General features: G+C 38.0%; 5 protein-coding genes and 2 long non-coding RNA genes across 14 annotated transcripts in view; all 7 read left to right on the plus strand.

Moving 5' to 3' along the window:
• The window catches only part of LOC117331605 (dipeptidyl peptidase 1-like), a 16,636-nt gene extending 9,950 nt beyond the window's left edge, over positions 1–6,686 (plus strand). The window contains exons 4-8 of one of the 2 annotated variants that reach the window (XM_033890412.1): positions 385–543; positions 2,064–2,182; positions 3,374–3,505; positions 4,472–4,646; positions 5,550–6,686. In XM_033890412.1, the coding sequence (XP_033746303.1) occupies positions 385–543; positions 2,064–2,182; positions 3,374–3,505; positions 4,472–4,646; positions 5,550–5,874 (910 nt within the window). In that variant the 3' untranslated portion in view covers positions 5,875–6,686. Of the gene's footprint in view, positions 1–384; positions 544–2,063; positions 2,183–3,373; positions 3,506–4,471; positions 4,647–4,950; positions 5,229–5,549 lie in introns of those variants that run through there. The other variant, XM_033890414.1, reaches the window with a different exon arrangement.
• Positions 6,687–13,977: 7,291 nt separating this feature from the next.
• Positions 13,978–19,701, plus strand: LOC117330389. Of its 2 annotated transcripts, XR_004533330.1 has the most exons (5): positions 13,978–14,143; positions 14,365–14,455; positions 14,680–14,763; positions 16,830–16,976; positions 18,507–19,701. It is a non-coding gene; the product is annotated as an uncharacterized LOC117330389 (long non-coding RNA). The 2 variants fall into 2 exon arrangements; XR_004533329.1 differs by having other exon boundaries at positions 13,978–14,455.
• A 19,841-nt stretch (positions 19,702–39,542) lies between these two features.
• LOC117331607 (A-agglutinin anchorage subunit-like) lies at positions 39,543–78,712 on the plus strand. 4 transcript variants are annotated; one of them, XM_033890415.1, is made up of 15 exons: positions 39,543–40,064; positions 44,677–45,991; positions 46,514–46,621; positions 54,714–54,889; positions 55,257–55,319; positions 57,223–57,436; positions 59,175–59,251; positions 60,394–60,597; positions 64,414–64,930; positions 65,147–65,254; positions 67,297–67,406; positions 67,719–67,784; positions 72,945–73,034; positions 76,559–76,608; positions 78,038–78,712. In XM_033890415.1, the coding sequence occupies exons 2-15, from the start codon at positions 44,866–44,868 to the stop codon at positions 78,168–78,170; spliced, it is 3,042 nt and encodes a 1,013-aa protein (XP_033746306.1). In that variant the 5' UTR covers positions 39,543–40,064; positions 44,677–44,865; the 3' UTR covers positions 78,171–78,712. The 4 variants fall into 4 exon arrangements, with proteins under 4 accessions (XP_033746306.1, XP_033746307.1, XP_033746308.1 ...); XM_033890416.1 differs by having other exon boundaries at positions 44,673–45,991; positions 78,038–78,469; XM_033890417.1 differs by lacking the exon at positions 55,257–55,319 and having other exon boundaries at positions 78,038–78,469.
• An 8,038-nt stretch (positions 78,713–86,750) lies between these two features.
• Positions 86,751–89,489, plus strand: LOC117331608 (glutathione S-transferase DHAR1, mitochondrial-like). Its single transcript, XM_033890419.1, has 2 exons — positions 86,751–86,840; positions 88,236–89,489. Exon 2 carries the CDS (start codon positions 88,256–88,258, stop codon positions 88,955–88,957), a length of 702 nt encoding a protein of 233 aa, XP_033746310.1. The 5' UTR covers positions 86,751–86,840; positions 88,236–88,255; the 3' UTR covers positions 88,958–89,489.
• A 4,435-nt stretch (positions 89,490–93,924) lies between these two features.
• LOC117330723 (plexin-B2-like) lies at positions 93,925–98,750 on the plus strand. The gene is made up of 2 exons (XM_033889175.1): positions 93,925–94,026; positions 97,330–98,750. The coding sequence occupies exon 2, from the start codon at positions 97,622–97,624 to the stop codon at positions 98,732–98,734; it is 1,113 nt and encodes a 370-aa protein (XP_033745066.1). The 5' UTR covers positions 93,925–94,026; positions 97,330–97,621; the 3' UTR covers positions 98,735–98,750.
• A 14,595-nt stretch (positions 98,751–113,345) lies between these two features.
• Positions 113,346–241,361, plus strand: LOC117331609 (plexin-A2-like). Its single transcript, XM_033890420.1, has 34 exons — positions 113,346–113,536; positions 122,100–122,222; positions 126,875–126,978; positions 133,066–133,187; positions 137,956–138,109; positions 143,610–143,724; positions 145,288–145,393; positions 150,738–150,842; positions 157,651–157,731; positions 166,109–166,190; positions 168,172–168,329; positions 170,477–170,622; positions 170,955–171,060; positions 173,760–173,908; positions 174,234–174,428; positions 176,617–176,683; positions 178,739–178,975; positions 182,580–182,732; positions 184,065–184,284; positions 191,782–191,933; positions 205,365–205,498; positions 213,493–213,552; positions 213,758–213,829; positions 216,754–216,820; positions 217,410–217,556; positions 218,277–218,436; positions 220,227–220,394; positions 221,967–222,061; positions 224,177–224,257; positions 231,827–231,981; positions 236,290–236,437; positions 236,783–236,926; positions 238,682–238,762; positions 240,467–241,361. Exons 4-34 carry the CDS (start codon positions 133,161–133,163, stop codon positions 240,563–240,565), a joined length of 3,864 nt encoding a protein of 1,287 aa, XP_033746311.1. The 5' UTR covers positions 113,346–113,536; positions 122,100–122,222; positions 126,875–126,978; positions 133,066–133,160; the 3' UTR covers positions 240,566–241,361.
• On the plus strand, positions 191,953–193,792 carry LOC117331610. 3 transcript variants are annotated; one of them, XR_004533588.1, is made up of 3 exons: positions 191,953–192,237; positions 192,312–192,591; positions 192,694–193,792. It is a non-coding gene; the product is annotated as an uncharacterized LOC117331610 (long non-coding RNA). The 3 variants fall into 3 exon arrangements; XR_004533587.1 differs by having other exon boundaries at positions 191,953–192,218; positions 192,270–192,591; XR_004533589.1 differs by lacking the exon at positions 191,953–192,237 and adding an exon at positions 192,248–192,265.
• Positions 241,362–243,793: the final 2,432 nt, after the last annotated feature.

Genomic DNA, 243,793 nt, shown 5'->3' on the forward strand with positions numbered 1-243,793 from the left:
CTACCTCCAACATAATGTAAGTCAAACACTCTAACCTTTATGTCAATCCTATAACACAAGTTTGTACTATTGCCTCATGATCTGTTGGTATGAAAAAGCCCAATGAAACATAGGACAATAGATACAATAGTTCTTCAATGCTACTGCAGTTTATTACAATTATGCCAATAATAAAACAGTCATGATGGATTGTTAAATTTTCTGGATAATAACTTGTTTGGATTATCACTTGTTTGGATTATAACTTGTTTGGATTATAACTTGTTTGGATTATAACTTGTATATATGTGAGAATTGTGTTTTACAAACCTAATCTAATAAATGCATGTGATGATGCTTACAGCCTTTCTCATGGTTATTATTAGTAAGTTGTTTATTTTTCAGAGTTCAAGACGATAAATATTATACCACTGACTATAACATGTTGTATAACATCAACTCGAAACAAAGTTCATGGAAAGCTGGAGTATACCCACATTTAGAAAAAATGACCATGGATGAAATCATTAAGATTGCTGGTGGGAGGAAATCTAGAATAAATGGGTAAGTGAATCAGTCTTTATATGCTGTGTAAAGCACAGCCATCTTCTGGTTACTGTATCCTTGTCGAGTTTGGCAAGATTAAATTTATCCAGAGCTCTTAGGGGAATCAACTGTCACTTATTTCTACAATTCCAACTAGTTCAGGATGGGACCGAAATTACTTTACAAAAATACCTATCCATACTATCTCCTTCCACGAAGTATTTCTGTCTAATATAGTAATATGATTCATGCTTTTATATGTTTAAAGGTACCTGTTTCAGATAAATAAATTATAGAAAAAATGTTAAAATCATATAAAATAACCTACTTTATCATTGAGAATTCTGAACTATTTTCTGCCCAAAACATCATTATGCTTGCTGCCTTGTTTGTGCAAGGGGAGGGAACAAATACACACTCTAGTTGATGCGACATTAGAAAGTCACCTCTTTGGTTGATAAAAATGGCCCCAACACATTGTTTACTGCTTTTAGTCTTGGATTTTCCAATTAGTGATCAATAAGCGAAATCTCTGATTGTTCCTATAATTTGATACTTAAAATGATAGTAGAATACTTGGTTTTGGCGTCATTTCCAAGGAATAGGCCTACAAAAATAGCATTGCTGGTTGAGGTGGTTGAAGTGATTTTGAGGTGAAAACCTAGCTCATTTCTGCCACAGAGATTCTATTAGCAAAAACGAAGTTGCATGGTTTAAACCAGTCAATCAACAAATTGCCAGAACAGATAAAGTAGGTCTACGGTAACAAACGAGATTTCTGAGATTAGTTTCTTCTAACTAAAGTTATTAAAGATTGAATATCTTACCATGATGCAGATCAATTCATCTATGGGGGGGAAAGGCAGTAAATTGAATGAACAACTTTAAAAACATAGAAACCAAAATATACTGAGACGGTAATTCATGCCAATCTTTTACATAGGGAATCACAATGAGGTTTATCAAAAAACATGACAGACATTTTAAATGCTAAGATTAAGTGATCTAAGAATTTTAACTTAATCATAGTTTGCCAATTCAGTTGAGCTTTAAAAAGTAATCATGCTTCTTTCAGCAGAACATTAATACAATCACAGCCTTTTTAAGGTAAATAAAATAAATTACTGAAATTGACACAGGTCATCAACAATAAAACATCCAGGAATTAATGCACAAAAGACAAGAACTGCCTTCTTATTTCCTGACACTTTATATTTGTTTTTCTTCTTATTTCAGTCCCTTTTACAATTTTAGGGTTTACAAGTTTTACATAACTTTAAACTATCATTCTTTATTGCAAATACGTAAATTTTTCTATCTATACGTTGTAAGAAGAAGTTTGGCATCACTTATTCAACTACATCAAAGAGGTCTGAGCTCATGCACAGCCAGCAGTAATTCTTGTAATACACAGTGTTTATAAGACTAGAATTTGTTATTATATACGCGTGTTTCATGGTTTGATGTTAAACATTGCCGGACATATAATTATAAAATAACAAGGTCATGACCCAGGTTGAATTGTGTTTGCTTTTAAGGCAACCAAGAGCTGTACGACCTACAGAGAAGGATATACAGAACTCTCGTAGTTATCCTGAAGCATTTGATTGGAGGGATCACATGGGTCAAGACTTTGTTTCTCCAATTAGGAACCAAGGTATTTAAATCAAAGGCTAGAGTCTATTGGTACAATGTTTAATATTAGAGAATTAATCAGATAATATGGGTTATTAAGGTAAAAAAATATCCAACAAGAGAATCCAGTAAAAAAGAAATTCTCTGCATGGCGGATGCTTGAGAAAATACAGTGTTTTATGCAGTACAGCTTAAATTAAATACCTTGTTTGAGTGGTCCCAGTTTACTGTATTCAATGAGTGGTCCCTGTTTATACAATGAGTGGTCCCTGTTTATACAATGAGTGGTCCCTGTTTATACAATTAGACGTCCTTGTTTAACTTCAATGAGAGGTGCCTGTTTATTCAATTAAAGGTCCTTGTTTAACTTCAATGAGTGGTCCCTGTTTATACAATGAGTGGTCCCTGTTTATACAATGAGTGGTCCCTGTTTATTCAATGAGTGGTCCCTGTTTATACAATGAGAGGTCCTTGTTTAACTTCAATGAGTGGTCCCTGTTTAACTTCTATAAGTGGTCCCTGTTTATACAATGGGTGGTCCCTGTTTATTCAATGAGTGGTCCCTGTTTATACAATGAAAGGTTCCTGTTTATTCAATGAGTGGTCCCTGTTTATACAATGAGTGGTCCCTGTTTATACAATGAAAGGTCCTTGTTTATTCAATGAGTGGTCCCTGTTTATACAATGAGTGGTCCCTGTTTATTCAATGAGTGGTCCCTGTTTATACAATGAGTGGTCCCTGTTTATACAATGAGTGGTCCCTGTTTATACAATGGGTGGTCCCTGTTTATTCAATGAGTGGTCCCTGTTTATACAATGAAAGGTCCCTGTTTATACAATGAAAGGTCCCTGTTTATACAATGAGTGGTCCCTGTTTATTCAATGAGTGGTCCCTGTTTATACAATGAAAGGTCCCTGTTTATACAATGAGTGGTCCCTGTTTATTCAATGAGTGGTCCCTGTTTATACAATGAGTGGTCCCTGTTTTACTTCTATGGGTGGTCCCTGTTTGACAAATCTGGAGTTGTCCTGTTGGGTAGATACCTGGGTACTTTACTTTAATGATGAAATGGTTCTGTCAAGCTGACGATATGTACTGTATTAATAATGGGAGATAACTCTACAATGGTTATGAATTGCAAGAACATAGTAGGACTATACCGTCATGGAAGAAACAAATAAAACAAGAATATTTCTGTGATTTGGGTTACAGAGTCATGCGGTAGCTGTTATGCCTTTTCCTCTATGGGGATGCATGAGGCACGTGTACGTGTCATTACCAACAACACCCAACAGCCTGTCTTCTCTCCACAAGATATTGTCGACTGCAGTGAATACTCACAAGGTAAGTTCACCCAAACTTTGCCTTATAGGAATTTATGAACTGATTAACTGTGTTTATTGTTTCATTTTTTTGTCCCGAAAGGATGTCTGTTGTGTTGACTTATTCCAAAGGTGATGAACAATAGTCCATCACCAAAATTCAGTGTAGTCTACAATTGGTTAAGCCACTCTGTGGACATGTTACTAGGGGTGAAATGATTTACAGCGGTGTAACTGAACCGCAATATTTTTCTTTCAGTTCGGTACACGGTATAGCAACAGCAAATTACGGTACATGCACTGTGAGCGGTAAATTTTTATATGGGTGTTTATTCCACTATGCGCCGGCAGAAGGTAGACCGACGGTATATATAAAAGCTGGTTTCTGATTAGTCAAGCGAATTTGACGAGTCCCAATCGGTAAAGGCCTTACATTAAAGCGATGTTTTGACGGGAAAATGGCGCTAGATTTTTCTAGTGCTAATATAGGAGAAATCCTGGCTTCCTATCCATCTTCTGTATAGAAACATTTTGGTTTCCGATAAAGGATGCGACAGCAGCTACATGTTATATACTGTTCTAGTGTGATCATAGACTACATTTGCTATGATTGGTATATCTTACATTGAACATTTTTATTGGTAATCCTGTATACTATCTTTCGACACAATATTTATCACTGTAACTTACTGTGAAGACATTGGTACCATCAAATCAAGTGTTCCTAAATAAGAATCTAGTTTCTACATAGAATAAATTAAAATCTACAATTTTTCAATGTCAGATGTAGCTTTTCAGAAATAGATCTAGATCTAGATGTTTAACATTTGGATCCTTACTCACAAACTCAGTCAATCTTTTCTAACATGTGTACCTGCTGTAGATGTGTATCTATTGTGTCTATTTTCAAAGATTTTAGTATTCAAAGACTAAATTTTAAACTCTTTACTTGGGATTTCTTAACCTGTTTGTTTTCTTTTTTGTTAAGGATGTGAAGGTGGATTTCCTTACCTGATCGCGGGGAAGTATGCAGAAGATTTTGGCATCGTCCTCGAGTCATGCAATCCTTACAATGGCAAGGACTCTACTGTATGCCATACAAAGACCTCATGTAGTCGAATGTATGCAACAGATTACAAATATGTTGGAGGATATTACGGAGGGTGAGTTGAAATTTAAAAAAGCCCAGTATTTCTCTTTGTATCAAATAAATGTTTTACTATTGTTACTACATTATTAGGTATAATGAAGGCAAAACTGCTGCAAAGCTGCTGCAGATGTTTTTATATTTTAAAGTATTTGAAAGCAAGTCAAAAAATTACTTTTAATCTAGTTTTACTTACAAAAAACAGATACATGATACAGCTTTGCTTAATATTTATTTTGATAACAGAGCGTTGAACAATTACAGATATTGACCTATCTATTACAGGTGTAGTTAGTATGAATGACCTATATACATTACAGGTGTAACGAGTATGAATGGCCTATATATATTACAGGTGTAACGATTATGAATGACCTATATACATTACAGGTGTAACAAGTATAAATGACCTATATACATTACAGGTGTAATGAGTATGAATGACCTATATACCTTACAGGTGTAACGAGTATGAATGACCTATATACATTACAGGTGTAACGAGTATGAATGACCTATATACATATTACAGGTGTAACGAGTATGAATGACCTATATACATTACAGGTGTAATGAGTATGAATGACCTTTATATACATTACAGGTGTAACTAGTATAAATGACCTATATACATTACAGGTGTAACGTATGAATGACCTATATACATATTACAGGTGTAACAAGTATGAATGACCTATATACATTACAGGTGTAACAAGTATGAATGACATATATACATTACAGGTGTAACGAGTATGAATGACTTCAATACATTACATGTGTAACGAGTATGAATGGCCTATATACATTACAGGTGTAATGAGTATGAATGGCCTATATACATTACAGGTGTAACAAGTATGAATGGCCTATATACATTACAGGTGTAACGAGTATGAATGACCTATATACATTACAGGTGTAACGAGTATGCCATGATAACAGCCCTGGTGAAGAACGGCCCAATGTCCGTGTCGTTTATGGTGTACAACGACTTCCTACATTACAAGAGTGGAGTGTACCATTACACACAGCTGGAGAACAGCTTTAATCCATTCGAGATCACCAACCATGCAGTGCTGCTCGTAGGGTATGGAAAGGTTGAGGAGACGGGTGAGAAGTACTGGATTGTAAAGAATAGCTGGGGTACAACCTGGGGAGAGGACGGATACTTCAGAATCAGGAGGGGCAGTGATGAATGTGCCATTGAAAGTATAGCTGTAGAGTCAACTCCTATTGTATAAGCCTGTTGGTCAGCACTGCGAGAGGAATAAAGAGTTGTCTCCCTGGATACACTGTCCCAATGGTATTAACATCATCAATAATCAAGGCTGTCGTTATAGATGTATTTTTGTAAACTTTAGAAAAACATTGTAAGAAACACTTGTGTGATTCAGAGTGATTGTTTTCTTTATATAGCTCTTTTTTATGTTTTTTATAGCTGATATGAAATGAAAGATTGATTTATTTTACAATGGTATGAGCAGAAACTAATACCTCTAGAAAACCCATGCATGTGGCAGGGCTTTTCATATCAAATTGAGGAATCCGTGGTTATCTTGTGAGTCGAGTGGAGTGAGTTATCATTGCACCACTCGACCACCCTAAATAGTGAGATTAGCTGTATTAATCTGTTAAATACCGTGTAGACTCTATTATTCTACACATTGTGTATAGGTGAATATGGGATTGAGCTCCTGAACCAAGGCTGCCATATCAAATTCTACAAATTGTGTCTAGATGTGCAATATGTATATATGACAAGTCAAGAAATTTAATAGTCACATATTAGGATAACAAAATAACATTAGCATTTTAGTGCTATTCTTGCGGCAAAAGCAGCTTCATTGAACTGCGGTTCGCTGTGATTCACAGTTCTGAAATATTGTTTAGGGTCAAACAAATGCTACTATGTCCTCTCATTTTGTTTTCAATGAGTTTTGTTTTATATCACCTTTATGTACATAAAAGCAATCTCTTTTTTACGATACTAGGAATTGCTGATATTTTTATAGAGGGTTTAGACAATTCATTTCAAGATATGCCAAAAAAAAAATACATTTTCATAAAAGCAATCTCTTTTTTACGATACTAGGAATTGCTGATATTTTTATAGAGGGTTTAGACAATTCATTTCAAGATATGCCAAAAAAAAAATACATTTTCATAAAACACGCTTGAATTTTTCGTGAACGGGTGATTACAGCTCCTATCTCATGTCAAATCCCATCTATTGGGGTTATACCACGCATAATAGTATCATGCAATCCTGATAACACCCACATATGACCTCCGATGTTGTATGGATGTTAAACTCCATCAACCACCCAAGCGGCATGATGCTTTTCATATGGTAGCTGGGAAATGTTCACCCTTTCAATCGAGTGGGCGCAGGGAACATATTCAATGTTGTGGAATTCTTAATCAAATTGTTGGAGTACAAATCCAACCTTAGATTCTGTGAAATTGTTCTAGTCCAGCCTGTATTTAATGAGAATCTATTGGCCCTTAATGCTGGGCTAGTGGAAGTACCATGCCTTAAAAACTGCTGAGTTAAACAAACTGTTGAGCATAATAAAATGTTGTTGTATTGATGAGCTGTATAAATGTAGCATTCCATTTTTTTGGTTTTTTTTACAGAAGACCTAATAATAAAAATGTTGCATAGATGAGCTGTATAAAAGTAACATTCCTTGTAATTATTATTTTACAGAAGACCTAATAATAAAATGTTGCATTGATGAGATGTATAAAAGTAACATTCCATGTAATTATTTTACAAAAGATCTAGTCTAGACCTAATAATAAAATGTTGTATTGATGAGCTGTATAAAAGTAACATTCCTTGTAATTATTATTTTACAGAAGACCTAATAATAAAAATGTTGCATTGATGAGCTGTATAAAAGTAACATTCCTTGTAATTACATGTATTATTTTACAGAAGACCTAATAATAAAATGTTGTATTGATGAGCTGTATAAAAGTAACATTCCTTGTAATTACATGTATTATTTTACAGACGACCTAATAAGAAAAATGTTGTATTGATGAGCTGTATAAAAGTAACATTCCTTGTAATTACATGTATTATTTTACAGAAGACCTAATAATAAAATGTTGTATTGATGAGATGTATAAAATTAACATTCCATATTATTGTTATTTTTGTTATAATACGTATTGGTACATTGGTTAGTTGATGGATCAGAAAACCTGGCTCTGAAATCATGTATTCAATTTTAGACTTACAAGCTTTTGATTGGTCAATCATCAGGTATGATGTCACATTTTATGATGTTATTTGTGATTGGCCGAGTCAAAGTTTAAGACAATGCTAGTCATGAGACTGTTTCATGATCCTGTGCCAATGCTGTGTGTATTCAACATTGACTATTGTTAAGTCTACTAGTATCTAATTCTTTGTGTTGTGTGTTATATAAAAAAGTGCCATGATCAATTCTTGTTAAATGTACAACGGTAATGATTTTTTCTACTAATTGAATAATATATTCTGTTAATAAAACTAATATTCTGATCACGTTCAGTATTTTTTTTCCTTATTTTCTCCAAGACATGGTTAGTACAGTGATAACAATTACATGTAACAAGTCTGCAAAAGCACCGAACAAAACAAGGTAATTAAGTTTTGCATCAAATGTCTGGAATGCAGAATTATAGTTTTATCTTAAAACTCGGTATATACAGTCAACCAGGATTTGATATTAACCCATTACCTTTCTACAAGGATACTGTTGAACCTTATGGTCCTCTGATCTACCAGTAACAAATAGTACTAAACCATGCACGTGAGGCGTCGCCCAGGACATTATGTGATCTGTTTACCAAGATGTGACAGTAAACGGTTAAAATCATGTGACTTGAATTGTCTCCCGCGATATGGCAATAAACCACGTGACGTGTCCCCAAGAGGTGTAGTTAACGATTAAAACCACATGACATGTCTCCGCGATATGGCAGTTACCCACCTGATTTGTCCCCCAGGACGTGGTGGCAGTAAACGGTTAAATGGCAATAAACCACATGACTTGTCCCCAAGGATGGGATAGTATAATAAACTATTTAACATGTTTACCAGTTTTTGACTTTTGACAACACATCATGTGACTTGCCTACCAGTCCTGTTTTGCTGAAGAATGTCCCTCCTTAGCATGAGCACCCTTCCGGATCCGTGGTAATGTGGAAAACACTGCAGGCGACACTACAGGTGAAGGGTTATGGGTAAAATACTGTTTCCCTTAATATGACTCTTATTGTCTGAAGAAAGTAATCTAATTGATCGATAAAAGCCAGCTAGCGGGTATACATGAATAAAGATAGAGTAAAGTAATATCAATAGTAAAAACAATTAACTAGTACGGGCAATTTCTACGCCAAAGGACCATCATAGTTAGGTTGTAACAAGGAGAGAGCATGGGTATTTTGTTTAAATTAGTATGGAAATTATACTGCATCGTTATTAGTAGTATGTGTCGAGTCATAAAACGATATACAAAGTAGCTACAATTAGGAAGGGTATTCTAGAAGCAAAGAGTTCTGTATAACATTTAAAACGAAAAGGCCTCGGTTCATTCTGAGTAGACCATTGTGATGGCATCTTCGCTAGCCAAGGCTTCTGATTACGTTACACTCCACGAACGGCTAGCGAAGATGTTGTGATGGTATACGTTCGAACGCTATACTAGTACTGCGACGCTGTTGTGGCATCCATGGCAGTTTTAGACTTTTCATAGAGGTGCGAGACTGGATCGGCTTGGATATATCCAGAACATCTTGAAAACACATTTTAAACTTCTTCTCCAGTTCCATTGGTGCCATTGAGCTGGAAATGGGTGAGGATGTCAAGGAAGGCGAGCCAATATAGTGTTGTTATTTTTTCGGCCTCGTAAAAACTTTGAAATGGCAGCAATGGGGGCCATTTTGTAACATGATTGCGCAATCATGGTTTTCCTGAACAACACCTATTTCAAAATTCTTCTACCAGAAATTATCCTGAGATGGCCCTTACCAAGTGTTGTTATTTATCGGGTCGGCCAGAAATCCAAGATGGCCACCATGGCAACCATCTTGAAAAAACATTTTAAACTTCTTCTCCAGTTCCACTGGTGCCATTGAGTTGGAAATTGGTGAGGATTTTAAGGAAGGAGTGCCAACAAAGTGTTAATATTTTTCCGCCTTGTAAAATCTTGAAAAAACATTTTAAACTTCTTCTCCAGTTCCACTGGTGCCATTGAGTTGGAAATTGGTGAGGATTTTAAGGAAGGAGTGCCAACAAAGTGTTAATATTTTTCCGCCTTGTAAAATCATTGACTTGGCAGCCATGGTGGCCATTTGTAACATGATTGTGCAATCATGGTTTTCCTGAACAATGCCTATTTTAAACTTCTTCTCAAATTCCCCCAATGGAATTCAGCTGTAACTGCAACCAGAAATGATCCTGAGATGGTCCTTACCAAGTGTTGTTATTTATTGGGTCGGTCAGAAATCCAAGATGGCCACCATGGCAAACGGCGCCACTATATACTTGCTACAGAGAATACATACTACAATTATATAAGGTTTTTAATTTAGAGTCAGATGACCGTTAAGGCCCCTGGGCCTCTTGTTTTTGTTATATTACGTATTGGTACATTGGTTAGTTGATGGATCAGAAAACCTGGCTCTGAAATCATGTATTCAATTTTAGACTTACAAGCTTTTGATTGGTCAATCATCAGGTATGATGTCACATTTTATGATGTTATTTGTGATTGGCCGAGTCAAAGTTTAAGACAATGCTAGTCATGAGACTGTTTCATGATCCTGTGCCAATGCTGTGTGTATTCAACATTGACTATTATTAAGTCTACTAGTATCTAATTCTTTGTATTGTGTGTTATATAAAAAAGTGTCATGATCAATTCTTGTTAAATGTACAACGGTAATGATTTTTTTCTACTAATTGAATAATTTATTCTGTTAATAAAACTAATATTCTGATCACGTTCAGTATTTTTTTTCCTTATTTTCTCCAAGACATGGTTAGTACAGTGATAACAATTACATGTAACAAGTCTGCACCAAACAATAACAAGGTAATTAAGTTTTGCATCAGATGTCTGGAATGAAGAATTATAGTTTTATCTTAAAACTCGGTATATGCAGTCAACCAGGATTTCATATTAACCCATTACCTTTCTACAATGATGCTGTTGAACCTTATGGTCCTCTGATCTACCAGTAACAAATAGTACTAAACCATGCACGTGAGGCGTCGCCCAGGACAGTATGTGATCTGTTTACCAAGATGTGACAGTAAACGGTTAAAATCATGTGACTTGAATTGTCTCCCGAGATATGGCAATAAACCACGTGACGTGTCCCCAAGAGGTGTAGTTAACGATTAAAACCACATGACATGTCTCCGCGATATGGCAGTTACCCACCTGATTTGTCCCCCAGGACGTGGTGGCAGTAAACGGTTAAATGGCAATAAACCACATGACTTGTCCCCAAGGATGGGATAGTATAATAAACTATTTAACATGTTTACCAGTTTTTGACTTTTGACAACACATCATGTGACTTGCCTACCAGTCCTGTTTTGCTGAAGAATGTCCCTCCTTAGCATGAGCACCCTTCCGGATCCGTGGTAATGTGGAAAACACTGCAGGCGACACTACAGGTGAAGGGTTATGGGTAAAATACTGTTTCCCTTAATATGACTCTTATTGTCTGAAGAAAGTAATCTAATTGATCGATAAAAGCCAGCTAGCGGGTATACATGAATAAAGATAGAGTAAAGTAATATCAATAGTAAAAACAATTAACTAGTACGGGCAATTTCTACGCCAAAGGACCATCATAGTTAGGTTGTAACAAGGAGAGAGCATGGGTATTTTGTTTAAATTAGTATGGAAATTATACTGCATCGTTATTAGTAGTATGTGTCGAGTCATAAAACGATATACAAAGTAGCTACAATTAGGAAGGGTATTCTAGAAGCAAAGAGTTCTGTATAACATTTAAAACGAAAAGGCCTCGGTTCATTCTGAGTAGACCATTGTGATGGCATCTTCGCTAGCCAAGGCTTCTGATTACGTTACACTCCACGAACGGCTAGCGAAGATGTTGTGATGGTATACGTTCGAACGCTATACTAGTACTGCGACGCTGTTGTGGCATCCATGGCAGTTTTAGACTTTTCATAGAGGTGCGAGACTGGATCGGCTTGGATATATCCAGAACATGCTGGACAGATACTAGTCTCTCTATAAAGGATAATAGAGTTAATCTCGTCAACAGAGAGAAGCCCTTTGTGGATCAGAGACGGGTATAGGCTCGACTTGCGACAGGAGGATAGATTCCCAGCGCTTGTCCATAAAATGACAGTAGGGTCCTCAAGCATATACATAACAGCCTCTGAATACCTAAAAACAATCTGTACCAGCAGCTGCCTATACGCAAGGTCATTCTCAAGGTCATTCTCAGTGGATCCTTCTAGGCGAGTGATCATTCCGAATAGCGCCTCCTATGGATGATGCTTGGTATGGGTGTTGCATATGTAAGTAAATGGTCTTTGTCTGATGCATGGTAATACGATCTCCAACCCATAGGTTAGGATTGGAACAACATAGACTGGATAAGGTGGATATAAGTAGACGGGTTCAGTCCATTGTTACCATGAGACCATATACAATGTATAGAGTTATTCCTTTCTTGGGCTGTAGCTTTATAACGGTGGTATGTGCTTCAATGAGAAGTGTCTGGAGTTCTTCGTTTAAAGAGGCAGAAAGGGATACATCATCGGCATATGTTGGCGCGACATAGGAGATATATATTGACCCCGACTCCCGAGTTATGTCCTTGTTGTAGGAGGCCATTAATGAATATTGCGATCATGACTGTGCTGAGGATTCTCCCTCGGCTTACACCTTGTCGTATAGGGACTACCATTGAGTATTCTCCTTCCCATTGGATGTGGGTGTTAGATCTTTTATTTAAACTATGGATAGTTTAACAGGTTTTTCTTCCAGCCCCAGAATAAAGATCTTCCTGTCTAGCTGGTTATGGTTGATTGCATCAAATGCAGCTTTTTTATCCAACAGTGCCAGAGAGAATGGATCGAGGGACATATCGCTCCCCAGCATACTTCCCTTAGTATAAGACCTGCTAACAGTGGTGCTACATTCTTCGAAAATCTGCGCTGCATGGGATTCTGTTTCGTTTAGAATTTTTTCTCCATCAATTTCGCAGTGCTGTCGTTATGCTTTTCAGTATTACTGGAAACACTGTGATCCCTACCATAATGAAAATGCTCAGCTGTGGTATGAAATAATCTAGCGAATTGTTGCGGTTAAGTGACTGGCTAGTCTCACTTATCTGTGTGTGTGTATGACTGACTAGTTCATCAGAGCGGACACTCTTAGTTCCAAGGTGTCTACGTCAAACTGTATGTGATCGTGATAGAGGTCATCCTTGGTGTTCTCGGGAGATAGAGGTCATCCTTGGTGTTCTCGGGAGATAGAGGTCATCCTTGGTGTTCTCGGGAGAGGCTAGATGGGCGAAGTGCTCTTTCCATCCCTCAATTATTTGATGTTGGTCATCATAGATATTGTCGCCCACTTTCATTTCTGTAAGAGGAGGGGCCTGCGATTTGCATGCCCTGTTAATAAGACAGTAGAAAGTGTTACTGTCACCGTGAGGGACTTCCATGGACTCCCATTATCCTTGCTGCCCCTCTACCTCGACGTCTAGCAATCTCTATTCATCTAGCCTTTTTATTTATAGGTAGTCTGGCCTCTAGTTCAGGGCCTGATAAGAGTTTACCCGCGTCTTCCCAAATCTTCAGAGCTGCTTTATTTGCCATGTATGATGTTTACCCCTCCGAGTCTTGCTTGATTGTCCGTGTAGGCACTTGGAAGTATAGGAGATTTCCTCCGTGTGCTGTGTTACTACAAGGTCCTCAGGATATGGTGGCTGATTTCTGCCATTTCGTTGTTTCGTTCTGGCGCCCCGACAGAACGATATTCTTCGTCTTTTCGCCCCCGATAATTAGCGTTATGGCGCCGCGCCATAACGAAAAGACGCCACAACTCAACGCGAAATAACGAAAACGTGAAGCCGCTAATCAGCGGGGCGAGTTAATTCGCCCCGCTAATCAGCGGCTTTTCGCCCCGCCATAACGCTGTTTATCGTTATGGCGCCCCGCTAATCATCGTCTTTTCGCCCCACCATAACGCTGTTTATCGTTATGGCGCCCCGCTAATCATCGTCTTTTCGCCCCGCCATAACGCTGTTTATCGTTATGGCGCCCCGCTAAACATCGTCTTTTCGCCCCGCCATAACGCTGTTTATCGTTATGGCGCCCCGCTAAACATCGTCTTTTCGCCCCGCCATAACGCTGTTTATCGTTATGGCGCCTTCCGGCTAGTCATGCGCTGAGCAATCTTTCATAGAAGATGGCGGAGCAAAGCAGTTACACCCGCTTTTTGAACGGAGACAATACCACTAGTATCCTTTTTATTTAGCTTTAATAACCCTTTAGGTGAGTTTTAAAATGGTTTGGTACACATTGTACCGCTTATGTTCACTTGTGCTGTTACATAAATGTTCGGATGTACGGTTAAGTTGCTTTTTCAATTTTACATTTTGAAATCATAATTTATATTCAGTAAAAATATGTAACATGTTGTTCAATACAATTTCTGATAATTTTCCTTAAACATTGTCAGAACAGGATCTAATTAGAGAATATCATTTTGCTGGCTACACGTACTCCGAGATTATTCTTACTCTTTTCTACCGACATCATGTGTCTATAAGGTTTGTATGTTTGTTTTTCAGACTATTTGGACAACGCTTTAAATATTTGGTTTTTTTTTACCACATCATTGATTCCCTCTTTATGAGGATGTTATATCTTTAATGTATTTTGAATGAAAGTTGAGAAGACATGTTTGCGAGAAAAAGCATTGCATGTTATATATAGTGAGTTTACAAAGCCACGTTTATATTGATGTAATATTAATTATAAGCTGTTATTTCAGCTGTAGACAACTACATCGGTACTCAGATCACTAGGTCTTCGTCGTCAGCATGCGGTAACGGATGAAGTAGTTCAAGCTATACAGGTAAGTGTATCCTCCTTATTTGGTAAAATACATACATGGTGAAAAGTGTCATTTTATTCAGCTCATATACTCACTTCGGATAAGTTATTCCAGTATGATTTATAATGAAGCCATGATAGGAATATATAAAACGCAGATGCATTTATAATTGTTATCGCATTTGTCGCATATTCGTTAATAAAAAAAACAATAATTGCGGCCATTTGTGATGAGCAACCAATTTTCCGCCATTCGCATATGTCTTGTTGATCGAGTTTCTATTTAAAAAAAATAAGCAAACAAAGCTTCACAGTATGGATATTTGCATCACTTAAAACTATGTACACACACATATATCCATGAAAAGGGTCAGCAATGGTATACATATTATTACATATTATATGAAAAGAGACGAAAAAAATAGGTTAAATGACATAATAAGGTAAAATAACCTATGTTTAATAGTACGAAACTAACAAAAAATAAGAATGTATTGAATAAACTGGTACTAGTATCTTAACTGTAATTATGATTTTCGTCATCTTTGTACATTGCACAATACAGCAAGACATACAATGCAGTGGATCATCGCTTGGTTATAGAAGCATGACGCGTCTTTTGACAAAGCATGGAATAGTAGTTGCAAGCTAAGATTATGTTCGTCAGAAAAAAAACCCCAAACAAACAAAAAAATAAAAACAAACCACATTATTCGTTAACACAATGACATGAAAAGTAAAACAAGTATCAATATTTGCATTTAAAAACAGAATGAAATAAATCAAACTTTGAGATCATTTACGGCATTTCCATTTCTGAACATAAACAAAGATATGCCCTCGAAATGATGTTCGCTTTTGTTCATTTACCTTCGTTTTTCCTGCACTTACTCACATTTTAAGTTTATCCGGTATGGTATACGTGCATATGACACATTTATCCACTATACAATGTACATTTGGGTGACACGTGTACCCGGTTTACCTAAAAGTGACACGTCTAGTATACATGTGTGTGATATGTACACCAGGTATACATGTAGGTGACATGTGTACCCGGTATACATGTATGTATGTGACATGTGTACCCGGTATACATATATGTAGGTGACATGTGTACCCGGTATACGTGTAGGTGACATGTGTACCCGGTATACGTGTAGGTGACATGTGTACCCGGTATACATATATGTATGTGACATGTGTACCCGGTATACGTGTATGTAGGTGACATGTGTACCCGGTATACGTGTAGGAGACATGTGTATCCGGTATACGTGTAGGTGACATGTGTATCCGGTATACGTGTAGGTGACATGTGTACCCGGTATACGTGGATGTATGTGACATGTGTACCCGGTATACGTGTATGTAGGTGACATGTGTATCCGGTATACGTGTATGTAGGTGACATGTGTATCCGGTATACGTGTATGTAGGTGACATGTGTACCCGGTATACGTGTACTCGTCATTTAAAAATTTATAGTTAATACTCATACGCGATATCCCTGTTTCATTTCGATTGACGTCGTCTATAAATTGTAATAAAGTGAATAAAACTTTATTTACCAGTATCGACCCCAATATGAAGTGTTTGTGCCTTTTGGTTATAGGGAAAGTTATATAAATGCTTCAGCATATTCGAAGCATGTGCACTTGAATTAAGACCAAGGTCAATGCACAGATATACATTTGGTAGTTATTATACAATACCGCAATTGATGTTAAATATCAAGTATGTTTGTGAAATATTAAAGGAGCTGAAACATCCCTAACTTTGGCGTGAAAATTTACATTTTTAACACTATACAGTGACCTTGAAATATATGAAAAACATAAAGGCACTGAAACGGATCAAATGGATCAAAATGCCATTATCCAAGTGATATATCGTCGCCATCTTGACCTTGAAAATCTGCATTATACCTTAGTTGAATCATACTGAGAGAGAGATTGTAAATGAAATAACATGTTAAATATATCAGACATTTCATGTACAATAGAGATGTTTAATTCGATGAAATACGTGATTAACATTGAACACTACTTGACTAAATGTTGAGTTGGCTTGCTTTTTTCACTTCAGGAGTAATGTGTTGACTCTTCAGCGCGACCTGACCCGGACGGTGTTCGTAGCAGACAGATGCACCGAAGGGCCGAATTACCTTATACATGTCGATGGCTATGACAAACTGAAACGATTTGGTTTTGCCATTCACCGTGCAATATGCGGGTATTTTTTTCACATCAAAGCTTATTTTTCATTTCTATCTGAAGTACAGTATGTAAATAGGTATGGAATATGTGCGATATTATTTTGAGGTCGAGGTCAATATACATTGTACGTAGCGGTAGATTAAGTTTCTTGATTAAAACAATATTGGGAAAATGTCTAGTTTTCTTTCATATCAACTTCACATATATAAGTATTAATGAAATTATAGGTACAAACTTCCAATTTCGTTTCTTTTTTCGAAATAGTCGTGTCTGTTTACAACGACATTCAAGCGACATCACACGTGTTTTGACGGTATGCACAAAGTGTTTTTAATGTCACCATGTAATTTAACAATCAAATGATTGGTAGATTGTATTTATAGTCAAGGTGAATGCAATCCGGGTGACAAGGAAATATAATGTTACATTAACACACGTAAAGTTTTCCTTTTTCTAAATCCGTAGTTAATGCTCAGCCATTCCCCTAGTCTATGTTCATTAAAAAACGGCAAACATAAAATCCATTAACCTCCTGTGATTGATTTGCATTCAAACTGACACAGCCATATTTCAAAGAATCGCCGTGGTGATGGTAGACAAAGCGCCAAAATGAAAATTACGCGATGGTTCTAATGACAAATCCTTGCTACGTTTGATTTACCCCCAACGCATCGCAAAGAATTCTGTGACGTAAATAATACCTTGTACATATTTGCTTTATGATATTAATTATAATATAATGACATGACAGAGCAGGTCATTTATGAGATAAAATAATGTTTTGTGAGATTCATGAAGGACACCAAAGACCAAAAGAATCTTCATGGTTGAGAATGGAGAATTGAATACAGTCAAGCCGTATGGAAAAATAAACTGCAACACACAACTTGTTTCTTATTGCAAACATATAGGAGGCGCCAGACGAAACCAATTTTTACAAATCAAATAATTTGATGAATTCTTTTTAAAGATTTAAATAGTGCCTAGTATATGATATTTCACTTATATAATACCTAAAATACCATATGATTTAATGTAAGCATGATTATTTCATTACAAATTTTCTGTTAATTACACCTAAGAGTTTCACAAAAAAGGTCAAAATCTGTATACCCTTTATGAAACTCAACATTCGGCATGTATATGGCAGCCATCTTGAATTTGGTGGCCATCTTGGATTTGGTGGCTATCTTGTTAACATGATTGTTTGATAAAGAAATAAGTTTGTTAATTTCTGTTCATTTAGTAGTCAGAAAAGTAAAAGGTATGCATAGATTGGACAAAATCTTAAATTTACCAGATATATATGGCAGACATATTGAATTTGGCAGCCATCTTGATTTTGGCGGCCATCTTGGAAAAAATAGCTTGGCCCCATATCTGAATTTATTCAAGTCATGATGCCCTACCTATATGCAAAGTTTCATGTTTTTACTACAAAACCCACAATTCTACTGATATATGCACCATTCTGCCGGACTATAAGTCATGAACATGTATAACTTAATGAACTGTACATATTTATTTGTCGCTTTGATTGTTGTAGGCACAGTTGATTACAAGATACTGGTGGGTAATGAAGACATCGAAGGAGTGAAAGAACTCTGTACTTCTGAAAATGTTCAAGTTAATTCTGAAGTAGTCACTGTATTATAACAGGATATGGGTGAGAAGAGGCTTAGAAAGCCATCCACATATAGGGAAGCTCTGGAACTGCGGAGAACTAGTTCACTACTGGTACTAAGACAATCTACAGATAGCCTACACAATGGCATAGTAGAGCAAAATTTGAGTGTGCTTTTTTCTGTCTCACTATCAGCCCTACGTACAGACAGCGTATAAAGGATAATATTTACAATAATCAAAATATTTGAAGAGAAATACTAATATGTTTTGAAGGCAGAAGTGAATTTCAGTTCGAAACTCTTATAGTTAGCCTGAACTCATATGTATACCAACATTTCTTGTATTTTACATGCAACTACACTTCTTTAAGAAAAATATCGTAATGTATACATTTGTCTATCCAATGTAACTTTGGTAATTAAAGCAACATGCATTACCTTGCTGGGAAAAATCTAGTTCCACTTGATGTATTTTGTTTACGAAATATATTCCCGCATTAACAGATGTATTGATAAATATTGATTTTGATTTTTGGAAATATTTATAAAACACTGATATCCCATCCGTATTTCACATGCAAAAAAAAGTTATAAAAATGTTGCAAAGTAATTATAACCTACCTGGCATCATGCAAATGATTGAAAAAATGTCATTATTACCACAAACATAAATGCTCAGAAACCATAAAATATCAATTTTGAAAATATTTGGGTGATACAATTCTTCGGGCAATTTTAAGGAAAGTCCGAGTTATTATTGCGATAAAAACCAGTTAAGCCTGGTGTCATCATATCTAACAACTAGTAGGATTGTTAAAGCATTATTCGTTTGTGGTATGTCCATTTATATATTGAACATTTCGTTCGCACTATTTGTGCGAAAGGTGAGTTTATTCTGTAATGAGGTACCATATTCAAAGTAAAATGGAGTGAGCTGTTAGAATTTGATTAATTAAATTCGGTTCTTCGCAGTTTTACATTGATGCGAAAAACACGAACCATGGATGTGTACGACAAACATTCAGCTTCAACAGCCGTTCTTATTTCTTCACAATTGGTTTAGTCAATAAAAGGACATGTTGCTCATAGTAGCCATCACTCATAGTTTGCCCTTAATTAATTGTTATTGTTATTTCTCGTCACGTACTTTAGGGTATGGAGTACGGCGTTTACATTTTTAAAAGTGTACAAAGAAAAAATAGTTTCAGTCTGTTACGAAATGATAGCTGAATTTATACTATTTTGATTGATCGAAAGCTATTATAGTTTGCACATATGTTGGAAAATAGGTAGCTCGAAAGGAAGATTCCTTATAATATTATCAGATAACCTATTTTGTACAATTGTACAGTTTCAATTATTCACTTTAGCTGTTAAGTTTCAAAAAAATGTAATCGAGTACAGTACTACATGAATAACATTATCGTCAAAAAAGGGTGTTAACGACTGAACGTAATGTAAATTGTCAAATTTAAAGTATGTTTTTCCGATAATCGTAACCATTGACAATCTCAAAAGAATTTGTTAATAATTTCTGAACCATTTTTATTATCTTTTTTTTCTGTGATTGTTCTATCTTGTAACAAATGTTCTTATATATATGAATTATATTGGTGATTATTGCACATGAAATACGTACCATTTTCCAGTGACATTTAAGAAATGAATACTCACTCGTTGGGTTGTTACTATCATCAATCATTACTTATCATTAATGCAATGAAAACAAGTACTGCAACATTTAAAGCAATGAACATTTGGAGTTTAAAGCTATAGATTGGTCAAAGACTGTATAGGGGAGGGACCATACAATGAAATTTGACTAATATATGATAATATGAAATTTGATAACAAAGGGAAAATATGATAATTTTAAAAGAATTTAAAAGGATATTACAATTTAGGATTGAAATAGCTTGCAAACAAATTCACTTTTCAAACATGTCTCATATGTATTGCAAAATTGTCAAATGGCTGACAATTCATTTGCAATTTAAGATAACGCATGCTACATCTGTGTTATTATCTATAGGCATAAGGAACACTATAAATGGGACGGACAGGCGAATGGAGAAGTCCTAGTCTTCCCTCATATTTCATAATTTGGTAAATCATAAAACTATAAAGTATAAGCGATTTTTAAGCCGTAAAATCAAACAGGTACTGGCATATCATTTTAAATGACAATCATGTATTTGCTCTTTCTTATAATGCCGATGGAACACAAACATTTTAAACACAAGAACATAATCATGCAAATCATAATCCGTGCGGAGGTTGCAAGGTTGACAATTATTGATAACAAGAATTGTTTACGGAAGGACGGACGAGCCACGGGTCACGGACGAATGGCGAGTTGAATAGCCAACCAAACCGAACCATCACATTTCAAAATCAAAATTACTATTTGTTTTGTAAGCTTAATAATATCATGATTTTTTCAGAAAAGTCACTGCATAAACATCATCTTTTGATCTCAAAGTCTACGCAAGATGGAAACCGCAACACCACTGAATAGCTTTCACCATGTCATTGCAAAAGACATCTGGATTCGAGTACCCCCACCAAATGCACAACACTAGACCACATGTGTATGCGGTGGGGAACTGTTGAGTACTTCCGAAGCTTATTTCTAGCTTGTTAGGGAATCATAAGGCGGTACAGTGGAGGCCCCAGTCCAAAAGGCCAGTACGTCCTCCAACCTAACGCCAGTGGTCCCTCCTATATAATAAACACAATGAATACATTCAACTGCTGGTGACTATGCATACGAAATAATGCAAGTTAACACTTCTTTGAAAGCTCACTATTGACAAAATATTTTATAATGCAGTATGATATTGTATTAATCCCGACAGTAATTTTTCAGATATGATATAGTTATGAAGACACGCATTTTTCAATAGTACATAATGCCAAGTAAGCAACCCGACAACTAGACAATATGAGGATTTTACCCCGACAATATAATACTCTATGCCCGCTATTAAGCGTGTTCATAATGTCGTGTTGTCTAGTTGTCAGGTTTCTATAAGTTTGTAAAGTTATTGATGGAGTATATTATTTATGGATTTCTAAACCCTGTAGCACGTTCTTAAATATAATACCTTCACAGTCAGCCAGAAATGCTTCAAGACAGTACATTGCCTGGTTATCAAGGCTCCGTTTGTTTGAGCCCTCAAAACTAAACCGAACCTTGTACATTTTGCTTGAGGTTTCTAAATGATAGTGGTTTGTTCCCAAGTTTACAGAAATCATCCGGTGCGAGCATGACTGCATCAAGCAACCTCCCGACTCTGATGAGTCCCTTTCGGAATTGGTCAATCTCTGTATACGTACATTATTATTTATTTATAACTGAAACAAGAATTTGAATCGGCTTAAAATCTATGCTGTCATGCCATATACATGGTATAAAAATGACGACGACGTTTGTGCGTTGATTTTGATTGACTAATACAGAAAACAAAAAGTGTTTTCGTTATGATGGGTATATCTTATTTTTATGATACATTTTTGATAAATGTTACCTTTGACGAAAGTTTCCAAGAGTGATATTTGCAGTGGCTTAAAGTACATGAAATTTGAAAAGAAATCTTCTAATATGTGGACTTTCAGTCAAATGAGTGGGTGAAACATATTATTACATAATATCAGATGACTCAACTAACTTGCTTAGTTAAAAATGTAATCCTGTATAACAAAAAATGTACGTTGTGTAAAAAAATGTTCGTTGTAGTCGTGGTTGCTGTGGAACAATGGATATAAGAATAAATACATTTGGTGTAAGCAATATTAATAGTTTCAATGTTAACCATGCATTTCTGTACTAATTTCAAAATAAGCTCCAAACCATGGAAGAAAGTACCAAAGAAGAGTTCATGTTATACAATACTAATTTTTGGTATCTACAATAATGATTATATCTTAATATTGTTTCATTCTTCAATAAAGCTTGTATAAGCCTTTCCCTGTCCGCTATATTTCTGTATGGCAAGGTGGAAAGCCCACGGTCACAGCACCAGTCCGATATATCACTAAGAGCTTGTCGGTAGTGTTCTTCTGTCTCTGCTTGTTCTATCTAGGACGGGGAAATAGGCAAATGACACAATCTTATTTGCATTTTATTTATTTTGCATTAAATTACGGGTCATCATTTATGGAAAATATTTTCTCCTATCCGAGCATTGCTTCAAATCCATTCGATACTTTATGACTAGCAACGATTTAAAGGAATGGTATTTCATGACTAGTAGCAATAAATAATAATAAAAAAAAAAACAATCTGTAAAGTTAAATGATCCTGCTCATGGACAGGACACGCGACATGCACATACAGTGTATTTTTTGTAGACTAGCTTGGGTGAAACAACCCAATGGTTTCACTTGGTTTGGTTTTATTTTGCTTTACGTCCTGTTAACAGCCAGGATTATTTAATTATGTTTCCTGATTTTGAAGTGTAGGAAAGTCGGAGTACCCGCAAAAAATCTCCAGCCTGCGACATGTACCTTATAACAGTCCCACATGGTTCTCGAATTAATGACCAAGAGTTAGAGGGATAGTTGGTCGAGACACCTTAACTACTTGGCCACCATGGCTCCTAAATAAATGGTTCTATTCTCCTGATATTGTTTTCATGGGTCTCCTTGCAAATCTATATTTAAATTGTTAATATAGTGTCCTTGTTTCATCGATTTTAAGTTTGGATTATGTTTTCCTTGTGCTGTCGGTATTACTTATTTGAAATTGAATGGGGGCGTTTCTGATAAACATTGGGTTATGCGTTCCTCTTTGATATGCATATATATCAATTTGAATAAAGAATAGAAGACAAATTAATTACTGAGTACATGTGTTTTCTTGTTGAGATTTGATGTGACTCACTTCTATTTATCACCCATTTGTATTTTATCTACACCATTTATAAACTAATAAGTCTACACAAAACATACACAATGAAATGTATGCCATAACAACAAACAATTTAATGCATGATGTATGCTATAAAAACACAAAACTCTGATACGTACCTTTCCCTTCATATCTCGTAACATGTTTAATACACCACAGCAAGCATGGGCATATCATGCATACCGGAAGGCGAAAAGACGATGTTTAGCGGGGCGCCATAACGATAAACAGCGTTATGGCGGGGCGAAAAGACGATGTTTAGCGGGGCGCCATAACGATAAACAGCGTTATGGCGGGGCGAAAAGACGATGTTTAGCGGGGCGCCATAACGATAAACAGCGTTATGGCGGGGCGAAAAGACGATGTTTAGCGGGGCGCCATAACGATAAACAGCGTTATGGCGGGGCGAAAAGACAATGTTTAGCGGGGCGCCATAACGATAAACAGCGTTATGGCGGGGCGAAAAGACGATGTTTAGCGGGGCGCCATAACGATAAACAGCGGGGCGAAAAGACGATAATTATCGTCTTGTCGGGGCGAAAAGACGCTGTTTATCGGGGCGCCATAACGATAAACAGCGTTATGGCGGGGCGAAAAGACGCTGATTAGCGGGGCGAATTAACTCGCCCCGCTGATTAGCGGCTTCACGTTTTCGTTATTTCGCGTTGAGTTGTGGCGTCTTTTCGTTATGGCGCGACGCCATAACGCTAATTATCGGGGGCGAAAAGACGAAGATTATCGTTCAGCGGTTCTGTCCATCGACTGTCTTTAATATTTCGTCTAAGCTTTAACTGAAAAAGTGAAGGGCAACACTCATTCCACTCTGGAATGAGCATGCCTACCGACTGAGCGGCCGGGTACTTTGGCCTCCCCACCTGGCAGGCGATGGGACATGTAAAGTACTGGTCCTGGACACACCAGTATGTGGCGATGGGACATGTCAAGTAATGGTCCTGGATACATCGGTATGTGGCGATGGGACATGTAAAGTACTGGTCCTGATACACCAGTATGTGGCGATGGGACATGTAAAGTACTGGTCCTGATACACCAGTATGTGGCGATGGGACATGTAAAGTACTGGTCCTGATACACCAGTATGTGGCGATGGGACATGTAAAGTACTGGTCCTGGACACACCAGTATGTGGCGATGGGACATGTTAAGTACTGGTCCTGATACACCAGTATGTGGCGATGGGACATGTAAAGTACTGGTCCTGATACACCAGTATGTGGCGATGGGACATGTAAAGTACTGGTCCTGATACACCAGTATGTGGCGATGGGACATGTAAAGTACTGGTCCTGATACACCAGTATGTGGCGATGGGACATGTAAAGTACTGGTCCTGGACACACCAGTATGTGGCGATGGGACATGTAAAGTACTGGTCCTGGACACACCAGTATGTGGCGATGGGACATGTAAAGTACTGGTCCTGATACACCAGTATGTGGCGATGGGATATGTAAAGTACTGGTCCTGATACACCAGTATGTGGCGATGGGACATGTAAAGTACTGGTCCTGATACACCAGTATGTGGCGATGGGACATGTAAAGTACTGGTCCTGATACACCAGTATGTGGCGATGGGACATGTAAAGTACTGGTCCTGGACACATCGGTATGTGGCGATGGGACATGTCAAGTACTGGTCCTGGACACACCAGTATGTGGCGATGGGACATGTAAAGTACTGGTCCTGGACACACCAGTATGTGGCGATGGGACATGTAAAGTACTGGTCCTGGACACAACAGTATGTGGCGATGGGACATGTCAAGTACTGGTCCTGGACACACTAGTATGTGGCGATGGGACATGTAAAGTACTGGTCCTGATACACCAGTATGTGGCGATGGGACATGTAAAGTACTGGTCCTGGACACACCAGTATGTGGCGATGGGACATGTAAAGTACTGGTCCTGATACACCAGTATGTGGCGATGGGACATGTAAAGTACTTGTCCTGGACACACCAGTATGTGGCGATGGGACATGTTAAGTACTGGTCCTGATACACCAGTATGTGGCGATGGGACATGTCAAGTACTGGTCCTGATACACCAGTATGTGGCGATGGGACATGTAAAGTACTGGTCCTGGACACACCAGTATGTGGCGATGGGACATGTCAAGTACTGGTCCTGGACACACCAGTATGTGGCGATGGGACATGTAAAGTACTGGTCCTGGACACACCAGTATGTGGCGATGGGACATGTAAAGTACTGGTCCTGATACACCAGTATGTGGCGATGGGACATGTAAAGTACAGCACTGGTCCTGGATACACCAGTATGTGGCGATGGGACATGTAAAGTACTGGTCCTGGACACACTAGTATGTGGCGATGGGACATGTAAAGTACTGGTCCTGATACACCAGTATGTGGCGATGGGACATGTAAAGTACTGGTCCTGATACACCAGTATGTGGCGATGGGACATGTAAAGTACTGGTCCTGGACACACTAGTATGTGGCGATGGGACATGTAAAGTACTGGTCCTGATACACCAGTATGTGGCGATGGGACATGTAAAGTACTGGTCCTGATACACCAGTATGTGGCGATGGGACATGTAAAGTACTGGTCCTGGACACATCAGTATGTGGCGATGGGACATGTAAAGTACTGGTCCTGGACACACCAGTATGTGGCGATGGGACATGTAAAGTACTGGTCCTGATACACCAGTATGTGGCGATGGCACATGTAAAGTACTGGTCCTGGACACACCAGTATGTGGCGATGGGATATGTAAAGTACTGGTCCTGGACACACCAGTATGTGGCGATGGGATATGTAAAGTACTGGTCCTGATACACCAGTATGTGGCGATGGGACATGTAAAGTACTGGTCCTGATACACCAGTATGTGGCGATGGGACATGTAAAGTACTGGTCCTGGACACACTAGTATGTGGCGATGGGACATGTAAAGTACTGGTCCTGATACACCAGTATGTGGCGATGGGACATGTAAAGTACTGGTCCTGATACACCAGTATGTGGCGATGGGACATGTAAAGTACTGGTCCTGGACACATCAGTATGTGGCGATGGGACATGTAAAGTACTGGTCCTGGACACACCAGTATGTGGCGATGGGACATGTAAAGTACTGGTCCTGATACACCAGTATGTGGCGATGGGACATGTAAAGTACTGGTCCTGGACACACCAGTATGTGGCGATGGGATATGTAAAGTACTGGTCCTGGACACACCAGTATGTGGCGATGGGATATGTAAAGTACTGGTCCTGATACACCAGTATGTGGCGATGGCACATGTAAAGTACTGGTCCTGGATACACCAGTATGTGGCGATGGGACATGTCAAGTACTGGTCCTGGACACACTAGTATGTGGCGATGGGACAGGTAAAGTACTGGTCCTGATACACCAGTATGTGGCGATGGGACATGTAAAGTACTGGTCCTGATACACCAGTATATGGCGATGGGACATGTAAAGTACTGGTCCTGGACACACCAGTATGTGGCGATGGGACATGTAAAGTACTGGTCCTGGATACATCGGTATGTGGCGATGGGACATGTAAAGTACTGGTCCTGATACACCAGTATGTGGCGATGGGACATGTAAAGTACTGGTCCTGATACACCAGTATGTGGCGATGGGACATGTAAAGTACTGGTCCTGGACACACCAGTATGTGGCGATGGGACATGTAAAGTACTGGTCCTGGACACACCAGTATGTGGCGATGGGACATGTAAAGTACTGGTCCTGATACACCAGTATGTGGCGATGGGACATGTAAAGTACTGGTCCTGGACACACCAGTATGTGGCGATGGGATATGTAAAGTACTGGTCCTGGACACACCAGTATGTGGCGATGGGATATGTAAAGTACTGGTCCTGATACACCAGTATGTGGCGATGGGACATGTAAAGTACTGGTCCTGGACACACTAGTATGTGGCGATGGGACATGTAAAGTACTGGTCCTGATACACTAGTATGTGGCGATGGGACATGTAAAGTACTGGTCCTGATACACTAGTATGTGGCGATGGGACATGTAAAGTACTGGTCCTGGACACACTAGTATGTGGCGATGGGACATGTAAAGTACTGGTCCTGATACACCAGTATGTGGCGATGGGACATGTAAAGTACTGGTCCTGGACACACCAGTATGTGGCGATGGGACATGTAAAGTACTGGTCCTGGATACACCAGTATGTGGCGATGGGACATGTAAAGTACTGGTCCTGATACACTAGTATGTGGCGATGGGACATGTAAAGTACTGGTCCTGGACACACTAGTATGTGGCGATGGGACATGTAAAGTACTGGTCCTGATACACCAGTATGTGGCGATGGGACATGTAAAGTACTGGTCCTGGACACACCAGTATGTGGCGATGGGACATGTAAAGTACTGGTCCTGATACACCAGTATGTGGCGATGGGACATGTAAAGTACTGGTCCTGATACACCAGTATGTGGCGATGGGACATGTAAAGTACTGGTCCTGATACACCAGTATGTGGCGATGGGACATGTAAAGTACTGGTCCTGATACACCAGTATGTGGCGATGGGACATGTAAAGTACTGGTCCTGATACACCAGTATGTGGCGATGGGACATGTAAAGTACTGGTCCTGGACACACCAGTATGTGGCGATGGGACATGTAAAGTACTGGTCCTGGACACATCAGTATGTGGCGATGGGACATGTAAAGTACTGGTCCTGATACACCAGTATGTGGCGATGGGACATGTAAAGTACTGGTCCTGGACACACCAGTATGTGGCGATGGGACATGTAAAGTACTGGTCCTGATACACCAGTATGTGGCGATGGGATATGTAAAGTACTGGTCCTGATACACCAGTATGTGGCGATGGGACATGTAAAGTACTGGTCCTGATACACCAGTATGTGGCGATGGGACATGTAAAGTACTGGTCCTGTTACACCAGTATGTGGCGATGGGACATGTAAAGTACTGGTCCTGGACACATCGGTATGTGGCGATGGGACATGTCAAGTACTGGTCCTGGACACACCAGTATGTGGCGATGGGACATGTAAAGTACTGGTCCTGGACACACCAGTATGTGGCGATGGGACATGTAAAGTACTGGTCCTGGACACAACAGTATGTGGCGATGGGACATGTCAAGTACTGGTCCTGGACACACTAGTATGTGGCGATGGGACATGTAAAGTACTGGTCCTGATACACCAGTATGTGGCGATGGGACATGTAAAGTACTGGTCCTGGACACACCAGTATGTGGCGATGGGACATGTAAAGTACTGGTCCTGATACACCAGTATGTGGCGATGGGACATGTAAAGTACTTGTCCTGGACACACCAGTATGTGGCGATGGGACATGTTAAGTACTGGTCCTGATACACCAGTATGTGGCGATGGGACATGTCAAGTACTGGTCCTGATACACCAGTATGTGGCGATGGGACATGTAAAGTACTGGTCCTGGACACACCAGTATGTGGCGATGGGACATGTCAAGTACTGGTCCTGGACACACCAGTATGTGGCCATGGGACATGTAAAGTACTGGTCCTGGACACACCAGTATGTGGCCATGGGACATGTAAAGTACTGGTCCTGATACACCAGTATGTGGCGATGGGACATGTAAAGTACTGGTCCTGATACACCAGTATGTGGCGATGGGACATGTAAAGTACTGGTCCTGGACACACCAGTATGTGGCGATGGGACATGTAAAGTACTGGTCCTGATACACCAGTATGTGGCGATGGGACATGTAAAGTACTGGTCCTGATACACCAGTATGTGGCGATGGGACATGTAAAGTACTGGTCCTGGACACACTAGTATGTGGCGATGGGACATGTAAAGTACTGGTCCTGATACACCAGTATGTGGACGATGGGACATGTAAAGTACTGGTCCTGATACACCAGTATGTGGCGATGGGACATGTAAAGTACTGGTCCTGATACACCAGTATGTGGCGATGGGACATGTAAAGTACTGGTCCTGGACACATCAGTATGTGGCGATGGGACATGTAAAGTACTGGTCCTGGACACACCAGTATGTGGCGATGGGACATGTAAAGTACTGGTCCTGGATACACCAGTTTGTGGCGATGGGACATGTAAAGTACTGGTCCTGATACACCAGTATGTGGCGATGGGACATGTAAAGTACTGGTCCTGATACACCAGTATGTGGCGATGGGACATGTAAAGTACTGGTCCTGGACACACTAGTATGTGGCGATGGGACATGTAAAGTACTGGTCCTGATACACCAGTATGTGGCGATGGGACATGTAAAGTACTGGTCCTGGACACACTAGTATGTGGCGATGGGACATGTAAAGTACTGGTCCTGATACACCAGTATGTGGCGATGGGACATGTAAAGTACTGGTCCTGATACACCAGTATGTGGCGATGGGACATGTAAAGTACTGGTCCTGGACACATCAGTATGTGGCGATGGGACATGTAAAGTACTGGTCCTGGACACACTAGTATGTGGCGATGGGACATGTAAAGTACTGGTCCTGATACACCAGTATGTGGCGATGGGACATGTAAAGTACTGGTCCTGGACACACCAGTATGTGGCGATGGGACATGTAAAGTACTGGTCCTGATACACCAGTATGTGGCGATGGGACATGTAAAGTACTGGTCCTGATACACCAGTATGTGGCGATGGGACATGTAAAGTACTGGTCCTGATACACCAGTATGTGGCGATGGGACATGTAAAGTACTGGTCCTGATACACCAGTATGTGGCGATGGGACATGTAAAGTACTGGTCCTGATACACCAGTATGTGGCGATGGGACATGTAAAGTACTGGTCCTGATACACCAGTATGTGGCGATGGGACATGTAAAGTACTGGTCCTGATACACCAGTATGTGGCGATGGGACATGTAAAGTACTGGTCCTGGACACATCGGTATGTGGCGATGGGACATGTCAAGTACTGGTCCTGGACACACCAGTATGTGGCGATGGGACATGTAAAGTACTGGTCCTGGACACACCAGTATGTGGCGATGGGACATGTAAAGTACTGGTCCTGGACACAACAGTATGTGGCGATGGGACATGTCAAGTACTGGTCCTGGACACACTAGTATGTGGCGATGGGACATGTAAAGTACTGGTCCTGATACACCAGTATGTGGCGATGGGACATGTAAAGTACTGGTCCTGGACACACCAGTATGTGGCGATGGGACATGTAAAGTACTGGTCCTGATACACCAGTATGTGGCGATGGGACATGTAAAGTACTTGTCCTGGACACACCAGTATGTGGCGATGGGACATGTTAAGTACTGGTCCTGATACACCAGTATGTGGCGATGGGACATGTCAAGTACTGGTCCTGATACACCAGTATGTGGCGATGGGACATGTAAAGTACTGGTCCTGGACACACCAGTATGTGGCGATGGGACATGTCAAGTACTGGTCCTGGACACACCAGTATGTGGCGATGGGACATGTAAAGTACTGGTCCTGGACACACCAGTATGTGGCGATGGGACATGTAAAGTACTGGTCCTGATACACCAGTATGTGGCGATGGGACATGTAAAGTACTGGTCCTGATACACCAGTATGTGGCGATGGGACATGTAAAGTACAGCACTGGTCCTGGATACACCAGTATGTGGCGATGGGACATGTAAAGTACTGGTCCTGGACACACTAGTATGTGGCGATGGGACATGTAAAGTACTGGTCCTGATACACCAGTATGTGGCGATGGGACATGTAAAGTACTGGTCCTGATACACCAGTATGTGGCGATGGGACATGTAAAGTACTGGTCCTGATACACCAGTATGTGGCGATGGGACATGTAAAGTACTGGTCCTGATACACCAGTATGTGGCGATGGGACATGTAAAGTACTGGTCCTGGACACATCAGTATGTGGCGATGGGACATGTAAAGTACTGGTCCTGGACACACCAGTATGTGGCGATGGGACATGTAAAGTACTGGTCCTGGATACACCAGTTTGTGGCGATGGGACATGTAAAGTACTGGTCCTGATACACCAGTATGTGGCGATGGGACATGTAAAGTACTGGTCCTGATACACCAGTATGTGGCGATGGGACATGTAAAGTACTGGTCCTGGACACACTAGTATGTGGCGATGGGACATGTAAAGTACTGGTCCTGATACACCAGTATGTGGCGATGGGACATGTAAAGTACTGGTCCTGGACACACTAGTATGTGGCGATGGGACATGTAAAGTACTGGTCCTGATACACCAGTATGTGGCGATGGGACATGTAAAGTACTGGTCCTGATACACCAGTATGTGGCGATGGGACATGTAAAGTACTGGTCCTGGACACATCAGTATGTGGCGATGGGACATGTAAAGTACTGGTCCTGGACACACCAGTATGTGGCGATGGGACATGTAAAGTACTGGTCCTGATACACCAGTATGTGGCGATGGGACATGTAAAGTACTGGTCCTGGACACACCAGTATGTGGCGATGGGATATGTAAAGTACTGGTCCTGGACACACCAGTATGTGGCGATGGGATATGTAAAGTACTGGTCCTGATACACCAGTATGTGGCGATGGGACATGTAAAGTACTGGTCCTGGACACACCAGTATGTGGCGATGGGACATGTAAAGTACTGGTCCTGATACACCAGTATGTGGCGATGGGACATGTAAAGTACTGGTCCTGATACACCAGTATGTGGCGATGGGACATGTAAAGTACTGGTCCTGGACACACCAGTATGTGGCGATGGGACATGTAAAGTACTGGTCCTGGATACATCGGTATGTGGCGATGGGACATGTAAAGTACTGGTCCTGATACACCAGTATGTGGCGATGGGACATGTAAAGTACTGGTCCTGATACACCAGTATGTGGCGATGGGACATGTAAAGTACTGGTCCTGGACACACCAGTATGTGGCGATGGGACATGTAAAGTACTGGTCCTGGACACACCAGTATGTGGCGATGGGACATGTAAAGTACTGGTCCTGATACACCAGTATGTGGCGATGGGACATGTAAAGTACTGGTCCTGGACACACCAGTATGTGGCGATGGGATATGTAAAGTACTGGTCCTGGACACACCAGTATGTGGCGATGGGATATGTAAAGTACTGGTCCTGATACACCAGTATGTGGCGATGGGACATGTAAAGTACTGGTCCTGGACACACTAGTATGTGGCGATGGGACATGTAAAGTACTGGTCCTGATACACTAGTATGTGGCGATGGGACATGTAAAGTACTGGTCCTGATACACTAGTATGTGGCGATGGGACATGTAAAGTACTGGTCCTGGACACACTAGTATGTGGCGATGGGACATGTAAAGTACTGGTCCTGATACACCAGTATGTGGCGATGGGACATGTAAAGTACTGGTCCTGGACACACCAGTATGTGGCGATGGGACATGTAAAGCACTGGTCCTGGACACACCAGTATGTGGCGATGGGATATGTAAAGTACTGGTCCTGATACACCAGTATGTGGCGATGGGACATGTAAAGTACTGGTCCTGGACACACCAGTATGTGGCGATGGGACATGTAAAGTACTGGTCCTGATACACCAGTATGTGGCGATGGGACATGTAAAGTACTGGTCCTGATACACCAGTATGTGGCGATGGGACATGTAAAGTACTGGTCCTGGACACACCAGTATGTGGCGATGGGACATGTAAAGTACTGGTCCTGGATACATCGGTATGTGGCGATGGGACATGTAAAGTACTGGTCCTGATACACCAGTATGTGGCGATGGGACATGTAAAGTACTGGTCCTGATACACCAGTATGTGGCGATGGGACATGTAAAGTACTGGTCCTGATACACCAGTATGTGGCGATGGGACATGTAAAGTACTGGTCCTGGACACACCAGTATGTGGCGATGGGACATGTAAAGTACTGGTCCTGATACACCAGTATGTGGCGATGGGACATGTAAAGTACTGGTCCTGGACACACCAGTATGTGGCGATGGGACATGTAAAGTACTGGTCCTGGACACACCAGTATGTGGCGATGGGATATGTAAAGTACTGGTCCTGGACACACCAGTATGTGGCGATGGGATATGTAAAGTACTGGTCCTGATACACCAGTATGTGGCGATGGGACATGTAAAGTACTGGTCCTGGACACACTAGTATGTGGCGATGGGACATGTAAAGTACTGGTCCTGATACACTAGTATGTGGCGATGGGACATGTAAAGTACTGGTCCTGATACACTAGTATGTGGCGATGGGACATGTAAAGTACTGGTCCTGGACACACTAGTATGTGGCGATGGGACATGTAAAGTACTGGTCCTGATACACCAGTATGTGGCGATGGGACATGTAAAGTACTGGTCCTGGACACACCAGTATGTGGCGATGGGACATGTAAAGCACTGGTCCTGGACACACCAGTATGTGGCGATGGGACATGTAAAGTACTGGTCCTGATACACCAGTATGTGGCGATGGGACATGTAAAGTACTGGTCCTGATACACCAGTATGTGGCGATGGGACATGTAAAGTACTGGTCCTGGACACACTAGTATGTGGCGATGGGACATGTAAAGTACTGGTCCTGATACACCAGTATGTGGCGATGGGACATGTAAAGTACTGGTCCTGGACACACTAGTATGTGGCGATGGGACATGTAAAGTACTGGTCCTGATACACCAGTATGTGGCGATGGGACATGTAAAGTACTGGTCCTGATACACCAGTATGTGGCGATGGGACATGTCAAGTACTGGTCCTGGACACACTAGTATGTGGCGATGGGACATGTAAAGTACTGGTCCTGATACACCAGTATGTGGCGATGGGACATGTAAAGTACTGGTCCTGATACACCAGTATGTGGCGATGGGACATGTAAAGTACTGGTCCTGGACACACCAGTATGTGGCGATGGGACATGTAAAGTACTGGTCCTGGATACATCGGTATGTGGCGATGGGACATGTAAAGTACTGGTCCTGATACACCAGTATGTGGCGATGGGACATGTAAAGTACTGGTCCTGATACACCAGTATGTGGCGATGGGACATGTAAAGTACTGGTCCTGGACACACCAGTATGTGGCGATGGGACATGTAAAGTACTGGTCCTGGACACACCAGTATGTGGCGATGGGACATGTAAAGTACTGGTCCTGATACACCAGTATGTGGCGATGGGACATGTAAAGTACTGGTCCTGGACACACCAGTATGTGGCGATGGGATATGTAAAGTACTGGTCCTGGACACACCAGTATGTGGCGATGGGATATGTAAAGTACTGGTCCTGATACACCAGTATGTGGCGATGGGACATGTAAAGTACTGGTCCTGGACACACTAGTATGTGGCGATGGGACATGTAAAGTACTGGTCCTGATACACTAGTATGTGGCGATGGGACATGTAAAGTACTGGTCCTGATACACTAGTATGTGGCGATGGGACATGTAAAGTACTGGTCCTGGACACACTAGTATGTGGCGATGGGACATGTAAAGTACTGGTCCTGATACACCAGTATGTGGCGATGGGACATGTAAAGTACTGGTCCTGGACACACCAGTATGTGGCGATGGGACATGTAAAGCACTGGTCCTGGACACACCAGTATGTGGCGATGGGACATGTAAAGTACTGGTCCTGATACACCAGTATGTGGCGATGGGACATGTAAAGTACTGGTCCTGATACACCAGTATGTGGCGATGGGACATGTAAAGTACTGGTCCTGGACACACTAGTATGTGGCGATGGGACATGTAAAGTACTGGTCCTGATACACCAGTATGTGGCGATGGGACATGTAAAGTACTGGTCCTGGATACACCAGTATGTGGCGATGGGACATGTAAAGTACTGGTCCTGGATACACCAGTATGTGGCGATGGGACATGTAAAGTACTGGTCCTGATACACCAGTATGTGGCGATGGGACATGTAAAGTACTGGTCCTGATACACCAGTATGTGGCGATGGGACATGTAAAGTACTGGTCCTGACACATCAGTATGTGGCGATGGGACATGTAAAGTACTGGTCCTGGACACATCAGTATGTGGCGATGGGACATGTAAAGTACTGGTCCTGGACACATCAGTATGTGGCGATGGGACATGTAAAGTACTGGTCCTGATACACCAGTATGTGGCGATGGGACATGTTTAATACTGGTCCTGGACACACCAGTATGTGGCGATGGGACATGTAAAGTACTGGTCCTGATACACCAGTATGTGGCGATGGGACATGTAAAGTACTGGTCCTGGACACATCAGTATGTGGCGATGGGACATGTAAAGTACTGGTCCTGGACACATCAGTATGTGGCGATGGGACATGTTTAATACTGGTCCTGGACACACTAGTATGTGGCGATGGGAAATGAAAGTACAGCACTGGTCCTGGATACGTCGGTATGTGGCGATGGGACATGTTAAATACTGTTTTCTTTAGATACATCCGCTTGTAGCGGTGGGGCGTGTGAGGTACTGTTGTTCATGGATACATCCGTATGTAAGGGTGGGACGTGTGAGGACAGTACTACTGTTCACAACATGTCTACCAGTTTGTGGCAACAAACCATGTGACTTGTATACCATGATAATGCAGTAACTCATGTGGCTTGTCCACAAGGCATCAAATCACGTGATTTTAAGTTGTATTAAGTACGCCAAGGGAAACGTTCGTTCAACACTTCAATCTAGTCAATCCTTGCTCGTACAGCATAATGATAAGAAAACTTAAAGCTGAATATTTTGTACAAAATGATGTTTATATTTAATATTTGCAAAATCGAAATAAATTTTCATACTTTTATTGAGTGACAACCAGTTAGACGTCCAACATACGTAGGCACACGTACAGCTACTGGGGCTTGGCACGATTTTCCAAATGATGGTCCATATATATATGTATTATAGTGTCTCTAATACATATATGTATGGACCATCATTTGGAAAATCGTGCCAAGCCCCTATGCGTACAGCAAGTATAAGTGTAACCCTTCATGTTTGTCTTTAATAAAACAAAACAAAGTTCTTAACACAAGGTATAGTTTGTTTATTTTCCTGCTCTATGAGATCACAACTTCAACAGTAGAGAAATTGGAGCGCATAATCAACAGACACTTCCGGAAGTGGTTGGGAGTTCTCCCAAGCTTCACTACAGTAGGCCTATACAGCAGGATAGCAAAACTCCAACTTCCTCTCTCGTCACTAGTTGAAGAGACAGAAGAAGACCGGCAAGGAAAGGCTCAACATGAGGCTTAGGAACATCTACAAGCACCTTCTGAAAAAAAGCTGATGCAGAAAAAAGGTGTAGGATGGTCAAGAAGGAAATAAGAAGTAGTGAGGAACAAAGAAGGCAGACCAAAGCAGTTGAACTTGATTCAGGGAGCATGGACTAGGTGGGACACAGAACCGCGTGCACTGTCCTGGTCGGAAATCTGGAGGTACCCTCAATTCCAACTGCAGTTTCTCCTTCGGTCTGTGTATGGCGTGCTATCAACACCAGCAAAGCTCCATAATTGGGACCTTGTAGAAACACCAGACTGTCCCCCGTGTGGACAGAGAGGAACCCTACAGCACATACTTACCTCTTGTCGTGTAGCCTTAGCACAGCGGACATACACATTGCGCCACAACCAAGTCTTAAGGGAGCTACATTGTAGCAGACATTATGGGAAAAAAACGAAAGAGCATGGCCAGCCAACCAAGGCCCAAACATACACAGATCACGTTCGCGAAGGAAGGTGCAGCATCAACACCAAGCTCAGAGAAATCTTCCGGAATCCTCAATCAGGCAGGAGACTGGAAGCTGACTGTAGACCTGGACCAGAGATTAACTTTTCCGGACATCGTACCAACCAACCTCAGACAGGATATGGTTCTTTGGTCACCAACGACAAAGAAGATCATTGTCATAGAGCTAACAGTGCCATGGAAGGAAAGGTGCAGCGAAGCCCACGAAAGGAAGAGAGTGAAGTACGAAGGATTGCTGGTGGAGTGCAGGGAGAGAGGGTGGCTGACGTGGAGCTATCCATATTATATGTAATTTATATCATAATCTTTATATCACTACTATCTGTATTTATATCATATGTTAATAATACTTGTTTTTTATATCATGTGTCAATATTATCTGTATCTTTATTATATAATGCCAATATTATCTGTATAATTTATATTATTACATAATGTCAATATAATCGGTATCTATATCATATAATGTTAATATAATCTGTATTTATATTACATAATGTTAATATAATCTGTATTTATATCATATGATGTCAATATAATCTGTATTTATATCATATGATGTCAATATAATCTGTATTTATATCATATGATGTCAATATATTCGGTATTTATATTATATAATGTCAATATAATCTGTATTTATATCATATGTAATATCAATATTAACTGTACCCATATTATGTACATGTAATGTCAACATTATCTGTATTTGTATTGATATTATACAATTTTATAATAAAACCATGTATTAACCGAAATCAAAAGGCAGTAATAGTTTGATTATAAAATGACGGTCTTGACTTTTCATAATTGGCAATAGTATAAGTACGACTAATGATAGAGACGGATTTTTGAAGTATTTGTAAATATTTAATTATATCTTTTAAATACTGAGCAATCAAGTGTAGGCTATATACAATGATTGTACATAAAAAATTCACTCAATGCTTTAATTCGTATGATAATTAATATTCTAACAATCAAAATTATTGATTGTTGTGTTTCAAAAGTTCAAAAACGTACACGATATTTTACACTGTTGGACAAGTAAAGTAATTAATGATTAATCTATATTTCGAAACGCCCAGTTAATCAGTATTTTTAAAGTTTTTCTTTGCCGGCCAGTTAATATGACTTTTTATCGGGAATCACGTGACACTATTTTAGCCAATCAGCGAGTGTGAAAGATATGATTTTATAATGTCAGTATACACACAGAACTTGTTGTGAGAATATCCGATTTTAATATTGATATTAATCGTCTTTAAAGCGTAGAAAGGAATCTAAACTTAATTTACAAAGTTCTAATCGACCACCGTAAATTTAAAGTACACCTTACTATATATACACATAAAGGTGGATTTGTAGTAAATAGTTGGACAAACTGGCCAGTAATCCCAGCGTTTGTCCCACTAACACACAACTGTTCCAGTCAACTTGTACAAGTGATTATTTTTAATAATACATAATCGTATTATATTTTATTATTGTTCACAGTTGGTCACGTTAGGCGAGAGTAGACTAATTATGTAAATATAGTACGTGTAAGTACATACAGTAACGTATATCAATTTAGCTTTTGTGACCAAGAAAGTAAGTGTATTTCCGTAACTAAATAAAGGATGAAGGAAATGTGAGTCCAAGGTGTTTTTATATAAGTATACCCATATTACTAACACTTTATTTTAGCAAACTGCAATGTTTTGACATTGGATTCCTTGGAGTATAAATGGTGTATATGTAATTTGTATCATTATGAGCCAAGAGAAAAGCCACTTTCGACTTGGGTGTAGCATGTTATACTACAAATGTATATTTCAGTTGAATATCTGGACCAGTAAACATGCTGCGTGAAACCAACTTAAAGCTATTTGTTATACTTTGTCACTTTCACTGTCATACATAGTAAGTGTGGAGTAACCAGCACTTACCACACTAATTACAGGAAGTACGCTTTAATATTAGCTTTACAAATCACTGCTATTCTGTTCATGTCCTAAACGCTATCTGAAAATTGTACTAAATGTCATCCTTCACGGTGTGTTAGACGATTAAACATACCAATATTCCATGGCCAATACATTGTTATTTCAAAAGTGGACACATAAGAACCAACGAATTAGTATTGCGTAGCCTTAAACTTAATGCGTATAAGTCGGGTAAATAGACTCACCAGTATCGAGTATAGTACCGGTACTGTATTGTCGTATAACATGGACACTCCGTGAAGATGTGGCCGGGTCGCCATCAAAATCCGCGGGCCTTACCAAGTATATCCGGATACCATTTCCAGGGATATATTGGCGACATCAGAAGTCTAGCCAGGAGAACCCTTCCAAGAAACCCGCCCAGTAATCTATTGAGCTTTTTTGATGGTTCCGTGACATCTGTAGCATGTTCGGAGTTGACACTTTCTCCTGCTAACCTGCTCCAGGACTCCAAGTATCCTCGAACAATTCCAGGAGGGTTTACACGGGATGATGATCGACTCGACGCTCTCTGTAATGGGTCGGAACAATCGGCGTTCCAATATTTCCCATTGTCGGCACGAGTTGCTTTGCATAATGTCGCACCAGCCCCTAAACCGGAGGAACCAAAGCGAAGGTGCACGAAGACTAAGATGGTTTTTGGAATGTCTTTATACTTAGCTGTTATTGTCCTTGTTCTCATAATCACTGTTGCTATTCTCGCCTCGTCGTTGTCAGCCACGACCGGGGTAAGTTTATAGTCTTACATTATTGGTGCCTGGAATTAACTACCAAATTATCATAAGAGGTACCCTGTTATGTGTTTATGGTCCCCTATCCTATGTTTAGAGGTACCCTGTTCTGTGTTTATGGTCCCCTATCCTATGTTTAGAGGTACCCTGTTCTATGTTTATGGTCCCCTATCCTATGTTTAGAGGTACCCTGTTCTGTGTTTATGGTCCCCTATCCTATGTTTAGAGGTACCCTGTTCTATGTTTATGGTCCCCTATCCTATGTTTAGAGGTACCCTGTTCTGTGTTTATGGTCCCCTAATCCTATGTTTAGAGGTACCCTGTTCTGTGTTTATGATCCCCTATCCTATGTTGAGAGGTACCCTGTTCTGTGTTTATGGTCCCCTATCCTATGTTTAGAGGTACCCTGTTCTATGTTTATGGTCCCCTATCCTATGTTTAGAGGTACCCTGTTCTATGTTTATGGTCCCCTATCCTATGTTTAGAGGTACCCTGTTCTGTGTTTATGGTCCACTATCCAATGTTTAGAGGTACCCTGTTCTATGTTGATGGTCCTCAATCCTATGTTTAGAGGTACCCTGTTCTATGTTTATGGTCCCCTATCCTATGTTTAGAGGTACCCTGTTCTATGTTTATGGTCCCCTATCCTATGTTTAGAGGTACCCTGTTATGTGTTTATGGTCCCCTATCCTATGTTTAGAGTTACCCTGTTCTATGTTTATGATCCCCTATCCTATGTTTAGAGGTACCCTGTTCTGTGTTTATGGTCCCCTATCCTATGTTTAGAGGTACCCTGTTCTATGTTTATGGTCCCCTATCCTATGTTTAGAGGTACCCTGTTATGTGTTTATGGTCCCCTATCCTATGTTTAGAGGTACCCTGTTCTATGTTGATGGTCCTCAATCCTATGTTTAGAGGTACCCTGTTCTATGTTTATGGTCCCCTATCCAATGTTTAGAGGTACCCTGTTCTATGTTTATGGTCCCCTATCCAATGTTTAGAGGTACCCTGTTCTATGTTTATGGTCCCCTATCCTATGTTTAGAGGTACCCTGTTCTGTGTTTATGGTCCCCTATCCAATGTTTAGAGGTACCCTGTTCTGTGTTTATGGTCCCCTATCCAATGTTTAGAGGTACCCCTGTTCTGTGTTTATGGTCCCCTATCCTATGTTTAGAGGTACCCTGTTCTATGTTTATGGTCCCCTATCCAATGTTTAGAGGTACCCTGTTCTATGTTTATGGTCCCCTATCCTATGTTTAGAGGTACCCTGTTCTGTGTTTATGGTCCCCTATCCAATGTTTAGAGGTACCCTGTTCTGTGTTTATGGTCCCCTATCCTATGTTTAGAGGTACCCTGTTCTATGTTTATGGTCCCCTATCCAATGTTTAGAGGTACCCTGTTCTATGTTTATGGTCCCCTATCCTATGTTTAGAGGTACCCTGTTCTGTGTTTATGGTCCCCTATCCTATGTTTAGAGGTACCCTGTTCTGTGTTTATGGTCCCCTATCCTATGTTTAGAGGTATCCCTGTTCTATGTTTTTATGGTCCCCTATCCTATGTTTAGAGGTACCCTGTTCTGTGTTTATGGTCCCCTATCTGATGTTTAGAGGTACCCTGTTCTATGTTTATGGTCCCCTATCCTATGTTTAGAGGTACCCTGTTCTGTGTTTATGGTCCCCTATCCTATGTTTAGAGGTACCCTGTTCTATGTTTATGGTCCCCTATCCTATGTTTAGAGGTACCCTGTTCTGTGTTTATGGTCCCCTATCCTATGTTTAGAGGTACCCTGTTCTATGTTTATGGTCCCCTATCCTATGTTTAGAGGTACCCTGTTCTTTGTTTATGGTCCCCTATCCTATGTTTAGAGGTACCCTGTTCTGTGTTTATGGTCCCCTATCCTATGTTTAGAGGTACCCTGTTCTATGTTTATGGTCCCCTATCCAATGTTTAGAGGTACCCTGTTCTATGTTTATGGTCCCCTATCCTATGTTTAGAGGTACCCTGTTCTATGTTTATGGTCCCCTATCCTATGTTTAGAGGTACCCTGTTCTATGTTTATGGTCCCCTATCCTATGTTTAGAGGTACCCTGTTCTATGTTTATGGTCCCCTATCCTATGTTTAGAGGTATCCTGTTCTGTGTTTATGGTCCCCTATCCTATGTTTAGAGGTACCCTGTTCTATGTTTATGGTCCCCTATCCTATGTTTAGAGGTACCCTGTTCTGTGTTTATGATCCCCTATCCTATGTTTAGAGGTACCCTGTTCTATGTTTATGGTCCCCTATCCTATGTTTAGAGGTACCCTGTTCTATGTTTATGGTCCCCTATCCTATGTTTAGAGGTACCCTGTTCTAGTGTTTATGGTCCCCTATCCTATGTTTAGAGGTACCCTGTTCTATGTTTATGGTCCCCTATCCAATGTTTAGAGGTACCCTGTTCTATGTTTATGGTCCCCTATCCTATGTTTAGAGGTACCCTGTTCTATGTTTATGGTCCCCTATCCTATGTTTAGAGGTACCCTGTTCTGTGTTTATGGTCCCCTATCCTATGTTTAGAGGTACCCTGTTCTATGTTTATGGTCCCCTATCCAATGTTTAGAGGTACCATGTTCTATGTTTATGGTCCCCTATCCTATGTTTAGAGGTACCCTGTTCTGTGTTTATGGTCCCCTATCCTATGTTTAGAGGTACCCTGTTCTATGTTTATGGTCCCCTATCCAATGTTTAGAGGTACCCTGTTCTGTGTTTATGGTCCCCTATCCTATGTTTAGAGGTACCCTGTTCTGTGTTTATGGTCCCCTATCCTATGTTTAGAGGTACCCTGTTCTATGTTTATGGTCCCCTATCCAATGTTTAGAGGTACCCTGTTCTGTGTTTATGGTCCCCTATCCAATGTTTAGAGGTACCCTGTTCTATGTTTATGGTCCCCTATCCTATGTTTAGAGGTACCCTGTTCTATGTTTATGGTCCCCTATCCTATGTTTAGAGGTACCCTGTTCTATGTTTATGGTCCCCTATCCTATGTTTAGAGGTACCCTGTTCTATGTTTATGGTCCCCTATCCAATGTTTAGAGGTACCCTGTTCTATGTTTATGGTCCCTATCCTATGTTTAGAGGTACCCTGTTCTATGTTTATGGTCCCCTATCCAATGTTTAGAGGTACCCTGTTCTGTGTTTATGGTCCCCTATCCTATGTTTAGAGGTACCCTGTTCTATGTTTATGGTCCCCTATCCTATGTTTAGAGGTACCCTGTTCTATGTTTATGGTCCCCTTATCCTATGTTTAGAGGTACCCTGTTCTGTGTTTATGGTCCCCTATCCAATGTTTAGAGGTACCCTGTTCTATGTTTATGGTCCCCAATCCTATGTTTAGAGGTACCCTGTTCTATGTTTATGGTCCCCTATCTAATGTTTAGAGGTACCCTGTTCTATGTTTATGGTCCCCTATCTAATGTTTAGAGGTACCCTGTTCTATGTTTATGGTCCCCTATCTAATGTTTAGAGGTACCCTGTTCTATGTTTATGGTCCCCTATCCTAATGTTTAGAGGTACCCTGTTCTATGTTTATGGTCCCCTATCTAATGTTTAGAGGTACCCTGTTCTGTGTTTATGGTCCCCTATCCTATGTTTAGAGGTACCCTGTTCTATGTTTATGGTCCCCTATCCTATGTTTAGAGGTACCCTGTTCTGTGTTGATGGCCCCTATCCAATGTTTAGAGGTACCCTGTTCTGTGTTTATGGTCCCCTATCCTATGTTTAGAGGTACCCTGTTCTATGTTTATGGTCCCCTATCCAATGTTTAGAGGTACCCTGTTCTGTGTTTATGGTCCCCTATCCTATGTTTAGAGGTACCCTGTTCTGTGTTTATGGTCCCCTATCCTATGTTTAGAGGTACCCTGTTCTATGTTTATGGTCCCCTATCCTATGTTTAGAGGTACCCTGTTCTATGTTATGGTCCCCTATCCTATGTTTAGAGGTACCCTGTTCTATGTTTATGGTCCCCTATCCTATGTTTAGAGGTACCCTGTTCTGTGTTTATGGTCCCCTATCCTATGTTTAGAGGTACCCTGTTCTATGTTTATGGTCCCCTATCCTATGTTTAGAGGTACCCTGTTCTATGTTTATGGTCCCCTATCCTAATGTTTAGAGGTACCCTGTTCTGTGTTTATGGTCCCCTATCCAATGTTTAGAGGTACCCTGTTCTGTGTTATGGTCCCCTATCCTATGTTTAGAGGTACCCTGTTCTATGTTTATGGTCCCCTATCCAATGTTTAGAGGTACCCTGTTCTATGTTTATGGTCCCCTATCCTATGTTTAGAGGTACCCTGTTCTATGTTTATGGTCCCCTATCCAATGTTTAGAGGTACCCTGTTCTGTGTTTATGGTCCCCTATCCTATGTTTAGAGGTACCCTGTTCTATGTTTATGGTCCCCTATCCTATGTTTAGAGGTACCCTGTTCTATGTTTATGGTCCCCTATCCTATGTTTAGAGGTACCCTGTTCTTTGTTTATTGTCCCATATCTAATAATTAAAATGATATTTCTTCCATTTTCATGTTTTCTGCCTTGATACTTTTTTCTCAGATGACCTTTTTTATTTTTCCAAGCTAGCCTCCTCCGTAAGTGCAATATCCGAGAGTACATCTGCCCTCCGGTGATTCTCCAATATCTACCTCCATCATTCCCGGTGTTACCAGTCTACCCAACACTGCCTCTCCCACGCCATCAGTGACTACTACATCCCCACCAGACACAACCCAAAAACAGTCTTCATTAAAAACTGTTGAAACAACAACGATAATGACCGGTATTTCTCCCGCCAGCGATGGGCCTACTACGGCTATAGTCACTGAGCAGACGACTGCCATTGCGTCACTCACATCAACAACATCGATGACAAAAACGACGACAAAACAGCTGACTAAACCAAACACACCAAAATCTATGCTAACAAGTTCCGCGACGACGTCAGTTAATTCACCAATAACTGGAAACCCAGCCAATACAATGAAAGTATCAACTGCTAAACCAACAACGACATTTAAACCTACAAAAACAACAACAACACCAACAACGACCACACAATCAAAAACGCCAGCGAGGCCAACAACGACCACGAAATCAACAACGACAATGAAACAGCCAACGACCACAAAAGTCAAAACGACAATGAAACCAACAACAGTCGCGAAACCAACAAAGACCACTAACCCAACAACGACAACCAAACCAACAACGGCTATGGCACCAACAACGACCACAAAAGCAACGACGACAACAAAACCGACAACGGCAACAACTTCCATACCACCAACAACGACAATGAAACCAACAACGACTAGAAAAGCAACGACGACAACCAAACCAACAACGACAACAAAACTAACAACGACAACTACAACAACGCCCACACAACCAACAACGACGATGAAACCAACGATGAAACCAACAACGACCGGAAAAGCAACGACGACAACCAAACCAACAACGACCATAAAACCGACAACGATAACAGCAACAACTTCCACACAACTAACAACGACGATGAAACCAGCAACGACCACAAAACCATCATCGACCATAAAAACAACAATGAAGACTAGTGAAACGATCACGTCAACAAAGATAACGACGACAAAGGAATCAACGACACAGCAACCTTCACTCGAACCACCGGGCCAGACAACCTCTGTATCCCCCACCTCTACAGTGCCCGTATGTGAGACTAGCCAGTGCTTCTCTGTGGGGTACGAGATGTGGTCTATGATTGATACGAATACTGACCCTTGTATGGACTTCTACACCTTTGCGTGCGGACAATGGATCATTGCCCGCGAGGATTTGATTAGTGAGGGATACGTGGATGAAACAGATACAGCATACACGAACCCAATCGACATGGATAGTCTGTACCCCAAACTCCAAAGTGAGTGTTTACATTACTAATTTATTCCATTTTGGTTCCAGTTCCGTTTCTAAATGTATTTAGTTAAACTGAAACACCGTAAACAACTATTGGCGCTCCCTTACTATAGCAAGTTAACAATTATTATTCAAATAAATGTGCATCTTTTGTACTTAATTTACATGATATGTTGTCAACAATAAACATATCTCATTTAATTATGACTTGATAAGATTTCCTTGTTATGTTAAAGACGTTCCTATTTTTATATTTAAAGATACTTGCATATTTAAAATGGTTGATGATATTGCATAATACATATAAAATACTCTGAGAATTTCCATATCAACTTGCCTTGATTTGTTTATGGTGTACTACATTATACTGTACCTGTAGTATGAAGCATTCCTACTGACTATTCATGATAAATTCATATTTTTCGGCGATATTCTGTTCGTATGCTTACTTATTACCAGCTGCCTGTAACACTACGAGGGAAGAGAGTATATCTATATTGATTAAACTTTGACCCCTTGATTACAGGATTGCTTGAGGATCCTCTGGACCCCTCTATAGACAGTGTCTTTACAAGGACAACCAAACAGTTGTACATGGCGTGTCTGTCGTCAACCAGTGCTTCAAGTGATAAAGGTAAACGTGCAGCGCTCACACAGGTAAACATATAACAATCACTGGTCATACAGATAAACATGTAACACTCACTGGTCACACAGGTAAAGATATAACACTCACTGGTCACACAGGTAAACATATAACACTCACTGGTCACACAGGTAAACATATAACAATCACTGGTCATACAGATAAACATGTAACGCTCACTGGTCACACAGGTAAACATATAACAATCACTGGTCATACAGATAAACATGTAACGCTCACTGGTCACACAGGTAAACATATAACACTCACTGGCCACACAGGTAAACATGTAACACTCACTGGTCACACATGTAAACATGTAACGCTCACTGGTCACACAGGTAAACATGTAACACTCACTGGTCACACAGGTAAACATGTAACACTCACTGGTCACACAGGTAAACATATAACACTCACTGGTCATACAGATACACATATAACACTCACTGGTCACACAGGTAAACATATAACACTCACTTTCCCCACAGGTAAACATGTAACACTCACTGGTCACACTGGTAAACATATAACAATCACTGGTCACACAGGTAAACATGTAACACTCACTGGTCACACAGGTAAACATATAACACTCACTGGTCATACAGATACACATATAACACTCACTGGCCACACAGGTAAACATGTAACACTCACTGGTCACACAGGTAAACATGTAACGCTCACTGGTCACACAGGTAAACATGTAACACTCACTGGTCACACAGGTAAACATGTAACACTCACTGGTCACACAGGTAAACATATAACACTCACTGGTCATACAGATACACATATAACACTCACTGGTCACACAGGTAAACATATAACACTCACTTTCCCCACAGGTAAACATGTAACACTCACTGGTCACACAGGTAAACATGTAACACTCACTGGTCACACAGGTAAACATATAACGCTCACTGGTCACACAGGTAAACATGTAACACTCACTGGTCACACAGGTAAACATGTAACACTCACTGGTCACACAGGTAAACATATAACGCTCACTGGTCACTCAGGTAAACATATAACACTCGCTATCCCCACAGGTAAACATGTAACAATCGCTGGTCACACTGGTAAACATATAACACTCACTAGTCACTCAGGCAAACATGTAACACTCACTATCCCCACAGGTAGACATATAACGCTCACTGGTCACACAGGTAAAAATGTAACACTCACTGGTCACACAGGTAAACATGTAACACTCACTGGTCACACAGGTAAACATGTAACACTCACTGGTCACACAGGTAAACATGTAACACTCACTGGTCACACAGGTAAACATGTAACGCTCACTGGTCACACAGGTAAACATATAACGATCACTGGTCACACAGGTAAACATATAACGCTCACTGGTCACACAGGTACACATATAACGCTCACTGGTCACACAGGTAACATATAACGCTCACTGGTCACACAGGTAAACATGTAACGCTCACTAGCAACACAGGTACACATATAACGCTCACTGGTCACACAGGTAAACATATAACGCTCAATGGTTACACAGGTAAACATATAACGCTCACTGGTCACACAGGTAAACATGTAACACTCACTGGTCACACAGGTAAACATGTAACACTCACTGGTCACACAGGTAAACATATAACACTCACTTTCCCCACAGGTAAACATATAACGCTCACTGGTCACACAGGTAAACATGTAACACTCACTGGTCACACAGGTAAACATGTAACACTCACTGGTCATACAGATAAACATGTAACGCTCACTGGTCACACAGGTAAACATATAACACTCACTGGTCATACAGATAAACATGTAACGCTCACTGGTCACACAGGTAAACATATAACGATCACTGGTCACACAGGTAAACATATAACGCTCACTGGTTACACAGGTAAACATATAACACTCACTTTCCCCACAGGTAAACATGTAACACTCACTGGTCACACTGGTAAACATATAACACTCACTGGTCACACAGGTAAACATGTAACACTCACTGGTCACACAGGTAAACATATAACAATCACTGGTCATACAGATACACATATAACACTCACTGGTCACACTGGTAAACATGTAACACTCACTGGTCACACAGATACACATATAACACTCACTGGTCACACAGGTAAACATGTAACACTCACTTTCCCCACAGGTAAACATATAACGCTGACTGGTCGCACAGGTAAACATGTAACACTCACTGGTCACACAGGTAAACATATAACGATCACTGGTCACACTGGTAAACATATAACACTCACTGGTCACACAGATAAACATGTAACACTAACTAACCACAAATGAAATATAAATATATAATGCTCAATAAACAAACAGGTAAAACTGTAACGTTCACTTACAATAACGCTCACTATCCCTACAAATAAACATATAATGCTTACTACAACTACACAGGCAGACACCTAACGACCACTTACTACAAAAGGAAACATGTAACGTTCACTTACAACACTGGTAAACATCTAACGCTCACTAGTCACACTGGTAAACATTTTACACTCACTAACCACACCGGTAAACATCTATCGATCACTTACCACACAGGTAAACATCTATCGATCACTTACCACACTGGTAAACATCTAACGATCACTTACCTCACTGGTTAACATGAAACATTCACTTTCCACACATATTAAATATCTAACGTTCACTTAACCACACTGGTAAACATCTAACGCTCACTAACCACACATGGTTAACATCTAACACTCACTAACCACACTAGTAAACATCTAACGCTCACTAACCACACTGGTAAACATCTTACAATCACTAACCACACTGTAAAACATCATACACTCACTTACCTTTCCGGTAAACATCTAACGCTAAGTTACCACACTGGTAAACATCTTACACTCACTAACCACACTGGTAAACATCTTACACTCACTAACCACACTGTTAAACATCATACACTCACTAACCACGCTGGTAAACATCTTACACTCACTAACCACACTGGTAAACATCTAACGCTCACTAACCACATTGGTAAACATCTTACACTCACTAACCACACTGGTAAACATCTTACACTCACTAACCACACTGGTAAACATCTAACACTCACTAACCACACTAGTAAACATCTAACGCCCACTAACCACATTGGTAAACATCTTACACTCACTAACCACACTGGTAAACATCTAACGCTCACTAACCACATTGGTAAACATCTTACACTCACTTACAACACTGGTAAACATCAAACGCTCACTAACCACACTGGTAAACATCTTACACTCACTAACCACACTGTTAAACATCATACACTCACTAACCACGCTGGTAAACATCTTACACTCACTAACCACACTGGTAAACATCTAACGCTCACTAACCACATTGGTAAACATCTTACACTCACTAACCACACTGGTAAACATCTTACACTCACTAACCACACTGGTAAACATCTAACACTCACTAACCACACTAGTAAACATCTAACGCTCACTAACCACATTGGTAAACATCTTACACTCACTAACCACACTGGTAAACATCTAACGCTCACTAACCACATTGGTAAACATCTTACACTCACTTACAACACTGGTAAACATCTAACGGTCACTAGTCACACTGGTAAACATCTTACACTCACTAACCACACTAGTAAACATCATACACTCACTTACATCACCGGTAAACATCTAACGCTAAGTTACCACACTGGTAAACATCTTACACTCACTAACCACACTGGTAAACATCTAACGCTCACTAACCACACTGGTAAACATCTTACACTCACTAACCACACTGGTAAACATCTAACGCTCACTAACCACACTGGTAAACATCTAACGCTCACTAACCACATTGGTAAACATCTTACACTCACTAACCACACTGGCAAACATCTAACGCTCACTAACCACACTGGTAAACATTTAACGCTCACTAACCACACTGGTAAACATCTAACGCTCACTAACCACACTGATAAACATATAACGCTCACTAACCACATTGGTAAACATCTTACACTCACTAACCACACTGGTAAACATCTAACGCTCACTAACCACACTGGTAAACATCTAACGCTCACTTACCACATGGTAAACACGAAATGTTCACTTACCACATTGGTAAACATCTAACGATTACTAAACACACTGGTAAACATCTAACGCACATCAACAACATATGTTGATATATATATGCTACGTTCAATAACGACATAGGTAAATGTCACCTTACTAGCGGCTAACATACAGTGATATGTTTGAACAACATGCTTGTCATTTGAATGGTACATATGTGGAAGACGATATTCTATGGACGGATTCAATTGGCTTTGCATGAATTTACACATAATTTACCTGATCATATTATAAAACATGGGCTAGTCTGACCTGGTCTGGTATCAAAATTTTAATTTCTGTTGACAAGTAACCTGAAACCTGTGATGAATTCCGGTATTTAAAGACCGGAAGAAATGGTATACCGTTCAACTGTGTCCGGGTGACGTGACTGACATATTGAGTTGCATCGTCTACATAAACCACACATATAACTGTCAGAACAGCTGAGATACGCCCAATACTTATTAGCATACCACTTGGACCAGCCTGGGAATATAACACGCAAACTACAGTTTTCACTCAGTGAATATAACGTATTGAGTTTTACCCTCCGAGTCTAGTCACTAAAAGTAAAATGATTATTCGTAGGTCACTACCTAACTACGGTTACATTTGAATATCAGAGATGTAACCGTGTACATTGGCATACATTTGCCGACTTGGTCGTGAACTATATATATATATATGGGGCAAAGAAGTAATTCAAACAGTGTGAACAATAAGGCTTGTTAAATTTTCGAGGCAATCCGCCCCTTTATCAAAACACAAAAAATTACAAATACAATCACATAATATATATAAGAAGTACTGGAAATACAATAAAATACAATAAGAATAATGTTTTAGTAACTGGAGAAACCACAATGACCCTTCGGCAAACGTGGGCCGAAGGCGGGTACTAGCGTGACTGCATCATGTTCAACACTAGAACGCTATGCGACCAACGGCAGAGATATTTGAATTCCCCCGCACGTGAAAGTATATCGAAGAGTTCATAGACGATTCGTCCCTAAATACTGCTAGTGGACGACATTGCATTGATATCAGATTTCGGAATAAAAAATGTTGCATTATCGTCTCTTCAGTGATTGATTAAATATCGTGTACAAAGTCTGAAAAACTTTAGAAAAATATGTTTTAGATCATTAGAATCATAGAGAGGGGTGTGAAAAAACTACTACAAATATTTATCAAGACTGAAAATATAAAAAATACGAATGCCGAAGTGTCCCTACAGGACGCTACGGGAAACAGACGATTCGGGCCAAACTCGGACCAAGATGCTGTTGCATGATGGCGGGAGGCGACTAAATGTGAGTCTCAAAGAGCAACAATGAATAGATGCCCCAAAAAGTACAGCAATTATGAAAATTTTAACAAATTGAATAATTAACTACATGAATAGTCAAATATAATGGTCAGATGGAGAGTACATCCAGAAGACGTCTTTAACGTTCGTTCATTACCCGAGGGTAGCAGGTTTGGAGATTGGTAATCCAGTATCTTTCTCTGGAACGACGTTTCGTTTCATTCCAGGTAGGACAGTGATCAATGGCGACCACCTGCATATCCTTCCAACTGTGACTAGGTAAATTGAAATGCCTTGCCACAGGAAAGTCTGGTCTGTTTTGCTTGATAGAGCAACGGTGATTGTTGATTCTGATGTTGAGCTTTGTGCTGGTTTCTCCAACATACTGCATTTTGCATTTTTTGCAGGAGAGGAGATATACAACATTGGCTGATGTGCATGTCAGTGTTTGTAAAATGTGATAAACACGGTTGTTTATTACACATTTAAACGTGTCTGTGGACTCAATGTATGGGCACAATTTGCACGTTTTTTTGCTGCATGTGTTGAAGGAGCCTGTTGTAACGACAGAGGCAGATGAATGTAATTTGCTGCTCACCACCAGATCTCTTACATTTTTTGGTCTACGATAGGCCAATAACGGTGGTTCTGGAAAGATCCGTTTAAGTGCAGCTGACGACTCAATGATGCGCCAATGATTATGTAAAATGGAAGAAATTGACGGCAAGTTAGGATGGAACGTGACAACACAAGGAACCCTTTGTGTCGGAGTTCTGACTTTGTATTCTAGAAGGCTGGCTCTGTCAAGTACCCTGACTTTGTCTAGTTCCTGATCTATCAAAGTAGATTTATATCCTCTAGCAAGAAGGTGTAATTGAAACGCGTTACAATTAGTTTGTCTGCAATCCTGTGAGAATTACAGGGCCATAACGTTCAAAGGAAGGCAGTTTAGTACATACTTATATTTCCGTGTTAAATTTAAGTTTCTCTTACGTTTAACCTTCAACAAATTTTGCGCTGTCAATGGGACCTGTTCTTGTGACGTCACTAAAGGGGGAGAGGTTGCCGTCAAAAATGTATAGTTTGTGAGAACAAACACAAAGTCATCAATTTTAATCAGTATATTCCACCGTGATGCAGGCAACATAGATCAATCGGTTTTTGTTATTCCGGTAGCACGAATTGTCATGGCGTCAAAAATACACTTGCTATACATGTAGTTACTTCAGATAAAACAACGTCATTTTGTGACGACGACACGTACATTGTTCTGCATGTCACTACACTAATGGGAATTATGTGATAGTTATGATCTGATAATTTTCTGTTTTGTTTAGTAAAGTTATTTCTACGACAATAGGTGGGTGTTATCAAACTCCCAAGACATGAAAAAATCATTGCAACTGTTGAATAATATTCAGTTCATATCAACTCTAAATGCGTTTGACACGGTGAACTTTGACCGGGACTATTTGTTTAATCACGTGGTTCAATGCAATTTGATTGGCTAACACTTGAAAGCCTTTTCACGATGTCATGGAAATGTTAACGCATAAGAAGTAGCTCGCGGATGTTTGGTTATATTTTGGAAAATATATATCGATTTATATCAGTTTATTGCTTTGAAAGAACAAACCTGCTTATTGTGTTATTATTTGTAATAAATTGTAATATTTTCATGCATTTTCTAATTTGTCAGTTTTACATATTGATTAGCAATGACACAAAACTGGTCATTTAATTCTCAGAATAGTTTTTCTATTGTGGTAGAAACAGGTCACACAAACTCGGGGTTGCTTTATATGGAATTTCTTTAACTCTCGTTAGTTATTTTTCAAAAGATACAAAAAACACTCGCTAAGCTTGAAAAATAACTAACTCGAGTGAAAGAAATACCATATACAACAACCAGTCGTTGCGTAACCTCTATATATATTTACATTTACCACTGCAGTCTCCTATTGCCTTAATATTAATCTGGGCTGCAGATCACATAGCGTGATTATTACGTCATATTGATCAACGTCATGGAAATGCTTCGCTGTGAGCTACGAATGAATCAAACGTAGCGAGGATTCTAATTGAGAACAGTTTCATAATTATATCGTCATTTTGGCGCTGTGTTTATCATAATTACTTCTTTTTTTCAATTCATATGACACTTTCCTACATACATAAATCAATACTATACAGCTTAATGCATGTACATACTTAATTATATTCATAGAAAATTTTGATTTTGGCTCCGATCTATTAATGACGTGACCATACTGATATGATGTTTTATTGATATTTTATACAATATACAATATACCGCAGTACATGTACATGTATAATACATAAAACTGTTGTCAGATGTTTCACCATCGGGTTAGATATATTTCACCAAAATTCCCAAAACACCAGGCGCGTTACTTAGATGAGACGTATAATACTGTTTATTTTTATACATTTTAATGCAGCAATTCGAAATTGCGTCGAAGTATTTGAAAGAAAAACTGTAAGGTTTACGAACAAAACGGCTGGTGGTGTTGAAATTTGTATAACCTTTTACATATGTTTGTCCGCAAAGTTCGTTCAATAGAGTTCAACAACATTGCATCATGTCGTTTACCGGTGTTTTTTACAGCGCTGACGGAACTGCACGAGATCCTCGACCCCTTGGGACTAGACGAGTCCCTCCAGTCCTCACTCAGTCTCGAAACTCTACAGAGGTCTGCTGTGACGTCATTTGGAGTCGGTGCGCTGTTCGATACATCCCTCCAACAAATTGTCATTGATGGAGTTAATACGTACATTTTACAGGCAAGTCACATGGTAATTTGTACAACGTTGTATACACGTATTGTACATTTATGGAGTTTACTCTGCATTTAAGTCATGTCATACTTTGTTGTTATGTTTGACAGTTAATTGCCGTATTATTAACGAGCATGCGTCCCCTCCAGCGTTCGTTGGACAGTTAATTACCGTATTATTAACGTGCATGCGTCCCCTCCAGCGTTCGATTTAATTAGTGTCAGTTTTACGTCGTCAATAGAAATATTCGCCGTTTGATGGATAGGATTAAGATCTGTTATTTTCCTGTTTACACTTATATTGTTAATACTTTCATTTTGATAAAGTTTAACTTTGTACATGTATGCCTTTTCAAGTTTATCTTTTCCTTTAGTTGGAGCCGCCATCTCTGTACTTCACGTTAGAACAATATCAGACCCCAGTATCCCAAAACAAGGTATAATACTACCATCACAATCAAATTTTGTTTATTATAATGATAGTTTGTTAATGTGTTGTTATATTCTACCAACGTCCTGTCTACCGCCCTGTGATTCTCTGTGAATGTCCTTGGGTAAGACTCTGTAGTATGTACCCAAGTTGCCTCCAGTTCCTCCGAATGGCAAAGCGGCACTGGTAAACAAATTAACAATCCTTTTCTCTGTCCCAGGTCCTACAGAACTACATTATGTTTTTTTCTCTGTCCCAGGTCCTACAGAAGCTACACTATGTTTTTTTCTCTGTCCCAGGTCCTACAGAACTACATTATGTTTTTTTCTCTGTCCCAGGTTCTACAGAACTACATTGTTTTTTTCTCTGTCCCAGGTTCTACAGAACTACATTATGTTTTTTTCTCTGTCCCAGGTCCTACAGAACTACATTATGTTATTTCTCTGTCCCAGGTCCTACAGAACTACATTATGTTTTTTTCTCTGTCCCAGGTCCTACAGAACTACATTATGTTTATTTCTCTGTCCCAAGTCCTACAGAACTCACTATGTTTATTTCTCTGTCCCAGGTCCTACAGAACTACATTATGTTTATTTCTCTGTCCCAAGTCCTACAGAACTCACTATGTTTATTTCTCTGTCCCAGGTCCAACAGAACTACATTATTTTTTTTTTCTGTCCCAGGTCCTACAGAACTACATTATGTTTATTTCTCTGTCCCAGGTCCTTAGGAACTACATTATGGTTTTTTTCTGTCCCAGGTCCTACAGAACTACATTATGTTTATTTCTGTCTCAGGTCCTACAGAACTACATTATGTTTTTCTCTGTCCCAGGTTCTACAGAACTACACTATGTTTATTTCTCTGTCCCAGGTCCTACAGAACTACATTATGTTTTTTTCTCTGTCACAGGTTCTACAGAACTACATTATGTTATTTCTCTGTCCCAGGTTCTACAGAACTACATTATGTTTTTTTTCTGTCCCAGGTCCTACAGAACTACACTATGTTATTTCTCTGTCCCAGGTCCTACATAACTACATTATGGTTTTTTTCTGTCCCAGGTCCTACAGAACTACATTATGTTTTGTCTCTGTCCCAGGTCCTACAGAACTACATTTTGTTTATTTCTCTGTCCCAAGTCCTACAGAACTCACTATGTTTATTTCTCTGTCCCAGGTCCTACATAACTACATTTTGTTTATTTCTCTGTCCCAAGTCCTACAGAACTCACTATGTTTATTTCTCTGTCCCAGGTCCAACAGAACTACATTATGGTTTTTTTCTGTCCCAGGTCCTACAGAACTACATTATGTTTATTTCTGTCTCAGGTCCTACAGAACTACACTATGTTTATTTCTCTGTCCCAGGTTCTACAGAACTACATTATGGTTTTTTTCTGTCCCAGGTCCTACAGAACTACACTATGTTTATTTCTCTGTCCCAGGTCCTACATAACTACACTATGTTTATTTCTCTGTCCCAGGTCCTACAGAACTACATTATGGGTTTTTTTTCTGTCCCAGGTCCTACAGAACTACATTATGTTTATTTCTGTCTCAGGTCCTACAGAACTACATTATGTTTATTCTCTGTCTCAGGTTCTACAGAACTACACTATGTTTATTTCTCTGTCCCAGGTCCTACAGAACTACATTATGTTTATTTCTGTCTCAGGTCCTACAGAACTACATTATGTTTTTTTCTCTGTCCCAGGTTCTACAGAACTACACTATGTTTATTTCTCTGTCCCAGGTCCAACAGAACTACATTATGTTTTTTTTCTCTGTCCCAGGTCCTACAGAACTACACTATGTTTATTTCTCTGTCCCAGGTCCTACAGAACTACATGATGTTATTTCTCTGTCCCAGGTCCTACAGAACTATATTATGTTTTTTCTCTGTCCCAGGTCCTACAGAACTACATTATACGTGTAGCACAGGCCCTGAATGTTTACTTTAGCCAAGTACCAGATTATGGTGACTACGATTACATGCTAGATCTGAAGAGACGTAAGAAACGATCAGACGAATCCTCTGATAATGTAAACGACAACGAGGAGTACGATGATTACGATAATGACCCTGAAGTGCGAAAGGGTAGACGTCTTCTACAGGACGATGGTGAGTTTACTCGTGCACGTCCCTTCATGATTGTATTCACCAAACGAACAAGATGAGGAACTATGTTATGATATTAAATCGACCCTTACTTTAATATCTTTTCCTTAATTCTACCTATAACGTTACCTAGATGCTGTCGTATGTCTGGTCAACCGCTCATTGAGCTTTTTGGCTCCTGACCTAGACACGAGTCGGCAGTGACTGGCCAAATCTCTGCCGACTCAAGCTGGACGATTTTCTGCTTCCCGGATACAGTACATCGGCCAACATTGTAAAACATGTTGTTACTCCTAGCCATCTATACTTAGGGACTTCCTCTCCGAAGTTTCTATTGTTGTCGTGGTTTTCTCGTGTGAGAGGTCATGCCAGTCGTAGTATGCTCTTCTCCCAAACACTTTACGGGGTATTGTGATTAGATGTTATCACACCGGATCTTCTCCTTAACCTTGCCATTATGTGTGTTTTGGTCGTGACCCTCTGTTGAGACGAAGTCGGATCCCCGACACTGTTCTCTTATCCCTCGTCTCTCTATCTGCTACCCTGAAGTTAATCCCCATCATTGAAGTTTCACGGTAATGGTACGTCCTATAACCATTCCCTTTTCTATCTCCTATTGTAAACGTTTTAGAAGTAGCTCCAGATCTGTCGTTTGATGTAATCACACATCCCCACGTATAGTCTGTGTTTGTACTTTACACTACAATGTACCTATTTGGTACATGTGTTCCTCACGAATAGATACACTACAATGTACCTATTTGGTACATGTGTTCCTCACGAATAGATACACTACAATGTCCCTATTGAGTACATGTGTTCCTCACGAATAGATACACTACAATGTACCTATTGAGTACATGTGTTCCTCACGAATAGATACACTACAATGTACCTATTGAGTACATGTGTTCCCCACGTATAGACTGTGTTTGTACCTTACCCTACACTGTACCTATTGAGTACATGTGTTCCTCACGAATAGATACACTACAATGTACCTATTGAGTACATGTGTTCCTCACGAATAGATACACTACAATGTACCTATTGAGTACATGTGTTCCCCACGCATAGTCTGTGTTTGTACCTTACCCTACACTGTACCTATTGAGTACATGTGTTCCTCACGAATAGATACACTACAATGTACCTATTGAGTACATGTGTTCCTCACGAATAGATACACTACAATGTACCTATTGAGTACATGTGTTCCTCACGAATAGATACACTACAATGTACCTATTGAGTACATGTGTTCCCCAAGTATAGTCTGTGTTTGTACCTTACCCTACACTGTACCTATTGAGTACATGTGTTCCCCACGTATAGTCTGTGTTTGTACAACGTACCTTACTCTACAAGGTATATATTACACGTATAGTCTGTGTTTGTACAACGTACCTTACTCTACAAGGTATATATTACACTATAGTCTGTGTTTGTACAACGTACCTTACTCTACAAGGTATATATTACACTATAGTCTGTGTTTGTACAACGTACCTTACTCTACAAGGTATATATTACACTATAGTCTGTGTTTGTACAACGTACCTTACTCTACAAGGTATATATTACACTATAGTCTGTGTTTGTACCTTACATGCAATGGTCCTTTAAATACTTGTGACCCCTATCTATAGTTTTTATTTGTATCTTTCCCTACAATTTGTACCTATTAAAGGTTTTTTAGTGTTTCTTTATTCCGTTACCTAAATTCATGTCTATATGACAGGGAGGACGGATGACCTGTACACTACATTAAAGTCTTTGCTCACTACGACACTGGGCATTGAGAGAAAGCTCGCTAATGTAAGTATCACTTCATTCCAAGAAATGTTATGATGCATGGATGTGGTAACCGGATGTAACAATGTATCACCCACTATTGTAATATAGCGATGTAGAACGTTACTAAGGTTACCCACTACACAGGGGCGGCATTGTTCTAGTGCTCGCTAAACATAAGTTCCTGCTACTAGGCCTATTTTGTGATACTTCCTTGCTGAACATGTTTTAACACGATCGAGTGGTACGACTGTCGTGCATTTTAATGGGGTTTGATATTTAATTATGCGATGAAAAGTGAAATGTATCCGGATGAAGAAGAAAACAAACATACGTATATTAAGCTGCACAAATGATTAACATTTACCTAAGTTACAGTGTGTTTCACCAGTATTTACAATTAACATTTACCTAAGTTACAATGTATTAGTCACCAGTATTTACAATTAACATTTACCTAAGTTACAATGTGTTACTCCAGTATTTACAATTAACATTTACCTAAGTTACAGTGTGTTACTCCAGTATTTACAATTAACATTTACCTAAGTTACAATGTGTTACTCCAGTATTTACAATTAACATTTACCTAAGTTACAATTCACCAGTATTTACAATTAACATTTACCTAAGTTACAGTGTGTTTCACCAGTATTTACAATTAACATTTACCTAAGTTACAGTGTGTTTCACCAGTATTTACAATTAACATTTACCTAAGTTACAGTGTGTTTCACCAGTATTTACAATTAACATTTACCTAAGTTACAGTGTGTTTCACCAGTATTTACAATTAACATTTACCTAAGTTACAATGTGTTACTCCAGTATTTATAATTCACATTTACCTAAGTTACAATGTGTTTCACCAGTATTTACAATTAGTATTAACCTAAGTTACAATGTGTTACTCCAGTATTTATAATTAACATTTACCTAAGTTACAATGTGTTACTCCAGTATTTATAATTAACATTTACCTAAGTTACAATTCACCAGTATTTATAATTAACATTTACCTAAGTTACAATTGACCAGTATTTATAATTAACATTTACCTAAGATACAATGTATTAGCCCCCCCCCCCCCCCCCCCCCCCCCCCCCCCCCCCCCCCTGACCACGGGATCCCCTATATTGCCCATATTGACTAATATCGTTATGCAGGTGATTTCCCAGGATCCCTCTCAGTCCGTACTGATATCCATGGAGACATTGTCGGCGAGGCTTCCGAACCTACAGTGGAGCGACGCTACTGGGGTAACGTCGTCTAGTCAGGTCCTTGTAAAGAATTATGGCTACTTTGAAATTATTGACGGCATCGTCCGAGACACAGACCAGGACGTTATGAAATTCTTCATATGGATACAGGTAATAATTCATATGGATCCAGGTAATAATTTATATGGATACAGGTAATAATTCATATGGATACAGGTAATAATTCATATGGATACAGGTAATAATTCATATGGATACAGTAGATAATTCATATGGATACAGTAGATAATTCATATGGATACAGGTAATAATTCATATGGATCCAGGTAATAATTTATATGGATACAGGTACTAATTTATATGGATACAGGTAATAATTCATATGGATACAGGTAATAATTCATATGGATACAGGTAATAATTCATATGGATACAGTAGATAATTCATATGGATACAGTAGATAATTCATATGGATACAGTAGATAATTCATATGGATACAGGTAATAATTCATATGGATACAGGTAATAATTCATATGGATACAGGTAATAATTCATATGGATACAAGTAATAATTCATATGGATACAGGTAATAATTTATATGGATACAGGTAATAATTCATATGGATACAGTAAATAATTCATATGGATACAGGTAATAATTCATATGGATACAGGTAATAATTCATATGGATACAGGTAATAATTTATATGGATACAGGTAATAATTCATATTAATTCATATGGATACAGGTAATAATTCATATGGATACAGGTAATAATTCATATGGATACAGGTAATATTTCATATATTTACATTCTGTGTTGCATTTGCCTATATGTCGTTTGTTAACCAAATTGTATTCATGAGACTGTATACTACGATTTACAGTGATTTGGTCTGTGTAGTAATACAGCTCCAGGTGTTGTAGGCTAAAACAATGGCCGCCAGTTACTTTCGGCCTAGAGAGCTTTCGAATGCTAGCATTTATTTACAATAGTCACCACAAAAAATAACATCACAGGTCAAAATACATATGGATACAGGTTATAAAGCATATGGATACAGGTTAAATACATACGGTGCTGGTTATGAATTATATGGAAACAGGTTATGAATCATACGGTTACACGTTATAAATCCTACCGATACAGGTATTATAAATCCTACCGATACAGGTATTATAAATTATACCGATACAGGTATTATAAATCATACCGATACAGGTATTATAAATTATACCGATACAGGTATTATAAATCATACCGATACAGGTATTATAAATCATACCGATACAGGCATTATAAATCATACCGATACAGGTATTATAAATCATACCGATACAGGTATTATAAATCATACCGATACAGGGATTATAATTCATACCGATACAGGTATTATAAATCATACCGATACAGGTATTATAAATCATACCGATACAGGTATTATAAATCATACCGATACAGGTATTATAAATCCTACCAATACAGGTATTATAAGTCATACCGATACAGGTATTATAAATCATACCGATACAGGTATTATAAATATGGAAACAGTAACAACAAGGTACCGACATTGAACAAAACCGTAATTACAAGTCAAAATCAATAAAACGAGGGGAGAAAACTAAGACCAAGGCGGAGACAACAGTAATCATCTGTCATGTATGTATTGTATGTATTTGTGTAGTGATAAACCGCAAGGTTTAAAGTAATAAATGAATATCAACAGGCACGAGCGTCTACGTTTATATATCACAAAGACAGGGAATATGTCCTGACGATATCATATATCGAACCTATAGCTCGCCCGTGTTATCCAATCTGCGTTCCTCGAAGCCATATTTTTCTGTCAGCAGTCGATATTTACCATAGATAAATTGATAATAGGGACAAACCTTTGAAATCGAATCGACTGAGACATGTTAACAGCATGTTTGGGCAGCTGGGATAAAACTATCGAGAGACGGGAATGTCTTTCTCACTTATACGACTTATTGGTGAGCTTTTCGTGTTGGTCACGTAGAAATACCGAGGTGAGCGGCTTATTCAAAGTTCTCGAGCGATGATCAATGAGACTACAATGTCTTGGTTGCCTGTTCTGATAAACTCTTCGATGAAATCAGCCTCTTATCAAACAAAATATCCAAGAAATATCTTTAAAAAAGATAAACGGCATAGTTTTAAAGCCACATACTCCCGAAAAAACATTTATCAATGTTTACGTTTTGAGCTTTTTACAGTTTTCGGACTTGATACATACAATGTACCTAACAGATTATCGTGAATCAGAAACTGAAAGAAAATGTATATTTATGAAAGTATACGGGGGATTCCCAAAAATAATAACTGTGGCTGCCGGACCAAGTTTCTCAGAAAATTAGTCCCACAATGCAACGACGGGTATTACAGTACATACAAAAGGGCGGAACGCCGAAAGCGTGGACCTGCGAAAACGTAGACAGAAATAGACGCAAAAGTGCGTGGAATCGGCAAAACCCGAGTATTTCCTTAGAAAAGGAAATGATTCGTTGGAACTAAGGCGAGAAAAGAAAAGGGAATAAACTCGAATTCCGATTTTGCCGGACGTCTATTGGATTGCTGGTTAGCTTTTGAACATTGTCAACTTCACCGATCTAAAATTTTATCAATGTTTTGTTGTATGCATATATATTGTTACATTTCAAAATTAAGTATTTAAATGTAAACTATGTTTGTTTATTTTGTTCAGTTATTACGTGAATATTCTGTTAATACGTTTAAATGAAAGCATTATTAGGCAAAGTTCACGTATGTTCGATATGTAAACAACAGCCATGTGTGTAGTTTATGTGCAGCGCACGTTGTTATAGCCTCGTTCTCGGCTCCGTGACAAATCGAGTTATTTTCATACACTGATGTCTCAAGGACTCCCCCAGTCAAGCGTCCAGGCTAGTGGTCATTTTAGTGTTAGGAGAGCGTGAATGAGCATCTTGGATTGCCATTAATACATATGTGCAACAAGAATTTTAGGTTATTTGGAAGTATGTGGCTTTAATGCTGGTGGTTATAAGGGCTGCGGTGGCCAAGTGGTTAAGGTGTCCCGACACTTTATCACTAGCCCTCCACCACTGGGTTGCGAGTTCGAAACCTACGTGGGGCAGTTGCCAGGTACTGACCGTAGGCCGGTGGTTTTTCTCCGGGTACTCCGGCTTTCCTCCACATCCAAAACCTGGCACGTCCTTAAATGACCCTGGCTGTTAATAGGACGTTAAACAAAAACAAACCAAACAAACCAATGGTGGTTATAATGTAAAACTGCTGATAAAATAAATTAACAAACTAATGCGTTTCAGTACGGATAAAAAACTATATCAGTTTGAATCATTTTTGGTGATAATAAGACTGCATTTGAATCAGGAATATAATTTTTTTGTCATTTGAAAAGATACATCCACTTATTCAGCTTGCATTCAATCTCAAATTTGTTTCGTTTTTAACTGCATATCTGCATTTTGCATTTATAAATTACCGCTACATTGACCAATCACATACTTCATCTTGACCAGTACCGCCAGCTGGCGCGTCATATCTGGTGCCTAAGGTATATTATACGGCTATGCCGAAAAACAAAAACTAGCGGGCCTTCGAGAAGGATTTTATTCCCATATGCATGGTAATAGTGCCGCGTATAATTTAATCATGCACTTCAACCTCGCTGAGAGTGTTTCGCGTAATAAGTTGCAGTATACTTTAATTACATAATCTTTCTAGGAAAAAGAAATCACCCCAAAACGAGAGAAGGCGTTCAGCAAGTTTGGAATCGGGTATTCTGTTAACTATTTAGAATCTAACATAAGTCAAAAGGATATATTTTGGTGTCAATAATATTTTATTAACATTATATCTTTTCATATTTTGAATATACATGTATTTCATCATACTATGCGCAAACATGGAATATTAAGTTATATATCATACAGATCCTGCTGTCTGGGATATGGAAGTTCCTGCCACCCACACTCCGGAGATCATTGGACGGTCTGGGAGGTCGACGAGAGAAGGACTATACATGGGCCGACTGTATCGACTTTACCATAGACCTATTATCACCAGAACTCCACACCGTTTATACTGATCTATACGTCACACAGATCAGCCAATCAGAGATATATCTGACAAGTTTGGTAGGGAACATTACTTCTTCTTTAGAACATGCTACCTCCGAGTCCAGTGCTATGTCAGACGGCACGAAAATGGTGGCTTCCGAGATAATCGGCAGTGTTTCCACCAAACTCTCCAAAGTACAGGAGGTCCGTGACGTAAATATCCTTATTTCAAACGTCCAAGTAAACTTCACGTTTCTGCAGCTTGGCCACAGGTATACGGTGCGTGCGCACCGACGACGGGTAACAGACAAGCTGTATACTCCAGTGACCTTCCAAGAACCCCAGTGGTACACAGCCAGGCCTTACTACGACAAGAACACGGCAACCCTGGGTAAGTAAGTCAATATAACGTATCGGAACACCGATTAAGTTGAGAATCTACCATTATTATTTACTATGATTTTGTTACCATGCACTATTAGTTCAGATTTAATGTATGATTATTATCTAAAGTTATCTAGAATGTAGTACATATATCATTTAAGTAGATACAATGTATTATTTATAACATGACCTAAGCCAATAATGAATATTGTTTAATTATCAGTTCTGCCGACAGCGATCACAGCACAGGACCTCCAACTTAAGCCACAGTTCTTCGTCTATAGTACACTGGGTCGACAGATAGCATCCGAGCTTGTGATACCTATCTACGGTACGCCATCAATACCGTATTACACGTATACTCTTAGATATTTGTAATACCGAATTTGTATTGGATAATCACGGGTTTATCACCGGAGTAAGCACGTGTCAAAATAAATCACTGCCGTTACCCTAACGACGTTCTTTCTCGCGCTTATAGAGTATACGTTATCATCGTTGCAATGCAATCATTATCTTAGCAGCGTACACGGCAGCAGCTTAATCACCCTAGCAATGTAATCACCCTAGTAATGTTATCACCCTAGTAATGTTATCACCCTAGTAATGTTATCACCCCACCAATGTAATCATCACAGTAATGTAATCACCCTAGCAATGTAATCACCCTAGTAATGTTATCACCCCACCAATGTAATCATCACAGTAATGTAATCACCCCACCAATGTAATCACCCTAGTAATGTTATCACCCCAGCAATGTAATCACCCTAGCAATGTAATCACCCTAGCAATGTAATCATCCCAGTAATGTAATCACCCTAGCAATTTAATCACCTCTGCAATGTAATCACCCTAGCAATGTAATCACCCCAGCAATGTAATCACCCTAGCAATGTAATCACCCCAGCAATGTAATCACCCTAGCAATGTAATCACCCCAGCAATGTAATCACCCTAGCAATTTAATCACCCTAGCAATGTAATCACCCTAGCAATGTAATCACCCTAGTAATGTTATCACCCCAGCAATGTAATCACCCTAGCAATGTAATCATCCCAGTAATGTAATCACCCTAGCAATTTAATCACCTCTGCAATGTAATCACCCTAGCAATGTAATCACCCCAGCAATGTAATCATCCTAGCAATGTAATCACCCCAGCAATGTAATCACCCTAGCAATGTAATCACCCTTGCAATGTAATCACCCCAGCAATGTAATCACCCTTGCAATGTAATCATCCCAGTAATGTAATCACCCCAGCAATGTAATCACCCTAGCAATGTAATCACCCTTGCAATGTAATCACCCTAGTAATGTTATCACCCCAGCAATGTAATCACCCCAGCAATGTAATCACCCTAGCAATGTAATCATCCCAGTAATGTAATCACCCTAGCAATTTAATCACCTCTGCAATGTAATCACCCTAGCAATGTAATCACCCCAGCAATGTAATCACCCCAGCAATGTAATCACCCTAGCAATGTAATCACCCCAGCAATGTAATCACCCTTGCAATGTAATCATCCCAGTAATGTAATCACCCCAGCAATGTAATCACCCCCATCAATGTAATCATCACAGTAATGTAGTAACCCTAGCAATGTAATCACCCCAGCAATGTAATCACCCTAGCAATGTAATCACCCCAGCAATGTAATCACCCTAGCAATGTAATCACCCCAGCAATGTAATCACCCTAGCAATGTAATCACCTTGCAGCCACATCAGCCATACGTTGCTAATATGAAGGCAATTATAATTTACTGTCTACCATCTTGGTAAAGTTGATCCAAAGTTGTTACGATTATAACAGGAAAGCGAGTATTGTGCTTCCTAAGCTAGCACGTGACACTGTCACTATAATTATACACATTTTAATTAAAACCTGCCATACAATGATTTGTACTCCCCTCTTCGTGAAGTCAAAGAGATACAAAGTTTTTGTGATGGAAGATTTAAAACTGTATCTAGACCGAAGTGTATTGTGATCTATCGGAGTATTACAAAGTTTGTTATTGTCCGTGCTTGTTCGGCGTGGATACATATATTACTAGATATATTACAACAATATGACAAGAAAGTGAGCTGAGCTTCTTTGTCATTTATGTAGTTGGTATAGTTAGTAGCAGTTTGATGATGAAGCTACATGAGGCGATGTCATGTTTGTTGATATACATATGTCTCACTTTAAGACATATACATTTTATAATAAATGTTCTTGTTTTATGGATCTATAGATAGATCTATTATCCCTATTTGATATCAAGAAGTAAGAACCGATTCACGACACAATTGTATCGTCTATGTAGCAGTACGATCTAACCAGATCTTAGTTCTACAAAGTCTATTAAACTTGTTTTTAGGTGACATGAATGACATCAACATGACCTTGACCTGGTGGGATGACGTCTCCATGTCATATTTTGAGGACGCCATGACATGTTTCTCTGATGGTGTGACAGACATAGGAACCGTAAGTGTTATGGCGATCTTTTGTTGTGTGGAACAGTTGTGTATTCCTTGTTACACGTTACTTTATAGTTTGTATATATATCCTATTCCTCTATAATGATAGGTAATAAAATGAAAAACTGCAATTTGTACAGTTAGATTAATGTTGATAAGGTTTGTTATAATTTCTTTGTCACGCTGACAGAATAAGACATGGCGTCTTGTTAGCTAGTCTTGGTTAAGCTTTAGATTGCACTCTTTACCTGTCTGTCGTGTGTGAGGAGTGCCTTTAGGGCGATTATTTTAGTTTTTTATTCATTTGCCTCTATTACAGGTTACCAAAGATTCTGTCACAAGTCTGATAGCCAAAACTCATTCAGCATTAAATGTAACACTGAAGGTATGTAATAGCATTGATTACATAGAAGGTATGTGTGTGTTTGTACATACGTACATGGCTCTGTATCAATTTAAGGAAGCAAATTAATCTGTTTAGCATTTTGAATATGTTTGAATGGAACATTTCCTTTTAAAAGTTAAAATATACAGCTATGTATTACCATTGAAACAATTTAACTAATTGTTATATATCATTTCTTTTGGTTGTTTTTAGTTACCATAATGTGTTGGGACATTTTTTTTGGGGGGGGGGGGGGGGGGGGGGGCGGTTGGATTATACATGTGATATGATAACATTCACTAACCTTTAGGGATATCTACTGTAACTAGTCATTCACTAACCTTTAGGGGTATATATTGTAACTAGTCATTCACTAACCTTTAGGGGTATATATTGTAACTAGTCATTCACTAACCTTTAGGGGATATCTACTGTAACTAGTCATTCACTAACCTTTAGGGGATATATAATGTAACTAGTCATTCACTAACCTTTAGGGGATATATATTGTAACTAGTCATTCACTAACCTTTAGGGGATATCTACTGTAACTAGTCATTCACTAACCTTTAGGGATATATATTGTAACTAGTCATTCACTAACCTTTAGGGATATCTACTGTAACTAGTCATTCACTAACCTTTAGGGGATATCTACTGTAACTAGTCATTCACTAACCTTTAGTGATATATATTGTAACTAGTCATTCACTGACCTTTAGGGGATATCTACTGTAACTAGTCATTCACTAACCTTTAGGGATATATATTGTAACTAGTCATTCACTGACCTTTAGGGGATATCTACTGTAACTAGTCATTCACTAACCTTTAGGGATATATACTGTAACTAGTCATTCACTAACCTTTAGGGGTATATATTGTAACTAGTCATTCACTAACCTTTAGGGGATATCTACTGTAACTAGTCATTCACTAACCTTTAGGTGATATCTACTGTAACTAGTCATTCACTAACCTTTACGGATATATATTGTAACTATTCATTCACTAACCTTTAGGGGATATCTACTGTAACTAGTCATTCACAAACCTTTAGGGATATATATTGTAACTAGTCATTCACTAACCTTTAGGGATATATACTGTAACTAGTCATTCACTGACCTTTAGGGGATATATATTGTAACTAGTCATTCACTAACCTTTAGGGATATATATTGTAACTAGTCATTCACTAACCTTTAGGGGATATTTACTGTAACTAGTCATTCACTAACCTTTAGGGATATATAATGTAACTAGTCATTCACTAACCTTTAGGGATATATATTGTAACTAGTCATTCACTAACCTTTAGGGATATATATTGTAACTAGTCATTCACTAACCTTTAGGGATATTTACTGTAACTAGTCATTCACTAACCTTTAGGGATATATATTGTAACTAGTCATTCACTAACCTTTAGGGGATATCTACTGTAACTAGTCATTCACTAACCTTTAGGGGTATATATTGTAACTAGTCATTCACTAACCTTTAGGGGATATCTACTGTAACTAGTCATTCACTGACCTTTAGGGGATATATATTGTAACTAGTCATTCACTAACCTTTGGGATATATATTGTAACTAGTCATTCACTAACCTTTAGGGATATATATTGTAACTAGTCATTCACTAACCTTTAGGGGATATCTACTGTAACTAGTCATTCACTAACCTTTAGGGGATATATATTGTAACTAGTCATTCACTAACCTTTAGGGATATATATTGTAACTAGTCATTCACTAACCTTTAGGGGATATCTACTGTAACTAGTCATTCACTAACCTTTAGGGATATATACTGTAACTAGTCATTCACTAACCTTTAGGGATATATATTGTAACTAGTCATTCACTAACCTTTAGGGATATATATTGTAACTAGTCATTCACTAACCTTTAGGGGATATTTACTGTAACTAGTCATTCACTAACCTTTAGGGATATATAATGTAACTAGTCATTCACTAACCTTTAGGGGATATCTACTGTAACTAGTCATTCACTAACCTTTAGGGATATATATTGTAACTAGTCATTCACTAACCTTTAGGGGATATATATTGTAACTAGTCATTCACTAACCTTTAGGGGATATCTACTGTAACTAGTCATTCACTAACCTTTAGGGGATATATATTGTAACTAGTCATTCACTAACCTTTAGGGGATATCTACTGTAACTAGTCATTCACTAACCTTTAGGGATATCTATTGTAACTAGTCATTCACTAACCTTTAGGGATATATATTGTAACTAGTCATTCACTAACCTTTAGGGGATATATATTGTAACTAGTCATTCACTAACCTTTAGGGGATATATATTGTAACTAGTCATTCACTAACCTTTAGGGATATCTACTGTAACTAGTCATTCACTAACCTTTAGGGATATATATTGTAACTAGTCATTCACTAACCTTTAGGGGATATCTACTGTAACTAGTCATTCACTAACCTTTAGGGATATATATTGTAACTAGTCATTCACTAACCTTTAGGGGATATCTATTGTAACTAGTCATTCACTAACCTTTAGGGGATATCTATTGTAACTAGTCATTCACTAACCTTTAGGGGATATATATTGTAACTAGTCATTCACTAACCTTTAGGGGATATATATTGTAACTAGTCATTCACTAACCTTTAGGGGATATCTACTGTAACTAGTCATTCACTAACCTTTAGGGGATATATATTGTAACTAGTCATTCACTAACCTTTAGGGGATATCTATTGTAACTAGTCATTCACTAACCTTTAGGGGATATATACTGTAACTAGTCATTCACTAACCTTTAGGGGATATATATTGTAACTAGTCATTCACTAACCTTTAGGGGATATATATTGTAACTAGTCATTCACTAACCTTTAGGGGATATATATTGTAACTAGTCATTCACTAACCTTTAGGGGATATCTACTGTAACTAGTCATTCACTAACCTTTAGGTGATATCTACTGTAACTAGTCATTCACTAACCTTTAGGGGATATATATTGTAACTAGTCATTCACTAACCTTTAGGGGATATATATTGTAACTAGTCATTCACTAACCTTTAGGGGATATCTACTGTAACTAGTCATTCACTAACCTTTTAGGTGATATAGATTGTAACTAGTAATTCACTAAACCTTTAGGGGATATATATTTGTAACTAGTCATTCACTAACCTTTAGGGGGATATCTACTGTAACTAGTCACTTCACTAACCTATTAGGGGATATCTATTGTAACTAGTCATTCACTGACTCTTTAGGGGGAGATATAATTGTAACTAGTCATTCACTAAACTTAGGGATATCTAATGTAACTAGTCAATCACTTAACATTAGGGATATATATTACAGTCATATTCACTAACCTTTAGGGGATATTTACTGTAACTAGGTCATTCACTAACCTTACTTTAGGGGATATCTAATGTACTAGCATTCACTGACCTTTAGGGATATATATTGTAAATAGTCATTCACTAACCTTTATGGATATATAATTAACTATCATTCACTAACATTAGGGATATATATTGTAACTAGTCATTCACTAACCTTTAGGGGATATATATTGTAACTAGTCATTCACTAACCTTTAGGGGATATCTACTGTAACTAGTCATTCACTAACCTTTAGGGATATATACTGTAACTAGTCATTCACTAACCTTTAGGGGTATATATTGTAACTAGTCATTCACTAACCTTTAGGGGATATCTACTGTAACTAGTCATTCACTAACCTTTAGGGATATATATTGTAACTAGTCATTCACTAACCTTTAGGGATATATATTGTAACTAGTCATTCACTAACCTTTAGGGGATATATATTGTAACTAGTCATTCACTAACCTTTAGGGGATATCTACTGTAACTAGTCATTCACTAACCTTTAGGGATATATATTGTAACTAGTCATTCACTAACCTTTAGGGATATATAATGTAACTAGTCATTCACTAACCTTTAGGGGATATATATTGTAACTAGTCATTCACTAACATTTAGGGGATATCTACTGTAACTTGTCATTCACAAACCTTTAGGTGATAACTACTGTAACTAGTCATTCACTAACCTTTAGGGATATATATTGTAACTAGTCATTCACTAACCTTTAGGGGATATCTACTGTAACTAGTCATTCACTAACCTTTAGGGGATATCTACTGTAACTAGTCATTCACTAACCTTTAGGGGATATCTACTGTAACTAGTCATTCAATGACCTTTAGGGGATATATATTGTAACTAGTCATTCACTAACCTTTAGGGATATATAATGTAACTAGTCATTCACTAACATTTAGGGATATATATTGTAACTAGTCATTCACTAACCTTTAGGGGATATTTACTGTAACTAGTCATTCACTAACCTTTAGGGGATATCTACTGTAACTAGTCATTCACAAACCTTTAGGGGATATATATTGTAACTAGTCATTTACTAACCTTTAGGGATATATATTGTAACTAGTCATTCACTAACCTTTAGGGATATATATTGTAACTAGTCATTCACTAACCTTTAGGGGATATCTACTGTAACTAGTCATTCACTAACCTTTAGGGGATATATATTGTAACTAGTCATTCACTAACCTTTAGGGATATATATTGTAACTAGTCATTCATTAACCTTTAGGGGATATTTACTGTGATTGGAAATTAGCGTCACGTCATATGTGACATGTTTCATTGGATTTGAAGTCCGTTCTTAAGGCAGTGTTGAATGAGGAAGATATGGACTTCTATATCTTACCTAATTGTACTTTTTATCGAAGCCCATTGTTGTAATAGTTTGTTATTAGCTAACAAAGGCGTTTTGTACTTAAAATGTAGATATATGTAACGCCATAAATTATGCTCATATTTTGGAACAGAGTTTTACGAACTGGAGAAATGCCCGGGTTTGCCTCCTTATTACCGAATATTAAGCTTTCCTTTTAGTTTGTTTTTGCCATGGTTCCTATTTGATGTTGCTATGGTTATCATTTGGTGTTGCAATGGTTACTATTTTCTGTTGCTATGGTTATCATTTGGTGTTTCTATGGTTGCTATTTGGTTCATGTTGACTGATTGTTTTTCTATGACTGAAAGCTGATGTTCGTATTATTGTTTTGATGTATAGGAATATTACCGGCAGACCTTTTCGGACAGTTATCGAGTGCCGATGCTGGACTACATTTCAGAACAGCTACAATATATTTCGTTTGCCCAAGTAAGTTGGAGATTGTATCTGTACATTGTCCGACACGCAAAGGTAATTATTTCATTTCTTTTTCTTCAAATTAAAAGTGACGAACATGGTTTAATTAACATTGACGGTTGAAATGAAATGCGTCCTGCTTACAACGTAGACTAGCCGGTGTTTTTTGGTATCATTTAGGACATTTTTCCTGCTTCAAGTAAACTCAACATATGTAATGTTATTTTAGAGTGAAAGGTGTACTGCTTTAATTATTGTAAAACACGAAATGACATTCATATAAAACGTGTCAATAAGCCTTTATTTGTTAGCAAGACAGTTATTGAAACAGGATATGTTGATATCCACTTGAAATGTATGTCGGTGAGATAATACTCACTAGAAACCTAACACTAGGCGACAGTATACATCTGTAGGAGGAAGTAACTGGTCCGGATAGACACGTGTGTTGATATGATCAGAAATTACTCATACATTGTATCAAACATCTACCACCACGCCTCCTGTACCTTAACCGATAACAAGCAGATCCGTAAACCACTTCATCCTTTAAACCATCTCAGTATGGTATTTTATGATTTTGTGTTCTCCCAACTGTTCCAGTATGAAACTATTCAATTTGGACTTTCTTGTTGTTCATGTGTGTTCGTTGGCCCTTCTAACTGTTCCAATATATTCTTTAGACCATCTAACTATTCCAATATATTCTTTAGACCATCTAACTATTCCAATATATTCTTTAGACCATCTAACTATTCCAATATATTCTTTAGACCATCTAACTATTCCAATATATTCTTTAGACCATCTAACTATTCCAATATATTCTTTAGACCATCTAACTATTCCAATATATTCTTTAGACCATCTAACTATTACATTTGCTATTTGGTCCGTCTAACTATTCAAGTGTTATATCTTATTATATCCAATTTTAGGTCACCTGAGACGAAGTTGACCTATTGCTATCGCTTTTTTGTCCGGCGTAGTCCGTTGTGCGTCGTCCGTCGTAAACAATTTACATTTTCAACTTCTTTTCAATTACCAACAGGCCCAGAGACCTAATATTGGGTCTGTAGCATGCAGGGATGAAGGGCTACAAAGTTTTTTTCCCAAATGGATGACCTTGGCCTTCATTCAATGTCACAGGGGTCAAATATGCTTAAATCTTTAAACGTCTTCTTCTTGATAACCAAAAGGCCCAGAGACCCAATATTAAGTATGTAGCATACTGGGATGAAGGGCTACAAAATTTGTTCAAAAGGATGACCTTGACCTTCATTCAAGATCGCAGGGGCCAAATGTGCTAAAATCAAAACTCATGTGACCGTTAAGGCCCATGGGCCTCTTGTTTTACTGTTCCTTATTCCCTCTAACTGTTCCACTTTCTTCTTCATTCTAACTATTCTAGCACGCGCTTTTGTCTTTCAATCTGCCCAAACTTGGATTATAGCTACGAGTATTTGTGATTTTGTTAGCAAAAATCACTTAATACGCATATATAGCAAAAAATAACATGAAATATTTTTTATCTGGTCTTAATGCTATATAATCTTTTTTTTTTAAATAATCTAGGTCAATATTCTAATGCAAAATATCAATATATATATATATATATATATATATATACATAGTGATATGAGTATACAGATCACTTTGTTACGGGGCCGAGTGGTTAAGGTGTCCCGACATTTTAACGCTAGCCTTCCACCTCTGGGTTGCGAGTTCGAAACCTACGTGGGGCAGTTGCCAGGTACTGACCGTAGTGGTTTTCTCCGGGTACTCCGGCTTTCCTCCACCTCCAAACCTAGCACGTCCTTAAATGACCCTGGCTGTTAATAGGACGTTAAACAAAAACAAACCAAACAAAATCACTTTGCTACACAGAGATATATAATCTGATTCATACACTAATCTTTATTGTCGAGACATGTCAGACTACGGCTGACAAGCGGTACAACTGGCAGTGCCTAGTTTATTTCGGGGCTTCAGTTGTCATATACATTGTTATGATTATGACCATGAATTACTCGTGTATCTAACGTTCGTCGTGTTCTTTACGTGTTGTGAATCTTTCACTCCTTCGCAGAATCAACTAGTTCTTTGCAGTATAGTACTTTTGTGTAGATACACAAAAACAAAGTTGATGTAGTTAGTTCTGTTTTCAATTGTGTGTGTTACCATTGTCATCGACTTTACATGCCCATCCAGTGGTGTTTATTTATAGGTAGGTTACATGTATATGTCCGGGACATTGAGGGTAGATTCTATTTAGGTGATAGAATGTATATACCATCCGTATCGAATGTCTCATGATTCTGGGTCACGGCGTCTCTTGGCCTTTATAAGTGTCTGAACGCGGATACTGTCAAGTGGTGTACAGACAGTATAAAGACACGCCTTCATTTAGGAAAGATCTTATTTCCCGACCATTGGTATTTTCTACGAACTTCCCTTGACTCGTTTGCTTCCTTGTTGGGGTAACACGCACATATTTACAAAATAGTACACTAAATTGAAAACATCACAAATGCCATATTCTGAGCCGATTTTGACATTAAATTGGGAAGGCGCAACAACGGCTTTGCTGTGTCGTGATATCACTTAAATTAAATTTGGTAAAATATTAACATACTCTGAAAACTTTTGTTTGTTTTTGTTTTGTAAACCTTTACTGATATTCAGTTTACAGTTTATATTGTAACATGATACCACAAATATGTGATAATTTGATTAAAGTAACATCAGAGCACGCCGGCCACGTCTAAAGATGTGGTACTTTGATTAACGTTACACCAAAGGACGACAGTCACGTCTAAAGATGTGATAGTTTGATTAACGTAACACCAGGACGACAGTCACGTCTAAAGATGTGGTACTTTGATTAACGTAACATCAGAGGACGACAGTCACGTCTAAAGATGTGGTACTTTGATTAACGTAACGCCAGGACGACAGTCACGTCTAAAGATGTGGTACTTTGATTAACGTAACGCCAGGACGACAGTCACGTCTAAAGATGTGGTACTTTGATTAACGTAACACCAGGACGACAGTCACGTCTAAAGATGTGGTACTTTGATTAACGTAACACAAGGACGACAGTCACGTCTAAAGATGTGGTACTTTGATTAACGTAACACCAGAGGACGACAGTCACGTCTAAAGATGTGGTACTTTGATTAACGTAACATCAGAGGACGACAGTCACGTCAAAAGATGTGGTACTTTGATTAACGTAACGCCAGGACGACAGTCACGTCTACACAGTAACAATCACGTGTTTACATGCATATAAAGTAACAAAACCACAATTAAAAAAAATAATACATCTATACAATGTAACAATCATATCGTTATATAAATTAAACAACCAATCGTCCTGAAAAGTAACCTTCGCACAATTATACAAAGTAAGAAATTACACAATCATTATATAAACTGTACATATATACGATGGCTTTGTAACGCATTACTAAAATACTGCTGAACATGGTGATGACAGTGGCATTTGTTTATATTTGTTTTTATTTTAGAATTTCTGCGAAATCCAAAGTACAGAATCTGGTCAGGTGTCGAGGAAGGTGTAAGTACCAAATAGTTTATAATACTAGATGACCATGATCATTGTCAATGATAACAATCCCATTGTATCTGATTACTACTTGTATTGTAGAAAGTCACCTCTGTCCAGTAGGTGTTACTCTCACGATCTTTTAATATTATCACTGATTTAGGACAGAGTTGAAGTCGCTCGTGTGTGATTTCTGAAATGTTTGTCTCAGAGGAACATCAAAGGTTTATCGATATTGTATTCATAACTGTCAGATTATTTGTTAAATTCGGAATATTCAGGTCCCTACATGAGGATTATTTAGTTATATAGCACTATACAAACAATAGCCAGGAATCAGATCTGTTGAAGTGCTTTATTTTAATGAGAAGGACCTTTATTTTGGCTTTGATCTTATATCAGAATTATAAGAACGAAAAAGAATTTTCTTTTATTAAAACATACATTGAATTTAACGACAAATACATGTATATATATCTCAAAAAACAAAAACAAAACTTAATGATCCCGTAACATTTGTGGAAAAAGATCAGCCATTTGGAAATGACAATTTAATGATAAATAAACGATGCTAAACAACATACTATTGATTTTGAATGGTAACAAGATCTTACTATCTTAAGGATATCTTAATAGCTGTAAATATTGATGTGGAACTCTTAAGGATATCTTAATAGCTGTAAATATTGATGTGGAACTCTTAAGGATATCTTAATAGCTGTAAATATTGATGTGGAACTCTTAAGGATATCTTAATAGCTGTAAATATTGATGTGGAACTCTTAAGGAAATCTTAATAGCTGTAAATATTGATGTGGAACTCTTAAGGATATCTTAACAGTTGTAAATATTAATGTGGAACTCTTAAGGATATCTTAATAGCTGTAAATATTGATGTGGAACTCTTAAGGATATCTTAATAGCTGTAAATATTAATGTGGAACTCTTAAGGATATCTTAATAGCTGTAAATATTGATGTGGAACTCTTAAGGATATCTTAATAGCTGTAAATATTAATGTGGAACTCTTAAGGATATCTTAACAGATGTAAATATTGATGTGGAACTCTTAAGGATATCTTAACAGTTGTAAATATTAATGTGGAACTCTTAAGGATATCTTAACAGCTGTAAATATTGATGTGGAACTCTTAGGTCACAGTCTTATGTATGTCCGCGGTCATATAAACATTTTATATTTCCCATCCTGACTCATTCAGGAAATATTTTTCTCTGTGGCTTTTAATTGTGAAATTACATGTCTTGAAAGTCTATCCTTGTGTTTTAAGCGTCCAAGGGAAAAATGAATTATTTTCTTTAAAAGTGTCTATCAACTTATATTTTAGGAGCGATAATTGCAGAGGAACCATTTTATAATGTGACCTCAAGACTATTAGATAAAAAGATCATATTAATGAATCTTGTCTTTATTCTGTTTCAGGGTAAATGACGCCATCAGTAATACGTTTGGCTTTGCGGATCACTTCGGTTGTTCCTCGTCCTCTTTGATGGACCGTCAAAACAAATGTTCAGTGTTTGATTCCGGACATACACGTAATTTTATGACGGTGTAGTAGGACATGTTCTGTACGACAGTGTCACATCTGTGTGGTTTTGTGACTGTGTAGTAGGACATGTTCTGTACGACAGTGTCACATCTGTGTGGTTTTGTGACGGTGTAGTAGGACATGTTTTGTACGACAGTGTCACATCTGTGTGGTTTTGTGACGGAGAAATCAGACCAGGATTACAGTGTCACGTTTGATTTTGTGACTGTGGAATATGATGTGTTTTATCTGAAAGCGTCACGTTTGATTTTGTGACGGGAGAATGAAAGTATTAGAACTCTATCTAAATATGTTGGAATCGTTTTCCTACATATATTGACGCACGGATCTATTACACCAGGCTACTTACGTAAAACTATACATTTTTCTAGTGATGAGTCAAACATCATTTGTGTAGTTTCCTTGTTATCGTCTCTCTAGCGTTGAAATGATGAGAGGTGGTAATGTTTGTGGTAGTGGTAGTGGTAGTGGTAGTACACAAATGTACCACGAGTATATGTTTTGTTTGTGATATTCAAAATTAATAAAGATTTAACCACGAGACAACACAGTGTAGTATCTTCAACACTTAATCAGGTAAACAACGATTTAACATAGTCTGGTATCTTCAACACGTGATTAGGTAAACAACAGGTGTACACAGTGTAGTATCTACAACACGTGATTAGGTAAACAACAGGTGTACACAGTGTAGTATCTGCAACACGTGATTAGGTAAACAACAGGTGTACACAGTGTAGTATCTACAACACGTGATCAGGTAAACAACAGGTTTACACAGTGTAGTATCTACAACACGTGATTAGGTAAACAACAGGTTTACACAGTGTAGTATCTACAATATATAATAATGTTGTATATGATTGGGTAAACGACGAGATAGCACATTATGGTATCAACAACGTGTGGTTAGGTAAACAACGAGTTAACACTGTGTAGCATCTACTACAGGTTGTTTGTAAACAACAAGTTAGCACAGTGTTCTTGACCACGTGATTAGGCAAACGACGTGTTAACACAATTGAGTATCTGCAACACGTGGTAAGGTAAACAACGGGGTAACATAGCGTAGTATCTACAACATAACAAGTTAACAGTGTTCTTGACCACGTTGTTAGGTAAACGACGTGTTAACACATCGAAGTATCTTCGACACGAGGTGCGATAAACAACGATTAACACAGTTAAGTATCAAAAACACGTGGTAAGCTAAACAACGCATTGACAGAGTGTAGTATCTACAAGATGTGGTAAGGTAAAAAACGAGTTCACACACTTAATATCTTCAACACTGGGTAAAGTAAACAACGAGTAAACACAGTGTAGTATCTACAACATGTTGTTAGGTAAACAACGAGTTAAGGCAAACGACGTGTTAACACAATTGAGTATCTGAAACACGAGGTAACGTAAACAACGGATTAACAAAGTATAGAATCTAAAACACGTGGTAAGGTAAACAACCAGTTAAGAGTTCACTTACCTTGGAATTATCTTAAAATCTAATAATGGATTCAATGTTGTACAAAAACAACAATCAGTGCAAGGTCGAAAGGCTGTGTTTGCATTACTTACAAAGTGTAAAAACATGAATTTAAATTGTCATACATTAATTAAACTTTTTGACACCTATGTTTCCAGTATACTGTGTTACGCATCTGATGTATGGGGTTTGTATAAAGGTAAGGGTATTCAAAAGGTCCACTTTGAGTTTTGTAAAAAGATTTTATGTGTTAAAAAATCCACATGTATTGTAATGATTTATTTTGAACTGGGTAGATTTCCAATTGTGTATACCCAGTGTTATAATGTATATAAGTACTGGTTCAAGATATCAAGTTCTACAAATTGTCTCCTTATAGAGCTGCATACGATGAATTAATGTATATGCCAAAGCGAAATAGTATAATAAATTGGTTAACTTTGGTAAAAGATCAACATTTTTCACTCGGTCTTGGTGATATGTGGATAAATCAAAACAATTTAAATATTTCTGTAGACTTGCGATGTATTAAGCAACGAATTATTTTTGACTCTGTATGACAAGATATGCTTGCATTATTGGAGAATTCCTCAAAATGTAATTTGTATAGATATGTAATACATGATATATCACTACAACATTACTTAAGGAAATGTTTAACAAAACGCAATATAATTGATTTTAGTAGATTACGTCTCTCATCACATACTTTGTACATTGAAACTGGTCGATATCAAAATACTGCAAGAAATGAGCGTTTGTGTAAATTTTGCCACTCTGGTGACATAGAAGATGAATATCACTTTCTCTTAATTTATCCAAACTTTCAAGCCTTGAGCTCCAGATGCATGAAGATTTATTACTGGAAAAAAAACATCAGTATTTAAGATGATTCAATTAATTAGTACAACAAACTTTAAAGATTTAGTAATTATATGTAAGTGTGTATATGATGTCAAAAATGAAGAAAAAACTTGATATAAAATTTAATTTGTTCGCAGATTTGTCCATTCTCTATAGATATTGATACTTCACTGCTATATTACAGTATATGTTATATGTACTAATGAGCTGTAAAGCTTAAAGTCAATAAAATGATTTGAATTGAAGATAGTATGGTATTTACAACATGTAGTTAGGTAAACAACAAGTTAATTCTAGTTAACACAGTTTTCAGGTAAACAATGAGTTAACACAGTGTGATATCTTTAACACTCTGTTAGGTAAACAACGGACTTACACAGTGTGGTATCTTTAACACTGTGTTAGGTAAACAACGGATTTACACAGTGTGGTATCTTAAACACTCTTTTAGGTAAACAACGGATTTACACAGTGTGGTATCTTTAACACTGTTAGGTAAACAACAGATTTACACAGTGTGGTATCTTTAACACTGTGTTAGGTAAACAACGGATTTACACAGTGTGGTATCTTAAACACTCTTTTAGGTAAACAACGGATTTACACAGTGTGGTATCTTTAACACTCTGTTAGGTAAACAACGGATGTACACAGTGTGGTATCTTCAACACTCTGTTAGGTAAACAACGGATTTACACAGTGTAGTATCTCAACACTGTTAGGTAAACAACATATTTACACAGTGTGGTATATTTAACACTCTGTTAGTTAAACAACGGATTTACACAGTTTGGTATCTTCAACACTCTGTTAGGTAAACAACAGATTGACATTGTGTGGTATCTTAAACACTCTTCGGTAAACAACGGATTTACACAGTGTGGTATCTTTAACACTGTTAGGTAAACAGCATATTTACACAGTGTGGTATCTTTAACACTGTTAGGTAAACAGCATATTTACACAGTGTAGTATCTTCAACACTCTGTTAGGTAAACAACGGATTTACACAGTGTGGTATCTTAAACACTCTTTTAGGTAAACAACGGATTTACACAGTGTGGTATCATCAACACTCTGTTAGGTAAACAACGGACTTACACAGTGTGGTATCTTCAACACTCTGTTAGGTAAACAACGGACTTACACAGTGTGGTATCTTCAACACTATGTTAGGTAAACAACGGATTGACACAGTGTGGTATCTTAAACACTCTTAGGTAAACAACGGATTTACACAGTGTGGTATCTTCAACACTGTTAGGTAAACAACATATTTACACAGTGTAGTATCTTTAACACTCTTTTAGGTAAACAACGGACTTACACAGTGTGGTATCTTAAACACTCTTTTAGGTAAACAACTGATTGACATAATGTGGTATCTTTAACACTGTTAGGTAAACAATGGATTTACACAGTGTGGTATCATCAACACTCTGTTAGGTAAACAACGGATTGACATAGTGTGGTATCTTTAACACTGTTAGGTAAACAACATATGTACACAGTGTAGTATCTTCAACACTCTGTTAGGTAAACAACGGATTTACACAGTGTGGTATCTTAAACACTCTTAGGTAAACAACGGATTTACACAGTGTGGTATCTTCAACACTATGTTAGGTAAACAACGGATTGACATAGTGTGGTATCTTAAACACTCTTTTAGGTAAACAACGGATTAACACAGTGTGGTATCTTTAACACTGTTAGGTAAACAACGGATTTACACAGTGTGGTATCGTAAACACTCTTTTAGGTAAACAACGGATTAACACAGTGTGGTATATTCAACACTCTGTTAGGTAAACAACATATTTACACAGTGTGGTATATTCAACACTCTGTTAGGTAAACAACGGATTTACACAGTGTGGTATATTCAACACTCTGTTAGGTAAACAACTGATTGACATAGTGTGGTATCTTTAACACTGTTAGGTAAACAACGGATTTACACAGTGTGGTCTCTTTAACACTGTTAGGTAAACAACGGATTTACACAGTGTGGTATCTTTAACACTCTGTTAGGTAAACAACATATTTACACAGTGTGGTATCATCAACACTCTGTTAGGTAAACACCGGATTTACACAGTGTGGTATCATCAACACTCTGTTAGGTAAACAACGGATTTACACAGTGTGGTATCATCAACACTCTGTTAGGTAAACAACGGATTTACACAGTGTGGTATCTTTAACACCCTGTTAGGTAAACAACAGATTTACACAGTGTGGTATCTTTAACACTCTGTTAGGTAAACACCGGATTTACACAGTGTGGTATCATCAACACTCTGTTAGGTAAACATCAGATTTACACAGTGAGGTATTCTACTGTGGTAAGGTGAACGACGAGTTAATACAGAGATTGTTGATTGGTAGAACGGGGACAAAGCTTACCAGGTTTGAATCGGGACAGGAGACTCAGCTAACACGACTGGGACAAAGCTAACCAAACTTTCATTAGGGGCAAAACTATAGTCAGCCTTTGATTGGGGACTTGGGACAGAGCGATAGTCAATCTTTGATTGGGGACAAGGGACAGAGCAATAGTCAGCCTTTCATCGGGGACAAGGGACAAAGCTAACCAAACTTTTATTAGGGGCAGAGCGATAGTCAGCCTTTGATTAGGGACTTGGGACAGAACTATAGTCAGCCTTTGATTTGGGACTGGGGACAAAGCTAATAGCCTTTGATTGGGGACTGGGGACAGAGCGATAGTCAGCCTTTGATTGGGGACTGGGGACAAAGCTAATAGCCTTTGATTGGGGACTGGGGACAGAGCGATAGTCAGCCTTTGATTGGGGACTGGGGACAGAGCGATAGTCAGCCTTTGATTGGGGACAAAGACTTTAACTGGGGCAGTAGTCAAACTTTGATTCGGAAATGGAGACAAATCTATCCAGACCTTGTTTGGGGACTGGAGACAGCACTGACCAGAATTTAGGAACTTGCTCCTAAAGACAAAATCGACAAGCGTACAAAATCCAAATAGTCCGCATGAGCATTTCCTCTGTTTATATATTAGTTCTGGTATTACAACAATTATTGAAATAGAATTAAAAGACAACAAACCGTGGTCTAAACCCTTTACGGGGATTTTCCAATAAAGTAAAAAAAAAAATAATCACATTATTTGATAACATAAAAATGGCAGTCGGTGTAGCATAGTACGTCCGTCGAAATTCTAGTTTCATATACAGTCAAACCTCGATTATTCGAACTTCGTTGATTCGAATTTCTCGCTGTCTTGAACTTTTTGTTTGGTACCGAATGTTCTCACTATATAACGCTACTAACGAACCTATGTATGATTCGAATTTTTACAAATCGAAGTTTTCGATGTATCGAACTTTTTTCATATACAATGTATGTAATAAACGATCAGAGTAGTTAATGAACAAATCTGAAATCAGTTCTACATTGTAATGCTGCAGTCTGTCCACTACACGTGTTAACAAATCGTACTGAACTACTGTTTCTTCCCCATTATAACAAAACTACATTTAATATTTGTTTTTATTTTGTATAAACATCAGGTCGAAGTACAAGTTCTGCACTTACCAGGTCACGCGAACATTTACAATCCACTGATGTTAAGTCGTGACGAGCAGTTGTCACACACCAGCCTGTCAAAACATAACATATAGTAGTCAGACTTAGGAGGAAACTTGATAGAATCGTCACCTTTACATTCATTATACAAAAGTACATTACATTATCATAGAATAGTAGAGACAGTCATACACGTCTCGTGCTAAGCAATCATACAATATGGTAATACACATTATTACACGTATCACACAATTATACCCAGCATGGTTATAGACAGTATAACTGTTACATTTTAACGATGCAATCGGATACAAGGAATAGATCCTAGAACATTACATCACGTCCTTCTTCAGCTTAGTAAACTCTGACTACGAATAAATTAGCGTCTCTTTATGGCGTTGGGAAACGTCAAGTAGGGGGCGCCATTTTGAAAGGACTGATCAACGCAATTTTAGCGTTTTCTTCTGTTCTTCTGTGTGATCTCTGCACAAAAACCTAACGTCAGCTGAGTATTTTGTCAAAAACTAAACTGAATATTGTGGAAATCGGTGCATATCTAGCTTATCCACGAGGTTAGCTAACAATAAATGGCTGAAGCGTATACAGCTTATTATATGTTGAACTATGTTCATGAACTTGTTTGTATTGGCGACGATTAATTTTCGCACTTTGGGTCGAAGTTACATTTTCAAAAACTTGAATTTTTAATAACTTTGTGTTATCTTCGGACATTGAGTGTTGTATTACGGTAAAGTTCATAACTTCTACTAGTTGAGAAAAATACAAGATTCTCGTTTACTTTTAGTTTAATAGCACAAACTCATTTCAACGACGCTATGCCCTTTTAAACAAAAATGTGGAGTCGTTTCTTTTAATTTTGTTAACTACACTGGTGTCTTTACGTAGATACTACAGCTGCCGTAGTTACCAACGTCGCAACACATCACAACTTTTATTTTCTTCATGCGGTATAATGCATTGAACGATGTTTTATTGCGTTTACGATGGTATGAACGCAATGGGATACAGATATATAGAATATGTCTCTACCCATAAACACAATAAAAACACCGTCCAATCCCTATTTACATACTGTTGTAATTATCTTAAACAAAGCAATCATGCAATGCTTTCAGCTGTAGTAATAAGCATCACAAGATTCATACAATATAAACAATAATAAGAACAGTAGTTACTTGTACTAATCACGCAGCCCAATATTGTGCAATGGTATACAGGGAAGATATACAAAAGGTTTGTCTACTAATTGTGAATACAAAAATAAATGTATTTCATGTATTAATATTGATGAGGCGTAAAGTACGCACACGGGTTACATATTGAGCGTCCTAGACTCGGTTATAACCGGAACAATCAAAGTACGCACAGTGTGGATTGGTAGTCACAACCTAACTGTCACTCTGTTCAACGATCTACGGTTAAATTACAAACCCACCACTGTGGTCAAGGATTTCGGTTTGTTATTGAAAACGAAAAGTACTTTTTTCTATAAATACCCTTTATATGATAAAGCTAGAGAAATGTGTAGGGAAATGAAAAAATGTTACCGTTTTGTCATCTAAATCAATCTGAGATTATACAAAGAACTTGTCTACATCAGATCAAAACTGCATCCAGTATAAGATAATACTCTACATATACATTATTGTTAAACCGTTATTTACAACTATTGCGCAATGCATATGTGAATTGTTTACTTCTGATAATTCAACAATATGTTGATTTTGATAACGAAATGTGCAAAATATACAGTACTTTATAGAGAAGAATTTATGTATTGAATTATATCAATTATATTTGTGAAACATGTTAAGTAAAACCACTTGGAACAAAAAGGGGAGATGGGAGTTACAATGCGTAATTTAAATATCTACTTCTAAATAATAGTGACCAACTTCAACAATTTGAAGATTTAATGCCATGAGAGAGAAAGAGATTAAGGCGATTGCGAAAAGCCAAAATGATTAAAAAGATTGAAAGAATCCGTAATTCAAAATGTTTTCGGGGGCTTTAGTTGCCCCCGAAAACTAGGTTATAATTGTTTTTAAAATCTAATACATGACGTGTAATTTGTAATTTTCTTCATAATTATATATTTAAAATTATTGTGTGAAATCCACCCTTACAATAGCATAATAAAAATGCTTGTGATGTATTAAATTTTGTTTTGTTTTAATCTGCATAATTATATAACATCTAATATTGCTTTATTTTTATTAAACTTATTGGTCACACCAAAAATACTTAATTATCACCCTTTACTAAATGGGCAATCAACATATTTTGCTGATATTTGACATGCATTAGATCTGTATCCTTCTTATCAATTAAAACAGGATGAAGGATCAAATTTTTTAAACTGATATAGATAGCAAAGGGTGATGAAATCACAAATATTAACGCTTTACTTTCAAAACGAATGAAATATTCACAATGCCATTGGAAAATTAAAAAAAAATGAAAAGTTCAAATGGAAGTAAAAATATTAAAGAATTATATATAATTATCAAATTTTAATCTAACGGATATGAAAAAAAAGATTGTTGCTGAAATGTTTTGAAAAAAATGCCTATCATTCTAGGCAGAAAAAGTTTGAAAAGGAAATTGACCTTGAAAAAAATCCCAGCCCATTGTGGCGAGATTGAAGCTGATACGTCGCCACGAAAATACAAGCGTTTGTTTGACAAGGATCCGGTAATTTAGGTCGATGCCGTGTAGGTGAATCGGTGTTTATTCCGAGGCAGGTAAGCGATCCAAATTCCTATAGATCTGTTATACACACAAATGTAAACAGTGTTGATTATGTTTATTTTGTCGTCCATTGTCCGTGAATGATTGACATGTCCACTTACTGCCTGATCAAGGATGCTTGTAACAGGAAGTATATGTGAATATCTTGCTAGATCCTCTTTACGCTTGAATAGCTTGTCTATCAATGCAAGTGTGTATCACTGATGCTGACGTCATACCGGTTGTCTGAATCTACTATTAACCTCTCTTCAGCTCCCTCTGTTCATTGTATTGAACATATCCGGACGATTTAGAGGATAGATTTAACATTCGGTAAAATGTCACCTCTCGGTGTGCCAAACAGATTTAAATGTTCTTGCCTCATCTGTCATATTGACTCGTAACAGACGAGGTGTCGCAAACTGTAACGAGTCCTCAGGTTTCTGTGGTTACTGGTAGCCAGACGTCAGCTTTGGATACATGATTAAACATAGTAACGCAAATGACGAAGGAAGACTATATGTTATATGTACTCATAAGCTGTAAAGCTTAAAGTTAATAAAATGAATTGAAATATCTCGTGCCCTGACTGGGCCTCGAACTCGCGATCTACAGACTACTGCACCTGTAATCGCCTTGCCAGAAATGCTTGCAGCCTAAAGAAGGCAAGTTTCAATGGCGCAATGATGATCGGCCCGATATAAATATATATGGGAATTGACAATTAATTCAATTTAGTTCAACTTTATTTAGCACAGTTATAATTTCAGTAGTAATTTGATAGCTCTCATTAAACTACTAAATAGAATTAAAATGTAACCCAGGTCATCACCATAAAACAAAATGTTCAGTACACATGGAGTGTATCGTGTATAGCAGTGAGGTATTAAGTAAATGTAATAGGCGGGAGTCATTTAGGAACTGCAAAACAAAACTAACTAATTAACATTGACTTATAAACATTGGACACATCTTGCCTGGGTTAAGTTTTTGATCCGAATGTATTATCGGGAAAATATCTCGTGTACCCTTGTTACATGTACCTACAAATTGTACATATTTTGATAATCTGTTTATAATTTAACCACTACATGTTCAATTGTGTTTTGTAGTTTAACAATATTTGTTTTTAAATTGGATCTACTTTCCAGTTTATACACATTTTCTGAGACATCATCAGTTATATAGATATTTATATAACAGGGGAAGGGCACTTTCTCCCTGACATAAAAAGGGTCGAAAAAAATGTACCTACCTTTTCGGGGACATACTGTAGGCATATTATATACAGTACATATATAGTGTATAATTACTAATTAGTGAATATTCCTCATCAAAATTTACTTACATTTGGAATTTATGTGTTATGTAGGTAATCAAAATTTAATACTAAATTTTTTTTCTGCCAGGATTGCTAGTTACCAACGATATGCAGCAGGAACATTTGTCCAGCGGGACTCGCTTTGACCTATACGTGAAAGCCGCCAGTGATGGTAGGGGTCTCGGAGACTGTCCGTTTTGCCATTATGTACAGATGTATGCTAAAACATTGGGCATAGCCGATGACCAGTTCAGTGTACATTACGTTGACACTGCCAATAAGCCAGAATCGTTCATGAAACTCAACGAAAAAGGTACCGTCCCAGTTCTGGTTGATAAGCAAACAAAGCAGACGTTGGCCGATTCAGCGGACATGGCGAAACATTTACGGGAGCAATTTCCTGGCAAAGACCCACTATCGGGTTATGGTGGCCCAGACAAATCTTTTTTCGGAGTCGTTCTTCCAAAATTAGGCAACCTTTTGAAAAACAAGGATGAAAGTCATGATTCTGAAAAATGCAAGTCGGAGCTTATTGCACAACTTCAAATAATAAACGATTACTTGGATCAATCTTCTTCTGAACGAAAAGGTAATTACCTCGCCGGCGAGCACGTGAGTGAGTTAGATTGCGTCTTCATGCCCAGGTTACGACATGTTATGGTGGCGGGTGGACATTACGAAAGCGTCACTATTGGAGAGTTTTCAGCTTTGAAGGAATACTTCGATAATGCTATGACGTGTCACGAATTCACGTCCACCTGCTGTGTGGAGGGGGAGCTCATCAAGGGCTGGGCACGTCACCGTAAATAATTTTCAAATGGTAACATAACAGGAGGTACATGTTTTTGAATTACTATAAAGAAGAAGAACTGTTGTTGGAATAAAAGACATCTCCCTGTCGACTCGCAGATAGAGCGCTACGACACAACATCAAAATACGCATTTATTAGTGAAGGTTTTAATGATTAAAAGATGAAGTAGGGCAGAACTGTTGTATAATCGGAAGCGGCAGTACAGCAATGTATGAGAGCCTGAAATTACCGGAAATAGAGTATATATGTTACATTGTGTTTGAATTGATAAGACCAACGACTGTCACGACTCAATACTCGAGCTGGAAATCTGCGGAAAGATTAGTCAATACAGAGAAACTTGTTCTCTTAGAATCACTCTATATTTGTGTAATTTTCTTCTGTTTTCTCATCAAATATACGAGTTGTGTGTCCAAAATGTACATCAATGTTTCGGATTAAAAATCAAAACCAATCAAAACAAAACAAACAAACAAATACCTTTGTCAATCGGAATTTCATCAGTTAAAATAAACCATTTCAAAATAGTTCTTGCGAGTCAGGGGTTGAATTTTCGTTTTTAACACTGAGTGATGAGACAGGTAGGGTGTTTAGTATTGTTTCATGTTAACAGTGAGTGGGGAGACAGGTAAGGTATTTAGTATTGTTTGAAGTTAACAGTGAATGGGAGGCAGGTGGATGTATTTACTATTGTTTGAAGTTAACAGTGAGTGGGGAGACGAATGGGGTATTTAGTATTGTTTCATGTTAACAGTGAGTGGGGAGACAGATGGGGTATTTATTATTGTTTCAGGTTAACAGTGAGTGGGGAGACAGATGGGGTATTTAGTATTGTTTCATGTTAACTGTGAGTGGGGACACGAATGGGGTATTTAGTATTGTTTCAGGTAAACAGTGAGTGGGGAGACAGATGGGGTATTTAGTATTGTTTCAAGTTAACAGTGAGTGGGGAGACAGATGGGGTATTTAGTATTGTTTCATGTTAACAGTGAGTGGGGAGACAGATGGGGTATTTAGTATTGTTTGAAGTTAACAGTAAGTGGGGAGACGGATGGGGTATTTAGTATTGTTTGAAGTTAACAGTAAGTGGGGAGACGGATGGGGTATTTAGTATTGTTTGAAGTTAACAGTAAGTGGGGAGACGGATGGGATATTTAGTATTGTTTGAAGTTAACAGTGAGTGGGGAGACAGATGGGGTATTTAGTATTGTTTGAAGTTAACAGTGAGTGGGGAGACAGATGGGGTATTTAGTGTTGTTTCATGTTAACAGTGAGTCGGGAGACGGATGGGGTTAAGAAATACCAGTCCCTACATGTAGATATAATAGAATAGGTGCCATTTTTTTTTTTTTTTATAAATAATATCATGATGCAGGCGCCTGTTGTTTGACTGGACGCGAATCCCTAGATTATGGGAATAATTGGAGACGGACCAAAAGGGGACAATTTGACTATATTGCTAAAAACGAATCCTCTAAAGCTATGCACGCATACGCTGCTATTTAGTCCTTATTTTATCAGTTGTAAAATATAAACTTGTTCTGGGTTAATAGATTTGTGACGCGTACCATTTTTCAAATTAAATTTTGCCGATTTCTGTGATAACTCATAAAGCATTCACAAGAGGAAACACGTTCTACATATATACACGTACCGACATGCTACAGTTATAACTTATATTGATTCATACCATAGTCTCCCGGTATTTATTGCTATCATAAGAAAATGCACAACTATGTCTATGGAATAGTATTGGCTTTTTCCTGGACATTTGAACTTGACGAAATATACGTTACGAACGGTAACGGTAACGTAGGTTTCTGTCATCGTTAACCTCTAGTCTAAATGTTATTATATTATCTATTTGTGTTTGTTGATATTTCAAATCTTTAACAGTAACAAATCTAATTATATTTCATGTATACATATATCTTCCCAGATATACACATACTTCTCACATACATCTAGACCACAGGGACTTGAGAATTAGTTACAGTCCACACGTATTTTGACCTTCCCTAGTGTGTATAGCACATTTTCAGACGTTGTGGGGTGCTAGATTAAAATTCGGTAAAAACGACACCCCCGGTGTTCATTTGTATATAATGAACAAATGGGGGTGTTTGGCATAGACGGGTTTTTTTAAGACTATACAAATGTTCCCCCCCCCCCCCCCCCCCCCCCCCCCCCCCCCCCCCCCCCCCCCCCACACACACACACACACATTTGTTGTTAGCTTACCTCGGCGCCGTCTAGTTGACGTCCCGGAAACGTCACAAAGAGACGACGTCATAATTATGGCACCGATTCCCGCGCTTATTAATCCGCTGAGTCTTTTTCTACTGTGTATATTTACTAAGCTGTAGAAGGGAGAGATGTATATAATGTAATGTTATGTGTCAAAGAAGGAATGCGTACAGTCTAAAAGCGACTGTAAATTATGTTAGATCACTAGGAAGTAATTGTCGAATGTTGTCTGTGGATTCGAAACCAATAGGATAGATACACGTTTTTTTTAAATTATTTTTATTTTATTTCCTGGTGTGTGGCATATGAGAATTATCTTTGCTAATGTATTTCCCCATAACTATAAAAATCAACGACACGAATTTTATTTAGAATAAGTGTTAAACTACGTACTTCTCTGTATTAAAGGGACTAAATGGTTAGATTTCAATAATTTCTACATGCATTTGATTTCCGGAAAGCGTTGTGATACTTGAAATTAAATTGTTTACAAAATTATGACACTTTTTGTGAAATATTACATCATTTTAAATCGTATACCCTTTTTTATATATTATTTAAGTGGAAATCTAGCCATTTAGTCCCTTTAAGCTACAGATATCATATTCATACCTAGGTGCGATAACGTAGCTCTGGACGACGGACGGACACTTTCTGACAGATGGTCGTCCTGCCGGAGAGCAGAGTAGCATGGTATGAATTTGACTGGTAACATTCTTAGATGGTGACAATTAAAAATGTTCAAATGGGTCCGGCCCATCGGGGCTGGAGGGCGGGGTCAAAAGTGGGCAATTTGGCTTTATTGTTATAAATAACTTCTTGACTGTAACTTAAGGAATGCATATCATTCATATTTGAATGGTATCATCGCTGGTAGGCAGGTATTCAAAATTGTACTCAAGGTATGGCTGACCCGGCCCCAGGGGACTGAATGGAGGGTCCAAAAACGAATCTTCTCTGGAACTAAGTAATGGGTATATATCAATCATATTTGATTGGTTGCATCTCTAGGTGGTGGGTATTTGAAATTGTACAACTGATGGGTCTGGCCCCTCAGGGACCCACTACCATATTTGGTCTGAAGCATATGCATATTTTGTTGGTCTTGGTCGTAGGGATACTTATTATTAGATCACCTGCCCGAAGGGAAAGTGAGATTATGCCATGGTGTCGCGTCCGTCGTCCGTCCAGCATCCATAGCCAGGTGTCTCATGCTATGCTGGGGTAAAGGGCTACAAAGTTTGTTCAAATGAATGACCTTGACCTACTTTCAATATCACATTGGTCAAATGTGCAAAAAGCAAGGGTGGGTTCATGATATAGGCCAAGAAGCTAGGTTCAAGGGCTACAAAGTTTGTCCAAATGAATACACTTAACCAGCTCTCATGTTCTCGCCTATCAACTTAAAAGACGCATTTGTAGGAGGCGAGCGGTACAGGTCCAACAAGCGTGTGCTCGTTTGGTTGTCATACAATGTATGTTACTAGTAACCAAACATCCTAGTTGGGCGAACCTAAGCCAACTGCAATCAAACTAGACTACACGTTAAAAAAACCGTATTTCGGGGAAATGTTGGTTGTCACGGTAACCCAGTCATTATACTAGGATTATGTGTGAAGGTCAATAGATCATCAGCCTTTTCGACCAATTCTGTTTTGGTGGTATATACATGTAGTTGCAGTAAAGGAAGATTCTCTCCATTTGGTCTGCATTATATATGTATTTAACAGCCAGGGTCATTTAAGGACGTGCCAGGTTTTGGAGGTGGAGGAAAGCTTAAGCCTCCCGGAGAAAAAACACTGGCCTACGGTCAGTACCTGGCAACTGCCCCACGTAGGGTTCGAACTGGCAACCCAGAGGTGGAGGGCTAGTGATAAAGTGTCGAAACACCTTAACCACTCGGGCACCGCGGCCCCAACATGTATGCATCTATGATTTATTTTGTTTATATTCCCTGTTGTACCGTTGTTTTACTGTAAATGACGGGTAACAAGCTAAGGGTATCAGTTAGCCACTGGCCTATAATTTGTACAAAGTGGTCCTTTAAACAGTTCAAATTTTCAAATCCATCGTAATAAAAGTAGTCAGTATGTATGTATGGGGTTTGAGAATTTGTGCCATATCCCTGTGTCCCCACCAGTTCATACTGAATAGATGTAATATGTGTGTCATGTGTGAGGTACATTACATTTCTTAGTACACGTGTATTTGTCACTTATATATACCCCCAGAGCTGTTTGGTGGAGGCATTTTTGTGTAGTGGAGTTTAAAACGGAAAACAAATATAAAACAAAAATCATTCCTGTGCAACATTGGAGATAACACCGTCTATACACATGGGAGGTATGCATATGTTGCAACGATAAATAATGTATAAAACTAACAAGCAAAAATACGTGTAACAGCAATATTTTTCTTATATTTTTCTATTCTATAGCCCCGGCCTGTGGTCTATGGTCAACAAATGCGACTTCCGTGGACATAACAAACCCATATTTATAAGTGGCATGTCCAATATGGAAATAAAAACTTCAAAATCAAATGCTCGACTGTTCGATGTAGATACACATACGTGATTGTGTGTATGCGAAATAGACAGAAATAGGTACAGTCTTCCAAATAAATAATTCACACGACAAAGGGAGTTGGTCCAGTACACAAATTTAGGCGACGACCCGGAAATGCGTGAATGGTGTACACAATATTGTGACTCCCGCCGACAGATGTCGCCTGCTAAACAAACCAGGAAGTTTTTCGACAACATCGAGAAAACACTTTCGGATAACTTTTTAATGTGTTCAGGGAGGAAAACTTGTGAAGGTAAGGCTTACAGAGATTATCGCATGGACTAGTACTGTTCTTCACATCGTAAACACTGTCAACCGACGATAGACGGCAGGCCCTGTAAACAAATGTAACAGTGTAGACGTTCAGCGATCTATGAATCACGGCGGTATACTACTGTATTACAGCGATACACAAATACACCACGTCGGTTAGTGACATCAGTACTACGTTGATTATGAACTTTAGTATAACATTAGTGACATCAGTATAACATTGTTTAGTGACATCAGTATAACATTAGTGACATCAGTATTACATTGATTAGTGACATCAGTATAACATTGATTAGTGACATCAGTATAACATTAGTGACATCAGTATTACATTGATTAGTGACATCAGTATAACATTAGTGACATCAGTATAACATTGATTAGTGACATCAGTATTACATTGATTAGTGACATCAGTATTACATTGATTAGTTACAACAGTATTACATTGATTAGTGACATCAGTATTACATTGATTAGTGACATCAGTATAACATTAGTGACATCAGTATTACATTGATTAGTGACGTCAGTATAACATTAGTGACATCAGTATTACATTGATTAGTGACATCAGTATTACATTGATTAGTGACATCAGTATTACATTGATTAGTGACATCAGTATAACATTGATTAGTGACATCAGTAATACATTGATTAGTGACATCAGTATTACATTGATTAGTGACATCAGTATTACATTGATTAGTGACATCAGTAGTACCTTGATAAGTGACATCAGTATAACATTGATTAATGACATCAGTATCACCTTGATTAGTGACATCAGTATAACATTGATTATTGGCATCTGTATTACATTGTTCAGTGACATCAGTATTACATTGATTAGTGACATCTGTATTACATTGATTAATGACATCAGTATTACATTGATTATTGACATCAGTATTACATTAGTGACATCAGTATTACATTGATCCGTGACATCAGTATAACATTGATCCGTGACATCAGTATAACATTGATTAGTGACGTCAGTATAACATTAGTGACATCAGTATTACATTGATAAGTGACATCAGTATAACACTGATTAGTGACATCAGTATTACCTTGATTAGTGACATCAGTATAACATTGATTATTGACATCAGTATTACATTGATTAGTGACATCTGTATTACATTGATTAGTGACATCAGTATTACATTGATTAGTGACATCAGTATAACATTGATTAGTGACATCAGTATTACCTTGATAAGTGACATCAGTATAACATTGATTAATGACATCAGTATCACCTTGATTAGTGACATCAGTATAACATTGATTATTGGCATCTGTATTACATTGATTAATGACATCAGTATTACATTGATTATTGACATCAGTATTACATTAGTGACATCAGTATTACATTGATCCGTGACATCAGTATAACATTGATTAGTGACGTCAGTATAACATTAGTGACATCAGTATTACATTGATAAGTGACATCAGTATAACACTGATTATTGACATCAGTATTACCTTGATTAGTGACATCAGTATCACATTGATTATTGACATCAGTATTACATTGATTAGTGACATCTGTATTACATTGATTAGTGACATCAGTATTACATTGATTAGTGACATCAGTATAACATTAGTGACATCAGTATTACATTGATTAGTGACATCAGTATTACATTGATTAGTTACAACAGTATTACATTGATTAGTGACATCAGTAATACATTGATTAGTGACATCAGTATAACATTAGTGACATCAGTATTACATTGATTAGTGACATCAGTATTACATTGATTAGTGACATCAGTATTACATTGATTAGTGACATCAGTATTACATTGATTAGTGACATCAGTATTACATTGATTCATGACATCAGTATTACATTGATTAGTGACATCAGTATTACATTGATTAGTTACATCAGTATTACATTGATTAGTGACATCAGTATTACATTGATCCATGACATCAGTATTACATTGATTAGTGACGTCAGTATTACATTAGTGACATCAGTATTATATTGATCCATGACATCAGTATTACATTGATTAGTGACATCAGTATTACATTGATTAGTGACATCAGTATTACATTGATTAGTGACATAGTACATGATTAGTGACATCAGTATTACATTGATTAGTGACATCAGTATTACATTGATTTAGTGACATCAGTATTACATTGATTAGTGACATCAGTATTACATTGATTAGTGACATCAGTAATACATTGATTAGTGACATCAGTATAACATTAGTGACATCAGTATTACATTGATTAGTGACATCAGTAGTACATTGATCTGTGACATCAGTATTACATTAATTAGTGACATCAGTATTACATTGATTAGTGACATCAGTAATACATTGATTAGTGACATCAGTATAACATTAGTGACATCAGTATAACATTGATTAGTGACATCAGTATTACATTGATTAGTGACATCAGTAATACATTGATTAGTGACATCAGTATTACATTGATTATAGTGACATCTGTATTACATTGATTAGTGACATCAGTAATACATTGATTAGTGACATCAGTATAACATTAGTGACATCAGTATTACATTGATTAGTGACATCAGTATAACATTGATTAGTGACATCAGTATTACATTAATTAGTGACATCAGTATTACATTGATTATAGTGACATCAGTATTGCATTGATTAGTTACAACAGTATTACATTGATTAGTTACAACAGTATTACATTGATTAGTTACAACAGTATTACATTGATTAGTTACATTAGTATTACATTAGTTACATCAGTATTACATTGATTAGTGACATCAGTATAACATTAGTGACATCAGTATTACATTGATTAGTGACATCAGTATAACATTGATTAGTGACATCAGTATTACATTAATTAGTGACATCAGTATTACATTGATTAGTTACATTAGTATTACATTAGTTACATCAGTATTACATTGATCTGTGACATCAGTATAACATTGATTAGTTACATCAGTATTACATTGTTGTAATACATGTATATGAAATAATTATGTTCTGAGAATAAATCAGTGTTGGAATTATTAGAATTTTCAATTAAAGATGTAATTAGACTTGTAATTTACTATGAGTTAGTAAAACTTGTGTCTAATCCATTTGTTTGATAATACAATAAGATATGATTCAATGTACAATTTAATCGATCCTCTAAGAAAAACACACTGTTAATAGGTAGTTCCAATAATACACCTAATACAATGATTAATCAATATATTTTTATATATTTTTGTTATAATTTACAGCAAAACTACAAATTAACAGAAGAGAAAGAGAAGTGAAGGGTAAATAGCATCTTGTGCTGTGGACAATATAAACTTTAATGAAGGAGCTCCATCAGTGTTTTGAGATCTAAAAAAATGAATTCATTTTCAGATATTGAAACTAGATATCAAATATTAAACAATTCTTTTTTTATTGAATATTAAGTGGATATTTTATTTAATCTGAGAGTTGTGAAGTGAAGTCGATGAAAGTGAATGGTTCTGCTGCATATAGGATTTGCCTTTGCTGTTAGAATCACAAGGAAGACATATCATGGAGTGTTCTTGGCTTCGGACAACTCTGGTGGCTTTCATTCTATATATTGAATGTGTTTGCAGCATGAAAACATTTTATCCCAAAAACACAACCACAGTGTTAAGGAAAATAGCAGTAGACAGTACAGGCAGAAACCTCTACGTTGGAGGTATAAACATGCTGTATCATCTGAATGCAGACATGACGGAGGAGATAGGAGTTGTGCAAACAGGGCCACAGAAGGACTCAAAAACATGTTTGAGAGACAACGTGAATGACGGAAAGAGCACCTGTGACATTAAGTTGTATGATGATTACATCCAGTTATTACAGGTGTATGAGTCTGGTGGTGTACTTATTACGTGTGGAACACTTTCTCTCGGTAAATGTGTGGGCAGGGATCTACACAATATTTCCAATGTAAACTATACCAGCGATGCCTATGTTTTTGTTAACACGGAGGAGACAGATTCTACTGAAAGTGTTATAGCGACGGTTGAGACACAATCGATTCTCTTTGTGGGCAAATCTTACGTTGAAACAACAGATTATCTTGAACAAACACACGAAGGAGTGAAGAATCTTATCGATGGAGTACAGCTGGAAGGAGATGATTTTTTGAGATCATTCGAGACTAACAGTGGTCAACGCCCATTTCTTATCAGAAGAAAAAAAAACACCTTAAGCAAATATGCATCTTTTGTCAAAGGTGTCTTTTATATGAACAATTCAAACTCTGTATACACACTTCTTCAGATAAAAACAAAAACAACGCAAATGTCTGTGTCCAAGATTTCTAAAATTTGTGCAAATAACACAGGGACACACAACAGCTATGAAGACTTTCCGATCAACTGTACTGGTTTTCCTTATGTCCAAGGTGGAACTGTCATTAAGCATGAACAGGGCGAGGTGTTAGTTACACTCTTCTCATCAACTGAGTATATCACGGAAACAACTCCATGTGCTGTATGTGTCTATACAGAAGATGAACTACTCGAGGGTTTCAGAGAGTCACGCATTCGTCCTCCAGTCTGTGACAATGAAATGGCTTATCAAGTAGATTATCTTGAAATGACGCAGGGATCGGAAGACTTGTCCAAACTGTTCAGTTCAGGTAAAAAAATATAGACATAGGTTAATGAATATCTGGGAAACATAAACATGATCTTACATAGATCCATTTTAGATTTATGAAAAAGTGTCTTTTTTTTTTTATATTTTCTGCCTAATGAATGATATGGAGAATGATATATCATAATTGTCTGCCATGCAGTTATTTTCTAGACTCTTTTTCATATACCAGTGTCCTAAAACATACTATTGATGGGCTATTCAAATCGCCTTTCATCTGTTGACTGTCCACCCATCCTTAAACAATCCTTGTTATTGCAATTTCTTCAAAGTACTGGGAGGATACAAAAGATGTATTTATCATATTTCATGGCTATGTAGGTTCTCTTTGGTTCCTATAGGGTAAAGTGATCGTAAGTCGGACACCCTCTCTATTCAGTATACCCGTGCGTCGGGATATGAAGGTCGGTGCTTACGAAATGGGTATCGTCCGAGAGATTACACTTTCTTCTTCATGTTAACATTCTGAAACCCTCATCTTTTTCCATATTATACAATACAGAGTGAGTAAAGTACATAACCAACGATTCGATCGAAAGTCGGATGGATTCAACTTTGAGTCGGACATTCATATTTGTTTCGATATTAAGTCGGACAGTTAGTCGAAGTTAACTTCTTGTGCAACTCTTAACTAATAACAATTGAATCTTTGATAGTAAAAATAGTTATAAGGTGTTTCTAATAAGATCAATCTGCAAACAGTTATGATGTATCTGATAACTAACATAAACTTAATCGTATTCATGATGCCTCTCAGAACACTGTCAAGTAGAAAATAATGTTGACGTCTGCTAAAACTAGTTCCATCCGAAAATCACAAACAAATCAAACGAAGTGGGGGGACATATTGTTTTTGCTCCGTTTCTTATCATTACATTTTTATTGTATTATTATTACAAGCTAACCGGTTATAAGTATTTATATATTAAAGTATTTAAAATGCTGACGTATCCATCCACGTAATTTAGAATATGGTATATCATATACACGTCTCTTCCAGAAGATATAAAGTTGTAGTAATCCAAACGAATCAGCCGTGGATACACAGCCATTTATTATGAAGTGTTTACAAAGGAATACGATAGTAACATGGATCTGTGGTCAGGGTCTGCTGAGAGTAGCCAGATCACACCTGCAGACCAGTCAATTTTAAAAGAAGATGCACCCTGTACATGAGAAGTACAAATATACTTAATAGAAATATCCAGCAAATAAGTAATTAGATCGACTATGGTTCAGAAGATGAATTATTTATATGACCATATCCGTAAACTGTAAAACGAAAGTAGGTCTAGCCCATGCAACTACAAAGGTTACGATATAATAGCTATGAATTAAATCTGTGTTACTTTCCGTTGTATTTTAGCACATTGTGTCTCAAAAATTACGAAAATAATCCGGGAATGTTCAATGGTCTTTTGTTTTTATTATCGTCATGTTTTCCGGTTCACGTTCTAATAACCGACGCCATGAAATATCATGCAGCTAATGGACCGAAGTGTTATCCACTCCAAACCTCCATTTATCAACTATAGATGCCTGATTCTATAGCATGTGGGCTTCCGGTTAGGTCATCAAATTCATTTCCCGCGAAATTATTGGGAAATCTAAATCAACACTTAAAATGAAATGAAGTGAAAGAAATAAAAAAATGTCTGAATAAAAATATTGTGATCAGTATTGAGGGCAACATTAAAGTTCCATCGTAAACAATTGCTACGATTTGCTAACCTAAAGCATAAGTAATTGAAATTAAATTATTTCAAAATTCATATTTCGTTTCTATTATAATCTTAAAATTTGCATCACAAGATCGTTTAGAAGCTTTGCAGTACTGATTTGAACAAAGATGGCGACCAGAAGCTGTGGGGCGGCTTTGATTGGAATTAAATTCCGTATATTTCGGCAAGTAAACATCGTACAATGTTCCCATGTGGTCAGATCATCTAATTTTGTCATTATGTATTCAGAACAGTTGTTGTTTATTCGGATTATTATATAAATACTTATTTAATTCTTATTAGCTCACCTGCCGAAGGGCAAGTGAGCTTATGCCGTGGTGCGGCGTCCGTCGTCCGTCTGTCTGGCCGTCCGTCCGTCCGGCGTAAACTTTTCATTAGCTCACCTGCCCGAAGGGCAAGTGAGCTTATGCCGTGGCGCGGCGTCCGTCGTCCGTCCGGCCGGCGTCAACTTTCCATTCAAGCAACTTCTTCTCAATAACCAAAAGGCCCAGAGAACTAATATTGGGCCTGTAGCATGCTGGGGTGAAGGGCTACCAAGTTTGTTCAAATGAATAACGTTGACCTTCATTCAAGGTCACAGGGGTCAAAAAGGCTAAAATCTTTAAACAACTTCTTCTCAATAACCAAGAGTTCCAGGGAGTTGATATTGGGTCTGTAGCATGCTGGGGTGAAGGGCTACCAAGTTTGTTCAAATTAATGACCTTGACTTTCATTCAAGGTCACAGGGGTCAAATATGCTAAAAAAAAATTAGACTTCTTCTCAATAACCAAGAGTCCCAGGGAGTTGATATTGGGTCTGTAGCATGCTGGGGTAAAGGGCTACCAAGTTTGTTCAAATGAATGACCTTGACTTTCATTCAAGGTCACAGGAGTCAAAAAGGCTAAAATTTTTAAACGACTTCTTCTCAATAACCAAGAGTCCCAGGGAGTTGATATTGGGTCTGTAGCATGCTGGGGTAAAGGGCTATCAAGTTTGTTCAAATGAATGACCTTGACCTTCATTCAAGGTCACAGGGGTCAAAAAGGCTAAAATCTTTAAACGACTTCTTCTCGATAACCAACAGTCCCAGAGACCTAATATTTGGCCTGTAGCATGCTGGGGTGAAGGGCTACCAAGTTTGTTCAAATGAATGACCTTGACTTTCATTAAAGGTCACAGGGGTCAAAAAGGCTGAAATCTTTAGACGACGACTTCTCAATAACCAAGAGTCCCAGGGAGTTGATATTGGGTCTGTAGCATGCTGGGGTGAAGGGCTACCAAGTTTGTTCAAATGAATGACCTTGATCTTCATTCAAGGTCACAGGGGTCAAAAAGGCTAAAATCTTTAAACAACTTCTTCTCAATAACCAACAGTCCCAGGGAGTTGATATTGGGTCTGTAGCATGCTGGGATGAAGGGCTACCTAGTTTGTTCAAATGAATGGCCTTGACCTTCATTCAAGGTCACAGGGGCCAAAAAGGCTAAAATCTTTAAACGACTTCTTCTCAATAACCAACAGTCCCAGAGACCTAATATTTGGCCTGTAGCATGCTGGGGTGAAGGGCTACCAAGTTTGTTCAAATGAATGACCTTGACTTTCATTAAAGGTCACAGGGGTCAAAAAGGCTAAAATCTTTAGACGACGACTTCTCAATAACCAAGAGTCCCAGGGAGTTGATATTGGGTCTGTAGCATGCTGGGGTGAAGGGCTACCAAGTTTGTTCAAATGAATGGCCTTGACCTTCATTCAAGGTCACAGGGGCCAAAAAGGCTAAAATCTTTAAACGACTTCTTCTCAATAACCAACAGTCCCAGAGACCTAATATTTGGCCTGTAGCATGCTGGGGTGACTTTCATTCAAGGTCATGGGTCAAAAGGCTAAAATCTTTAAACGACTTCTTCTCAATAACCAAGAGTCCCAGGGAGTTGATATTGGGTCTGTAGCATGCTGCGGTAAAGGGCTACCAAGTTTGTTCAAATGAATGACCTTGACTCACATTCAAGGTCACGTCGATCAAGTATGCTTAAATCTTTAAATGACTTTTAGTGAAAAGCCAAAGTGCAGAGAGACATTATATTGGTCCTGTAGCATGCTTTCAAGTAACTGCAGGATCCATATGAAAAGATCACTGCATTGCAGGTGAGCGATTTGGGCCCATTGGGCCCTTGTTTAAACAACTTCTTCTCAATAACCAAGAGGCACAGAGACTTGATATTGGGCCTGTATCATGCTGGGGTGAAGGGCTACCAAGTTTGTTCAAATATATGACCTTAACCTTCATTCAAGGTCACATGGGTCAAAAAGGCTATAATCTTCAAACACCTTCTTCTCAATAACCAAGATGCCCAGGGACTTCATATTGGGCCTGTAGCATGCTGATGTGAAGGGCTACCAAGTTTGTTCAAATGAATGACCTTGACCTTCATTCAAGGTCACATGGGTCAAATAGGCTAAAATCTTCAAACGACTTCTCAATAACCAAGAGGCCCAGAGACTTGATATTGGGCCTGTAGCATGCTGGGGTGAAGGGCTACCAAGTTTGTTCAAATTAATGACCTTGACCTTCATTCAAGGTCACATGAGTCAAATAGGCTATAATCTTCAAACGACTTCTTCTCAATAACCAAGAGGCCCAGGGACTTGATATTGGGCCTGTATCATGCTGGGGTGAAGGGCTACCAAGTTTGTTCAAATTAATGACCTTGACCTTCATTCAAGGTCACGTGGGTCAAATAGGCTATAATCTTGAAACAATTTCTTCTCAATAACCAAGAGATACAGGGACTTGATATTGGGCCTGTAGCATGCTGGGGTGAAGGGCTACCAAGTTTGTTCAAATGAATAAAGTTGACCTTCATTAAAGGTCACAAGGGTCAAAAAGGCTTAAATCTTTAAACAACTTCTTCTCAATAACCAAGAGTCCCAGGGAGTTGATATTTGGTCTGTAGCATGCTGGGGTGAAGGGCTACCAAGTTTGTTCAACTGAATGACATTGACCTACATTCAAGGTCACAGGGGTCAAATAGGCTAAAATCTTCAAACGACTTCTCAATAACCAAGAGGCCCAGGGACTTGATAATGGGCCTGTAGCATGCTGGGGTGAAGGGCTACCAAGGTTGTTCAAATTAATGACCTTGACCTTCATTCAAGGTCACATGGGTCAAATAGGCTATAATCTTCAAACGACTTCTTCTCAATAACCAAGAGGCCCAGGGACTTGATATTGGGCCTGTATGATATGCTGGGGTGAAGGGCTACCAAGTTTGTTCAAATTAATGACCTTGACCTTCATTCAAGGTCACATGGGTCAAATAGGCTATAATCTTGAAACAACTTCTTTTCAATAACCAAGAGATACAGGGACTTGATATTGGGCCTGTAGCATGCTGGGGTGAAGGGCTACCAAGTTTGTTCAAATGAATAAAGTTGACCTTCATTCAAGGTCACAAGGGTCAAAAAGGCTTAAATCTTTAAACAACTTCTCCTCAATAACCAAGAGTCCTAGGGAGTTGATATTGGGTCTGTAGCATGCTGGGGTGAAGGGCTACCAAGTTTGTTCAACTGAATGACATTGACCTACATTCAAGGTCACAGGGGTCAAATAGGCTAAAATCTTCAAACGACTTCTCAATAACCAAGAGGCCCAGGGACTTGATATTGGGCCTGTAGCATGCGGGGGTGAAGGGCTACCAAGTTTGTTCAAATAAATGACCTTGACCTTCATTCAAGGTCACATGGGTCAAATAGGCTATAATCTTCAAACGACTTCTTCTCAATAACCAAGAGACCCAGGGACTTGATATTGGGTCTGTAGCATGCTGGGGTGAAGGGCTACCAAGTTTGTTCAACTTAATGACCTTGACCTTCATTCAAAGTCACATGGGTCAAATAGGCTAAAATCTTTAAACGACTTCTTCTCAATAACAAAGAGGCTCAGCTACTTGAGGTTGGGCCTGTCTGTAGCATGCTGGGGTTTAGGGCTACCAAGTTTGTTCAACTGAATGACATTGACCTACATTCAAGGTCACAGGGGTGAAATATTTTTAAAAATCTTTCCATAGCCAAGAGTCACCAAGACCTGATATTAGGCCAATAGTATGCTGGAATGAAGGACTAGAATATTTATTGACATGAATAAACCTAGCTTACTCTGATATTTGAATAAAGAGGTAACAGCATAGTATCTGTAGAAATTACCTCAATCGACTGCAAATTTGCTGTAGAGCCAGGTGAGCGATACAGGCCCATTGGGCCTCTTGTTTCTTCCACTTTCTTCCGCCGCGGAGGTTTCCGACACTTTTCTCAGAAACTACTGGGCGGATCATCATCAAACTTCACAGACATACTCGTTAGTGTATGGGGGTGTGCAACCAGGTGTTTTTTTTGCGATCGGACATCCAAGATGGGCACCAGAGCCAACTTCCTGTTTTTAGATTTCGGTCTCCGATTTCAGTGAAAATTGGGGTTTTTAGGGATGCCGAATAACGTGGTAACATTTCCGAAAAGATTTGTTGCCATGGTAATGAAATGGTGGCCTGTGATTGGTCGAAATTTAGATGTTGTTGGATTAAGCTCAAAATTGGTACATAGGAGTATTGATGGAAGGCGAACACAAAAGTACCACTTATGAAACCGTCTGTTGTATGGAAACGAAATTGAGGCTTCTGATTGGTTCAAATTTAGATATTGTCCGATTTTAATGAAATTTGGTATGTAGGTACATGTACATCATGGGACACCAGTCACTCCCGTAACCTCACTTCCACATTTTAATAAAATGGCCGCCATTTCCTGGCCTCTGATTGGTCTAAATTTATATATTGTCTGATTTTGATGAAATTTGGTACCTAGGTACATCATTGGACACTGGTCACTCTTGTTACCTCACTTTCACTTTTTAATAAAATGGCCGCCATTTCCTGACCTCTGATTGGTCTAAATTTAGATATTGTCCGATTTTGATGAAATTTTGTATGTAGGGTATTAGGGGGCTCCAAAATCAACTGAATGGGTTTCGTTGCCATAGCAACCATACGGATGGTTCTGATTGGTCTAAATTTAGATGTTGTTCGATTTCAATGAAATTTGGTATATAGGAATATTGAGGGATGCCGAACATAATTGTGCGACTGCGGGGGTGTTTGGGGGACATCTGTAATGGTTTCCCATTACAATTAGTACTTGTTGGGGCCGCGGTGGCCGAGTGGTTAAGGTGTACCGACACTTTAACACTAGCCCTCCACCACTGGGTTGCGAGTTCGAAACCTACTAGGGGCAGTTGCCAGGTACTGACCGTAGGCCGGTGGTTTTTCTCCGGGTACTCCGGCTTTCCTCCACCTCCAAAACCTGGCACGTCCTTAAATGACCCTGGCTGTTAATAGGACGTTAAACAAAAACAAACAAACAAGCAAAGTACTTGTTATTATTAGCTCACCTGGTCCAAAGGACCAAGGTGAGCTTATGCGATACCGTGGCGTCTGTCGTCCGTCGTTCGTCCGTCCGTCCGTCCGTCCGTCCGTCCGTCTGTCAACAATTGACTTCTTCTTCATAACCACTGATCAGAATTTGACCAAATTTGGTCAAAAGCATCCCTATGGGGTGGGGACTCAAAATTGTACAGGGGTCTTAAGGGGCGATGCCAAAAGGGGTCAATTTGGCTAAATTGATATAAACGACTTCTCTTCTGAAACTAAGCAATGGATATCACTCATATTCGCCAGGTAGCATCCCCTTGGGGTAGGAATTCAAAATTGTACAAATGGTTGGGCTGACCCTCCGGGGGGCTGCAGGGCGGGGCCAAACAGTATCAATTTGGCTAAATTGATATAAACAATTTCTTCTCTGAAACTAAGCCATGGATATCACTCATATTCTACTGGTAGCATCCCCTTGGGGTAGGGATTCAAAATTGTACAAATGGTTGGGCTGACCCCCCGGGGGGCTGAGGGGCGGGGCCAAACAGTATCAATTCGGCTAAATTTATATAAACAATTTCTTCTCTGAAACTAAGCAATGGATATCACTCATATTCGCCAGGTAGCATCCCCTTGGGGTAGGAAATTCAAAATTGTACAAATGGTTGGGCTGACCCCCCGCGGGGCGGGGCCAAACAGTATCAATTTGGCTAAATTGATATAAACAATTTCTTCTTTGAAACGAAGCCATGGATATCACTCATATTCGCCTGGTAGCATCCCCTTGGGGTAGGGATTCAAAATTGTACAAATGGTTGGGCTGACCCCCCGGGGCTGAGGGGCGTGGCCAAACAGTGTCAATTTGGCTGAATTGATATAAACAACTTCTTCTCTGAAACTAAGCAATGGATATCGCTCATATTCACCTGGTAGCATCCCCTTGGGGTAGGGATTCAAAATAGTACAGATGGTGGGGCTGCGGGGCGGGGCCAAACAGTATCAATTTGGCTAAATTGATATAAACAATTTCTTCTCTGAAACTAAGCCATAGATATCACTCATATTCGCCTGGTAGCATCCCCTTGGGGTAGGGATTCAAAATTGTACAAATGGTTGGGCTGACCCCCCAGGGCTGAGGGGCGTGGCCAAACAGTGTCAATTTGGCTGAATTGATATAAACAACTTCTTCTCTGAAACTAAGCAATGGATATCGCTCATATTCACCTGGTAGCATCCCCTTGGGGTAGGGATTCAAAATAGTACAGATGGTGGGGCTGCGGGGCGTGGCCAAACAGTATCAATTTGGCTAAATTGATATAAACAATTTCTTCTCTGAAACTAAGCCATAGATATCATTCATATTCGCCTGGTAGCATCCCCTTGGGGTAGGGATTCAAAATTGTACAAATGGTTTGGCTGACCCCCTGGGGCTGAGGGGCGGGGCCAAACAGTGTCAATTTGGCTGAATTGATTTAAATAACTTTTTCTCTGAAACTAAGCAATGGATATCGCTCATATTCACCTGGTAGCATCCCCTTGGGGTAGGGATTCAAAATAGTACATATGTTGGGGCTGACCCCCCGGGGCTGAGGGGCGGGGCCAAACTAGGTCAATTTGGGTTAATTGATATAAAGAACTTCTTCTCTGAAACTAAGCAATGGATATCGCTCATATTCACCTGGTAGCATCCCCTTGGGGTAGGGATTCAAAATTGTACAAATGGTTTGGCTGACCCCCTGGGGCTGAGGGGCGGGGCCAAACAGTGTCAATTTGGCTGAATTGATTTAAACAACTTCTTCTCTGAAACTAAGCAATGGATATCGCTCATATTCACCTGGTAGCATCCCCTTGGGGTAGGGATTCAAAATAGTACATATGTTGGGGCTGACCCCCCGGGGCTGAGGGGTGGGGCCAAACTAGGTCAATTTGGGTTAATTGATATAAAGAACTTCTTCTCTGAAACTAAGCAATGGATATCGCTCATATTCACCTGGTAGCATCCCCTTGGGGTAGGGATTCAAAATTGTACAATTGTTTGGGCTGACCCCCCGGGGGGCTGAGGGGCGGGGCCAAACGGGGTCAATTTGGGTTAATTGATATGAACAACTTCTCTGAAACTAAGCAATGGATATCGCTCATATTTGCCTGATATTATCCCCTTGGGGTAGGGATTCAAAATAGTACAAATGTTGGGGCTGACTCCCCGGGGGGCTGAGAGGCGGGGCCAAAAGGGATCAATTTGGCTAAATTGACATTTTTAGAATTTCAATAAAAGCAATGTTCATGTACCCGTATAAAATGCTTATGATATATTGACATACCAGTGACAAATATACCTAAGCATCATTCTTGTTTCATATCTCATAAAACCAGGTGAGCGATACAGGCCCTCTGGGCCTCTTGTAATGATTATTTTATTTCAGTTTTTAGGTCACCTGAGACAAAGTCTCAAGTGACCTATTCTAATCCCCTTTTGTCCGTCGTCGTGCGTCCGTAAATAATTTACATTTTGACTTCTTCTCCAAAACCCCTAAACTAAATTCAATGAAATTTGGCAGGAAGCTTCTATGGCTAAAGGTCAACCAAAATTGTAAATTATATGGTCCCCACCCCCCAGGGGCCTGAGGGGCGGGGCTAAAAAGGGTCAAATTGACTAAAACTTCAAAAATCTTCTTCTCCACTCTCAGATATGGTGGAATCAAACACTCTTTATAGATGGAAGGGTCTTAATGTGCTTTACCAAAATTGTAAAATTCATGACCCACAGGTCTCACGTTTGCCCCTGAGGAGGGGTTAAACTTCACTATAGTTTATATAGGGAAATCACATTTTTGACTTTTATTTGTTTTATTTCTATTGGAATTCATTCTAATTTGGTTAACATTATCAACATGGGATGACAGTTTGATGGCATGCACATGTTGGCCCTGACTGACCCCCAGGGGCTGATGGGCGGGGCTAAAAAGGGCCAAATTGACTGAAATTTCAAAAATCTTCTTCTCTACTCACAGATAATATGGAATCAAATACACTCCATAGATGGCAGGGTCTGAAGGTGCTTTACCAAAATTGTGAATTTCATGACCCGGGGGTCTCAAGTTTGCGCCTGGGGAGGGGTTAAACTTTACTATAGTTTATATAGGGAAATCACATTTTTGACTTTTATTTGTTTTATTTCTATTGGAATTCATTCTTATTTGGTAAACATTGTCAGCATGGGATGACAGTTTGATGGCATGCAGATGTTGGCCCTGACTGACCCCCAGGGGCTGATGGGCGGGGCTATAAAGGGCCAAATTGACTGAAATTTCAAAAATCTTCTTCTCAAGACCAAAATAAGTTGGAATCAAATATTCTTTAAAGTTGGAAGGGTCTTAAGATGCTTTACTAAAATTGTGAATTTCATGTCCCCGGGGTCTCAAGTTTGCCCCTGGGGAGGGGGTAAACTTTACTATAGTTTATATAGGGAAATCACATTTTTGACTATCATTTGTTTTATTTCTATTGGAATTCATTCTAATTTGGTAAACATTATCAGCATGGGATGACAGTTTGATGGCATGCACATGTTGGCCCTGATTGATCTGGAGGGGCTGATGGGCGGGGCTAAAAATGGTCAAATTGGCTGAAATTTCAAAAATCTTCTTCTCAAGACCGAAATAAGGTAGAATCAAATACTCTTCATAGTTGGAAGGGTCTTAAGGTGCTCTACTAAAATTTATTAATTTAATGACCCAGGGGTCATAAGTTTGCCCCTGTGGAGGGGTTAAATTTAACTATAGTTTATATAGGGAAATTACATTTTTGACTGATTTGTTTGATTTCTATTGGAATTCATTCTAACTTGGTTAACATTTTCAGCATGGGATGAAAGTTTGATAATATGCATATGTTGGCCCTGACTGACCCCTGAGGGCTGATGGGCGGGGCCAAAAAGGGTAAATTAAATTAACTGAAATATTTCAAATCTCAGGGGACCGTTAAGGCCCATGGGCCTCTTGTTATTTTTCTCCTTTTAACCAGGGACGTACATATACACGTATGTCCCTACTTCAACAACAAGGCTACGATTTCATACTTAAATATTTAGATACTTAATGCTACTTAGCATGCTGGTTTTAAATGCATAAACATTAAGATAAAAGATGTGTTAGTGTTTAATTTCTTGAAATGAAGATTTTAGTGGTTGGGTACAAAACAAGTATAGTAAGAAAGAGTAGTGAGGAAAGATTTTAAATCTGAAGCAGGAGATCTATTTTGGTCTCTCCAATGCCCTCTAAATAGCTTGATCGGATGGCACAGTGGTAATTAACACACTTGCCTCTCGCCTAGATGGTCGGGGTTTGATTCCCCGATTGGACTTAAAACGATCCACTGCATGCCACAGTTAGTCCTCTCGTGTGCTTTGATCCGGGCAAACGAGGGTGATTAAAATAAGAAAATATTTTCATTCAACTTCTGTGAAATACTCCCTTAATTTCGAATTAGATATGTTGTCAGCTGACTGAAGGTCAAGGTCACTTGGTCAGAGGCCAAGTTAATATTTTGAATATTTTGAATCTTTTGACTGATGGACATTTTGTGATGACAAAACGAAGCAAATTTGTTTAGAATTAAACAAATAGTCAACTTGCTAAAGATCAAGTCATGGTTTAAAGGTAACATTTTGTATCTTTTTACTGATGAATAATTTATTATATTTAAGGAAGCAAATTTAGTCAGAATTCAACAAGGATTCTTTAGCTGACTAAAGGTTAAGATCACTTGGTAAAAGTCAAGGTCCTATTTTGTATCTTTTTCAGAGAAAGGTGCTTGGAATATTTCTCAAACTTCATTTGTAGCTTCTCCTTGATCTCTATTTGTGCTCATTCAATTTTTATTCTGATGAGGAAAACAAAATGGTTAGTGACAGGCAAAGAAGGGAAAAGTAGAGAGAATATCAGCCTGACCAGTTGTTAGATGCATATATAATGACTTGAATTTCTGGGTCCCAAACACCGATTTTTATATTTAGTATTTTTTTCAGCATCTAATTACTTTCTTGAGTTTCAAAATGAAAGCAGAACTAATGATCAGGACAAAACTGGACAAACCGATAATACAGGTCCGCTGTTAAAGTTTTAAAAATACTTAAGAAAATGCATGAAATTTCTAATACAGTCACACAATGCATCATTCCAATTTTTGCACTGGTAACACCCCATATGCAAGGAAACCTTACGCTACAAATTTGTGAAAAAAGAAGATTGCTTGAGAAGTATAAAAAGGAAAGTATAAACAGTCTACATACTGTTAAACATATTCTATTTGAGGCGTAAGAAAAGATATTTGTTAGTGAAAAAAGGTCACCCTTAATGTTATGATGTAGGAAATGTGCAGTATAGTGACTGATGATAAGGTTGAATGTCTGTACAAGAAATTCAGGAATGCAACAGGCACTGGAAATAATCTAACCAGCCATTCAAATTATGTCATTATTTTTTATGTTAAATTACAAACTTTATTGTACTAAAAGCAATTTAAAAAAAAAATAATGAGAAAAATAAAAAATAAAAAATAATCCTTTATACTTTTTAATGGGGTTATTTTTATCCCCCGCGAAACGCGTTTGCGGGGGATATTAAATTGGGCTCCGTGCGTCCGTCCGTGCGTCCGTCGTCCGTGCGTCCGTGCATCCGTCAACAATTGACTTATTTGACTTCTTCTTCATAACCGCTGATCAGAATTTGAACAAATTTGGTCAGAAGCATCCCTATGGGTAGGGGACTCAAAATTGTACAAATGATGGAGCTGACCCCCTGGGGGCCTCTGGGGTGGGGCCAAAAGGGGTCAATTTGGAGCTATTGATATAAATGACTTCTTCTCTGAAACCAAGCAATTGCTATCGCTCATATTTGCCAGGAAGCATCACTATGGGGTGGGGATTCAAAATTGTACAAATAAAGGGGCTGACCCCCCAGGGGCCTGAGGGGCGGGGCCAAATGTGGTCAATTTGGCTATATTGATATAAACGACTTCTTCTCTGAAACCAAGCAATGGATATCTCATATTTAACTGGTAGCATCACCTTGGGGTAGGAATTTAAAACTGTGCAAATGACGGGGCCGACCCCCCTGGGGGCTGAGGGGCGGGGCCAGAAGGGGTCAGTTTTGCAAAATTGAAATAAACGACTTCTGCTCTGAAACTAAGGAATAGATTTGGCTGATATTTCCCGGGTAGCATCCCTATGGGATGGGGATTCAAAATTGTACAAATGGTGGGGCTGATCCCCCCCCCCCCCCAGGGGCCTGAGGGGTGGGGCAAAAATGGTCAATTTGTTTAAACAACTTCTTCTCTGAAACTAAGCAATGGATATTACTCACATTTGTATGATAGCATGGTTATGGGGTGGGGATTCAAAATTGTAAAAATGTTGGGGTTGACCTGGACCGCCAGGGGGCTGAGGGGTAGGGCCAAAAGGGGTCAATTTGGCTAAATTGATTTAAACAACTTATTCTCTGAAACTAAGCAATGGTTTGACTGGTAGCATCCTATTGGGGTAGGGATTCAAAATTGCATAAAGGAAGGAGCTGACCCCCAAGGGGGCAGAGGTCAGGGTCAAAAGGGGTCAATTGGTCTAAACAAGTTCTTCTCTGAAACTAAGCAATGGATATCACTCACATTTGTGTGGTAGCATATTCCTCTGAGGTCGCGGATTAATGCACTTTTTGGAATTTTCAGTATTAAAATAAAACCAATGTACATGTACCCATATAAAATGCTTATGATATATATTGACATAGCAATACCAGCGACAAATATAGTTCAGCATCATTCTTGTTTCATATCTCATGAAACCAGGTGAGCGATTCAGGCCCTCTGGGCCTCTTGTTTGATTACTGATGAATTCCATTTCAATACTTGTAGCTGTGTTCTATAGATTTGATATATGTGGTGGAATGATTATGAACTTTACTTTTTTGACCACTTTCCTGAAACCTGGTAAGAACACCACAAGGGTTTCAGGGTTCAGAAATTAAGGACATGCACTTTCACTATCACTATTTTCAGAAAATCTTTGTCAGCACTCCAACAAATTTGTTATTTACCACATTTTAATCAAACTTCATATAACGGTCAAGAATGAGAATACATGTACAATGTATCTTAAAACCGTTTACATTCAGGATGCAAAGGTCAAGGACATGATCAACTTTGCTATTTATAGAAAATTATTGTGACTTCATTGTGAGCTACCTCAAAAAGGCGTCCTGTGAGGGCTTACTGCAGGATATATTTCAGCTGGTATATTTGGCACTCAAGGGGATTTCTGTCACTTGTGATACCTTGTCCTGATATGAAATAAGTTTTATAGATGAATCAGGTTGATAAATATTCGTCATACTGTCATTTAAAATAAAATATAATTTCTTTGTTTATGATTATTTTGTTCCTGATATGATGTAATTTTATAAGATCATCTTGTTTCAGGATTCTTTATGTAAATCCTGGAATTCAACTTATTTCTGTAACACTCAGCCTATATTGGAAAGTTTGGTTGGAGTAGTTCCGCTGAGGAAATCACCAGTGTTTCTTGACCTAGGACTGATAAGTGTTGGAGGAAGTTTCAGAAATGATCTGACAACTATCATGGTGGGAACAATGAGAGGAACTCTTCATAAGGTAAGCAACTTCATTAAGATTCTTTTACATCGCAACAGTTACCAGAGACATTTATCTTTAACCAACAACTCTTTACGACGTATAACAGGTAAGGAGCTGTGTATCTCTACCAGGGATGAAATCTACAACCATCAGTTTACTTGTCCAATTCTCAACCGAATGAGCTGAAGCATATGCATCACTATGTTCACTATGTACTGTAAACATGCTTATTTTAGAGGTATTCTTATTTTAGCATTTTTCATGCTGGATCCATTCCGCTAAATTATGATTGCGCTAATTATGGTTTATCTACATTGGTTTCTACGACAATTATTTTTAGTGTACTTATTCATTATTCCTCTAATCTGTTTTAATTTGGTTTCGGCTAAAATTTTGTCGTCCCAGAACACCCATCAACCCAGGCTCTCCAACAAAGCCTCGTATTCTCCTATATCTTAAACTCGGAGTGCTCAACGGCACCAAATATAACATGAAAGCAAATAGTGTGCCTCCACTTGGGATCAAATCCTCGACCCTCCGACCCTCAGCTTACTGGTCCTCTGCTCTACTGACCGAACTAAAGGGAAATTCACCCTAGCCCAAAGTTAGAAGGCAACCATAAAACACTCTTTACAAATAAAACCTGCCACACAAGGTAAAACACTTTATCAAAACATTGTTATGTTCTAAATGTTTAAATTTTACAGTGATCAGGATGGATACCAAAACTAATTGTCCATCCTAGGTTAACAACTTCTGTGAAATACTCCCTTGCACACATTCCAAAATATAAAATAGAGTTGACAGAGGCAGAACTTGTCACCCAAAAACTATTCATGTGTAAGTAATTTCAGCAAAATGTGACGAGCCTGCAGCTTGTAACGTTGTACATGTTAATATAATGACAAAGGTGCTTAAACTTTACTCAAAGGCTTTATGAGATACTCTATTTATTAGATTGCATTTCATATGAGATTTTATGAAATGATATTTATAAATGAGTCTTATAATTTTTTAGTTTTGCAAGCCTTGTTAAATGAAAAGTAAAGCTTCAAGACTAGTTTCATCAAATTTCAAAATTAGAAAATAAAAGCTAATTTAAAAATACTTTTTACACTTAACTCAGAAAGCCTTGGTAAAACTTCCTTAGTAACCCACGGTTCTGTCGACACTCAAGCACAGAGACTGTTGGATATATCAAAAGTATTTAGTCCCACAAATGAAATCATATTAATGAAGAGTAAAATATTCTGTTTATATCTAGTAAAACATTCTGTTTATCTCCAGTACAATATTCTGTTTAGCTCCAGTAAAACATTCTGTTTATCTCTAGTAAAACATTCTGTTTATCTCTAGTAAAACATTCTGTTTATCTCCAGTAAAACATTCTGTTTATCTCTAGTAAAACATTCTGTTTAGCTCCGGTAAAAACATTCTGTTTATCTCTAGTAAAACATTCTGTTTATCTCCAGTAAACATTCTGTTTATCTCTAGTAAAACATTCTGTTTATCTCCAGTAAAATATTCTGTTTATCTCTAGTAAAACATTCTGTTTATCTCTAGTAAAACATTCTGTTTAGCTCCAGTAAAACATTCTGTTTATCTCTAGTAAAACATTCTGTTTATCTCCAGTAAAACATTCTGTTTAGCTCCAGTAAAACATTCTGTTTATCTCTAGTAAAACATTCTGTTATCTCTAGTAAAACATTCTGTTTATCTCCAGTAAAACATTCTGTTTATCTCCAGTAAAACATTCTGTTTATCTCTAGTAAAACATTCTGTTTAGCTCCAGTAAAAACATTCTGTTTATCTCTAGTAAAACATTCTGTTTATCTCCAGTAAACATTCTGTTTATCTCTAGTAAAACATTCTATTTATCTCCAGTAAAAATTCTGTTTATCTCCAGTAAAACATTCTGTTCATCTCCAGTAAAACATTCTGTTTATCTCCAGTAAAACATTCTGTTTATCTCCAGTAAACATTCTGTTTATCTCTAGTAAAACATTCTGTTTATCTCCATTAAAACATTGTGTTGATCTCTAGTAAAACATTCTGTTTATCTCCATTAAAAACATTGTGTTGATCTCTAGTAAAACATTCTGTTTATCTCCAGTAAACATTCTGTTTATCTCTAGTAAAACATTCTGTTTATCTCTAGTAAAACATTCTGTTTATCTCCAGTAAACATTCTGTTTATCTCCAATAAACATTCTGTTTATCTCCAGTAAAATATTCTGTTTATCTCTAGTAAAACATTCTGTTTAGCTCCAGTAAAACATTCTGTTTATCTCTAGTAAAACATTCTGTTGATCTCCATTAAAACATTCTGTTTATCTCCAGTAAACATTCTGTTTATCTCCAGTAAAATATTTTGTTTATCTCTAGTAAAACATTCTGTTTATCTCCAGTAAAACATTCTCTTTATCTCCAGTAAAACATTCTGTTTATCTCCGGTAAAACATTCTGTTTATCTCCAGTAAAACATTCTGTTTATCTCCAGTAAAACATTCTGTTCATCTCCAGTAAAATATTCTGTTTATCTCCAGTAAAAACATTCTGTTCATCTCCGGTAAAACATTCTGTTTATCTCTAGTAAAACATTCTGTTTATCTCCAGTAAAACATTCTGTTGATCTCTAGTAAAAACATTCTGTTTATCTCCAGTAAAACATTCTGTTCATCTCCAGTAAAACATTCTGTTTATCTCTAGTAAAACATTCTGTTTATCTCCAGTAAAAACATTCTGTTGATCTCCGGTAAAACATTCTGTTTATCTCCAGTAAAACATTCTGTTTATCTCCAGTAAAACATTCTGTTTATCTCTCGTTAAACATTCTGTTTATCTCCAGTAAAACATTCTGTTCATCTCTAGTAAAACATTCTGTTTATCTCCAGTAAACATTCTGTTTATCTCTAGTAAAACATTCTGTTTATCTCCAGTAAACATTCTGTTTATCTCTAGTAAAACATTGTGTTCATCTCCAGTAAAACATTCTGTTTATCTCTATATATAGTAAAACATTCTGTTCATCTCCAGTAAAACATTCTATTTATCTCCAGTAAACATTCTGTTTATCTCCAGTAAAATATTTTGTTTATCTCTAGTAAAACATTCTGTTTATCTCCAGTAAAACATTCTCTTTATCTCCAGTAAAACATTCTGTTTATCTCCGGTAAAACATTCTGTTTATCTCCAGTAAAACATTCTGTTTATCTCCAGTAAAACATTCTGTTCATCTCCAGTAAAACATTCTGTTTATCTCCAGTAAAAACATTCTGTTTATCTCCGGTAAAACATTCTGTTTATCTCTAGTAAAACATTCTGTTTATCTCCAGTAAAACATTCTGTTGATCTCTAGTAAAAACATTCTGTTTATCTCCAGTAAAACATTCTGTTCATCTCCAGTAAAACATTCTGTTTATCTCTAGTAAAACATTCTGTTTATCTCCAGTAAAACATTCTGTTTATCTCTAGTAAAACATTCTGTTTATCTCCAGTAAAACATTCTGTTCATCTCCAGTAAAACATTCTGTTTATCTCCAGTAAAACATTCTGTTTATCTCCGGTAAAACATTCTGTTTATCTCTAGTAAAACATTCTGTTTATCTCCAGTAAAACATTCTGTTGATCTCTAGTAAAACATTCTGTTGATCTCCAGTAAAACATTCTGTTCATCTCCAGTAAAACATTCTGTTTATCTCTAGTAAAACATTCTGTTCATCTCCAGTAAAACATTGTTTATCTCCAGTAAAACATTCTGTTTATCTCTAGTAAAACATTCTATTTATCTCTAGTAAAACATTCTGTTTATCTCCGGTAAAAACATTCTGTTTATCTCCAGTAAAACATTCTGTTTATCTCTAGTAAAACATTCTGTTTATCTCCAGTAAAACATTCTGTTGATCTCCAGTAAAACATTCTGTTTATCTCCAGTAAAACATTCTGTTTATCTCCAGTAAAACATTCTGTTCATCTCCAGTAAAACATTGTTTATCTCCAGTAAAATATTCTGTTTATCTCTAGTAAAACATTCTGTTTATCTCCAGTAAAACCTTCTGTTTATCTCTAGTAAAACATTCTGTTTATCTCCAGTAAACATTCTGTTTATCTCTAGTAAAACATTCTGTTGATCTCCAGTAAAACATTCTGTTTATCTCCGTTAAAAACATTCTGTTTATCTCTAGTAAAACATTCTGTTTATCTCCAGTAAAACATTCTGTTTATCTCTAGTAAAACATTCTGTTTATCTCCAGTAAAACATTCTATTTATCTCCAGTAAACATTCTGTTTATCTCCAGTAAAATATTCTGTTTATCTCTAGTAAAACATTCTGTTTATCTCTAGTAAAACATTCTGTTTATCTCCAGAAAAACATTATGTTTATCTCTAGTTAAACATTCTATTTATCTGTAGTAAAACATTCTGTTGATCTCCGGTAAAAACATTCTGTTTATCTCCAGTAAAACATTCTGTTGATCTCCAGTAAAACATTCTGTTTATCTCCAGTAAAACATTCTGTTTATCTCCAGTAAAACATTCTGTTTATCTCCAGTAAAACATTCTGTTTATCTCCAGTAAAACATTCTGTTCATCTCCAGTAAAACATTGTTTATCTCCAGTAAAACATTCTGTTTATCTCTAGTAAAACATTCTGTTTATCTCCAGTAAAACATTCTGTTTATCTCCAGTAAAACATTCTGTTTATCTCTAGTAAAACATTCTGTTTATCTCTAGTAAAACATTCTGTTGATCTCCAGTAAAACATTCTGTTTATCTCCAGTAAAACATTCTGTTTATCTCCAGTAAAACATTCTGTTTATCTCTAGTAAAACATTCTGTTTATCTCCAGTAAACATTCTATTTATCTCCAGTAAACATTCTGTTTATCTCCAATTAAACATTCTGTTGATCTCCAGTAAAACATTCTGTTGATCTCTAGTAAAACATTCTGTTTATCTCCAGTAAAACATTCTGTTTATCTCCAGTAAAACATTCTGTTTATCTCCAGTAAAACATTCTGTTTATCTCTAGTAAAACATTCTGTTTATCTCCAATTAAACATTCTATTTATCTCCAGTAAACATTCTGTTCATCTCCAGTAAAATATTCTGTTTATCTCCAGTAAAACATTCTGTTCATCTCCAGTAAAACATTCTGTTTATCTCCAGTAAAACATTCTGTTTATCTCCAGTAAAACATTCTGTTTATCTCCAATTAAACATTCTGTTGATCTCCAGTAAAACATTCTGTTGATCTCTAGTAAAACATTCTGTTTATCTCCAGTAAAACATTCTGTTTATCTCCAATTAAACATTCTGTTGATCTCCAGTAAAACATTCTGTTTATCTCTAGTAAAACATTCTGTTTATCTCCAGTAAAACATTCTGTTTATCTCCAGTAAAACATTATGTTTATCTCCAGTAAACATTCTGTTTATCTCCAATTAAACATTCTGTTGATCTCCAGTAAAACATTCTGTTTATCTCTAGTAAAACATTCTGTTTATCTCCAGTAAAACATTCTGTTTATCTCCAGTAAACATTCTATTTATCTCCAGTAAACATTCTGTTTATCTCCAATTAAACATTCTGTTGATCTCCAGTAAAACATTCTGTTTATCTCTAGTAAAACATTCTGTTTATCTCCAGTAAAACATTCTGTTTATCTCCAGTAAAACATTATGTTTATCTCCAGTAAACATTCTGTTTATCTCCAGTAAAACATTCTGTTTATCTCCAGTAAAACATTCTGTTTATCTCCAGTAAAACATTCTGTTTATCTCTAGTAAAACATTCTGTTTATCTCCAGTAAAACATTCTGTTTATCTCCAGTAAAACATTCTGTTTATCTCTAGTAAAACATTATGTTTAGCTCCAGTAAAACATTCTGTTGATCTCCGGTAAAAACATTCTGTTTATCTCTAGTAAAACATTCTGTTTATCTCCAGTAAAACATTCTGTTTATCTCCAGTAAAACATTATGTTTAGCTCCAGTAAAACATTCTGTTGATCTCCGGTAAAAACATTCTGTTTATCTCTAGTAAAACATTCTGTTTATCTCTAGTAAAATATTCTGTTTATCTCCAGTAAAACATTATGTTTAGCTCCAGTAAAACATTCTGTTTATCTCCAGTAAAACATTATGTTTATCTCCAGTAAAATATTCTGTTTATCTCCAGTAAAACATTATGTTTAGCTCCAGTAAAACATTCTGTTTATCTCTAGTAAAACATTCTGTTTATCTCCAGTAAAATATTCTGTTTATCTCCAGTAAAACATTATGTTTAGCTCCAGTAAAACATTCTGTTGATCTCCGGTAAAAACATTCTGTTTATCTCTAGTAAAACATTCTGTTGATCTCTAGTAAAATATTCTGTTTATCTCCAGTAAAACATTATGTTTAGCTCCAGTAAAACATTCTGTTGATCTCCGGTAAAAACATTCTGTTAATCTCTAGTAAAACATTCTGTTTATCTCCAGTAAAACATTCTGTTGATCTCCGGTAAAAACATTCTGTTTATCTCTAGTAAAACATTCTGTTTATCTCCGGTAAAAACATTCTGTTTATCTCTCGTAAAACATTCTGTTTATCTCCAGTAAAACATTCTGTTTATCTCCAGTAAAACATTCTGTTTATCTCCGGTAAAAACATTCTGTTTATCTCCAGTAAAACATTCTGTTTATCTCTCGTAAAACATTCTGTTTATCTCCAGTAAAACATTCTGTTTATCTCCAGTAAAACATTCTGTTTATCTCTAGTAAAACATTCTGTTTATCTCCAGTAAAACATTCTGTTTATCTCCAGTAAAACATTCTGTTCATCTCTAGTAAAACATTCTGTTTATCTCCAATTAAACATTCTGTTTATCTCCAGTAAAACATTCTGTTTATCTCCTGTAAAAACATTCTGTTGATCTCCAGTAAAACATTCTGTTTATCTCCAGTAAAACATTCTGTTCATCTCCAGTAAACATTCTGTTTATCTGTAGTAAAAACATTCTGTTTATCTCCGGTAAAACATTCTGTTTATCTCTAGTAAAACATTCTGTTTATCTCCAGTAAAACATTCTGTTTATCTCTAGTAAAACATTCTGTTTATCTCTAGTAAAACATTCTGTTTATCTCTAGTAAAACATTCTGTTTATCTCTAGTAAAACATTCTGTTTATCTCTAGTAAAACATTCTGTTTATCTCTAGTAAAATATTCTGTTTATCTCCAGTAAAACATTCTGTTTATCTCTAGTAAAACATTCTGTTTATCTCTAGTAAAACATTCTGTTTATCTCCAGTAAAACATTCTGTTCATCTCCAGTAAAACATTCTGTTTATCTCCAGTAAAACATTCTGTTTATCTCCAGTAAAACATTCTGTTTATCTCCTGTAAAAACATTCTGTTTATCTCAGGTAAAACATTCTGTTCATCTCCAGTAAAACATTCTGTTCATCTCCAGTAAAAAATTCTGTTTATCTCCAGTAAAACATTCTGTTTATCTCCAGTAAAACATTCTGTTTATCTCAGGTAAAACATTCTGTTTATCTCCAGTAACACATTATCTTCAGTAAATCATTCTGTTCATCTCCAGTAAAGGACATAGGGAATATTTTGATATCTGAATAAAAAATGGCAGTATTTTGGTAGTTTTTATTTTCACACTAAGCTCTGCTTAATGCATGATTGGTCATTTCATGTCTGGTGTTTTATTTTGAAAAATAAACATTTCTCCGTGGCTCTGGTATAATGCCTCCTCTCCAACCCTGCAACTCACTCAATCTGCAATCCTTGACGACATGCCTCACTACTGCAACACTCAATTTCTCCAACTAAGTAACCTGTCTCAAAAATGATCGTAATTTCATCAACCATGGCTATTTACATCTAATGAATTAATCATGTAGAAATTTGTCTCACAGCCTTCTTACTTTATATCCCCACTCTAAATTACATGTATATATGTATATTATATTGTCTTCAAACATAATAAAAGCCATTCTAATTACATTTGTAGTTTTATGAATCATTTTCTACCACAATACCCTGTGTTATTCAACTCTGATCAGATCATCAGTTAATCATTACAGCTGTTGATTAACAATATGTTTATACCACACGTGGTATAAACTCTGTACGCATTTTGATTGGCTAACATGGTGAACTTTGACCCAAGCTGCAATTGTTATTGACGTCATCAATAATCTAATGACGTCACATCACCGGGTCCCGGACGTCACCGGTACACTTTATTTGCATACGCGAAATTATACTTGGCCACTTTTCCCTTTGATTCAAGCCGATATTATTGTGGTAGAAACAGGTCATATGACTCGAAATTGTTGGATATGGAATTTATTTCACACTCGTAAGTTATTTTTTAAAAGTTGCAAAAAACACTCGCTAAAGCTCGTGTCTTTTGTAACTTTTAAAAAATAACTTACTCGTGTGAAATAAATTCCATATCCAACAACCACTCGTTGTGTAACCTCTATTTATACAACTGCTTGTTGATATCATTGAGATGTTAAAAATGAACAGAACTATATATTCATATCATCAATCATCCTTGTATTTTCTTCGTTCCTGACAGCTGTACCTGAAGTCAGCAGACACAGATCTGCGTCAATTGGAAAACAACAGGCTCTATCCGCTGCCAATCTTGGACATAGTGACAACACGACAGTACAGGACCTACCTCCTCACCAGATACAGTGTAAGTGTTACCTCCTCACCAGATACAGTGTAAGTGTTACCACCTCACCAGATACAGTGTAAGTATGTACCTCCTCACCAGATACAGTGTAAGTGTTACCTCCTCACCAGATACAGTGTAAGTGTTACCACCTCACCAGATACAGTGTAAGTATGTACCTCCTCACCAGATACAGTGTAAGTGTTACCTCCTCACCAGATACAGTGTAAGTGTTACCTCCTCACCAGATACAGTGTAAGTATGTACCTCCTCATCAGATACAGTGAAAGTGTGTACCTCCTCACCAGATACAGTGTAAGTGTTACCTCCTCACCAGATACAGTGTAAGTGTTACCTCCTCATCAGATACAGTGTAAGTGTTACCTCCTCACCAGATACAGTGTAAGTGTTACCTCCTCACCAGATACAGTGTAAGTATGTACCTCCTCACCAGATACAGTGTAAGTATGTACCTCCTCACCAGATACAGTGTAAGTGTTACCTCCTCACCAGATACAGTGTAAGTGTTACCTCCTCACCAGATACAGTTTAAGTATGTACCTCCTCACCAGATACAAAGTAAGTGTTACCTCCTCACCAGATACAGTGTAAGTGTTACCTCCTCACCTGATACAGTGTAAGTGTTACCTCCTCACCAGATACAGTGTAAGTATGTACCTCCTCACCAGATACAGTGTAAGTATGTACCTCCTCACCAGATACAGTGTAAGTGTTACCTCCTCACCAGATACAGAGTAAGTATGTACCTCCTCACCAGATACAGTGTAAGTGTTACCTCCTCACCAGATACAGTGTAAGTATGTACCTCCTCACCAGATACAGTGTAAGTGTTACCTCCTCACCAGATACAATGTAAGTGTTACCTCCTCACCAGATACAGTGTAAGTATGTATCTCCTCACCAGATACAGTGTAAGTGTTACCTCCTCACCAGATACAGAGTAAGTATGTACCTCCTCACCAGATACAGTGTAAGTGTTACCTCCTCACCAGATACAGTGTAAGTGTTACCTCCTCACCAGATACAGTGTAAGTGTTACCTCCTCACCAGATACAGTGTAAGTGTTACCTCCTCACCAGACACAGTGTAAGTGTGTACCTCCTCACCAGATACAGTGTAAGTGTTACCTCCTCACCAGATACAGTGTAAGTGTTACCTCCTCACCAGATACAGTGTAAGTATGTATCTCCTCACCAGATACAGTGTAAGTGTTACCTCCTCACCAGATACAGTGTAAGTGTTACCTCCTCACCAGATACAGAGTAAGTATGTACCTCCTCACCAGATACAGTGTAAGTGTTACCTCCTCACCAGATACAGTGTAAGTATGTATCTCCTCACCAGATACAGTGTAAGTGTTACCTCCTCACCAGATACAATGTAAGTGTTACCTCCTCACCAGATACAGTGTAAGTGTTACCTCCTCACCAGATACAGTGTAAGTGTTACCTCCTCACCAGATACAGTGTAAGTGTTACCTCCTCACCAGATACAGTGTAAGTGTTACCTCCTCACCAGATACAGAGTAAGTATGTACCTCCTCACCAGATACAGAGTAAGTGTTACCTCCTCACCAGATACAGTGTAAGTGTTACCTCCTCACCAGATACAGTGTAAGTGTTACCTCCTCACCAGATACAGTGTAAGTATGTACCTCCTCACCAGATACAGTGTAAGTATGTACCTCCTCACCAGATACAGTGTAAGTGTTACCTCCTCACCAGATACAGTGTAAGTATGTACCTCCTCACCAGATACAGTGTAAGTATGTACCTCCTCACCAGATACAGTGTAAGTGTTACCTCCTCACCAGATACAGAGTAAGTATGTACCTCCTCACCAGATACAGAGTAAGTGTTACCTCCTCACCAGATACAGTGTAAGTGTTACCTCCTCACCAGATACAGTGTAAGTGTTACCTCCTCACCAGATACAGAGTAAGTGTTACCTCCTCACCAGATACAGTGTAAGTGTTACCTCCTCACCAGATACAGTGTAAGTGTTACCTCCTCACCAGATACAGTGTAAGTGTTACCTCCTCACCAGATACAGTGTAAGTATGTACCTCCTCACCAGATACAGTGTAAGTATGTACCTCCTCACCAGATACAGTGTAAGTGTTACCTCCTCACCAGATACAGTGTAAGTGTTACCTCCTCACCAGATACAGTGTAAATGTTACCTCCTCACCAGACACAGTGTAAGTGTGTACCTCCTCACCAGATACAATGTTAGTGTTACCTCCTCACCAGATACAGTGTAAGTATGTACCTCCTCACCAGATACAGTGTAAGTGTTACCTCCTCACCAGATACAGTGTAAGTGTTACCTCCTCACCAGATACAGTGTAAGTGTTACCTCCTCACCAGACACAGTGTAAGTGTGTACCTCCTCACCAGATACAATGTTAGTGTTACCTCCTCACCAGATACAGAGTAAGTATGTACCTCCTCACCAGATACAGAGTAAGTATGTACCTCCTCACCAGATACAGTGTAAGTGTTACCTCCTCACCAGATACAGTGTAAGTATGTACCTCCTCACCAGATACAGAGTAAGTATGTACCTCCTCACCAGATACAGTGTAAGTGTTACCTCCTCACCAGATACAGTGTAAGTGTTACCTCCTCACCAGATACAGAGTAAGTATGTACCTCCTCACCAGATACAGTGTAAGTGTTACCTCCTCACCAGATACAGTGTAAGTGTTACCTCCTCACCAGATACAGTGTAAGTATGTACCTCCTCACCAGATACAGTGTAAGTGTTACCTCCTCACCAGATACAGTGTAAGTATGTATCTCCTCACCAGATACAGTGTAAGTGTTACCTCCTCACCAGATACAGTGTAAGTGTTACCACCTCACCAGATACAGTGTAAGTGTTACCTCCTCACCAGATACAGTGTAAGTGTTACCACCTCACCAGATACAGTGTAAGTGTTACTTCCTCACCAGATACAGTGTAAGTGTTACCTCCTCACCAGATACAGTGTAAGTGTTACCTCCTCACCAGATACAGTGTAAGTGTTACCTCCTCACCAGATACAGTGTAAGTGTTACCTCCTCACCAGATACAGAGTAAGTATGTACCTCCTCACCAGATACAGTGTAAGTGTTACCTCCTCACCAGATACAGTGTAAGTGTTACCTCCTCACCAGATACAGAGTAAGTATGTACCTCCTCACCAGATACAGTGTAAGTGTTACCTCCTCACCAGATACAGTGTAAGTGTTACCTCCTCACCAGATACAGTGTAAGTGTTACCTCCTCATCAGATACAGTGTAAGTGTTACCTCCTCACCAGATACAGTGTAAGTGTTACCTCCTCATCAGATACAGTGTAAGTATGTACCTCCTCACCAGATACAGTGTAAGTGTTACCTCCTCACCAGATACAGTGTAAGTATGTACCTCCTCACCAGATACAGTGTAAGTGTTACCTCCTCACCAGATACAGTGTAAGTGTTACCTCCTCACCAGATACAGTGTAAGTGTTACCACCTCACCAGATACAGTGTAAGTATGTACCTCCTCACCAGATACAATGTTAGTGTTACTTCCTCACCAGATACAGTGTAAGTGTTACCTCCTCACCAGATACAGAGTAAGTATGTACCTCCTCACCAGATACAGTGTAAGTGTTACCTCCTCACCAGATACAGTGTAAGTATGTATCTCCTCACCAGATACAGTGTAAGTGTTACCTCCTCACCAGATACAGTGTAAGTGTTACTTCCTCACCAGATACAGTGTAATTGTTACCTCCTCACCAGATACAGTGTAAGTGTTACCTCCTCACCAGATACAGTGTAAGTGTTACCTCCTCACCAGATACAGTGTAAGTGTTACCTCCTCACCAGATACAGTGTAAGTATGTACCTCCTCACCAGATACAGTGTAAGTGTTACCTCCTCATCAGATACAGTGTAAGTGTTACCTCCTCACCAGATACAGTGTAAGTATGTACCTCCTCACCAGATACAGTGTAAGTGTTACCTCCTCACCAGATACAGAGTAAGTATGTACCTCCTCACCAGATACAGTGTAAGTGTTACCTCCTCACCAGATACAGTGTAAGTGTTACCTCCTCACCAGATACAGAGTAAGTGTTACCTCCTCACCAGATACAGTGTAATTGTTACCTCCTCACCAGATACAGTGTAAGTGTTACCTCCTCACCAGATACAGTGTAATTGTTACCTCCTCACCAGATACAGTGTAAGTGTTACCTCCTCACCAGATACAGTGTAATTGTTACCTCCTCACCAGATACAGTGTAAGTGTTACCTCCTCACCAGATACAGTGTAAGTGTTACCTCCTCACCAGATACAGTGTAAGTGTTACCACCTCACCAGATACAGTGTAAGTATGTACCTCCTCACCAGATACAGTGTAAGTGTTACCTCCTCACCAGATACAGTGTAAGTATGTACCTCCTCACCAGATACAGTGTAAGTGTTACCTCCTCACCAGATACAATGTAAGTGTTACCTCCTCACCAGATACAGTGTAAGTGTTACCTCCTCACCAGATACAGTGTAAGTATGTACCTCCTCACCAGATACAGTGTAAGTATGTACCTCCTCATATGGTGCCGTGCGTTTATAGTCTTAATTTTTGTATAAGAATAATAAAATCTTTGTTGTAGGTTGGTTTGTTGGAAGATCAAGTTGAATGTTCTGGTAGTTCCTGTAGTGAGTGTATGAAGATTGCCGACAGTAAATGTGGTTGGTGTGTGCTGAATGGAGGCGGGTAAATATGTCAAATTACATACTTTGTCAGATAGATGTCACATTGACATTCACAATATTTTATTTGAAATGATATTTTGAGATGCTGTACTTTTTGTAATCAATACATTTTGTCTGTGACTTTCTTCCACTCAGTAATATGCAGGGGTAGAATAAAGTTTTTATTTGAGCCAAAATACAATTAATTTTTTGTTTGTTTTTTGTTTTATTTAACTCACTGTTCATATAAGCCAGGGTATTCTCCCTTCAAATATCATCAACTTCAAGATCAATGAATATTGAAGAATTTTGATCCTATATATTACTAACATGTTATAATTTATTTTCAAGAGAACAAAAAATCAAAAAAAATCAGTCATTTCATTTGATTTAATCACGTGTGATTTCTCATAAAATCTTTGACTAATAATGAAGTAAGTATTAATTCTATCTAATTAATATGCTATTCCCTGTCCATCATGATTTTACAACATATTCGTGATTTGGAAAAAAACCCCGAATTTTTTCGTTTAAAAATTTCATTTTGTTTTTGTCATATCTGAAGTTGACTTGTTAAATTAGAAAATGGACAATACAGTAAGTGCTGATATAATTTCAAGTAAGAACAAAATATTTACTGATGATGACTTGTCGGGACTATATTCTTTGTAAGTTTTGCAATAAATTTCAATAACGTGCACATGATCATCGTCAAGGTTTTTTCCCATGTCAATATGCAGTTCCCATTTCTCGACAGTTTGTTTTGTTGGCCTTGGGATGCATGTCACTTTTTTCTTAGGAGTTGGGCTACTTTCTCTACATGTGTCCTTGCTCTCATTATTTTCGACGATCTTTTCATTTGATGTTCCGGCAGCGGCTGACTTAAAAAAAATGATTATGTCAGCCATGCTAGCGAGACGTCACGCTTTTTTTCTCGGAAACTCTCGTCACTTTTCCATTACAATATATTCATCTATATCGTAGTCTTTGAGACGCTTGAAACTAACAAGTGCTGTGTACAAGCGTCACCAATAGTGCATTGTCTGTGTGTCGGTTTTTGTTTAAAGTTTTCGTCGATGTTTTACTATGTGTGTCTGTTTTACCAGGATTTATATGCACTCGCAGAAAAATGCGAGTACCACAATTTTCTACTCGCAAAATGAAAAATCAGCTCGCATTTAGCGAGTGTGCGAGCGTTAAATTCGAACGCTGAATATGATTAAGGCTATTTCTGATAAAGTCCTGGATCTCTCTCTCTCCCAAATTTCATATGTATTTTTCCAATGATGTCTTTTATGCAAATTGTAATTCTAGACAGAACGAAATGAAACATAAAACATAGGATTAATGGTAATTGATTGTGGATACAACAGATAACACCAAAACAACAGTCAGTCATTGTCAACTACCAGTTCTCATACCAAAACAACAGTCAGTCATTGTCAACTACCAGTACTCATACCAAAACAACAGTCAGTCATTGTCAACTACCAGTAATGATACCAAAATAACAGTCAGTCCTTGTCAACTACCAGTACTCATACCAAAATAACAGTCAGTCATTGTCAACTACCAGTTCTCGTACCAAAACAACAGTCAGTCATTGTCAACTACCAGTACTCATACCAAAACAACAGTCAGTCATTGTCAACTACCAGTAATGATACCAAAATAACAGTCAGTCCTTGTCAACTACCAGTACTCATACCAAAATAACAGTCAGTCATTGTCAACTACCAGTTCTCGTACCAAAACAACAGTCAGTCATTGTCAACTACCAGTACTCATACCAAAATAACAGTCAGTCATTGTCAACTACCAGTACTCATACCAAAACAACAGTCGACATTGTCAACTACCAGTTCTCGTACCAAAATAACAGTCAGTCATTGTCAACTACCAGTACTCATACCAAAACAACAGTCAGTCATTGTCAACTACCAGTTCTCATACCAAAATAACAGTCAGTCATTGTCAAATACCAATACTCATACCAAAACAACAGTCGACATTGTCAACTACCAGTATTCAATTACTAAAACAACAGTCAGTCATTGTCAACTACCAGTACTCATACCAAAACAACAGTCGACATTGTCAACTACCAGTATTCAATTACTAAAACAACAGTCAGTCATTGTCAACTACCAGTACTCATACCAAAACAACAGTCGACATTGTCAACTACCAGTTCTCGTACCAAAATAACAGTCAGTCATTGTCAACTACCAGTACTCATACCAAAACAACAGTCAGTCATGTGGAATTTTTGGTTTATGTCTTGAACTTTGAAACCTTTGTTGCTCTTAACTTTGTATCTCCAGGGACGAAAAAAGTCCTATCTTTTGTCCAGACCAGCTTTGCTGTCTGTTGTTAGCTTATCCTGCCCAAAGGACTGATAAGCATATGGCATGGCACAGCATCTTTTGGACATTTGTCAACTTTTTCAGAAAAAAATGCTGCTCAGGTCATGAACGACTTTTACCAAGCTTGAGGGGCGGATCCCAATAGGGGAAATATAGCAAATTCTTTAAAATCCTTCTTACGTAGGATTGAAAGATTTGGTCCATATTTGGTCTGAAGCATCCTTGGTGAAGGAAGACCAATTTTGCATAAACCGTGGGTCTAGGCCCTCAGGGAACTGAGGGGCGAGGCCACAAAGGGAAAATAAAGCAAATTCTTTAAAATCCTTCTTCATCTGTTGGAATGAAAGTATTTGGTCCATATTTGGTTTGAATCATCCTTTGGTGAAGAGGAACCTATTTTGTAGAGACCTTGGCTTGGAATAAAACAAGATAACTGGACAGAAGTCAATGTCAAAGGTCATGGTCAGGGACAAATTTTATATATTTCTTCACTGTGTTTAGTTTGTTATGACATCATGAAAAAATGTTGTTCAGATTTAAACATTGCATCAACTGACCAATACTCAAGGTCACTGGGTCAAAGGTCAAGGTCAAATCAGACTTTACAAATGATTATCATACCAGTATACAGAGGTGGAAGGAATCAAGAGTCATATCATTTATATTTTACTTCCTACTTGCAATTGAAACTGAACTTCTGCGGTGTGGGAGGATTATAAGCTTCTTGATGATTGTTGGGATATATAGCCACACAGCATGGCCATTGCTGACCTGTCAGTATTCTAGTTTGCTTTGAATGTTCTTTAGAACCAGAATATTAAATTTAGTTTAAAAGTTGACAGATATACATGGTACTGATAATTTATGAGAGGCAGATCCAAAAATGAGAGATGTATTTGTAGTATGACTCACTCTGTCACTCTGGTCTGTCTGTCAGACTAATGACTCACTCTGTCACTCTGATCTGTCTGTCAGACTAATGACTCGCTCTGTCACTCTGGTCTGTCTGTCAGACTAATGACTCACTCTGTCACTCTGGTCTGTCTGTCAGACTAATGACTCGCTCTGTCACTCTGGTCTGTCTGTCAGACTAATGACTCACTCTGTCACTCTGGTCTGGTCTGTCAGACTAATGACTCGCTCTGTCACTCTGGTCTGTCTGTCAGACTAATGACTCACTCTGTCACTCTGGTCTGTCTGTCAGACTAATGACTCGCTCTGTCACTCTGGTCTGTCTGTCAGACTAATGACTCACTCTGTCACTCTGGTCTGTCTGTCAGACTAATGACTCACTCTGGTCTGTCTGTCAGACTAATGACTCGCTCTGTCACTCTGGTCTGTCTGTCAGACTAATGACTCACTCTGTCACTCTGGTCTGTCTGTCAGACTAATGACTCGCTCTGTCACTCTGGTCTGTCTGTCAGACTAATGACTCACTCTGTCACTCTGGTCTGTCTGTCAGACTAATGACTCGCTCTGTCACTCTGGTCTGTCTGTCAGACTAATGACTCACTCTGTCACTCTGGTCTGTCTGTCAGACTAATGACTCACTCTGGTCTGTCTGTCAGACTAATGACTCGCTCTGTCACTCTGGTCTGTCTGTCAGACTAATGACTCACTCTGTCACTCTGGTCTGTCTGTCAGACTAATGACTCGCTCTGTCACTCTGGTCTGTCTGTCAGACTAATGACTCACTCTGTCACTCTGGTCTGTCTGTCAGACTAATGACTCGCTCTGTCACTCTGGTCTGTCTGTCAGACTAATGACTCACTCTGCCACTCTGGTCTGTCTGTCAGACTAATGACTCACTCTGGTCTGTCTGTCAGACTAATGACTCGCTCTGTCACTCTGGTCTGTCTGTCAGACTAATGACTCACTCTGTCACTCTTGTCTGTTTGTCAGACTAATGACTCACTCTGTCACTATGGTCTGTCTGTCAGACTAATGACTCGCTCTGTCACTCTGGTCTGTCTGTCAGACTAATGACTCACTCTGTCACTCTGGTCTGTCTGTCAGACTAATGACTCGCTCTGGTCTGTCTGTCAGACTAATGACTCACTCTGTCACTCTTGTCTGTTTGTCAGACTAATGACTCACTCTGTCACTCTGGTTTGTCTGTCAGACTAATGACTCACTCTGTCACTATGGTCTGTTTGTCAGACTAATGACTCGCTCTGTCACTCTTGTCTGTTTGTCAGACTAATGACTCGCTCTGTCACTCTGGTCTGTCTGTCAGACTAATGACTCGCTCTGTCACTCTTGTCTGTTTGTCAGACTAATGACTCGCTCTGTCACTCTGGTCTGTCTGTCAGACTAATGACTCACTCTGTCACTCTTGTCTGTTTGTCAGACTAATGACTCACTCTGTCACTCTGGTCTGTCTGTCAGACTAATGACTCGCTCTGTCACTCTGGTTTGTCAGACTAATGACTCGCTCTGTCACTCTGGTTTGTCAGACTAATGACTCACTCTGTCACTCTTGTCTGTTTGTCAGACTAATGACTCGCTCTGTCACTCTGGTCTGTCTGTCAGACTAATGACTCACTCTGTCACTCTGATCTGTCTGTCAGACTAATGACTCACTCTCACTCTGGTCTGTCTGTCAGACTAATGACTCACTCTGTCACTCTTGTCTGTCTGTCAGACTAATGACTCACTCTGTCACTCTGGTCTGTCTGTCAGACTAATGACTCACTCTGTCACTCTTGTCTGTTTGTCAGACTAATGACTCACTCTGTCACTCTGGTCTGTCTGTCAGACTAATGACTCACTCTGTCACTCTGGTCTGTCTGTCAGACTAATGACTCGCTCTGTCACTCTGGTCTGTCTGTCAGACTAATGACTCGCTCTGTCACTCTTGTCTGTTTGTCAGACTAATGACTCGCTCTGTCACTCTGGTCTGTCTGTCAGATTAGAGAGTGCTTTGACATAATTGCTGAAATGCCCAGGTGATCAATACAGGCTCCATATGGGCCTCTTGTTGTAATATTCCATGGATGGCATTGATTCCTCCTCTTCCACAAGTATCCTTTGTATATACATGTATGTCAGAAGGCAAGTGTGGTAATTGATAGTAAATTGACATTTTTCACCGTTAAGAAAAGGTTTTGTTGAGTACATCTATTCAACTTACTTAGTAAAAGACAAAATATAAGCATTACTAAAAACAGTGATGTGTTTGAATGAATTGCAAATGTTTCATGTCACTTCTGTTTTTATCACCTTTAATGATCTGCCTAGGATAATAGGAGGTTCTTGATATCATATAATTGGTGAATTAATTTTGAATGTGTTCTTTTTTTATAATATGTACAGTCCTTAATGGTGCTTTGTTTTACATATGAAAAATGTGTAAATATGAGCTGTAAGTGAGACTCAGCTGACATGATTTTTAGACTCAGTTGATAAACAATTTACATTTTCAAATTCTTCTCAATAACCAAGAGCCCTGATACTAGGCAGAAAGCATGCTGAGATGAAGGGCTATGAAAAGTATTCAATTGAATGACTTTAACCATCATTCAAGGTCACAGGAGTCAAATATGCTAAAACCTTTTAACCATCTTCTCAAGAACCAACATGCTTAGAAACCTGATATTGGGTCTAAAGCATGTTGGGATGAATGACATTGACCTCAAATTCAAGGTCATGACATCAAATCTGCCAAAATACAACCAAACAGATGACTGTTAAGGCCCCATGCCTCTTGTACTGTATTAATTGGATATTTTCTCTTACCTTAGCTGCATGGAGAAAATCAACTGTGAGAAGGGTTTCTGGTTGCCATCTGTGGCTGGAGAGTGTTTGACAGTGCATACAAGTCCTACTGGCATAAAACATGAAAACAGGGAGATCAACACAAAATGTAAGACACTTGTTTTTGGATTTGTGTATTTGTAATAATTTCTGTATCTTGCTATATTACCATTAGGTTAACTTATAATTTTATATTGGACATTAATTAACTTATATAATAAGTGTCTAACTGGTGTTCTTTTTGTCCATATCATAATCAGAAGGTGGGCTTTTTGAATCGCTCTTCATTGCATGGTGGTTTGTCGAGCACCCTTAAATCATCATACAAGTCTAGGGCTATAGACAAAAAAATCTGTCGGACTAGTGGCTTGGTAAAAAGTACTCATCTGTCAGACTAGTGGCTTGGTAAAAAGTACTTGTCTGTCAGACTAGTGGCTTGGTAAAAAGTTACTCATCTGTCAGACTAGTGGCTTGGTAAAAAGTACTCATCTGTCAGACTAGTGGCTTGGTAAAAAGTACTCGTCTATGGGACTATAGTGGCTTGGTAAAAAGTACTCGTCTATGGGACTAGTGGCTTGGTAAAAAGTACTCATCTGTCAGACTAGTGGCTTGGTAAAAAGTACTCATCTGTCAGACTAGTGGCTTGGTAAAAAGTACTCATCTGTCAGACTAGTGGCTTGGTAAAAAGTACTCATCTGTCAGACTAGTGGCTTGGTAAAAAGTACTCGTCTGTCAGACTAGTGGCTTGGTAAAAAATACTCATTGTCATACTAGTGGCTTGGTAAAAAGTACTCGTCTGTCAGACTAGTGGCCTGGTAAAAAGTACTCATCTGTCAGACTAGTGGCTTGGTAAAAAGTACTCGTCTATGGGACTATAGTGGCTTGGTAAAAAGTACTCATCTGTTGGACTAGTGGCTTGGTAAAAAGTACTCGTCTGTTGGACTAGTGGCTTGGTGTAAAAAGTACTCATCTGTTGGACTAGTGGCTTGGTAAAAAGTACTCATCTGTCAGACTAGTGGCTTGGTGGAAAAAGTACTCGTCTGTCAGACTAGTGGCTTGGTAAAAAATACTCATTGTCAGACTAGTGGCTTGGTGTAAAAAGTACTCATCTGTCGGACTAGTGGCTTGGTAAAAAGTACTTGTCTATGGGACTAGTGGCTTGGTAGAAAGTACTCATCTGTCAGACAAGTGGCTTGGTAAAAAGTACTCATCTGTCGGACTAGTGGCTTGGTAAAAAGTACTCATTGTCAGACTAGTGGCTTGGTGTAAAAAGTACTCATCTGTCAGACTAGTGGCTTGGTAAAAAGTACTCATCTGTCAGACTAGTGGCTTGGTAAAAAGTACTTGTCTGTCAGACTAGTGGCTTGGTAAAAAGTACTCATCTGTCAGACTAGTGGCTTGGTAAAAAGTACTCATTGTCAGACTAGTGGCTTGGTGGAAAAAGTACTTCTCTGTCAGACTAGTGGCTTGGTAAAAAGTACTCATCTGTCAGACTAGTGGCTTGGTAAAAAGTACTCGTCTATGGGACTATAGTGGCTTGGTAAAAAGTACTTCTCTGTCAGATTAGTGGCTTGGTAAAAAGTACTCATCTGTTGGACTAGTGGCTTGGTAAAAAGTACTCGTCTATGATACTAGTGGCTTGGTAAAAAGTACTTGTCTGTCAGACTAGTGGCTTGGTAAAAAGTACTTGTCTATGATACTAGTGGCTTGGTAAAAAGTACTTGTCTATGATACTAGTGGCTTGGTAAAAAGTGCCGGTCTGTTGGACTAGTGGCTTGGTAAAAAGTGCCGGTCTGTTGGACTAGTGGCTTGGTAAAAAGTACTCGTCTATCAGACTAGTGGCTTGGTAAAAAGTACTCGTCTGTCAGACTTATATATAGTGGCTTGGTGTAAAAAGTACTCATCTGTCAGACTAGTGGCTTGGTGTAAAAAGTACTTGTCTGTCAGATTAGTGGCTTGGTAAAAAGTACTTGTCCGTCAGATTAGTGGCTTGGTAAAAAGTACTCATCTGTTGGACTAGTGGCTTGGTAAAAAGTACTCATCTGTTGGACTAGTGGCTTGGTAAAAAGTACTTCTCTGTCAGATTAGTGGCTTGGTAAAAAGTACTCATCTGTTGGACTAGTGGCTTGGTAAAAAGTACTTCTCTGTCAGATTAGTGGCTTGGTAAAAAGTACTCATCTGTTGGACTAGTGGCTTGCTAAAAAGTACTTGTCTGTCAGATTAGTGGCTTGGTAAAAAGTACTCATCTGTTGGACTAGTGGCTTGGTAAAAAGTACTCGTCTGTTAGACTAGTGGCTTGGTAAAAAGTACTCATCTGTTGGACTAGTGGCTTGGTAAAAAGTGCCCGTCTGTTGGACTAGTGGCTTGGTAAAAAGTACTTATCTGTTGGACTAGTGGCTTGGTAAAAAGTACTTGTCTGTCAGATTAGTGGCTTGGTAAAAAGTACTCATCTGTCAGACTAATGGCTTGGTAAAAAGTACTCATCCAGAGTAAGAATTAACTTAAATAAGCTAAAATGTTTTTCTCATGTTTCTGCTCTACTAAAAACTAATTTATGTACCAACAACAAGTGTATACTCATGTTTGAACCTTCAGTCTAGCATGTCCTGTCACGTTTGTTTCTAACTTTTAACTTGTCAAGTTATAAAGAACATCCAATGATAGAGATTGTAAGTGTAAACATCACAAAACAAGAGAAAGTTTGTGACAAATTGTAAGACTTTTTTCAATGAATCTATATAAAACAAAACTCTGACTTAAGAAAATATTTATATCATTTTGGCTACCAATTTCATTTGAATTGAACCTCTGAAGACAACCATCTTCATTTTTCTTAGGTTTGTCTGCCATAAAAGATAAATCTATTTTTTGTTAAACGTTTTATTCAGACAACCTCTGAGACATCCCCCTTAAACGCACAAATAACTCGAAACACTTGGATGTTATCACAACAGTTCATATGGCAATCAAGGTCAATGAAATGCTTGATTAAGGGTCAGATTGTTAGGTGAAGATCACATTGGGATCAGGTATCACACCAGATGTGATGAGAGTAAAAAGAAAACTGTCAACAATCCAACCAATGTGAGATATCTGAACTGGTGAGGAGGTACAACTGTTGTTGTCAGTCACCATAGATCTGGTACAAGTTTTTATTCTTGCTGGCTCAAACTAAGGTGTTGACATGCTGATATTTTACGATTTAATTTTCTTACAACAAAGGAATACAACAAAGGAATGTATATCAGCCTATTGATAGGTATAGATAATTTAATTTTAAAAATACATGGAATAACAAGAAAAAAATCAATTTGTCCTGACTTGTTGACAATAAAAATCACTTGTCTGTCAGCAAAATTGAATGCTTTTCAGGAATTGTTGAGGAGTACTTATACCAGACCCTGATCCTAGTTTTTGCTATTTCTTGAGAAGTAAAATACGAGACCTAGGAATGGTTGATATGTTGCTTCGTATTGAAGGAGGTACTTAAGGATGTTCCTTTAAGTCCTACTTTGTTCTGATTATATGGCTGTGTACCCAAGGACTGGTCTCATTTGGTTAGTTTATATCGACGAGGTAGCTCTAAAGTACACAAGACTGCTTTTGCAAAATGGGCAAAATTGGTGAAAGAGCAGTGATACAATATTTACATAAAAATGGTTTAAAACCTAAGAATATCCATAATGATATGGTGGCAACACTAGGGACACTTAAAAGATGCTCCTTCATATGCTACAGTGAAAGGGTGGGTGGCGGAATTTAAGCATGACAGATGAGTATAGCCAGTAGAGTTGGCATTTTACAGGAAAGAGTACATTGCATTCTGACCGAGGATTTTGCAATTAGAAAGCTTTCGGCCCGATGGGTAACAAGACTTCTGACAGTTGATCAGAAGCACACCAGGTGCACATTATCGCGTGCTAATCTTAACCTTTTTGAGGAAGATCCTACCAACTTTCTTCAGAGATTTGTCACTATGGATGAACCATGGGTCCATCATTTTACCCCAGAAGCTAAACAACAATCGAAACATTTATGGAAGCACCCTGGCTCTCCGCGCCAAATGAAGGCATTATTATTTCCTCATTTGAACCCAGGAGAGTGTGCCCTTGAGCATTGGTCCTGTGTCTGTCATCCATTGTTCCTCAGCTTATCACTATAGTCATGAACCACTGAGCAGATTTCAACCCAATTTGGTGTGGGCCATCCTTAGATGAAGTTAGGAATCAAATCAAATGGACAGTGGAAAGGATTAATTGGTCCATATATATATCTGGTCTGAAGTATCCTTGGGTGATGCCATGGTAACTAATTTTGTATAAACGGTGAACCAGGTCCCCAGGGACCTGAGGGGTAGGATCCAATATGGAAAATAAAACAAATATCTATAAAATCATTCTCCTTTTGTAAGAATAAATGGCTTTTTCATATTTTGTCTGAAGCATTCATCAAGGGTGAAGGGTTACCAATTTTGTACAGATGGTGGGTCTGGCCCTCCTTGAGAGTCCTGAGGGGAGGGGCCTAATAGAGGAAATAAAATGATTTTTCATAATCCTTGTTCTATATCTGTAGGAATTAAAGGAGTTTGTCCATACTTGGTCGGAAGTGTCCTTTGCTGAAGTGGAACCAATTTTGTATAAATGGTGGATTGATTTGGCCCACTTTTCCTTGGCCTGTGGGGCAAGACCCAATAGGGGAATTATATAGCAAATTCTTTAAAATACTTCAATTTTGTAGAAATGTATTTTGACATAATCATTATATCGAGGTGAGTAATAAAGCCCGCTGGGTCTCTTGTATCTACAGAGTCACTCCTGATCTACATTTCCATTTGTGTTTGGCTGTAAAAATATATAATTATGATATATTTCTACCAGTTTACAGTGTTCCTGAAGCCTGCCGTTCCCATCAGTGGCAGTAACTGGCAGTGTCAGTTTGGCACCATGGAGTGTAAGCCTAGAATACCATGTTATGGAAACCTCATCATTTCAAACCCTAGAGAAATGAAATGTGAATTTCCAGTTACAGAAGGTAAATGATCTATGACCAAAGTCATTTATGATTAACAGTTTAAATAAATGTTGATATGAATTTGGATCCTCTCAAGAAAGTGGTTCAATCAGATGATATTTTGTTTCTAATAAAGTTTCAGTGTTTTTAAATAACTGTCAAGGACTAAAGATTCTCTAGATTGGCATGTCATTGGTATTATACAACTATATACCCTAGATTATCTCTGAATTGACCTTTAAATGGTTTTGTATGACTATATATACCCTAGATTATCTCTAAATTGACCTGTCAATGGTTTTGTATGACTATATATACCCTAGATTATCTCTAAATTGACCTGTCAATGGTTTTGTACGACTATATATACCCTGGATTATCTCTGAATTGACCTATCAATTGTTTTGTATGACTATATATACCCTGGATTATCTCTGAATTGACCTGTCAATTGTTTTGTATGACTATATATACCCTAGATTATCTCTGAATTGACCTGTCAATGGTTTTGTACGACTATATATACCCTAGATTATCTCTGAATTGACCTGTCAATTGTTTTGTACGACTATATATACCCTAGATTATCTCTGAATTGACCTTCAAATTGTTTTGTATGACTATATATACCCTAGATTATCTCTGAATTGACCTGTCAATGGTTTTGTACGACTATATATACCCTAGATTATCTCTGAATTGACCTGTCAATTGTTTTGTACGACTATATATACCCTAGATTATCTCTGAATTGACCTTCAAATTGTTTTGTATGACTATATATACCCTAGATTATCTCTAAATTGACCTGTCAATTGTTTTGTACGACTATATATACCCTGGATTATCTCTGAATTGACCTGTCAATTGTTTTGTACGACTATATATACCCTAGATTATCTCTGAATTGACCTGTCAATTGTTTTGTACGACTATATATACCCTAGATTATCTCTGAATTGACCTTCAAATTGTTTTGTATGACTATATATACCCTAGATTATCTCTAAATTGACCTGTCAATTGTTTTGTACGACTATATATACCCTGGATTATCTCTGAATTGACCTGTCAATGGTTTTGTACGACTATATATACATTAGATTATCTCTAAATTGACCTTCAAATTGTTTTGTATGACTATATATACATTAGATTATCTCTGAATTGACCTTTAAATTGTTTTGTATGACTATATATACCCTAGATTATCTCTAAATTGACCTGTCAATGGTATTGTACGACTATATATACACTAGATTATCTCTAAATTGACCTGTCAATAGTTTTGTACGACTATATATACACTAGATTATCTCTAAATTGACCTGTCAATGGTTTTGTACGACTATATATACATTAGATTATCTCTAAATTGACCTGTCAATGGTTTTGTACGACTATATATACACTAGATTATCTCTAAATTGACCTGTCAATGGTTTTGTACGACTATATACAGTAATCCCTCGACCTATCGCCACTTGATAATACCGCCACCCTCGCATACCGTCACCTTGTCCCCTAGAACGGATTTTTGCACTCTTTAATTCCCCCATTAAGTCTGCCACCCTCGCATACCGCCATCCGCCATATGCTTTCAAGAACAAATGTGCCGAATCACTGTATATTTCCCTCGATTTCACCGCCATGTTTTAATCGCCGTGGAACTCGTTAGTGTTCTATTTTTAGATACGGGTACTTCCCCATTCAAGCACAGGTGAAGTTACGCTTCAGTGATTCTATTCGCTGATCGAATCGTCATCGGTATTGACAAGAGGAATGTTTGTTTTGTAATAAAACAAGTTATGGATTCTACTCACATTGTGTATGAGTACGACTGACTGTCCGACAATTTGTTGATGCCGATAAACAAAGAGAAATTACCGAAGTGCAGACAGAAAGCCACATCACTGACTCCGTTACAAGTTTTGACAACAGTGAAACGGACCTTGACACTGACTATGACGAACCACAACATATTCCAAGCGGAACAGAGGCAAAAGTCGCTATAGAAACGGTAATGCGATTTCTAGAAACGTCGGACAAAACAACAGAATTAGAAATAGACTCTTGCAGAATGATTTCAAAAAAAATATAGGAAATTATCACAGACAATATGCGACAAAAGCATATCAGTGATTTTTTTTACCAAACTACAAAAACAATAACCATATTTAGACACTTTTACTGTTCAGTACCTGAAATTGAAATGTTTGTGTTTTGATCACAATATAAGACATTGGATTCCTGCATTTTTGTTGTCAAATTCGATAATACCGCCACCCTCTTTATACCGCCAATTACAACAAGAACAAAAGGTGGCGGTATAACGAGGGTAGACTGTATACACTAGATTATCTCTAAATTGACGTGTCAATGGTATTGTACGACTATATATACCCAAGATTAGCTCTTATTTGCCATGTCAATGGTATTGTTTGACTATATATACACTAGTTAGATTATCTCTAAATTGACCTGTCAATGGTTTTGTACGACTATATATACACAAGATTAGCTCTTATTTGACATGTCAATGGTTTTGTACGATTTTACTGTAATAACATTTATTTTTGTTTGGATTAAATTTCATGGTTTAATTAAATTCCACTTAGAACACTTTGTCATGTTTCGATTATATTACTGTATTTATTTTGTGTTCATTATACATTTTTTAGCTAGGCCATCTTGGATTTTGACAATTAAATTTTTTCATATTCCTTGAAAATTAGTACTGTAGAGATATTTTTCAAACTTTTTTGTCCTTGGTTGTGACCATTCAGTTTTGTATCTGATTATATATAGGAAAACAAAATGGCCAACATCTTGGATTTTGATGGTCTAAGTTTGTTATCTTTATTTCTTCTTATATCTTTTTTAGATTTCATATGGAAGTTTTTGTTGTTATCAGATTATCAAGAGGAAAAGGAAAGAGAAAGGAAAAGTATAGAAAATATGTCTTACATAGAACAGATGGAGATCATTCAATTCCAGGGCGCAAAGATTTCTCTGGGATCCCTTGTTTTTTCTTGTTTTTGTTTTTATTTTTTTTGTTTTATGTATTAAGTATTTTTTGTGAAATCACACAATTGTTGAAGTAGTTCTTGCATATATTTTGAACTTTGAAGAATACCAATATATATGTATATCAACACATTACTAACACGATACTGGGGATAAAAACTGAGGCTACATGTATATAATTCCTTTGTATGGAAAATACATTCAAGAGGTCTTCAAATTAAGAATTGCTTACTTTTGGAAAGACTTTTGGTTATAATATCTAATTAATATTCATAAGGACTAAATATGAATTTTGTTGAAAATATTGGCTCTTTAGGTCACCTGAGACGAAGCTCAGTTGACTTATTGAGATCGCCTTTTGTCTGGCATCGTCCATCGTCTGGTCCGTCATGTGTCGTAAACAATTTACACTTTCAACTTGTTCTCAATTACGAACAGGCCTAGACACCTGATATTGGGTCCGTAGCATGCTGGGATGAAGGGGACCTTCATATATTCAAGGTCATTGGGGTCAAATATACTAAAATCTTAATCGTTGTGTAACCTCTATATATACACTACCATATACAACGACCAGTCGTTGTGTAACCTCTATATATACACTACCATATACAACGACCAGTCGTTGTGTAACCTCTATATATACACTACCATATACAACGACCAGTCGTTGTGTAACCTCTATATATACACTACCATATACAACGACCAGTCGTTGTGTAACCTCTATATATACACTACCATATACAACGACCAGTCGTTGTGTAACCTCTATATATACACTACCATATACAACCAACAGTCGTTGTGTAACCTCTATATATACACTACCATATACAACCACCAGTCGTTGTGTAACCTCTATATATACACTACCATATACAACCAACAGTCGTTGTGTAACCTCTATGTAACCACTACCATATACAACCACCAGTCGTTGTGTAACCTCTATATATACACTACCATATACAACCACCAGTCGTTGTGTAACCTCTATGTAACCACTACCATATACAACGACCAGTCGTTGTGTAACCTCTATTTATTCTTTGAATGATTTTCCATGATGGATCATCTATGACACATGTAAATACTGTTGGAAACCTTAAAAAAGGCATCTATCAGCATGCAGTGACAAAAGTGAATTCCTAAATGTAGCGGCATTCATTGAAGGGCAAATGAGTTTATGTTGTGGCAGAAGGCCGCCATCTAAGATTTAAAAAATTGATCAGTTTGTTATCAGTATACCTTCTGAATGACTGGGAGGATTTTTTGCAAACTTCACTGGTAGCTAGGTTACCCTTAATTGGTCTGTAGTTCGATTTTGAGTCTGATCTGGAAACAAAATTGCTGACTGGACTTGGAGATTGACAATTGAAGTTTGTTATCGCTTTTTCTTGAAAAGCACTGGAGTACTCAATGTTATAATGCCTTTAAGCTAGGTTGAGCAGAATTAAGCAAGAAGTCAGCTGACCAAAGGTCAAGGTAATTGTATCATAGGTCAAATATTGCATTTTTACAGATTAATGTTTCATTAAGACATGATGAAGAAAAGTTGGTCTGAATAATAATCAAGGAGTCAACTGATCAATGGTCAAGGTCACTAGGTTAGAGGTCAGGGCCACTGGATTGAAGGTCAAGGTCAAATTTCGTATAATTTTACTAATAAATATTTTCAATAGGTAAAGATGACCATGACAATGTCTTGCTGGGTTAATCGGCTTTAATAAAGAATGTTCTGGGTTAATCGGCTTTAATAAAGAATGTTGACTAGTTTCGACACTAGTCAACATTCTTTATTAAAGCCGATTAACCCAGCAAGACGTCATGGTCATCTTTACCTATTGATAACTCTACTGCTACGGCTGGACTCTTGTATTCCTTGTGGAATCCGTCTGCTGGGCCACACAGAACTCTACAGCACCATCTACACGAACGTTGGATCTCCCTCTCCCCGTAATAAACATTTTGTTATGACACTAAGTTGCAATGTTGGTCAGAATTAAACAAGGAGTCAACTGACCAAAGGTTCATGTGACTGTGATGGAAATTTTGTTATTAAGATATATTTACATTTGCTCTGCATTTTCCCATTGACACAATGCTATGAGGTAGTTGCCATTAAACATCTATAACAAAAAAGATGGGGAAAATACAGAAAAGATCAGTCTTGTAAAGAACTAATCAAAATCCGTCAAGTGTGGGTGTCCTCATGGTTTTCCTGAACAACACCTATTTCAAATTTCTTAATTTCCTCAGTGGGATTCATCTCTAACTTCACCAGAGATGACCCTGGGATGGTCTCCAGGGCAAGTCTTTCACAATCCCAATTGTTGTCACTATATACTGCTATATATACTACAATAATAATACAACTGGTCTGTTACTTTTGTTGCTGAACTACAATAGACATGGTTGCTGGGCTTATTGTAGAATAATTTGCTTTGTTATTGATTTACTAAAGGAATAGATATGTTCTCTTTGATTGCAGCTTTCTGGCAAGATTATAAATTAGCAGATTTTAAGATCGTTGAAAAAGGCTCATCAAAAAAAGTGCTAGCTGAAGGGTGGAGCATTCTGTTCTTTGACTGTGTTGCATTCAAAAGGTATGTTAACTGTTTTGTTTTGTACTGTTTGTTATTATAGCATCTTTATTTGATTACTCTGTTATTTATCTGACATATTGTGTACCAATAAATAGGCTCACCAGATTATGTCAATAATAACAGCATGAAATCTTGATAATAAAGAATGCACAGGTGAAGGTGTCCTTTAGTCCTTGTGTATAGTTATAGTGATCATGGCCTGGAGACGTCCCTTAGTCCTTGTGTATAGTTATAGTAATCATGGCCTGGAGATGTCCTTTAGTCCTTGTGTATAGTTATAGTGATCATGTCCTGGAGACGTCCCTTAGTCCTTGTGTATAGTTATAGTGATCATGACCTGGAGATGTCCTTAGTCCTTGTGTATAGTTATAGTGATCATGTCCTGGAGACGTCCCTTAGTCCTTGTGTATAGTTATAGTGATCATGACCTGGAGATGTCCTTAGTCCTTGTGTATAGTTATAGTGATCATGACCTGGAGATGTCCCTTAGTCCTTGTGTATAGTTATAGTAATCATGGCCTGGAGACGTCCCTTAGTCCTTGTGTATAGTTATAGTGATCATGTCCTGGAGATGTCCCTTAGTCCTTGTGTATAGTTATAGTGATCATGTCCTGGAGATGTCCTTTAGTCCTTGTGTATAGTTATAGTGATCATGGCCTGGAGACGTCCCTTAGTCCTTGTGTATAGTTATAGTGATCATGGCCTGGAGACGTCCCTTAGTCCTTGTGTATAGTTATAGTGATCATGTCCTGGAGACGTCCTTTAGTCCTTGTGTATAATTATAGTGATCATGACCTGGAGACGTCCCTTAGTCCTTGTGTATAGTTATAGTGATTATGACCTGGAGATGTCCTTTAGTCCTTGTGTATAGTTATAGTAATCATGTCCTGGAGATGTCCTTTAGTCCTTGTGTATAGTTATAGTGATCATGACCTGGAGATGTCCTTAGTCCTTGTGTATAGTTATAGTGATCATGACCTGGAGATGTTCCTTAGTCCTTGTGTATAGTTATAGTGATCATGTCCTGGAGATGTCCCTTAGTCCTTGTGTATAGTTATAGTGATCATGACCTGGAGATGTCCCTTAGTCCTTGTGTATAGTTATAGTAATCATGGCCTGGAGACGTCCCTTAGTCCTTGTGTATAGTTATAGTGATCATGTCCTGGAGATGTCCCTTAGTCCTTGTGTATAGTTATAGTGATCATGACCTGGAGATGTCCCTTAGTCCTTGTGTATAGTTATAGTGATCATGACCTGGAGACGTCCCTTAGTCCTTGTGTATAGTTATAGTGATTATGACCTGGAGATGTCCCTTAGTCCTTGTGTATAGTTATAGTGATCATGTCCTGGAGATGTCCCTTAGTCCTTGTGTATAGTTATAGTGATCATGGCCTGGAGACGTCCCTTAGTCCTTGTGTATAGTTATAGTGATTATGACCTGGAGATGTCCCTTAGTCCTTGTGTATAGTTATAGTGATCATGGCCTGGATATGTCCCTTAGTCTTTTGTATATACATGTAATTTGTATTTTATATACATTTAATTAATGATGATGTGTTGCAGCTGCTATGATTGTGTGAACACCTCCAAAACTGCTGGATTATGCTTTTGGAATGCTGAGGAGGGAATGTGTGAGAAAGCTTCGGGTGATGGATATATATCCTACAGTGTATGTACTTTAGTACTTTCATGTTTATAATTCGGTCATTTGTAATATTGGGATGTGTTTAACACTAATTGTTTCACCCCCTACAATTGTCATCATTGAATTGAATTTAACCCTTGAACTCAAGTAGAGAAAAATACCCCAAAATTAGATATTTTACAATACTATAATCTTCTGGGTACATTTCATCCAATTTAAGTAATTCTCTGAAGGACTGTCAAGCTTGTTGCAGAATCCATCGTCCATCTGTCTGTCAACTTTTTGGCAGAATTTTGACAGGATCCATATAATTGGGAAATAAGTAAATTCATTCAAATCTTTCTTTTATAGGATAACTGGATTTTGTCCAAATTTTATTCTGAAGCATCTTTGGGAAAAGGGACTTTAAAAGGGCATCATGATTTATTAACATTTGCGAGACGAGCTTTGCTGTTCTTCAACAGCTCTTGTTGAATAGCATTTTTAAAATTATTCTTATTTAGATTTTGCTGTTCCAATAGGTTGAGTAAGAAATTGTTTTGCCACTTATGTGTGTCAATAAGGTTTCTTGAAATATTGAATCATCAATAGTAAACTGAAGGCCTGCATCTGGTATAGGCTTGGTAAATTGGAAGGGAGACAATTCTTTTAGACTCCAAAATACAGGGAGCCTGAAGTTGGTTCCGAGTTCGGAGTTCCGGGTTCCGTTTAAGTAAAACGGAACTCGGAACCAGTTCCGAGTTCCGTATAAGAAAAACTGAAATATTATGTATTAGCTTTATTGGTTTTGGTCCCAGTTCCGAGTTCCGAGTTCCGTTTAAGAAAAACTGAAATACTATGTATTAGCTTTATTGGTTTTGGTCCCAGTTCCGAGTTCAGTTTAAGAAAAACTGGAATACTACATGTATGTATTAGTTTTATTGGTTTTGGTCCCAGCTCCGAGTTCCGTTTAAGATAAACGGAACTCACCAGTTCCGAGTTCCGTTTAAGAAAAACTGAAATACTATGTATTAGCTTTATTGGTTTTGGTCCCAGTTCCGAGTTCCGTTTAAGAAAAACTGGAATATTATGTATTAGATTTATTGGTTTTAGTCCCAGCTCCGAGTTCCGTTTAACAAAAACGGAACCCGGAACTAGTTCCGAGTTCCGTTTAAGAAAAACCGAACTGCAATGTATTAGCTTTACGAGTTTTGGTCCCAGTTACGAGTTCTGTTTAAGAAAAACTGAAATACTATGTATTAGCTTTATTGGTTTTGGTCCAGTTCCAAGTTCCGTTGAAGATAAACGGAACTCGGAACCAGTTCCGAGTTCCGTTTAAGAAAAACTGAAATACTATTTATGTATTAGCTTTATTGGTTTTGGTACCAGTTCCGAGATCCGTTTAAGGTATGTAAGTATGTAGAAGATTTACGGGTTTTGGTCCCAGTTCCGAGTTCCATTAAAGAAAAACTAAAATACTTTGTATTAGCTTTATTGGTTTTGGTCCCAGTTCCGAGTTCCGTTTAACAAGTTCCGAGTTCCATTTAAGATAAGAGTATATGGGTTATATTTTTGTATTTTACTATGCTGAAGATCTTGAAAAACAAAATAAATACAATTTTTTTGTTTTTAAATGGAGACGATTTGTTAACAAGAATACAAGTTATCGCACGGAAACAAACGTATGAATAAATTTAATATTTTCAGTAGCAGATCATGTGAGCTCTGACTTACAAAACTCAAATGCAATCCCAAGCATCCCCTCCTCGCGGGAACAAAGCAATATGTCTCTCCGAAACTTACGAGGGCGACATAATTAATGATTATCATTAATTCGATTTATTTATATGAATAATTCCATTATTGATGTCATTAATTCAAGGAATAAAGTGATATCAATACGAATTGTTGATGTAATTTATTCATTAAATGATATCATAAATTAGAATTCATGATATCGTTAAATCATTTAATGATACTATATATTCGAATTAGTGATATCACAAATTGTAGATTTAATCTTATCAATTAGTCTAATCATTGACAGCGAATAACAAGGAAGGCCGTTGGGAACAGCTCCTTAGAAGTTTCCTGCTACCCCGCGTATTTCTATGTTTCCAGGTGCCAATGAAAGAACTGTTCAATATTATTCAATGAAATTGTATTTTTTTTATTTGTGTTGAATAAAACTTCAGTCATACCAATTAAAGATTTTTTCCCAGTCGTCATATAGACATTTCACCTCAACAGTAGAAGCCATATTGAAAAACAAAATGGTGTATGAAATATACTTTGCAGCTATTGCTTTGTTTGTGTACTTTAACTTCACACATATAGATGCATTAACTACAAATAAAAACTCATATCTCCCTCCATGGACCCACATTTCGCGACATCTAGAAAGCTGCTTTAACAAACTACTTGTAATTTACGAAAGGGTAAAAAAAAAGAAATGTACCATGAACGAAAACTGCGTTGTAACATTCTCTCTTGGAGGTTACAACACAACAATTTCTCGTAATTTTACAACACCAGTCGTGTTGTTATCCTTAAACGGAACTGGGAACTGGTTCCCTAGTTCCGTTTAGCTTAAACGGAACTGGTTTCTAGTTCCGTTTTACTTAAACGGAACTCGGAACTGGTTCCTAGTTTCGTTTTTCTTCAACGGAACTGAAAACTAGGACCAAGTCCCTTAAAATTCATACGTGAATGATAAATGACTTTGCATCCATTTGACACATGTAGTTTTTCTTCCCCAGATTCGGGTCTCATATTGAGATAAAGTACATAGAATATTTTCTTAAACGGAACTCGGAACTGGTTCCTAGTTCCGTTTTACTTAAACGGAACTCGGAACTGGTTCCTAGTTTCGTTTTTCTTCAACGGAACTGAAAACTAGGACCAAGTCCCTTAAAATTCATACGTGAATGATAAATGACTTTTCCGTTTAAGAAAAACTGAAATACTATGTATTAACTTTATTGGTTTTGGTCCCAGTTCCGAGTTCCGTTTAAGAAAAACTGAAATACTATGTATTAGCTTTATTGGTGTTGGTCCCAGTTCTGAGTTCTGTTTAAGAAAAAAGGAACTGCAATGTATTAGCTTTACAAGTTTTGGTCCCAGTTCCGAGTTCCGTTTAAGAAAAACTGAAATACTATGTATTAGCCAGTTCCGAGTTCCGTTTAAGAAAATATTCTATGTACTTTATCTCAATATGAGACCCGAATCTGAAGAAGAAAAACTACATGTGTCAAATGGGTGCAAAGTCATTTATCATTCACATATGAATTTTAAGGGACTTTGCACCCATTTGACACATGTAGTTTTTCTTCTTCAGATTCGGGTCTCATATTGAGATAAAGTACATAGAATATTTTCTTAAACGGAACTCGGAACTGGCTAATACATAGTATTTCAGTTTTTCTTAAACGGAACTCGGAACTGGGACCAAAACTTGTAAAGCTAATACATTGCAGTTCCTTTTTTCTTAAACAGAACTCAGAACTGGGACCAACACCAATAAAGCTAATACATAGTATTTCAGTTTTTCTTAAACGGAACTCGGAACTGGGACCAAAACCAATAAAGTTAATACATAGTATTTCAGTTTTTCTTAAACGGAACTCGGAACTGGTTCCGAGTTCCGTTTTACTTAAACGGAACTCGGAACTCGGAACCAACTTCAGGCTCCCAAAATACATTCCTTAACAAGTTTTAGATAACTTTGATCATGTAATAAACTGTTGTTGAATTTCCAAATGACCTTTACCTGTTTTACATTCAGTTAGTTTAAGAGGTATTGATGGGAAAGAGTGGTCTGATCTGACCATGTTTCTATGTTTGATTTTACAGTATTTGCAAGTAAGTTTTCAGTCACAAGAAAAAGTCTAAGTGGGCCTGATTGTTTTGATTTGCTACACAAGAAAAAGTCTAAGTGGGCCTGATTGTTTTGATTTGCACTTCTCCTCCAGGAGTTCCTTTTTAAATTCTCATGATGTTCCCTTAAAATATCAATTAAAGAGAAATTATCACTAATTTCCAGAACTTTATCCCTTGCCTTAGCCTAGGGTTGTTGATATGCTTGTGACTAATATCATAGTCATAGTCTCCGACTAACTTCAAGTCAGCACAGATGAAAACGGAATACATTTAGTATTAAAGTCTTCAAGCTGTTTTAGATATAAGATTATAAAATGCAGGTTATCTTTATTTGGACCATACAAGTTAATGATTGTTATTTTTAAGTTTTCAATGCCAATTTCTAGTTTTCTAGTACGTCACAGGTACCATTAGGTCCTCGGCTCAATTTAAATATTTAAAATCAAAATTATTTTTGAATGAAATGGCAACAACCCTTGATTTGGATTTATATGAATTAAAAACCACTGGTATCCCAACTCAATTCTAATGATTTGATTGTTTTCTTCAGTAAACTGCATGTCATGTATAAACATATAATATTGTATTGCATTGCACAAAAGTAAGAAAACATATCTGGCCCCAATGGGTCATTTTTAACCAGCTTACCACAAAAATATATGCTCAGAGCATCACCTGCCAAGGTTCAATGCTACATTGTTTGATTAAAATTAGACTTGTGGTCTCATGAACAAAGTTTATTATTCTGAAAATGCACTAGTTTACCCTGTTTGGGTCCCCATCAGTTAACCAAAAGAACTCTGAAGGGTCGATCAGTAACTTGCAAAATATAGATTTTGATCTCAATGCGGGGCAAGATTACTGTTGGAAAGTTACTACTGGGTCATTTATGGAAGTTTCTTGGTCATTTTTCTAAAGTATTTGCCACCAAAACTGACAAGTAAAATGAGGTCACTGTGACCTACTTCTTCCTTTTTTTTTTTTTTTACATTATTGTCATCTTAAGTTTCTAAATCAGACACCGTTATGACAGAAACTTCAAAATTATCATTTTTACTCTATTATTTAATTTGTATCAGCCGGAACAATGAAACTTGCATTTTACACCTTTTGACTTTTGACCCTTGAAATTTCCATGAGCCCAGAAAAAATCTGATGTTTTGAATAGCATACGATACGTAGCTGACCTTGAAGTATATATCTTCCTGCAAAATATCAGCATTATCACTGATTGGTCGCAGAAAGGCCCAAATTGGCACCCCTCATTTGGTCTGAACTATCATTGCGAAGGACAATGCTAATTTATATGACTGAAGTTGGTTCAGCACCTGGGGATAGAGGTGCAGGACCTGAAAGGAGAAATTGGCTTAAATTTTGTTTTTAAATCAAAATCAATATTACATTCACTGTCTATACACTAATATTTGTAGGTACATATTTATATACAGAAGTTTAAAAAAAGTATATTTAACTGAATATATAGTAAAGAAATTCTTATATTGCATTTCAGGAGACAGAAAAATGTCCAAGGCTTACGGGAATGCAGATCAAGCTTCCATATGATGAAGAAACTAATGTTTCAATTCCTGCAGAAAATCTCCAATTTAAAGAAAAGGTTAGCCTAAATCCCTGTTCAATGAGATACGTGTCAGACTGTTACTGGCCTTTTTGACCTGATTAATGATATTTCATTAACAACTGTTACATTTAGTTAATGGACTTACCGTGAATATGTCATTGACATCTCTTGCATTAGATAATGGACCAAGAGTCAATATTTCTTTGGCAACTAGCTGTTACAATAGATAATGGACCCAAAGTGAATATTTTATTGACAACTGTTACAACAGATAATGGACCGGGAGTGAATATTTTATTGACAACTATTACAGTAGTTAATTGACCTGCATAATATTTATAGTGAATATTTCATTGACAACTGTTACAACAGATGATGGACCTGGAGTGAATATTTCATTGACAACTGTTACAGTAGATAATTGACCCAGAGTGAATATTTTATTGACAACTGTTGCAATAGATAAATGACCGAGAGTGAATATTTTATTGACAACTGTTACAACAGATAATGGACCTTGAGTGAATATTTTATTGACAACTGTTACAATAGATAATTGACCCAGAGTGAATATTTCATTGACAACTGTTACAACAGATAATTGACCGGGAGTGAATATTTCATTAACAACTGTTACGATACATTGTATATAATGAACCTGGGTAGAATATTTTATTGAATACCTAATTCTCCATCAAAACAAGGTATCTCAAGCAATAGAAATCCCCTCGCTATTCAACATTGACCAATACGCAACAAAAAAGTGTAAGATTTGTTGCTAAGGAGAACACTGAGAAATATCATAACAAGATATAATAATTATGAGTAAGAGTATGGAATAGAAAAACTATACACAATCAAAGTTTATTACCTCAAACTCGAATAACTCGTAAACCCCGTTTAACTCGAAGTATTAATCCTTCTTTTTCTAAGTAATAAAAACTCACATAATTCAAACTCGGATAATTAGAAGAAATTGATTATCCCAAAGTAAAATTTTGGTGCAGATATTATAAAACCTATGTAAAATGTACTGGTTATTCCGAAGTTGAAAACATTATTTTCATTTTTAAACAAAATATGTCAACAAAACACTAATCATACGTCTCGGTATATATTGTTTAAAATTTCAGGCACGGTAAATATCAAATTACATTAAACATACCTGACTGTTGTTACTGTAAAATCTGTCTTTATTAAGATCCAACAGTATTGATGTTGACAAACAGCACTTACGTAAGCCCTTCAATGATTAAAGTAGTGTGATAATTATACCCAAGCTCTCTACACTGACAAATTGTCTGGGTCAACATGTGCGATCAGGCAGAACTTATCCGACACACCTGAAATCACAACCATAGCCTGGTAACGTGTGGATTATTCCAAGACTTCGTTTCTGATCGAACTATGATAAGTGTTTAAGTTTATCGTGATTTTAAAACTGTTGGATCATATTTATGTGACTCAACTCTGTGATTGTTGTAAAAGATCGATATGTACTGGGGCACTGTGTATTTCCAGCTGCTTATCCACCTGTGCCGATACATTTGAGTATGTAAATTAATATATTATTTGCCGCAGATTTCGTATATTGGTCTTTAGCACACCTGGACCAAAGGTCCGGTGAGCATATGTCATGGCACGGCTTCCGTCGACTGTCCTTCATCTGTCGTCCGTCAACATTTGCTTCAAATCGCTACTAGTCAAAAAGTTCTTATTGGATTTTGACCAAATTTGGTCAGAAACATCACCAGCAGAAGGGGATCTGATTTTGCATAAATGGTGACTCTGACCCCCATGGGGCCGGAGGGGCAGGGCCCAATAGGGGAATTATTGGATTTTGACTAAATTTCGTCAGAAACATCCTTTGGGAAAGGGAATCAGATTTTGCATAAACGGTGACACTGACCCCCCAAGAGACCAGAGGGGCGGGGCCCAATAGGGGAAATAGAGGTAATGCCTTTAAATTGCTACTATAGTCATAAAGTTATGAATGGATTTGAACCTAATTTGGTCAGAAACATCTTTGGGGGAAGGGGAACAGATTTTGCATAAATAGTGACGCTGTCGCCCCAGGGGCCAGAGGGGCAGGGCAAAATAGGGGAAATAGAGAGGTAATGCCTTTAAATCGCTACTGTCATCAAGTTATGAATGGATTTCAACTACATTTAGTCTGAAAGATCCTTGGGGAAGGGGAATAGATTTTTTTTAATGACGATTCTGGCCCACAAGAGGCCAGGGGGGTGGGGCCCAATAGGGGAAATAGAGGTAATGCATTTAAATCGCTACTTGTCATAAAGTTCTTATTGGATTTTGACCAAATTTGGTCAGAAACATCATTGGGGGAAGGGGAACAGATTTTGCATAAATGGTGCCGCTGACCCCCTAGGGGCCAGAGGAGTGGGACCCATTAGGGGAAATGAGGCAATTCCTTTAAATTGCTACTTAAAAATTGTCATAAAGTTAAGAATGGATTTGAACCCAATTTAGTCAGAAGCATCCTTTGGGAAAGGGGAACAGATTTTGCATAAATTGTTGCTGTGACCCTCCATCCCAAAACCATGTATAGCATCGCTGGACGTTAAGGGATCTAAAAATAAGCCCTAGGGTCTATCCCCACCCTAAGGAACTTTTAAAGTAGTTGGGATCCCTACACTATAACCATATATAGCATTGTTTGAGATTGACAAATAAAGCTATGTATTAACGAATTGAACATGAACATTATTTTGACAGTTGGTGAAATCCAACCAGGTGAGCGATACAGGCCCAATGGGCCTCTTGTTTATAATGTTTTACAATAATATCATTTATGCACCAAAATAGAAATGACTTAAATAGATATTAAAGTGCTGAAATTGTGTGGTAATCTTCTCGTCTTTCACTCGCTTAGAAATGACTTGTCGGACACGACTCCCAATCACAGGTATACGTGCTTACTTGCAACGATACGACAGTATTGCATGAAATCTCATTTATTTATTAGAAATATCATTTTTAGTATAAACAATATAATGAAACTCGGTTAACTCGAAGACTCGGATAACTCGAAGTTTTTTCATGATCCTGATGACTTCGAGTTAACGAGGTTTGACTGTTTGTTCGATAATTAACGAAGTTGATAGAGAATGGATTATAAAAATCTTTTTAAAGTAAAAATGACCTCAATTTGAATCCTAGGATATTGAAATGCAAATTCCTTCAAGAGATCATAGTTTAGAGTAAATTTTTATTTGAAGGTTTAGAACAATCAGGTGTAATTAATGAAGTTTTAGGTAGAGTGAGGACATTGACATCTAATTAAAGTAGTAAACTAGCATCTAGCGATGACCTCAATTTAGACCCTAGGAGAATGAAACCCAAATTTTGACTGTTTCCCAAAAGATTAATTATAAAACATGCTACCCATGAACTGTTGCCCGGTCACATGATTTACCGTGAATGCTACCCATGAACTGTTGCCCGGTCACATGATTTACCGTGAATGCTACCCATGAACTGTTGCCTGGTCACATGATTTACCGTGAATGCTACCCATGAACTGTTGCCCGGTCACATGATTTACCGTGAATGCTACCCATGAACTGTTGCCTGGTCACATGATTTACCGTGAATGCTACCCATGAACTGTTGCCCTGTCACATGATTTACCGTGAATGCTACCCATGAACTGTTGCCTGGTCACATGATTTACCGTGAATGCTACCCATGAACTGTTGCCTGGTCACATGATTTACCGTGAATGCTACCCATGAACTGTTGCCTGGTCACATGATTTACCGTGAATGCTACCCATGAACTGTTGCCTTCAGTGTTATTCAACAAGAAATGCTGGGTATTATCGACCACTTCAGGGTATTATCGACCGTAAGAAAACATTTTAAAGAATTGATAATATCATTTTATTATCAACAACATTTTCTTCCAAACTAGCTATAACACAATCCTCGGTCATAAAAGAACCTTTTTTTAAAATCATAAATGTATAGGGTATAGGGTGCCGAAAACAAGCTATGGAAACAAAATACAAAATGTAAGTTGTTTCAAGCTATATATATGGGCCTTACAAACAGAAGTCGCATCAGAACCTGTATACCTGAATATCTGCATCCCGATTTGGGTTTATGAGAGTTGCATTGTTGCTGCACGGAATGTGCCACCATAAACTACAGAACTGATATTTATCATCAATCGGATACGTAACCAGGTGCAAATTATTTTCAATTGTTTTTAGCCCAAAATCATCTGATAGTGGGCTATTCAAATCGCCCTATATCTGTGGTCCTACAGGTCCGTCCGTCCCTCTGTCCATCCCTCCGTCCGTTAACAATTCTTGTTATCGCTATTTCTCAGAAAGTACTGAAGGGGTCTTTCTCAAATTTCATATGTAGGTGTCCCTTGGTGCCTAGTTATGCATATTGCATTTTGAGACCAATCAGAAAACAATATGGCTGACAGGCAGCCATCATGGATTTTGACAATTGAAGTTTGTTATCGCTATTTCTCATAAAGAACTGAATGGATCTTTCTGAAATTTCATATGAAGGTTTCCCTTGGTCCCTAGTTATGCATATTGCATTTTGGGACCAGTCAGAAAGCAACATGGCTGACAGGCAGCCATCTTGGATTTTGACAATTGAAGTTTGTTATCGCTATTTCTCAAAAAGTACTTAAGGGATCTTTCCCAAATTTCAGAAGTAGGTTTCCCTTGGTGCCTAGTTATGCATATATATTGCATTTTGAGACCAATCAGAAAACAATATGGCCGACAGGCAGCCATCTTGGATTTTGACAATTGAAGTTTGTTATCGCTATTTCTCAGAAAGTTATGAATGGATCTTTCTGAAATTTCATATGAATGTTCCCCTTGGACCATAATTATGCATATCGCATTTTGGAACCAATCGGAAAACAACATGGCTGACAGGCAGCCATCTTAGATTTTGACAATTGAAGTTTATTATCGCTATTTCTCAGAAAGCACTATAGGGATCTTTCCCAAATTTCATATGTAGGTTCTCCTTGATCCATAGTTATGCATATTGCATTTTGGGACCAGTTGGAAAACAGCATGGCTGACAGGCAGCCATCTTGGATTTTGACAATTGAAGTTTGTTATCGCTAATTCTCAGAAAGAACTGAAGGGATCTTTCTGAAATTTCATATGAAGGTTCCCCTTGGTTCTTAGTTATGCATATTGCATTTTGGGACCAGTCGGAAAACAACATGGTCAACAGGCAGCCATCTTGGATTTTGACAATTTAAGTTTGCTATCGCTATTTCTCCGAAAGTACTGAATGGATCTTTCTGAAATTTCATATGTGGGTTCCCCTTGGTTCTTATATAGTTATGCATATTGTATTTTGGGACCAGTCGGAAAGCAACATGGCCGACAGGCAGCCATCTTTGATTTTGACCATTGAAGTTTGTTATCGCTATTTTACTAAAGGTACCGAAGGGATCTTTCTAAAATTTCAAATGTTGGTTCCCCTTAGTCCCTCGTATTGCATTTTGGGACCAATCTAAAAACAACATGGCCGAATGACAGCCATTATTGCTAAATCTCAAATTTCATATATAGGTTCCCCTTGCTTGAAAAGTACTGGAGGGATGTTTCTCAATTTACACAGATTTAAGTAAGGGGAAGGGAAAAATAGAGAGAAGATCAATCTGACATGGAACCTATAAAGATCATTCAATGGTGGGCGCCAAGATCCCTCTGTGATCTCTTGTTCAATTTAGCCAGCGGTCGATAATACCCTGCGATTATAATTTCGTCAGGGTATTATCGACCATCCCACTTTTTCTTGTAGCTGACATGACTATCCCATTTTTCATAAAAACCTTACAAATGCTCTTTCATATACAGTTCATACAATAAAAGCTGTCAGACTATCTGCTTGTGCATAGTAAAAAAAACACTTTCATTTTCCCTTTCCAGTTGAATTATCCCGTAACATTACGTTGTTTTGAAAGACCCGCGCTAGCCACTTTCAACAAGGTCATCAATTAGGAATTTAAAGGCTCTCAGAAATCTAAGGAAAACCTCTAGTTATTCCGAAGGGCAGTATTCTGAGTGATTGAAGCGATTGAATGACAAGACAACAATTCTTACGACTTTTATCAAGCTTTAATAAGACAAATGGTCGATAATGCCCAGTAGTCGATAATACCCCAGTGTGCTCTATGTCTGACTGAGATATAATCCTGACTGTGATATAATCCTGACTGTGATATAATCCTGACTGTGATACTGTATATGTCTGACTGTGATATATGTCTGACTGTGATATAATCCTGACTGTGATATTAAATCCTGACTGTGATATATGCCGACTGTGATATATGTCTGACTGTGATATATGTCTGACCGTGATATAATCCTGACTGTGATATAATCCTGACTGTGATATATGTCTGACTGTGATATAATCCTGACTGTGATATAATCCTGACCGTGATATAATCCTGACCGTGATATAATCCTGACTGTGATATATGTCTGACTGTGATATAATCCTGACTGTGATATATGTCTGACTGTGATATAATCCTGACTGTGATATAATCCTGACTGTGATATATGTCTGACTGTGATATAATCCTGACTGTGATATATGTCTGACTGTGATATAATCCTGACTGTGATATAATCCTGACCGTGATATATGTCTGACTGTGATATAATCCTGACTGTGATATAATCCTGACTGTAATATATGCCGACTGTGGTATATGCCTGACGGTGATAGATGCACTTATTATATATATTTTACTTTCTGTGATATACAAATGTATATCTGTATGAATGTAAAGGGTAATTTGTTTTACTTTTATAATGCAGAAAGAATACCAGTGCAAGATTGGTGGTGTAAATTGCACCATCCTCAATGTAAGCAAGACGTTGATAACCTGTCGAGTAAAGGTAAGTTAACCTTTATATCTACCAGCCACATGGTAATATTTTTTGTAACAAAATCGTACATGTTTTCGTATTTTCATAATCTGTCCAACCCAACGTGGTAAAGGGATAGGAACATTCAGCAATCTCTATAATTGCCTGTGCATCTGTAAGTGAGAAGTCCAGCTGTCCACCTACACTCTCCAGCCTGAGTCAAACTTTTAGGGTCAAAGGTCAATTTGGCCAAATTTGAAACAACATATCTGATGATGTCATGGCAATGCCTGGAGCAAGGGATAATGGCAGGCTGCACTATATCCTCGATTTCACTCATCATGGGGAGGAGTATGGTGACCAGGGCAGCAGAAAGGGCAACAAGAAGACCTTAAGGATGGACTTGGGTTTCACTACCAACCACGCTGATGGGCTTCATGAATTATCTGACCATAGCCATGATATCCCATATACAAGCAAGATGGGTGTTAACAGTACTGGAAGAGAATGTGTCATGGGCTCATATGAAGTTCAAACCACAAAAGTTAAGAACACACGCTTAATCATAAATGATCAGAAAAAGTGGAAAGAAGAACACAATCTAAATCATACATGATCAGAAAAAGTAGAAGGAAGCGCAATCTATACAAAGGTGGAGTTCTTCCAAGACTTCCAGACCAGGACACAAAGGAAGTTGTCATCATCAACATCACTGTGACACGCTGCCATCTCCTTCTAGTCTATTGGAGATTAACAGAGGATTCTTGTGCCAGCTGTATTTAAACCGAGAGAAAATGTCTCACATACTGTCAGGGTAGCAGGTAGCATTGGCCCAGGGGCCTTATAGCAACACAGTACAAGACTCTTTTCATCATACCGGTAGAGAAACTAACAGTCCATGGCAGAAGAATTGTGAGGATGCACATGAACGAGAGAGATGAGGTACGCAGACCCCATGGGTGACTGCAGAGTCAAGGGATGAAGTGTGTGTATATTTCTAATCAAGTCTGGCTGCAGAGGATTCCAAGCTCATTCAGTGAGGAGGCTTTTGCAACATCTAAGAATGGAGGGAAAGATGAAAAAAGCTTTACCAAAATTAGCCAAAGCAGGAGAATGAACATCATGCTGGATATGGCACAGTCAGAATGACAAATGCTGGAAGACGCACCTGTGAAATGATTATGAATAATTCATGAACATTCATGAATAGTTCATGAATTATTCATGAACAAAACTCATGAATATTCTTGATTTATTCATGAATATTTTCATGAAATTCATGAACTTAAAACTTTATGAACATTTTTTTTCAAATTATGTTCATGAATATTCATGAATTATGTAAGAAAGTTTTTCATTCATGAAATCATCATAGTTCATGAATGTTCATGAACTTTTTCATTCATGAAATCATCATAGTTCATGAATGTTCATGAACGTTTTCATTCATGAAAATTCATGATTAGTTCATGAATATTCATGAACTTAAAAATATGATGAATACTCATGAACCTTTTCTTTCATGACAATTCATGATTAGTTCATGAATATTCATGAACTTAAAACTATGATGAATGTTCATGAAAGAAATATTTCATGAACATTCATTAATCCTGAAATCAAGATTTTCATTCATAAAATCATCATAGTTCATGAATATTCATGAACTATTCTATTCATGATAATTCATGATTAATTCATGAGTTATGATTTTATTTAGAAAATGAATTTGCATGCATTTTACCACTTAATTTCATCAAAGTTTGTCATGAACTGTATCACTATGCATGTTTGACAATATCCCTGTAGTCCTTCCATTAAAAATTGCATTCAAATGGATCCATCACTTGTTTCAAAAATCATAACTGCTTGAAATGAGTATATGTACACAATCATTTGGACGCAAAATCCTTTTAATATTCTTCAGATAAAAGTGATTTATGTTCATTATTGCATTAATTCTCATTGTACATATGATGTGTGTTTGTACAATTTAGTTAAATGGGCAATGCAATTTAAGAAATGCCAAAGCTGTTTGAATATTATGTGCACTATGTAAATTTAGGTCACATGCATGGTGATTGATTTTAAGTTAATTCTTACCTATAAACAGGTTGACATATTTCCAGAGTTGAATATTTCATTTCCTGGTAGTCTTGTATTGATCATGAAGCAGGTATGAAACTTGCCTTCATTTGTAAAATAACATGTTATTTATCTCTGTGAGAAAAGCCTCATGGCTGCCATGTATTGGAACTCTCCTGCTAGAAGTTTTTGGGCGGAAAAATTTGGTGGGAAAATTTGGCGGGAAATTTGAAGTTTTCTTATTGTAAAGGGGTTTAGTAAGCCTGTAGTTTCCTTATTCTTCTTAAGCCAACAACAAAATTGTAATATAGACATGGAATTAAATTTAAAAACTTTTTAGATATTAAGTTTTTTATTCAATTTAAAATGTAAGGTATTTTTTTATTCAAGAAAATGTTCAATTTCAAAGTCAAATTCTCATTCATTAAAATTCTTCAAAATTCATTACTATTTTATTCATTTTGATGAATTTTAATGAATATCATCAATGCATGAAAATTCATGAATAGTTCATAATCACATAAAATTCTCATTCATTTAAGTTCTTCAAAATTCATTATCAACTGTTCTTAACTATTTCATTCATTTTGATGAAATTTGATGAATATCATCTATGCATGAAAGTTCATGAATAGCTAGTTCATAATCACATATGATGAACAATCATGAATCTTAATGAATTTGTAAAATTATTCATAAAAGTTCATGAAGAGTTCATGAGAGGTATTTGATGAATATTCATGAAAATTTTTCATGAATCAAAAAATTACAGTATTCTTGAAAGTTCATGAATGATTCATGAACATTAATTCTTGAACTCATGAATATCATCTCGCAGGGGCAGGATTCACCGAGTTTTGGTCTGACCACCACTACTGACCCACCATCTATTAAGTTAGCAACACTGATCTGACTGGTTATACATGGAATCTATTTTGAAGGAATCATTATTGTCACCTACTGCCAAGAGCATGTTCATTTAGAATTTAAGAGCTAATATTCTTCTGAAAATAATGTCAATCCAGTCAGCAGAAACATAATCATTTCCGAGGAAACAGTTGACTATCCGATGCAATACCTGTTCAAAGCTGCATCACTTCTCCATGAACAGCAGATCATCTATTTATTTGTCAGTCTGACATACTTGCCAACTTTTTAAAATTCTCATGGGGGAGAAAGTGCGTGAGCGACATTTTTGACCGGAAAACACATTTCACGCGCGACACAGATAGCAAACAAAAACTAAGGGGGAGATAATTTGCTATTGGAAAATAAATTCCTTGCATGATCACTTAAGCTTCCTTCCCTCACTGAAAAAAAGGGTGAAAAAAAAACCTTATTTCAAACTTGGCCAATGATCTTTTTTATTTAAGTTTGGAAAGATAATTATATAAGCAACAAATTACAAAAAATAGCTGCAAAATTACATCATTTTTAATTATTTCTGGAAATGATTTAACTCACTGTTCACTCTAAATAAAAGTATTTACTTAGATATGTTATGAAAAGTATGTTGTAAGATAGATGTCAGTCAATTAAATGCAAATTATCACAATGATATCACTTTCTATCAAGCTTTCTCTCTGGCAGTAAACTTCAAAAGAAAATACCTAAAATGTCACGATAAATATCTAGAGTACAATATAATATCTGAATGAAATTTCAAATGTTTCTTTGGATTACAACAAAGACAATAATACAAAAAAAATAAAAAGGGCTGTACCAGCAGTTGTAATCACTATAGGCTTACAACTCTGTGCTTTGTAGGTGGGGACTGATACTTAAAATCAAAGTTTTAACATGACAGTATTTAGTTTAAGAAAGTGAATATTTGTGGACATGTTTTTGTCGTTCAAAATGTGAATTGGGAAAGTTTCTGCCAAAATAAGTCTCTGCTAATTGACACTAAGTATGCTGATGATACGGTGATTGAAACGACGTTACCTACCGGCAACCAGGCCTTCGGTCTATATGGTCGTTATTGTGAATTTATTTCCTTGTGCTAATTATCTAAAGATCAGCCAATGTTTAAATGTAGTTAACATTTCAATAAGTAATCTGTCACATTCGATACTCCGTTGATAACATTGCCAGTGTTGTTTTCACTTTTTCTGTCCGAGATATACTGTCGAGTAGAGGTCGTTTATGCGCTTGACATCAAAGGCAGTATACGAAGCCATTTACAAGCGTTTAATCAACCATGACTGACCTGCTACAAAACCATCACGCGTCCTCAGCTTAATTGGTTTTAATTAATTGTTTATTTATCGGGGTATTGTCACCCTTGCAGTCAGTGAAGTTTCAGAATTTCGTTACGGTCTGTGAGCAGGTCAGTTAACTGACCAATGCCCCACACATATGTCTTTCAACAGCCAGCAAGCGTTACCTGTCATAGGCCTAAGTGAATCTAACAAGATGAATAGGGGCTCCATACGGGGTTATCAAGACATATTCTCCAAAATCGGGAGAATACACTATGTTTTATCTATACGATCGGGAGACGGGGCAGGGAGTCTGGAATCGGGAAATTCCCGACTAAATCGGGAAAGTTGGCAAATATGGTCTGATTAAAATCAGCTGTTACATGGCTTCGGGCGTAGTGCATATAGTAAACGTAGCCATGTAACAGCTGATTTTAATCAGATTGTTTATTTGTCACCCAAATTTTATTCAAAATCGACTAGCTTCTGGTAACTGTGAGGAGACTGGGGTATATCTATGTGAGGAGACTGGGGTATATCTATGTGAGGTCAGACTGGGGTATATCTATGTGAGGAGACTGGGGTATATCTATGTGAGGTCAGACTGGGGTATATCTATGTGAGGTCAGACTGGGGTATGTCTATGTGAGGTCAGACTGGGGTATATCTATGTGAGGTCAGACTGGGGTATATCTATGTGAGGTCAGACTGGGGTATATCTATGTGAGGAGACTGGGGTATATCTATGTGAGGTCAGACTGGGGTATATCTATGTGAGGTCAGACTGGGGTATATCTATGTGAGGTCAGACTGGGGTATATCTATGTGAGGTCAGACTGGGGTATATCTATGTGAGGTCAGACTGGGGTATGTCTATGTTAGGAGACTGGGGTATATCTATGTGAGGTCAGACTGGGGTATATCTATGTGAGGTCAGACTGGGGTATATCTATGTGAGGAGACTGGGGTATATCTATATGAGGTCAGACTGGGGTATATCTATGTGAGGTCAGACTGGGGTATATCTATGTGAGGTCAGACTGGGGTATATCTATGTGAGGTCAGACTGGGGTATATCTATGTGAGGTCAGACTGGGGTATGTCTATGTGAGGTCAGACTGGGGTATATCTATGTGAGGAGACTGGGGTATATCTATGTGAGGAGACTGGGGTATATCTATGTGAGGTCAGACTGGGGTATATCTATGTGAGGAGACTGGGGTATATCTATGTGAGGTCAGACTGAGGTATATCTATGTGAGGTCAGACTGGGGTATGTCTGTGTGAGGTCAGACTGGGATATATCTTTGTGAGGTCATACTGGGGTATGTCTGTGTGAGGTCAGACTGGGGTATATCTATGTGAGGTCAGACTGGGGTATATCTATGTGAGGTCAGACTGGGGTATATCTATGTGAGGAGACTGGGGTATATCTATGTGAGGTCAGACAGGGGTATATCTATGTGAGGTCAGACTGGGGTATATCTATGAGAGGTCAGACTGGGGTATGTCTATGTTAGGAGACTGGGGTATATCTATGTGAGGTCAGACTGGGGTATATCTTTGTGAGGTCAGACTGGGGTATATCTATGTGAGGTCAGACTGGGGTATATCTATGTGAGGTCAGACTGGGGTATATCTATGTGAGGTCAGACTGGGGTATATCTATGTGAGGTCAGACTGGGGTATATCTATGTGAGGAGACTGGGGTATATCTATGTGAGGTCAGACTGGGGTATATCTATGTGAGGTCAGACTGGGGTATATCTATGTGAGGTCAGACTGGGGTATATCTATGTGAGGTCAGACTGGGGTATGTCTATGTTAGGAGACTGGGGTATATCTATGTGAGGTCAGACTGGGGTATATCTATGTGAGGTCAGACTGGGGTATATCTATGTGAGGTCAGACTGGGGTATATCTATGTGAGGAGACTGGGGTATATCTATGTGAGGAGACTGGGGTATATCTATGTGAGGAGACTGGGGTATATCTATGTGAGGTCAGACTGGGGTATATCTATGTGAGGTCAGACTGGGGTATATCTATGTGAGGTCAGACTGGGGTATGTCTTTGTGAGGTCAGACTGGGGTATATCTATGTGAGGTCAGACTGGGGTATATCTATGTGAGGTCAGACTGGGGTATATCTATGTGAGGTCAGACTGGGGTATATCTATGTGAGGTCAGACTGGGGTATATCTATGTGAGGAGACTGGGGTATATCTATGTGAGGTCAGACTGGGGTATATCTATGTGAGGATACTGGGGTATATCTATGTGAGGAGACTGGGGTATATCTGTGTGAGGTCAGACTGGGGTATATCTATGTGAGGTCAGACTGGGGTATATCTATGTGAGGTCAGACTGGGGTATATCTATGTGAGGTCAGACTGGGGTATATCTATGTGAGGAGACTGGGGTATATCTATGTGAGGTCAGACTGGGGTATATCTGTGTGAGGTCAGACTGGGGTATATCTATGTGAGGAGACTTGGGTATATCTATGTGAGGAGACTGGGGTATGTCTATGTGAGGTCAGACTGGGGTATATCTATGTGAGGTCAGACTGGGGTATATCTATGTGAGGTCAGACTGGGGTATATCTATGTGAGGTCAGACTGGGGTATATCTATGTGAGGTCAGACTGGGGTATATCTATGTGAGGAGACTGGGGTATATCTATGTGAGGTCAGACTGGGGTATATCTATGTGAGGTCAGACTGGGGTATATCTATGAGGTCAGACTGGGGTATATCTATGTGAGGTCAGACCGGGGTATATCTATATGAGGTCAGACTGGGGTATATCTATGTGAGGTCAGACTGGGGTATATCTATGTGAGGAGACCGGGGTATATCTATGTGAGGTCAGACTGGGGTATATCTATATGAGGTCAGACTGGGGTATATCTATGTGAGGTCAGACTGGGGTATATCTATGTGAGGAGACTGGGGTATATCTATGTGAGGTCAGACTGGGGTATATCTATATGAGGTCAGACTGGGGTATATCTATGTGAGGAGACCGGGGTATATCTATGTGAGGTCAGACTGGGGTATATCTATGTGAGGTCAGACTGGGGTATATCTATGTGAGGAGACTGGGGTAAATCTATGTGAGGTCAGACTGGGGTATATCTATGTGAGGTCAGACTGGGGTATATCTATGTGAGGTCAGACTGGGGTATATCTATGTGAGGTCAGACTGGGGTATATCTATGTGAGGTCAGACTGGGGTATATCTATGTGAGGTCAGACTGGGGTATATCTATGTGAGGTCAGACTGGGGTATATCTATGTGAGGAGACTGGGGTATATTTATGTGAGGTCAGACTGGGGTATATCTATGTGAGGTCAGACTGGGGTATGTCTATGTGAGGTCAGACTGGGGTATATCTATGTGAGGTCAGACTGGGGTATATCTATGTGAGGAGACTGGGGTATATTTATGTGAGGTCAGACTGGGGTATATCTATGTGAGGTCAGACTGGGGTATATCTATGTGAGGTCAGACTGGGGTATATCTATGTGAGGAGACTGGGGTATATCTATGTGAGGTCAGACTGGGGTATGTCTATGTGAGGTCAGACTGGGGTATATCTATGTGAGGTCAGACTGGGGTATATCTATGTGAGGAGACCGGGGTATATCTATGTGAGGTCAGACTGGGGTATATCTATGTGAGGAGACTGGGGTATATCTGTGTGAGGAGACTGGGGTATGTCTATGTGAGGTCAGACTGGGGTATATCTATGTGAGGGGGCATGTATTGTTCCAAGCTAAAAATGATGACTCAATTGCCTATATTGATATGACTTTATTTATAGATTCACATTGATTGACTATCTTGTTCCTGATGTTAATTGTTTTAATTCGTCCCCTGCCGGTTGAAAAACGGGGGGACTTTAGGTTTACCCTCCGTCCGTCTGTCCGTCCGTCTGTCTGTCACGCAACAGTTGTCCGGACAACTCCTCCTAAAGTACTACTCCGATTTTAACGAAACTTGGTATAACAGTTAAAAAAATGGGAAATGCATGAACAGGTGCACTCTAGCTAGGTCAGGCAGGGGACTTTGTATTGCTGTTGCAATACTATCCATCCTTGTTATTTCTCATTCCAGGTCCGTCAGCAAGGTGAAGTAATGGTGAATGTAACGTATGGCAGTGCTAGGATTGACAATCCTAGCAATGTTAATGCCCGAGGTAATCAACTCATTAACAGATATACATGTATGTAACACCTGAAATCTAACAGAATAAAGAAATTAATCATATGCAGATGTGCAGGAAGGTAGGCATTTCCTTTTTGATGGTTTGTGTTGGAGTATAATGACCCTTTTAATCAACACTTGGAGTCAGGTGAGCTGATGCCGTGGTGCCCTGTCCATTAGCTGTCTATCAGCTGTTCATCTGTCACCTGTCGTTTGGCAACATTTCCCTTGAATCTCTAGTATTCCTGAAGGAATTAAAAAAAAAAGGATATTGAAGAGATTTGGTTTGGAGCATTTGGGAAAAGGATATCTAATATTGTATAAACAGGGTCAATAGGGGAAATAGAGGTAAACCATTCAAACCACTACTCGTCCTGCAGGCCAGAATGTATTTTGATGAAATTTGGTCTAGAGCATTAATCTAATGTTGTATACATTGAGATTGTGGCTTCCTTGGTGCTGGAGATGCAGGCCCAATAGGGGAGGGAAACTGAGGTAAATCCTTTCAACTGATCACTACTAGTCCTGAACAGCACGATCGGTTTTGATGATATTTGGTCTGGAGCATTATTTGGGAAAGGAGATCTAATGTTGCATAAAAGGAGGGTAAGGCTCCCATGGGGCCAGAGAGATGACTTAATACAGTAAACATTGAAAAAAAAAGAAACTAAAATCCTTCTTTTTCTTGAAGAATGACAGGATTTGGTCCAAATTAGGTTTGAACCATTGTTGGGAGAGGAAGTAAAATTAGAAATATAATTGTAATATAGCTTAAATGAAAGTATTTTGCCATGGTTACTGAAATATCCAGGTGGGTGATGCAGGCCCTCTGGGCCTCTTGTTTAGGTCATATGACTGATTGTTGTCATTGTTATTCAAATACCTGTTTGTCTGTGGCCATACATCTCTCTGCCAATAAACAATTCTTTTTATCCCTATTTCTTGAGATGTTCTGAAAGGGTTTTTTCATGCAGCTATTTTAAATTTTGACAGTTGAAGTTCGTTATCACTATTTGTCAGAAAGTTCTTCATGGATCTTTCTCAAATTTTGTGTGTAGGTTTCCCTTGGCCCCTAGTTCTGCATATCTTCCTTTTTGAGACTGATCTGAAAACAAGATGGTCAACAGGCAGCCATTTTGAAATTTGACAGTTGAACTTTGTATTTGCTATTTCTTGAAAAGAACTGGAAGGACATTTCTCAAACCTCATAGTTAGTTTCCTCTTGTTCCGTAGTTGTACCCATACAATTTGAGTCTGTATGATTAGGAATGTCATTGTCTTATATATCAGATGCATGTCATCAAGTTGATATTGATCCTTAAATGCTTAAACAATTTGGCCCTTTACACAATCATAACATCAATGCTAATTAAGCTTACCTATTTTATAGGATTGAATGACCAGTCTTCACGATACAATATGTATTATGTACTCATAACATGAAGGTATATTAATACAACAGAAATTTTCAAATAACCCATCCTATAGTAAACCTTTTGAAGTCATGAAAATCTTTTTGTGTTGGTTTTAGAGGGCAGCACTGGTGTCATTTTTGTGTTGGTTTTAGAGGGCAGCACTAATTTCCTTTTTGTGTTGGTTTTAGAGGGCAGCACTGGTGTCCTTTTTGTGTTGGTTTTAGAGGGCAGCATTGGTGTCTTTTTGTGTTGGTTTTAGAGGGCAGCACTGGTGTCCTTTTTGTGTTGGTTTTAGAGGGCAGCATTGGTGTCTTTTTGTGTTGGTTTTAGAGGGCAGCACTGGTGTCCTTTTTGTGTTGGTTTTAGAGGGCAGCATTGATGTCTTTTTGTGTTGGTTTTAGAGGGCAGCATTGGTGTCTTTTTGATGTTGTTACATTGATTTTGATTTGTTGTTGTTTATTATACAGGCCAGTGCTTTTTCTCTGTAATGTTTTAAAAACAGGTTTGTTATAAATTTGTATTTAAATGTTATTATAACAATGTTTTATCAATTTCTAGTGATCAGGTGTGATGAACTCACCAAGAGTTGCAGCTCATGTATCTACCTCAACACACTTGGTTATGAGTGTAACTGGGACTACACAAACGGACAGTGTTCCTACAGTACAAGCAAAGACATCAGTACGTCACGGTGTCCCCCTCCAAATATAGCCAGGGTAATTCTTCTACAATTTATAAGGTCACCCGAGATTGATCTATTTTCAAGGTCATAAGGGTGAATTTTTTTTAACATTTTCTAATCAATAACCAAGAGGGTTGTGATATTGAGCCAGTGGCATGTTGTGATGAATGACCTTGACCTTTTAAGTAATGGGGTTTGAATGTGTTGAAATATTTAATGTCTTCTCAATACCCAAGAGGCCTTAAAAGTCATGATATTAATCAATTAATATGCTAGGATAAATAGCTACTAATTATATCAATTCAAATGACAAAATTTTCAAGGTCACAAGGGTGAGTTGTGTTAAATCTCTCTGTACACATATCAGACCTAAGGTGACCAGTAAGGCACACTGTATTCCTCTCATAAAATTAATACCAGGGGGGACTGTTGGTCTGTACTCCACCCACAAGTAATACCAGGTGGACTGTTGGTCTGTACTCCACCCACAAGTAATACCAGGGGGTGACTGTTGGTCTGTACTCCACCCACAAGTAATACCAGGGGGACTGTTGGTCTGTACTCCACCCACAAGTTATACCAGGGGGGAGGGCTGTTGGTCTGTACTCCACCCACAAGTATTACCAGGGGGACTGTTGGTCTGTACTCCACCCACAAGTAATACCAGGGGGACTGTTGGTCTGTACTCCACCCACAAGTATTACAAGGGGGACTGTTGGTCTGTACTCCACCCACAAGTAATACCAGGGGGACTGTTGGTCTGTACTCCACCCACAAGTATTACCAGGGGGACTGTTGGTCTGTACTCCACCCACAAGTATTACCAGGGGGTGACTGTTGGTCTGTACTCCACCCACAAGTAATACCAGGGGGACTGTTGGTCTGTACTCCACCCACAAGTAATACCAGGGGGACTGTTGGTCTGTACTCCACCCACAAGTATTACCAGGGGGTGACTGTTGGTCTGTACTCCACCCACAAGTAATACCAGGGGGTGACTGTTGGTCTGTACTCCACCCACAAGTAATACCAGGGGGTGACTGTTGGTCTGTACTCCACCCACAAGTATTACCAGGGGGTGACTGTTGGTCTGTACTCCACCCACAAGTAATACCAGGGGGTGACTGTTGGTCTGTACTCCACCCACAAGTAATACCAGGGGGTGACTGTTGGTCTGTACTCCACCCACAAGTAATACCAGGGGGTGACTGTTGGTCTGTACTCCACCCACAAGTAATACCAGGGGGTGACTGTTGGTCTGTACTCCACCCACAAGTATTACCAGGGGGTGACTGTTGGTCTGTACTCCACCCACAAGTAATACCAGGGGGTGACTGTTGGTCTGTACTCCACCCACAAGTATTACCAGGGGGTGACTGTTGGTCTGTACTCCACCCACATGTATTACCAGGGGGACTGTTGCATGGAATTGGTCTGTACTCCACCCACAAGTATTACCAGGGGGACTGTTGGTCTGTACTCCACCCACAAGTATTACCAGGGGGTGACTGTTGGTCTGTACTCCACCCACAAGTATTACCAGGGGGACTGTTGGTCTGTACTCCACCCACAAGTTATACCAAGGGGACTGTTGGTCTGTACTCCACCCACAAGTAATACCAGGGGACTGTTGGTCTGTACTCCACCCACAAGTATTACCAGGGGGACTGTTGGTCTGTACTCCACCCACAAGTTATACCAGGGGGACTGTTGGTGTTCAAGTTGTCTGTCAAAGAGTCTCAAACAGACCATACTTATAGTAATTATTCAATAATGACTAATTGTTCTATATATCAGTATAGGTTGTCCAATATGAACACAGTATACACCTCCCCTGCTGAATTACGGGGGCATTTCTAGTCTTATATCAAAACAATATAGCCAGAAATACCTAAAGACAAAGAAACCATCAATCACCATTGAAATTCTGACCTATTTTTTCAAACTTCTGTTTTCTGTACAAAATCTCTACCTACCTACATAATTTTACTACCGATCTCTTCAGCAGATTTCCAGTTGTTTCAGAACCCCTATGGGATGCATTTCTGGCTATTTTCATAATAAAAGACTATTAACATATGCCCCTGTGGCTGAATACCAAAACACATAGATTTGACTATTGTATTGATACTTCTGCCAGATTTCACCTTTTTTAGCTGCATGTATATGTGTCTTTATCAGGTTTACCCACTGAATGGTACTATTTCTGGAAACACATCATTGACCATTGAAGGAAACGAATTTGGAAGCAATACAAAGGATGTAAACATCACTGTGTCGGGAAGACCATGTGAAATCTATAGGCACAGCTTCTATCCTAACAATTGGTATTTGTGTGGTATTAGTGTTCAACTTTGATCAAAAGCTCTAATATATTATATAAAAAGAAAATCAAATAGGAAGTATTTGGAAATATCCAACAGTCAGCAAATTTATACAAGAGCCTATAAACAGTGGAATAACACAGTGTATTGTGGTAGAAATATATCCTAAGTCCAAATATTCAACAGGAAGTAGTAATGACTAAATCTGACTAATAATATTATTTTTATGTTAAATGACATTGTACATACATGTGACAAGGTACCTTAATGATGCAAGCCTACTAGTATTCTTATTAAATCTTATAAACATCAACTGAATATTTCTTTTGTTTAAGGGTTAAATGCTACACCAGGGGTGTAACCACAGAAACCAAAGGTGCTCAAGTCCTCGTCACCAGGGACACTAAACAGTCTACCAACAGCAAAGCATTTGACTATTTGGTATGTGAATTAATTATTTTATCATTGTCTCAAAACCATTTTTATTAGATTTTACATCACTCAAAAACAGGTTTCTGGTCATTGGAATTGAGAAATACTTTAAATTAACTGATTTTCATTATAACCAAGTATCATACATACAAAATTGTAATACATATATGTAGGTACCTCCTGCAGAAAAATTATCCAGATCCTTTTTAAATTCTGCATAAAATGTACCCACATAAAAAGTACCCGGATACTTTTTATACCTGTACCAAAACATTACTCCTTGTATAAAAAGTACCCCCTACCAAAAATCTTTATTTTCAACTTTATCAATTCAATCCGAATTAGTGAAGATATGAAAAGACGACACAGTAGGTGTCATTTACAATGTTTCTGACCCCAACCCATCAAATCCCCACCCCGAGGGCCAGATTTTTTGTTTTGCCCCAATCAATATTAATTATGACTAAGTATCAACATAGCAACCTTCATAAATGTGTTTTTTTTGTGTCAGAATGTACTTGCACCCACTTGCATTTACCATTATGTTACCTCAAACAAGTGGAATCCAGTCATGTCATGTTGATTTAGACCTTTATGCAAATTCTGATTTTAATATTCTTTAAAATTAACCACTGTTGTCAAATTTTAATATCAAGATGTACTTTTCACCTATGCATGTTCCTTTGGAATATCACAAAAAGGGACAAAAAACATTGCTATTTTCTCCCTCATTGGAGGTTTTAGAGGTTGACATGTACTTAGTTTTTTTTTGTTTTATCATGAGTAATCATTGAACAATCATTAAATTAATGCATGTTGCATAGCTATAGTAAACTCAAAGTATTTAAAGGGCAATGATGACCATAACAACATTCGCGTGCTGGGTGGATCAGCTTTAATCAAGTAGTTTCGACATTTAGGCGTGTCGTCATCAGAACAAATCTAAAATACAAACTTTCATGATCAGGTATCAGGTTATTAAATGTGGTGCCTTGCCTAGTAACAATAACAACAAGTTTATGAGTGACGTAATGCATAGTACACAATGAAATGATGTCATCAATAACAGTGAGAGCTGGTAGTAGGGAAATTATATCAAGATGTTTCATATGTGTTACATAAAACTGTATATATTCATAGAATCCATAGAATATAATGGCTAATGATATTAGAATTAAACATCCTATTTATATAAGTATATAGTTACATGTACAGTAAAATTAGTAGAATACAAAATGTAGTTATAGTAGCTGGTACATGTAGCTGGTATGATGTATGTCAAATGGCTTGTTTCAGGTAAGATAGAGACATGATGAGTTTGATATTTGACTAAAAACATACAATAAATGCAGTAAATAATATGGCTTGCCATATAGCTCCTTCATGATCATGAAGTATCCAAGAAGTAGTGAAGTAACTGTCCTTGTAAGTTCAATTGATCATGTGATGGTATCGCTTAAGACTATAATCATGAAGGAATATGGTCCTTGCGGCCGGACTCTTGTATTTCCTGTGGAATCCGTCGGCTTGGTAACACAGAACCACACCAAACTTTTTACACGATGTGAATCTTCCCCTCTCGTATATTCAAAGCATTTAATATGAAAATCTAATTTTTATGACTTGGCTGCTGAATCCTTGTGTGAATTAGGGGTCAGACTTGGTCTGCTGAATCCTTGTGTGAATTAGGGGTCAGACTTGGTCTACTGAATCCTTGTGTGAATTAGGGGTCAGACTTGGTCTACTGAATCCTTGCGTGAATTAGGGGTCAGACTTGGTCTGCTGAATCCTTGTGTGAATTAGGGGTCAGACTTGGTCTGCTGAATCCTTGTGTGAATGAGGGGTCAGACTTGGCTGCTGAATCCTTGTGTGAATTAGGGGTCAGACTTGGTCTACTGAATCCTTGTGTGAATTAGGGGTCAGACTTGGTCTGCTGAATCCTTGTGTGAATTAGGGGTCAGACTTGGTCTACTGAATCCTTGTGTGAATTAGGGGTCAGACTTGGTCTGCTGAATCCTTGTGTGAAGTGGTCAGACTTAGGCAAAATGAGAAAAAGTATATTGTGATACATATAACTTAAATTGCGTTGCCATCATATGATCACAGAAAATATCCAGGTGAGTGAGGCAAGTCTCATTGGCCTCTTGTCTACTGTAGGAATGACAGGATTTGGTCCAAAAGGCTGAATCATTCATTGGGGAAGGGGAACACATTTTTGTATAAATGATGGGTCTATGACCCCTTTGGCCTTAGGGGTGTAGTCCAATAGGAGAAAGGTAGTAGCTAATTTTTGAAAATCCTAGCTTCTTTTTTTAAGGATCAATTGACAGGATTTTGTTTTAACTCAGTCTAAAGTCTCCTTGGGTGAAGGGAAACTAGTTTTGTATAATGCTGGGTCTGGCTCAGCTATGGGTTGGAGGAGGTGCACGTGGACGTGCGAATACCTCGCTGCTTTGCGGCTCGGTATTCACAACGAGAATAAGCCCAGGTTAGTATAGCGATGCATACTGACACTGCATGAGGTTGATATCCATTACTTACATATGTACATGAAAGGTTTTGCCATAATCACTAGCATATACAGGTGAGCAATACAGGTCCTCTGGGCCTCATCCTTTGTATTGAGTGTGTTTATGCCTTGAGAGGTAGACAAAGTGATACTAACAGTTTTGATTTTCTGATGTTTTTAGTATAAATGACTGTTTCAGGTGCCAAAACTACTCACTTTATTCCCGACCAAAGGAATCAAGTCTGGAGGCAGAGTATTGACAGTAAAGGGAAATAACCTGCTAACTGGCAACCGTGAACGCATGACTGTAGTCCTCAGTAATACCGCTGGAAATATACCATGCAGAATGTGTGTTACAGTTTACATACCACTTCATCAACAACTCACAGCTACTAAGTTATTAAGAATATCAATAGTGATTGCTTAACTTTGTGAAGACTTTATTAAGTGCATGTGAATCTAATTTAAATAAATATACCTGTAAGAATGTACAATATTGTACATTAACTTTGTATACAGACTAATTGTAACTATAACCTGATTGTTTATTTTTCTTTTGATGTAGAGGCATTTCTTATTTCATATTATTACCTGAAAAGATATAGACACAAAAAAACTGATTAATTTTATTAGTAAGTCCCTTTGTCTAATTGATTGTGTAATGTAATTACAGAGCTGATTCTAGTGTACAGAAGGATGCTAACACTATACTATGTTTCACGAGTGAGTACACTGGCCCTTTACCACATCGAATGACTGACATTACCGTTACCTTTGATGATTCCGCAGTCAAATTAACTGAAAAAGTCAATTTTACGGTTGTGGACAACCCAATCGTCAGAATCGAGCAAAGAGAAACAATCAAGAAGTAAGTACAGTACTTTTTGTAATGTTATAATTGTTTTATTGGTGAACATTGTAGTAATACCAGACATCTTACTTGTAAACAGATTCTTTACTCATCAAATTAGAATAGCTGACTTTTTAGGTCATCTGACCCAAAGGGCCAGGATGACCTACAGCCAGGTGCTTCGTCCATCATCGTGCGCTGTCCACCCTCCACCCTTTATAATTGTGCTGTCCATAAACTTTTCACATTTCAAGCTTCTTATCAAGTGGGATGCAGCTCTAACTTACTTGAAATGATCCTTAGAAGGTCCTGACCAAGTGTTGTTACTTTTTCAACTCAGTACAAAATCCAAGATGTCAGCCTTCTTAAAAAACATACTTTAAACTTCTCCAGATCAACAGGTGCCATGAAGCTGAAATTGGTAGGGATGTTAAAGAAAGGGAGCTAACAAAGTGTTGTTATTTTTTGGCCTCATCAAAACTTTGACATGTAAACCATGACAGCCATTTTGTAACATGATTGCACAATCATGGTTTTCCTGAAAAACATCTACAGAAAAACCTCGCTATATTGCTACCTTCTGTTCTCCACGATTTTAGCGATATAACAAGTTTGGCGGTATATCGGGGTTACCGCTCAAACCCAAGTTTGCTGTCCAAACACTATGAATAGTGCTTCCATAACAACTGTAGACGTTGAAAATAAAAAATAATGTATTTATTTCAAGATATTGCATCGAATTTTACATATATGCTTTGATAAGAAATAAATATTAAATTTACCTGTGTAATTATTTTCCCGAGAATGTCATCGTAATTTGCGTCACATGATCTAGTAAACGTAACATGATTTTCACTGTTACCTCGTTTAACTGTGTACATGTTCTACCCGGCGCCGAAAAACGTATCAATTGTCGTTTGTTTTGACTTCAACCGACAAACTGACAAAACAAACTGTTGAATATAGATAAATATTTCTAAATGTCTGATTCAGCTGTAGAATGCTTGTGTTCTAGAAATTTGACAACGTTTCATCATTAACTCGCATGAGTAATGTTTTTAGATCTTTGTCCAGGGTTTCCGGTATTGTTAACGTTGCGTCATCACGTGGTACGGTACCTCTGTGTATCCGACATCTTACTGTTGTCTCGGAGTAACAGAGTCCCATGATATTTTAACAAAGCGTGAAGCAGTATCACAAAAGTGAGTTTTATTCATTATAACTCACGAAACTTTCCTAAAAAAAGACCACAAAGCAATAGTCATGGTTCATTGATTTCATGTGTGTACATGCGCTCGCGGTGTGTACAGTTAATTGTCTGTCAGTCGGCAGTCAGTCATGTAACAATAACATATACACACACATCCTTCTGGAGTCAATTTGGCGATATTAATGAGGTCAAGATGGTATTATTTTTACCGTTTGTTCTGGAAATATAATGGCGGATGGCGGTATGCGAGTTAAGCGGTAAAACGGGTGCATTATAGCGTGGGAGGAAATCCGTTCTGAATAAATTAATGGCGATAAGCGAGTTTGGCGGTATAACGGGTGGCAATATAATGGGGTTTTACTGTATTTTAAATTTCTTCTCAAGTTCTAGCTACCTGTGGGATTTAGCTCTAATTTTCCTGAAATGATCCTTAGATGGTACTGACCAATGCAAGTGTTGTTATTTTTTGGGTTGGCCAAATTCCAAGATGGCTGCCATGACAGTCATCTTGAAAAAACACATTTAAAGTTCTTCTCCAGTTCCAAAGGTGCCACCGAGTTAAAAATTGGTAGGAATGTTAAGCCAACAAAGTGTTGTTATTTTGTGGCCTTGTAAAAACTTTGTCATGGCAGCCATGGCTTTGTAACATGATTGTGCAATCATGATTTTCCTGAACAACGCCTATTTCAAACTTAATTCTCCAGTTCCATTAATGGAATTCAGCTGAAACTTGGCTACAAGGTCCCTCAGATGGTCCTGACAAATTACAAGTTTTGTTATATTCTTTGGTCAGTCCAAAATCCAAGATGGCCATCATGGCCAACAGTAGTATCACTATACTTTCTACTGAGTATATTGCCCATGGGCCTCCGTTAAAAAAAGAGGCTTAAAGTTCAGCTAACAGACTACAGTATAAGAATACTGGTATAGGATATAGAGAGGTTGGATGTTTTTTCTTTCACTCAATTCAGTTAATATTGTTATTGATTTTAACAGAGGTGGTGTTGCCGTAGACATAACTGGAGAGAGATTTGAAGCTGTCTCTTTTGTGAGAATAGGACAGGTAGGTTATATCTTACATATCACTATCTGTTGTAATTAGTGTAGGACAGATATGTTATATCTTATATATCACTGTCTCTGTTGTAAGTGTAGGGACAGGTAGGTTATATCTTATATATCACTGTCTGTTGTAAGTGTAGGACAGGTAGGTTATATCTTATATATCACTGTCTCTGTTGTAAATGTAGGACAGGTAGGTTATATCTTATATATCACTGTCTGTTGTAATTAGTGTAGGACAGGTAGGTTATATCTTATATATCACTGTCTGTTGTAAGTGTAGGACAGGTAGGTTATATCTTATATATCACTGTCTGTTGTAATTAGTGTAGGACAGGTAGGTTATATCTTATATATCACTGTCTCTGTTGTAAGTGTAGGACAGGTAGGTTATATCTTATATATCACTGTCTCTGTTGTAAGTGTAGGACAGGTAGGTTTTATCTTATATATCACTGTCTGTTGTAAGTGTAGGACAGGTAGGTTATATCTTATATATCACTGTCTGTTGTAATTAGTGTAGGACAGGTAGGTTATATCTTATATATCACTGTCTCTGTTGTAAGTGTAGGACAGGTAGGTTATATCTTATATATCACTGTCTGTTGTAATTAGTGTAGGACAGGTAGGTTATATCTTATATATCACTGTCTCTGTTGTAAGTGTAGGACAGGTAGGTTATATCTTATATATCACTGTCTGTTGTAATTAGTGTAGGACAGGTAGGTTATATCTTATATATCACTGTCTGTTGTAAGTGTAGGACAGGTAGGTTATATCTTATATATCACTGTCTGTTGTAAGTGTAGGACAGGTAGGTAATATCTTATATATCACTGTCTCTGTTGTAAGTGTAGGACAGGTAGGTTATATCTTATATATCACTGTCTGTTGTAAGTGTAGGACAGGTAGGTTATATCTTATATATCACTGTCTCTGTTGTAAGTGTAGGACAGGTAGGTTATATCTTATATATCACTGTCTGTTGTAATTAGTGTAGGACAGGTAGGTTATATCTTATATATCACTGTCTGTTGTAAGTGTAGGACAGGTAGGTTATATCTTATATATCACTGTCTGTTGTAAGTGTAGGACAGGTAGGTTATATCTTATATATCACTGTCTGTTGTAAGTGTAGGACAGGTAGGTTATATCTTATATATCACTGTCTGTTGTAAGTGTAGGACAGGTAGGTTATATCTTATATATCACTGTCTGTTGTAAGTGTAGGACAGGTAGGTTATATCTTATATATCACTGTCTGTTGTAATTAGTGTAGGACAGGTAGGTTATATCTATATATCACTGTCTGTTGTAAGTGTAGGACAGGTAGGTTATATCTTTATATATCACTGTCTGTTGTAAGTGTAGGACAGGTAGGTTATATCTTATATATCACTGTCTGTTGTAATTAGTGTAGGACAGGTAGGTTATATCTTATATATCACTGTCTCTGTTGTAAGTGTAGGACAGGTAGGTTATATCTTATATATCACTGTCTGTTGTAAGTGTAGGACAGGTAGGTTATATCTTATATATCACTATCTGTTGTAAGTGTAGGACAGGTAGGTTATATCTTATATATCACTGTCTGTTGTAATTAGTGTAGGACAGGTAGGTTATATCTTATATATCACTGTCTGTTGTAATTAGTGTAGGACAGGTAGGTTATATCTTATATATCACTGTCTCTGTTGTAATTAGTGTAGGACAGGTAGGTTATATCTTATATATCACTGTCTCTGTTGTAAGTGTAGGACAGGTAGGTTATATCTTATATATCACTGTCTGTTGTAATTAGTGTAGGACAGGTAGGTTATATCTTATATATCACTGTCTCTGTTGTAAGTGTAGGACAGGTAGGTTATATCTTATATATCACTGTCTGTTGTAAGTGTAGGACAGGTAGGTTATATCTTATATATCACTGTCTGTTGTAAGTGTAGGACAGGTAGGTAACATTTTCACTACATGTAAAGTACATTGAACAATCCACAGTTAAATCTGTAGAAGCCATATACTATATTTTGTACCCTTTTTTTGTGTTTTATGGCAGGCTCCTTTGTGTAAGGTGATTAATGACAACAGCATGAAATGCTTTGTTCCTGAGTACAATACAAGCCAAGGAAAACGGCGGCGCCGATCCACAGAGACATGCCCTTGCAATCAATTCCTCACTATCCACATGGACAATTATAACTATCCCTTCAGAATGGTGTTCACAGAAAATCCAACTATTTTGCCATTTGAAGACACACTGCACTATGAAGCAGGAAGTTATATTGAAATTGAGGTACTTACTTTATCTAACCTACAGTTTAAGGTCATCTGACATGAAAGGTCAGGATGAACTATAGCTGGCATTTGCCATCGAGTTGAAAATTGTTGGAGATATTACGGAAAGGAAGCCAACAAAGAAAAAATGGGTTGTTATTTTTCGGGTTGGTAAAAAGTCCAAGATGACTGCTGCATGGCCATGACACCATCTTGAAAAAAAAAGTTTTATACTTCAACTCCGATTTCACTGGTGCCATTTCGTAACATGATTTTGCATTTATAAATCATGGTTTTCCTGAACAACATCCTATTTTGAACCTCTTCTCAAGTACCACAGTGTAATTCAGATCAAACTAACCTGAACTGATTTTGTAATTGTCCTAACCAAGTGTTGTTATTAGGTTTAGAAATCCAAGATGGCTGCCATTTTGAAAAACACATTTTAGACTTTTTCTCAAGTTCCACCAGTGTGGTACGTACAGCTAAGACATGGCCTGAAATAATCCTGAGATGGTCTTCCGGCCTCAAGGCTCATGGCATATCAAATTATTGTAGGCCTACTTGTTTAATAAATTCCATATGACATTGCCACTCATGTATGGTCCTTTATATATGTAGCAGGCCAGGTTTTAATTGTAAATACTGTACATATAGTTGTATGGTCGCCTTCTAGCTTTGGGCTAGGGGCTAGGGCTGGCTGCACACTACTACTCCTTGAACTTTTACATTGGTGCCGCAGACCACTCCAAGTGAAAGCAAGAGGCTTCCTTGGAGAGAGAACCTGGGTTGGTGTGTTCGGGGGTGAACACGTTTGAAGGAGGGAGTAGTGTAGCAGGCCGGGTTATAACTGTAGATACTGTACATAGTTGTATGGTCGCCTTCTAGCTTCCGGCTAGGGGGAATTTCCCTTTAGCTCAGTCGGTAGAGTGGCGGACCAGTAAGCCGAGGGTCGCGGGTTCGATCCCGGCTGGCTGCACACTCCTACTCCTTGAACTTTTGCATATATATGGGCACTATAACTATGCTAGTACTTATAATGTCTTTATAATTATATTCAGATGACCTTTAAGGACCATGAACCTTTTGTTATAGTAAAGAAAGCATTAGTTGTGTCATTGTTACATTTCCCTACACATTCGTGGGGCGGGTTGGGATGTCATTGAATTGTCGACATGGCATTATGAATTGCTTAGACAAAGAAATCCTCTATCTAAACCTCTATCTATATAAAAAAGACAAGGGAATCTGTCACCAGTATAAGTAAGTATACACCTGTCTAGGTAAGACAAGGGAATCTGACACCAGTATAAGTATACACCTGTCTAGGTAAGACAAGGGAATCTGACACCAGTATAAGTAAGTATACACCTGTCCAGGTAAGACAAGGGAATCTGACACCAGTATAAGTATACACCTGTCCAGGGTAAGACAAGGGAATCTGACACCAGTATAAGTATAAACCTGTCTAGGTAAGACAAGGGAATCTGACACCAGTATAAGTATACACCTGTCTAGGTAAGACAAGGGAATCTGTCACCAGTATAAGTATACACCTGTCTAGGTAAGACAAGGGAATCTGACACCAGTATAAGTATACACCTGTCTAGGTAAGACAAGGGAATCTGACACCAGTATAAGTATACACCTGTCTAGGTAAGACAAGGGAATCTGACACCAGTATAAGTATACACCTGTCTAGGTAAGACAAGGGAATCTGACACCAGTATAAGTATACACCTGTCTAGGTAAGACAAGGGAATCTGACACCAGTATAAGTATACACCTGTCTAGGTAAGACAAGGGAATCTGACACCAGTATAAGTATACACCTGTCTAGGTAAGACAAGGGAATCTGACACCAGTATAAGTATACACCTGTCTAGGTAAGACAAGGGAATCTGACACCAGTATAAGTATACACCTGTCCAGGGTAAGACAAGGGAATCTGACACCAGTATAAGTATACACCTGTCTAGGTAAGACAAGGGAATCTGACACCAGTATAAGTATACACCTGTCCTAGGTAAGACAAGGGAATCTGACACCAGTATAAGTATACACCTGTCTAGATCTAAGACAAGGGAATCTGACACCAGTATAAGTATACACCTGTCTAGGTAAGACAAGGGAATCTGACACCAGTATAAGTATACACCTGTCTAGGTAAGACAAGGGAATCTGACACCAGTATAAGTATACACCTGTCTAGGTAAGACAAGGGAATCTGACACCAGTATAAGTATACACCTGTCTAGGTAAGACAAGGGAATCTGACACCAGTATAAGTATACACCTGTCCAGGGTAAGACAAGGGAATCTGACACCAGTATAAGTATACACCTGTCCAGGGTAAGACAAGGGAATCTGACACCAGTATAAGTATACACCTGTCTAGGTAAGACAAGGGAATCTGACACCAGTATAAGTATACACCTGTCTAGGTAAGACAAGGGAATCTGACACCAGTATAAGTATACACCTGTCTAGGTAAGACAAGGGAATCTGACACCAGTATAAGTATACACCTGTCTAGGTAAGACAAGGGAATCTGACACCAGTATAAGTATACACCTGTCTAGGTAAGACAAGGGAATCTGACACCAGTATAAGTATACACCTGTCTAGGTAAGACAAGGGAATCTGACACCAGTATAAGTATACACCTGTCTAGGTAAGACAAGGGAATCTGACACCAGTATAAGTATACACCTGTCCAGGTAAGACAAGGGAATCTGACACCAGTATAAGTATACACCTGTCTAGGTAAGACAAGGGAATCTGACACCAGTATAAGTATACACCTGTCTAGGTAAGACAAGGGAATCTGACACCAGTATAAGTATACACCTGTCTAGGTAAGACAAGGGAATCTGACACCAGTATAAGTATACACCTGTCTAGGTAAGACAAGGGAATCTGACACCAGTATAAGTATACACCTGTCTAGGTAAGACAAGGGAATCTGTCACCAGTATAAGTATAAACCTGTCTAGGTAAGACAAGGGAATCTGTCACCAGTATAAGTATACACCTGTCTAGGTAAGACAAGGGAATCTGACACCAGTATAAGTATAAACCTGTCTAGGTAAGACAAGGGAATCTGACACCAGTATAAGTATACACCTGTCTAGGTAAGACAAGGGAATCTGACACCAGTATAAGTATACACCTGTCTAGGTAAGACAAGGGAATCTGACACCAGTATAAGTATACACCTGTCTAGGTAAGACAAGGGAATCTGACACCAGTATAAGTAAGTATACACCTGTCTAGGTAAGACAAGGGAATCTGACACCAGTATAAGTATACACCTGTCTAGGTAAGACAAGGGAATCTGACACCAGTATAAGTATACACCTGTCTAGGTAAGACAAGGGAATCTGACACCAGTATAAGTATACACCTGTCTAGGTAAGACAAGGGAATCTGACACCAGTATAAGTATACACCTGTCTAGGTAAGACAAGGGAATCTGACACCAGTATAAGTATACGCCTGTGATTAATTCACTACATCGATGGCAAATACAATAGATAGAGAAAAGAAAAAAGAGGAATCGCCTAAGACCAATGCAAATAGATGATGGTTACCACCTTCTCCTCTCCTTTTGTAACCTGCAGGGTAGGGACCTACTGCGAGGAGCTGTTGAGTCAGACTACCGGGTTTTTGTCCAGTCCGCCAACTGTGATGAGGTTAAGGTCAACGCTAATGGCACACTTATCACCTTTAAACCACCCGACTTTCTGTCAAAGGGAAATGAATACCAGGTGGAGGTAAGGGAGTTTATACTGACCATTAACTCAAATATGTACTTCGTAAATCCTTACTAACCATTAACTCAAATATGTACTTCGTAAATCCTTACTAACCATTAACTCAAATATGTACTTCCTAAATCCTTACTAACCATTCGACTCAAATATATACTTCCTAAATCCCTACTTATCATTGACTCAAATATATACTTCCTAAATCCTTACTAACCATTAACTCAAATATGTACTTCCTAAATCCTTACTAACCATTGACTCAAATATATACTTCCTAAATCCTTACTAATCATTGACTCAAATATGTACTTCCTAAATCCTTACTAACCATTGACTCAAATATATACTTCCTAAATCCTTACTAATCATTGACTCAAATATATACTTCCTAAATCCCTACTAACCATTGACTCAAATATATACTTCCTAAATCCTTACTGACCATTGACTCAAATGTACTTTTTAGCTACTATAATGACCATTGACTCAAATGTACTTCCCAAATCCTTTACTGACCATTGACTCAAATGTACTTTTTAGCTACTATAATGACCATTGACTCAAATGTACTTCCTAAATTCTCTACTGACCATTGACTCAAATGCAATTTTTAGCTACTATAATGACCATTGACCCAAATGCACTTCCTAAATCCTTTACTGACCATTGACTCAAATGTACTTTTTAGCTACTATAATGACCATTGACTCAAATGTACTTTTTAGCTACTATATATAATGACCATTGACTCAAATGTACTTCCTAAATTCTCTACTGACCATTAACTCAAATGTACTTTCTAAAGACATTACTGACCATTGACTGAAATAGATACTTCCTTAATACTTTACTGACCATTGACTGAAATAGATACTTCCTTAATACTTTACTGACCATTGACTGAAATAGATACTTCCTTAATACTTTACTGACCATTGACTGAAATAGATACTTCCTTAATACTTTACTGACCATTGACTGAAATAGATACTTCCTTAACTCTTTCAGCCCCAGCACTGTTTACTGATAAGCGCCCCAGCACCCACTGAGGCTGTCTAGGGCCTAGTGCCCCAAGCCCTAATTAGCCTGCTACACTGACCAGTGGTCACAGGTTGGGTGGTCATATAAAATTGATTTTTATGGTGATTTAGACCATCTTTTGATAATAAGAGCAAGAAGAAGAAAAAAAGAAGAAAAGGAATATTTTGTGTTTGTGTTTTCTTTTTTAAAATTGACCATTGACTCAAATATTCTCCAACAATTTAATTACTTATATTTACTCAATGTACTTTCCATATATTTGTCTAATTTACTGCAGTTTTGTCTTCAATTTAGGTTTTGGTCGGCAGTCTTCAAAAAAATGTTGGTGTCATCTACTACGAGAAGGACCTGAAAATCATTATAATCATTGCAGCACTAGGTGGCGTGGTGGTGGCCATGTTGTCAGTGATCACATACTGTATCATTCGTGGACGTAAGAAGGACAGCCAACTTTCCAAGCTCCAGCACGACATGGTGGAAATGGAGAGCAACATCAGAAACAAGAGCAGAGAAGGTACATTTCATAATTTACTATGTATATAATCATAACAACTGTATCCCAAATTAAATGTATACTTATGTATCCAATCATTACAAATGTACTTTAAACTTATCCCAATCTTAAATGTATCCCCATTTCTCAATGTATCCCATCTTACAACTTTTATCCCCATCATAAACTGATCCCAACATTCCACTAGCCCCTTTCCATGTTCCCCATATCAATGTTCATTATAAAAGGACACAATTTTAAGTATCACAATCATTGAAATGATCCCAACATTAAACTGATCAAGTAATTCAACTATTAATTTACAACTGTTCCAAATTACAAATATCCATCATACAACTGTACCCAATCATTACACTGTTTCCCCAATCATTCACACTGTTATCATTACTGACCCCAATCATACAAACTGTATCCAATCATACAACTTATCCCACATAAAACTGACCAACTACAATGTATCCCATATTACATGTATAATCATTACAACTGTATCCCAATATTACAAACTGTTCCCCAATCATTACAACTGTTCCCAACATTACACTGTATCCCCAATCATTACAACTGTATCCCCAATCATACCAACTGTATCCCAATCATTACAACTGTCCCCAATATACACAACTGTATCCCCAATCATTACACAACTGTATCCCCAATCATTTACACACTGTATCCCCAATCATTACAACTGTATCCCCAATCATTTACAACTGTATCCCAATCATTACACAACTGTATCCCCAATCATTACACAACTATATCCCCAATCATTACAACTGTATCCCCAATCATTAACAACTGTATCCCCAATTATTACACAACTGTATCCCCAATCATTACACAACTGTATCCCCAATCATTACAACTGTATCCCCAATCATTACAACTGTATCCCCAATCATTACAACTGTATCCCCAATCATTACACAACTGTATCCCCAATCATTACAACTGTATCCCCAATCATTACACAACTGTATCCCCAATCATTACAACTGTATCCCCAATCATTACAACTGTATCCCCAATCATTACAACTGTATCCCCAATCATTACAACTATATCCCCAATCATTACACAACTGTATCCCCAATCATTACAACTGTATCCCCAATCATTACACAACTGTATCCCCAATCATTACACAACTGTATCCCCAATCATTACAACTGTATCCCCAATCATTACAACTGTATCCCCAATCATTACAACTATATCCCCAATCATTACACAACTGTATCCCCAATCATTACACAACTGTATCCCCAATCATTACACAACTGTATCCCCAATCATTACACAACTGTATCCCCAATCATTACAACTGTATCCCCAATCATTACAACTGTATCCCCAATCATTACAACTGTATCCCCAATCATTACACAACTGTATCCCCAATCATTACAACTGTATCCCCAATCATTACAACTGTATCCCCAATCATTACACAACTATATCCCCAATCATTACAACTATATCCCCAATCATTACAACTGTATCCCCAATCATTACAACTGTATCCCCAATCATTACACAACTGTATCCCCAATCATTACAACTGTATCCCCAATCATTACAACTGTATCCCCAATCATTACACAACTGTATCCCCAATTATTACAAAAACTAGTATCCCCAATCATTACAACTGTATCCCCAATTATTACAGACTGTATCCCCAATCATTACAACTGTAAATCCCCAATCATTACAACTGTATCCCAAATCATTACAACTGTATCCCCACGCATTACACAACTGTATCCCAAATCATTGACCAACTGTAATCCCCATCATTACACTTGTATCACAAAATATACAAACTGTATCCCGAATCATTACAACTGTAATCCGCAATCATTACAACTGTATCCGCCAATCATTACCAACAACTGTATCCCCGAACCCCCTCATTACAAATGTATCCCCAATCATTACAACTGTATCCCCAATCATTACAACTGTCCCCAATCATTCACAACTGTATCCCCAATCATTACACAACTGTATCCCCATTCATTACAACTGTATCCCCAATCATTACAACTGTATCCCCAATCATAACACAACTGTATCCCCAATCATTACAACTGTATCCCCAATCATTACACAACTGTATCCCCAATCATTACACAACTGTATCCCCAATCATTACAACTGTATCCCCAATCATTACAACTGTATCCCCAATCATTACAACTGTATCCCCAATCATTACAACTGTATCCCCAATCATTACAACTGTATCCCCAATCATTACACAACTGTATCCCCAATCATTACAACTGTATCCCCAATCATTACAACTGTATCCCCAATCATTACAACTGTATCCCCAATCATTACACAACTGTATCCCCAATCATTACAACTGTATCCCCAATCATTACAACTGTATCCCCAATCATTACAACTGTATCCCCAATCATTACAAACTGTATCCCCAATCATTACAACTGTATCCCCAATCATTACAACTGTATCCCCAATCATTACACAACTGTATCCCCAATCATTACACAACTGTATCCCCAATCATTACAACTGTATCCCCAATCATTACAACTGTATCCCCAATCATTACACAACTGTATCCCCAATCATTACAACTGTATCCCCAATCATTACACAACTGTATCCCCAATCATTACAACTGTATCCCCAATCATTACAACTGTATCCCCAATCATTACAACTATATCCCCAATCATTACACAACTGTATCCCCAATCATTACAACTGTATCCCCAATCATTACAACTGTATCCCCAATCATTACACAACTGTATCCCCAATCATTACACAACTGTATCCCCAATCATTACAACTGTATCCCCAATCATTACAACTGTATCCCCAATCATTACAACTGTATCCCCAATCATTACAACTGTATCCCCAATCATTACACAACTGTATCCCCAATCATTACAACTGTATCCCCAATCATTACACAACTGTATCCCCAATCATTACAACTGTATCCCCAATCATTACACAACTGTATCCCCAATCATTACACAACTGTATCCCCAATCATTACAACTGTATCCCCAATCATTACAACTGTATCCCCATCATTACAACTGTATCCCCAATCATTACAACTGTATCCCCAATCATTACAACTGTATCCCCAATCATTACACAACTGTATCCCCAATCATTACAACTGTATCCCCAATCATTACAACTGTATCCCCAATCATTACAAACTGTATCCCCAATCATTACAACTGTATCCCCAATCATTACAAACTGTATCCCCAATCATTACACAACTGTATCCCCAATCATTACAACTGTATCCCCAATCATTACACAACTGTATCCCCAATCATTACAACTGTATCCCCAATCATTACAACTGTATCCCAATCATTACAACTGTATCCCCAATCATTACAACTGTATCCCCAATCATTACACAACTGTATCCCCAATCATTACAACTGTATCCCCAATCATTACAACTGTATCCCCAATCATTACACAACTGTATCCCCAATCATTACAACTGTATCCCCAATCATTACAACTGTATCCCCAATCATTACACAACTGTATCCCCAATCATTACAACTGTATCCCCAATCATTACAACTGTATCCCCAATCATTACACAACTGTATCCCCAATCATTACAACTGTATCCCCAATCATTACACAACTGTATCCCCAATCATTACAACTGTATCCCCAATCATTACAACTGTATCCCCAATCATTACACAACTGTATCCCCAATCATTACAACTGTATCCCCAATCATTACAACTGTATCCCCAATCATTACACAACTGTATCCCCAATCATTACACAACTGTATCCCCAATCATTACAACTGTATCCCCAATCATTACAACTGTATCCCCAATCATTACAACTGTATCCCCAATCATTACAACTGTATCCCCAATCATTACAACTGTATCCCCAATCATTACAACTGTATCCCCAATCATTACAACTGTATCCCCAATCATTACAACTGTATCCCCAATCATTACACAACTGTATCCCCAATCATTACACAACTGTATCCCCAATCATTACAACTGTATCCCCAATCATTACAACTGTATCCCCAATCATTACAACTGTATCCCCAATCATTACACAACTGTATCCCCAATCATTACAACTGTATCCCAATCATTATAACTATATCCCCAATCATTAGAACTGTATCCCCACATCATTACAACTGTATCCCCAATCATTACACAACTGTATCCCCAATCATTACAACTGTATCCCCAATCATTACACAACTATATCCCCAATCATTACAACTGTATCCCCAATCATTACAACTGTATCCCCAATCATTACACAACTGTATCCCCATCATACACTGTATCCCCAATCTTATACTTATCCCATCATTACAACTGTATCCCCAATATACAATGTATCCAATCATACAACTGTATCCCCAATCATTACACAACTGTATCCCCAATCATTACAACTGTATCCCCAATCATTACAACTGTATCCCCAATCATTACACACGTATCCCATCATTAAACTGTATCCCAATCATTACAACTGTATCCCCATCATTACAACTGTATCCCCAATCATTAAACGATCCAATCATTACAACTATATCCCCAATCATTACAACTGTATCCCCAATCATTACAACTGTATCCCCAATCATTACACAACTGTATCCCCAATCATTACACAACTGTATCCCCAATCATTACAACTGTATCCCCAATCATTACAACTGTATCCCCGATCATTACAACTGTATCCCCGATCATTACAACTGTATCCCCAATCATTACAACTGTATCCCCAATCATTACAACTGTATCCCCAATCATTACAACTGTATCCCCAATCATTACAACTGTATCCCCAATCATTACAACTGTATCCCCAATCATTACACAACTGTATCCCCAATCATTACAACTGTATCCCCAATCATTACAACTGTATCCCCAATCATTACAACTGTATCCCCAATCATTACAACTGTATCCCCAATCATTACAACTGTATCCCCAATCATTACAACTGTATCCCCAATCATTACAACTATATCCCCAATCATTACAACTGTATCCCCAATCATTACAACTGTATCCCCAATCATTACAACTGTATCCCCAATCATTACAACTGTATCCCCAATCATTACAACTGTATCCCCAATCATTACAACTGTATCCCCAATCATTACAACTGTATCCCCAATCATTACAACTGTATCCCCAATCATTACAACTGTATCCCAATCATTACAACTGTATCCCCAATCATTACACAACTGTATCCCCAATCATTACAACTGTATCCCCAATCATTACAACTGTATCCCCAATCATTACAACTGTATCCCCAATCATTACAACTGTATCCCCAATCATTACAACTGTATCCCCAATCATTACAACTGTATCCCCAATCATTACAACTGTATCCCCAATCATTACAACTGTATCCCCAATCATTACAACTGTATCCCCAATCATTACAACTGTATCCCCAATCATTACAACTGTATCCCCGATCATTACAACTGTATCCCCAATCATTACAACTGTATCCCCAATCATTACAACTGTATCCCCAATCATTACAACTGTATCCCCAATCATTACAACTGTATCCCCAATCATTACAACTGTATCCCCAATCATTACAACTGTATCCCCAATCATTACAACTGTATCCCCAATCATTACAACTGTATCCCCAATCATTACAACTGTATCCCCAATCATTACAACTGTATCCCCAATCATTACAACTGTATCCCCAATCATTACAACTGTATCCCCAATCATTACAACTGTATCCCCAATCATTACAACTGTATTCCGATCATTACAACTGTATCCCCAATCATTACAACTGTATCCCCAATCATTACAACTGTATCCCCAATCATTACAACTGTATCCCCAATCATTACAACTGTATCCCCAATCATTACAACTGTATCCCCGATCATTACAACTGTATCCCCGATCATTACAACTGTATCCCCGATCATTACAACTGTATCCCCAATCATTACAACTGTATCCCCAATCATTACAACTGTATCCCCAATCATTACAACTGTATCCCCAATCATTACAACTGTATCCTGATCATTACAACTGTATCCCCAATCATTACAACTGTATCCCCAATCATTACACAACTGTATCCCCAATCATTACAACTGTATCCCCAATCATTACAACTGTATCCCCAATCATTACAACTGTATCCCCAATCATTACAACTGTATCCCCAATCATTACAACTGTATCCCCAATCATTACAACTGTATCCCCAATCATTACAACTGTATCCCCAATCATTACAATTGTATCCCCAATCATTACAACTGTATCCCCAATCATTACAACTGTATCCCCAATCATGACAACTGTATCCCCAATCATTACAACTGTATCCCCAATCATTACAACTGTATCCCCAATCATTACAACTGTATTTCCAATCATTACAAGAAGATTTTGTTTTGTGCAATGCAGCTATTATTGTTAGACCTATTTGGCCGCTGTCCAGTGCTGACAGGCAGTGACCTATTGATTTGATTACCGTCCAGTGCTGACAGGTAGTGACCTATTTGGCCGCTGTCCAGTGCTGACAGGTAGTGACCTATTTGGCCGCTGTCTAGTGCTGACAGGTAGTGACCTGTTGATTTGATTACCGTCCAGTGCTGACAGGCAGTGACCTGTTGATTTGATTATCGTCCAGTGCTGACAGGCAGTGACCTATTCGGCCGCTGTACAGTGCTGACAGGCAGTGACCTATTGATTTGATTACCGTCCAGTGCTGACAGGCAGTGACCTGTTGATTTGATTACCGTCCAGTGCTGACAGGCAGTGACCTGTTGATTTGATTACCGTCCAGTGCTGACAGGCAGTGACCTATTGATTTGATTACCGTCCAGTGCTGACAGGCAGTGACCTGTTGATTTGATTACCGTCCAGTGCTGACAGGCAGTGACCTGTTGATTTGATTACCGTCCAGTGCTGACAGGCAGTGACCTATTGATTTGATTACCGTCCAGTGCTGACAGGCAGTGACCTGTTGATTTGATTACCGTCCAGTGATGACAGGCAGTGACCTATTGATTTGATTAACTCCTCAGGACAGCTACAGTTACAGTCATCACTTTTACATATGTTGACAGGCACCTTACAATGACACTCTATTTATTTATAACACTGCCTGAGCATCAGAGATATATGATACTACACAAGCTCAAGATATGAAAATCTTACTAGGTAACCTCTCTGAAATCCATGGCCAGTGTTGAAATTTAAAACAGAAATGGTGTAAATTGAAAAATCACATTTTCATTACTAGAGGGTATTATTGGATATGGGCTATGAGACCTATGTAGAATAATCAGGTAAAAGTCTATATAAGACTACTGTAACTTCAAATATGACTCCTCACTACAATCATGTGTAATATATAACCAGTTTGTTGATGTTTTCTAAGTGTTCGCAGACATGCAGATGAGTATGCAGGACATCAAAGGAGACTTAGTGACCACTGGAATTCCTTATTTCAACTACCACAACTATTCCTTCCACACACTGTTCCCCAAGCTCAAGGCAGGGGAGAGCATCTACTTCAAGACCAGTGCTGAGGTAAGTCTCTGGACCATAACCAAGCTCAGTAGGTCTCCAGACCAGTGTGAGGTAAGTCTCCAGACCAGTGTGAGGTAAGTCTCCAGACCAGTGTGAGGTAAGTCTTCAGACCAGTGTGAGGTAAGTCTCCAGACCAGTGTGAGGTAAGTCTCCAGACCAGTGTGAGGTAAGTCTCCAGACAAGTGTGAGGTAAGTCTCCAGACTAGTGTGAGGTAAGTCTCCAGACCAGTGTGAGGTAAGTGTCCAGACCAGTGTGAGGTAAGTCTCCAGACCAGTGTGAGGTAAGTCTCCAGACCAGTGTGAGGTAAGTCTCTGGACCATAACCAAGCTCAGTAGGTCTCCAGACAAGTGTGAGGTAAGTCTCCAGACTAGTGTGAGGTAAGTCTCCAGACCAGTGTGAGGTAAGTCTCCAGACCAGTGTGAGGTAAGTCTCCAGACCAGTGTGAGGTAAGTCTCCAGACCAGTGTGAGGTAAGTCTCCAGACCAGTGTGAGGTAAGTCTCCAGACCAGTGGGAGGTAGATCTCAGGACCAGTGTGAGGTAAGTATCCAGACCAGTGTGAGGTAAGTCTCCAGACAAGTGTGAGGTAAGTCTCCAGACTAGTGTGAGGTAAGTCTCCAGACCAGTGTGAGGTAAGTCTCCAGACCAGTGTGAGGTAAGTCTCTGGACCATAACCAAGCTCAGTAGGTCTCCAGACCAGTGTGAGGTAAGTCTCCAGACCAGTGTGAGGTAAGTCTCTGGACCATAACCAAGCTCAGTAGGTCTCCAGACAAGTGTGAGGTAAGTCTCCAGACTAGTGTGAGGTAAGTCTCCAGACCAGTGTGAGGTAAGTCTCCAGACCAGTGTGAGGTAAGTCTCCAGACCAGTGTGAGGTAAGTCTCCAGACCAGTGTGAGGTAAGTCTCCAGACCAGTGGGAGGTAGATCTCAGGACCAGTGTGAGGTAAGTCTCCAGACCAGTGTGAGGTAAGTCTCCAGACTAGTGTGAGGTAAGTCTCCAGACTAGTGTGAGGTAAGTCTCCAGACCAGTGTGAGGTAAGTCTCCAGACCAGTGTGAGGTAAGTCTCCAGACCAGTGTGGGGTAAGTTTCCAGACCAGTGTGAGGTAAGTGTCCAGACCAGTGTGAGGTAAGTCTCCAGACTAGTGTGAGGTAAGTCTCCAGACCAGTGTGAGGTAAGTCTCCAGACCAGTGTGAGGTAAGTCTCCAGACCAGTGTGAGGTAAGTCTCCAGACCAGTGTGAGGTAAGTCTCCAGACCAGTGTGAGGTAAGTGTCCAGACCAGTGTGAGGTAAGTCTCCAGACCAGTGTGAGGTAAGTGTCCAGACCAGTGTGAGGTAAGTATCCAGACCAGTGTGAGGTAAGTATCCAGACCAGTGTGAGGTAAGTCTCCAGACCAGTGTGAGGTAAGTATCCAGACCAGTGTGAGGTAAGTGTCCAGACCAGTGTGAGGTAAGTGTCCAGACCAGTGTGAGGTAAGTATCCAGACCAGTATGAGGTAAGTCTCCAGACCAGTGTGAGGTAAGTCTCCAGACCAGTGTGAGGTAAGTATCCAGACCAGTGTGAGGTAAGTCTCCAGACCAGTGTGAGGTAAGTCTCCAGACCAGTGTGAGGTAAGTGTCCAGACCAGTGTGAGGTAAGTCTCCAGACCAGTGTGAGGTAAGTCTCCAGACCAGTGTGAGGTAAGTCTCCAGACCAGTGTGAGGTAAGTGTCCAGACCAGTGTGAGGTAAGTCTCCAGACCAGTGTGAGGTAAGTATCCAGACCAGTGTGAGGTAAGTGTCCAGACCAGTGTGAGGTAAGTCTCCAGACCAGTGTGAGGTAAGTCTCCAGACCAGTGTGAGGTAAGTGTCCAGACCAGTGTGAGGTAAGTCTCTAAACCAGCACTTAGGCCATACCAATTTGACAAACTGAGATTTCAAAATTGGAGTGAGTGAGCAAAAAAAAAATATTTTCAATATAATTTTGAATTCCTGAAATGACGGAGTGAGCGGGTGATTTTGATGTATGTAAATTTTATCAGGACATGTCTTTGGCTCTTTTAAGTAATGCAACAACAAATATTACAATCATTTAAACTGGTTTAGTGTTGTTTCTGAATGAATGTCATGGTACTTATATAGAGCTGCTCAAGAGAGAAAGGTTTTGTAAGATAACGTTTTAAATAGAAGAACCATCCAGAGATAATAAAGCCAATGTAGCAACAGCAGGCATCTTATAGCAGTGATACAGATTTCCTCCATATATCTTTATCAGGAACTGCTTGCATTCATGAAGAATGTTTATGTTATTTTATTGATATCAAATAATGATGAAAATACAACAAGAAATCCTTTGGATGGCACTCTATTAAACAAATCCTGACGTCCTTTCCTTAATTAATATCTCCACCAGTTTTTAACTCGATGGCAAATGACAGCTATAGTTCATCCTGACCTTTCATGTTGGATGACATTAAACTGGAGGTTAGATAAAATAAGTACCTCAATTTCACAAATTTTAAAACAAATAATCAACAGTATTGTATTGAATCGAAAGATTCAACCAAGGCGATCAAACCACTATGAAGTTTTCAAGAAACAACAAGTTTTTCCCCTTGTTTTTCGGTTTTTGTGTAAGATAATACAAATTTTGGGATTCGATCAAGCACCAAAAATGAAGATGTTTTAGGGGAGTTTGATGTCATTTGTTCTCTTTCTCGAATTTGAGTGTCACTAGAAATTCTACAAATTGAATGCCTAAATCTTGACACACCAATATTAGCATTGTAGTAGATGAAATGACAATGTTATCTGCTGAAGGGGGTTGACTACCCGAGATCCGTATTCCTGCTAGGGTAAGAAATCTTGAAATGTTAAACCATCACCTAGCTCCATTGTTGTATTTTCGCAATACATTACGGGGATTTGGTTCTGTAGTGACAGATACAACAAAAATACGCATTTTGGCACATTCCAAATTTGCTTCAAAGAACTTGTGTTTTCAGTCTTTTTTCACAGAGCATGTCAAGCACAAAATTGATCTGGAAAGGAATTCTAAATTTTGAACTTGCGGGAAATATATACGGTCATTGTTTGTTGATGTGAAAATTAGAAAGGTAAATTTTGATTTTATTTTGATTTTAATTTTCTTAAACATGAGCGGCAAAAAGGTAATAAGTGATAACAGCTGATTGGATTTTGAGTCCAGAAAACAAAACAGATTTTATATGCAAGTTAGTTCCCTTTGTTATCAAATCATTAAAGAATGAAAAGATCAGTCTTATAACTAATGAAGGTCATTCAATGGTGGGATCGCTATAATATACATGTAGTTATATACATTAATATTGAAACCTGACTTTGTTAACACTGTATGGGACAGAGTCAGTGTGTCAGATATGACAGTGTGTAAGTAAAGTCAGTGTCAGATATGACAGTGTGTTAGTAAAGTCAGTGTGTCAGATATGACAGTGTGTCGGTAAAGTCAGTGTTTCAGATATGACAGTGTGTCAGTAAAGTCAGTGTGTCGGATATGACAGTGTGTTAGTAAAGTCAGAGTGTAGGATATGACAGTATGTTAGTAAAGTCAGTGTGTCGGATATGACAGTGTGTCGGTAAAGTCAATGTGTCGGATATGACAGTGTGTCGGTAAAGTCAATGTGTCGGATATGACAGTGTGTCAGTAAAGTCAGTGTGTCGGATATGACAGTGAGCCGGTAAAGTCAATGTGTCGGATATGACAGTGTGTCAGTAAAGTCAGTGTGTCGGATATGACAGTGTGTCGGTAAAGTCAGTTTGTCGGATATGACAGTGTGTAGGTAAAGTCAGTTTGGCGGATATGACAGTGTGTCAGTATAGTCATTGTAGGCAGTGACAGTGGAGCATTTAATTGTTCTGTTGGATACAAATGGATGTTACAGGATGTCGTTTAAGTCAGTGGCTAGTAAAGTCAGTGGCTAGTAAAGTCAGCTGGTTTCAGTGTAAAACAAATGAGAAAGGATAGATGTAGCTCTGACAGCTTGATGGTAACATACATACAGTGTATTGGTATTACAGGCCTGGCTTATAAGTCCTAATTTTGTTACAGATGGTCATTCCTTATAAGGTATGGGATTCTGTTAGGCCTATATATACACCAGATATATACTAAATGTAAACGAAGAATATTCAAAACTATTGTACCTTTGTATTAATATTATTAGCACTTTCTCTTCTAATGGGTCAGACTTGAACCACTTAATTACATCATAAATAACAATGATCTCACACACTGCTTTCTTCTTTTCATTAGCCCACTGTCAACAGGTGGTGGGCTATTCAAATCGCCCTATGTCCGTGGTCAGTCGTTCATCCGTACGTCAGTCTATTTCTCAGAAAATATTGAAGGGATCTTTCTGAAATGTAATATGTATGTTCCCCTTGGTTGTTAGTAGTGCATATTCCATTTTAGAACCAACTGAAAAGCAACATGGTCATCAGGCGACCATCTTGGATTTTGACAATTGAAGTTAGTTACCGTTATTTCTCAAAAGCTAATGGAAGAATGTTTCTGATATTACAAGCATATATTCTCCTTGGTCCCTATATATAGTTCTGCATATATTCTATTTTGGGACGAATCAAAAAACAACATGGTTGACAGACGACCATCTTGGATTTAGACATTTGAAACTTATCATTTTATTATTGCAATTCCTCCAAAAGAACAAGAGGAATCTTTCTGAAATTTCAGCTGTAGGCTCCCCCTGATCCCTAGTTGTGTCTATTTCATTTTTGGAAAGATAAGAAAATAACTTTGCCGAGAGGTGGCCATCTTGAATTTTGACAATTGAAGTTTTATTAATAATATTATTCAGAATGTACTGAAGGGATCTTTCTCAAATTACATATACAGGTTCCCCTTGTTTCATAGCTTGTTCATACTTTTATTTTAGGACCAATTACAAAACATTAAGGTCGACAGCTGCTGTTCTTGGATTTTGACAATAGACTATTTGTACAAGCGGCCATGTCTTGTAATTACATGTATTATTATTAAGGGGAGATAACTTGAATTATGCTTATCACGTAACACCCAACATTCTTGCGGTAAGCAGTCCATTTGCACCCCCGAACCAAATACTGGACCTTAGGTCTAACCCAGATGTCACAATGCTTGTAGGTCATCATAAAAGATGACTTAACCTACTCATCAGATATTCTTTTGTTTTGTCCTAAAATAGTGTTCATATATTCCAAAAGAAAAGGCTTTAAAATTGATGGCAATAAGATGAATTTATACTCAGGTTATTTTTTATTCTTTTCAGAAAGATATATATTTTATACATGTATCTCATTTCAAAATATATCTCTTCTCTATACACATATTCATACATATAAAAGCATGTTATTTATTCAGGGATACAAAGTATACATCCTTGGTATGGTTTTCTTTGTGATAATGAGATAATACTATTATAACACAACATAGATAATAAGTATCCTAAAACAATTCATCTGTTACATATAAAAATAATCAGTTCATCATATATATTGTATTTAAAACATTAAATGTCAAATAAACCACATGTTATGAATAAACAAATATTTGTCATGATTAAACAAAATAAAATCTTATTTTAAAATGCCACCATCAAAAATATCTGAAAAAATTGAAAATAATTAACACCCTGGTACATACTACAATAAATTTTGTCTGCTGATAAAAAAATCATTCTAGGTTGTATATAATATTTTAAAACAATGGATATATGAAACAATATACATGCTAAACAATTAACCCTGGATTTAAAGGTTTGATGTCATCGTGCTGTTATGAAGTACTGGAAAGGTTTTTGTCAAATCTTGTTCACTGGTTCGTCTTTGGTCCCAGTTGTGTCACTCTGATACATTCTCAAGGTCAAAGCTGAAGGTCATAGCCATTTAAGCCCACCATTATCAGATGGACCACCGTCTGTTGTCTGTCCATAAACCACCCCTTTTAATTCCTATTTCTTGAATAGCACTACGTACTTACATGTAGGTTCCCTTCTGTCCCTACTTGTGCCCAATTATCTTTTTCTTAGATCTTTCTTCGAGTTCAGATGTAGGTTTCCCATATGATCAAATGATTTAAAGTAAAAGGGGAAAGAAGAAAAAAGTAGAGAAACGATCAGTTTTTCATTAGACTGATAAAGATCATTCAATGTTGGGTGCCAAGATTCCTCTGGGATCTCTTGTTTTTGAATGTGTGGTGATGGTGGGCTATGTAAATTGCTCTATATGTACAGGTGTCCATCTTGATTTCATACTTCCATCATTAAACAAATCTTGTTATCACTTGTTGTGGAGAAGCATTGGATTGATCTTTATCGATATGGAGGTTCTCTTTGGTCCCTATATATTTCAGTTGTACATGTTTTTGTGACTGATCAGAATACAAAATAGTCGACACATGGCAAATTTGAATTTTTATAGTTAAAGATTTTCATCAATATTTCTTGGAAATTTCTTCCTAGATCTTTTTTTTCGTATTCCTTGTTGTGTATGTTCAGTTATGAGGATTTTTCTCGGGTTTCATACTGAGGTCACCCTTTTTTTTTTAAATGATTTAGATGAAAAGCTGAAGATGGGAAAAGTAAAGAAATTATCAGCCTTGCATACATTTATAGATCCATTAACGATCATTTAATATAGAATTAAATTAGAACCTAGCTACAGGAGTATACCAATTAGAACCTGGCTACAGGAGTATACCAGTTATAACCTGGCTACAGGAGTATACCAATTATAACCTGGCTACAGGAGTATACCAATTAGAACCTGGCTACAGGAGTATACCAATTAGAACCTGGCTACAGGAGTATACCAATTAGAACCTGGCTACAGGAGTATACCAGTTATAACCTGGCTACAGGAGTATACCAATTATAACCTGGCTACAGGAGTATACCAATTAGAACCTGGCTACAGGAGTATACCAATTAGAACCTGGCTACAGGAGTATACCAATTAGAACCTGGCTACAGAAGTATACCAGTTATAACCTGGCTACAGGAGTATACCAGTTATAACCTGGCTACAGGAGTATACCAATTAGAACCTGGCTACAGGGGTATACCAGTTATAACCTGGCTACAGGGGTATACCAGTTATAACCTGGCTACAGGAGTATACCAGTTATAACCTAACTACAGGAGTATACCAATTAGAACCTGGCTACAGGGGTATACCAATTAGAACCTAGCTACAGGAGTATACCAATTATAACCTGGCTACAGGAGTATACCAGTTATAACCTGGCTACAGGAGTATACCAGTTATAACCTAACTACAGGAGTATACCAATTAGAACCTGGCTACAGGAGTATACCAATTATAACCTAGCTACAGGAGTATACCAATTATAACCTAGCTACAGGAGTATACCAATTAGAACCTGGCTACAGGAGTATACCAATTAGAACCTGGCTACAGGAGTATACCAGTTATAACCTGGCTACAGGAGTATACCAATTAGAACCTGGCTACAGGAGTATACCAATTAGAACCTGGCTACAGGAGTATACCAGTTATAACCTGACTACAGGGGTATACCAGTTATAACCTGGCTACAGGAGTATACCAATTAGAACCTGGCTACAGGGGTATACCAATTAGAACCTAGCTACAGGAGTATACCAATTAGAACCTAGCTACAGGAGTATACCAATTAGAACCTGGCTACAGGGGTATACCAATTAGAACCTGGCTACAGGAGTATACCAATTAGAACCTAGCTACAGGAGTGTACCAGTTAGAACCTGGCTACAGGAGTATACCAGTTATAACCTGGCTACAGGAGTATACCAATTAGAACCTAGCTACAGGAGTATACCAATTAGAACCTAGCTACAGGAGTATACCAATTAGAACCTGGCTACAGGAGTATACCAATTAGAACCTGGTTACAGGAGTATACCAGTTATACCCTGGCTACAGGAGTATACCAATTAGAACCTAGCTACAGGAGTATACCAATTAGAACCTAGCTACAGGAGTATACCAATTAGAACCTAGCTACAGGAGTATACCAATTAGAACCTGGCTACAGGAGTATACCAATTAGAACCTGGCTACAGGAGTATACCAATAAGAACCTGGCTACAGGAGTATACCAATTAGAACCTGGCTACAGGAGTATACCAGTTATACCCTGGCTACAGGAGTATACCAATTATAACCTAGCTACAGGAGTATACCAATTAGAACCTAGCTACAGGAGTATACCAATTAGAACCTAGCTACAGGAGTATACCAATTAGAACCTAGCTACAGGAGTATACCAATTAGAACCTGGTTAAAGGAGTATACCAATTAGAACCTGGCTACAGGGGTATACCAGTTATAACCTGGCTACAGGAGTATACCAATTAGAACCTGGCTACAGGGGTATACCAGTTATAACCTGGCTACAGGAGTATACCAGTTATAACCTAACTACAGGAGTATACCAATTAGAACCTGGCTGCAGGAGTATACCAATTAGAACCTGGCTACAGGAGTATACCAGTTATAACCTGGCTACAGGAGTATACCAGTTATAACCTGGCTACAGGAGTATACCAATTATAACCTAGCTACAGGAGTATACCAATTAGAACCTGGCTACAGGAGTATACCAATTAGAACCTGGCTTTACAGGAGTATACCAGTTATAACCTGGCTACAGGAGTATACCAATTAGAACCTGGCTACAGGAGTATACCAATTAGAACCTGGCTACAGGAGTATACCAGTTATAACCTGGCTACAGGAGTATACCAGTTATAACCTGGCTACAGGAGTATACCAATTAGAACCTGACTACAGGGTTATACCAGTTATAACCTGGCTACAGTAGTATACCAATTAGAACCTGGCTACAGGAGTATACCAGTTATAACCTGGCTACAGGAGTATAGCAGTTATAACCTGGCTACAGGAGTATACCAATTAGAACCTGACTACAGGGGTATACCAGTTATAACCTGGCTACAGTAGTATACCAATTAGAACCTGGCTACAGGAGTATACCAATTAGAACCTGGCTACAGGAGTATACCAGTTATAACCTGGCTACAGGAGTATACCAGTTATAACCTGGCTACAGGAGTATACCAGTTATAACCTGGCTACAGGAGTATACCAATTAGAACCTGGCTACAGGAGTATACCAATTAGAACCTGGCTACAGGAGTATACCAATTTGAACCTGGCTACAGGAGTATACCAATTAGAACCTAGCTACAGGAGTATACCAGTTAGAACCTGGCTACAGGAGTATACCAATTAGAACCTGGCTACAGGAGTATACCAATTAGAACCTAGCTACAGGAGTATACCAATTAGAACCTGGCTACAGGAGTATACCAATTAGAACCTGGCTACAGGGGTATACCAGTTATAACCTGGCTACAGGAGTATACCAGTTATAACCTGGCTACAGTAGTATACCAATTAGAACCTGGCTACAGGAGTATACCAATTAGAACCTAGCTACAGGAGTATACCAATTAGAACCTGGCTACAGGAGTATACCAATTAGAACCTGGCTACAGGGGTATACCAGTTATAACCTGGCTACAGGAGTATACCAATTATAACCTAGCTACAGGAGTATACCAATTAGAACCTAGCTACAGGAGTATACCAGTTATAACCTAACTACAGGAGTATACCAATTAGAACCTGGCTACAGGAGTATACCAATTAGAACCTGGCTACAGGAGTATACCAGTTATAACCTGGCTACAGGAGTATACCAATTAGAACCTAGCTACAGGAGTATACCAATTAGAACCTAGCTACAGGAGTATACCAATTAGAACCTGGCTACAGGAGTATACCAATTAGAACCTAGCTACAGGAGTATACCAATTAGAACCTGGCTACAGGAGTATACCAATTAGAACCTAGCTACAGGTGTATACCAATTAGAACCTGGCTACAGGAGTATACCAATTAGAACCTGGCTACAGGAGTATACCAGTTATACCCTGGCTACAGGAGTATACCAATTAGAACCTAGCTACAGGAGTATACCAATTAGAACCTAGCTACAGGAGTATACCAATTAGAACCTAGCTACAGGAGTATACCAATTAGAACCTGGCTACAGGAGTATACCAATTAGAACCTGGCTACAGGAGTATACCAATTAGAACCTGGCTACAGGAGTATACCAGTTATACCCTGGCTACAGGAGTATACCAATTATAACCTAGCTACAGGAGTATACCAATTAGAACCTGGCTACAGGAGTATACCAATTAGAACCTAGCTACAGGAGTATACCAATTAGAACCTAGCTACAGGAGTATACCAATTAGAACCTGGTTAAAGGAGTATACCAATTAGAACCTGGCTACAGGGGTATACCAGTTATAACCTGGCTACAGGAGTATACCAATTAGAACCTGGCTACAGGGGTATACCAGTTATAACCTGGCTACAGGAGTATACCAGTTATAACCTAACTACAGGAGTATACCAATTAGAACCTGGCTACAGGAGTATACCAATTAGAACCTGGCTACAGGAGTATACCAGTTATAACCTGGCTACAGGAGTATACCAGTTATAACCTGGCTACAGGAGTATACCAATTAGAACCTGGCTACAGGGGTATACCAATTAGAACCTAGCTACAGGAGTATACCAATTATAACCTGGCTACAGGAGTATACCAGTTATAACCTGGCTACAGGAGTATACCAGTTATAACCTAACTACAGGAGTATACCAATTAGAACCTGGCTACAGGAGTATACCAATTATAACCTAGCTACAGGAGTATACCAATTAGAACCTGGCTACAGGAGTATACCAATTAGAACCTGGCTACAGGAGTATACCAGTTATAACCTGGCTACAGGAGTATACCAATTAGAACCTGGCTACAGGAGTATACCAATTAGAACCTGGCTACAGGAGTATACCAGTTATAACCTGGCTACAGGAGTATACCAGTTATAACCTGGCTACAGGAGTATACCAATTAGAACCTGACTACAGGGGTATACCAGTTATAACCTGGCTACAGTAGTATACCAATTAGAACCTGGCTACAGGAGTATACCAGTTATAACCTGGCTACAGGAGTATACCAGTTATAACCTGGCTACAGGAGTATACCAATTAGAACCTGACTACAGGGGTATACCAGTTATAACCTGGCTACAGTAGTATACCAATTAGAACCTGGCTACAGGAGTATACCAATTAGAACCTGGCTACAGGAGTATACCAGTTATAACCTGGCTACAGGAGTATACCAGTTATAACCTGGCTACAGGAGTATGCCAGTTATAACCTGGCTACAGGAGTATACCAATTAGAACCTGGCTACAGGAGTATACCAATTAGAACCTGGCTACAGGAGTATACCAATTTGAACCTGGCTACAGGAGTATACCAATTAGAACCTAGCTACAGGAGTATACCAGTTAGAACCTGGCTACAGGAGTATACCAATTAGAACCTGGCTACAGGAGTATACCAATTAGAACCTGGCTACAGGAGTATACCAATTAGAACCTGGCTACAGGAGTATACCAATTAGAACCTGGCTACAGGGGTATACCAGTTATAACCTGGCTACAGGAGTATACCAGTTATAACCTGGCTACAGTAGTATACCAATTAGAACCTGGCTACAGGAGTATACCAATTAGAACCTAGCTACAGAAGTATACCAATTAGAACCTGGCTACAGGGGTATACCAGTTATAACCTGGCTACAGGAGTATACCAGTTATAACCTAGCTACAGGAGTATACCAATTAGAACCTAGCTACAGGAGTATACCAGTTATAACCTAACTACAGGAGTATACCAATTAGAACCTGGCTACAGGAGTATACCAGTTATAACCTGGCTACAGGAGTATACCAATTAGAACCTAGCTACAGGAGTATACCAATTAGAACCTAGCTACAGGAGTATACCAATTAGAACCTGGCTACAGGAGTATACCAATTAGAACCTAGCTACAGGAGTATACCAATTAGAACCTGGCTACAGGAGTATACCAATTAGAACCTGGCTACAGGAGTATACCAATAAGAACCTGGCTACAGGAGTATACCAATTAGAACCTAGCTACAGGAGTATACCAGTTATAACCTGGCTACAGGAGTATACCAATTATAACCTAGCTACAGGAGTATACCAATTAGAACCTAGCTACAGGAGTATACCAATTAGAACCTAGCTACAGGAGTATACCAATTAGAACCTAGCTACAGGAGTATACCAATTAGAACCTGGCTACAGGAGTATACCAATTAGAACCTAGCTACAGGAGTATACCAATTAGAACCTGGCTACAGGAGTATACCAATTAGAACCTGGTTAAAGGAGTTGCTCCTCTTCTTGACTTAATAGTTTACTTTAAAAAAAATTCAGAGTCATCAAATATATTAAAATCATGTAACATGTAATAACACAGAGGGCCAAGGTCATCACATGAGTCAGTAGCATGCTGGGATGAAAGGCTATCAAATTGTGTAAGACATTGGCCTGCTTTCAAGGTCACAGGGATCAAATGCGTTAAAATTTTTAAATGACTTCTTCTTAATCAACAAGAGGCCCATGCTGAGGGTCATGACATTTAAAATTGATAAACATGCTGGGATGAATGGCTACACTGCTTAAGGTCACAAGTGTGAGCTGTGTAAAATCTTGGTTTAAAAGTAAAATATTATCTATAGGCCAATTATCATGATATTGGGCCTGGCAGTAGCACGTTGTGATGGAGAGCTACAAAGTTTGTTAAAATGATAAGCTTTGAGCTACTTTCAAGTTCACAGGGATATTTTCAAATATCTTCTTATCATTAACAAAAACTCAAACCCATTGATACTTGGGCAGTATTGTCTGGTATAAAGAGTTACCAGGAATATGCTTTTTGGGCTCCTGCTCACTTTGTTTTATTTCTCAAATATAAGTACATTTAGCAGGTGTGATATAGGCATTATTTATACATATTCTTGTTACTGTATTTTTATGTTTTATAACTGTCAAGAAATCCATTCTAATAAGTCAGAGATATCATAATAATAATAATAAATGTATTAAAATTCTATCATAAAATCTAACAGCATGTCAACTACCTTTTCACTTTCCCTTACAGCAAGGGTAAAATACTGCCTGTGTTATCATTCACAACATAATTCATTTATCACCTTGGTCTTAACACTTCCATTCAATGACTTTTACAGACGTAAATGAACTTTTTTTTTTTTATTTTATAAGTTCTGATTCTAAAATGCTATCATCACATATTCCTATATAATAAATATTTCATTTTAAGCATTTTCCTTCTGGGTCTTTTCTGAATCCTAAACATTTCACCACTTTTTAATTGTACATAATTGTTTCATATACTTTTGTAACCTAATTAATCTTGTGAAATTGTGAATTATGTTCAGATTAGGTTTTTTTCAACTTCTTAACAGGCCCCAATGGAAGACTTCTCAAAACTGGCCCCAAGAGGTGTACTGGCCTTTGAAGAACTGTTGAAGAACAAGTTCTTCCTTCAGTCTCTGATTCGTACTATGGAACGGCAGAATAAATTCAGTGTCCAAGAAAAGTAAGGTCATCTTATGGTTCAAAGCTTAAGTGCAACTTACAGTCCTCTATTACAACACAGTCCTCTAGTACCACACAGCCCTCTAGTACCACACAACCCTCTAGTACCATACAGTCCTCTAGTACCACACAGCCCTCTAGTACCACACAACCATCTAGTACCATACAGTCCTCTAGTACCACACAGCCCTCTAGTACCACACAGTCCTCTAGTACAACACAGTCCTCTAGTACCACACAGTCATCTAGTACCACACAGTCATCTAGTACCACACAGTCCTCTAGTACCACACAGTACTCTAGTACCACACGGTCTTCTAGTACCACACAGTCCTCTAGTACCACACAGTCATCTAGTAGCACACAGTCCTCTAGTACCACACAGCCCTCTAGTACCATACAGTCCTCTAGTACCACACAGTCATCTAGTACCACACAGTCCTCTAGTACCACACAGTCCTCTAGTACCACACGGTCTTCTAGTACCACACAGTCCTCTAGTACCACACAGTCATCTAGTAGCACACAGTCCTCTAGTACCAAACAGTCATCTAGTAGCACACAGTCCTCTAGTACCACACAGTCATCTAGTACCACACAATCATCTAGTACTACACAGTCTTCTAGTACCACACTGTCCTCTAGTGCCACAGTCATCTAGTACCACACAGTCCTCTAGTACCACACAGTCCTCTAGTACAACACAGTCATCTAGTACCACACAACCCTCTAGTACCACACAGCCCTCTAGTACCATACAGTCCTCTAGTACCACACAGTCCTCTAGAACCACACAGTCCTCTATAATAACACAGTCCTCTAGTACCACACAGTCCTCTAGTACCACACAGTCCTCTAGTACCACACAGTCCTCTATAACAATACAGTCCTCTAGTACCACACAGCCCTCTAGTACCACACAGTCATCTAGTACCACACAGTCCTCTAGTACCACACAGTCTTCTACACAGTCCTCTAGTACCACACGGTCTTCTACACAGTCCTCTAGTACCACACAGTCCTCTAGTACTACACAGTCCTCTAGTACCACACGGTCTTCTACACAGTCCTCTAGTACCACACAGTCCTCTAGTACTACACAGTCCTCTAGTACCACACAGTCATCTAGTAGCATACAGTCCTCTATTACAACACAGTCCTTTAGTACCACACAGTCCTCTAGTACCATACAGTCCTCTAGTACCACACAGTCATCTAGTACCACACAGTCATCTAGTACCACACAGTCATCTAGTAGCATACAGTCCTCTAGTACCACACAGTCCTCTAGTACCACACATTCATCTAGTACCACACAGTCATCTAGTAGCATACAGTCCTCTATAACAACACAGTCCTCTAGTACCACACAGTCATCTAGTACCACACAGTCATCTAGTAGCATACAGTCCTCTAGTACCACACAGTCCTCTAGTACCACACAGTCATCTAGTACCACACAGTCATCTAGTACCACACAGTCCTCTATAACAACACAGTCCTCTAGTACCACACAGTCCTCTATTACAACACAGTCCTCTAGTACCACACAGTCCTCTAGCACCACACAGCCCTCTAGCACCACACAGCCCTCTAGTACCACACAGTCCTCTAGTACCACACAACCCTCTAGTACCACACAACCCTCTAGTACCACACAGTCCTCTAGTACCATACAGCCCTCTAGTACCACACAGTCCTCTAGTACCACACAGTCCTCTAGTACCATACAGTCCTCTAGTACCATACAGTCATCTAGTACAACACAATCATCTAGTACCACACAGTCCTCTAGTACCACACGGTCCTCTATTACAACACAGTCCTCTAGTACCATACAGTCCTCTAGTACCACACAGTCATCTAGTACCACACAGTCCTCTATTACAACACAGCCCTCTAGTACCATACAGTCCTCTAGTACCACACAGTTCTCTAATACCACACAGTCATCTAGTACCACACAGTCCTCTATTACAACACAGTCATCTAGTACCACACAGTCCTCTATTACAACACAACCCTCTAGTACCATACAGTCATCTAGTACCATACAGTCCTCTAGTACCACACAGTCCTCTAGTACCACACAGTCCTCTCGTACCACACAGTCCTCTAGTACCATACAGTCATCTAGTACAACACAGTCCTCTAGTACCACACAGTCCTCTAGTACAACACAGTCCTCTTTTACAACACAACCCTCTAGTACCATACAGTCATCTAGTACCACACAGTCCTCTATTACAACACAACCCTCTAGTACCATACAGTCATCTAGTACCATACAGTCCTCTAGTACCACACAGTCCTCTAGTACCACACAGTCCTCTAGTACCACACAGTCCTCTAGTACCACACAGTCCTCTAGTACCATACAGTCATCTAGTACCACACAGTCCTCTAGTACCACACAGTCCTCTAGTACCACACAGTCCTCTAGTACAACACAGTCCTCTATTACAACACAACCCTCTAGTACCATACAGTTATCTAGTACCACACAGTCCTCTAGTACCACACAGCCCTCTAGTACCACACAGTCATCTAGTACCACACAGTCCTCTAGTACCACACAGTCCTCTAGTACCACACAGTCCTCTAGTACCATACTGTCCTCTAGTACCACACGGTCTTCTACACAGTCCTCTAATACCACACAGTCCTCTAGTACTACACAGTCCTCTAGTACCACACGGTCTTCTACACAGTCCTCTAGTACCACACAGTCCTCTAGTACTACACAGTCCTCTAGTACCATACAGTCATCTAGTAGCACACAGTCCTCTAGTACAACACAGTCCTCTAGTACAGCACAGTCCTCTAGTACTACACAGTCCTCTAGTACCACACAGTCCTCTAGTACTACACAGTCTTCTAGTACCACACAGTCCTCTAGTACCATACAGTCCTCTAGTACCATACAGTCCTCTAGTACCACACAGTCCTCTAGTACCACACAGTCCTCTAGTACCACACAGTCATCTAGTACCACACAATCATCTAGTACCACACAGTCCTCTAGTACCACACAGTCCTCTAGTACCACACAGTCCTCTAGTACCACACAGTCCTCTAGTACCACACAGTCCTCTAGTACCACACAGTCCTCTAGTACCACACAGCCCTCTAGTACCACACAGTCCTCTAGTACCACACAGTCCTCTAGTACCACACAGTCATCTAGTACCACACAGTCATCTAGTACCACACAGTCCTCTAGTACCACACAGTCCTCTAGTACCACACGGTCTTCTAGTACCACACAGTCCTCTAGTACCACACAGTCATCTAGTAGCACACAGTCCTCTAGTACCACACAGCCCTCTAGTACCACACAGTCCTCTAGTACCACACAGTCATCTAGTACCACACAGTCCTCTAGTACCACACAGTCCTCTAGTACCACACGGTCTTCTAGTACCACACAGTCCTCTAGTACCACACAGTCATCTAGTAGCACACAGTCCTCTAGTACCAAACAGTCATCTAGTAGCACACAGTCCTCTAGTACCACACAGTCATCTAGTACCACACAATCATCTAGTACTACACAGTCTTCTAGTACCACACTGTCCTCTAGTGCCACAGTCATCTAGTACCACACAGTCCTCTAGTACCACACAGTCCTCTAGTACAACACAGTCCTCTAGTACCACACAACCCTCTAGTACCACACAGCCCTCTAGTACCATACAGTCCTCTAGTACCACACAGTCCTCTAGAACCACACAGTCCTCTATAATAACACAGTCCTCTAGTACCACACAGTCCTCTAGTACCACACAGTCCTCTAGTACCACACAGTCCTCTATAACAATACAGTCCTCTAGTACCACACAGCCCTCTAGTACCACACAGTCATCTAGTACCACACAGTCCTCTAGTACCATACAGTCCTCTAGTACCACACAGTCTTCTACACAGTCCTCTAGTACCACACGGTCTTCTACACAGTCCTCTAGTACCACACAGTCCTCTAGTACTACACAGTCCTCTAGTACCACACGGTCTTCTACACAGTCCTCTAGTACCACACAGTCCTCTAGTACTACACAGTCCTCTAGTACCACACAGTCATCTAGTAGCATACAGTCCTCTATTACAACACAGTCCTTTAGTACCACACAGTCCTCTAGTACCATACAGTCCTCTAGTACCACACAGTCATCTAGTACCACACAGTCATCTAGTACCACACAGTCATCTAGTAGCATACAGTCCTCTAGTACCACACAGTCCTCTAGTACCACACATTCATCTAGTACCACACAGTCATCTAGTAGCATACAGTCCTCTATAACAACACAGTCCTCTAGTACCACACAGTCATCTAGTACCACACAGTCATCTAGTAGCATACAGTCCTCTAGTACCACACAGTCCTCTAGTACCACACAGTCATCTAGTACCACACAGTCATCTAGTACCACACAGTCCTCTATAACAACACAGTCCTCTAGTACCACACAGTCCTCTATTACAACACAGTCCTCTAGTACCACACAGTCCTCTAGCACCACACAGCCCTCTAGCACCACACAGCCCTCTAGTACCACACAGTCCTCTAGCACCACACAGCCCTCTAGTACCACACAGTCATCTAGTACCACACAGTCCTCTATAACAATACAGTCCTCTAGTACCACACAGTCCTCTAGTACCACACAGCCCTCTAGTACCACACAACCCTCTAGTACCACACAGTCCTCTAGTACCATACAGTCATCTAGTACCACACAGTCCTCTAGTACCACACAGTCCTCTAGTACCATACAGTCCTCTAGTACCATACAGTCATCTAGTACAACACAATCATCTAGTACCACACAGTCCTCTAGTACCACACGGTCCTCTATTACAACACAGTCCTCTAGTACCATACAGTCCTCTAGTACCACACAGTCATCTAGTACCACACAGTCCTCTATTACAACACAGCCCTCTAGTACCATACAGTCCTCTAGTACCACACAGTTCTCTAATACCACACAGTCATCTAGTACCACACAGTCCTCTATTACAACACAGTCATCTAGTACCACACAGTCCTCTATTACAACACAACCCTCTAGTACCATACAGTCATCTAGTACCATACAGTCCTCTAGTACCACACAGTCCTCTAGTACCACACAGTCCTCTCGTACCACACAGTCCTCTAGTACCATACAGTCATCTAGTACAACACAGTCCTCTAGTACCACACAGTCCTCTAGTACAACACAGTCCTCTTTTACAACACAACCCTCTAGTACCATACAGTCATCTAGTACCACACAGTCCTCTATTACAACACAACCCTCTAGTACCATACAGTCATCTAGTACCACACAGTCCTCTAGTACCACACAGTCCTCTAGTACCACACAGTCCTCTAGTACCACACAGTCCTCTAGTACCACACAGTCCTCTAGTACCACACAGTCATCTAGTACCACACAGTCCTCTAGTACCACACAGTCCTCTAGTACCACACAGTCCTCTAGTACAACACAGTCCTCTATTACAACACAACCCTCTAGTACCATACAGTTATCTAGTACCACACAGTCCTCTAGTACCACACAGCCCTCTAGTACCACACAGTCATCTAGTACCACACAGTCCTCTAGTACCACACAGTCCTCTAGTACCACACAGTCCTCTAGTACCATACTGTCCTCTAGTACCACACGGTCTTCTACACAGTCCTCTAGTACCACACGGTCTTCTACACAGTCCTCTAATACCACACAGTCCTCTAGTACTACACAGTCCTCTAGTACCACACGGTCTTCTACACAGTCCTCTAGTACCACACAGTCCTCTAGTACTACACAGTCCTCTAGTACCATACAGTCATCTAGTAGCACACAGTCCTCTAGTACAACACAGTCCTCTAGTACAGCACAGTCCTCTAGTACTACACAGTCCTCTAGTACCACACAGTCCTCTAGTACTACACAGTCTTCTAGTACCACACAGTCCTCTAGTACCACACAGTCCTCTAGTACCATACAGTCCTCTAGTACCACACAGTCCTCTAGTACCACACAGTCCTCTAGTACCACACAGTCCTCTAGTACCACACAATCATCTAGTACCACACAGTCCTCTAGTACCACACAGTCCTCTAGTACCACACAGTCCTCTAGTACCACACAGTCCTCTAGTACCACACAGTCCTCTAGTACCACACAGTCCTCTAGTACCACACAGCCCTCTAGTACCACACAGTCCTCTAGTACCACACAGTCCTCTAGTACCACACAGTCATCTAGTACCACACAGTCCTCTAGTACCACACAGTCCTCTAGTACCACACAGTCCTCTAGTACCACACGGTCTTCTAGTACCACACAGTCCTCTAGTACCACACAGTCATCTAGTAGCACACAGTCCTCTAGTACCACACAGCCCTCTAGTACCACACAGTCCTCTAGTACCACACAGTCCTCTAGTACCACACAGTCCTCTAGTACCACACAGTCCTCTAGTACCACACGGTCTTCTAGTACCACACAGTCCTCTAGTACCACACAGTCATCTAGTACCACACAGTCCTCTAGTACCACACAGTCATCTAGTAGCACACAGTCCTCTAGTACCACACAGTCATCTAGTACCACACAATCATCTAGTACTACACAGTCTTCTAGTACCACACTGTCCTCTAGTGCCACAGTTATCTAGTACCACACAGTCCTCTAGTACCACACAGTCCTCTAGTACAACACAGTCCTCTAGTACCACACAACCCTCTAGTACCACACAGCCCTCTAGTACCACACAGTCCTCTAGTACCACACCAGTCCTCGAAGAACCACACAGTCCTCTCTACTAACACAGTCCTCTAGTACCACACAGTCCTTCGTATACCACACCAGTCCTCTAGTACCACACAGTCCTCTATAACAATACACGTCTCTAGTACCACAAGCCCTCTAGTTACCACACAGTCATCTAGTTAACCCCACAGTCCTCTAGTACCATCCGTCCTCTTAGTACCACACAGTCTGTCTACACAGTCCTCTAAGTACCACCACGGTTCTTCTTAACCAGTCCTCTAGTACCACACACGGTCCTCTAGTACTACACAGGTCCTCTTAGTCACCACACGGTCTTCTACACCAGTCCTTTAGTACCACACAGTCCTTCTAGTACTTACACAGTCCTCTAGTTACCACACTAGTTCATCTAGTAGCATACCGTTCCTCTATTACAACAGTCATTTAGTACCAACACAGTCCTCTCAGTACCATACAGTCCTCTAGTTTACCACACAGTCATCTAGTACCACACAGTCATCTTCTAGTTACCACACAGTCATCTAGTAGCATACAGTCCTCTAGTACCACACAAGTCCCTCTAGTACCACACAGTCCTCTAACCACACAGTCCTAAACCTCCTCTAGTACCACAGCAGTCATCTAGTACCACACAGTCATCTAGTACCACACAGTCCTCTAGTACCACACAATCATCTAGTACCACACAGTCATCTAGTACCACACAGTCCTCTAGTACCACACAGTCATCTAGTACCACACAGTCATCTAGTACCACACAGTCCTCTAGTACCACACAATCATCTAGTACCACACAGTTCTCTAGTACCACACAGTCCTCTAGTACCACACAGTCATCTAGTACCACACAGTCATCTAGTACCACACAGTCCTCTAGTACCACACAGTCATCTAGTACCACACAGTCCTCTAGTACCACACGGTCTTCTACACAGTCATCTAGTACCACACAGCCCTCTAGTACCACACAACCCTCTAGTACCACACAGTCCTCTAGTACCACACAGTCATCTAGTACCACACAATCATCTATTACAACACAGTCCTCTAGTACCACACAGTCATCTAGTACCACACAATTATCTAAATATGCCGCACACATTTCTCTAGTACTTCCAATCAACAATTTGATTACAAATTATAATAAGTATATCATAAGGCAATGATAATTGTATTATAAAGTTAAGTCTTTTGTTTTATTCAGGGCAGAATTTTCATCTCTGCTGACCTTGACATTGATAGGGAAGATGACCTATTTATCAGAGTAAGTATGTAGGATTTATGACCTTATTAAAGTGAAATTCTGCATGGAAATTATGAGATTTAATTTTAGTATGCCACATTGAAGTTCTCTTAACAAATGGGTAACCTTTAAATATAACTTAGAGTTTTGATATGGTCTCAACAACCTTTTATCATATTGGATAACTCATACTTATTACAGCAAGGTGTATTTTTTTGATTTCCAGAGTGATTGAAGAACTGCTACACAGACTTATTGCTGGTGCCTCTCGTAAACAACACAGGGTACTGTTTAGGAGGTAAGCCAGTCTCAATGGCTGTAAATCATCTAAAGGTTCTATAACTACTAAAGTTACTAAGGCTGAGTTGTTAGTATAGCTACCAATATTACTAAGGTCGAGTTGTTCTACAGTATAACTACCAATATTACTAAGGCCGAGTTGTTCTATAGTATAACTACCAATATTACTAAGGCTGAGTTGTTCTATAGTATAACTACCAATATTACTAAGGCTGAGTTGTTCTATAGTATAACTACCAATATTACTAAGGCCGAGTTGTTCTATAGTATAACTACCAATATTACTAAGGTCGACTTGTTCTATAGTATAACTACCAATATTACTAAGGTCGACTTGTTCTATAGTATAACTACCAATATTACTAAGGCCGAGTTCTACAGTATAACTACCAATATTACTAAGGCCGAGTTGTTCTACAGTATAACTACCAATATTACTAAGGCCGAGTTGTTCTATAGTATAACTACCAATATTGCTAAGGTCGAGTTGTTCTACAGTATAACTACCAATATTACTAAGGCCGAGTTGTTCTATAGTATAACTACCAATATTACTAAGGCCGAGTTGTTCTATAGTATAACTACCAATATTACTAAGGTCGACTTGTTCTATAGTATAACTACCAATATTACTAAGGCCGAGTTGTTCTATAGTATAACTACCAATATTACTAAGGCCGAGTTGTTCTATAGTTATTAACTACCAATATTACTAAGGCCGAGTTGTTCTATAGTATAACTACCCAATATTACTAAGGCCGAGTTGTTCTATAGTATAACTACCAATATTACTAAGGCCGAGTTGTTCTATAGTATAACTACCAATATTACTAAGGCCGAGTTGTTCTATAGTATAACTACCAATATTACTAAGGCCGAGTTGTTCTATAGTATAACTACCAATATTACTAAGGCCGAGTTGTTCTATAGTATAACTACCAATATTACTAAGGCGAGTTGTTCTACAGTATAACTACCAATATTACTAAGGCCGAGTTGTTCTATAGTATAACTACCAATATTACTAAGGCCGAGTTGTTCTATAGTATAACTACCAATATTACTAAGGCCGAGTTGTTCTACAGTATAACTACCAATATTACTAAGGCTGAGTTGTTCTATAGTATAACTACCAATATTACTAAGGTCGAGTTGTTCTATAGTATAACTACCAATATTACTAAGGCCGAGTTGTTCTATAGTATAACTACCAATATTACTAAGGCCGAGTTGTTCTATAGTATAACTACCAATATTACTAAGGCCGAGTTCTACAGTATAACTACCAATATTACTAAGGCCGAGTTGTTCTACAGTATGACTACCAATATTACTAAGGCCGAGTTGTTCTATAGTATAACTACCAATATTACTAAGGTCGAGTTGTTCTACAGTATAACTACCAATATTACTAAGGCCGAGTTGTTCTATAGTATAACTACCAATATTACTAAGGCCGAGTTCTACAGTATAACTACCAATATTACTAAGGCCGAGTTGTTCTATAGTATAACTACCAATATTACTAAGGCCGAGTTGTTCTATAGTATAACTACCAATATTACTAAGGTCGAGTTGTTCTACAGTATAACTACCAATATTACTAAGGCCGAGTTGTTCTATAGTATAACTACCAATATTACTAAGGCCGAGTTGTTCTATAGTATAACTACCAATATTACTAAGGCCGAGTTGTTCTATAGTATAACTACCAATATTACTAAGGTCGACTTGTTCTATAGTATAACTACCAATATTACTAAGGCCGAGTTCTATAGTATAACTACCAATATTACTAAGGTCGAGTTGTTCTACAGTATAACTACCAATATTACTAAGGTCGACTTGTTCTATAGTATAACTACCAATATTACTAAGGCCGAGTTCTATAGTATAACTACCAATATTACTAAGGTCGAGTTGTTCTATAGTATAACTACCAATATTACTAAGGCCGAGTTGTTCTATAGTATAACTACCAATATTACTAAGGTCGACTTGTTCTATAGTATAACTACCAATATTACTAAGGCCGAGTTGTTCTATAGTATAACTACCAATATTACTAAGGCCGAGTTGTTCTATAGTATAACTACCAATATTACTAAGGCCGAGTTGTTCTATAGTATAACTACCAATATTACTAAGGCCGAGTTGTTCTACAGTATAACTACCAATATTACTAAGGTCGACTTGTTCTACAGTATAACTACCAATATTACTAAGGTCGACTTGTTCTATAGTATAACTACCAATATTACTAAGGTCGAGTTGTTCTATAGTATAACTACCAATATTACTAAGGCCGAGTTGTTCTATAGTATAACTACCAATATTACTAAGGCCGAGTTGTTCTACAGTATAACTACCAATATTACTAAGGTCGACTTGTTCTACAGTATAACTACCAATATTACTAAGGTCGAGTTGTTCTATAGTATAACTACCAATATTACTAAGGTCGACTTGTTCTATAGTATAACTACCAATATTACTAAGGTCGAGTTGTTCTATAGTATAACTACCAATATTACTAAGGCCGAGTTCTATAGTATAACTACCAATATTACTAAGGTCGAGTTGTTCTACAGTATAACTACCAATATTACTAAGGTCGACTTGTTCTATAGTATAACTACCAATATTACTAAGGTCGAGTTGTTCTATAGTATAACTACCAATATTACTAAGGCCGAGTTCTATAGTATAACTACCAATATTATCTCTCCTGTAGAGACATATAAATCTTATTTTAACTCACATATACATTAACATCAATTTTACTTTAAATAACAATGATTACAAGAACTGCAGTAAAAAAGTTTATCATACAAACTTACAGCTAGACCAGGAATATAAAATATATAGTATTTGACTTATGATGTTTTGAAGAGAACTTGAATGTATGTTTTGATGTTTTAGGTCCGACTCCATCACACAGAAGCTTCTTTCTGATTGGATGGCGTTGTCACTGTTTCCTTACCTAAAAGTACGTCCACAGAAAGTACTAAATAGATATTCTAACCATGCACTATATATATAATTCAGTAGGATTATCAATGTACCCACACTATAGAAGTAATTAAGGGTTTTTTGTGTAAAATATTTACCCAGTAAGAGGACTGCAGGTTTCCAGTTCACCTGGTCAGTTAGCTTTTGCCTTGGCAAGCTGAAGTTCTTTGTCTGTCAACTAATTTTTCTTGAAATCACAACTTGTCATGAATGACTGAATGGATTTTGGTGAAATTTGGTCGGAAGCATCCTTGGGGGAATAGAATCAGAGGTAAGCAGAGGTAAACTGGTAAGCAGAGGTAAACTGGTAAGCAGAGGTAAACTGGTAAGCAGAGGTAAACTGGTAAGCAGAGGTAAATAGAGGTAATTTGTTTTAATGGCTATGTTCTCTGATGATCATTAAATTGGGCCTCATGGGCCTCCAAAATGTTCAAAGAAGAAGCAACGAAAGAAGTAATTCTAATTCACATAGTGCTATACTGGTAATAATGCATATAATCTCCTAGTTCATTCATATACTATATATTTTGTTTTAATAGACCCTAATTAATCTGCACTAATTTCAGAATGGTGGGGGACAGCAGCTGTTTATGCTGTACAAGGCCACACAGACGGTCATGGAAAAAGGTCCTATAGATGCTGTTACTTTGGATGCCAAAGAGACATTAGCTGAGGAACGCCTTCTAAAGATGGACCTATCATATGAGTCCTTGGTAGGTTGTACCAGCTCTGCTGCCCTTCATCAGGAATCGTATCATATAGGCAATTCTTGTCTTGCCTGAACAAAGTTGGAAAGAAAGAGTATGGCTAGAGGGGAAGGGCCTAATAGGGGAAATAGAGGTAACTCCTTTAAACTGCTATTTGTCACAAAGTACTGAATGGGTTTTAACCAAATATGGTCAGAAACATCCTTAGGGGAAGTGGAACAGATGTTTTGTTGAATGGTGACAGTGAGTATGTAGTAGATGTGTTAGGGTTTGGGCCTCTTGTTTCAAATTTGACCATGTTTCGAACTTAACTTGTTTTGCATCAAAACTCACTTTAAAGTTTTTGTGGTAAGTTTTCAGATTGCTTCTAAGTCCATTAGTGTACAACCCATATCCTTCTTATTTGGTATGTTATAATCATTATAGGTCTATATATGATAGGATAAGAGTTGGGTGTTTTTATTAAGTTTCACTAACAGTTTATTTTATATTTAATTGTTAGACATCAAGTCTAATATTTTGAGAATACATCTAGAATTTTAATCAAATTCACATAAATATCTGATGTTTGTGTATCTAGAATGTTCATGTATTCATTTGGCATTGATGATTTATATCCTAATGAGTTTCTGAAATTTTAGCATTCTGCAATTGTTTATGCTGCCGGTGAGCTTCGCAATTGTTGATAGGATTTTTTTAAAAACTTTTTTGTCTTCTTTGTTTCAGACCTTAGAAGTGGACTTAAATGGCAAGAAGCACCTGCGTTACCAAGTCTCTGTGTTGGACTGTGACACCATCACACAGGTTAAGGCCAAATGTATGTACAAAATCTACAAAAACAAGCCAGCCTCAGAACTACAGTTCACACCTGAGGAGCTTATCCTCGGTAAGTACAGTTCAAATGTACAAAATCTACAAAAACAAGCCAGCCTCAGAACTACAGTTCACACCTGAGGAGCTTATCCTCGGTAAGTACAGCTCAAATGTACAAAATCTACAAAAACAAGCCAGCCTCAGAACTACAGTTCACACCTGAGGAGCTCACCCAGTGGACACAAAACGTTCTCCGAACGTCCGGAAAACGTCCTAATCAGGTCACAACGTCCGGGACTTTCCTACAACGTTGTGAGAACGTTTCATGTCAAACGTTAGTACAACGTTAGCTTTTGACGTTGCAACAGCGTTGTCACAAGGTTTTAATGCAAACTTTGTATATTTGTTGTTAATTTTAAACGGGTTGCAAGTTTACACAAATGCCAAAGACATACCGAACGAAAACATCAAATTGCATGATAAATTTAATTATCTAATTGGCTCGAATTTTTATTTGTCAATAATGAATCTGTTTAGATTAGTTTAAAAGCAACCTACGTCGCCTATTATGTGCCCTAATAATATATATCGATCATTGATCCTTTCCTGGCCCTATTTAGCTGTAAGACCTCCTTTTATACCAATAAATGTGATCAAACTCGAACTTACGAGGTTACGATAACAAATCGGTGTTAACTCCCTTTATGTTGCAATATATATCTGCCAGGGGGCAATACAAACATTCTTTGTTCTGCAAACACACGTGGGCCCAACACATACACATTTCAATCGGACTGTTGACTTGCTGTACTGGATTATGTATTTGCTTTCAAAATAACGTATGGAATCAGCTTTCTTCCCGAATACAGATCAGTAATTCAAGGTAAGTTCTATATGATTCGTATTTTTTATTACACTGCGTTTGAATTTGACTTTATTTACAAACGGATCGGGCATGCTATGATTTATCTTCACGTATACGTAAGTACAACGGATGTACGTTTGTGGTATCACCGGGCATAAGTTTAGTTTCACGCATATTTGTTAACCGAGCACGTTATGATCGATATATTGCCGCAAAGTTTACGGTATATCAATAAATATTGTTTTGGTTGTTTTTCTATTTACAGATTAAATGGTGATAACTGGTTGCACCGAGATAGTCAGAGACATCAGATAGGAGTGATGGGAGGATTGTAACCACATGGACACATGGAAATAAAGACATTAAAATACTGTATAAAACAACTTGAGTCTTTGTTGTACATAATATGTAACAATAGTAGAAAATAAAATAATACGACGTTGTGACGTCTATACAACGTAAATAAATGTTGCCACATCGTAACACAGTAACGTTGTGGGAACGTTGTATGAAAACGTTCCCCAAACTTAGTAATTTTTAAGTCACAGGAGTCAAATGTGTTAAATATCTTATAACAACTTCTTTATAACAAAGAGGCCCAGGGTCATGATATTTGGCTAAATTAGCATGGAAGAATTATGCATTACCAGGTTTGTTGAAATGAATATGACCTTGATATACTTTCAAGGTCATTAAAGTCAAATGTGTGTTTTTATTCTGCATAAGCAAAAGAGCTTAGAGCCATGATATTGGACCAATATATACCCTATAAGGGCTTCACAATTTGTTTTTGATGAGTTTTTATATTTGAATGAAGAGGCAATCATCTTAGCATCAGCGTTAATTACCTACATAGATCAACTTTTAAGTAGCATCAGGAGCAGGTGAGCAATACAGGCCCATTTGGCCTCTTGTTATTATCAATTACTTTAAATAAAGATATGATATTCATTCATCACAAAATATGTATGTTTAATTAGAAATGAAAACGTTTTCAGAGTGGCATGCTGGGAAGGGTGGAAAACTGGTGTTGAATGACATAGATCGGACGAGTACAAAGCGTGAAGGATATGTGTGTCGGAACACTCTCCGTCACTACAATGTTAAAGATGGCAGTTGTATGGCACTCCTGATTTCTGATGAACCAGACGACCAAGAACCCTACAGTGAGTTGTACATTCATTTTAGTGGTAGTTTCTTCTTTGCTGGTCCCCGGAAGTTCTCAAATGCACATGACAGTTGACATGATGTGACACAAAAGTTGGTTACTAAGCACAGTAAGCAGACTATCAGCCATGTTGATTCTCAATTTGAGAGGCTGCAGAGCAGACGTGATGGAGACAGAATTTTAAAAGCAAGGTTTCAGGGTGGCAGCTGCAAATAAATAACATTCAGACTACTTACCTATTGCCAGTCATCCAAACTGTTATTTAGATTTGATAATTCTGTGTAATTCCTAGGTTTGTTTGCAACTCCTCCTAAACCGATGGGCCAATTCCGATGAAACTTCACACAAATATTAATTATCATGTGTAGATGTGCATGCCACTTTATTTTTCTCAAAATTATGGTTGCTATGGCAATTGGTCACTATAAACAGGTTTTTTGATAAGAACTATAACTTTAAGTTTGTCCGGACAACTCCTCCTAAACCGAATGGCCAATTTCAATGAAACTTCACACAAATATAGAGGACCATGTGTAGATGTGCATGCCACTTTCTTTTATTTCAAAATTATGGTTGCTATGGCAACCATAACTTTAAGTTTGTCCGGACAACTCCTAAACCGAAGGGTCGATTTCAATGAAACTTCACACAAATATAGAGGACCATGTGTAGATGTGCATGCCACTTTATTTTTCTCAAAATTATGGTTGCTATGGCAACTAGTCACTATAAACAGGTTTTCCGATGGGAACCATAACTTTAAGTTTGTCTGGACAACTCCTCCTAAACTAAATGGCCAATTTCAATGAAACTTCACACAAATATAGAGGACCATGTGTAGATGTGCATGCCACTTTTTTTTTTTTTTTTCAAAATTATGGTTACTATGGCAACTGGTCACTATATTACTGGGTTATCTTAGTTAGCCTCTAATTAACAGTTCCAATTCACCATTGACTCGTGCAGATTGCGGGGGTATTAGTCAGCCATCCTGGCGACAGTTCTAGTTTGATGGGGAATACAAATGTGATTTGACACCGGGGATGAACAGAATTCAACAACTTTAGACTCTGCACAGAAAGAGACTTACAAACATTCTTTCCTTGAGGGGGTGTGCTGTAGAAGCTGTTTTAAGAGCAAGGAGTCCCATATATGATTACATTTAAGCTACTTAAATATCTTAATCGAAATGACATTGTAAGTAAAAGTACACTGTGTCAACGAAGGGAATTTCCAGATTGTGAACCGAGCAATAATGTACAGTCATGGAAATAACTGGATGTTAAGTTTTTAACCACAGCATTATATGTTATGATAAGACCTTAATTTCTTGTGAAATTAAATGATTCAGTCTGACCATTCCTTCCAAGAATTTAAACTGCAATATCATGTACAACACTAAATTAAAGTTCAATCAGATCAGTCCATTATCTTCCATTGATCAGGATTTACATTATAATCAGATTCCATGAAGGAGAGGGTGCTAATTGAAACAAAATACTGCAAATTAATAATCTGACTTCTTATCAAGGATTTTTACCCCCACTCCTCTTGTCTTTTTATTTAACAGTGAATTCAGAAGCAGCTTCCATGAGTGATGTTCTGTTGATTGAACAAAGTGTTACAAGCTACATGAGTATGTCACCAGAGAAACAATGGCACATTGTGAGTAACAAACCGGGAAAAATATCTACATTACAAACAAATTAAGCTAGTCTGGTGGCAGGTATAAATATTAATTATCCTTATATTTTTTAGGTCACCTGAGCAAAGCCTCAGGTGACCTTTTCCATTCTAGCTTCGTCTGACGTTACTCAACATTTCACATTTTCGACTTCTCAAAAACTCCTGAATTTTGCAGAAATCTTCTTTGGCTAAAGTTCTACCTAAATTGTAAATTATATGGTCAGGACCATTAGGGGTTAAATTGACTGTTATTTCAAAAATCTTCTTCTCAAGACCCAGAAATGGCAGAATGGTATACTCTTCATGGGTGCAAGGTTTTTAAGGTGCTTTATAAAAATTGTAATTTTATTGACCATGGATGTAACATTCCCCCTGAGGAAGGTTAAATTTTACTTTTAATTATTAGTTAATATAGGAAATTCACATATTTTAGCATAATTTGTTTCATTTTCTTGGAAATAGGTTTGCACTTTTTCAGGGCTAGCTTTTTTCAATGACATATTATCAGAGAAGGTCAAGGTCAAATGCCTTGCTATGGGGTCAAAAGTAGCTAGTCAGAAATAAAAAAAAATCTCATATAAGGTAATTTTCTATCATGCCATATGAGAGAACATGAACCACTGAAACAGAATGTGCCGGTTTTGTGATTGATAAGAGATATGGCATTTAAAAAAAAAGCAATTTTGTTCCTGTCAAAATTCAAAAATCACCCAAAATTGCACATAAAAGATTTCTGCTCTTTTATTTATACACATGAAGGCTTGATATTTGACACATTGACAGCCTGTATGGCTGGCTACAAATTAAAATGTTATACTTATTTTTAAACTTGGCCTTCGTTCAAGGTAACTAGGGTCAAATGATAGGGGAAAAAATTCTTTCAAAATAGTTTATTTGGGTCACATTTAAAAAAAACTTGCTCTTATGAAGGTGTATGCAATGTTTCAAGGTCAAATCATCAAAAATGACTCAGATATAGCACTTTGAAGAATGTTTTCCTGCCAAAATTCAAAATTATCCAAAACTTGCATTTCAAATGTTTTTCTTTTGTTATAATGACACATACACACTTGATAATTAACACATCTACAGCATGAGTTTCTGGCTGCAATAGTTATACAAATAGTTGACCTTGACCAACAAAGTTCAAAGTCACAGTAATCAAATGACCAGTTAAACAAGGGAAGAGAAAACAAATAGAAAACATATAGGTATAGCATATAAAAGCGACCATCAGATGGATAACATATCCTGAGATAACTTCCTGTATGTAAACCCCACCAATGTCTTATAAATGGGTCAAATTAACTGAAATTTCAAAAATATTCTCAAGACCCAGATTTGGTAGAATCAAATACTCTTCATGAATCGAAAGTTCTTAAAGTGGCTTATCTCAAAATTGTAAATTTCATGGCCTATAGGTATCATGTTTCTCTCTGGATATATAGTTGCTAAACTTTACTATAGTTTATGCAGGAAAATCACATTTTAATGTAAATTATTCAAATTTGGTTAGAGTTAGAATTGGTTACAAACTATACTACTGTTTACATAGGAACTGTTTAGAATTGCATTGTAAAAATGTATAGATGATAGTTATATGTTTAAGACTCAGGTGACCGTTAAGGCCTATAGGCCTCTTTTTGTTGCAATCCTACCAAAAGGTGCCCTTAATTCTATCCCCCTTCACATAAAATTTACATTCCTCCCCCTCCAAAAAAGGCAAAAAATAAATATGAAATGGTGAAGATTTGAATGGATGACTTGGATATTATTTAAAATAAAATAAAAAATTCAGATTGATAAGTTAAAATTGATGATGTTTGCTAGGAGGATACTTTTTATAGTGTAATGGATGTGTATTTTATGCAAGAATAAAGAGTAGGTATGCACATACATTTTTTTATCGGGGGATACATGACAGAGGGCACTGCTACCAGGTATGTGTAGTCTCCTTATTTAAGTTTGAATTATAAATACAAATAATTTCATGAAGCATCAGAAAATACATTATTCTATATGAAAGGAGTATTATTCATGTATATGTCCACTAACCATGTTTGATTTTCTCTGTGTTTTGTGAACACCATGCAGTCATTCCCAGAGGAAGATGAGAAGGAGAGGACACGGATATTCATTGAAGAGTTGTATCTGAACAGACTTCTTCACACCAAGGTAAGAAACCCAGTCAGTGCGTTCATTAAAAACCATAAAACACTGACTTCTAAAGCTTTGAACCATGCAGGTTATACTCCTTACAACACACAATGATATATTTAATATGTAGGCTCTGGTCCAAGTGTTTACAACACACAATGATATATTTAATATGTAGGCTCTGGTCCAAGTGTTTACAGCACACAATGAGATATTTAATATGTAGACTCTGGTCCAAGTGTTTACAGCACATAATGAGATATTAAATATGTAGACTCTGGTCCAAGTGTTTACAACACATAATGAGATATTTAATATGTAGACTCTGGTCCAAGTGTTTACAACACATAATGAGATATTTAATATGTAGACTCTGGTCCAAGTGTTTACAACACATAATGAGATATTTAATACGTAGACTCTGGTCCAAGTGTTTACAACACATAATGAGATATTTAATACGTAGACACTGGTCAAAGTGTTTACAATACATAATGAGATATTTAATACGTAGACTCTGGTCAAAGTGTTTACAACACATAATGAGATATTTAATACGTAGGCTCTGGTCCAAGTGTTTACAACACATAATGAGATATTTAATATGTAGACTCTGGTCCAAGTGTTTACAGCACATAATGAGATATTTAATATGTAGACTCTGGTCCAAGTGTTTACAACACATAATGAGATATGTAATATGTAGGCTCTGGTCCAAGTGTTTACAACACATAATGAGATATTTAATATGTAGACTCTGGTCCATGTGTTTACAACACACACTGAGATATTTAATATGTAGACTCTGGTCCAAGTGTTTACAACACATAATGAGATATTTAATATGTAGACTCTGGTCAAAGTGTTTACAACACATAATGAGATATTTAATATGTAGACTCTGGTCCAAGTGTTTACAACACATAATGAGATATTTAATACGTAGACTCTGGTCAAAGTGTTTACAACACATAATGAGATATTTAATATGTAGACTCTGGTCCAAGTGTTTTTAAACATAAGACATACAGCCTTCAATGGACACTTTTCTTTGACACATTCATGTAGAAGAATTTCTAGACTGAAGATTTGACACCTGTATACATATTTTCAGTCCCCTACTGGTGAAACTGGGGGGACTATGGTTTTGCCTGCCTGCCTGCGTTCGTCCGTCAGTCTGTCAGTCCGTCCGTTCAGTTAAAGTTTTGGTTAAAGTTTTATAATGGCACACCATTCACTTAATAATGGTATTAGGATGCTGATTCTTGGCATAGAGGTTCTTTGGGTGTGTGGCATTACTTTTGTATGGTTAAAACTGAAAAAAATTATTTGCATTTTTTGAAATTTTTGGCATATTATGAACTTAACTTTTTTCTCTGTATTCTTCAGGTTAAAGTTTTGGTTAAAGTTTTATAATGGCACACCATTCACTTAATAATGGTATAAGGATGCTGATTCTTTGCATAGAGGTTCTTTGGATGTGTGGCATTACTTTTGTATGGATAAAACTGAAAAAATTATTTTCATTTTTTGAAATTTTTGGCATATTATGGACTTAACTTTTTAGCTCGTCTCTTCGAAGAAGAGTGAGAGCTTATGTCTTATGTCATCACTCCGGCGTCGGCGTTGGTTTTTCAAATGTTAAATTTTTAGTGCAAGTGTTGAAAGGCATAGTAATTTATGGTAATATGGTCCCTGTGGGGGTTAAACTATCCCCTGCCGGAGTTAAACGAAAAGATTTTTTGGGAAAAAAACCGATTTTTGAAAAAAATTTGGACTTAAAATATTTTTAGCTCACCTGGTCCGAAGGACCAAGGTGAGCTTATGCCATACCGTGGCGTCCGTCGTCCGTCCGTCCGTCAACAATTGACTTCTTCTTCATAACCACCGATCAGAATTTGACCAAATTTGGTCAAAAGCATCCCTATGGGTAGGGGACTCAAAATTGTACAAATGATGGGGCTGACCCCCCAGGGGCCTGAAGGGCGGGGCCAAAAGGGGTCAATTTGGCTATATTGATATAAACAACTTCTTCTCTGAAACCGAGCAAAGGATATTGCTCCTATTTGCCTGGAAGCATCACTATGAGGTGGGGATTCAAAATTGTACAAATGGTGGTGCTGACCCCCTAGGGGCCTGAGGGGCGGGGCCAAAATGGGTCAATATAGCTATATTGATAATACCGACTTCTCTGAAACCGAGCAATGGATATTGCTCATATTTGCCTGGTAGCATCACTTTGGGGTGGGGATTCAAAATTGTACAAATGATGGGACTGACCCCCTAGGGGCCTGAGGGGCGGGGCCAAAATGGGTCAATATAGCTATATTGATAATACCGACTTCTTCTCTGAAACCGAGCAATGGATATCGCTCATATTTGCCTTGTAGCATTACTTTGGGGTTGGGATTCAAAATTGTACAAATAATGGGGCTGACCCCCAGGGGCCTGAAGGGCGGGGCCAAAAGTGTTCAATTGGGCTATATTGATATAAACAACTTCTTCTCTGAAACCAAGCAATGGATATCACTCATATTTGCCTGGTAGCATCACTTTGGGGTGGGGATTCAAAATTTTACAAATGATAGGACTGACCCCCTAGGGGCCTGAGGGGCGGGGCCAAAATGGGTCAATATAGCTATATTGATAATACCGACTTCTCTGAAACCGAGAAATGGATATTGCTCATATTTGCCTGGTAGCATTACTTTGGGGTGGGGATTCAAAATTGTACAAATGATGGGGCTGACCCCCAGGGGCCTGAAGGGCGGGGCCAAATGTGTTCAATTAGACTATATTGATATAAACAACTTCTTCTCTGAAACCGAGCAAAGGATATTGCTCCTATTTGCCTGGAAGCATCACTATGAGGTGGGGATTCAAAATTGTACAAATGGTGGTGCTGACCCCCTAGGGGCCTGAGGGGTGGGGCCAAAATGGGTCAATATAGCTATATTGATATTAACAACTTCTTCTCTGGAACTGAGCAATGGATATCACTCATATTTGCCTGGTAGCATCACTTTAGGGTGGGGATTCAAAATTGTACAAATGATGGGACTGACCCCTTAGGGGCCTGAGGGGCGGGGCCAAATGTGTTCAATTGGGCTATATTGATTTAAACAACTTCTTCTCTGAAACCGAGCAAAGGATATTGCTCATATTTGCCTGGTAGCAACAATATGGGGTGGGGATTCAAAATTGTACAAATGGTGGTGCTGACCCCCTAGGGGCCTGAGGGGTGGGGCCAAAATGGGTCAATATAGCTATATTGATATTAACAACTTCTTCTCTGGAACTGAGCAATGGATATCACTCATATTTGCCTGGTAGCATCACTTTAGGGTGGGGTTTCAAAATTGTACAAATGATGGGACTGACCCCTTAGGGGCCTGAGGGGCGGGGCCAAATGTGTTCAATTGGGCTATATTGATTTAAACAACTTCTTCTCTGAAACCGAGCAAAGGATATTGCTCATATTTGCCTGGTAGCAACAATATGGGGTGGGGATTCAAAATTGTACAAATGGTGTGGCTGACCCCTGGGGGGCCTGAGGGGTGGGGCCAAGAGGGGTCAATTTAGCTAAATTGATATGAACAACTTCTCCTCTGAAACTAAGCAATATATATTGCTCAATTTTGACTGTGAGAATCGCTTTGGGGTAGGGATTCAAAATTGCACAAATGACAGGGCTGACCCCAGGGGACCTAAGAGGCGGGGCCAAAAGGGGTTATTTTGGCAGAATTGATATAAACAACTTTTTCTTTGAAACTAAGCAATGGATATCTTTAATATGTGACTGGTAGCATTCCCTTGGGTTAAGGATTCAAAATTGTACAAATGATGGGGCCGACCCTCTTGGAGGCTGAGGGGCTGGGCCAAAAGGGGTCAATTTTGCTAAATTGATATGAACAACTTCTCTGAAACAGCTCATATTTGACTATTAGCATCCTATTGGGGTAGGGATTCAAAATTGTATAAAGGAAGGAGCTGACCCCCCAGGGGGCAGAGGGCAGGGTCAAAAGGGGTCAATTGATCTAAACAAGATCTTCTCTGAAACTAAGCAATGGATATCACTCACATTTGTGTGGTAGCATCCCTATGGGGTCGCGCCAAAAGTCAATTTCATTTCATGGATTAATGCACCTTTTGGTATTTTTAGGTCACCTGAGACAAAGTCTCAAGTGACCTATTCTAATCCCCTTTTGTCCGTCGTCGTGCGTCGTCCGTCCGTAAACAATTTACATTTTCGACTTCTTCTCCAAAACCCCTAAACCAAATTCCATGAAATTTGGCAGGAAGCTTCTATGGCTAAAGGTCAACCAAAATTGTAAATTATATGGTCTCCACCCCCCAGGGGCCTGAGGGGCGGGGCTAAAAAGGGTCAAATTGACTAAAACTTCAAAAATCTTCTTCTCTACTCTCAGATATGGTGGAATCAAACACTCTTCATAGATGGAAGGGTCTTAAGGTGCTTTACCAAAATTGTAAATTTCATGACCCAGGGGTCTCACGTTTGCCCCTGGGGAGGGGGTAAACTTTACTATAGTTTATATAGGGAAATCACATTTTTGACTTTTATTTGTTAGATTTGTATTGGAATTCATTCTAATTTGGTAAACATTGTCAGCATGGGATGACAGTTTGATGGCATGCACATGTTGGCCCTGACTGACCCCCAGGGGCTAATGGGCAGGGCTAAAAAGGGCCAAATTGACTGAAATTTCAAAAATCTTCTTCTCAAGACCAAAATAAGGTGGAATCAAATACTCTTTATAGTTGGAAGGGTCTTAAGGTGCTTTACTAAAAGTGTGAATTTCATGACCCTGGGGTCTCAAGTTTGCCCCTGGGGAGGGGGGAAACTTTACTAAAGTTTATATAGGGAAATCACATCTTTTATTATAATTTGTTTGAATTCTATTGGAATTCATTCTAACTTGGTTAACATTATCACCTTGTGAAGGCAGTTTGATGGTATACACATGTTTGCCCTGACTGACCCCCAGGGGCTAGTGGGCGGGGCTAAAAAGGGCCAAATTGACTGAAATTTAAAAAATCTTCTTCTCAATACGGAAATAAGTTGGAATCAAATACTCTTTGTAGTTAGAAGCATCTTAAAGTGCTTTACTAAAATTTTGAATTTCACGACCCTGGGGTCTCAAGTTTGCCCCTGGGGAGGGGTAAACTTTACTATATTTTATATAGGGAAATCACATTTTTGACTATAATATGTTTGATTTCTATTGGAATTCATTCTAAGTTGGTTAACATTATCAGCTTGGGATGGCAGTTTGAGGGTATGCACATGTTGGCCCTGACTGACCCCTAGGGGCTAATGGGTGGGGCTAAAAAGGGTCAAATTGACTGAAATTTCAAAAATCTTCTTTTCAGACTGAAATAAGATAGAATCAAATACTGTTTATAGATGGAAGGGTATGCAAATGTTGGCCCTGACTGACCACTAGGGGCTTATGGGCGGGGCCAAAAATGGTCAATTTAATTAACTGAAATATTTCAAATCTCAGGTGACCGTTAAGGCCCATGGGCCTCTTGTTAGTATTAAAATAAAACCAATGTACATATAAAATGCTTATGATATATATTGACATAGCAATACCAGCGACAAATATACTTAAGCATCATTCTTGTTTCATATCTCATGAAACCAGGTGAGCGATTCAGGCCCTCTGGGCCTCTTGTTGTGTTAAGTTTTGGTGCAAGTGTTGAAAGGTATTAATACATCACTTTATAATTGTACTAGGGTGCTGATAATTGGCAGTAGAGTCCCTCTGGAGTTAAACTATCCCCTGCCGGAGTTAAACTTCAAGATTATTTTGAAAAAAAACCCAGATTTTTCAAACTTTTGGACTTAGAATATTTCTGTGTTAAGTTTTTGATGCAAGTGTTGAAAGCTATTAACACATCACTTTCTGATTGTACTAGGGTGCTGATATTTGGTAAAAGAGTCCCTATGGAGTTACACTATCCCTTCTTGGGGTGAAACTGAAAATAAAACAATGTGAAAATGCTCACATTAGACAATTTATACCGGTCCACATTTTTCAAGGGAGACAACTCTCATAAGGATAATATTTTATCAAAAAATTGAAGAAATATGTCCAAAAGCAATTACATTTGTATTTAATATATATTCATTTGATCTTCAACCTGTGGGGGTTGTTAAACTATCCCTTGCCGGAGTTAAACTGAAAGTTTTTTGTGGGGAAAAAACAGGTTTTTAAAATTTTTGTGCAAATGTTGAAAGCTATTAACACATCACTTTATGATTGTACTAGGGTGCTGATATTTGGTAAAAGAGTCCCTCTGGAGTTACACTATCCCTTCTTGGGGTGAAACTGAAAATAAAACAATGTGAAAATGCTCACATTAGACCATTTATATCGGTCCACATTTTTCAAGGGAGGCAACTCTCATAAGGATAATATTTTATAAAAAAATTGGAGAAATATGTCCAAAAGCAATTACATTTGTATTTAATATGTATTCATTTAATCTACAACAGCATAGCTTGTCTCCCGAATGTTTGTCAATAAATAGTTTATACATATATAAATTGGTATGGTTTTGAAAATTGCATGAATTCACAAAACACAATCTGCTCAAGTAAATTTAACAATATAAATATTATTAATGAAATTTGCGAAACCATGCCAATTAATATATTTTAATTATTTATTGACAAACATTTGCGAGACGAGCTATGCTGTTCTCCAACAGCTCTTGTTTCTCTGTATTCTACAGGTTAAAGTTTTGGTTAAAGTTTTACAATGGCACACCATTCACTTAATACATGGTATAAGGATGCTGATTCTTTGCATAGAGGTTCTTTGGGTGTGTGGCATTACTTTCGTACGGTTAAAACTGAAAAAAATATTTTATATTACTTTGGAATGAACTTAATCTTTGTCAGCACTCTTGCAACTTCATTTCTGAACGGATCCTGACCAAACTTCATATATGGGTCCAGCATGGGAATACCGCAAACAAGTTCGTGTTTCAGGGTGCCAAGGTTAAGGTCAAGGTCACCGTTACAATTCATAGAAAATCTTTGTCAGCGTTGTTGCGACTTCATTTTTGAATGGATCCTGACCAAACTTCATATATTGGTCCAGCATGGCAATACCTTGAACGTGTCACGGATTTGACACCTATAGTCTTCATGTGACTATATTGCATTCTGTATTTTTCTTGAATGGGACTCCATCCAAGAAAATAATCAATAAAAAGACATGTACTATGCCAATTAAACCTTCTGAACAAAGGAAAATGCTTATATATGCATTTAGATACACACATAATTATAATAACTATCAGGAAATGAAGTTGCTAGTGTGATGCTAACCAGATACTGTTGAATGCATAACAATATATACCATATTTATCTGGCAATGAGCCCATGCCTGATAATAAACCCATCCATGTCTATTGCAGTTCAGTGCAAATGACAACTGATGTTATTTCAATGTCCTGCAATAACCCCACCCCCCATTTTGCGTCAGAGTTCATGTGTTAGCACGCGAGGGGATTTGTATCGTTTGCGATGCCTTGTTGATTTTGGTGTTGCAGCTGAAGCTGGTAGACTATATAGATGCTGTGTTTGATAATGTGATGGATGAGAACCGTGTGCCCCCCGTAGTTTGTTACCTGTTTACGATGTTAGAGGATATGGCAAAGGAACACAATGTAGACCAAGATATCGTGTCCTGCTGGAAAAGTGAATGGTAAATATCTTAATGAATGATAGGTGATGTGTCATATGACATACACTCTGCTTTAGGGTAACAATGTATGACATACGTACACTACTTTAGGGTATCAATGTATGACATACACTCTACTTTAGGGTAACAATGTATTACATATACTCTACTTTAGGGTAACAATGTATTACATAAACTCTACTTTAGGGTAACAATGTATTACATATACTCTACTTTAGGGTAACAATGTATGACATACACTTTACTTTAGGGTAACAATGTATTACATATACTCTACTTTAGGGTAACAATGTATGACATACACTCTACTTTAGGGTAACAATGTATTACATATACTCTACTTTAGGGTAACAATGTATTACATATACTCTACTTTAGGGTAACAATGTATGACATATACTCTACTTTAGGGTAACAATGTATGACATACACTCTACTTTAGGGTAACAATGTATGACATACACTCTACTTTAGGGTAACAATGTATTACATACACTCTACTTTAGGGTAACAATGTATTACATATACTCTACTTTAGGGTAACAATGTATGACATACACTCTACTTTAGGGTAACAATGTATGACATACACTCTACTTTAGGGTAACAATGTATGACATACACTCTACTTTAGGGTAACAATGTATGACATACACTCTACTTTAGGGTAACAATGTATGACATACACTCTACTTTAGGGTAACAATGTATTACATACACTCTACTTTAGGGTAATAATGTATGACATACACTCTACTTTAGGGTAACAATGTATGACATATACACTACTTTAGGGTAACAATGTATAATATATACTCTACTTAAGGGTAACAATGTATGACTGACAATGTTTGATTGACAGGTATATGCTATGGGTATATATTATACTGGAGACTGATAATGTTTGATTGACAGCTATATGCTATGGGTATATATTATACTGGAGACGAACAATGTTTGATTGACAGCTATATGCTATGGGTATATATTATACTGGAGACTGATAATGTTTGATTGACAGCTGCTATGGGTATATATTATACTGGAGACGAACAATGTTTGATTGACAGCTATATGCTATGGGTTCATATTATACTGGAGACTAATGTTTGATTGACAGCTATGCTTTGGGTTTATATTATACTGGAGACTGATGTTTGATTGACAGCTATATGCTATGGGTATATATTATACTGGAGACTGATGTTTGATTGACAGCTATATGCTATGGGTATATATTATACTGGAGACTGATAATGTTTGATTGACAGCTATATGCTATGGGTATATATTATACTGGAGACGAACAATGTTTGATTGACAGCTATATGCTATGGGTATATATTATACTGGAGACTGATAATGTTTGATTGACAGCTGCTATGGGTATATATTATACTGGAGACGAACAATGTTTGATTGACAGCTATATGCTATGGGTTCATATTATACTGGAGACTAATGTTTGATTGACAGCTATGCTTTGGGTATATATTATACTGGAGACTGATGTTTGATTGACAGCTATATGCTATGGGTATATATTATACTGGAGACTGATGTTTGATTGACAGCTATATGCTATGGGTATATATTATACTGGAGACTGGTAATGTTTGATTGACAGCTGCTATGGATATATATTATACTGGAGATGAACAATGTTTGATTGACAGCTATATGCTATGGGTACATATTATACTGGAGACTGATGTTTGATTGACAGCTATATACTATGGATATATATTATACTGGAGACGAACAATGTTTGATTGACAGCATATACTATGGGTACATATTATACTGGAGACTGATAATGTTTGATTGACAGCTATATGCTATGGGTATATATTATACTGGAGACTGGTAATGTTTGATTGACAGCTGCTATGGATATATATTATACTGGAGATGAACAATGTTTGATTGACAGCTATATGCTATGGGTACATATTATACTGGAGACTGATGTTTGATTGACAGCTATATACTATGGGTATATATTATACTGGAGACTGATAATGTTTGATTGACAGCTATATACTATGGATATATATTATACTGGAGATGAACAATGTTTGATTGACAGCTATATGCTATGGGTACATATTATACTGGAGACTGATGTTTGATTGACAGCTATATGCTATGGATATATATTATACTGGAGACGAACAATGTTTGATTGACAGCTATATGCTATGGGTACATATTATACTGGAGACTGATAATGTTTGATTGACAGCTATATACTATGGATATATATTATACTGGAGACGAACAATGTTTGATTGACAGCTATATGCTATGGGTACATATTATACTGGAGACTGATAATGTTTGATTGACAGCTATATGATATGGGTATATATTATACGGGATACTGATAATGTTTGATTGACAGCTATATACTATGGATATATATTATACTGGAGACGAACAATGTTTGATTGACAGCATATACTATGGGTATATATTATATTGGAGACGAACAATGTTTGATTGACAGCTATATGCTATGGGTATATATTATACTGGAGACTGATAATGTTTGATTGACAGCTATATACTATGGATATATATTATACTGGAGACTGATAATGTTTGATTGACAGCTATATACTATGGATATATATTATACTGGAGACTGATGTTTGATTGACAGCTATATGCTATGGGTATATATTATACTGGAGACTGATGTTTGATTGACAGCTATATACTATGGATATATATTATACTGGAGACTGATGTTTGATTGACAGCTATATAATATGGGTATATATTATACTGGATACTGATAATGTTTGATTGACAGCTATATACTATGGATATATATTATACTGGAGACGAACAATGTTTGATTGACAGCATATACTATGGGTATATATTATACTGGAAACTGATAATGTTTGATTGACAGCTATATGCTATGGGTATATATTATACTGGAGACTGATGTTTGATTGACAGCTATATACTATGGCTATATATTATACTGGAGACTGATAATGTTTGATTGACAGCTATATACTATGGATATATATTATATTGGAGACGAACAATGTTTGATTGACAGCTATATGCTATGGGTATATATTATATTGGAGACTGATGTTTGATTGACAGCTATATACTATGGATATATATTATACTGGAGACTGATAATGTTTGATTGACAGCTATATACTATGGATATATATTATACTGGAGACGAACAATGTTTGATTGACAGCATATACTATGGGTATATATTATATTGGAGACGAACAATGTTTGATTGACAGCTATATGCTATGGGTATATATTATACTGGAGACTGATGTTTGATTGACAGCTATATACTATGGGTATATATTATACTGGAGACTGATGTTTGATTGACAGCTATATACTATGGGTACATATTATACTGGAGACTGATAATGTTTGATTGACAGCTATATACTATGGGTATATATTATACTGGAGACTGATGTTTGATTGACAGCTATATACTATGGATATATATTATACTGGAGATGAACAATGTTTGATTGACAGCTATATGCTATGGGTACATATTATACTGGAGACTGATAATGTTTGATTGACAGCTATATACTATGGGTATATATTATACTGGAGACTGATGTTTGATTGACAGCTATATGCTATGGGTACATATTATACTGGAGACTGATGTTTGATTGACAGCTATGCGTTGGGTATATATTATACTGGAGACTGATAATGTTTGATTGACAGCTATATACTATGGATATATATTATACTGGAGACTGATAATGTTTGATTGACAGCTATATACTATGGGTATATATTATACTGGAGACTGGTAATGTTTGATTGACAGCTGCTATGGGTATATATTATACTGGAGACGAACAATGTTTGATTGACAGCTATATGCTATGGGTATATATTATACTGGAGACTGATGTTTGATTGACAGCTATATGCTATGGGTATATATTATACTGGAGACTGATGTTTGATTGACAGCTATATACTATGGATATATATTATACTGGAGACGAACAATGTTTGATTGACAGCATATACTATGGGTATATATTATATTGGAGACGAACAATGTTTGATTGACAGCTATATGCTATGGGTATATATTATACTGGAGACTGATGTTTGATTGACAGCTATATGCTATGGGTATATATTATACTGGAGACGAACAATGTTTGATTGACAGCTATATGCTATGGGTATATATTATACTGGAGACTGATGTTTGATTGACAGCTATGCTTTGGGTATATATTATACTGGAGACTGATGTTTGATTGACAGCTATGCTATGAGGATCTGGTCCCTGTGGATCAGCCGTCCAGATCTGCTGTTTGACATTGTCTTGGCCAAGCATGTCATTCCTTGTTTGGATGTGATCAAGTCTGTCTTTAGTGATGTCTTCTCCCGAACTTCCTCCAAACTCAGCAAAGTAAGTCAATGTTTCTACTGGGCAAACTCACCAAAGTGAGTCGATGTTTCTACAGGGCAAACTAACCAAAGTGAGTCAATGTTTCTACTGGGCAAACTCACCAAAGTCATTCAATGTTTCTACTGAGCAAACTCACCAAAGTGAGTCATCTAAATACAATGTATACACAAAATCCATTAAAATCTTCTCTGAAATTATCAGAATCATGACTTACTATCTTAGAATTAGAGAGAATGATGTAAAGTAAGCTCTCACATACTTCACGGTTATCACTGCAGGTTCAGGAAATCACCTTTTCCTAAAATCTGAATAAAATCCTTAATGTCAAAGTTTGATGAATTACAGGATTCTTCCTCTGCCAAACTTTTGTTTGCCAGCGAAGTTCCTAAATTCCAAGAGAAGATGCGGAGGTTTTATGAAAAACTTGGAGCAAGCCTAGAACCTGTCACAAAACAGCAGTTTGGGTCACAGATGGCATCAATATCTCAGGTATGTTCACCGTCTCGGGGTAACAAATTAGTATGACTGAGTAATCGGGATGTTAACAGTTGTTTCATCACAGATCTGGTCCCTATGACAGGTCTCCTGTTCATCGAGTCCTATTTACATGTTTGATCATATCTATTTCCTACCAGTGGAAGGCAAAAGAAAGGCTAGCCGCTTAAATATGAATTGGGCAAGAGTATGGGCAATGTTGTATGAAAAAAGGATGTGGCATCCTTGGAACCAGATGGGCGGGGGCCCAGTAAGGGAAATACAGGAAAATCCTTTAAATCACTACTACATTTTGAAGTCCTGAATAGATTTTGACTAAATTTGGTTTGGTTAGTAGCATTTTTAGTAAAGGAAATGCAAAATTGTATAAATAACGGTTGTGACTCCCCTGGAACTTGAGGGCCAGGGTATTAGCTATAGGGAACATTGTTCTTCTTTAGAGTGTACAACATTTGGTCCAAATTTAGTTTGAACAATCTTGGCAGCTCAAAAATAAGAAAATGTTTGTAACATAACAAGTCTGAGACTTTTGTCATAATCACTGAAACATCTAGATGAGCAATGTAGGCCCTCTGGGCCTCTTTTTATACATAATATGCAGAAATTTATCATTGAAGAGAATCTAAAAAATATCACTGTCCTCAGTTGATTTTTAATATGGTTTTATGTTAAGAAGGAATTTAGACACATAGTCTCACATATAGCTGTACCTAGATTAAATTAAATACAGCTGTACCTAGATTAAATTCAATACAGCTGTACCTAAATTCAATACAGCTGTACCTAGATTAAATTAAATACAGCTGTACCTAGATTAAATTAAATACAGCTGTACCTAGATTAAATTCAATACAGCTGTACCTGGTTTAAATTCAATACAGCTGTACCTGGTTTAAATTCAATACAGTTGTACCTAGTTTAAATTCAATACAGTTGTACCTAGATTAAATTCAATACAGCTAGCTGTACCTAGATTAAATTCAATACAGCTATACCTAGTTTAAATTCAATACAGCTGTACCTAGTTTAAATTCAATACAGTTGTACCTAGTTTAAATTCAAACAGCTGTACCTAGTTTAAATTCAATACAGTTGTACCTAGTTTAAATTCAATACAGCTGTACCTAGTTTAAATTCAATACAGTTGTACCTAGATTAAATTCAATACAGCTGTGCCTAGTTTAAATTCAATGCAGTTGTACCTAGTTTAAATTCAATACAGTTGTACCTAGATTAAATTCAATACAGCTGTACCTAGATTAAATTCAATACAGCTGTACCTAGTTTAAATTCAATACAGTTGTACCTAGATTAAATTCAATACAGCTGTACCTAGTTTAAATTCAATACAGTTGTACCTAGTTTAAATTTAATACAGTTGTACCTAGTTAAAATTCAAAACAGCTGTACCTAGTTAAAATTCAATACAGCTGTACCTAGTTTAAATTGAATACAGCTGTATATGTACCTAGTTTAAATTCAATACAGCTGTACCTACATGTAGTTTAAATTCAAAACAGCTGTACCTAGTTTAAATTCAATACAGTTTTACCTAGTTTAAATTTAATACAGTTGTACCTAGTTAAAATTCAAAACAGCTATACCTAGTTAAAATTCAATACAGCTGTACCTAGTTAAGATTCAATCACTTACCTTGTTTCCTCAAGTGTTTAATTCAATCAGGATATGGGAAAAAAACAATGTGATCAGATTATCGGACGATAGCAAATTGTTTGTTATTTCCTACAGGAACAGACCCAGAAAATCCGGGTAAAGAAACTGCCAGCATTGAAGAAGCTTTTCTCCGTGGTTAAAAATTATTCAGACGAGGTAATCATCATCAGCAGAAAGTTTAATTGAATGATTTGGACGTTTTATCAAATTTTTTATATCAGTCATGCATCGATGTTAAAATACTTTATTCAAAATGTAAATTGATCCTATTGGTTGTATGGCTTATCTTCAATTAATGAATTCTTTAAAATACATATATTGTGTAGCGGGACTGGACTGGGTCGATCATCGGTGACCAGGTAGCTCAATTGGTAGAGCATCCGGCTAGTGTTCGGAGGTCCCGGGTTCGAACCCCGGTCTGGCCGCTACATTTTCTCCTCTCCTGTTACAAAATTGGCGCCCAACTAAAATACCCACGGTGGTAGTATAAGGGTCTCGTGTGTCTTCGAGGGCGAAGACTTGAAAAAAAGGAGGGAGGTGTGTAGCGGGACTGGACTGGGTCGATCATCGGTGACCAGGTAGCTCAATTGGTAGAGCATCCGGCTAGTGTTCGGAGGTCCCGGGTTCGAACCCCGGTCTGGCCGCTACATTTTCTCCTCTCCTGTTACAATTGAAAGGAAATAGAATTAGAAATGCCAAGTTTACTACGGGAAATGAAAAGATGTTTTAGGATTTAATGATGTAATTGAATATAGGGAACAACTCTGTTGTCAATGAAAATTTCATCCATGTATATTTGGTACCCTCGTCAAATTTCAGGTTGATCCAAGGGTTCCCCTCTCAAAATGAATAGCATTCTGGGCCAATATTGTGTATACCCCTATGAGGTGTTCTGGGCCAATATTGTGTATACCCCTATGAGGTGTAGTAGTCAATCAAACTATTAATTGACCCTTCTCATTGGCATATTGTTCCATTCCTCATCCAGTGACAATGTCAACTAAATGACGTTGATTGGAGGGTTCAATCTATATCTTAATTATCCTTCTGTCCAACTCGTGCCATAAATGTTCTATCGGTGAGAGTTTAGATCAACCTGAAATTTTACGAGGTACAGAAAAGGTACATGGTTGAAATTTTCACTGACAACCGAGTGGTTCTCTATCAATTACACCATTATTACATTCTGTAAGATCTTTTTATTTCCTGTAAATCAGGAAATTTCTTACAACGTATATTTTTCCTTTCAGTATATATGTACATTTCTGTATATGCATGGCATTTTTATGTTTATATATATATTGTCAGAAGTAAACAAGAGAAGCCTACAGTTCGGTACGTGTCTTTGAGATAGGTACTAATTAACTTATAAATGTGTGTACTTCTAGTTATATTGCATTGTCTATAAGGTTAAAACATAGAAACTCACAAGACTCCGCACTGTTGTTCAAGTCACCATTTCAGAGTCTCGTTGGTTTCCGACGATGAGGTAATAAATGAAGTGTACCACTTGGATAAGTGTATTTTAGCGATATGCTATTTAGGATTCTACATGGGAGCAAACAAAAACAACACTGTTACATCAAAGATCAAGTATCTTTTTGTAAGAAATATTTTCTGAATATTTTCCTGAATTTTCCTATAGCAGTTGTCAAGAGTATATATTTATGCAAAAACTTAAGACCTAGCTATAATTTTGATGTCAATTTAGTAAAGCAATATTTAATATCATGACATATATCCTCAGGTGTCCATACAGAATTTATAAAATATGTAGTAATGGAATGTTTGGTACCTTCCACATGATCTTTACTGATATTTTTTCACATTTTGTTTACTCATGTTTTATATTTGTAACAGATTATTTCAGACCTGGATGATGACAGAGAAACCAAAGATCTGGAGTTAGGGGAGAAGTTTGATAATGTCATTCAACAGATGGATAGCGAAAATGTGTAACTCTAAAGTTTAATGTCATTCAACAGATGGATATCAAAAATGTGTGACTCTAAATTTCAATGTCATTCAACAGATGGATATCAAAAATGTGTGACTCTAAATTTTAATGTCATTCAACAGATGGATATCAAAAATGTGTGACTCTAAATTTCAATGTCATTCAACAGATGGATATCAAAAATGTGTTATTACAGAGTTTGATAATGTCATTCAACAGATGGATATCGAAAATATGTGACTCTAAATTTTAATGTCATTCAACAGATGGATATCAAAAATGTGTGATTACAGAGTTTGATAATGTCATTCAACAGATGGATATCGAAAATGTGTGATTCTAAATTTTAATGTCATTCAACAGATGGTCGATATGGGAAATGTGTGATTATAGATTTTGATAATGTCATTCAACAGATGGATATGTGCAATGTGTGACTCTTGAAACTTGTTAGAGTAGATTTGTAAAGATGCTACAGTGCTGACAAAGAGTATATATAATTATGTTCAATTTAAAACAAGAATGTAACTGGTATATTTAGCTCACCTACCCGTCTGTCCAGCATCAACTTTTTCTTTTTAACAACTTCTCAATAACCAAAAGGCCCAGAGCCAATATTGGGCCTCTTACATGCTTGTTTTATACAGCGCCCAAAGATAAATACAATTATTGCACTCTTATAAAAGTTAGATACTGAATTCAATTACCACCCTCTTATAGGGACCAACCAACCAATTGTTTTTCCATAGACTTTAGTGGTAACGTTTTGGAGTATTTCATTCAAATTCTTGAATTCAATATGATAATTATGGTTTATAACAAAAGTTTAGGGTCTCCTATAACACATAATCAAAAAAAAAAGTTAGGTCCTTCAGCTCAAATTTTCTCCAGGGTAGCCATTTTGAAAATCGGTGAATTTCGCAGTAAAAATTCTCAAAAATCTGAAACGTTTACCTGTTAATTATCATTACCTGAACTTTTGGAAACAAATTCAATCGGACTTACGAAATTTATATCAACATTTCTTATGGATAGTTACCTATCAGGCTACATATCTATTTTCTTACTTCATAACATACTGGCCAATCAGTGGCTGCCAGACATTTTATCCTTGGCTCAACTTTCTATACACAGGGGGATGTTTCAAAAATCTATTTTTTCAATTGGTTGGTTGTTCCCTATAAAAGTTAGATACTGAATTCAATTACCACCCTCTTATAATTCATGTCTCTTTTAAATTTTAAGTGAAAAAATAGTTAGTTACCTTCAAAAGGTTTATATAGTATTAATACAATAAGATAAGTATAACTTTATTATATATTTCTACATAAGCCTTCTTCATCAGAAACATTTGTTACATGCCCAAGTGGTAATACATTCACCCATGTCATATTTTTGGACCTACTGTTATCCAGTAAATTCACCCATGTCATATTTTTGGACCTACTGTTATCCAGTAAATTCACCCATGTAATATTTTTAGACCTTCTGTTATCCAGTGAATTTTTTGTATAGTCAGTAGTGTAATATACCCTGGAACATTTTTCATTGGCTACATCAACTTGATTGTGATGTAATGTATGGACAACGATATGATGTCATAGATTGTGAAGATGCAACAAAATAGCTATCACTGTTTGATTAAATCTTCCACATTTTCCCCTTAAAACATGTCAAAACATAGATTTTCTGAGCTATGTGATAAAAAGTATCTTGTTTTCATTTCTTGGAAGATTTTATGACACTTGTTTCGAAGTTTTGTCAAGGCTCGCTAAAATAATAACTTCCAAGACTTGTTTCATAAAATTTCCTATGAATATAACTCATTTAATATCCTATATATATGCAAAGCACTTCTTTCCCTACATGAATAATTTAATCTTGTTTGTAACAAGCATCTTCATTGGCTTAGAAATTTATGTAAAAATGACGTCATCATTAACATTTACAATGTTTCTTTTGATTGGCTGATGGAGCAGTGTAATGCTTTGTAAGAGAAAAGAGTACATCAATTAAGTAAATTTTTGCAGGGTATCGATTAAATTATAAGGATTAACTTGAATATATTATTTATGTTATGGAATCATAACACAAAGTCTCACCACTACCACTTCACGGTTTATTTAGAGTATACACTCTGTTTTTTGTGTTATAACTCCATAACAAAAAATATATTCAAGTTAACCCCTAAATGTATTGACTGGACTGCAATCAGTATGTCAATCAAAGGTCAACAGGACTGGTCATTCTAAAGGATTATAACTCCATAGCAGGTCTTAATTTTTTGATTTTATGGTGTTAATTATATTTTCTATAATATGGGTGTAATGTCATGTATTTTTGTGAGAAATGGTGACCAGCTGTCAGCATTGTAGCATCTTTAAAAAGTAATTAGGAATTTGTGTGGATATACATCATTGAAAAATAATACTCTAAATGCTATTGTAGTATTTTGTGAATTTAAAGATACCATATACAGTACATGAACAGTGGATTCATAGATGATTTAGCCCTACACACAGTATGTTATACAATATGTACCAGGTATGTACAATGCTGGTACAAGGGCCTGCTGTGTTTTCCTCTAAAATGTGATGAGTACATGTAATCGATATATTCTCACAGCTTTGTGTAAATACAGTAATAAGTTGTAACAGTCATGTTAAACATGGTTTAGACCTCCCTATAATCTTGACGTGACTGAACATTTTTGCTCTTTTATATATTTACTTCATATGTGTTTAAATCAAACAAATATATCATTGTATACACTGTATATAAACAAAGATGGTTGAAAAAAGTCATGATTTATCATAAGTTAGTGCTTGTTGCAAGTTCATTGCCATGGAGGACGCCAATCAATGAGATAAAACCTCAGTTGCATGATGGTACGTACTGATGTATTCAAGGTGACAGCAAATCAATTTTGTGTCTGTGAAACCAACCTGAGTTGATAGGTTAGTTGGACTTGATTCCTTCAATATCAAGTGTGAAAGAATTATGTCTTAAAGGATCACAAAATAAAAATGCCTCCAAATAATTGTATAGCTATATATCATACTTACAGGAGAATGTTATGATGTAGCCAGTTTCTGGTGGTTCGACCATTTTGCAGAATTAGAGAAAGTTATGATGTGGCCAGTTTCTGGTGGTAAAACCATTTTGCAGGATTTGAGAAAGTAAAATATGATGTGGCCAGTTTCTGGTGGTTCAACCATTTTGCAGGATTT

The sequence above is a fragment of the Pecten maximus genome, chromosome 7 (assembly GCF_902652985.1).
Source record: "Pecten maximus chromosome 7, xPecMax1.1, whole genome shotgun sequence".
NCBI classification, from domain to species: Eukaryota; Metazoa; Mollusca; class Bivalvia; order Pectinida; family Pectinidae; genus Pecten; species Pecten maximus.

What these genes read in the sequence shown, in the direction of transcription:
- LOC117331607 (XM_033890415.1), top strand. Translation starts at nt 44,866, where the DNA reads ATGACCGGTATTTCTCCCGCCAGCGATGGGCCTACTACGGCTATAGTC. An exon ending in TTAATACGTACATTTTACAG is followed by an intron (nt 54,890 to 55,256) that starts GCAAGTCACATG and finishes CTTTTCCTTTAG; the next exon opens with TTGGAGCCGCCATCTCTGTA. An exon ending in ACGTCTTCTACAGGACGATG is followed by an intron (nt 57,437 to 59,174) that starts GTGAGTTTACTC and finishes TCTATATGACAG; the next exon opens with GGAGGACGGATGACCTGTAC.
- LOC117331608 (XM_033890419.1), top strand. Translation starts at nt 88,256, where the DNA reads ATGCAGCAGGAACATTTGTCCAGCGGGACTCGCTTTGACCTATACGTG.
- LOC117330723 (XM_033889175.1), top strand. Translation starts at nt 97,622, where the DNA reads ATGGAGTGTTCTTGGCTTCGGACAACTCTGGTGGCTTTCATTCTATAT.
- LOC117331609 (XM_033890420.1), top strand. Translation starts at nt 133,161, where the DNA reads ATGAAAACAGGGAGATCAACACAAAAT. An exon ending in CCCCTCCAAATATAGCCAGG is followed by an intron (nt 168,330 to 170,476) that starts GTAATTCTTCTA and finishes TGTCTTTATCAG; the next exon opens with GTTTACCCACTGAATGGTAC. An exon ending in AGACGACCAAGAACCCTACA is followed by an intron (nt 220,395 to 221,966) that starts GTGAGTTGTACA and finishes TTTATTTAACAG; the next exon opens with TGAATTCAGAAGCAGCTTCC.